Raw genomic sequence first — 288,358 nt, 5'->3', positions numbered from 1 at the left:
TCAGCCAGTACAGCCAACAGGACAACACGAAAGGGCAGGCCAACCACTACAGAGGAACCAAAGCCGGAATAAACCCCGCAGGAGATAATGAAACAGGGATAAAACCCAGCACTACCTGACCATGGTCGACCAAAAAAATCCATACCCTGAACGCACACCCCAGTAGGGAAAAAGTCCACGACCCCATCAACAGTAGTAGATGGCATAGCCGCAGGCACCAGCAGTGCAGACAGGACAGCAGAAGCAACCAATCCTGCAAAACAGCCCAAGAAAAACTGCAAAAGAACACCCTCCTGCAGCTCCAGGACATCATGCTGCGTGGACAAAGAACGCAGGCACCGGAGAGGAAGCCCCCTCACACATGGCGAGCAAAAAGGAGTAAACCTCACAGGAAACTCCCAACACACCAAAAAGGAAGTGCCCAGCAACCTCCGTCAAATACTGCCCCCAAACACCAAATGAGACCGGAAAAACTAACAAAAAGGGCAGCCCTGCAGTCTCCACCCACAGTCAAATAATGAAGAACATGGCTGCGGGTGCCGGACGCTGCACTAAAGCACCAGCGCCGGAACGACCCGGGGCCAGGACACAAGGAGGGCTCCCCGCCCCAGCCCAGCACATGAGCGGGGAGCGTCCTGACCCCAGAACAGGAGCGTGGCCGACCAGAGGACTGGAGCGGCCGCGCTGGGAGAAATTGACAATTCAAAAATCAGAAGCATTTTAAAAATGCAAAAGAAACACTCACGGCACCGCCAAACCATCCAGAAGAAAACCAGAATAGAGACAGGAACCTGGAGCACCAGCCTTCCGACCGCCTTCGGAGCAGAAAAAAACACAGGCATGGCAGTGGGTTAGAGGGGCTCATGTAACCTTTCAACTTTGGATTTCTGGCGTTTTGATTGGCTGGGTGGAGGCAGGGCTGCCTCACGTAGTAAGGACTGGGAGGGGGAGGACCCATGAGGGGGTAATGACCTGAGCCACGAAGCCACGCCCCTTCCAGAGCTCATCCTCTCCAGGAGGCTGGCAACGCAGCTGTTCATCAAGTCCTCCCACTCGGCACTTGAAAAAAATCTCCCTGCAGCCGGCGCGCCTTATTTCATGTCTCTGCACCACAGCCAAGCAGAACATTTCCCGGGAGGTTCACTCGCGAGGCGACACGCGCTGCGAGAGACGAGTCTTCCCGGGATCTCAATACCGAGCCTTGCGCGCAAGCGAGCTGTGCCCCAGTGCCTCTGACGAGGCTGTAGAGTCGCGGCCCAGGGTCTAGGCCTAATGTAATAACGGTGCTGGGAGACGTATTTTACTTAGTGGCCAGCTCTGAACTGAACCACACCCAGAACCCTGGGCTTTTTATTATCTTGTACACGTGGTCTCGGCATACGCCAAGCCAAACCTATTCTTGCACCATCACAGGGGGGTGGTGATCTAACCGGACCACCCCCTAACACTACGGGAGACATGGACTGTTCCACTGTCTCCCACAACATTACATTCCTCCTGTACCAGGAGAGACAAATTTAAATGAACATAAACCTAAAGCAAAAACACAAACTCTACCAAGAGAAACTTTCAGTCCCGTACACCACCTCTTGGGCGAAATAAAAAAATGGAACAGTCTTACTTGGATACTCTTTTCAGCTGCTTACTCTGGCTGTGACCCGACCCACAGTCGCCGACTAGCCGCTGGTTACATAGTCTTTGTACTTCTGGGATGGCTACGGACAGGGCCGGAGGTGATATCTGTTCTGACTGTTTCGCAGCTGCGGGGCTGGCGACTGTTCAACAGGGTTGCTGCCGGGGCCTGGGCTCCGGTCACCATCAGAACCCTGGCCTTGGATCGACACGGGTATCAGATTGGTGGTGGTGTCCATGGTGGCTGGTTGACCAGGTCCGGCCGCATCGCTGTCAGGAGTTGAGGATCCATCACGGGGTGCCCCGTTGCACCAATCGGACCATGGGAAGCCACTCTCATCACTAGGTGGGACTCTTTTAAAAAAAGACACATTGCAGATAACTGTCTCTGGCCCTCTCTGGGCAGTCACCATGGTGCCTTTTACAGCGGTGACAGTCCAAGGTTGAAGCTCGAAAGGAAGACGGAATTTTCCTCCAGGGTGCCGGTCTTGCACGAGCACCTGGCCACCCACTGCAATGGGGCTTTCTCTAGCATGTCTCTTCCGGGACGCTGCTTCGTTGTTCTTCTCTCGCCTGTAGTCTGACTGATTCGGAGGGTTGGCCATTTTGGCCCACAATGGATGGTGGGGGATGGTGTCAGTGACAGTCCGGCCGAAATGCAGTCGACTTGGGGAGATGCCAGTGGTGCAGTGGGGGGTGAGCCGGTACTCCCTGAGAAACTGATACACTGCTCGTTTAAGGTTGAGTCCATCGGCCAGGGCGATTCGGATCGTTTTGTTCAGTGTCCGCATTAGCCGTTCTACATCGCCATTGGCTTAGGGCCACCTCGGTGTGATTTTGCGGTGTTTTACTTTGTGGGACGCCAAATAGTCGGCCATCTCCATGCAGGTGAATGGCGGTCCATTGTCGGTGCGGAGTTCACTGAAGAGCCCATGGGTGGCTATTAACTTCTCCAGTTTAGGGATGACTTCCGCGGCGGATGTAGAGGCAACAAATTCAACTTCTGGATACCTCGAGAAGTCATCAACCACCACTAGCATGTGCTTTCCTCCTGGTAGACTGCCGAAGTCAGCACTCACTCTCTCCCACGGGGCGCTCAGAGCTGCTTCAGTGATAACTGGCACAGGTTTGCTTGGTAGGCTCGTGGCGAGGCACACTGGGCAGTGTTGTACCAATGACTCTATTTGCTGGTCCAGGCCTGGGAACCAGACTTTACTGCGAAGCCTGTTCTTCGATTTGACAATTCCCTGGTGTGCGCCATGGGTGAGAAGGGCCGCTTGTCTGGTGAGGCTCTCTGGTAGGACAAGGCGTGGGCCGCGCAGAAGGCAGCCATCAGCCGATACAGACAGTTCATGACGGACTTGGTGCAGTGACTTCATTGTTGCCTGGGCCGCTGCGGTTTGTAGCGGTGAAGGACTGTGTTGGAGTCGCCAGTCACCTGAGGAAACTGCCTGTATGGCTATTTGTAGGCAGTCATCGTCCCCTGTGACAGCTATGACATCTTGCAGGGATATCGGGAGAGGCCGGGACCGTTCTACTACCATCTGCACGTAGTCTTCCGTGGCTGCGTCCTCAGCAGCTTCTGGAGGGGTGGCTGGCCGGGCGTGCTGTGGCAAAAAGTCAGCTGGATTCTGGGTGCCAGGTCTGTATTCCACCGTGAGCTGGAACTCTTGCAGCTGCAGGATCCATTTCTCAATTTTTGGGGGAGGGCGAGACGAGGAGCCCTGTAATAGCCGATTCAATGGTTTGTGGTCTGTGATGACTGTGAAAGGATGGCCGTACAAGTATATGTGAAAATGGCAGCATCCCCATAGGATCGCAATGGCCTCTTTCTCAATTTGCGAATACCGCTGCTCAGTAGGTGTGAGGGCCCGGCTCGCATAAAGAACTGGTGCCCACTCGCCACAGTCTTGACGTTGCGCTAGGAGAGCACTGAGGCCTGTGGGGCTGGCGTCGACCACTAGCTGGGAGTTATGGCGTGGATCAAAATAGACGAGCGTGGTGTCCGCAGACAGGGCAGCCTCCGTTTGCTGGAACGCTTGTTCTTGCTCCGGACCCCGGTCCAGTGGGTGGTGGTCCTGGTGAGATCTCGCAGAGGGCCAGTCAGATCCGATAGGTTCCTGATGAAACGGCCACAGTATGTGACCGTACCTAAGAAGCTGCGGACTCCTGACACAGACGTGGGGGCTGGTGCCTCCTGGACATCCTTCACTTTGTCTGGGTCTGGTCCAATGCCCTTGTCCGAGAATCAATATCCAAAGAAACTGATGTCTCAGCGCAGGAACTCGCACTTCTCCTTGTGTAGGGTCAACCCACTGTCTCGAAGGCGGGTGAACACGGCATTTAGGCAGATGAGATGTTCTCCCAGGGAGGGGGCGTGCACCAAGATATCATCGCTCACGTTGAGCACCCCCTCCAGTCCTTGCAGGACGGTCTTGATGATATTTTGGAATACTTAGGCCGCGCTGGAGATTCCGAAGTTGAGGCGTTTGTAGCGCCAGAGACAGAAATGGGTGGAGAAGGTGGTAATTGGGCGAGAGCCTGGGTGGAGAGGGACCTGATGGTACCCTGAGTGGAGGTCCATTTTCGAGAACCACTTGGACCCCACGAGTTCGCCTATAATGTCGTCAACTGTGGGCGTCAGGTGGTGCTCTCGTTTGATGGTGAGGTTCGGGATCCGCATGTCAATACACATGCGGACCGCGTCAGGCTGTTTCAGCTTCTTCGCGACCACGATGGGGCCCAATTCCGGCCGCTTCCAAAAGACAGAGTACTGTCTCGACCTTTGGGCGAAGATGGAAGGCAATCCTCCTGTGCCTGAGGACGATCGGGGCCATGGCCTTGTCTTTGTGCAGTCAGACTGCTGGGCCTTTGAGGCATCCAATCCCTTCGAAGAGAGGTGCAAACTCGGTCAGCAGGCGTTACAGATCATGAGCCAGCACAGTGAAGACAAAGTGGATGAGGTGGAGGTCTTGTGCGGTACGGCAGCTGAGTAAGAATCCAGACACTTCTTGGGAGACGTAGATCTTGGACCGTCGCTGGACATGGTCGTGAGAGAGATTGGCTTGGAACACGCCGCATATTCTGAGCAGGGTGTGGGTCCCGAAAGCGTACACCTCGACATTGGTGTTGCGGAGGGCCGGCAGGTTGGGTAACAGCTTGTAGACACTGGCAGCCATGAGGTTGATTGTTGCTCCTGTGTCAATGAGCGCTGCCACCGGATGATCCTGCACATTGATAGTGCACATGGGCGCTGCCTGCGGGGAGGTGGAGAGAGAGTGTAGCATCTGTACCACATGCACTGTTGTGGCCTCATCTTCATCCATGTCGCCGCTCGAGGAGTCATCTGGGAGAGAGTTGAGTGCACGTACCTGTTGAGGTGGGCCTTGTGGTTGCCGCTGAGGCTTCAAGCGGCAGACCTTGGAAAAATGGTTGATCTTTCCACACGCACTGCATGTTTTTCCTTGGGCTGGACAGGTGCCGTTGTGTGGCAGTGGGCCTCCACACCATCCACAGAGGCGAACGTTGGAGCTCTGTCTGGAGCTTTGGGTCGAGGGTCTTCTGGGTCTTTGTCGAGGCTCATGGGTCTCAGTATGGACGGCGCAGGCTGGCTCCTCTTTGACGCCCGCTGTAGCTTTGAGCTCCATATGGGCCGCTCTGGCTTTGTAACAACAATGAAAGATGTGCAGTTCCTACAGAGTGAAGGGTCTTGGGAAAGGGGGTTATCCGAAGCCAGACTTTCACCAAGGGAATGTGAGTGCACAAAGGATGGGGGTCCCTTCAGGGTGGAACTGAAACCCTCACACACCCAGCAAGCTAGTTGTCATGCTTCATCATCTGGGTTTTGCTCCTCGTCGGGTCGGCGGTGCAATACCCGACGGGCACCCATACAGGGGCTCTTTACCAGAGATCTTTTGTTCCCTGCCGTATGATGCGTGCATGTGAAAGCCCATGTGTGTAGACGTGTATAAGTAAAAAAAGTTGGTTAGTCTGAAATATGACTTTATTAACTCAGTAAACCACCTTGTTAAAAAGGTAGAGTGGCGTTAAAGCTCTATTTGCTCACAAAGGGAGGAGTGGCTAGCTGCGCTCTACTCTTCTGGTCAACATGTTTCGCGCCCAATAGGTCAGGAGGATCCCGTGGCGCTTCGTCAGGACCGGTGATACTATAGTGGTGTGTGCTAAAAACTATCTACAGTGTGGTGTGATAGGGTGGATGTAGCTTGATTAGCCACCCTCTATTGGTTCCCCTACCTTTCTGTATTTTTTATATCTCAAAGTGGTAACCAAATCCTACTATAAAAACCTCATCATCAGGTACATGGCGCGTCGTCAGGGGGAGAAACACATTCGTTTCAATTAGTAGTTCCCCTGGAGGTCTGTTAACCTGCCCACGTCGCCGAAACCGGAGGACAGTCGCCGTCGTGTGGGCCTCCACACCATCCACAGAGGCGAACGTTGGAGCTCTGTCTGGAGCTTTGGGTCGAGGGTCTTCTGGGTCTTTGTCGAGGCTCACGGATGTCAGTACGGACGGCGCAGACTGGCTCCTCTTTGACGGCCGCTGTAGCTTTGAGCTCCGTATAGGACGTTCTGGCTTTGGACAGTTCCTTGGAGCGTCCCAGGGTCAGGATGTCCCTCATCGGCATGTTGTGTTCCTCTAGGACACGCTCACGTAGCTTAGAGGAGGCGCAGCCTTGAATGAATTGCTCCTGTATCTCATCATCCTCATCAGGCAGGGTGCACATGCTGGCTAACCCCTTGAGGCGGGCGTAGAATACGTCAACAGATTCATCAGGGAGCTGTTTTGCCTGGCAGAGGAGGAAGCGCTCGTAATCAGGATTGGTGTATGGCTCAAAGTGCACCGTGATGGGATCGCGCATCATGGCATAGTTCCGTGGGGGTCCAGCTTTGCGGACAGTCTTCGCAATTTTGTGGCTGACCGCACCGCCAAGGTGGGGGAGCATGGGTCTTCGCCGTGGGGCGGGTATGTCCGCAGCATCAAAGAACGTCTCCAAACGCTCCACCCACGCCTTCCACCGCGCAGCCTGGGATGGCGGTGGCCCGGTGATGGTAAAGGGTTCAAACGGTGGGATGGAGGTCATGCTGGCCAGGCGGAGGACGGTGGCAGGGAGGCAAAGGATGCGTGTTTAGCCAATGCAGCAGGGCGCAGAGACTTCCACCTGCAGGGCGCCGCACTGTGCTGAGCTGCGTAGTAGGGTGGTGGGGCGCAGGCCAGCACTAGCGGAATAGGATAGGCGACTGGGGCCCAATCAGGAGTGAGAGATAGGAGCGCGTGCAGCTGGTGGCCAGGACTCCCCCGCTGCAGGTAGAGTGGCTGGCTCAAACTATAGCCCCAGGGGCAGGAGGAGGCGAGTGGAGGTACCAGCAGGGGCAGTTGACCTCTTGGGTATGCAGAGTCAGTAGCTGAAGCATACGCCAAGCCAAACCTATTCTTGCACTATCACAGGGGGGTGGTGGTCTAACAGGACCACCCCCTAACACTATGGGAGACGTGGACTGTTCCACTGTCTCCCACAACATTACAAAGGCCTTCACAAAGTGAAGTCGGTAGCTGGTCACATGGGAGCACGGAACAACCCCCTCGCGCTTTACCATAAAAACGTCAAAGCTAAAATTAAAGAGCCTTTGGATTTTTTTCTCTTCCAACTTGACGTAGTTAGCAGCCCCTTCCAGGTCCGTGCAAAGCTTTATAACAACGGACTCCTTCCCCTCCAGGATGAATAGTTAATGCAGAGAGCTCTTTATTACTTCCAACTTGAGCCAATAGATCTTATCTTTCACATTTGTCTTCTTTGGGACGCCTCATCAGTTTCAGAACAGTGATTACTAGAACTCACTGTAATCCGGGTTCCATTGTTTCAAGCCGGGTGCTCCATAAATCCTCAGTTTATGTACTCTCGAGCTTGCCACAGAAGGCATTCTAAACAACCCACGCCATTCACTTTCTCATTAGAACTATGACATAACTGGATGTATATCTGCGGCTCTTTTACCTTACACATTTCACCTACCACACACAACCGACAGTCTGCCACCTGCACAGCAAAAATAAAATAAAAATACAAGGGGAGAAAAAACAATTAAAACATCTTAAACAAAGGATCCCTCTCGGCAGAGTCAGTCGTCCTCCCACTTCTAGGAACTATGTCCTCCCAGCAGGCCCAACTTACTGAACCTGTCAGCTTACTGCATCTGGATGCACAAAGCACACCTGATGCCTTCCCCCCTTCCCCGCCCCCCCCACCCCCTGCAAGGCAGTCACGCTTGCCGCCTTTCCACCTCAGGAAGTTCCTTTCCTCATACCCCCGACTAACTGGGGTGCTCCATCTGCCTCTCACACATCCCAGAAGTGACTATCATGGCTGCAGTTGCCAACCACATGTGGGAGTGGGACACGCACCCAGGGCACAAACTAGGGTTGGGAAAGCAGCTTTGCCCTGCTGCATAAGGTAAGTATTTAAAACGAGCATTGATGGATTGTGTACAGAGGTGAGAGTGCATGTACATAAGGGGTGTTCTGCCTACCCTGATAAGATGCTGCCTCACGTGTGATGATGGTAATTCTTGGTAACTTCATGGTCCCATATCCCACCTTAGTACATTATTGATATTGTTTTGTAAAGCGCACACATGCTGAAAAGCGTCTTGACGCAAGCATCTGCAATGCTAAAACAAGCCAATATATTAATTAACAAGTAGAGCCAGCCGGAGAAGAGACAGGCGTATACGAGCCAGTGGGCGAGACGTGAAAATGATCGGCATGTTAATCAGACAGTAAACATGATGTAAATGTGCGATAATGTCTCTTCAGAATTCAAAAATTGCATTTCTTTAGCGCGTCACCTCAGTACACAAGATTATAGCACTGAATTGAGAGGAAGTTATTAAAAGTGCTTGTTTTAAGCATGATTGAAAACACTGCCGCTCCTCCTGTCCGACAACAATGCCTTTTATGAACTAAGAGGCGTCAGTTGCCATGCATACCCCAAATGTTGCCTAGAGTCTTATTATGTTTAGAGTAACATTAAAATCTAGTTCATTAAACAAGAGAAGTTTTTGTACAGCACGCATCTTCAACGCGCATATTTCAAGGTGGCAATACTAAAGATGAAAACGCAAGTGCCGGCAGGCAAGAAAACACGAACGAGAGTGGGGGAAGGGGGGGGGGCAGGGGAGGTTGAAAAGTCACAGACTGAGGGAGGGGCGATGGGGTGGGGAGACAGGGAAGAAAATAGTGTTAGGAGTAAAGGGGCCAATAGCCATGGAAGGATACAAATGAAGAATGAGGAGGGACTAACAAGCCTCTAACCAATCGGAAGGCAGCATTTAAGACAAAGCCAATGGGCAGAGAGTGAGAGGAGCTTCCACGAAGCTTCCACACCACAGTATATACTGCATGCTTTTCAAAGCGATGGCAGCGCATGCGCGCTGTAACGTTAGACGAGGCCTAAAAGAAAATAGTACTGGGAGTAAAGGGGCCAATAGCCGTGGAAGGATACAAATGATGAATGAGGAGGCACTAACAAGCCTCAAACCAAACGGAAGGCAGCATTTAAGACAAAAGCCAATGGGCAGAGAGTGGGTGGAGCGTCCATGAAGCTTCCACACTACAGTATATACTGCATGCCTCGCAAAGCGATTGCAGCGCATTCGCGCTGCAACGCTAGGCGAGACCTAAAAAAAGTTATTACAATTACCAGTACATTTTACATCACCACTTAGGGCTTTTCACCTTTCACACACTTACATTGCTAATTCTTTTATGTGGATGTTCGCATCCTTAGAAGTTCCCACAATTCAGCTAGAGCCAAACATTTCTTTTGAGCACCAGGAAACACTTCCTATTTCTTTTTTAATTAAGGCTAAAATTAAATGAGCATGTCCTGTACAATTAATAAAATGCAAGCTCCCATTTAAAAAAAAACGCTAACTAATTAACTATTAAAAGAGTAAGTGTACGTATGTGCATAGTATTTTCTGTATCGTGCGTTAGGCGCTAGGATGCTTAGTCAAGACCCTCGCATCCATGCCTGTGTGAGAATGGTGTCACCTGTCTTAGTGTGACTGGGTAGGACAGCTGGTGAATATCTCTGCTGAACAGAGTATAGATCCCCATCCTGATGGGGCTTTACAATACCTTCTACTCAAATAACTACTACATAAAGTGTCACCCCAGGCTTTACCAAATAAACAGCCTACAGAGAATCTGTCCGATACAGCATGTTTCAACAGTGTGCAACACGTTTGGGGACACAACACTCAGAAAGGACAGTAGTTCTCGATTAAGACATAGAAAACTTTAAAAACTTTACACTTGTGTGGTCATATAGAGCTTCCAAACACATTTTTAGACATTTTATAGTGATGTACAAAACATGTCTCAACTCAGCGGTAATCGATGTATCCACTTGGAAGGATAACAAGCATTGGCATAGCCAATAGGCCTCGCCTTTGGGACCTTATAAGTGTTTAGGCATGTAACAGTTGATGTTGTTGCAACAAGGATATTGTGCTGGATAACTAAACACTTATTAGGTCCCAAACGCGAGACCTATTGGCTATGCCAATGCTTGTTCCCTGACGAATCAGCTCCCAGTCTCTTTGAGCAGGGTCACTCTTTCCGAGCCACTTTACCCAGTTCCTATGGGATCTGGCTCTTGCAAGACTGGATGAGCCTTTCGAGCTAGTCCAATGAAACATTTTACACTCCGGCCTGGTTACCTTACCAGATTTCTGTGTTTTTTATGGGTTACTGCAGCAGTTCTTGTTTTCTTGGCACAAGGAGTCTAATTTTTTATTTTATGTACATTACTGTTGCCAGCAGCCATTTTCACCTGTTATGTTTTTGGAAGCATACTCCAGACTATGACCAGACGTAATTCAGAACCAGCTCCAGAGAGTTAAAGCTGTTCACACATCCTTGAGGAAGACCTGCCATTGGTTGAAACACATTGGTTATAACATTTTTGCTAACATCCACACTATTCCTTATAATATAATATATATATTTTTTTAATTAAGACATACTTTCATAACTCTACGTCATCCCCCTCGTTTACCTGGCTTTTCATTGGTCCCTTTGCTTGCTACTTACTTTTCATCCATTTCTATTGGCTGTAGCATATTTTCCTGCATTTACCAATGCATGTTCCCCTGCTTCTCTTATCAGTTTCTCATAGCTGAAATACTGTTAACATGTACTTTGGTTAGACAATTTTTTCATAACATTGTACCTCTTTCGGCTTTTTACGTTTCGTCTGCACAAAGCTTGTGCTGTGCTTGTGAAATCTCTTGTATTTATGATAGCTTAATAGAGGGCTCTTATCAGTTCCCAAAACCGAATTACTGTGTTCATTCACTCTTGTGTGGAACTTTTTGGTTCCTCTGGCTGTACGCATTACACTACGTCTATTAAAGCTGTTCACAGTATTTAAGCCCCATTCACTGTCAAGATAAGATCTCTTCCCATGGAGAAGGCAGACAGCTTCTAACAGTATGCTGGAAGGCTTGCTTTTTATTACTTAGTTGTGTAAATCAGTTGCTTTAGCCTTAAAACGTTTGTGGAATTTCCTATCAATGCCTCAGTACCTTTCTTTGCACTTTGTAAGCATTATCGGATTGATTTTTTTCAACTTAATCTATTTGGTCATTATGATCTAATTTTAAATGTTGTAATAAACATTGCACATTAAATTAAAAAGTTAATATACAAGAGCTCTCGGAAAGGCTAGCGAGACTTGAGAATAATTCCAGAAGGAATAATGTCAAGATTCTTGATCTAGCAGAAGGAATGGAGGGGGATAACATCAAGAACTTTGTTATATAGATCCTGACCAAAGCATTCCCTCAGGTTGCCACTGCATCTGTCTGGAAATATGAGATTCAGCGAGTTCACAGGGATCTGTTTAAACTAAATCCTGGACGGAAGAAGCCCAGGAAAATCCTGGTGTATATTCAATCATATATTCTCAAGGAACAACTACTTGGGGCAGCTCTGAAGCTTAAAACCATCCAGGTGCAAAGTGCATAGTTCAGAATAAGATCAGAAATCTCTTGTATTGCAGTAGATAGAAGGTGGGAACTAGGAGATAGAGTCCCTAAAAGAGCTACGTGCGTAAGTGCAGTTAAGGTTTCCGGCATTCCTAAAGGTCATGCTAGATAATAAAATGTATAACTTTAGATCACCTGAACAAGTGGACAGTTTTCTGGCAGATAACAAATCAGCAGGTAGCTGAAATTGACGTATACTGTTAGTGGAGGGAGTTCAGTTGCTATATTTTTTACCTTTTGTTCTTTTTTTTGTCAGAAGTTAGTGGGCACCGGCCCATAAAGGCAAATTATTATTTGCCAATGAAAGGTCAGGGAGGGTTCCCAAGGGTGGGGTGGGAAGGTAGGGTGTTGTTGCACGTGTGGGTGGGGAGCATTGGGAGAAAAAAAAAATGAAAATCCTAATAGGGACCTCACGTGACTTAATATTCACCTATAGATGCAGCTTGGGGAAGAATCAGGAATATGACAGGGGGTAGACTTGGGTCGGGGGGTGAGAGCCTCGACATTCTATGTTGGAATGTGAATGGTCTGAGAGTTAAGAGAAGGCAACGTTTGGTTTTGTAACAGTTTAATGATAATCTGGCCAGGATTCTCATGCTCTAGGAGAAACATTTACTGCAATCAGAATGTAAGGCTTTGTTTGGGAAACAAAGATAGGTTGAGAGGATTGTAGCCTCAGACCAACAATGTTGCTCAAAGGTGGTGATTATAATCTTTAATACAAACTCAGGAGTAGAACTTTTTAAGGCACAGGTAGATGACAGAGGACGGTGGGCAATAGCAGAGGTGAGGACTCAAGATACCAGATATACTCTAGCTAGTTACTATTGTCCTAATGATGATGACACTGCCCCCCCTAAATAATTTATGTTTAGCCTTGGCAGACTTTGAGGCCCCCCTGATTCTAGCTGGTGACTTCAACGTCTTGCTCAATAATAAGTTAGATAGATCTTCCCCTAGAACACAGATCGCGGTACCACGTGTTAAAGCTTATTTAACCCCTATGCTAAAAAACCTCAATCTCTGTGATGTGTGGTGGAAAGAAATGGGTGAGGTGAGGGAACATTTCTTTTATAGTAAATAAAAATTGCCATTATTCCAGAATTGACTATATATTTATTGATCTCTCAGAGTTAGGGACAGTAAGGTTAATAGAATATCTACCTATCCACATCTCGGATCATGGTGCTATTGCCTTAGAGTTAGTACGTCCCTCTGAGCCGACTTTGAGGAGATGGACACTGAATAGGAGATTCCTCCTGCAACCTTCGATCCCGGACACATTAAAGAGAGAAACAGCCATCTTTTTTCACGATAACCTAGATTCAGCCCCTCTGCATATAGTGGGGGATGCCTTCAAGGCCTGGCTGAGGGAGATGTTAAAGGGTGCGGTTGCGGGCTGGGTAAGGTCTGAAGAAAGCGAGATGGCAGATTTAGAGAAACAACTAGTACTTGCAGTGAAAGCTCTAAAAAGTCGGCAGGTGGCCAATGTGGAGAATGAAACTTTACTAGCAAGGGTCGAGGATCTACAGTTGAAATTTAGGCTCAAAACCGAAGAAATCATACTCCAAAAGTGGGAGGCAAGTAAAATGAGAGATTTTGACCAGGGCGAGAATTGTGGTAAACTACTCGCTATGAAGACCAGAGTTGATAGATCTCGTAATTATGTCGGCAAGATTAAGGCTGATAATAAAATCGTGGGAGGAAAGAGGGATATTGAGCAAGTTTTTGTTGAATTTTTTCAAGGCCTATATAGGGAGGAATTAACGGTTGAGGATGATGTTATAGATCAGTGGCTCTGTGAGAAACAATTGCTAAAGTTGAACTCGGTTAGCCCAAAAATTCTTTCTCAAGATATAGATGGGAGTGAAATACTTGCAGTTTTAAACAAAGCTAAGAAAGGGAAGGCCGCGGGACCCGATGCAATCCCAATAGAGGTCTACACATTGTTATCTGATGAAATTATCCCGATCTGGCTGAGACTGTTTAATGAAATCCTTAGAGGAAGTTCCTCTTTGCCGGATTCGTGGAGTGAGGCTGTTATCGCCCTTATTTTGAACCCCGGGAAGGGCCCAACTCAGTGTCAATCCTACCAACCCATATCATTACGAAACTGCGACTATAAAATCTTTGCAGGAATACTGAATGCTCGTTTTAGTAAGATAGTGGGGTCAATATTCCACCAAGACCAAAAAGGTTTTCTCCCGGTGTTGGACCTGTCAGCCCTAGGGTGGTCTCCCCTTCTATTTTTGTATCGTGCCTCATTTTTTTCACCCTCATTTTTATGTTGGACTAGGTCTCCGGGCGCCTTTTCATTGCCAATCAGTGTTAAGGTGCAGGTGCTCCCTTCTCCCAAGATGGCTGCCACAGGCCCCTGCTACTGCAGAGTGGTCTTTCATAGTAGCACCCTAGCTGCCAGGAGCTGGCTGGAACCCCACAACAATGTTGCGACTCCAGCCTGCCTTTTTGTCCCATAGGTAGAGTGGGGAAGCTCCTGGAATGTGCTGGAACCTTCTAGAAGGGAGGTGTGGTTTTTCTTTAGCCGCCTTGGCCAGAGGTCACCTGACCTAGGGCTACTTAAGTGAGGGAGGGAACTTTTTGTGTTGAGTTGGCCAGTGGGGTGAAGCAGAGCTGGAAGAATCCACCAGGAGTGTAGGCGGTAGGGCCTAGCCAGAGACTTATGCCTCTGAGAGTGACAGGATTTATGTGCTGCCTCTTAAGTGAGTGAGGGACCCTGTGAAACCCACTGATCTTGCCCAGCAGTAGGAGGACCCAGAGACCATCTGCCCAGCCTGACTAGGAAGGACCTAGTCGCCTTCTCCATCCCTACCCCCCTGCAACAGAACCCCTTTAAGGGCGCTAGATACATCTGCGCCAACAAGACTTCATCTCACATCTGAGAACAGAGACTTATATGCCAAGCACTGAGACTGCATGTCCAGATTGAACTCTCAAACTTATATGCCAAGCACTGAGACTGCGTGTCCAGATTGAACTCTAAAACTTATATGCCAAGCACTGAGACTGCGTGTCCAGACTGACCCCTGAAGCCGTATGCAAAGCAGATTGAAGAGCCACCGGGGATCGACCAGGTATTAGCGCTGTGACCCCTGCGCTCCCTGACCTGGCCTGGGACCCCCGGCAGCGTGCTCCGCTGAGCGCGGAACCCCCATCCTTAACTTGAGCCCCCCCCTGTGACGTGAAAGCCAGCGCGCTCACCGCCGCGGCCCGGAGGCCGGAAGAAGTGCCCTGCAGAGTCGCGAGGCCCGTGAGAAGCCCGGGGCCCCACCGCTGCCGTCGCAGCTGTGTGAGAAGGTGCGCGAGGCCTGGGACCGAATTTCCCCATCGTCGCTGGAGCGTACGCCGTCTGACGCCGAGAACGAGGTAAGCCCGGAGGCTGGGATTGCCCCTGGTGCGCCCCCTACTGGTCGGGAACCGCACCCTCAGCCCGGGTCCCCTCTCCGTGGGCGTTCCCCCCTGCCATCGCGACGGAGAGACCCCGCCGAGGAATCCTCTCCTTGTGCCCCCTTGACTGCTCTGAAGCGCGGTGCCCTACGAACTGCACCGGAGCCGAGAGACTCGCTCCTCCTGTCCCGGGCGCTCCCCGCTAAAAGCTTTGTGAGGCGCACTGGCTGTCCTACCCAGTATTGAAGTACTCAGCGCCAATAATTACGAGTAGCGCTCTGTTATTCCTGTGCCGGATTGAAGTGCTCAATGTCAATAATTACGAGTAGCGCTCTGTTATTCCTGTGCCGGATTGAAGTGCTCAATGTCCATAATTACGAGTAGCGCTCTGTTATTCCTGTGCCGGATTGAAGTGCTCAATGTCAGTAATTACGAGTAGCGCTCTGTTATTCATGCGCCATATTGAAGTGCTAAATGCTAGTGATTACGAGTAGCGCTCTGTTATTCATGTGCCATATTGAAGTGCTACGTGTTAGTGATTACGAGTAGCGCTCTGTTATTCAGGTGCCATATTGAAGTGCTACGTGTTAGTGATTACGAGTAGCGCTCTGTTATTCATGTTCCATATTGAAGTACTACGTGCTATTGATTACGAGTAGCGCACTGTTATTCATGTTCCATAATGAAATGCTAAATGACATCTATTACGAGTAGCTCTCCGTGCTAGATGCCCCGTTCTGAGGTCGTCACCATTTAGCGCGCCTAGCGCCATAATCACCCCCCTAAGGCGCTACAGGAAAGTGAAGCGCGCGTGTACCTCTAGGTGAAGGGTAGTTGTACCTCAGGCAGTACTGATATGTTATGAATGTCATTTGTGGTATTACCAGCTTATGAAATGTACTGCTACCTCATGAACTGCATCTAACGTGATCTGCTTGGATAAACTTGAGTATTTACTTAACTCCTACCGTGTGGCGTCACTTATTGTGTGTGTTCCTTGTCCCATGTGAGGTGCGTGTTGTATGGTTGCTTTACACACAGACCTTTGGTGGCCCGACCGCTCGTGTCACGTTACCGCCCCATAGGGCCTGGAGACCCCAGGTCCAACATTGTTGGCGAGCGGTGGGATCCTTAGGACCTGTGACCATACAGCACCCTTCTGTGAGGCGAATGGCGCCACAATTAAACGCCTATTTGTTCCAGAGCTCTGAAACCATTGATTGCTGCATTGTTATTTCCACTGTCCAGGTTGAGAGTACAGGAAGCCTGGTTAGCTGAGAACTGTTGCCTATCCCCTAGGAATTTTTCTCCGTTGTGTCTAGGTCCCCACCTGCCAGAATGGAATTCCGGTTAGCTGACCTCGAGGGGTACAGTGTGAAGCAACTAAGGGAGTTCGGGCAGGGGATGGGGGTGCCTGGTGTACGGAGGGCCAAAGGACCGGAACTCCGCACCGCCATTAGGGCATGGGTAGAGGCCCACCCAGAAGGGAAAGAGGATGAGGGACAGGAGGCGCCAGATGCACCTCAGTAGGAGAGCGCCCAGGAGGTACTAAATATAGACGAGTCTGAAAATGTGCCCCCAGGGAGACGTTCTGGGGCCAGTAGTAGGACAGGGTCTAGAAGGAGCGCGTCCCCAGAGGAGTACGAGGACAGGAGGGAAGAGAGGCAACTAAAATGGGAGCTAGCGAAATTAGAACATGAAAGAGAAAGGGAAAGAGAGAACAAGAAATGGGCAATGGAGGAGAAGAAGCTGGCGCACGAGCTTCAGCTAAAAGAGCTGGAGTTACGCGCCCTTCAATTCAACGCGTCCAATAAGGACAATGGTGGCAGTATACCTAAGGAACCTCAAGAGTCAAAGTTCTACCTACCTAAAGAGGTAATTGCCAATTACACAGTGGGGGACGACATCATGAAATGGTTGGAGGCATACGAGGTAGCCTTGACGGCCCATGGGGTACCCGAGAGTAATTGGGGAGGTGGTTTATACCGGTATATACCTCCCAATGTTAGGGACACCCTGCTATACTTGGCCAAGGCGGATCAGGTAAGGTATGCCCCCCTGAAGGAGGCCTTGTTAAAAAAGTTTGGTCTCAACCCCGAGAGGTACAGGCAAAAGTTTCGTGGCAGCCATAAGCTGTCCACCCAGACATGGGTAGATTTTTTTGATTATGCGAGGAAGGCACTAGATGGTTGGGTGCGTGGCAGCGAGGTGCAGGACTACCAAGGGTTGTACGATCTTTTTTTAAGGGAGCACCTCTTGGATAAGAGCTTTCCGGAGCTGCGCCAACATCTGGTGGACCGCAAGTTGATGGATCCCCGTGAGCTTGCGGAGGAGGCAGATATTTGGGTGAGCACCCGGGTGTCTCACAAGGGCCCCGGGGGAGATGGCTCGAAAGGCGGACAGGGTTTCCCCCAGAAGAAAGAGGGGAGAGATAAAAAGGTGGAGTTCTCGAAAGGTCCCCAAAATAAGTTTGGGAAGGGAGTAGGAACCCCACCCCTATCCAATTCCACAAGACCCACTTACCCTGACAGGAGTCAGCAGCCTAGGATTGTGCGGTGCTACGAGTGTGGGGAGATTGGACACTACAGGGGAGATCCCAAGTGTCGCAAGCGACCACCAGCCCCAACGGGCGGGAAAAGTCCCGGGGTGAGTAGTATAGCGCTTGGGGTGGAGCTGCCCTTAGATAGGGAAGGGGAGTGGACAGGCCTGACGCTGGTTTCACTCGGGGATAGAGAGGTGGTCCCCGTAGTGTCCCTGCCCCCGAACACTGCTAAATATCAGCAGAGGGTGAGAATTAATGGGGAGGAGGTGGAAGCCCTGAGGGACACAGGGGCCAGCATGACCACTGTCGTGCGGCGGCTGGTGTCCTCATACCAAGTAGTCCCCGAGGAGTTCCAGCCCGCCGTATTGGCTGACGGCAGTATGAGTCACTATCCAGTGGCTCGTGTTCCAATTGAGTGGGGAGGAGTCAGAGGCCTGCTGAGAGTTGCTGTGAGCCCTGCCTTGCCTGTGGGGTGTTTGCTAGGGAACGACCTGGAGCACACCAAGTGGAAAGACGTCGAATTTCACGCTCACACCGAGATGCTGGGATTACCAAGGTGGACTTGCGTCTGCACGCGGTCCATGGCTGCCCGGCATGGAACTCACCCTGGGTTGGAGCCTGGAATCATGGCCCAACCCAAAGCCCAACGTGGAAAGAAGAAGGTGGTAGAGGACATGCCCCGTGAGATGGATGGGGAGGCCGCAGAGGTGCCCCCGGAGTCCGCGGAGGTAGATGTCGTTCCTGTGGAGGACTTGGCGACCCTTGCTGACTGGCATGTGGAAGGAGGGCCTACCCAGGAGGAATTTTGTCAGGCACAAAGGGCGTGCCCCACGCTTGAAGGCATGCGGCGGCAGGCCGAAGCCCAAGTGGCCAGTCAGGAACTGGGAGGTTATCACGTGTATTGGGAGGATGGTCTCCTAAACAGTGAGCCCAGGGTGCCGGTACATGGATCTTCAAGGGCCATAGTGGTCCCCCAATGTTACCGGGCCTTTCTGCTGGAGTTAGCGCACGAGATACCCTTAGCCGGACACCTGGGTCAGGACAAAACCTTTGCACGGTTGGTCCCCCATTTTTATTGGCCCAGGATGAGGATTGCATCAGACACCTTTGCAAGACCTGCAAGTCTTGTCAGGCTAGTGGCAAGACTGGGACTAAGTTGAAGGTCCCGTTGGAACCGCTCCCCGTGGTCGGGACCCCTTTTGAGAGGGTCGGTATCGCTATTGTTGGGCCATTGGACCTTCCGACCGCAGCGGGACACCGGTTCATTTTGGTTTTGGTGGACCACGCCACAAGGTACCCAGAGGCTATTCCTCTGAGGACCATCACTGCACCGGTGGTGGCGCGGACACTGTTGGGGATTTTTACCCGAGTGGGATTCCCCAAGGTCGTGGTGTCGGACAGGGGCACCAATTTTATGTCGGCCTACATGCAGGCCATGTGGAAGGAGTGTGTGGTGACCTACCGGTTCTCCACTCCTTACCATCCCCAGACTAACGGACTTGTAGAGCGCTTTAATAAGACATTGAAGGGGATGATCCGAAGCCTTCCAGAGGGCTTGAGGCGTAAATGGGACGTCCTCCTCCCCTGCTTGTTATTCTCCTACCGGGAGGTACCGCAGAAGGGAGTCGGGTTCAGCACGTTTGAATTGCTCTATGGCCATCCCGTTAGGGGTCCCCTCAGTTTAGTGAAAGAGGGGTGGGAGAAGACTTCACAGAAGCTTCCTCGTGACATTGTCAGCTACATGCTGGCGTTCCGCAGCCAGATGGCCAAGCTGTGGAAGGCAGCCACAGAGAACCTGGCGGCTAGCCAGACCGTGATGAAGGAGTGGTATGACCGCAACGCTCGAACGGTTGAGTTAGACGTTGGACAGAAGGTGTGGGTTATGGAACCTGGGGAGCTTTGTGCCCTCCAGGACCGGTGGACTGGCCCGTTTGACATTGTGGAGCGGCGAGGCCAGACCACGTACGTTGTAGATGTGAAAACCCCCCGTCAGCCCCTCAGGGTGCTCCACGTCAACCGCCTAAAGCCGCACCATGAGCGATCAGAGCTTGCTCTCCTTATGGTGACGGATGGGAGCGAAGAGGAAGAGAGTGAGGCTCTTCCTGACCTTCTAGCGGTACAAGAGAAGGATGGTTCGGTGGAAGGTGTAGTCCTCTCCCCATCCTTGACCCCAGAGCAACAGAGGGACTGTCGACATGTCCTGTGACAGTTCGCCTCGTTGTTCTCCCTCACGCCTGGAATCACTCATTTGTGTACCCATGATGTGGACACAGGGGACAGCCCCCCGGTGAAGAACAAGTCTTACCGGCTCTCTGACCGAGTGAAGGATAGCATCCAGCGTGAGGTGGCAAAGATGCTGGAGCTGGGGGTGATAGAACCTTCCAGCAGCCCGTGGGCTAGTCCAGTGGTGTTGGTGCCGAAAGCGGCCCCACCGGGTACGACACCGGAGCTTCGGTTCTGTGTGGACTACCGGGGGTTGAACTCTGTCACGAAGACAGATGCTCACCCCATCCCACGTGCAGACGAGCTGGTGGACCGGCTGGGAGCAGCCCGGTACCTAAGCACCATTGATCTGACATCCGGATATTGGCAGATTGCCATGGCCGATGGAGCACGGGAGAAGACAGCGTTCTCCACCCCCGAGGGCCACTACCAGTTTCGAGTGATGCCCTTTGGGCTTAAAAATGCTCCGGCCACATTCCAGCGGTTAGTGAATCAGGTACTATCTGGCCTGGAGTCCTTCTCAGCAGCCTACCTGGATGACATAGCTGTCTTCAGTAGCTCCTGGGAGGACCATCTGCAACACCTCCAGGAGGTATTGCAGGCGCTGCAACGCGCTGGCTTAACAATTAAAGCCAGCAAGTGCCAGATTGGACAGGGATCTGTCGTGTACCTGGGACACCTGGTGGGCGGAGGTAAGGTGCAACCCCTCCAGGCCAAAATAGAGACCATCTTGGCTTGGGAGCCCCCCAAGACCCAAACAGAGGGCCGAGCTTTCCTCTGCCTCACTGGGTATTACCGCCGGTTTGTCAAGGGATATGGTACCATCGTAGCACCCTTGACGGAATTGACCTCAAAGAAGCAACCTCGCAAGGTCATATGGACAGCTGCATGCCAAGAGGCCTTTGACACGCTGAAACATGCGATGTGTACCGCTCCAGTACTAGCAACACCAGATTTCAGCAAGGAATTTATTGTACAGACAGATGCCTCAGAGCACGGCATAGGTGCGGTGCTCTCACAACTCAATGCCGAGGGCCAAGATCAACCTGTGGCCTTCATATCCAGAAGACTCCTCCCTCGGGAACGACGATGGAGCACCATTGAGAGAGAAGCCTTCGCGGTGGTCTGGGCACTGAAGAAGTTGAGGCCATACCTCTTTGGCACTCACTTCCTTATTCAGACCGACCACCGGCCACTTCGCTGGCTCATGCAGATGAGAGGCGAAAACCCCAAGTTGCGAGGTGGTCCATTTCCCTACAGGGGTTGGACTTTCGGGTGGAACACCGGCCCGGAGTTGACCACGCCAATGCTGACGGTCTCTCCAGGTTTTTCCACCTTAGTGATGAGAACTCCCTAGAGGTTGGGTAGCTCTCCCCTTTTTCGGCTGGGGGGGACGCATGTTGGACCTGTCAGCCCTAGGGTGGTCTCCCCTTCTATTTTTGTATCGTGCCTCATTTTTTTCACCCTCATTTTTATGTTGGACTAGGTCTCCGGGCGCCTTTTCATTGCCAATCAGTATTAAGGTGCAGGTGCTCCCTTCTCCCAAGATGGCTGCCACAGGCCCCTGCTACTGCAGAGTGGTCTTTCATAGTAGCACCCTAGCTGCCAGGAGCTGGCTGGAACCCCACAACAATGTTGCGACTCCAGCCCGCCTTTTTGTCCCATAGGTAGAGTGGGGAAGCTCCTGGAATGTGCTGGAACCTTCTAGAAGGGAGGTGTGGTTTTTATTTGGCCGCCTTGGCCAGAGGTCACCTGACCTAGGGCTACTTAAGTGAGGGAGGGAACTTTTTGTGTTGAGTTGGCCAGTGGGGTGAAGCAGAGCTGGAAGAATCCACCAGGAGTGTAGGCGGTAGGGCCTAGCCAGGGACTTATGCCTCTGAGAGTGACAGGATTTAGGTGCTGCCTCTTAAGTGAGTGAGGGACCCTGTGAAACCCACTGATCTTGCCCAGCAGTAGGAGGACCCAGAGACTCTCTGCCCAGCCTGACTAGGAAGGACCTAGTCGCCTTCTCCATCCCTACCCCCCTGTAACAGAACCCCTTTAAGGGCGCCAGATACATCTGCGCCAACAAGACTTCATCTCACATCTGAGAACAGAGACTTATATGCCAAGCACTGAGACTGCGTGTCCAGATTGAACTTTCAAACTTATATGCCAAGCACTGAGACTGCGTGTCCAGATTGAACTCTAAAACTTATATGCCAAGCACTGAGACTGCGTGTCCAGACTGACCCCTGAAGCCGTATGCAAAGCAGATTGAAGAGCCACCGGGGATCGACCAGGTATTAGCGCTGTGACCCCTGCGCTCCCTGACCTGGCCTGGGACCCCCGGCAGCATGCTCCGCTGAGCGCGGAACCCCCATCCTTAACTTGAACCCCCCCCTGTGACGTGAAAGCCAGCGCGCTCCCCGCCGCGGCCCGGAGGCCGGAAGAGGTGCCCTGCAGAGTCGCGAGGCCCGTGAAAAGCCCGGGGCCCCGCCGCTGCCGTCGCAGCTGTGTGAGAAGGTGCGCAAGGCCTGGGACCGAGTTTCCCCATCGTCGCTGGAGCGTACGCCGTCTGACGCCGAGAACGAGGTAAGCCCGGAGGCTGGGATTGCCCCTGGTGCGCCCCCTACTGGTCGGGAACCGCACCGCACCCTCAGCCCGGGTCCCCGCTCCGTGGGAGTTCCCCCCTGCCATCGTGACGGAGAGACCCCGCCGAGGGATCCTCTCCTTGTGCCTCCCGTGACTGCTCTGAAGCGCGGTGCCCTACGAACTGCACCGGAGCTGAGAGACTCGCTCCTCCCGTCCCGGGCGCTCCCCGCTAAAAGCTTCGCTAGGCGCACTGACTGTCCTACCCAGTATTGAAGTACTCAGCGCCAATAATTACGAGTAGCGCTCTGTTATTTCTTTGCCGGATTGAAGTGCTCAATGTCAATAATTACGAGTAGTGCTCTGTTATTCCTGTGCCGGATTGAAGTGCTCAATGTCCATAATTACGAGTAGCGCTCTATTATTCCTGTGCCGGATTGAAGTGCTCAATGTCAGTAATTACGAGTAGCGCTCTGTTATTCATGCGCCATATTGAAGTGCTACATGCTAGTGATTACGAGTAGCGCTCTGTTATTCATGTGCCATATTGAAGTGCTACGTGTTAGTGATTACGAGTAGCGCTCTGTTATTCAGGTGCCATATTGAAGTGCTACGTGTTAGTGATTACGAGTAGCGCTCTGTTATTCATGTTCCATATTGAAGTACTACGTGCTATTGATTACGAGTAGTGCACTGTTATTCATGTTCCATAATGAAATGCTAAATGACATCTATTACGAGTAGCTCTCCGTGCTAGATGCCCCGTTCTGAGGTCGTCACCATTTAGCGCGCCTAGCGCCATAATCACCCCCCTAAGGCACTACAGGAAAGTGAAGCGTACGTGTACCTCTAGGTGAAGGGTAGTTGTACCTCAGGCAGTACTGATATGTTATGAATGTCATTTGTGGTATTACCAGCTTATGAAATGTACTGCTACCTCATGAACTGCATCTAACGTGATCTGCTTGGATAAACTTGAGTATTTACTTAACTCCTACCGTGTGGCGTCACTTATTGTGTGTGTTCCTTGTCCCATGTGAGGTGCGTGTTGTATGGTTGCTTTACACACAGACCTTTGGTGGCCCGACTGCTCGTGTCACGTTACCGCCCCATAGGGCCTGGAGACCCCAGGTCCTACACCCGGTCAGGCAGATGTTGGACTTGGTTTACACACTAATTGGCTCGGTTGATCTGGCAACGATGCAGGGGGTTACTCTTTCAATTATCACGGTTGATGCGGCAAAAGCCTTTGATCAAGTTAATTGGCACCACTTAGATAACACCTTGAAGGCTTTTGGTTTTGGAGACATTTTTAGGGAAGTTCTAAAAAAAATATATAAAGTCCCTGGGCCCACATTTTGGTTAATGATAATCTTACTGCGGCAGTAACAATTCAGCGTGGTACAAGGCAGGGATGCCCATTATCCCCCATTCTCTTCGATCTGTATATCGAGCTATTGGCTTAAAGTCTAAGGCAGAATGATAAAATCTCTCCCTTTCAAGCTAATGGGTTTCTGAGGACGGTAGCATTGTATGTGGATGACCTCATTTTATTGTCATCGAATGTCATTCCCACGTTATCTGAGTTATTGGCTGAAGTTCAGGCTTTTGGGAACATTTCAGTATACCAAGTTAATAGCGACAAAACAGAAATTATGGCTTGGAACACTCCAGCTCAGGGGGTGGGACTCTCTAGGAATTAAGAAATTTGGGAGTAATAATAACTCAGGATATAGGAAAGATCCCTAAAACAAATCTATAGAAAGTTTCTAGAGAGGTAGAGATCTTATTAAATCGATGGCAGAGTATTCCTTTATCTCACTTTGGGCGAGTCAACCTGATTAAAATGTGTGTTCTCCCCAAGTACACCTACCTTTTTAATAACATACCCTTGGAATTTGATAAAGTGGATCTTCTTAAAATACAGGGTAAGATCTACTCATTTATCTGAGCAGCTAAAGGGATTAGATTGTCCTGGAAGAAACTAAGGCGGAAACTGTCACAAGGAGGAATGGGCCTGCCGGATCTTCAGTTGTTCTGCTGGGCATACCTAGTCTGTTTTTGTCTCTTTACTACCTGAAGTAACCCAGTCTCTTTCAGGATTCCACACGCTATGCAATGTGTTGCCTGGAATGTGCGTGTGCTTGGGAACCCACGTAAACATATGCATATTTTGTCATACCTTGACCGTCATGGGATACAACTTGCAATATTACAGGAGATCCACCTGGTCTCAAATGGGTCTAACCCATTTGCAATGAAAAGGGCATCTTACTGGACCTTCTATTCCTACTCCTACATCAGAGGTGTGGTGCTGATGATGAAATGGGGGCTCCCATATACCCCACATGGTTCCTTTACAGATGACCTGGGTAGATTTGTAGTCACCTGGGGTAAGCTAATGTCATCATATTATATCCATGGTCAATTGTTATGGCTATAATATAGACAATCTGGATTTTTTGTATTGTTTATGGAGTTGCAATGCCCCTCTTTGTTCCTATGGGGCGTCGATTCGAACTGCGTGATTAATGAAGTTGAAGAAAGTTTGCACGTCACACCCAGCAATCGCAGTGTTGCATTTCGACACCTTGGGGACACGATGGGCGATCATGATCTTCTAGACATTTGGTGAATACGTCATGAGGGCACCTTTGATTTGGGAATCCATGGTAGTTAGTCCAGGCTGGATTCTTGGGTGCTCTCTTTCGTGGGCTAGCACATTAGGTGCGGGAGGTTGGCCACCTAGCTTGCACCCTCTCTGATCACTCCCACACGTTCCTTGCCATATCTGTTCCTGTGACTGCATCACTGAGGTTATAATTGGAGCCTCTCACTGCTTATACTGCTTGATTACCAATTTGCAGAAGAAATGTGGCAGGAGATTGCTGATTTTTTTGCTTGCAATGCGGACACTGTACCATAGGTTAGTACGATCTGAGAAGCTTTTGAAAGTGACTGCCAGGAGGCTCTGTTTGGCTTAGAGTGGTGTCATCCGCCGCTCCCTTTGAGATCATCTATCATGTTTACAGCGTGAACTGTCCCAGCTAGAGGCGCTCCAGACCGATGCTGCTGACTCCCTCATAACCCAACAGATTAGTACTACTTTGACAGAATACCAGGACGTAGCTGATATGGAGTGCTGTTTTAGCTGCAAATATGCCACTGCTGGAGCTTACAGGGAGGGTGAGTGATGAAGGAGGACACTGGTTACCATGATCCATCTCTCTTGGGCTGCTAATAATGTGGTCAATATCCGGGATATGATTGGTCAGTTGCACACAAATACAGTACATATTCAGCAGACATTCACTGATTTCTATAGCTCCCTCTATACCTCCCAACGTAGCAATCCCTTAGACGAAAGGCCCTACTTAAAAGACATAGCTCTTGGGTGGCTCAGCTATGCGCAACATACATTTCCAGAGCAAGATATTATGCTAGACAAAATCCAGGAGGTGATCCAGCAGTTGCAGTCGGATAAGGCCACGGGGCCTGATGGGCTCCCGACACAGTTTTACAAAACCGACCTTGATGTCTTGACTCCCCAATTGCTTGCTGTTTTTCAAGAAGTGAGGCAGAAAGGAGGTCTTCCTGCATCAATGAGGGAGGCTGTCATATTACATTGCTTCAACCAGGTAAAGCGCCGGAGGACTGCGAATCCTATAAGCTACTCTCTTAATTGCAATGCTAAAATTCTAGCAAAACCCCTTGCCAAATGGCTGAGGACCTGATTTAGATCTTGGCAGATGGGTTACACCATCACAACGGTGAAGAATAGCCTTTCCGCCAAAATATAAATCCCATAGGATATAAACTATAGGTTATATTTGGGCGGACAGGATATTTGTCACCATTGTGATGGAGTAACTCGTCCGCCAAGATCTAAATCAGGCCCTGAATCTCCTCATGACCCATTTAGTACATCCCGACCAGTCCGGATTTATTGGAAGATCTACGTCCCATAACCTGCGTGAACTGTTCGCATTCAGACATGATCTTAATCCTGAACTGGCGGCAGTGGTAGCCTTCTTAGATGACACAAAAGCTTTTGATTCCCTTGAGTGGAACTACTTAATTGCCATACTTAATAGGTTGGGGTTTTCCCACACATTTGTGTCTTGGATACAACTGCTTTATACTGCCTGCCTGCCTGGCCAGAGTTCGTGGCAATGGTGCTGTTTACTCCACCTTATCCATTACTAGAGGCACTCAGCAGGGGTGCCCACTCTCACTCCTCCTGTTTACCCTGGTGATTGAACCCTAGTTGCCAAACTGCGATGACTGCATAAAGGCTATGCTTTGTGCTACCTTAGTTGGCATCTATTGGTCTTGTTATATGCAGATGATATTACCTGTTATCTCAGTGATCCTCATATCAGCCATAATTCTGTCTTCCGGGAGTTCATCTCCTTTGATGGGCTATCGAGTATGCATATTATTTGTGAGAAATCTTTTCTTTTTCCACTCTCACCCAATACTTGGCCCTCCACCCCTGACTTTCACTTCAGTTGTGTTCTAAGGAAATAAAAAATATGGGGATTTGGATCTGTCACAATAGGGAGATAGTGCTCTGTTCCAGTTATGGCTTGGCCTTATATACTATTCCGGATCAGATCACACGTTTGATCCCCCTTCCTTTATCAGTGGCCGGGCGTATATCTTTATTGAAAATGGTAATCCTTCCTAAATCTATATAATTGTTCTCGAACATCCCTGTCCATCTGCCCCACTCTTTTTCTACATGCTTGAACTCAGCTGATAAGGCTTGCTTGGGCGGAGGGCCAGCCTAGTGTTCAATGGGATACTCTTACTCTACCCTTTCACGAGTGCAGTTTTGAGGCTCCTGATACGGAGCTCTTCTATTTATGTCCTCAGGCTCATCATGCTATTCATTGGTTCAGGCCAACCCCCTAGCTTCCTCATTACGCGGTTGAGCAGGGTTATGTGACCCCCCTGACGCAACCCTCATGTATTAGTACTCCGGCAGCTGAATCCAAATCATCCTGTAATACTGTCACCTGCACCGCCGCGGCCTGGCAAAGGCTGTATCATAAGGCAGGAAAAAAGCCTCCTCTTTTCTCCCCTCTTTGGACCACCACCATTTGCTGCCAGTGACTCATGATCTATAGGGTGTAACCAACTCAAACATAGCGGCCTCACACACTAGGAGGATCTGTACATCAATGGCACATTCCTCACACAGGACGAGTACTTGAGGGAAACTTTGACCAAGCACTTAGATGTTTTTATCTATCTTAGGCTGAAAAGCAGCTTCAGAGCGGCTACTCCCCTTTTGCCTGAGGAGCCTCCCAACTTTGGTACACTGCATAGCATGCTTCAGGTCTCCAGCCTTAAACACTTGGTCTCCCTTCTCTATGACACTATGCAGGCCGAACCCTTGCACTCTCAGAGCAGAGCCCGGTATTGCCGGGAGCCGTATTTGGAAGTGACGCCCTCTGATGAACAATGGCATTACTGCTGCTTCCAGACCAGATTGATATCTGCCACTAGCAGCCTCAGAATTATTCATTACAAATTCCTATAGAAGGTGTAGCATACTCCTGTCCTGCTGCATCGGTTTGGTCTTAGGTCATGCAACTTGTGTGCGAGATGTGGTTTGGATTAAGCTGATTTTCTGCACTTGGCATGGGCCATGCAGCGCTCTCTTGCATGATGGAAGGCAAGCTTGTGCTTACAGCTTTGATTGTCCTGTTGGGGTATGTGAAAGATCTCCTTTGCCTACTCAGAAATATGTTGTCTTGGCCCTACTGCTTGTCAAGAGACATAGTGCTTGCTACTTGGGTAAAGGGTGGGCAACATTTAAGGACTGGCTCTACGATCTCCTCTATTGTAATGCACAATCGACATTGTATGCTGAGCTCGTGACACTCTCTTCACACCCTAAAGATATTTGGCAACCTTTACTTATCTACTAGCCCTTCAAGTGGACCATAGCCTATGACATATGTCTCTTTTGCTGCATATCAACCTGCTTTTAAGCTCTCTTGTGTCTTCTGACATGCGCACAACAGTATTGGTGAAGTCATCTATATTGGTTCTGTCCTTAGTATCGGTCATTCTCCCATGCGCTAGCAATTGTGTGATTGCTATGCTGTTGAGGCTAGAGTTCTTGGTAAAATGTCCTAAGGTAATTTGAGTCGTGTCACCATATAAATGCTATGTCTCTGCTATGTCATGGTCACCAATGTTATGGGTTTGTACTGGTCGCTGCAATCAAATAATAAATTAACAAAAAAAGAGATATATTCCTACTTTGGATTCTTGAGTGCGTCTATTCATGATGACAAGATGTTTTGAACCCATTAACAATAAATCATCTTGTGACTCTTACAGATCTGATCGTTACCCAGAATGCACCACCCTTATGTAATGCGCAGGTGGTTCGTGGGATACAGTCCACCAGGCTTCCTGTCTCTAGTTGGTAAATTATCATTGAGACTGCACTTCACCACAGGTTCAGAAAACCAAATCTGGGGCCTTATTTTCTCAGACTAGCAAAAAAACATATCAACACCCTAGTACATCCCTTAAACTTCAAAAGGTACACACAACATTTTTGAAGAAAAGGAGTTCTAGAAGGTATCTCTTACCAAATCTGCACTGATTTAGGCTAAAGTGGTAAAAGTGTTTATTGTTAGACAAAACAGTCAACAAATCTGCCATTTACGGGTGGTATACATAGAGCTCCACCAAATGCTCCAGAAATATGTACACACAATATTTTACTATATGACTATTGATAGCCCTGTTTGTCAACAAATCATGTGTGCCGGAATGATTATCAATATAAAATTGCTCAGCAGAAATTATCCAAATTTGGGAAAAGATGAACTGTGTCCCCAACGTATGTTCTAAGACATCTTAGACTACTAGTTTTAGCAGTGGCATCTATAACTTTAAAAATATGGTGGGGTGCGATTACGCCAAACTCACCATATTTACTGCTTCCCCAATGCAGGACTTATCTCTCCATATTGGCGTCCTCGAGCAGGAAAAGGAAGGTCTTCCTTCCTGCTCGGGGTAACACCAACAACTAATCCTACAGCGACTCTCACCAGGAAAGCAGCTCCAGGATTGGGGGATCAGACTAACCCAGCGCTCATTTTGAGGCTGGGGGCCTGTGCCAGCAATCTCTTCAAAGCCATGGGATTGCTGGGTGCATACTGCGCATGTTGGGCTGGCGGTTGCAAACCAGCCGGCCAACCCAACGTGCGCACTGGAGGGGCAGCTGTAATCCTGCAATCGCACGATTCAGTCCCGCCCCCTGCACTAACACCATGCTTGTAAGTAAAATGGCATTGATGTGCCATTTGACTTATTTGGGTGCGCCTGCTACACTCGCAGCAGGGGGGAGAGGTGCTCCTCTGCACCTGAGGAGGAGATGCCCCTGACTTTTAGCTAAATTGATCGTAACCAGGTTTCCAAAGGCATGGGGAATTAAATTTAAATTACACATTAGCATGCTAATAAACAAAACCCATACACTGTCTCTCTGCGTACGTTATGCTGCCTTCGAGCTTGCAGTCAGAACTTCATGGTTCAGCAACCACTCTGTGAGTGTAACCCTCCCCTGTAACAATTAAGCCTGGGCGGTGAACTACGCTCCGCTCGCGGAGCTTGCGAAGTTTAGGTAACTTCACGATTCGCGTAGAGCGCGAAGTTGCAGATTGCTATGCATTCTACCGCGTAGCGTAGCTGTTTTGCTTCCTCGCGCGCTCAATATTCATTCTCGCGTGCGCGGTAACGTCTTACTGTGATTCTGCGTTCGCCAACTCGCTTTTATGTCCGTTCACGTGCGCCACAAGATTTGTAATATGGCCGCCTGATCCCGCGAGAGTGTGCGAACGCGAACACGTCATTCGGATGCGCGAGCTGACTTCCGGCGGCTGTCTTGGTAAGATCGCGATCCCGAACATGCAAAAACTACAATCTGGCGAAGAATATCTCTCGGGCATCATAAAACCTTCTAGAAAATTATCATTTTGCTCAGAAAAACTCCTCAGATTGTGATTTGGCTGTAGTCTTTTGTGCAAGGAGTCCTTTTTTTTTTTACTCTTTGTTTCAAGAGGAAGGAAGTGCACCTGAGTCTCCAACTTCCTGTTCCTGTCCAGCAGGTTCCTCCCAGTGCTTTGTCCATGTGCTGTTCACTTTCATTTGGATTTGGAGCTGGAAGGATCAATTTTTGTGTCTTTCTGCTGCATCATATCATTGGATTGGATTTATTTTAGGACTTTTTGATTTGAGATTTAATTTTACAAGTAAGCTGGAGAATTGGTGTACATGTTTGTTTCATTGGGACTTGTTTGTACCTACATTTTTCATTGTTTTAAAAAATTATTGTTGTGGGTGGCCTGTACTTTCAATAGGGGCCTAGTTGTTTTTCTTTGCAATTTCAGACAGTAGGGTACCCATGGGTCCATGTTTCTGTGGTGTCTGTTGAATTTAAACATCATGTAGGGCATGGATGGCATAGGATTGAAATGCTAAATGTGGCTGTGGTGTATTTCACTGTTTGTGTGTGTGTGTGTGTTAAATACCTTTGTTGGATGTGTGTGTGTGCTTGATGTGTAACTTCTTTCCAATCCTTTCGTAGCCCTGTTGATTTTCATTTTTGTATTAAAGCTGTGTTGTTTAGCAGGCCTCCTTTGTCTGGTCATATATAGGCCTGCTTCAGTTCATTGTTTTCCATCGCCCGTTGTGACTGTGAGTGCCCATGTGGCTTGTGGCAATTTTGTGGTGGTAGTTTAGTAGTGTGCGCTTCTTTTTCCTTAAAGGCCTGCATGTCTTTTCTTTGTTCCCCTTGGCTTATGCTTGTTGTTGTTGTGTCCTGGCCTTGTGTGTGGCAGCCATTTTGTGAAGACAGGCAGTGTGCTTTCGGCATAGGCTTACATTATCTGTCTTCCATTTCTTGTTGTTGTGGGTGGGTAGCGGCCATTTTGTGGAGCCATCCAAAGCAGTGTGCTTCCTTTTGCCATTCTGTTCCAAGCTTGTGGCCTAGTCTGCCAGTAGGCCGAGAGGTAGTCATCATCAAATCATGGGTGCATAAAAACAGTTTGTGTTGTCTGTTGAATTTTAACACCATGGATGGCTTTGGATTGAATTGCAAAAGGTGGTTTTTGTGGTGGAATTGCAGTTTTTGGGTGTGTGTTAAATAAATAGGGCTTTTCAGCCAGTAGGTAACCCTAGGAATTCAGCTCCCGTACTTTTGGCAACTCCGCACAGCGCGACAACGCAGACTTACAGTTTTTGTCATTTTCGCGCTCTCAATATACGTGTTCGCGCGCGCGATAACGACTTTATGTACAGTTCGCGATGCCGAACACGCAGAATTTGCAATCTGGCAAACAATAGTTCGCGAGCAATATAAAACCTTCTCGAAAACGCTGATTTTGTGCATTTTGCTAAAAAAACTCCTCAGGTTGTCATTTTGCTGTAGTTTTGGATCACGGAGTCACTTTTATTTTTTCAAAAATTTTTTAGAAGAGGACGTAAGTTCCACAGAGACTCCAACTTCCTGTTCCTGTCCTTTGTATTCACTTTTTTGTTATTATTGTGGTGGGTGGCCTGAGCATGTGGGTGGCAGCCATTTTGTGAAGGCAGGCATTGTGCTTTTGCCATAGGCCTGCATTGTCTGTCTTGTATTCCTGACCTTTTCTTGTTTTTGTGAGTGGCCTGGCCATGTGGTGGCGGCCATTTTGTGGGACCAGCCACTGTGCTTTTTACATAGGCCTCCAAGCTTGTGGCCTAGTCTGCCAGTAGGCCCAGGGGTACTACTCATCAATCATCACGGGTGCATGGAAGTTAAACAACTGTTTTTGTGTTGTGCGTTGAATCATGTATGGCTTTGGATTGAATTGAAAAATGTGGGCTTTACTTTTTTTCTGGGGTATATTTCACTTTTTGGGTGCTGTAAATAAATGCCTTTTTATGTGTATATGTTCGTTGTTGTTGCTCCCTGATGCTGCATCCATCCCATATGAATGCACAAATTTTTATTTAGGGCAAACAGGCTACACTACATTTATGTTTTTGTTCTTTGCTATTCTTATTCTTCCTGAGTGTACACAGTACAGTGGTACACCAGGAGCCCTGGCCTTGTTGTCAGTCTCAAAAATGGCTACACTGTTGTTGTTCACTGACTTAATAAAATTTAATAATTGTGACCACCCACCACACACTAAGAAGTTATATATTATTTTAGTTTGATTGTACTATCTTTTGACTGATGTCCTTCTGGCTTCCTTGCTTTTAGGTACACAAAAGACGGAGGAGGCGTGTCATCAACGCCCGTTGTGGTGCCAGACCGACGTCCTGCTGCTGTACACGATGTGACGTTTGAGTGACCTGACCAGCCATCTCTGCAACTTGTGCAACTGAGTGCTGTTGACATCTGAAGAAGATGCCCCCAAAGAAAGCAGGTAGCAGGTCCTCCGGTACCAAGAAAGTTGCCACGGAGAAGAAGGAACAGAAGAAGAAGGAAGTGTCACTTAAGTCTGGTGTGCTGCCCAAAACCTTTTTTGGGACAGCAAAAATGACGCCTGCAGCATCAGTGTCCGGGGGCCAAGCTGGGGGCAGCACCTCCGCATCAGTGGACCCAACCCACCAACGCAGGCCAAAGCAGATGAGTGTGGAAAAGGTAGCCAGCCTAATGGTGGAAAGCATTGATGCTGAGCCTGAACTAAACTTATCGCTATCTCAAAGTAGTACACAATCAACGCAGGAAGGAACACAGCAGATAAGTGGTCAACAACAACAGCCGCAACCACCACCCGCAATAGTAGCTGTTGTTCCTCCCGAAGTAGGGGCAGTTCAGGAAATTTCAGCCACTCCTTCAGAAGTTCCATTGTCTTCCAAATCCCCAGCAAGGAAAAGGAGGGTTAGTACATCAAGTTCTTCACCAAGCCCCCCTTCTGATGATCTAGATGCCACTTGGAAGCCACAAACTGAGTCTGAGAGGGAGACACGTCACAAGAGCAGGCATGGGAAAAGGAAGGTTCCAGAAAGCCTTACACTTATGGAGGTTGATGTAGAAGAGCAGGATGATGATGATGATGACGATGAGCCAGTCATCACGAACATCACTCCCGGCCCAGAGGAGATGGAGACCAACATTTTTACCCTATCCAAAATGGCTGCGAGGGATGTAGCACGCATACCTCCAATACAGGTAACACCAACACGACCTCCAGCTTCCATATTTACATTAGCAAAGGGCCGGCAGCGTCCTACATCCAGCACAAGCACCACCTGAGGAGAAGTTGGTAGTGGTACTGCACAGAGTCAAATTCAACGCACACCCTCCAGTTCATCCGGCATTGGAATTGGCACCTCCAGCAGGAGACAAAAGTTAAGCTCCCCAGTGTGAGACTTCTTTAAGGTTAGCGAAAAGGAGGAGAACATTGCTATATGCTCCATTTGTCATACCTCTGTTAGTCGTGGTAAGCTTGGTACAAACTATGATACCGGAGGCCAAATGACCCATCTGAAAAAACACCACGCAATCCAGTGGGAGGAGTACCTTCGTCGCATAAAAACTGGACCCATTGCTGTTGGTGGGGATAAACGAGTAGAAGGTCCACTCACGGTGGAACAGGAAGAAGAAGAAGTGGGAGACATTCTCTGTGGCAGTGGTACACAAAGTAGCCCTGTCTCCAGCACTGCAGTGGTAACGCCCACATCCTCAGCAACATCTCAGTGGCACAAGAGTAAGAGTCAGCCTGATACACCAAGGAGTACTGCTTTTTAAAAAAGTGCGACATTGAGCACAGGAAGGAATACCACGCAGCCTACCATTCTTAGCATGTTTACTAGGCGGGAGGGGCAGTACGAACGCAACCACCCAATAGCATGTTTGTACAATGCGAAGCTGGCTAAAATGTTAGCACTGGACCTTCTCCCTTTTTCTTTTGTTGAAGAGGTGGGTTTTCTGGAATTTGTGACAACCATCTGCCCAAAATGGAAGGTTCCCAGCCGCTACTATGTTCCAGCACTACATCACGACTTGCTGGAATTGCTTGGAAAAGCCTTAAAACAGAGTGCTGTTCAGAGTATCCACCTGACAACAGACATGTGGACCAGTTGCCAAGCCACTGATTACATGTGCATCACTGCACACTGGGTCTCTCTTTCGGGTGTTAAAGATAAGATATCTGGAGGTGTTGTTGACACTGCTGAGATTTTTAAAGACACTCGCAAACATGCAACTGTAGCCATGTTTGCTATGGAGAAATCTCATACTGCTGCAAACATTTTGGATAAGTTTAACAGCAAGGTGTTTGAGTGGCTGCGACCAAGAGGGCTTAACATTGGTTTTGTTGCCACGGACAATGGCAGTAATGTAGTTAGGGTCATGAAAGATGGTGGCTATTTCAGGGTCCCGTGTTTGGCACACTGCATTAACATTGTTGTTCAAGACTTTCTGAAAAATGAAAGCAAAGTCAGCAACTTACTGACCACCTGCAGAAGAATATGCACACATTTCAACCATTCTTTTAAAGCCCGGAAGCAGCTGAGGGTCATTCAACATGAGCATAAAATGCCAGCCAAAGCACTCATCCAGGAGGTGACAACACGTTGGAACTCAACTTATTACATGCTTGAGCGTCTGTTTGAGCAGTACATACCACTCAATGCTTATGTCATGAAAAGGTCAGGAGATCCTACTGTGAAAGGCATGACCGTTGAGATGGCCCAATGGGACATCGTTAAATGCCTAACAGAGATGCTACTTCCTTTTGAGGTCTTCACACGTGAAGTCAGCAGGGAGGACTGTACTATGAGCCAAGCTACCCCATTGTTGTACATGCTAGGGCAAGAGCTGAAGGAGGTGTGAGAAATGTATGCAGGTGTGGATGACAAAGTAGACGCATATTATTTGGCGGACACCTTAGCCGTTCGCTTATCTGACAATACAAGGGTTCAAAATAACATTGTGTCATATCAACATTACATTACTGCCTCAATTTTGGAACCACGTTACAAATTATTGCTGAGCAGTAATGAAGTAATTCCTTTTTCAGAAGTGGATGTTGCCAAGTACAAAACTTGGATAGCTGAGGAAGACACTGACTTTGAAAACGAACGGATCTTAATTAGAAGCCCGCCACCCCAGGCCAGAAAAAGTACTACAGGGCACCCAGAGTCAAGTTCTATTTCTGAGCCCGAGAGCAGTGCGTTTGCCTCCCAGCAGTCACCAACACTACCATCAATAACATCAACAACAGGGCCAACAGGATCATCAGCCACATTTAAAAAAATGGCAGGTGATTGGTTTCTGCGTAAAGGGTTTTGTACGTCCATTACTGATGCAAAGGCAAAAGAGGCCAAGCAAATCGGAGCACCCCTGAACATTGAGCAGATGGTTCAGGCCTATCTGGATGACACAACAGAGGTCTTCATGGAGAAAACCCCATTGGTGTATTGGTATGGGAAAAGAAGACAATGGCCAGTGCTCAGCAGGCTGGCGATAAAGTATGTGGCTTGCCCTGTTGCAAGTGTCTCTTCAGAGCATGTTTTCAGTGCTGCTGGTGCCATTGTTACTGTGAAAAGGACCAGTCTCTCGCCCAAAAGCATAGAGAGGTTAACCATGATCAAAATGAATCAGCACTTTATACCACCGGAGTACAAAATACGTGAATCACAGCAGGAAGAGGAGAGCGACTTCGATGACAGAAGTAGTGGGTTACATGACGTACTTCTGTCCGAACCACCAGAGTTTGAGGACGAGCTCCTCTTTTCTGACAACTAGGCTTTCAAATTGTTCTTCCTTCCTTTATTTGTGTGTTTATCTGTTTTTCTGGTTCAAATCTAATCACAACAAATCCATCAACACCATCTCTTTTTATTTCCCTATTGGAGTTGTATATCTGTGCATAACTGTCCACTCCACTCCTCAGAGTCCTGCTCCATCTTCGTTACTCTCCCTAAATACATTTCAAGCAAGCCAGACATTGGATGGAGATGGAGAATAGTACAATACATGTTGCCTCTAACAGTGCCTCCATAAGAAGTGAAACGTGACTACAGCTATCTGTTTTGTTTCTAAGCCAAAACTCATCGCTGTCAGAAGGCTAGGCATCTGATCTGACAGCCAAAGAGAAGAGCAAGACAGGTAATGATTATTATGAATGATGGCATGCATTGCATTGGATGCTTGCTGACTACGAGTGAGTGTGCATGACGTCTAACTATACTAGTTTATCTACAAAGTAAAAGTGACTCAGGTGACAGTCAATGTTTCCTTGTTGTTTAATAACCACATTGTACTCCTACTACTGCAAGTGCAGGCCAATATCCATTGCAATTTTGTAATATGGAATATATTATAAACTTAGTCACTACAGACTGAGTTGGTGTTGGAGAACACGTACCACACGGTCATGATGCTGACCATACTATTTTTGCACACAGTCAATCAGTTGGATCGGAGATAATTGATGTAATAACTGCATTTCATGGACTGCCTTAAAAGGTAAACAGTTTCAACAAGAACTACAGCAGACCTAGGCTACATGTCCATGTAGTGGTGTGGACTGGAGTAGAGTGTAGTGGTATGAGGGACAGTGGCGCATTGATTTAGTCACTTCATTTGTTAAATGCTAGGTTGCTGCTGTGCATATGCCTTTTGTCTGTCTATGTCAAAATTTAAGGTAAACGGGAGTAGGGTGCCTGGCCTGTGCTGTGGTTGGCCTGTTCTGTGCTGGCTCCTGTCCCGTTGTTGTTGTAGCTTAATGCTGTAAAGTAGACACTATGAATCCAAGCCGCCTCAGTCTGAAAGTGTTCTCTCAAGAGTCTTGTCTTCTCTTCTTGCACTCCACTGTAATTGAGTTTATTTTTTTTAATTCAGTTATTTTTCAATACCCCTTTTGTTTTTCCGTCTACACTTACAGGCCGGCCTTTACCCTGTGCTATAGTGGGAGAAACAACTCACACTTACCTTACCAATCCGCATCAGGCAGGCAATGGTACCCAAGATTGATGTGGGGAGTGTCCATGGAAGGGAGGACCAAGATGAATGACGTGAATGATGCAACTCCACATTTGGACCAGGATAATACAGTAACTTTAGTATCATTCATCATTCGTCTTTAAATGTATTTTATTCCTTTTTTCTCTTCAATCATTACGACTGTGTGTTGTGGTTTGTTTGGTAATTGATCCCTACAACTATTTTTTCATTTCCTTTGCTAGCTTGAAAAATAAAAGTAAGCCCCTGTACAGCATGTAATTTGGTTCGCTCTGAGGGCAGACAGGCAAGGCAAATTTCATATTAATAATGTGTTCCTTGTACAGTCTAATTGTGTAGTATTAGTTAGTAAGTACAACTCATTAACCATCGAGTTCTCTTCATCATCATGCATGCATTTCCTTTTTCTCACTTTATAGATTTCTTTGATAATGGATCATGGTCGTCTTCCAAGATTGTGTTTTACTTTTGTTGTGTCCATGCATACTGTCTGGTTTTTTTTGTCAAACCTTTCCCCAAACCCCCCTTCCCATCCATTCATCAATCCCTAACCCTCTTCCCCCAGGCTGTGTGATTTATATTGAGGTGTGATGTGACTACATTATATGTACACCAACAATTGATCACACGCTTGCTGGGGCAGATGTGATGAAAGCAACACTAATTGAATTTCAACTAAGGCAGGGTAAGGATCTTCTTCTGCTTGCCCACCCATGCTGTACTTTACTTTGTTCTACTACTCCTCCCACAGTCTCTCTCAGTCAAGTGACTTTCTCTTTCTTTTTTCAAATGCTATTGCCAGTGTCTACTACTACCACCACAATAATGGCATCTTCTCCATTCATTTGGGAAACCAACCATGCAGCAATCACTGTGCCGAACTTCATCATCATCAATCACAGGTAAGATACGTTTGGTGGAAGGTGTAATGGACTAGGAGGAGAGACTGACAGTACTAGTATGACAAATAAAATAACTCAGTGAGGGGTACCGCATCTATCTGTTTGTGTGTTACAAAATCGGCAGATATTTTAAATCAAACACTGTCTGCGGGCATGCAGCAGCAAGGAAACAAAGTAACAAACCATGTGACGTAAATTGAATTCGTAAAACAGTAACCCACCACAAAACATTAACATCGTATGTTTAAGTAAATAATATATAATTTAATATACCCTAACAAAAATAAACTATCCCACTCTGACCTGACCCACCCCCCTCCCTAACCCCAACCAATGTCCAAAAGTCAAAGTCCAAAATGTCCGTAAAAAAGTTAAACCCCAACGCCCAAAACCCACCCACCAACAAAAGGAATTAAAAAAGGGGCAAATTGACAAGGTCCTAAAGTCGGCGGGCTTTCAGGTGTTTGTCCACAAGGATTTTGACACGCTCCTCTAGGTGCTCCTCCAAGCGGGCCATCCGGTGGAGCATCTGGCGGCAAAATGCCCTGCAGTTACATACAGGGTGGGGGGCAGCAATGCTAGATATAGAGGTACGGCGGCGGGCAGCTGCCGGACCACGGTACCGTCAAACTGGAGGCAGGGCCTGACTGGGACCCGGGGCATTGGAGGAGGCTGCAGCTGCAGCCGCCTCCTCCTCCTCCTCCGCCTGAGCCACCAGCCGCCGATATTCCTCGCAAATGGCCTCCAGTTGACGGCACCGTGCCCTGGCTGCCAACTCCTTCCTCGTAGGTTTGGTTGGGAAGGAGTATCTATATCAAGAAAGAAAAAGAACATGTTGTAACCAATACTCCATGCCATGACTGCGAAATGCTTGCATTATTGCAGTATTCTATCTAACGCGCAGCATATTTCTCATATAATAGGCGGAAGATTCCCTTCTACAAACCAGAGATTTGCAGAGCTTATGATGCATGATGTAACCAGTATTTCTACGTTCTACGGTGAGGGGTCTTCCAGAATTCACACAGATCTTTTGTCTTGTTCTTGTTGTCCTGCACTTGTAAATGTTTACTGTTTTAATCTGATGCTTTTTGCTGTTGATGATGGCTGCAGTAAAATTTCATATAACGACGTACAGAGCTTGTTACTTATTTCAAATAAACCTTTTGAACTTACACATAGACTCTGTGGTATTTGGTGTGGTGGGGTGGACTTACACAAGTGAGTGGGCAAAAGGGTGTTATTATGTTCTGGGTTGTCTGTCTCAGTCATCATCATTGTGTATCTTCTTCATGTGGGGGGTTGGGAGTGGGACCTAATGTGAGACACTATAGCTAGTTGGTCAGGGGATCGTGGGTTCTTCTGACTGAGGTGCGATGAGTAAGGTCCAACCTCCCATCACCAACATCCTATTTAGTTGTGCATAGTTCTGTATGTGGCTCTGCAGAATCACTACAACAGTAGTAGTATGTACTATCCGATCCAAAATACTAGTCAAATATCTGGTTGGGCATTTTGTTTGTGGGAATCGTCAAAGCCTCAGCATTAAGAAGACTAGAAGAGGACAACCCAAAGGACAGGACACAGTGGCTAGAGCTATTGGTCAATCTGAGTTTTATTATTCCAAAGAAAACCTTCAATAAAGAGTGGCCAACTGTGCAAGCTTAGCTACAGACAGAATAATAGTAGTAGTAGTAGTACAGAGAGTCATAGCAGAGGCAGTTAGAAGGAACTTAGTTAGAGGCAGGGATAACCAGAATTTTCAAACAGATAGTCAAGGTCAAAGAAGCTTTTGTAAAAAATAGAATTAAAAAGTGGAACCATAATTTATAGTTCGAAAAAAAAAGATGCAGTAAAAGTTAGGGAAATATAATTGTTAATATTAACCACTGGAGGACTTACTGGGGCCAGCAGCAGGAGCCTCGGTAGAGGAGCGGTCCTCTCCTGGTTGATGTTGTCCCACCGACTCGGACCCTGTCTTCTTGCCCCTGGGTGGTGCTGATGTTCATGTAAGATATAATAAAGAAAGAGACAAACATTAAGGAGTGCTGTGAAACAAATAAATCATTTGGAAAAATAAGTCAAAAAACATTTTAGGAAACAACAATTGCAATAAAATTCAGATGGATCGACTACTGGGTTGCTTGCTGGATTCACGGATCATCTACTTATTTATGAACACTCCAGTGTTCCATAATCATTCTGATTACAAATACTAACGAAGCCTAGTAAGTACCACCTGACCTAGACCACCTATTCCAGACGGGCCAATTGTTCACTAAGTCAGCATTTCCATTTTTTTTAGCCATCAAATGCATAGATGAGATGGAGGACACATGCATAAATGTGTGCATACACCAAATTGTGGGTTGGTTGCATCTGATCTTGTTCTGCTACTGACTGACGCTGCTAAGCCTACCACTCACTAAGCAAACTACAAAATGTTTTACCGAGGACTGGGGTAAGCAGCACTCAGTGACAGAGGAGGCGTCACGCAGACCGTAAAACAATTATTAACTAATACTAACTAAACCTAGTATCCAATATCCATCCACCACTATTTCACAGGAGGACAATGGAAGGACTAGAGTCTCTCTAGCAAAAGCATTACCTAACTTCAGTTCTCTAAAATAAACTCTTACGTTAATCAGCCCAAGCTACCGCAAAGTTGCAAACAAGTAAGAGTAGCACTGAGCACCTGGGTCCTACAATCACAGAAGATTTTGAAACGTAATTTACCAGCAACGCATTAGCAGCAGTAATCTTGTCATTCGTCAAAAATGTAATTTATACACAATAAGTTACTCACCAAGCCCAACGACCTCGACACCTAGCAGGTCCAACAGGTCCTGCTCCCGGTCCAGGTTGCCAGACCACCGGTGGGCCAGCTGATTATGGGTGCGCCGGACCCCTGAGCACCGGAACACTGCTCGGCGCACCTTCGCCCACCGACGGTGAAGCTCCTGGGTAGCGTACCCGGGCCTGCCGCCTGCTGCCAAGGTCAAGGGGAGGTGGTGCTGGATGAAAAAAACAAGGGCGGCCACCTCCGCCTCACCAAAAAGTTGCCGGGCCTGCACCCCTGCAGGACGCATTCTGCCGCAAGGCAGGCGGCTCTTGGGCACAGGCCCCTTGCGCTTTGATGTGCTAGAGCTAGACGTGCCCTTGGCCATGGTTCTGGGGTGGGTGGGAGGCGGAAAAGAAAAGTTAGAAGGGAAAAAAAAGTTAGGGGGAAGAAGTAAGAAAGAAGTAATAAAAGTAAAAAAAACACAGTAAAAGTAGAAATAAAATGCAAAATATAAACTTAGGGAAAGAGAGAGATAGATGATAACAAAAAAAAGTCAGAAAAAATGTTTTAAATACTAAGGATTACAAAGATTAAGGGAGGATAGAAAAGTAGTCCCAGAACCATAGCATAGAGTGAAAAACAAGATGGTCGTGCCCATTCGCGACCGCGTGGGTAAGTTCATGCGACATTTCTCGCGAACATGCAATAATCGTCGCAAACAAGTAAAATGCTCTCCCGAACACGACAGGCGCATCGCGAACACGCTATACGCGACCCGGAACAGGAAATAAGGCATCGCGAGCGGGCGGGACAATTGAAAAACAAGATGGCCTTGCCCATTGGCGATCGCATGGGTAAGATGGCGAGATATTATCCCCAGAGCATGCAAACAGCTCCCCGAACACGCACAACGCGCTCCCGAACAAGAAAAAGGCATTGCGAATGGGCGCCCCAAGCAACTACGCACGCTCGCGAAGCTATGCGTAGCTCGAGTACTGCAAGAACATCTTCGTGTAGCTTCGTGTAGCGCAACTACGCGAACTACGCCCAGGGTTAGTAACAATCCCTTATATACCTTTTCTAGGCATGGTGTTCATTGGAGCATGCTCGGCTCTTGTATCATTATACATGATAATTAAACAGTACTTGAAGAATACATTTTGTTCATAAATTGCATGTGAATGCTTATTACTACTTTCCTACCTTCTTCCTTTTAGACATCACACACAGGGTCTTCTTCCTCACAGCAACCTCTTCAATTGCCTTAAAAGCATTGCATGCACCAGAATAGGATTTTTTCTTTCACAGTTAGTTAACATCAGATCAAGATACATGATAATATCAAGCCCACTTTCTTTTCAGCAAAAAAATAAAATAACAAGATGGCTTGTATTCTGTTTCTAGGCCTTTCCCTTGCATCTCACATGCACAGCATTTGAACGCAAAAAGGCAATTTTAAGTCAACATACCTTACATGCAAAAATGTCTGTATTGTATTTAATCGCCCGGCCACATGCATCACACCCGTCTTGTGCAACAAAATCATCATGTTTGACAATCAATGTCCTACATCTTGTATGCATATTAGTAAATTAACAATGAATGTTATTGTCTTTATCACCTAAAAGTTTATAATGCTAAGTCTCCATATACTGAGTGTAAGCATATGGCTCCTGGAGCATATCAAATATTTGTGAGGGTGGCCTTTCAGCTCTGTTGCTCAGTGCATCGTACCATTATTTCTTCTTGGTGTTTTTCTCCTCCGAATTGTTTGAATGCCAAATTGTGCTCTTGTATCTTTGTATGAACAATAGTTCTTAGACCAAAAACACTCAGATTCTTGACATTATCTATGTAGTACCAGTACTACTGTAGGTTTTGTTCTAACCCAGCATCTTCATCTTCCAATTCACATGAAAGTAGAGGTATTGTTCACTGTAGGCTCATGCATTTGCTGAAAATAACCTTTTCCTTTATTACCACTTACAGCCAGAAGAACTTTAGTCCAGGCGTTGGTCATCAGCCGTTTGGATTGTGGTAATGTTCTCTTGGCCTCAGCAAACGAGAGACTGCTATTTAACCTTTAGGTGGTACACAACACAGCTGCCCGTCTCATCTACAATCTACCATCTGGAGCTGCATCCTCCCCTCTTTTACATGCTTTACACTGGCTACCAGTGAGAAACAGAAGTATCTTTAAGATCTGCTGTTTAACTCACAAAGCTCTATTTGGTAAAGGGCCTACTTATCTATCTTCAAAGCTTACTCGCTACTCCCCCTCAAGACTTTTAAGATCTTGCGACAAAACTCTGCTCACTGTTCCTAGGGTGAGAAAGTCCCGGGTTCGGGGCAGGCCGTTTTCTTTCCTAGCCCCTTTTTATTGGAAAAAGCTGCCTCTTCAAATGCAAATTTGCAAGGATCATCTCCAATTGAGGTACTTGCTTCAGACCAATCTATTTTAACTGTGTTACATTCTGCCTGTTATCCTAGTATTCGCGCCGAGGATACCCCTTCTGGAGTGATTCTTCCATGTAATAAATTAAAATAACATAACACTTTGAACACCTCTGCGGTTCACTGAGCTAACATCACGATTAGTATTGCACCATCGACAAGTAGTACTGGAGACAATCCAGATAAAAAAATAGATATGAAGTACTCTAATGTGTCTAAGGCTGATCCTACCAATTATTTAAATATAAGTTGGAGAAAAATGGAGGCAGCACCAGGGATGAAGTCACACTTTTAGTCAATATAGTCTTTTTAAATTTCTTTATTCTTCTTTGAGTAAAAGCAACAGGACAACAGCCAACGCGTTTCGTTCCTTTTATAGGAACTTCATCAGTGCAAGAAAATATCTGTGCGAACAACGTTCCACTCTGTGTATCAAGAGGAAAGTCAGCCCCTCGATAGGCACCACTGGCATAACTAAACTTGAGGGGGCCCCCCTGCAAGGCACGTGTAGGTGCCTCCTCTGGACACAATCAGGAAATCTCCGGCCTCTTCAAATGCAAATTTGCAAGGATCATCTCCAATTGAGGTACTTGCTTCAGACCAATCTATTTTAACTGTGTTACATTCTGCCTGTTATCCTAGTATTCGCGCCGAGGATACCCCTTCTGGAGTGATTCTTCCATGTAATAAATTAAAATAACATAACACTTTGAACACCTCTGCGGTTCACTGAGCTAACATCACGATTAGTATTGCACCATCGACAAGTAGTACTGGAGACAATCCAGATAAAAAAATAGATATGAAGTACTCTAATGTGTCTAAGGCTGATCCTACCAATTATTTAAATATAAGTTGGAGAAAAATGGAGGCAGCACCAGGGATGAAGTCACACTTTTAGTCAATATAGTCTTTTTAAATTTCTTTATTCTTCTTTGAGTAAAAGCAACAGGACAACAGCCAACGCGTTTCGTTCCTTTTATAGGAACTTCATCAGTGCAAGAAAATATCTGTGCGAACAACGTTCCACTCTGTGTATCAAGAGGAAAGTCAGCCCCTCGATAGGCACCACTGGCATAACTAAACTTGAGGGGGCCCCCCTGCAAGGCACGTGTAGGTGCCTCCTCTGGACACAATCAGGAAATCTCCGGCCACAATACTGTGCTGAGGGGGCCGCTCGGAGCTTGGGGGCCCTGCACCGCGGGGGCTGCGGGGGCCTGTGTTACACAACTGGCTGGCGGTGAGATTTCCAGGAGTTCCTGGAGTTGAGGTGGGGCCTCAGGTGACAGACCTGGTAAAGCGGCAGGTGACCTCACAAAATGTTTGCGAAGCCAGTGAAATTAGAGCCGACTTTGGACCACAAGTAGGAGTCCTAGAGTGCATATTTGAGCTTTTACAACAGTGACCTTAAAGCTTTCTCTGAACTTGCTGCAGCAACCGATATTGAAGTAGGACTAACGGACATGCATGCTCGTGCCCCTTCCCATTGTTTAACAGTGATGGTGATAAAATGGCTGTTTAGGTCTGCAAAGGGAAGGTGAGTAGGCGCTTGAAAGTCTATCTTTCATATCTTAATTTTAATAAATTTAAACAAATCGGTTAATTTCACTACAAGTGAGGGGTGAATTAATTTCAATTAAGAATTATAAAGAAATTTCCGCAATCACTGTTGCCCTTGCTACTGCTGTATACCACGGATTATTTATTTTTGCTGCAGAGCAACAGGAGCAATAGGATTTATAGGTTCTTACAAGCCTATATAGGATCCAAAACAGTCACAGGAGCATTGTGGCAAGAGTGCACGGGGCAAAATGTGCCAAAAACGAGCCAAAACCCGGCTTCAGAAAACACTATCACAAGCTTTAGGCAAGAGGTCAAAATGCAATGGAAAATGGAAATGTAACCACTACCCTTGCCTTGGAGCGAAAGGCATTCAGCAATATTTTTTAAGGGAGACTCATGATGTTTCATAATGGAACAGGATGATCAATCATATGCAAGCTCAGATGTATTTGTTTTTCTGTACCCTGAGATATGCCCAACAATAAGCCTACTCTAGACCAAAGGTCAGCAACGGACAAATCTCCACCCAATGAAATGAACAGTCTAAAACTAGTAGAGGTCCTTATCCATGAGCAACACTTGGGTCAAAGATTGCCTTAGTAATGAGATGATGGAAAGGGTGCTGACAAATAATGACCAGCCTAAGTCAGATTTATGGAGCTCACAAGGCCACACATCTGATGTTACTGGTTTAAATGATATCCTAATCTACAGTCATGGTAAGGATTGAGCATCATGTCAATTAAAACCACAGAAATGACTAATGGAGATGGCTTCCAGGGTCTCTGATAGCATCAAAGCAAAAACAACTGCAGGTTAGGAAAAATATCTGGAGGGTGCCAAAAAGCCAGCCCATTAACAAAAACTTAATCCCATTGTCCTGGAACATAAAAGGGATAAATAAATTAAGTACATCTCAAGAATTGCAAAATCTCCTATACTGTTATACATTTTTCTGCTTTCAAAAGACTTTAGCAAGGGACTCTTATAATATCCCAAACTGCGCAACCTGGAACAAGCTCCACAATGTTTTAAGAGAGGGGTTGTCTATCAGTGGGGATAATGACCTTAATATATACAACATTGGAAATCTCAAAGTCTGAGATTCCAATAAAGAGCGGTCACATATTAGTTTTGAAACTGATGGGGGCAGGTCTCAACAATCAAGGAGTAATCTTTCTATATAACATATATGTCCCTCCAGATTGGACACATAGTGTCCAAAATTCACTTATCAACCACATCACAAAATTACAGAAGTAATGGTAGGATGCAGCATTGGTTCTACAGGGTGATCTCAATTAGATTTTGGACCCTCCAAGCATAATCTCAGATCCACTGAATGAACTTGATAACTTTTGGAATATTCCTAAAATGGTAATAACAAAAAAAACAACTGGGAAAACCAATGTTGACTTTTGGAGGAGGCTGTTTACTCTCCCAGTAGTTAATCTCAGTGGCAGAATTCCTCCTGAAATTTCCTCATCCACTACTTACTTTGCCTGAGTAAGGAAAAGTTGTTAGATTACACTCGGGTCTCACTGTTTTTTTTAAATATTATATCCTGCAATTCAAAATCACCATGCACTAAGAACTCAGTTTCTACTGATTGGATCTAAGTCATTCTTGTATCATTTTATTAATTGAAATGTACTCTACTGTTCTAGATTGGTGTGGGATTCTTCTTGTATTGTGTTTCAACTTTATTACTGTTTGTGTGCTTCATAATTACCTTACACATGGCTTCTACGTTAAGCCTTACTGCTTTTGGCTAACGTACTAGAGAGCTAAGCACAGGTTAATTTAGTGATGTTTGTAGTTCACCCTGAAAAGAATTGTGGTTGTTGCCTAAGTGAGGCTTCTACTCCCATTTCTTACATTCACTGTATGGTGTAATTTGCTTATCTATTAGGAAGGGTCTAATGAGCTAATAAAATCTTTTGTACATGGAAATACAGTCTTGTTGTCAGGACCTACAGGACACACATTAATAAAGCACATCCCATTGCTGGTACAACTCAATCTAATTGGTACTTATTTGTACAAAATAGGAACCTCAAGATGGCAGCTGCTAAGCACATAAAGCGCACATGCAGGTTGTTTAGCCATATCCCTCTGGAAGGTACAGGATACCTGGTGATTAGAACCTTGAGTGCGCACTGAGCTCAGAACGGCGCACTTCACTTGAGTGACTCACGGTTCAAACATCTTTCATGGCCGTCGTCAGTACATTTTAGTTTTCAGGCAGGAGACTGCCGCTTCCGATGGAAGTTAGAGCGTTCACTCTCGTCAAGAATAAGTAGGCAGTGTCTCTGAGCAGTGCAGGCTCAGATTCATAGTGGGTGTTTAGGGAAATGCCATAAGGAAGACGCGTCTCAGTGAATTAAGACTTCCTGAAACACTAGGCAGAATAGTGTTCCTCTCACGCTCCTGCCTGTGTATAGAGTTGGAAAGGCGTCTCAGCTATGCCTATGCTCTTGACCCAGAATTAGTGTTTCTACTGCTTCTCCAGTCTCAAAATGGTTTGGAGATTAATCTCGCAGTCAGAGAAGACTTAGGAAAGAAACAAATAGGAAACAAGAGGAAAAGTCAACAAACAAATACACCTGTGAATTAACAAGAATACTTACTAGTCTACCTGCAGTCTGTAGTGCCACAGGCACTTCCATGTATTGGGACCACATGATGACCTTTGACTACCATTATTTTAATTGACTTTAGGTGCTTTCTTGAATGTACGACATCATTTTTCCTGCATGTGCACTTTTCCTTGAATATTTCTTTTGTGTCTCCTTGTAGTTTTTAAAGTGGGAGTGCTTTCACAGACTAGAACAGCCTTGCCAGGAACAGAACGTGTGGATGTGCATTTGAAGGTATGAGAAAGAGAGAGGTGTGGAATATACTTCTTGGTCTCAGAGTGTAGTGAAAAATGCAGTGGTGCTCAAATATGCATTATGTTGTACATTAGGAGATGAAGTGTGTAGTGCTGTAAGCATTGGTGCACAAATGTGCATTGTGTTGTACATTGGGAAGTATTATGAAGTTCTTACCATTGGCTTTGACATGCCCTCATGCCATCTTGAACTCTGACTCTGTCTAGCTTGAGCTTTGCGCACAGGCAGGACCCCAGATTACTCAAGTTGTTTAGGCGATTCACGTTCAGGGTTGTTTTCTGTACTTATGGAGATTGTTTTCTGTACTGTTGGAGACTTTCATAAGCTTTGTTAAGATAAGGGGCTGGAACATGTGAGAGCGCAGAAGGATATGTGAGAACTTTTTTGCCTTTGGAATGCTTGCATAGAGAGTGGCCAACTCCGGTAAGTTTCCTTGGTGCAGAGGACGTCCTCTCAGAAACTTATAATGCTTTGAGATTTTAAAACTGGGGTTTGATGACAATGGAAAACAGGATTTTTTACTTGAATGACGGACACGTCTACTTCAGTGTAAGAACCCGGTTTGCTGAGGCTCTTGACCCTGGCTGTGAATCCCCCATTCTGGAGTGGGCTAAGATTCAGTGTTTGCAGCAGTTGATGTGTTTTCTTTGATTATTGGCTTTGTGATGTGTGGGCGTGTCTGTGTGCACATTCAAGTCTCCAGTGGTTATAATCATCTGATATATTTACTATATATGTATATATCTTTTTGATCTCTTCCAGTTGATGTCCATATTATTATCTGCTTGTATTTTATTTCATGTATTTTATTCAATGCATTTAACAGTTGCATTTGCCTACTTATAAGTGTATTATTATTACTTGCACAAATATATAAAGAAAAAAAATATATATATATATATATATATATATATATATATATATATATATATATATATATATATATATATATGTATATATTACCTACTGGCGGTCGCCAGTAGGTAGTTATAGTTAGGACCACGTTTCCATAGGAAATCCGCAACATTCTATTTTGAATAACTTTGGCGCCGGTTGACGAATCCTCGCGAATTTTTCAAAATAGGTGGGGCGCTACGCTCCGCTCCTTCCCTGAAAGTCTCGGGGGGATTCGTCAAGCGGGGGCTGAGATAAAAGGGGGGGTCCCAAAACGCGTTTTTCCCATGCATTTTTCCATACGACCTTTAGACAGGGCTACAGCCCGAACGGCTGAACAGAATTACTAGAAATTTGGCAGAGAGGTAGTCCTCAGGTCAAGGAAGTGCCTTTTGTAGGTTTGGTGTAAATCTGTTCAGTAGATTCTGAGAAAATAGCCTTTAAATCAATATATATATCTGAGCCAGCTTACGGTGCGCTTACGGTGCGCTTACCGTACGCGTACGGTGGCGTGCGCGAGCGCGATTCTGATTGGCTCTTAGATCTTAGTAAACATTCGAATCGGTCGAAACCAGGAAGCGGCGGCCGCCATTTCGTGTGTTTCACTCAGAAAAAAAAGAGTGATAACAAGAAAAGGGGGCAAGGAGGAGAGTTACAGACCCCCTAACATTTGTAAGGGGGTCAAAGAAGGACAGAAAAGTACAAAGAAAACATTTATTGATTTTAAAAAAAATCACGGGGTACGCGTACGGTAAGCGTACGGTAAAAAAAAAAATAAAAAAAGAAATGAAAATCAGATTTAAGTGTTTAGATATTAGGGGGCTCTAAAAAGAGCCGTTGTGTTTATGAAGTGATTTTTTAGTGGTACCTACAAGTAAGTACCGATGCAGAGTCTAAAGTTCAAGAGGAAGACTCTGTTCCCTTCATCATTGAAGTGTACACCATCTCCTCTATAAATGTCTTGCATGTCATAACGCAAGTTGTTGTGGTAAATGGAACCCATACCATAGTCACGGAGGAAAGCAGAAACAGATTTGTTGACGTGCTTTCTTGCTTTGTCAATCTGCGGACAGAAATGATTGGACCAGTTCCATTTTTGCCTTTGGCATATGTTAGAAAACACAAAGGCAGTTTTAGGGAAAAGTGAAAACAGTTGTGCAAAGGTGTCCTTCATAAGCATTTCCAGACCTACCCCAGTCAAAGTGCCTAGGTCATTGCCACCACAGCGCACTATTATGAGGTCAGGGTGTTGGATGTGCATGAAGGATTTCACCAATGGCATCAATTGGTGCCACTTTAACCCTCTCTGACCAATCCATTTAATGTCTACATTTGGCAAAGCAAGGTCTCTCACCATACCTGTTTTCTCTGCAAACTTTTCACTCCAGAAGACATAGCTGTGCCCTACAATCCACACTGTGAACATCTTCAAAGGAGAACTGGATGCACTCAGGAGGTGTAATTCAGTAGAATGGCAATATGAAAAGAAAGACAGTTTGGAAATGGAGGCATACATATTTTTTTCATAAAAAAAAGAACTGATTGGCTGTTTAATACCATTCTAGAATAAAAACTAGGCTGTATGTGTAAATTAATAGAAGCATGTTTTGTATTGGTACAGAAAAATGTGTTACCAAAGAACAGTACTATGGATTTGCTGTTAGGTTTGAAAAGTCAAGCACTCTTGCTCTGTGGAATTGAAACATTGTTTGGCGAACTTCTGACCTGACTCCACACAGCAGTGTTCCATGAGCTGTTGCTATGGTAGCAGGCAGAAGTCAAGTTGGGGGAAGGGTACTAGGCAGAAGTCAAGTTGGGGGAAGGGTACTTTTGGAAAAGGGTTGGTTTTCAACCAATAGAAATGTGTGATTACATTTGAAAAAAAGGGGCAAGCACTGAGATTTGAAACTAACATGTATATGTGTGGAAAAAGAGAGGGAAAGTTTGCCATTATCTGGTTCTGCTGAGAGGAGAGAGGTGTAAAGAACAGAGATCCTGGCTCTGATAATCTGCTGTTTGAGTGCCACATTTCTTTCACAACTAACTAATTTTAAAGGTGAGTTTAGAGTTTGAGAGGGGATGTATATGGGGTTTCTTTGCTCGTGTAGCTCACCAGTACTTTGCCTCCTCGACTGCCTTACCTGCTGACACTCCGCCCTGCTAGCTCCGGTCTCCCGCCGCCGTGCCCTCATCGCTCGCGGCCGCGGAGTGGGGACCGGGAACTACACTACCCAGCACCTCTTGCGGCAGGAGAGCCGCCGATGAAGATTTTGGCGCCAGGAGGCGCATAAAACCGAGCAGCAGCCCCGGCAGAGCGGGTTTCTTTGCTCGTGTAGCTCACCAGTACTTTGCCTCCTCGACTGCCTTACCTGCTGACACTCCGCCCTGCTAGCTCCGGTCTCCCGCCGCCGTGCCCTCATCGCACGCGGCCGCGGAGTGGGGACCGGGAACTACACTACCCAGCACCTCTTGCGGCAGGAGAGCCGCCGATGAAGATTTTGGCGCCAGGAGGCGCATAAAACTGAGCAGCAGCCCCGGCAGAGCGGGTTTCTTTGCTCGTGTAGCTCACCAGTACTTTGCCTCCTCGACTGCCTTACCTGCTGACACTCCGCCCTGCTAGCTCCGGTCTCCCGCCGCCGTGCCCTCATTGCTCGCGGCCGCGGAGTGGGGACCGGGAACTACACTACCCAGCACCTCTTGCGGCAGGAGAGCCGCCGATGAAGATTTTGGCGCCAGGAGGCGCATAAAACTGAGTAGCAGCCCCCGCGTCGCGGGACCGCGCGCGGGACAGCGCGCGGGCTAAGCCCGGGCAAAGGGCGGGCCGTCTGAGGCCGTCCGAGGTCGGACAAGGTTGGGTTGGGCCAGGGACTCTGCCTGAAATTACCTCTGTACCATCTACGTACACACGGTGCTGTGTTGCCTACATAGGGTAATTATTACGCTTATCTGTATATTGTGCCTTATCGCGTATTGATTATTGTAGACATTTTATTGGTCTCACTCATGCCTGGGAAAAAACAAACCCCAGCAAATAATACCTTAGACAATTATTTGATCCAAGTTGTGGCTAAAATCAACAATGACAGGAGATCTTCACTGGGATTGGATTCACCTAACCAATCCCATATGGTCGAGAACGAGTATGGGGATTCTATGGTTTTACACAATAGTAGCGAATCTTGTGTGGGTCAAGCCCCTCTATTTGATACTGACCCCATCCTGCCTAGTGGTATAGTCGCTCACACAGAAGCCAATAGCGATAGCGATAGGGAAGGGGTGTCAGTGATATCTACTAACATCGAGTCCCCTCGTTCTACTATCCCTGTACCAGCTCCTAGGGTCACTAGGGGTAAAAGCAAGGTTACTCAGAAAAGAGGGGGTTTAAGATCAGGCAAAAATAAAACCGCAACCCCTTCGAGGAGAATATCAATATCAGTGGATGAGGAAGAGGAGGTTGACCTGTCTAGCGAAGCTCATGTTACCCTTTCTAACGCTCAATTTACTAAACTATGGAGTATGATGGATACAAAAATCAAAGGTATAGTCAAACCCCTGGTTAGTAAAATCGACAAATTAACCGCTGAGGTCAATAGGCTAGGTGGTTTATTAGAGAAAACTTTGGCGAAGGAAAGGAATACTACTGAAGTTGTTGAAAAGCCAGCAATATGCAATACAATTTTTGCTGAGAATAGTGGATCTGTCTCTAACCTTGCACCACTGTCTAATGTATCTAGTGGTGCCTTTGCTGATCCACCCCCGGTCGCTTCCACTAACGATTCTAACATGGGGAAAGGGTCTTCCGAGCTTGTAGTTGAAGCCTCTCCATTAGTTCTTGTTCTTGCAAACGTACCCCCTTTGGTTTCTGGGGAGGTCGAATCTGCTCCTTCTCTATTAAACAAATCCTTATCATGGCTTACTAACAACATGATAATAACACCTTGGGGGAAGCAACAATTAGCTGATGAACTTGCTAATGCAAGAAGAGTTGAATGGATTGGTAACAGCATTAAAAGGTTCAAAGGGGACTGTGTTATTTTAACCTTCACTGGTCCTGAGGTTTTGTCAAACATTTTACCTAACATCTTGCCTCCACAGCGAAGGTCAACTTCAATTGTACCATTGACCCTGGACTTTTTTTATTCTCGGAAAGGAAGAGGCATGAATCCTAATATTCTAAGAACTAAATGGAATGTTGTGACCAACAGGAGTAGTAAAGATGTTAGATTCCGTGAGTGGGGTTTATGTGTGGAAAACAGGTTTTCTGCTCTGTCAAACTTGAATGTTTGTGATTGACAATCATCCCTCTGTTTATCTGATTCATTCTACACTATTGAGTTGGGACAACGAGAAGGTTGCCGTCCTGAGCCTGATACTTTGGAGGCCATAGCTGGTTTAATACCTGATAATGTAATACATAACGGTACAAATAATAATGTGATGAGTGCACTTACTCCTAGCCCCAACCCTGTAAAGGCACATGATTCTGGAAACCTATTATCTTGGAATGTGGCTGGGCTAGGCTCAAAGCTGGGTTGCGGTGACTGGTTTAATTTTATTAGTAATTTTGATGTTTGCATCTTTCAGGAAACATGGGCTTGTGACCCTGTGTTCGCTCTGGGGTACTTACATTTTTATGTTCCAGCTTCTAAGGGCCCTAAAGGGCGTCCGATGGGGGGCCTCACAATATGGATCAAACAATCTTTAAAGGCCGTTGTAAAAAACATAGAAATTGGGCAGAAAGATATCCAGCTCATCAGACTTATGAGTGATTTATCCTTATCCATCGATATATATAATATTTATGTCAGAGGTGGAAATGTAGGAAAATCTGTGGTTCTTCTTGCCCTGTATAATCTCCTCGAGACACATTCAGGTGGTAAACACATATTAATTGCTGGGGATCTAAACCGCACGTTTGAACCTCTTGACACAGGCGAAGCTTTCTTAGGTGCAGAGGAAGACAAACAATGGGATATCCCCCCATTAGATACCATCCCAGTAACCCGCTGGACAGAGGATATTTTGGGTTTGAACGCAATGTGCCTTGAACAAGGACTAAGAGCCTTAAATGGGAGGACAAAATCAGACAGGGTACCAGCTATGACTTTTGACAACGGAAGAAGCAAAAGTCGCATTGACTATATTATTTGTAGTTTTTCTCTCTGGCCTACTGTTAGAGATATGGTTGTGACAGAAATGCTAGAGAGTGACCACAATCCGTTATGTGTCACCCATAAATGGTGGCTGTCTGAATCTAACGCCTCTATTACTCTTGATCTTTGCCTTCCCCCGTCCATTGTGCCAACAAATGATATGCGTAGGCTAAGATGGACTAGTGTTAGGACAGACCAGCAAGCTATTGAGAATATAGGAGCTGCGACTGATAAGGCCATTAAGGCCCTAGAGGGCGAAGCAGGGATTACTACAAGCCAAGTTAACATCATTGAAGTTCATGAGCCCCTTTTCCAAGAAATCAAACATTATTTCCTTAAACCAGTAAACCCCAAGGCGACTCGTGTTTACAGAGTGGCTAAATGGTATAATCATGCTTGTAAGGCAGCACGAAACTCCTTGGGTGCTGCAATTAAGAGCAAAAACTTGGGGGCCATCCGTTCTGCAAGAAAGTCATACAAAACTTGCATTGCTAATGCAAAAAAAGATTGGGATGAAGCCCATTGGGAAAAGCTGAAATGTGCTAGTGGTCGAAAAGATTCTAGATTATTTTGGCATATTGTAAAATGGGGGCATGAAAGGCCTGAAGAGGCTTGCAATAATCATGTACCGCAGGAAGCCTGGGTAAACTTTTTTAGTGATCAATATGCTAACCGGGCTCAGATTGATAACAACATTAGCCCTATCTATTCAACTCCTGAGGACAATCTTTTTAGGTTGGACGAAATCCTGTCGGCCCTCAAAACTGTACACAGAGGACGTGCTCCTGGCATTGACGGAGTCCCAGCGGACGTTTTCTTAAACGACACTGATAGGTGGTGTAAATATATACACTTACTAACAAACCACATCGCGAGGGGAGCAGCTATCCCGGCTTCATGGCGGGGTGCTGTTATCATCCCTGTGTACAAAAAGGGTGACCGTTCACAGCCTTGTAATTACCGCCCGATCAGCCTGATCGACACTGTGCAAAAAATTGTTGGGCGAGTGATTGTTAATCGATTGCTCGATTGCTCGATTGGGTGGAAGAATTCAATATTCTATCGCCATTCCAGGCTGGGTTTCGTAAGGCCACTAGTACTGTGGACCAAGTTTTTCGGTTCCAGCTGATTCAGTGGAGGACCGTGGTGCTAGGAGGGGGCAGTCTTTACGCGGCTTTTGTCGACTTGAGGGCTGCCTTCGACCTGGTTCCCAGGACGAAACTGTGGGAAGTACTTGCGGCCTTGGGGGTCCCAGGAGTCCTGCTGACAATGATTATGAGACTACATGAAGGTACCTATGCTAAAATTCAATGGGGTGGATACGGAAAAGATACTGCCGAATTTCCTGTTGAGCGTGGGGTTCGGCAGGGGTGCTCTATGGCACCTACCTTGTTCACACTTTTTATTAATGGCATAGTCTCCTGTATTCAATCACAGGTAGTTGACGCTCCTTCTCTTGCAGGTGTTAAAGTTCCGATTTTAATGTTCGCAGATGACACGTTAATTTTCTCTAAAACTCCAAGTGGATTGCAAAAAGCATTGGATATTTTTGACAAGTTTTGTGGGGATCACGGTCTCGAGGTGAATGCGTCTAAAACGAAACTCATGGTTTTTAATCCGTATCGTAATTTTAAATCTAATATTACCATGAGCGGACGAACCCTCGAGGTCGTATCATCTTTCACATACCTGGGAATCCTTATTTCTAACGACAATAGGTGGAACCAGCACTTACACATAGCAACTTTGAGGCACAAGCAATTGGCTGGAACCATCTTAAAGGAGCACAGGAAATCATTAACTAAACCGATCAAACCCCCCCTGACCATATACGAGGCGAAAGCAATTGGGTCGGCACTATATGGGGCTGAGTTATGGGGGCATGAAAACCTACAGGAGTTGCAAGCCTCAGAGAACAAATTCTTTAGGAATCTAACGGGTACACCTCAGAGTAGTCCGTTATTGCCTCTGAGATATGAGCTTGGAAGGAAGAAAATCTCGGAAATGGCCAAACTACGACCAATTCTATACTGGCGTAGGTTATGGACCACTCCTGAGCTCATACATTATGCATCCGGGTTCACTGACGTTGTCAGGGCAGATTGCTTTAACAAAATCAGATGGTTCAAATTATTAAAATCAATACTCCTTGAACTAAGTCTGAATGCACTCTGGTCTGATCCAGCAGGGGCATTATTCCCGAGTAAGGCAACCCTAAAAAATATCTTTTGGGATAATGTCGCTAACAAAAGTCTCCTCAGTGTCAATTGTGGGGCCATGACTGCTAGTTTTCTCGAGGTCAAATTGTATCCCATGTACGAACTGTACTGGGACTACATATCCAAACCTTTGGATAGGAAATTGCTTTTTCAACTGAGGGCGGGCTCACTTCCTCTTCGTTACCTAACATCTAAATGGAGGGAAGGTGGCCCTGCTACATGCCCAGCTTGTGGGGAAGGTATTGAAACACTTGGTCACTTTTTGTTTTCCTGTAAACTATACTCTAGCTCAAGGCGCGCATGGTTGGCACCTATGTGCAGGAATCTGGGCACCAAGAGTAGTATGGTGGCTTTGCGCATAGTAAGATCGACTACCTCAACTTGGATTATAATCGCCACCGCCAAGTATTTGGGGTGGGCTTGGACAATTAGGCAGAGATTGCTAGTCCGGTGATTACTCTCTGCCCAGTTGAACAGAGACTGCTAGAGTATAATCTATTCTCTGTTTAGTGTATTTTATCATGTCATCTGGAAAAATTATTTTTAAATGATTCTTTTTAGAATAATGTTTTTATAAAATTATACTCAATTGTATTAACTACATTTATGAACTTTACACCTGTGAAATGTATGTCTAACCGGCTCTTTCCCTAGCACAAAGAATATATAAAATGTACATAATTGCAGTACCCATTATCATGAATTTTATCTTTGCGATTAATTTCAACTTTTTCTCGTAAATAATTTGTATCTTTTTATGAATTGTGCATTCATCAATATGACATCTTAGATTTAATTGTTTATTATTATATGTTTGTATGTCTGCTTTTATGAGTAATCTCGAATAAAGCACATTTTGAATTGAATTGAATTGGTAAATTAAGAAATGAATAATAGAAATGCAATTCTTTTTGTTGAAGTTGTGTTTATTATTTTCTGTTTTGGGAGAAATTTAAATGTGAGGAACAAGTAAAATAATATGGACTATGTTTTCACAATAAATTAAGGTGTACTGGTATAATAAAAGAATAGTTTAAGGGTTTGAGGTTTCAGTCAGTAATGCAAATACATTCAGCATCACTAAGGCTGGTTGCCCTTGCTGGAGTGTAGGCAGACACCCAGGTTACAAATGATGCTGGTCTGAAAAAGCAGTTTGGACATGTGCTTTTTAAAAAATCTGAAAAGTGGATTCATAATGTGTCAGTCTGTAAAAGTGTTTATTACTTGCCAAAAAAAGAGCAGTAAGTGTGCTTTCAAATTGGCAAAGAAATTTCGTTTTGTGACTAATGTGAAAACATGACTCTGTGTGCAAATAGGAATTACAGGCAGAGATTTATTGCGTATTGCTCTGGTGATTTCACAGTTGCATTAGATGGAAAGGGGGAGCCATTTTTTGGTGCAGAAGCAGACTCTTAGCACACAGGTAGCTGCTTACCATGTAGAATCATGCACAGTATTCACAAGCGAGTGGGGTTTGAGGTTTCAGTCAGTAATGCAAATACATTCAGCATCACTAAGGCTGGTTGCCCTTGCTGGAGTGTAGGCAGACACCCAGGTTACAAATGATGCTGGTCTGAAAAAGCAGTTTGGACATGTGCTTTTTTAAAAATCTGAAAAGTGGATTCATAATGTGTCAGTCTGTAAAAGTGTTTATTACTTGCCAAAAAAAAGAGCAGTAAGTGTGCTTTCAAATTGGCAAAGAAATTTCGTTTTGTGACTAATGTGAAAACATGACTCTGTGTGCAAATAGGAATTACAGGCAGAGATTTATTGCGTATTGCTCTGGTGATTTCACAGTTGCATTAGAAGGAAAGGGGGAGCCTTTTTTTGGTGCAGAAGCTGACTCTTAGCACACAGCCAGCTACTTACCATGTGGAATCATGCACAGTATTCACAAGCGAGTGGGGTTTGAGGTTTCAGTCAGTAATGCAAATACATTCAGCATCACTAAGGCTGGTTGCCCTTGCTGGAGTGTAGGCAGACACCCAGGTTACAAATGATGCTCGTCTGAAAAAGCAGTTTGGACATGTGCTTTTTAAAAAATCTGAAAAGTGGATTCATAATGTGTCAGTCTGTAAAAGTGTTTATCACTTGCCAAAAAAAAGAGCAGTAAGTGTGCTTTCAAATTGGCAAAGAAATTTTGTTTTGTGACTAATGTGAAAACATGACTCTGTGTGCAAATAGGAATTACAGGCAGAGATTTATTGCGTATTGCTCTGGTGATTTCACAGTTGCATTAGATGGAAAGGGGGAGCCATTTTTTGGTGCAGAAGCAGACTCTTAGCACACAGCCAGCTACTTACCATGTGGAATCATGCACAGTATTCACAAGCGAGTGGGGTTTGAGGTTTCAGTCAGTAATGCAAATACATTCAGCATCACTAAGGCTGGTTGCCCTTGCTGGAGTGTAGGCAGACACCCAGGTTACAAATGGTGCTGGTCTGTAAAAGCAGTTTGGACGTGTGCTTTTTAAAAAATCTGAAAAGTGGATTCATAATGTGTCAGTCTGTAAAAGTGTTTATCACTTGTCAAAAAAAAGAGCAGTAAGTGTGCTTTCAAATTGGCAAAGAAATTTCGTTTTGTGACTAATGTGAAAACATGACTCTGTGTGCAAATAGGAATTACAGGCAGAGATTTATTGCGTATTGCTCTGGTGATTTCACAGTTGCATTAGATGGAAAGGGGGAGCCATTTTTTGGTGCAGAAGCTGACTCTTAGCACACACTCAGCTGCTTACCCTGTGGAATCATGCACAGTATTCACAAGCGAGTGGGGTTTGAGGTTTCAGTCAGTAATGCAAACACATTCAGCATCACTAAGGCTGGTTGCCCTTGCTGGAGTGTAGGCAGACACCCAGGTTACAAATGGTGCTGGTCTGAAAAAGCAGTTTGGACATGTGCTTTTTAAAAAATCTGAAAAGTGGATTCATAATGTGTCAGTCTGTAAAAGTGTTTATCACTTGCCAAAAAAAAGAGCAGTAAGTGTGCTTTCAAATTGGCAAAGAAATTTCGTTTTGTGACTAATGTGAAAACATGACTCTGTGTGCAAATAGGAATTACAGGCAGAGATTTATTGCGTATTGCTCTGGTGATTTCACAGTTGCATTAGATGGAAAGGGGGAGCCATTTTTTGGTGCAGAAGCAGACTCTTAGCACACAGCCAGCTACTTACCATGTGGAATCATGCACAGTATTCACAAGCGAGTGGGGTTTGAGGTTTCAGTCAGTAATGCAAATACATTCAGCATCACTAAGGCTGGTTGCCCTTGCTGGAGTGTAGTCAGTCACCCAGGTTACACATGTTGCTGGTCTCAAAAAGCTGTTTGGACATGTGCTGTTTTCAGAATCTGAAAAGTGGATTCATAATGTGTCAGTCTGTAAAAGTATTTATCACTTGCCAAAAAAAAGAGTAGTAAGTGTGCTTTCAAATTGGCAAAGAAATTTCGTTTTGTGACTAATGTGAAAACATGACTCTGTGTGTAAATAGGAATTACAGGCATAGATTTATTGCGTATTGCTCTGGTGATTTCACAGTTGCATTAGATGGAAAGGGGGAGCCATTTTTTGGTGCAGAAGCAGACTCTTAGCACACAGCCAGCTACTTACCATGTGGAATCATGCACAGTATTCACAAGCGAGTGGGGTTTGAGGTTTCAGTCAGTAATGCAAATACATTCAGCATCACTAAGGCTGGTTGCCCTTGCTGGAGTGTAGTCAGTCACCCAGGTTACACATGTTGCTGGTCTCAAAAAGCTGTTTGGACATGTGCTGTTTTCAGAATCTGAAAAGTGGATTCATAATGTGTCAGTCTGTAAAAGTATTTATCACTTGCCAAAAAAAAGAGTAGTAAGTGTGCTTTCAAATTGGCAAAGAAATTTCGTTTTGTGACTAATGTGAAAACAAATGTAGTAATATATTTAAATAAAATAAAGGAATTTTTTTTTTGTTTTTTTCAGGTATTGCTGAAGAGCAGTGAACAAAATTTAAGATGCCTACAAAATCCAGAGTAAAAAAAGAGCACAAAAAAAACCTATATTTGAAGACAACTGGAGGACCTAAGTTAGTTGAAGATGCTCATGTTGGGAAGAAGAAAAAATGTTCTGGTAAGCAAACAAAAGATTTTCTAAGGAACATATTCAAAAAAAGGAAAAATGTACAAAATGTCTGTACTGGAAAGAATGATTTCAATCGAAAAGGACAGGAAAAAATTGAGAATTTAGTTAATGCAAATATACCTTCTGCAACTAAAAAGATAAACTTAAACAGAAAAACAGCGTTTAAAGAGATACGTAGAAAAATGTTTCAGAGGAGAGTTATGTCCAATTTGATAAAGGATGTGAAGAAATATAAGCAAAAGGCAAAGTTTTATAAGAGAAAAAAAGAAATTGAAGCCATTGCAGCAAAGGCATTAGAATTAAAAAGGAAACTATTCATTTTAATTTTGAATAGGATGCGTACATTAGACAAAATGGTTAATGTACTGAAATCACATAGCAAAAGGAAAAGAGTAGTGAACAGAACAAACTTTTGTAAAGTGTTTTTAGGAAAATGGATGCATAGTTCAAGTAGTGAACCTTTTTTTAATGAAGAGAGTTATTTTCAAAGTAATAGTTTGCTGCATGCAGTTGACACCAGAGGTCGTGCTTATGAAGTGAAAAATGGTTGCATAATGGAGAAGGAGATAATGGTTCCAAGAGATGAGGTACAAGTGATGGCGGATGAGGCTATGGGGAGACGTCCTAAAGCCCCAGTGTACACTTGGAATTGTAGTAGTATTTGCACTGTGCGTCAGGAATCTATTGATAAATTTCGTGAGTTTCTAAGAGAATATAGCAAAAAAAGTGTGAAACAGAAGATTAAGGTGCTTCAAAGTCTAGATCCATGCAGAGTGAGAGAGAATACTGGTTTGCAGGGTCATTCTCTGGCTTGTCTATCTAGAAAAGTGTGTAATAGTGTTTTCCATCATTTTAGGATGCTGGCTGTTCATCATACTGAAATGAGAAAGTTTGTGAGACGGTTGTATTTTGCTAAAAGTCCAGCAATAAAGTTAGATGAATTGAATAGGGCTCTGTTCCGTGGGTCAGTATCAGATGTAGAGAAGGTTGTTGATGAAATTCAGTTTTGTTACTTTGGTCCTGAACAAAACAGTGCAGAGAAGGACACAGTAAATGAGGAAGAAGTGGAAGAAAATGTAGAACCCTCTGTAAGTAAGACATTTAATGATCACATAACAAAATTTGCAATAATCTCTAATGAAAGACCAAATATTACTTGTATTTGTTGCCGCAGAACTCATTATAGAAAACAAACCAGGTATGTTGATCTCTACAGAAAGAGTGAAAATGAAGATAATTATAAGTGGAAGGATTTTGCCACCTATATATTTCTTGAAAATTGTTTTGAATTGGGTGAAGTTCTGCGTATTTGTAAATACTGTTACAACAAGTTAGAGGAAAATAGAATGCCGACCAGAGCTGTACATAATAATTTAGAATTGGATGCTATTCCTGCTGAACTTTCTGAATTAAATACATATGAGTCTATACTCATTCAATGTGTTCATCCGTTCCAGACCATAGTACGTATGGAGCCCAAAACTGGTAAATTACCTCCTTCAGATTTACTGAGAGGTTTAAAAGGTAGAGTGGTGTATTTGCCCTTGGATTTGAAAAAAAATATGGAAACTATTGATGCGGATACTTTGGAAACTGAACCATTAATTATTCTGGTTAATGGTGTACCTACAAAGAATAAGAAGATTTGGCAGGAGCTGGTAGATGTACGGAAAGTACAAAGAGCAAATTTGTATTTGAAAAGGAATAACAAATGGTATGAATCAATTTATATAGAAGAAGAAGAAGAAGAAGATTTACAAGAAGACACAGAAACACCAACTGGACAAATTGAAAAAGTGGACAAGTCAAAGGAAGAAGAAATTTATGAACATTTTAGCATACATCCTCTTCATTCAAAAGAAGTTATGGGAGACAATATTGATCTATTTCAGATGAAGAAAGCAAAAGGAACTCCCGTGAGTGTATGGGAGGAGAGCTTGGAAGCTCGATGTTTTCCCCAGCTGTTTCCTAAAGGAAAAGGAGGACGATACGATGAACGTCCGGAACAGATTCCATCTTCTGAGTATCTGTCTACAAGACTATATGCTGAAGATCCCAGATTTCGACAAAGTATTCCTTATTTGTTCCATCTTTTATTTGAAAGCGACTTGTCTGCACTGTCTTATGCAGTAAATCACATTTTAAAAAGTGGAGTACATTTACAAAATGTGTCTGCTAAGGATTTTATGGAGAAAGTGCAGCACCGAGATGATCATTTGGAAACACAACTGATCAATCTGATGGCTTGTCAGCGTGGGACAAATGAATATTGGTACCGACGCCATGGTGAATTAAAATGCATGTTACGGAATTTAGGAACTCCAACATGGTTCCTTACCCTAAGCTGTGCCGAGTACGCTTGGGATGATTTACTGGATTTTCTACGAGAGGCAAATTCAAACATTAAAAACATCAAATACAAGACAGCAGGAGAACTGTGCTCATTGGATCCGGTTAATGTTTGCAGATATTTCAATCATCGATTTGAGGCTATGATGTCCTTCATCTGCAATAAAAAAAATCCACCTCTAGGAGAAGTAGTGGATTTCTTTTGGAGAAAAGAGTACCAGGCAAGAGGTGCTCCTCATATTCATATGCTGTTGTGGATCAAGGATGCCCCAAAGTTTGGAACAGATACTGATGAAGCAGTGTTATCTTACATTGAAGAATATGCAACATGTGCTATACCAAAAAGCACAGAAGAGAAAAAGTTAAAGGAGCAAGTTTTACATTTCCAAAGTCATCGGTGTGGAAAATACTGTCGACGGAAATACAAGAGCAAAGATAAATACTACACTAAATGTCGATTTGGATTTCCTAGACCTGTTCTTTCAAATGGAAGAGTTAACAGTTTTATGTCATCTGTGAGACATACTATCACAAGAAAATCACCTAAGAATACCTACAACCTTAAAAGAAAAGAAGAATCAAAAAATATAAATGACTACAACCCAGTGATTTTATCCATGTGGAACGCTAACATGGATATACAGTATGTAGCTGACAATTCCATTGCTGTTGCTCGATATGTAACGTCTTACATTACGAAATCAGAAAAAACAGAATTGAAGGAAATGTGGGAAGAGATTTCTCACGAGAAAACTGTCAGTAAGAAGCTGTACAGTTTCAGTTTGAAGATGTTATCGCATCGAGAAATTGGATCCTACGAATGTTCAGATAGGTTATCTTCTGCAAGTCTCTACTCGAAATCAAGAAGAATAATTTGGGCAAGTTTAGGCCTTGCAGCAATGAGAAATCGGGTACTGAAATCTGTTGGAGAAATTGAATATTTGGCCGAGAATGACCCAGAAAGTACAGATATTTTGAAATCAAACATGTTGGACACATATTACCCAAAGAGAAGTCATCATCTGGAGAACATGTGTCTCTATGAAGTGCTGCAGAACTACATTTATTCACGGAAAGCCGCAGAAGACATCAACAATGGAAAATATAAAGTCATTGGTGAGGAAGGATGTTTGGTGAAGCAAACAAAAGGAAGTTTGATAAATCACCGGAAGCTGAGTTGCGACACTACTGACAAAAAGGAATTTTACTACTTGGCTCTTTTACAGCTGTTTAAACCATGGCGTACAGAGGATGAACTACTGGGAGAATTTCAAAGCTATGAAGATTCTTTTAATGCTTGCAAAGACAGCATACAATGCAATACATTCACAACTTATCTGCAAATGTTAAATGAAGAAATTGAACAGGAAACTACAATTGCAGCAGAAATAGCTAGAGACAGTTCTCAGGACAGCCAAAGTTCAGGAACACTCAGTCAAGATCCCCTAGGACAACCAATCGTTGAAAATGAAGCATCAATAGCCATGAATGAAGTGGAAACGGCTATGAATCAAGCTCAAGGAGAATTTATAGACTTACAAAATTTGGAAAGACAACTGAACGAAGAGCAGCAACAAATTTATGAAGAGATCAGAAACAAAATTGATCACAGATTTCTACATGAAAAAAAAGAGTGCTCATGCACATCATTTCATCCAATCAGGATGTATGTAAGCGGACAAGCTGGAACTGGAAAAAGTTTCCTAATAAAAGTCATCAGAAGCTACCTACAGCAAAAAACGGATTCTACTTTGTCTTGTGTGGTTACTGCTCCAACTGGGTTAGCAGCATATAACATAAAAGGAATCACTTTACATCGTTTGCTAATGTTACCAGTGGAGCATGAGAACAAAATACAATACAACAAGCTAACTGGAGAAGCATGCTTGGAAGTTTCAAGAGTATTGAAGAAGATGCAAGTTCTCATTATTGATGAGGTGAGCATGGTATCGAACTTAATGCTTGCCTTTGTGCATTTAAGAATGCAGCAAATTCTGAAGTCAGACTATGACGTGTTATTTGGAGGAAAACACGTCATAGTTTTTGGAGATCTTTTGCAACTTACTCCAGTTAAAGGACAACCAGTGTTTAATACTGTGACACATGAAGACACGAAGAAGTCATTGGGAAGCATCGGTAATACAAATATTTGGTCCTTCTTTGAGTACAAGGAACTTACAACTAATATGAGGCAAGCAAACGATGAAGAATATGGAGGTATTCTGAAAGATATCAGGATTGGACTACTCACAGAAGCTGGCAAAAAAGCATTACAGACTCGGCTGCTACATAATTTATTTCCAAAGGAAGAAATAGTTGCAGAGAAGATATACAAGAACATTGCAGAAAACAAAAGTGTCATCTGCTTAATGCCAACTCTACGTGAATGCTCAATATTCAATGAGGAGCTTTTGAAATTGGAAAAGAAAGATATCAGGAAATTGGAAGCAGTGGACAAAATTGAGGATGGAAGAATTACTGTCACATTAACAGGCACACTGAAAAATAAATTGGATTCACTAGAGAAGAAGATTTCCAAAACAGCTGGATTAGAAAAAAATCTATATGTTTGCATGAACTGTAGAGTATTTTTAAGGAGAAATTTGGATGTTGAAAAAGGTTTAGTTAATGGAGCTATGGGAAGAGTTGTGGGTTTTATTAATTATCAGAAAAAAGATGGAATTGAATGTTTAAAAATAAAATTTGATCAGATAGAAGAAGTTGTACAGTTCGTTTCATGCTTGTGAAAGACTTATATGTACGTAGGAAGCAGTTTCCGTTTTCGCTAGCATATGCTGTAACTATTCACAAGTCTCAAGGATTGACTGTAGATTGTGCATTTGTGAACATTGGTTCAACTGTGTTCAAAGAAGGTATGGCATATGTTGCTTTGTCACGAGTGAAAACATTATCAGGTTTATTCATGATAGACTTTGATGATTCAAAAGTTAGTGCTGATACAAATTGTGTAAAGGAGTATAATAGATTAAGAAGAAGCTATGCTCCTCATTTAGGTCAGTATCCTGTGTTGGAGAAACGTGTAGTTTCTCGTAAAAGGAGAAATGAGAATATCTGTAATGAAGATGTAGAGAGGAGGAAAAAAAAGAGGAGTGATGTAATTGCAAGCAAAAAGAATAAGGAAAATGAAGAACAGGTTGTAGGATGTTATTTTGAAAATAGCTCTGGTGTCAACTGCTACGCTAATGTAGTGCTGAATGTTGCATTTTATCTGGAAAGTTTGCAAGAGCAGATAATAGTAAATCAGGGAAAAAGATTCTGTTCTGTGCTGAGTCTCCTTTTTGAAAAGCTGAGTAATGATAAAACTCAAATAGAAAGTGCTACTGAAATTAGAAAAGTTTTAGATGTATGTTCAGGACGAACACAGTTTTCTCAAAATGTACAGCAAGACGCACAGGAATTCTTGATGTATTTTCTTCAGGTACTGGAAGAAGAAGGGGTTAACATTGAAACTTTATTTGGTCTCTCCTATAAATGGGAACATAGTTGTGAAAACTGTTATAATATATGTGGCTCTAATGTTGATTCTGAAAGGTTTATTTATTTAACATTGCCAGAGAGTAAAACAGTCACTTTTGCTAAATTAGTTAAAGATGCTAATCATAGCATGCAATGCGGTGAGTGTAAATCTGACATGTTTTCAACATTAATTTTAAAGGAATACAGACAGTATGTAATTTTAATGATGCAACGATGTAGAGCTGATGGTTCAAAATTGGATACTTTAATAAAGAAGTTTACAGGACAGCAATTATCAATTTCAGGAAAAACTTTTGTAACAGTTGCAATAATTTTCCATGATGGACCTACTGTAACTTCTGGTCATTACACAGTTTATCTTAAATGTGAAAAAGGCTGGACACTGTGTAATGATTCCCAATTGATTTTTAAGCAACGTTTGCCTTTTGATTTAGCAAATTCCTATCTAATCTTCCTCAAACCTAAATTTTAGAGAGATTTGACAACATCTGGAGAAAACAATTTTACCATTTTATTGGATTACCATTTGGAATTTACAAATAAAAAGATTTAACAAATTATCATTTGGCCTAATGGAAAGGTAACCAATTGTAATGTGGAATTTTTCCATTTTTTAAGGAAACTTTGGAAAACCAAAAATTTAGAAAAAATCGGTAACATCTGCACAATTTAAATTTTGGAATGTTATTGGATTGCCATTGGAAATGTTTTCAAAAAAGATTTTTAAAATTACTATTTGGCCATGCGGAAAAGTAAACAATTCTATTGTGGACTTATTTAATTATTAATTAATCTTTCGGAAACCAAAATGTTACAGAGAATCGGTGACATCTGTACAATTTAAACTTTTGGTTTTTATTGGATTACCATTGGAAATTAAACAAAAAAAGAATTTTAAAATTACTATTTTGCCTAAAGGAAATGGAACCAGATGTATTGTGGAGTTATTTGACATATATTATTGTGATTATACTTCTGAAACAAAAATATCAGACGGTATTTTAAAGAAATAAGTATTGATATTAGATGATATTTTTTAAGAATATTATGCATTTCTATAAAGTTATGTTTATGCAAAAAGAGATTGTGGGCTTTTTTAAAAACAATCTTTGAGATTGTTAATTTTTTTTTGCCTGCTGTTAAATGATGAATGCAATTGCTTTCACAATTTATAGTGAAATGCAATATTTTCTGAAAACAGCAAAAAAAAGGCAAAAATATTTTTTGAAAAATATGTAAATATGTGTACTGTATTATTAAATGTTTTATTAAATATTAATACTTTTTTCTTTTTTTTCAGATTGAGATAGAAAATTTTCGAAGACTAGAACCATTTTAAAAGCAATTAAAAATAAATTAAATGAATAAATCTTTTTTTGAGTGGGTATGGTAAGTCAATAATGTCATGGTCCCTTTTTTCCACTTCTCTACAATCACATTTGCAGTTTTTAATTGTAGTCTCTCAAGGACCTTGTAATGTGATAATTGATTTTTAGTGTTTTAAAAAAAAAAAAAAAAAAATTACGCGTACGGTAAAAAAAAAAAAAAACGTTTTAAAAAACATATATAAAAAATAGATGAAAGGTAAGGTTGGCTCTTAAAAGAGCCGTTGTGTTCATGCAGGGACAGAGGAAAGAAAGAATGGGAATATTAGACGGTACGACAAGTGTGCTGATCTATTTTATTGTTCACTAGGGACATACTGGTCTGCCTATAAGTAATTAGATCGTGACAATTGGCGCACCGTACTTCAACCCTCGCAAACCGAGGGTTAATTTCCAGAGGACCAGAAAAAGGAGATGCTCCCCCCACAGATGAAGGGCTCACCTGACCTGCAGAAGAAGGACTCGGCTCTGCAGATGATGGTCCAGGCTGAGCTGCTGTGGATGTGCTTGGTTGACTTACTGAAGGGTTACCTTCAGTAAGTCGAGCATGTGTCCTTCTGTGTACATCCTTAAGGTGTCTCATCATGGTGTGATTCCCAAAGGAATACTTCCTGTCAGGATTACCTCTTGAAAGTACACGCTTACACAGCTTGCAAGTCACTAAGGTGCATTTACCTTTTGCTGGCCTTCTGGAAAAGTAAAATACTCCCATACGTAAGAGGTCTTTTGTTTCCTCGCTCTCTGCCTCAAGGTAGTGCTGCTAGCCTCACTCTCAGAAGAGCTCTGCTGTTCTGCCATCGTATCACAAAGACAACCCAGCTCCTTCTCCTAAGGGATCACAAGCAGAAATGAGAGGAATGGGTGTGGTGTAGGAGAGTTCTAGAACTGAAAGTAGTTTCAACCAATCAAAAGTTGTGTTTCATGATCACATGACCTACCGTACGCTTACGGTACGCTTACGGCAAAAGTACGCATGCGCGTAAAAAAGACACGCGCTTGCGCGCATGCGCATAACAGTCACTCCCCGACACTTCCGCGTAACGTGCGCGTGTAGCGTACACGCGTACGCGCCCCACGCGGAGTACGCGCGGCTACGCAAATTGCGTAACTATACGCAAACAGCGTAGATAAATTACGGACATTGCGTAAACCGTACGCTTACCGTAAGCTTACGGTACGCGTACTAAAAAAAAATAAAAAAAAAAGGAAAAAATGTATTGCTAATAAATTTTACCTGTTTATTTTATAAAATATGTTAAAAAAAACATATTGTAGAATTTTAAAAATTTAACCATAGTCTTTAAAAAAGGATAGAAAATTAAAATAAAAATATGTAAAAAAAAAAAGAAGAAAAAAAAAAAATTAGCATTTAAAAAACCTTGCAAATTCACTGAAAAAACCATGGGTTTCACACACGTTATAGTTAGGAATTAGCATTTAAAAAACCTTTGAAATTCACTGAAAAAACCATGGGTTTCACACACGTTATAGTTAGGAATTAGCATTTAAAAAACCTTAGAAATTCAATGAAAAAACCAAAAGTTTCACACATGATATAGTTAGCTGGACATTTCACTCGTAAAAAACCAATGAAATTCCCCCGTTATAGTTAGTTCAGCTAACTATAACTCGCGCGCCCGCAATGCACTACTGATGACGTCACATATTACATCACTCATGACATGGTCAGTGACATCACTCATGACATCACTGATGACATCTCAAATGACATCACTGATGACATTATCCTTGTGACAGAGTGGTAGACCTCCTCTCACCCTAATATAACCTTTGATACAAACATTCAAAAATAGAGACTAAAATTTTCAAAACAATGGACATACCAATAACAGTTACAACAACCTATTCAGTAATTCTAAGATCCACATACACATCCACTCATCCACCAACAATCCTATACAGTCACTCATACATGTACTCACACATCATATGTACTCATACACCTAAACATCCTGTAACACAATCCCACTCATCCATAGAGTTACTCACACACATAGTCACTCATGCTAATAAAGAATCAAACATCCATTTACTTGCATATACAGTTATACACACACCAGCACACTTACTTTTACAGAAACTTACACATACTTAGTCTTTTTAACAATCACTTATAGAAACACATACTTATTCATACAGGAACTCTTCCAATCTCTCACTCTCACATATACTCACTTATAAACACCAATAGTCACATATACTAGATTAAAACATATGTAGTTACTTATGAAGACACTATTGAGACAGTCATTCACTCACTAACACACCCATGCACACACTCATCCACCCATACAGTCCTGCACACATGCTGTCTTCAACACATACAAACAGTGAGTCACTCATTCATGCATCTATGCACTACGTAATACCCCCCGCCGCACCATGAAGACACTCAGACACTCATACTGATACTCAAAAAACCAACTATTAACCTATATAGACACTCATGTAGCTACTCACCAACCCATGCAGCCACTTATATACAAAGTGAGAGACTGATACAGGTATTTACACATTTAAACATTACTCACTAAGCCATGTATTCAAAAAGATACACTTAATCAGTCAGTTATACAATCAATTTTTCAGAAATAAATCATCAATTTAGACACTTATATACTCATTTATTCTTCCATCGACCTTGAGATATACATATATAAAACATATTTAATTTTCAGAAAAACACACATTCACTGGATGATGTCATCAGTGATGTCATTTGAGATGTCATCAGTGATGTCATGAGTGATGTCACTGACCATGTCATGAGTGATGTAATATGTGACGTCATCAGTAGTGCATTGCGGGCGCGCGAGTTATAGTTAGCTGAACTAACTATAACGGGGGAATTTCATTGGTTTTTTACGAGTGAAATGTCCAGCTAACTATAACATGTGTGAAACCTTTGGTTTTTTCATTGAATTTCTAAGGTTTTTTAAATGCTAATTCCTAACTATAACGTGTGTGAAACCCATGGTTTTTTCAGTGAATTTATATATATATATATATATATATCTATGTATGTATGTATGCATGTATATATATATATATATATATATATATATATATATATATATATATATATATTAAGTTCCACAATGCACCAACGCACTCGATGCACTCCTTCCCAAAGAAAGTCCAAACACAATCCTGAGGCTTGAGAGTGGTTTATTCGGCAACAATTCAAGCCATTCTAACCAACGCGTTTCGGCGTGGCCACCTTGATCACGGCGGTCACGCCGAAACGCGTTGGTGCATTGTGGAACTTAATTTAGACAGGGATTCTCAGACCCTGAGATGGCACCGCGTTTTAAGTGTCCCGGTAATGTCTGAGAATGTGGCTTGATATATATATATATATATATATATATATATATATATATATATATATATATATATATATATATATATATATATATATATATATATATATATATATATATATATATATATATATATTTGAATGTTGTTCATTTTCCATCTGGGAAACCCTTTTTGTTAGAGAGTGTTGCACAAATAAAATCCCATGCCTTATTTTGAGAACAGTATTTTGATGTGTCTCATTTTATAAGAGTGAAATCCCTTTTCTGGTCTTTTTATTGCTTTGCCGTGTTTGTGCCTTCGTGTGTAGGAGGGCGGTATTTTCTATTATTTGGGAGGGCGAAGCAACACACAGTCAAGGAAGAAGGAGGTTCAGTTTCAGTGTATTCCAGGTTTGTTGAAGACAGACAAGTATTCCTGAAAGAAAAGAGAAAAATAACTGTTTAATAAATATACTTTGAAAAAATAAGCATTCAATAATCAGCAATTGTATTTATAAGATATATATATAAATATATTTAGAAATAGGAATTGAGAAACATTAAATAACTGCAGATAATGCTGTAGAATATAAATATGGTTAACAATTAGAATCTTTGCCAAAATTTAGTTGGAAGAAAAACTTATCATTACAAGACATAGAAGACGAGCTAAAGCTTTAGTCCTATATGGTATGGTAATGTTTAACTAGAATATTATGTTCATGCTTATTCACATCCAGCGGCGGCTCCTCTGCTAAGGCAGAGGAGCGTCGCCCCACTGCTTTGCGGGAATTTTAAAAAGAAAAAAGAAAATGATAATAACTAATGTTATTATCATTTTGGTTTTCCTTCTTGCTTAAGTGCGGGCGGGGTTAGCCAGTGCAGGGACAAGGGAGGAGGAGTGTTAAGCACACTCTAAAGTCCACTTTGCATGTTACCCACCAGGCTGTAGTGCACAGCCTGGTGAGGAACATGCACAGCCTCCCAGTTCCTCTCTGAGCACGAACCTCAGGGCTCAGAACCAATCACAAAGCTACTGTAAGCCAGCATAATGATTCGCCAGGCGATTCTGGGATGCTGTGTGCTTCCTGTTGCAAAGACGATGGAGGAGAGGCAGTGGCGGAAACAACCTTTACAGCGCAGTCATTACATTGCACTACCTTTACAACGCAATCTTTCCAACGCAACATCCTTTACATTGCATGAGATTACAACGCAGCCATTACATCGCAAGTCACTACAAAGCATACCATTATAAGGCATGCCACTACAACGCATACCATTACAATGCATATTTTTTACCCTTACACTATCCAACACTTACCCTACTGTTGCACTCACTGGAGTGGGAATAGTAATTTTTACTCCTACACTATCCAACACTTACCCTACTGTCACACTCACTGGAGTGGGAATAGTAATTTGTACCCCTACACTATCCAACACTTACCCTACTGTTGCACTCACTGGAGTGGGAATAGTAATTTTTACCCCTACACTATCCAACACTTACCTTAAATGCAATGTAATGGTATGCGTTGTAATAGTATAATGCGATGTATTGGAATGCGTTGTAAATGTAGTTTCAAAAAATGCGTTGTGATGGCATGCGATGTAAAATCATGCGTTGTAATGGATGTTGTGATGTAAAAACTGCATTGTAAAGGCATGCGTTGTAAATGTTTGCATTGTAACGTGCAGGAACACACATTCCTGTCCTTTTCTCCTGTGCCGACGCACAATGGGCTGCCGTGCCCCAATGCAGGCACCTTTGCACCATGGTGCAAGGGTGTCTGGGTTGCGGGGAAGATTTTCTTTGTGCAGTAAAGGAAATCTTCCTGCACAAAAACAATAACAAAAAAAGAATGCAGCACACATAGAAAAAGGAAAAACGTGGAGAAATAATGCTATTTCTCCTCATTGTGCCTCCATTAGGCCTCCCCTGGGGAGGCATAAGTCTTTGGTGCTACCTCAGACTTACGATTTCTCGTAAATCGGGAGCAATGTCATAAAGCCATGGATGTTGGTGAGAATGCCCCCAGTAGCACCCATTGCATGCCTCTTTAACGCAGAAAACGTAATGAAAGGGAACAATATCTATGAGGCAGCATTACGCGAACGCAATGAGGAGCCACAATTGATTATAAATATGCATATGTCGGTGGTCATGAAAATTGAGGAAGGACTATGATATGCCCGTGACCAAGGTTGTAATTACCGAAACGCGTTTGGACCACAAAGTCCTTTTTATCTGTGGCATAAAATGCGAAACTTGATTGGAACTGAGTTTATATATATATATATATATATATATATATATATATATATATATATATATATATATATATATATATATATATATATTCACTGAAAAAACCATAGGTTTCAGGGGCGTTATAGTTAGCTGGACTTTTCACTCGTACAAAACCATCGAAATTCCCCCGTTATAGTTAGTTCAGCCAGCTATAACTCGCGCGCCCGCAATGCACTGCTGATGACGTCACATATGACATCACTCATGACATGGTCAGTGACATCACTCATGACATCACTGATGACATCTCAAATGACATCCCTGATGACATCACTGATGACATCATCCAGTGAATGTGTGTTTTTCTGAAAATTACATATGTTTTATATATGTATATCTCAAGGTCAATGGAAGAATAAATGGGTATATAAGTGTCTAAATGGATGATTTGTTTTTGAAAAATTGATTGTATAACTTACTGATTAAGTGTATCTTAGTGAATACATGGCTTAGTGAGTAATGTTTAAATATGTAAATATCTGTATCAGTCTCTCACTTTGTGTATAAGTGGCTGCATGGGTTGGTGAGTAGCTACATGAGTGTCTATATAGGTTATTAGTTGTTTTTTTGAGTATCAGTATGAGTGTCTGAGTGTCTGTATGGTTCGGTGGGGGGTATTACGTAGTGCATAGGTGCATGAATGAGTGACTCACTGTTTGTATGTGTTGAAGACAGCATGTGTGCAGGACTGTATGGGTGGATGAGTGTGTGCATGGGTGTGTTAGTGAGTGAATGACTGTCTCAATAGTGTCTCTATGAGTAACTACATATTTTTTAAACTAGTATATGTGACTATTGGTGTATATAAGTGAGTATATGTGAGAGTGAGAGATTGAAAGAGTTCCTGTATGAATAAGTATGTGTTTCTATAAGTGATTGTTAAAAAGACTAAGTATGTGTAAGTTTCTGTAGAAGGAAGTGTGGTGGTGTGTGTATAACTGTATATGCAGGTAAACGGATGTTTGATTCTTTATTAGCAGGAGTGACTATGTGTGTGAGTAACTTTATGGATGAGTGGCGTTGTGTAACAGGATGTATAGGTGTATGAGTACATATGATGAGTGAGTACATGTATGAGTGACTGTATAGGACTGTTGGTGAATGGGTGGATGTGGATCTTACAATTACTGAATAGGTTGTTGTAACTGGTATTGGTATGTCCATTGTTTTGAAAATTTTAATTTCTATTTTTGAATGTGTGTATCAAAGGTTATATTAGGGGGAGAGGAGGTCTGCCACTCTATCACAAGGATGATGTCATCAGTGATGTCATGAGTGATGTCATGAGTGATGTCACTGACCATGTCATGAGTGATGTAATATGTGACGTCATCAGCAGTGCATTGCGGGCGCGCGAGTTAGAGTTAGCTGAACTAACTATAACGGGGGAATTTCTATGGTTTTGTACGAGTGAAAAGTCCAGCTAACTATAACGCCCCTGAAACCTATGGTTTTTTCAGTGAATTTCTAAGGTTTTTTAAATGCTAATTCCTAGCTATAACGTGCCTGAAACCTATGTTTTTTTCAGTGAATTTCAAAGGTTTTTTAAATGCTAATTTCTAGCTATGCCTACAGAGATAGGACATGTGAAGAAAGAAGGAAAAACGCACAGAAAGAAAAAAAAGAAATGCAGAAAGTCCTCAAGGACGAAGAAAAGTGCAGGAAGAAGTATAACATGCAGAAAGAACAAACAGAAGAGCAGAAACAAGCCTTGTTGCAAAATCAACCTGTACCCTCAACTTTTTCAGACGGATACTGGTGGTAACTGAGTCTGACTAACCAGTCCTAGAGCCAGTGCTATGTTAAAAGACACTCAGAATACAGTGAAAACACCTACATACACTAGGGCACACTATGTGTTGGGGTCCCCTGTGATTAGCATGACCTCCTCTGTAAGCCCCTAGTATATAATAGGGCAGGGGATTAAAACTACCTCTTAAAACGCACCACAGGGTGTGTTTGAACACGTCACCTCATGCCCCGTCCCCTCCCTTCCCCACTGTGTAAACACGCCCTGTAGCCGTTTTAAGTTGGGAGATTAAGTCCCCTTGAATCCTGAGGGTCCCTAGGGTCCAACTAGACCACTAGGTACCTTCAGTAAGCGCCACAGAGCTGCGTTGCAGAGAGGTGTAAAAAGTGGCACGGCCTGCACCACCTCTCTGCAACGCAGAGCAGTGGTGCTTACTGGAAGCACCTGGTGGGCTAGTTGGACCCCAGGGTCCCTCGGGATTGAAAGGGAATTATTTCCCCAACTTAAAAACGCGCCACAGGGCCTGTGGGCATTCTGAGTTGAGAAATTAAGTCCCCTTGAATCCTAAGGGTCCCTAGGGTCAAACTAGCCCACTAGGTACCTCCAGTAAGCGCTACAGAGCTGTGCTGCATGGAGGTGTAAAAAGGGGCGTGGCCTCAGAACACCTGTCTGCAACGCAGCTCCCTGGCGCATACTGGAGATACCTGTCGGGCTAGTTGGCCCTCAGGGACCCTCAGTATTGAAGGGGAATTAATTCCTCAACTTACAACTGGCCAGGGGGCGCGTTTGCAGAGTGCTGCAAGGAGGGGGCGTGGCCTCCGGCGCGATGCCGGTCTTTTATTTATTTATTTTTAAGAAGGAGGGCTGTGTGGCCCCCTTTCTTTTTCTAATTTATTAGCCCTGGGGACCCCATCCCCCAGGGCCTGCACCCTAATTTTTTTTGTTGAAAAACATTTATTTGGCCCTCTCAAGGCCTTAATCGGCCCCGGGGACCCCAACCCCCAGGTCATGGCCTTTTTTTTATTTTGTTATTCTTTAGGAGGGGGGCTGTGTTGCCCCCCTCCTCAGGCCACTTATGGCCCCGGGGACCCCATCCCCCGGGGCCGCCTTTGTTTTTAAAAAAAATATATTTATAGAAACACCTAGGACATGCTGGACAAACCGTATGTACCTATCACCATGACGATTTGCGTGATATTCATTAAACGGCGACTATGCATACAATGAATCCACGTAGAATGTATTCACACCGCTAGCGAAGCTCTGACATGTCTGACACCCTACCGTGCCTTATCCCGGCGCCCCCGCTGGTGGGTACTCTCCAAGTAGACACCCTTGTCGTTTATTTATACAAACATGGGTAGCTATTGACGGGCACATTTAATACACATGCACACCAAGCCATTCAAAGGGGATTCGACAAAAATTCGACCAAACTATGCAAGAAACCCCCTCACGGTTAATAAAACACACATCCACTGCCGGATGTGTAATACTTTTTATTTTACTCACTGGAAAGGAGACAAACCTCACTTGAGAGTCACAGCGTGCTCCTGGCTGAGTCCAATGCTGTGTTACACCGACCAGTGCCCGCCGAGTGCCACACACCTCTGTGTTGTATTCCACCAGCTAGTGCGTATGCTATGACACTCTCTAGCCCATGTGCACTGTAACACCACCCCGTGAATATGTCATGCCACACTTGCCTTCGCACGGGTTATATTGCCCCATCTAACATGCCTTCCTCGATGTCTATGTTATAAAGCACAGCGCTATGCCATACATATTACAATCTGGGATCCATATCTTTGTCAGAGTGCATATGCAATGTTACACTACCCAGCACATATTTTATAATACAACTTTAGAGACTACTTAGGTTACACAACACTGCCCTGTGCATATTACACTCCAAGGCGCATATCACATAGCAAGCGCTAGTGCCTGTGCTATCTCGCGCTCTCCAATGAATCTGTCATTGCGCACAATGTATTGCATATTATATTTCACGCCCCGGTTCATCTTATATCACACTTTTTGGTGCATAGTTTATACCATATACTATATCTAGTTTTCATTTTCAATCAAGCTCTCAGGACTATGTTCTATATAACACTGCGTCCACCTACCCTTTTCACGGGCATTACATTTTGCGATGGGGGCTGGAGGGTCAGGGGATGTTTCTGCCAAGTGAGCCCGGAGTCACAGTCCCAAACGTCCTCTTCTTCCTGAATAAAAGTGAGATTATGCTGCATACTTGTTCATATTTTAAGTAGTTCGCACAGACACACATTTTAAAAACAATAAAGTTCCTAATACCCACCTTCTATGAACAGTTAGCTTGCTGCCCCATCCACCTCCTCCCTATCCTCTGTTGTCTGAATCCATGGACTAGCATCCTCCCTCCTGCCATGCATGGTCTGATGTGCTGCCACTGCCCTGCATTTAGCATGATGTACCAGTCCACTCATCCTGCCCTCCATTGCCCAATTCTATGGCCCATCATTGACCTCCTGCTTAGCCTCTGTGCTTTGCTTGCTGCCCCTATTCTCCTTCCCCCTGCCCTCTGATGTCTTTGTGCATGCCCCTGCTCCATCCTTTTTGACCACCATGTTCCATGGACCTGCCACTCCTATCTACTCTGAGTGTTCTGTTGAGCTGCCACTCCCCTACCACCTGTCTAGCATTGTCAGATGACTGTAACCTGTCCCTGCCACCTCCACCCTGCCTGTCCACATGCCATGCCCCTATCCCCTTCCTCCTGATCTCCATGGTACATTTTACTGCCACACCCTTCTGCCCTCCCTGATCTGTTGTGCTGCAACTGCTCCTCCTGCCTGCCCAGCGCGGTCTGTTGTGAGGCCCCTTCCCCTGAACTCTCTTGTCTGTGCCCAGGTCCTGACCCTCCCTTCTATCCTCCATGGTCCTTTGTGCATGCCCCTGCACCCTCCTTCTTGCCCATCATAGCCATTGTGCTGCCACTAACCCTCCCGCTTGCCATGCATGGTCTTCTGTGCTGCCATGGCCCCTCCCACCTTCCCTGTGTGGTCAGCTAGCTGCACCTTCCCTCTATGGTCTGTGTGTATGCCATCATAGTCTCACTGTTGCTCTCCATGGTGTGTCTTGTTTCTAGTGCCCATCCTGCCTGACCTCCATGGTCATCTTGCTGCTCCTTCCCTGCCCCCTTTCCCCCAGCCCTCTGTTTCCATGTGCAGACCCCTTTTCCCTCCCTCCTGGCTTGTCGGTCCCATTGTAATGCCCCTGATCCGTCCCTCCTGCCCTTTATGGTCTGTTATGCTGCAGCTTTCTCTCCTGTCTGTCCATTATGGTCAGCTAGCTACCATTGCCTCTTTCCCCTCTGTTGTCTGTTGTCCATGTGCAGGGTCCTGTCCCCTCCCTATTGCTTTCTATGGATTGTTGTGCTGCACTCCCGTCCCGCATGCCCTGTGTGGAGTATTGTGCTGCTGCAAACCCTGATGCCTGCCCTGTAGGGTCAGTTTGGTGCACCTCTCAATGTCCCTCCTGTCCTCTGTTATCCGAGTCCATGTCCCTACCCCAATTCCTCCTGCCTACCATGATCCAATGTACCATACTTGCGAACATTTTGAACTTGGTAAGAGGGAGATTTTGAAATAAAACTGGGGTATTGATTTTCCCCTTTGAGTTACATTGAAAAAGAGAAGATTGTAGACAGGAAACAGATCAAGTAAAGCCCATTAAAGCTTAAAAACATTGGACATTTCCAGGCTGAAACGGGTCTGTTGGCATGTATGGTTGTATGGCCACTGCCTCTTCCTTCTGCCCACAATGGTCTATTATATTGCCACAGCCTCTCTTGCCAGTCCTGTATTGTTGGTTTGTTGCCCCTGCCCCCCTTTCCACTGCCCTCTATAGTCTGTTGTGCTGCCACTGCCCTTCCTGCCTGCCTAGTGTGGTCAAATTGTTGCCTCTGCACTCTCCTACCTGCCTTCAATTTTCAGAGTCCGTGCCCCTGGCCTCCGCCTCTCAACAGAATCCCAATGAACAACTAGATTGCTAACATTCTATATTTATTACAAAAGTGTGGCATGCCTGACGTCATCTTGATGTAATCAAAACTGTAATGCCTAGAGCATTTCCTTTAGAAATTACATATATGAGAGGGTCTTATTTGCATCAAAATTATGGTTAGTGCTCTAAAAAACTAAAATGAGGACATATTTTCTGAGTTTTCAAATAGCGACAAAGAACTTTTAAATTATTTGTAATCTTAGTTTTTTTTATCCAGTTGACCACTTGATTAAATGTTGCATCCAAGGGGAGAGGGTGTGGTGCTACTTCCAGAGCTGCAGACTTTGCAACTGGGGAACCAGGTTGGAGTTTCTGCTTCAGCTCAACATTCTGTGATTCTGGTCAAATCACTTAATCTCCCCATGTCTACAACCAAAATGAATTTGATCTTGTGTGATGTAACCAATGTTCATGTAAAGCACTCCAATACCTGACAAGTCTGCACTATATAAAACTGCAAATACACAAAAAATAAGTGTTTTGCACACTTCTGTCATTGGGCTACATTTGGGCTACATCTGGGTGATATTTGGGCTACATTTGGGCTCTTTTGTCTCTGGTGGCCATCTTGGGAGATTTATTTGTTATGAAGTTTCCTAATTTCCTCATTTACTGCAGTCTCCTCAGTAGGAAATACTTTCAGTTTTTTACTTTGATTCCATCAAGAAGGCATTCAGATGAGTCACACATTTTCCATAAATTCTGAATGTTAGCACTCTAGTTGCTCATTAGATCACTGTAGTAAAGCTACTGCTCACCAGGCAAGTCTGCTGCTGGTATTCAAAGTGCATGTTTCAGTCTGCATGTCAGAATGTTTTTATGAAATAAAAGAGGATTTCAGAAGTCAAAATGTGCCCTAGTTTTTCTTTCTGGAGCACTAATCATAATTTATATGGCAAAATGAACCCCCTCATTTTGTTCCTTTGTAAATTAAATGTTTTAAGCGTTACCACTTTATTCCAATCAAGATGGCTTCAGGTGTGCCATACTTTTGTCATAAGTAAGACTGTTAGCGCTCTAGTTGTTCTTTAGAGCACTCTGAGAAGCTGCAGTAGAACACAAAGGAATCAACTGACAGTCTCTGCCCTTGTTGGATGTACATGTTTTACTGAGAATGTCAGACTTCATTCTTACATGACTGAGAAAGATAATGTGAATTTACAGAAAATATGCTCTCAGTTTAGCTTATAGATCACCTTCCAAACCTCTGCAGGGGTGTGGAATTTTCCAAATAATCTAGTTGTCCAAGGGACAAAATGCCACTGAGATCTTCATGTCCTGTAAAATCCACTTGTCCCACCTACCCCCGTTCCACATCAAACCTAAGGGCTCCGGCTGACAGAGAAACATTAATATATTGATGCTTTATTAAAATCAGTAAACCATTGAATGCTGTCCAATAATAATGCTAAAGGAAAACTTGTCAAGCGATATTGACCCACTTGTGGGACACCCCCGCGCCGCACGGCCACCAGCTGCTGTGTGTGCCCCCTCGCCTTGCCCTCTGCCTCGCTGCCTGCCTCGCTGCCGGCTGACGCCGCTGGCGTCTGTTTTTGCTTGTTTTGTCTAGCATTTGTGCTTGTTTGAACTGCATTTTCCTCCCGTGTTAGCAGCTTTTGTCTGACTTTTGTGCCTGTATTTTTTCTAGTCAGTTTCTGCATTTTCCTCCCGTGTTAGCAGCTTTTGTCTGACTTTTGTGCTTGTTTTGTCTAGCATTTGTGCTTGTTTGAACTGCATTTTCCTCCCGTGTTAGCAGCTTTTGTCTGACTTTTGTGCCTGTATTTTTTTCTAGTCAGTTTCAGCCCTTTGCGTTCTCCTGCCTGTCTGCCCGCCTACCTCGCCGCCCTCCGCCTTCCCTCCCCGCTCCCCGCTTCCCGCCACCAACGCTGACCACGCCCCTTTTTCCTTTCTGTTCCCTCCCCGCTCCCGCCTCCCAGCTGCCCCGCCCACCCGCGCACTTGGCCTTATATGGCGACCGTGCGACGCAGGTGAGTGTGACCCACTTGTGGGACACCCCCGCGCCGCACGGCCACCAGCTGCTGTGTGTGCCCCCTCGCCTTGCCCTCTGCCTCGCTGCCTGCCTCGCTGCCGGCTGACGCCGCTGGCGTCTGTTTTTGCTTGTTTTGTCTAGCATTTGTGCTTGTTTGAACTGCATTTTCCTCCCGTGTTAGCAGCTTTTGTCTGACTTTTGTGCCTGTATTTTTTCTAGTCAGTTTCTGCATTTTCCTCCCGTGTTAGCAGCTTTTGTCTGACTTTTGTGCTTGTTTTGTCTAGCATTTGTGCTTGTTTGAACTGCATTTTCCTCCCGTGTCAGCAGCTTTTGTCTGACTTTTGTGCCTGTATTTTTTTCTAGTCAGTTTCAGCCCTTTGCGTTCTCCTGCCTGTCTGCCCGCCTACCTCGCCGCCCTCCGCCTTCCCTCCCCGCTCCCCGCTTCCCGCCACCAACGCTGACCACGCCCCTTTTTCCTTTCTGTTCCCTCCCCGCTCCCGCCTCCCAGCTGCCCCGCCCACCCGCGCACTTGGCCTTATATGGCGACCGTGCGACGCAGGTGAGTGTGACCCACTTGTGGGACACCCCCGCGCCGCACGGCCACCAGCTGCTGTGTGTGCCCCCTCGCCTTGCCCTCTGCCTCGCTGCCTGCCTCGCTGCCGGCTGACGCCGCTGGCGTCTGTTTTTGCTTGTTTTGTCTAGCATTTGTGCTTGTTTGAACTGCATTTTCCTCCCGTGTTAGCAGCTTTTGTCTGACTTTTGTGGCTGTATTTTTTCTAGTCAGTTTCTGCATTTTCCTCCCGTGTTAGCAGCTTTTGTCTGACTTTTGTGCTTGTTTTGTCTAGCATTTGTGCTTGTTTGAACTGCATTTTCCTCCCGTGTTAGCAGCTTTTGTCTGACTTTTGTGCCTGTATTTTTTTCTAGTCAGTTTCAGCCCTTTGCGTTCTCCTGCCTGTCTGCCCGCCTACCTCGCCGCCCTCCGCCTTCCCTCCCCGCTCCCCGCTTCCCGCCACCAACGCTGACCACGCCCCTTTTTCCTTTCTGTTCCCTCCCCGCTCCCGCCTCCCAGCTGCCCCGCCCACCCGCGCACTTCGCCTTATATGGCGAACGTGCGAACGCGCAGCGGTCACGCGCAGCGGGCGCGCCAAAGGTAAGCCCGTCTGCGCCCGTCCGCGACCGGACCGCGCCCAGCGCCAGGACCCCTGGCCAACGAAGATCCCGACCGACCCGCCTGACGTACTCCGCCGCCACCCTCACCGCTCTCAACACCAGCCGACTCCCAGAATGCCATCAAGCCACTCCACGACGTACCCACGGACCTTTCAGCTGCCACGCCTGCAAGTTCACCTGCATCCGGACCAGCCTCGCACCAGCACCCACCAAGTCGAACACCAGCAGCACCCACCTCAAGTGCATCCTGCTCAACACCCGCTCCGTCCACAGACACGCCATCGAACTCTGGAACCTTCTAGACGCCACAGCCCCTGACGTCGCCTTCCTCACGGAGACCTGGATGAACGCCTCTTCAGCTCCCGACATCGCCATCGCTATCCCAGAGGGCTACAAGGTCGTCCGGAGGGACCGAAACGCCAACCAGATGGGAGGAGGCATCGCCATCATCCACAGGAACACCATCCGTCTCACGACCAGCACCGACAACACCCTGACCAGCGCCGAACACCTGCATTTCCAGATCCACACCAACCCGAACACCACCCTCAGAGGCACCCTGATCTACCGACCCCCTGGACCACGCACACAATTCAGCGAGGACATCGCCGACTTCGTCAGCCCGCATGCCCTCCCCTCCGCCGACTACATCCTCCTGGGAGACCTCAACTTCCATCTGGAGAACAACAACGACCGCAACACCAGCACCCTGCTCGACAACCTCGCCAACCTGGGACTCAAGCAACTGGTGTCCACCCCCACCCACCTCGCCGGACACACACTCGACGCAGTCTTCTCATCCAGCACAGACATAGACTTCAGCCACGCCACAGAGCTTCAATGGACGGACCACAGCTGCGTCCACTTCACCTTCAAGAGAACGACGACCCACCAACACCAGCAACAGGCAGCCCGCAGAAGCTGGAACAAGATCACAGCAGACCAGCTCGCCACCTCCCTGAACCAGCACCCTCCTGCCAGCTCAGCGAACCCCAGCCAAGCCGCCGACAACCTCACGAAGTGGATCAGCAACTGCGCGGACGAACTCGCCCCACTGAGGACCCCGCCTAGCAGACCCGGCAGCAAGAAGGCCCCATGGTTCACCGACGAACTCAAGAGCTCCAAGAAGAACTGCCGAGCCCTCGAGAAAGTCTGGAGAAGGGAACCGACACCAGACAACAGGACCTCCTTCAAACTTGCCACCCGGAAACACCACCAGCTGATCCGCGCCGCCAAGAAAACAGCATTCAAAGACCGGTTGGACAACAACGCACACAACTGCAAGGAACTCTTCAACATCGTGAAAGAGCTTTCCAACCCCAGCGCAGGAAACAACGACATCACCCCATCGCAAGACCTCTGCAACTCCCTCGCTTCATACTTCCACAACAAGATCGCGGACATACATAACAGCTTCAACAACCAACCAACGCACACCATGACCGAACAACCACCCCCCACCACCACCCTCCACGCCTGGACCCCGATCAGCACCGAAGACACCATCCGCATGATGAACTCCATCCACTCCGGATCACCGACCGACCCCTGCCCTCACCACGTCTTCAACAAGGCCGACGCTGTCATCGCACCCCACCTGCGAGACATCATCAACACTTCCTTCGACACCACCATCTTCCCTGAGAGCTGGAAGCACGCCGAACTCAGCGCCCTACTAAAGAAACCTACAGCGGACCCCACCGACCTCAAGAATTACCGCCCCATCTCGCTCCTCCCGTTTCCAGCCAAAGTCATCGAGAAGACCGTCAACAAGCAGATGGCCGCCTTCCTCGAGACAAACGGATCCCTCGACCCCTCACAGTCCGGCTTCCGAGCCAATCACAGCACCGAGACCGCCCTCATCGCCGCCACCGATGACATCCGAGCCCTGATGGACAATGGAGAAACAGCGGCCCTCATCCTCCTAGACCTCTCTGCGGCATTCGACACGGTCTGCCACCGCACCCTAGTACGGCGCCTCAGCAACATCGGAATCCAGGACAAGGCGCTGGACTGGATCATCTCCTTCCTCGACGGAAGAACACAGAGAGTCCGCCTACCACCGTACAAGTCAGAGGCCTCCGAAGTCACCTGCGGCGTCCCTCAAGGATCATCTCTGAGCCCCACCCTCTTCAACGTCTACATGAGCCCCCTCGCGGCCATCGTACGCAAACACAACCTCAGCATAATCTCCTACGCCGACGACACCCAACTGATCCTCTCCCTGACCAACGACCCCGCCGCCGCCAGATCCAACCTGCACGAAGGGATGAAAGAGGTAGCCGAGTGGATGACGACCAGCCGCCTGAAACTGAACTCGGACAAGACGGAGGTCCTCATCCTGGGCTCCTCACCCTCCGCCTGGGACGACTCCTGGTGGCCTCCCGCCCTGGGCACCGCACCCAAACCGACAGACCATGCACGCAACCTGGGCTTCCTCCTGGACTCCTCCCTCTCCATGACCAGGCAAGTCAACAACGTCTCCTCGGCGTGCTTCAACATCCTACACATGCTACGGAAGATCTTCTGGTGGATCCCCACCGAGACCAGGAAGACCGTCACCCAGGCCCTCGTCACCAGCCGACTGGACTACGGCAACGCCCTCTACGCCGGTACCACCGCCAAGCTCCAGAAGAGACTCCAGCGGATCCAGAACGCCTCAGCCAGACTCATCCTCGACATCCCACGAACCAGCCACATCTCCGGACATCTGAGAGACCTTCAACAAAAGAATCACCTTCCGCCTCCTCACCCACGCACACAAAGCCCTACACGACCAAGGCCCGAGCTACCTCAACAGCCGAGTCAACTTCCACGCTCCCAAACGCCACCTCCGATCAGCCAACCACGCCCTCGCCGCCGTCCCCCGCATCCGAAGAGCGACTACAGGAGGAAGGTCCTTCTCCTACCTGGCCGCCAAGACCTGGAACTCCCTCCCGACCGACCTGCGCCTGACCCAAGACCACCTCTCCTTCAGGAAGAAGCTGAAGACCTGGCTGTTCGAGCAGTAGCGGCACCCCCCCCTCCCCCCCCCAGCGCCTTGAGACCCTACGGGTATGTAGCGCGCTTTACAAGTGTCACTGATTGATTGATTATCGCGTCCCTGCCCCCCTGCACCCCCTCCCCTTAACCCTGACGGCAATTCTTTTATTTCTATTCCCCTTTTTTTCCATTTTTTTTGGCTGTGTATTTATTCCCACAAAATGCGTACATTTCAAACCATACGTAATGTACTAATTTACCGTCACCCTTGTAAAAACGTATGGGTGGGATATAAAAGGTGTTAGCCAGAGTGCCTCCTGCCATTTCCCCCTCACTTTTGCAGCTGGCCAGACGTGAGCCCTACGTTCCTTGCGAATCGGTAAGTTGTATCGAAAAAGAAACAGCAAAGTTGGGAGCTTCCTTTAATAATAAGAATCGTTTTTTCGCCAAATGTACCCTCTTTGCAACATTAATCCATTGTGTAATGTATATTTGTTGGTGTGTTTACGCAGTTATGGGCTGAAAGTTAATAGCTCACTATTCTATATTAGGACTTTAAGTTATAAATTGCAAGTCACCAACTGATGTCTCTTTTGAAAGCATTAATCTGCAGATCTGTTCCCATCCTATGCACTCTGTAATCGACTTCGTACATGTTCTTTGCAGCAGGCATATTAACCCTCTGCACTAACTTCACCGAGGTCACAACCTCAACTATACAAAACACGGATCTTTTCGCCAAATGTACCCTCTTTGCAACATTAATCAATTTTGTAATGTATATTTGTCGGTGTGTTTATGCAGTTCTGGGCTGAAAGTTAATAGCTCACTATTCTATATTAGGACTTTAAGTTATAAATTGCAAGTCACCAGCGGATGTCTCTTTTGAAAGCATTAATCTGCAGATCTGTTTCCATCCTATGCACTCTGTAATCGACTTCGTACATGTTCTTTGCAGCAGGCATATTAACCCTCTGCACTAACTTCACCGAGGTCACAACCTCAACTATACAAAACACGGATCTCTTTCCAGGATGGTAATTCATCACACAAGTTTCCTACACATTTCTGTGAGGCCTGGTAATTGCCGGCGGAAAGAAATGCTGCAGCAGGTGCTTCGAAAGCTTTTAGTGCTGGCTGCGCCGTGTGCGACAATGTTTTTTTGCCCATAAGCCAAAGGAGTGAAAGTGTAGGAGTCACATGTCACCCATACTGGTAGGCAGTAGTTTAAGAGTGCTTGGTGTGGAGAAGCACAAACGCAGAGTCGAAAAAGAAACAGCAAAGTTGGGAGCTTCCTTTAATAATATGAATCGTTTTTTTGCCAAATGTACCCTCTTTGCAACATTAATCAATTTTGTAATGTATATTTGTCGGTGTGTTTACGCAGTTCTGGGCTGAAAGTTAATAGCTCACTATTCTATATTAGGACTTTAAGTTATAAATTGCAAGTCACCAACGGATGTCTCTTTTGAAAGCATTAATCTGCAGATCTGTTTCCATCCTATGCACTGTGTAATCAACTTCGTACATGTTCTTTGGAGCAGGCATATTAACCCTCTGCACTAACTTCACAGAGGTCACAACCTCAACTATACAAAACACGGATCTCTTTCCAGGATGGTAATTCATCACACGAGTTTTCTACACATTTCTGTGAGGCCTGGTAATTGCCGGCGGAAAGAAACGCTGCAGAAGGTGCTTCGAAAGCTTTTAGTGCTGGCTGTGCCGTGTGCAACAATGTTTTTTTGCCCATAAGCCAAAGGAGTGAAAGTGTAGGAGTCACATGTCACCCATACTGGTAGGCAGTAGTTTAAGAGTGCTTGGTGTGGAGAAGCACAAACGCAGAGTCGAAAAAGAAACAGCAAAGTTGGGAGCTTCCTTTAATAATATGAATCGTTTTTTTGCCAAATGTACCCTCTTTGCAACATTAATCAATTTTGTAATGTATATTTGTCGGTGTGTTTACGCAGTTCTGGGCTGAAAGTTAATAGCTCACTATTCTATATTAGGACTTTAAGTTATAAATTGCAAGTCACCAACGGATGTCTCTTTTGAAAGCATTAATCTGCAGATCTGTTTCCATCTGCGGTATGAAGGCTCCGGACCCGTGATGTTAAACCCACGTTGCGATGGCAGCGCGTGAATCTGAATTCATTGTAATGGGTGTTTCCCCCATGAAGCGGTGGTAGCGCAGCGCGCCTGCTTGCGACACGCTTTTTTGACGTCCTCATCTGAGGCGCCGAGGCGGGCCAGGGCTAGGCTTTTGTACTAATTATTCTACCCATGCACGGTTGCTAAAAATAAAAATAAAAGAAAATCGCAGCACCTCCGTCACAACATCACACAATTCAAGCGGGCAAAACTGCTTATTTTACCTGAATGCTTATTACAAGCCTCGTGGCGGCCACGGACTACTGCTTGCAGAGGCTGAGTGACGTTTCACTCCCCCAGCCAATCACTGGCTAGAGCCCAGTCATGGGCTGCTAGCCAATCAGATGCCGCCAAAGGCTCTCTGCAAGCTTCGGATTGGCTGTGAGCCCCAGAGTGCCCACAGCCTGTTGTTTTAACGTGATTAAAACGTGATTAATGTCTACATGTCCTTCGGACATAAATAGACAATAAATCTTCTTGCCCGTCAATATAAACAACATGGTTCGGGCGTGGGGCGATATGATTCCCCCACCCCTGCCTCTGTGGGAAAAGTATGAGAAAATAGTTTTCTCTCAAACATGGTTCGTGATATCACAGCAGAAGGCTTTTTCACATGGTAAAATCACCTTAGAACACACCACAATTCCTAAAATGAGTATGGTACCATCAACAAATGATTTATAATGTAACTAAAGTCTTAAAACCTTCTATTAACTGCAATGCTTTTTAATGAGGTGCTATCATGTATATTGGTCCCAAGATGGCTGCCAACACTTCTTGGATGAAGTACTGACAGCCAATCAGATCTCACGATGAGATGTGTGGTTAGGCTCCGCCCAGATATGTATGTGATTTTACTTTTGATTTTCTCAGGAACTACTGAACAGATTGACACCATTTTTGCAAAAGGCACATGCCTGACCTGAGGACTACCTCTTTGCCAAATTTCAAGTAATTCTGTTCAGCCGTTCGGGCTGTACCTTGGACTAAAGGTCCTTATGGAAAATTGTATGGGGAAAACGTGTTTTGGGACCCCCCTTTTTTCTCAGCCCCCGCTTGACGAATCCCCCCGAGACTTTCAGGGTAGGAGCGGAGCGGAGCGCCCCACCTATTTTGAAAATTTCGCGAGGATTCGTCAACCGGCGCCAAAGTTATTCCAAATAGAATGTTGCGGATTTCCTATGGAAACACGATCCTAACTATAACTATCTACTGGCGACCGCTAGTAGGTAATATATATATATATATATATATATATATATTTTACCTACTGGCGCTCGCCAGTAGGTAATTATAGTTAGGACCAATTATTCATAGGAAATCCGCAACATTCAATTTGGAATAACTCTGGCGCCGGTTGAAGAATCTTCGCGAAATGTTCAAAACTGGTGGGAACCGGTCCGCTCCTATCCTGAAAGTCTCGGGGTGATTCGTCAAGCGGGGGCCGAGAAAAAAGGGGGGTCCCAAAACGTGTTTTCCCCATGCAATTTCCCATAGGAACCTTTAATCGCAGCTACAGCCCGAACTGCTGAACGGAATTACACCAAATTTGGCAAAGAGGTAGCCCTTGGTTCCCACTCATGCCTTTTTGTTAAATGGTGTAAATCCGTTCAGTAGTTCCTGAGAAGATCAAAATCACATATATATCTATGGCAGCAGTGGATCCGCACACCCTGCCAAGCAGGAGCTGTATGCTAATTGGCTGTCAACATTCCAAACCAGGAAGTGTTGGCAGCCATCTCGTGCCTCGGTAGAGCCGAGGTACAAGAAAGCTGAAAAAAAACTCGCAAAACGGGAAAAGGGGGCTGGGTAGAAACACCCTGACCCCCTAGGCCTGCTCAGGGGGTCACACAAGGACCCCCAGTGCCAAAAAAAGGAGTTTAAAAAAAATAAATCGGCGAGATTCGCGCACCCAGCGCAAATTTCGGCCACCTGGCGCGTTTGCAGAGGGGGAACAAATTCCCCTTCAACACTGGGGGTCCCTAGGGGCCAACTAGCCCACCAGGAACCTCCAGTATGCGCCAGAGGGCTGCCTTGCAGAGAGTTGTTCTGAGGCCACGCCCCTTTTTACACCTCTCTGCAACGCAGCTCTGTGGCGCTTACTGGAGGTAGCTGGTGGGCTAGTTGCACCCCAGGGACCCTCAGTATTCAAGGGTAGTTAATCCCCCAACTTAAAACGCACCACGGGGCGCGTTTGCACAGTGGTGAAGGGAGGGGGCGGGGCCTGAGTTCACATGTGTGCAAACACATCCTTTGGCGCGGTTTAAGTTGGGGAACTAATTCCTCGTCAATCCTGAGGGTCCCTGGGGGCCAACTAGCCCACCAGGTACCTCCAGTAAGCGCTGCGGAGCTGCGTTGAAGAGTGTTGTAAAAAGGGGCGTGGCCTCTGAACACCTCTCTGCAACGCAGCCCCCTGGCGCATACTGGAGGTACCTGGTGGGCTAGTTGGCCCCCAGGGACCCACAGCATTGAGGAGGAATTAATTCTCTAACTTAAAACACGCCACAGGGGGTGTTTGCAGACATGTCACCTCAGGCCACGCCCCCTTCCTTCACCACTGTGCAAACGCACCCCGTGGCGTGTTTTAAGTTGGGGAAATCATTACCCTTCAATCCTGAGGGCCCCTGGGGGCTAACTAGCCCACCAGGTGCTCCAGTAAGCGCCACTGTGCTGAGTTGCAGAGAGGTAGTCCAGGCCGTGCCACTTTTTACACCTCTCTGCAACGCAGCTCTGTGGCGCTTACTGGAGGTACCTAGTGGGCTAGTTGGACCCTAGGGACCCTCAGGATTCAAATGAACTTAATCTCCCAAATTAAAATGGCCACAGGGCGTGTTAACACAGTGGTGAAGGGAGGGGACGGGGCTGAGGTGACTTGTGCAAACAAGCCCTGTGGCACGTTTTAAGTTGGGGAAAAATTCACCTTCAATCATGAGGGCTCCGGGGGGCCAACTAGCCCACCAGGTGCTTCCAGTAAGCACAACTGCGCTGCATTGCAGAGAGGAGGTCTAGGCCGTGCCCCATTTTACACATCTCTGCAACGCAGCTATGTGGTGCTTACTGGAGGTACCAGGGTGGCTAGTTGGACCCTAGGGACCCTCAGGATTCAAGGGGACTTAATCAAACAACTTAAAATGGCCAGAGGGAGCGTTTACACAGTGGTGAAGGGAGGGGACGGGGCCTGAGGTGATGTGTGCAAACACTCCCTGTGGCGCGTTTTAAGTTGGGGAAATAATTTCCCTTCAATCCTGAGGGACCCTGGGGGCCAACTAGGCCACCAGGTGCTTCCAGTAAGCGCCACTGCACTGCGTTGCAGAGCGGGTGTCTAGGCCGTGCCCCTTTTTACATCTCTCTGCTACGCAGCTCAGTGGAGCTTACTGAAGGTACCTAGTGGGCTAGTTGGACCCTAGGGACCCTCAGGATTGAAGGGGAATTATTTTCCCAACTTAAAATGCGCCACAGGGTGTGTTTGCACAGTGGTGAAGGGAGGGGATGGTGTAGGAAACTGGCTCTATATATACTGGACCAAAGTAAAATCTGACGAACTACGAATTCCGATTTACTCGCCTGTTATCAGGAGAGACCTCAGTGCTGTATCTTTGAGCCCAGTACTGATCCTGAAAAGTAATTCTAACCGTACTTACCAGTAACTTGAATTTCCTTCCATAGGCTAACATTGACTGGTTTCACTTGGAAATTCTTCTAAGTGTGGAGTTTTGGAACTTTAAAATTTTCCTCTGAAATCAGCCGAACTACGAATTCCGATTTACTCACCTATTATCAGGAGAGACCTCAGTGCTGCATCTTTGAGCCCAGTACTGATCCTGAACAGTAATTCTAACCGTACTTACCAGTAACTTGAGTTTCCTTCCATAGTTTATCATTGCCTGCTTATTGCTGAAAACGTTTCCAAGTGTCTATTTTTGAAACTTACAAATATTCCTCTAAAATCAGCCAAACTACGAATTCTGATTTACTCACCTGTTATAAGGAGAGACAGTGCTGCATCTTTGAGCCCAGTACTGATCCTGAAAAGTAATTCTAACCGTACTTACCAGTAACTTTAATTTCCTTCCATAGGCTAACATTGACTGGTTTCACTTGGAATTTCTTCTTAGTGTGGAGTTTTGGAACTTTAAAATATTCCTCTAAAATCAGCTGAGCTACAAATTCCGATTTACTCACCTGTTATCAGGAGAGACCTCAGTGCTGCATCTTTGAGTCCAGTACTGATCCTGAAAAGTAATTCTAACCGTACTTACCAGTAACTTGAATTTCCTTCCATAGGATATCATTGCCTGCTTTTTGCTGAAAAAGTTTCGAAGTGTCGATTTTTTAAACTTACAAATATTCCTCTAAAATCAGCCGAACTACAAATTCCGATTTACTCACCTGTTATCAGGAGAGACCCCAGTGCTGCATCTTTGAGCCCAGTACTGATCCTGAAAAGTAATTCTAACCGTACTTACCAGTAACTTGAATTTTCTTCCATAGGCTAACATTGACTGGTTTCACTTGGAAATTCTTGATTGTGGAGTTTTGGAAATTTAAAATATTCGTCAAAAATCAGCCGAACTACAAATTCCGATTTACTCACCTATTGTCAGGAGAGACCTCAGTGCTGCATCTTTGAACCCAAAACTGATCCTGAAAAGTAATTCTAACCGTACTTACCAGTAACTTGAGTTTCCTTCCATAGGATATCATTGTCTGCTTTTTGCTGAAAAAGTTTCCAAGTGTCGATTTTTGAAACTTAAAAATATTCCTCTAAAATCAGCCGAACTACGAATTCCGATTTACTCACCTGTTATCAGGAGAGAACTCAGTGCTGCATCTTTGAGCCCAGTACTGATCCTGAAAAGTAATTCTAACCGTACTCACCAGTAACTTGAATTTCCTTCCATAGGCTAACATTGACTGGTTTCACTTGGAAATTCTTCTTAGTGTGGAGTTTTGGAACTTTAAAGTATTCCTCTAAAATCAGCCGAACTACGAATTCCGATGTACTCACCTATTATCAGGAGAGACCTCAGTGCTGCATCTTTGTGCCCAGTACTGATCCTGAAAAGTAATTCTAACCGTACTTATGAGTAACTTGAATTTCCTTCCATAGGATATAATTGCCTGCTTTTTGCTGAAAAAGTTTCTGTGTCGAGATTTGAAACTTACAAATATTCCTCTAAAATCAGCCGAACTACGAATTCTGATTTACTCACCTGTTATCAGGAGAAACTTCAGTGCTGCATCTTTGAGCCCAGTACTGATCCTGAAAAGTAATTCTAACCGTACTTACCAGAAACTTGAATTTCCTTCCTAGGATATCATTGTCTGCTTTTTGCTGAAAAAGTTTCTATGTGTCAATTTTTGAAACTTACAAATATTTCTCTAAAATCAGCCGAACTACGAATTCCGATTTACTCACCTGTTATCAGGAGAGACCTCAGTGCTGCATCTTTGAACCCAGTACTGATCCTGAAAAGTAATTCTAACCATACTTACCAGTAACTTGAATTTCCTTCCATAGGCTAACATTGAATGGTTTCACTTGGAAATTCTTCTAAGTGTGGAGTTTTGGAACTTTAAAATATTCCTCTAAACTCAGCCGAACAACGAATTCCGATTTGCTCACCTGTTATCAGGAGAGACCTCAGTGCTGCATCTTTGAGCCCAGTACTGATCCTGAAAAGTAATTCTAACCGTACTTACCAGTTACTTGAATTTCCGTTCCATAGGCTAACATTGACTGGTTTCACTTGTAAATTCTTCTTAGTATGGAGTTTTGGAACTTTAAAATATTCCTCTAAAATTAGCCGAACTACGAATTCCGATTTACTAACCTGTTATCAGGAGAGACCTCAGTGCTGCATCTTTGAGCCCAGTACTGATCCTGAAAAGTAATTCTAACTGTACTTACCAGTAACTTGAGTTTCCTTCCATAGGATATAATTGCCTGCTTTTTTCTGAAAATGTTTCTGTGTCGATTTTTGAAACTTACAAATATTCCTCTAAAATCAGCTGAGCTACGAATTCCGATTTACTCACCTGTTATCAGGAGAGACCTCAGTGCTGCATCTTTGAGCCCAGTACTGATCCTGAAAAGTAATTCTAACCGTACTTACCAGAAACTTGAATTTCCTTCCATAGGGTATCATTGTCTGCTTTCTGCTGAAAAAGTTTCTGTGTCGATTTTTGAAACTTACAAATATTCCTCTAAAATCAGCCAAACAACGAATTCCGATTTACTCACCTGTTATCAGGATAGACCTCATTTCTGCATCTTTAAGCCCAGTGCTGATCCTGAAAAGTAATTCTAACTGTACTTACCAGTAACTTGAGTTTCCTTCCATAGGATATCATTGCCTGCTTTTTGCTGAAAAAGTTTCTAAGTGTCGATTTTTTAAACTTACAAATATTCCTCTAAAATCAGCCGAACTCCGAATTCCTATTTACTCACCTGTTATCAGGAGAGACCTCTGTGCTGCATCTTTGAGCCCAGTACTGATCCTGAAAAGTAATTCTAACCGTACTTACCAGTAACTTGAATTTCCTTCCATAGGATATCATTGCCTGCTTTTTGCTGAAAAAGTTTCGAAGTGTCGATTTTTGAAACTTACAAATCTTCTCTAAAAATCGTGTCAACGATAAAAACGTAATTACTTGCCTGATTTAGATAGAGGTCCCAGTGCTGAACCTAGGAGTCCAGCACTGTATTAAAAAAGTAACGTGAACATACAAATTGCCTGCAAATTGAATTTCCTTTCATACGTTAACGTTGGTAATTCCAACTGAAAAAGTTTCTAAGTGTGAACTTTTAAAATACAATAATATTTCTTAAAAATCCCTACTGTAACCAAAACGCTTTTACTTAACTGTTTACAGCTCATGTCCCGGGACTGAATCTAGGATCCAGTCCTGTGGTTAGAAAAGTAATCTACAAAGTAACTAATTGCATTTAACCAGAAATTCCCATTGAGCTCAATGTTGCATTGTGTTTGAAATTGTGTTGCCTATTGCAACAAACTGTAACTATTGCATTCAAAAAGTCTATTGCCTATTTGAAAAGTATTTAACTAAAGTAACTCATCCTGAGAAAGTATATTTTGATACCTTGTTGGTTCTAAAATAAAACAGCTATATCTTTTGATACAAAACAATTGGCCTAGAGTTCAGTTCTTAAGTGTGTGAGACCATTTGCTGACTGAGTGTGTACAACAAATGCTTTACACTGTCCTCTGATACTGCCTTACTGCTCGACCAAGCTGCCACTTTAGAGAGTAAGGTTATATCTAACTTTAACCTCTGACAAACCTCTGGGGACTGGGGACTCTATACACACTGTACCTTACTTTGGTCCAGTATATATAGAGCCACTTTCCTACACCATCCCCTCCATTCACCACTGTGTAAACGCGCCCTGTGTCTGTTTTAATTTGGGAGATTAAGTCCCCTTGAATCCTGAGTGTATCTAGGGTCCAAGTAGCCCACTAGGTACCTCCAGTAAGCGTCACAGAGCTGCGTTGCAGAGAGGTGTAAAAAGGGGCATGGCCTGGGCCACCTGTCTGAAACACAGCAAAGTGGCGCTGATTGGAAGCACCTGGTGGGCTAGTTAGCCCCCTGGGGCTCTCAGGATTGAAGGGGAATTATTTCCCCAACTTAAAACGTGCCACAGGACGTGTTTTTACACGTCATCTCAGTCCCCATCCCCTCCCTTCACCACTGTATAAGTATTCATGCAGTGAGCCAGGTCTTAGCACATGGACTGCTTCAAATGCCTATCCACTATGCATGCAGTCCTCTAACCAACTACACACTTGTCTTTCACACCTTCAATTCCCCAGTCAGTATTCATACACTTCCAGCAAACACCCTGTCACTCCCCTTGCACTCCTCTAGTGACCCATTCAGCATCATGTACCAATCCCTTCACTGCACCAAAACCCAAACATTTATAAATTCATCCAGGCACTCTCCGTGCAGTACTCTAGTCATTCAGTCAGTACCCAAGTATTCATGCAGTGAGACAGGCCTTAGCACATGGACTGCTTCAAACCCCTCTCCACTATGCATGCAGTCCTCTAACCACCTACACACTTGTCTTTCACACCATCAATTCCCCAGTCAGTATCCATACACTTCCAGGAAACACCAAGTCACTTCCCTTGCACTCCTCTAGTGACCCATTCAGCACCATGTAGTAATCCATTCACTGCACCAAAACCCCACCACTTATAAATTCACCCAGGCACTCTCCTTGCAGTACTCTAATCATTCAGTCAGTACCCAAGTACTCATGCACTGAGCCAGGCCTTAGCACATGGACTGCTTCAAACACTTATGCACTATGCATGCAGTCCCCTAACTAACCAACACACTTATAGTTCTGCACTTATATATTCAACAACAAAAAACTATATTTCAGTTTCAATATTTTGAAAAATATTTTTATATCCACTTATATTAAAAATAGATAATGTAATTTGAAAAATAAAATATGTAAACATAAACAGTTAAAAAACTGTAGAAAATCAGTATCATAAAAATACATATAACTATTATTACATTTAAAATTTATTATTTAAAAAACCTTTGAAATTCACAGAAAATAACATAGGTTTCAGACATGTTATAGTTAGGAATTATCATTTAAAAAACGTTAGAAAATCACTGAAAAAACCATAGGTTTCAGGGCTGTTATAGTTAGCTGGATATTTCACTCGTACAAAACCATTGAAATTCCTCCGTTATAGTTAGTTCTGCTAACTATAACTTGCACGCCCGCAATACACTGCTGATGATGTCACATATTACATCATTCATGACATGGTCAGTGACATCACTGATGACATCACTGAAGTCATCTCAAATGACATCACTGATGACATCCTGATGACATCATTCACGTGACAATCAGATACACCTCATCATACACTAGTATAACCTTTCATCACTCACTGTAAAATACAGAGTACCATATTTGAATCCATTGACACACCAATACAAGTTTCTAAAAACCCACTCAGTGATTCCTAGATCTACACACACATCTAATCACTTACCTATAGATTCACTCACACATGTTGTCAATGTCAAATATACTTATACACCTATATCGACATTACACACCAGCACACATCCTATTCACTTATGCAGTCATCCTACTCACTTATGCAAACAATGGATCATACTTACATTTATTCAGCTACACACTTATACAAACACCACTTCATTTATTCATATAGATAGTAACTCATACTTAGTGTGTCATAAAATCACTATTACAAGAATACAGTTATCCATACAGTCACTCATACAATCACTGAGTATTATGTATACTTATTTATAGACAACAATTGTCACATACACTGCCTTTTATTTTTCTAGTTTGTTGGACATGTACCATTGAGAGATATATTTGCTCATCACCACACCCATAAAGATATTCACTCACCCAAACAACTATCATAGCATGTAGTCTTAACCTCATGTACCTACTGAATCAACTATTCACACATCTTTGGGCAGTCACACCCCCCCACCGAACCACACACACATTCACTCTCCCATACAAATACTCAGTTAACTAATCAATAACTAATTAAGACTTTCACATAGCTAGTAACCAACGGGCGCAGCAGTTTATACAACAACTGACAAAGTGATACAGACATTCACACAGTTTAGTCACTATCCAATATATTTAGTGAGACACTAAACATTAGTCAAGTAAACAGTCAATCACACTGCTACTAAATTCTCCATCCAGATGTTTATATTTATATATCCAATCATTCTTCAATGCAGATTGCTATATACATAATACATATTTAAATAACGAACCAAACCACATTCAGTGGATGAGGTCATCAGTGATGTCATTTGAGATGTCATCAGTAATGTCATCAGTGATGTCACTGACCATGTCATGAATGATGTAATATGTGACATCATCAGCAGTGGATTGCGGGCGCGCGAGTTATAGTTAGCATAACTATAACGGAGGAATTTCAATGGTTTTGTACGAGTGAAATGTCCAGCTAACTATAACAACCCTGAAACCTATATTTTTTTCAGTGAATATATATATTGCATATATATATTTGCAGCGGCAAACAGGATTGAGGACGAGTCCACTTGCAGGGTCCATACAGGACAAGATTTGTGTGCTATCCGGACCATATTTCCCACAATGCACAGTCCCATTCGAGCTTCCCATTGGTGGGAGTGCAATATGAAAATGGCGAAGTAGGTTCAGCGCTTGCACACACCGTCTCCGTTAAAGCCTCTGAAGAGAAGCATTTGGAGCTTCGAAACGCGTCAGGCAATTCCACTACGGAGCGGCTTCTACAAGCGGATCCTCGTCCATGCCTATCATAAACAAAGCTGCTGATCGAGTGTTGCTCACCTGGTGGACAACCTTTGGAGCAGAATGTAACACACGGCCGTCCTGCCGCAGAGCTTGCACCACCCCGCAATGTTACGGGGGCCACCTGACATGGTAACCATCATGTCAGTAATGTGGGCCAGCAGCGGCAAAAAGGATTGAGGACGAGTCCACTTGCAGGGTCCATACAGGACAAGATTTGTGTGCTATCCGGACCATATTTCCCACAATGCACAGTCTCATTCGAGCTTCCCATTGGTGGGAGTGCAATATGAAAATGGCGGAGTAGGTTCAGCGCTTGCACACACCGTCTCCGTTAAAGCCTCTGAAGAGAAGCATTTGGAGCTTTGAAACGCGTCAGGCAATTCCACTACGGAGCGGCTTCTACAAGCGGATCCTCGTCCATGCCTATCATAAACAAAGCTGCTGATCGAGTGTTGCTCACCTGGTGGACAACTTTTGGAGCAGAATGTAACATGCGGCCGTCCTGCCGCGGAGCTTGCACCACCCCGCAATGTTACGGGGGCCACCTGACATGGTAACTATCATGTCAGTAATGTGGACAACCTTTGGAGCAGAATATATATATATATATACATATATAAATATATATATTCCAACCAAATCCGACTTCTTCTCAAAATCAGACACCGACACTGGAGATGCTTTCAGCCATCCGGCTTAGGTATTTATTCTTCGCGTAACGCGTTTCGGGACAACTCCCTTGATCACACAATCACATGCGAACAAATCAGTTTCTTTTAAAACCAAGACAGAAAGTCACATGATTGGCTCCTCACTAGACATGGTAAACAGACTAATACATGTTTTTTCATTTATTCTTTTTTTCTTTTTTCTCAACCGTTTTGCGCCTCAATGATATGTTATCTTGACATAGTGCCACATAATCACTTAACGTCATTTATTCTGATTCACTCTAGTCAAAAAATGGATTAGATTTAAAAAGATACATATTATCTCATATATTTACAATTTAATCGAATCATCCATTTAGACAACATTAAATTATCAAGAATATTTTGACATTATTTGATACAAAATTAGAATACTTGAAATCATTGTTTTGGTAACATGTAGTCCTTATCATTCCATGCAACAAGTTATTATAAAGATCATTGTCAAATAATTATTATCCATCTTTCATTGTTTTTGTTTCAAACAATCCAGGACGATTATTTCATTTCAATCCGCTGTTAATAGAAAGAGGTAAAAGAATGAAAGAACATATAATGATGTCTTTATAGAATATAGTTTTGCAGAGATGATGCTTGGATCTAATATTACGATGATAAAGTGCTAGTGCTTAATGCAGTACATGACTGTATGCAAAAAATGCTAAAATAAAGTGCAAGTGCCTCATTATGTGCAAAACCGCAATCTTATCACAATAAAGTGCTAGTGCGATACAGTACTTGAAAAAGATCCTCAAAAACTTTTTATCAAGGTTCTATCAATATCAACGAACACTATTTATGACAATATCTTTACAAATAAAAACACATAGGAAGAACAATCATTTGTGACTTGATATAAGTTAAAATAACAGAGACAATTAAAACCAAAACTAATTGATAAAGATACCTCTATTTCAAATGTACATGTAGATCTTCTTCAACATTCATACCGTGAGGACTTTTCGTATTAAACATGAGTATATATTTTGACTCCAATTTCCTTAATTTACTTTCCCTGTCTCCCCCTCTTTGATCCTTGGGGACTTGGTCAATAGCAAAGTACACCAGCTCACTCGTGTTTCCTTTGTGAACTTCATTTATGTGACGAGCAACTACATAATTTTTGTCATTGTTACTTATTGCCCTAAGATGTTGCAGGATACGCACATGAACCATGTGGATAGTACTACCTACATACATCTTAGGGCAAGAGCATTTCAAAACGTAAACAACAAAATCACTTTTACAATTAAGAGGTTTTCGTAATTTCCAGGGGCTGTTTAGGAGAGGGGATGTTATTTGTTGCATGTTTTTGCCATGTCTACAAGCTTTACACTTAAAACATTTGTGGAAACCTGGGCTTACTTTAAGCTAACCACCTCCTTTTTTGATTTCCAAATTCGTTTTAAACAAATCATCTCTCATAGATTTAGCACGTTTGAAAGTCACCAAAGGATATCTTGAGATTTTCCCTTGTAGGATAGGGTCCTGTCTGACAAGGTGCCAATGTCTACTCAGGCTGTCTCTCACCCTAGCCTGGTATGCACTAAAACCTGTAATTATGCGGATTTGACTCTCAGTATGCTTCCTCTTTTTCTCCACTTTCTTAGCATCTGGTTTTAATAAAGCACTTCTTTCCATATTCTGTACTTTCAATTTTGACTGATTTAAAGTATCCATCCTGTATCCTCTCTGAAGGATTCTATGGGTTAAAGCTTCCTGGGCCTGACCCAAGGCAGCCGGTTCACTGCAGTTTCTTTTCATACTTAGATTCTCTGCATAAGGGATACTCATTTTGAGTTTAGTGGGATGGAAACTAGCTGCATGCAAGATTGAATTTCCAGCAGTTGGTTTCCTGTAGGTACAAGTTTGAATTGAATTCTGTGCAATGTACACCTCTAAGTCTAAATAAGTTACTCTCTCCGTACTTATTTCCTCAGTGAATTTTAAATTTAGCTTGTTCACATTAATGCTTTCGATGAACTTTTGAGCTGATTCTCTAGATCCGTTCCATATGATGAATAAATCATCGATGAAACGGATCCATTTGATGACATGATCTCTCCATTCACTAATATACTCAACTCTGAGCACCTGCTCCTCCCACCAGCCCATGTGTAGATTGGCATAGCTGGGGGCGAAGCAGGTGCCCATCGCCGTGCCTTTGAGTTGCCTGTAGGTGTCACCTCCAAATAAGAAATGATTGTTAGTGAGACACAACCTGCACATCTCCAACAACATATTAGTGTGTTGGTACAGGTTGATCGGTCTCAAGTTTAAGAAGTGCCTCAAAGCCCTTAACCCATCCTCATGGGCAATGCTTGTATAAAGGCTCACGACATCTAGTGTTATGAGGAGATAAGAATCTTCCCATCTCACATTTTCTATTTTGTTCAGAAAGTCCCTCGAATCTTGTATATATGCTGGTAGTGCTCTCACATATTGTTGTAAGAATGAATCCAGATATTTGGAGGTTGGTTCAAAAAGACTCCCTATGGCGGAAATTATGGGACGTCCAGGTGGTTTATCCTTGTGTTTGTGGATTTTTGGTATTAAGTACAATATAGGTACCATTGGTTTATCCACTTTCAAAAACAAATATTCTGTTTGATTAATTAAACCTATTCCTCGCCATCTTGCAAGGTCTTTATCATATTTTAGTTTAACTTCAACCAGACTACTGTAAGGGACTAGTGAATAGCAGTTTTTATCTCTCAATTGTGAGGCTGCCTCACCATTATATGCTTCAAGGGACCACAAAACCAGATTACCTCCTTTATCTGCCTGTCTCACTACTATGTCTTGTCTACTTTGTATTTTAACCATCACAGATTGGTATTTCTTATCAAAACCTGTTTCATTCTTCAAAAATTCTTTGCTAGAACTTAAGGATATCTCCTGCAAATCTAAAGATATATATATATATATATATATATATATATATATATATATATATATATATATATATATATATATATATATATATATATATATATAAAGGTTAATGTGACGTTATAGTTAAGCTTTGCAATTATATAAAACAAAGGTTACAGTAAAATTATAGTTAAATGAAAACTTCAGTCACAACTAAAAAAACATTGAAAGTAATTTAGTCCAAGTAATTGTAACTCAAGTAATTGTAACTCATGCCCTAAGGAAACTATAAGTTGTACCCTTACCATGCACAGTTTGGTCATCAATGATGTAATTTCAGATGTTGCAGTCATGTTATCAATGATGTCACAGAACATGTCACAAGTGATGTAATATTGGAGGTAATTAGCAGTTCATGGCGAGGGTGCGATTTATAGTTCCATCCAAGCCAGTCTAGAATGAATAAAAGCAATCAGTAGAGAGGTATAGCTATGTCCAGACACAAGGGATCACCCAGTATAAGCCAAGATAATACACTTTTTAAAAAAAATAACTACAGTACAGAATTAGTTCTTTGAGAAGACACCAATAGTTTTTCAGAACAAGCATTTACAAACGCAATTGGTTTTGCCTTGACAATTACTCTCTCAAAAACCTAGACATTGGCAAAGATGTATCAGTCCTAAGTTTTGGAGAGGTGGCTGACTAAGCATGTGTACATGTTACATATATTAATTTCGCTGAGTCTCCTTTAACCTCAATGTACCCTAAATTATTTACATTTGTTCCCTGGCATCATCATGCCAAGGCTTCCCACAAACATCCAGAAACTACCAGTGTTATAGCAGGACCAAAATGATATCTACAATATGTCATTAATTACTACTACAATGCATGGATCAGCATTATAGCAGGTACTGGTGTCACAGATGATCCACAATATGCCAAGAATTAGCAACAGGGGCAAAATGCCCAGAACTACCACAATACTCCTAGAACCATCACTGGGCGATGGATGCCCACATTATTCCATTGTGCCAGAGTAATTAGTATGCATAAATGGAACACATTTCTGCAATGGATGCCCACAATATGGAAGTGCAGCCATCATGACAGGAGAGGGCACAGCTGTGCCATGGTTTCGCAAACCATTTATGCCAAGAATGTCCCTAGTACCAGCATTATGCCATGGAAATGCACTAGCATACCATGGATGTCATTAATATTCCAGCAATTAATATCATTACAGTAGAGCTAGCATTTTATCCGGGATGGGCAACATACCACAGATGACCACAAGTTGCCAAGAATGACCACTATTGTGCAAGGGCCAGAATTTTACCAGTGGTGGGCATCATATCATTGAATGCCCACAAGTTGCCTAGAAATACAACTGTCATGCAAGGGCCAACACATTTACCAAGGGGTGGGTAAGCACTAATTATCAAAAATGACCACCATTTTATTTTCCAGGACCAGCCTTTTACCATGGTGGTAGGTCATGGATGCCCACAAGTTCCCAGGAATTACCACTTTTTGCAAAAGCCATAATTTTGCTATAGGTGGGAGATGGCATCTTTCAAATGATACTCAGAACGTGCCAAGAATTATCGCAAACCGGGTCAGCGGCAGCATTTTACTAAGGTGGGAATAAGCATTATACCATGATGTCTACAAGCTGCCAAGATTTGGCACTATTGTGCCAGGATGGGCAACGCACATTAACCAATAAATACCAATAGGTTGCCAGGAATTGCTGAAAGATTTTAGGGCTTTGAGGAAGAAGACAGACAGTGATACCCTAGCCAGCCTGGTATAGGGGTTGATGGAAATGCCAGAGTTGGCAAGCAAGAATGTCCGGTAAAAGGGGAAATTGAGTCAGTGAGAGTGTCTAAGGGGCGAAGGGAGAAGCAGGAGTCTGCCAGATTGGGGCATGGGAGCAAGTTGAAGTGCTTATGGAGAGAGTGAGGACCCAACAAACTAGAAAAGGCAGCCATAGTTGGTTTTCCCTTTTTTGTTAATTGATATTGTTTGTGTCTTCTGTAGATTTATCGTCAGTTTATTGTCATCTGAGTACAACCGAGTTGCATGTACAAGGTTTTGTAACCCTATTTTTGTTTGACTGATTAGCACTATGTCATCCGCATATAGTAATGATGGTAATATTTGGGCTCCTAGTTTCGGTGCATGGGAATTACAGTTATTTAAAATCAGAGTTAGATCACCTAAGAACAGATTAAAAAGGGTTGGGGCCAAGACACATCCCTGTTTTAAGCCCTTGTTAGTTGGGATGCATCTGGACAGATGAGATCCATCACCCAACTTCACCTGTATCCAGGTGTCCCTATGCAGGTTAATAAGTAGATCTAACAATGGCCTCGGAATCCCCCATTTGTTCAGTTTGGACCACAGGAGATTCCGATTGATGTAATCAAAGGCTGCCTTATAATCAATAAAGCACAGATGGAGTGGCATTTTGGTAGTTTTGGCTTTATCGATTAACAGGCCCATTGTCAAGATGTTCGTTGTTGTCCCAACAGTTTTAGCAAAACCTGTTTGATTTACAGGGATTAAGGAGTTTTCTATAGCCCAGGATTGTAATTCTTCCAAGAGGATCCCGGCAAAGTATTTGGCCTCGTTATCCATGAGGGCAATCAGTCTGTAGTTGCTTGGTTGTGATTTATCCCTTGATTTGAGTATAGGAGAGATAATTGAGCCCTTCCAGGAAGAAGGTAATATATTAAACTGTATTATTTCATTAAATAGTGGCTCTAGTACTCCAGCCCATTCCCTATCGCTCTGTTTGTAAAGGATGGGAGGTATACCGTTCGGGCCTGGTGCCCCTTCCCTTCTTCCCTTTTTAATTTGCTGCGTGATAATATTTTGTAGATTTATCTCTCTTGTATTCATGGTTGTATTGCCACATGCTTGTTTATGTGAGTTTTCACGCATTATTGTTAGTTTATTGCCCTTGTTTCCTAACTCAAAGTCAGAGGCCTTTTGTTGTGTAAAATGATCTTTAAGATACTTTGACCATGCAGCTTCACTAATATTAGAGGATACTCCATCATGCACAGGATTTAAAAAAGAATTGATTGATTTCCAGAATTTCGCCCCATCGTTCTGTTTTATGTCAGCCTGTAGTTTTGCCCATAAGCTGTCCTCCATTTCTTCATTTGCTTTCCACTGTTTTTTTTAAAGAAGCCTTCAATTTCCATAAGCGATCTTGTTTCACTATGTCACTTAGAGAGTACCTAAGTTGACGCATTATTTGATAGATACTTTTCTTTATACATGTTATCTTCGCTTGATGTTCCTTTGTAAGCGAGGTCATATTTTTGTCTGGCCGTCTTGATTCAAATTTCGGTGTTGTGGAGTAGCCTGCCATTATTTTTGTAAAACACTCCCATTTCTCAACTTCGCTTGCCCCGATTCTTCCCTCAAAATGCAGTATCGCCATATCATGCAAGCTTCCCTCATTTGCAGCTGAATATTTAATCCTTTTGTAATTGACGGTATAAACTGAGTCAATAGGGACCAAAGACTGCTCAAATTTGGGCTTGCAGATATTCAATGTGATTTCCTGGGGGCAATGATCACTATCAGTTTTTTGCCCTATTTAGAAGGAGGTCACATGGTGAAAGAGAGATAGTGACATGAACGTGTAATCCAAGATTTTGCTAACCCTTGATGAGTGAAACGGGCATGCTGGTGGAGTATCTTCAATGAGTCTTCCATTTAGAACTCTAATGTTGTAGGGCTCAAGGTTCTCTAATGCCTGCTTATCTAATTTAGTATATTTTGATGTTTCTGAAAGCGCTTGGTATGGTATATTCCAGGCTATATCTTGAAGATGCTTTTCATCGTCTGTTGTGTTCCCCATCAGGTTAAGATTAAAGTCATCAGTGAGCACGACATCCATATTCGATGTTTTGAGTGTAGTTTCCTCTAGGTAACTACATAGCTCTTTTATTACCTTTGCTTTCCGTAGGCATTGATTAGAATTAGATTTGCGCCCCTCTTGCCATGTTCCGAGGTGAGAAGATTTAATATCAACAGGTTGGGACTGGGCGGCCCAAGTTCCTTGATCTCATGGACACTTGCCGCTGAAACATAGGTCACAAGGCCCCCTTGGAGGTGGCCATATTTTACAGCTCTCACCGCGCTTGTGTAGAAACGTAAAAAGCCAAGCAGATGCGGAGGTTCTTCTTGCCAGGTCTCTTGAAAGGTCATGATGTCAAAAGATCTTATATAGATGACAAATTCTTGATTGCTCATTTTAGATGCGAGACCATTGACATTCCATGAGAAAATTCTGTAGTTATTGTATCCATTCGATGTAGGAAGATCCATGGTTGGTCATTTTGCTTGATTATTAATTGTTATGGCAATCCATCTCAGATCAGGTGGACCTGTTGACGTGCCATCTAAGGCATGTCCTGTGGATTCCAGGTCCTCCCTGGTTCTTCCTCCAGTGTTCCCTATTGCACCTCGGAGTACTGACGTTCCAGATCTATTACCGCAGTTCTGTACTCCATCTCTTCCTGCAGGCATTAATAAATCAGGGTATTTTGGTTTTATATAAGGGGCAATTGAGATTCCCCAATTTTGGAAGGTTTGGCTCTCGGCCAGTATGTTCTGTGCAACTGAAGAAGTAGTCCATGTTGCCGTTGTTTTTTCCGCCTTCGAGCCTACTACTACAGTAAATTCGATGGAGGCTAGATCCAAGGTAGTCACGCTAGCCAGAGATGGAATATGAGATAAGAGCCATAAGATGTTCCCTCTGTTCAGTATATCATGACTTCCTTTCGAAATGTAGTCCGGGGTGAACCATACAATATTTGCTGTTGTGTTTCTAATATCTTCTGACTTCCTTTTGTTTATGTTTTCGGCAGATCCTCCATGTCCTAATCCGGTTCCTTGCATTTCTTTAGGTAGAGCTTGATATAAGGAAGATTCCACTCCAATACTCCCTTCGTCATGTTTTTTCTGTTGTCCACCTATGGTTGTTATTTGGTTCCAGTCCCTTTGTCTGAGGACTGGTGGTTCAGATCCCCCACCACTTGTACGTTCATTCATGTCTATTCTTGGAATCGCTCTTGTTTGTGTAGATATCGATGCTTGTCTACTTTGTGCCGAAATGTTCACATCTAACTCTTCCATAACTCTCCCCTTTATTTTGATTGGAGGGTGCTGGGCACTTTCGCTCCCAGGCATTACTCCACTGTTTTCATTAGGATTCCTTATAGAATTGGCGATCAGACCGCCTTGCTTTCTTTGAACTGGATTTTGTTGTTTTTTTCTTTGTTCCAGACTTGGTGGAGAGGGTCTATTTGTTTCTTCTTGGTGAGGAACTTCTCTTCCTTCCCTCTTGTCAGGCTCCTTGATAGTCTCTGCGTCTTCGTCATCGGTTTGGATATTATTTAGTCCATTGTCAGGGGGTCCCTACCTGCCACGAGCCGGGGGAGGACTTTAATCCGTATTCGTTTCCGCCCCGACTGCAGGATGGACATGGTCCCTTTAAGACGGAGTGGACATTCCCGGAGGAGGGAACCCCGCCTCTGACATCACCGGCCGTCCTCCAATCAGAAGCCTCAGTGCCATTCAAAGTACGGCATCCGGAAGAACACGGCGCGACACAGACAGGAGAGGAGAAGTCGTCCGGAACAGTTACGGAGGTCCTTAGGAGCCAGGAGTCGGAGGAATTCGAAGCAGTGCCGCCGCAGGAGGAGACGAGACGATCCAGAGGCTTCGGTGTCCCAGGAGCAGAGAAAGCCGGGAGGCCAACGAGACCACGCTCCGCCCCGCCACACTTCTGGAGAAGTGTGGCACCACAAGGTACGGGCCAGATTAAGGGGGCTCGTGTTCTCACGGGCAGAGAACAGGTAGGGGTGGGTGACGGTGGTTACAGGACGGTTGGGTGTTTTTTTTTTCAAGAGAAAGCGCACCTCCCCTACACGAGTACTTTTTTGCACGGTAAAGGTTACCTGGTGATCCCGTCACTCCCCCTCCCCCTCCTTTCATATACGGAACTCCCGATATTGGAAGTAACCCCCAGTTCCTGTTTCCTTTATACCCGAGAGACTCCTCTGGACCCCTGTCGCATTCAAGCCGGAAGCGTCCCTGGCTGACAAGGAGAACGACCAGACCGGACTACTCAGAGCTCCCCGAGAACTCCGACTTCTTCAGAGACTGTTCCTTGGGTGGTCTGCTTATTTCTTTGAGCTGGAACTATGTAAATAAAAGCTCACATCCTTTGAATCTACTGCTGTATCCTGGTCCTTATGTTACAGGGGATTGAGACCCCCCTCATCCCTTCTAACATCCATCTTGGGTGAGCGATGACCCAAAGAGGTGGCTGAGTCCCGCTCTATCCAGTTTTATTTTTTGATTCCTGCCTTTACGTTTGTTTGCCCACCTTTGCTTTGCATTTAGATGATTGTCAGCCCTCTCAATTTGTAGATCTTCAGGCAGTTCATTATCCGCTGTTCTTGTCTCTTTGGCCTCTCCTTTCTGATTCTTGTGGATCTGTTTCTCCGATACCACAGTATGGACATTTTCAGTAATTACGAAAGGTGCTGTGATTTTTAGTTTGTCTCTTTTGTTGGTGGTGAGGCATTCTTGGGGACGTTTATCTATTTCCCCGACTATTTGTCCGTTGTGCCAGTGGCTCTCTTTTCCTTGCGATAATGGTTTTATTAATGTACATAAATCGCTCAACATCGATGGAAGTGTGGCCAGTTTGTCAATTATCGGGCCACATCCACAACCCTGGGACTTGCTTTGAGCTTGGTCCTGTTTATTTTGTAATAATGTATTTAATGTGCCCAGTTTCCCATCAATCGCGACCACAAAGACCGCCAGTGTGTCTAAGAGGGTCAGTTGGGTGTCCATCTTATCTGACTGGTAGTGGAGTGCTTCTACCAATAGTTGGACTGTTTTTAGCAGACTCTGCCATGCTGTGTCCTGAGTAACATTTTTTTGTTTTTCCTCCTTACTGTCTGTATTTATAGTTTCATCAAGAATTTCAATTGACTTTCCTCCCTCGTATGGGTCCTGTTTGTATTCACACATTTTGTCATTTGTTTTAGAGTTGGACCCGCTCCTGCTTTTCTCTTCCGTGTAAGCAGCCAAGAGACCGTCCCAGTCCTCCGTACCAAGGTCTGAAACGGTTTCTATTTCTTCTACTTTCCCAGCTGGGTTAAGTCCCTCCGTTCCACGCTCTGAAGCCAATTCTATTCCTTCTAATTTCTTAGCTGTATTTGGATCCAGGGTTGAACCCAGGGTTCGATCTTTGGTTCCTCCTTCTCCAATAGGTGGCTCTAGCTGGGAGTTTGATATCACGTCAGTTAGAATTGGAGTTATTGTTTTTTCCTGTGTTTCCCCCTTCCATTCTTGATTGGGATTGATGCACCTCAGCAAGGGATTTTCACGCGGGCTTTTTTGGCTGTGAATTTTCGATGTCATAGCTATTGCACAGTTGCCAAGTCGGTTCTTATTTTTTCCTGGTCCGTTAACACTAGTCCAGTCCAAGCTAGTTTCGAATTTATCCTGGTTTCTTTTTTGAGCGTCGTCAGCCCTTTTGTTTGCTTCACAATGTCTATGAATTTGGACGACCTCGATTTCTCCTTTTTGTATATTATTTGTGGTTTCAAAGGTCATCCATGTTTTGTTGGATTGCGGGGTTGAAGTTTTTTGTAGAGGGCTATTAACTATTCTACTATTGTCTCTTTTGTCTCTTTTTTGGTCGGGACTTTCACCTTTATGAGTTGAGGTCCGCTCTTTTGTGGTTAATGATGATTGATTTATTTGAAGAGGTTGAAGAGGTGATTGGAGTCCTGGTACCTCTTTCGTATTTGATAGTAGGGCGTCCCCCACATTTTTTATGAAGCTAAATTTTGTAAAAATTTTCGGTTGATGTGAGAATTGCCTTATTTTGGTTTTGTTGCTAGTTTCCAGTTTTAGTGAGTGCCCACTCTTGTCTAATGCAGAGGAGTTTCTGTCTGCTGGTTTTTCTATTTCAATGAGAGTACTATTTTTCGAGTTTGCTTGGTCAATTTCTTGTGATGTTTCATCCCTTGCATCCTCCAACATATTCGTTTTTCTTTTACATTTTTTTGACTCTTGTTTGGCTGTTATATTGCCACGAGTGCGACCTGACCTCATAGCGCCCCCTTCTTTTTATTTATTTATTTATTTTCCTGTCTTTCCGTTCTACTCCACACAGGCAATAAATTAAGGCTTGATGGTTTATGACATGATCTAAAAATGCTCCCAATCAATTTGAACAATAGCTGTGCTCATGAACACTTCAGACTGCCATGGCAGTCCATCTGGGTTGAAGAGCTTAGACACATCATTACCCAGTAGTAAGTGTCTATAATCTTACAACAACAACATAGTGTAATATAGCAATTTGCAAGCCGAGTAAGAGAGAGAAGAGATCATTTTTAAAATGATTGTACTAATATTGACTGATCATTACTCCTCCATGTCTAATGAACACTCCTCACTGTCATGACACTAAACAGGCCCTCAACCTGATAAAGAATAAATCTCGCCTGAGACAGTCTCTTGCAGTTTATGAAGCACCTATTCCAGCTCCACTTAAAGCAATTTCTGTACTAACCATTTTGACCTCCACTCACCTCTTCTGCACTCATATTGAGTTCCGAGACCTTGGTTGGTCATCACATATCAATCATACCAGCCACTCTCCACCCCCACAGTGCCCTTTTTATCCACACATTGCAAGCTGTCCCAATCTCCAACAATCCTACCAGGTCCATTCACTTTTGAACATATTCCAAGTGCAATCACTGACCCCTCCTAATTCCACATTGTAGCTACATACTGCTCCCTCTCAGTGCCTCTAAATTCTTGTTTAAATACTTTGATGTTTTTCTCTGAATATGCATTCTCAGTCAATAAATGTTTGGTCTTCAGCAATGTTATCCTCAACCTAAAAAATCATCAACTGTGCAATGAATGCCCAGGAAATTGCAGGAGGTACCTCCATACTGTCACAACTATCATTGTGTCATGGATGCCCACAAATATTCCATAAATTGTCGAATCACCATTGTGCCTGAGTGAACAGTGAACCATAAAGGAACACCATTCTTGTACACTATATGCCACGAATTACTAAAATATTGCCATACATATCAGCAACATAAATGTTAGGAATTACCCCACTTTGTCAGGACCATGATTATGCCAGATATAGGCACTACCATACCATGGGTTCCCATAATATGCCAAAATTTACCACTGTCATACCAGGACCAAAGTTTTATCAGGAGCTGAAAACATTCCATGGATGACTATAAGTCGCCAAAACTACCACCATTATACAGGGGCTAACACTCACCAACACGTAACTCCATCTTCAGGTAACGTGTTGGCAATCTCTTTCTCAAACTCTCTAACCCATGCCTAATTACTATTGACCCCCGATCATTCAAGTATCTACATGTCCATAAAATGTCCTTGTCCTCACCTTTCTTTACCAAATGCACAGATTCCCCATTCCTTTCATCAGCTACTCATCCTTGAAGGACTTTATGAAGAGATCACATCATGTCCTCAATTCCCTTTACCCAACTAACTTCTTCTTCCAGACCTTGTCATCAATATGGTTTAAACCCTAAGTTCTGAAGCAGAAAACCGAGCTATCACATACTCCTGCGACCTTCCACATATAATTTGCCACGATTATTATATTTGGTGAGGCTGAATATCTTCCTTTCAGCCACACCGGCAAGGCATGTCACAAAGTAGCAAGTCTCTTCTTGGCCCACTTTAAGGGCCAGATGTAGGTAATTCCGAAATACTGAGTCCTTAATAGCGAATTTTCCCGATTTGCTATTAAGAAGTCGGTATTTCCGATGTAGATAATAAATCGCTAAAAATTACCGAATCGGTAATAATCGATAATATTTAGCGATTACGTAAAAATCGCTCAAAATAAATACCGGTTCCCTATTACCAAATCGGTATCACCGATTCTGTTATACCCTACTTAATTGTATAACATGTACTGCAGCCCTGCTGCCTCTAGCTGCTCAGCCAGAGTGTGAGATGGTCATGAAAGGTTGGTGTGCCTGTGATGCATGGAATGCCTGGGTGTCTGAGTGGATGAGTGTTGGCAGTTATAGATGGGCTGAACAGCTAGGCAGGCTGGTCCTGGTGGGGCTGGTACCACACTAGACTGGCTGGAGTAGAGACAGTTGTAACCTAAACTGGAAGATGAATAAAGAAGACTGATAATACATACTGGCTCCAGGTGTCTTTCTACAGAGAATATAACAAATTCCTTAATACATATTCGGTATTTAGCGATTCGGTATTTTTAAAAAATCGGAAAATGTTGAATCAGCCAATCCTGTGCTTCCTCATTACCTCAACCAGGAAGTGGCCACATCCATGCACCTGCACTGATCCTGAAGCTGTGGGAGAGGCAGGGAGCACAGCAAACAACCCAGGAGCAACTCTTCCAAGTTTTTGCTGACATCGCAGCCAAGATATGGACAAACAGGAGAGGGAAAAGGGGGCAGCTGAACGCAAGTGGAAACACAAATTTAGTGAGAGGGAGCTGGAGGTCCTTATTGAGGGGGTTACTAAGGACCATGACAAACTGTTTGGCAAGAACTCCCTGCACGTGCCTGAATCTTAGAAGAGAAGAGGCAGATATGGCTGGTTATCCATCGGAGTAACCCAGCGCTCCATTGAAGAACTTAAAAAACGCTGGTATGACCTCAGGAAGCGTGCAAAGGAGAGGCTGGCAGAGAGGGAAGCAAGCCAACCTAGACAGGTGGAGGGAGAAACACAGCACCTGCGCCAACTGCACTGGATCTCCTGGTGGAGTCCACTCTCCAGCTGGAGAGTGTGAGTGGAATTGGGGATGCAGACAGCTCAGCCAGAGCTGGCAACAGGCAAGTTAAGATGCATGCACAGCATGCTGTGCCCCCCACTCCCTAACCCCAATCCCCAATCCCCAATGAGGCAGTATGAATCCCACTCCAGTACATGTTTTACTACAAACCTACAATGCATTATGGGAGATGTAGTCAGAAGTAACACATATCATAACAGTCAGTCCACTGAACCCAAAGGCATGTGACACACATCAGAAATTAGCAAGCAGAGGACAGTCAGTTTGATTGGCAGTCATGATATTTATTATTACGCAAATGCTGCCAGACAAGTGAGCAAATGTACATTCTGTCTCCACAGGCGAGCCATCGAGCAGGGCTGCAGCAGGGGACGCGGGAAAGGCACCCAAGAGAGAGAGAACACAGGAGGAGGAGGTCTTGTTGCCTGCAGAGCAAACCACACCACCACCACCACCACCATCACCAACACCACCATCACCAGCATCACCACCGCCACCATCACTGCCACCACCACGAGAGTCAGGAGGCATACTGTGGCAAGCCTCCAGCAGATGGAGGTGCCCGAGGATGACAGCATGGGAGGCCAACAGTCCACGGTGGCAGAGGATGCGAACAGTGCAGGCACACAGTCCCCCACCGAGCGCACCCACACAGGTGCAAGTTTCACAGGGCAATGAACAAAGTGTATTTGCCGGTCTTGAGGGGAACATGCTCAAGGTGCAGCGCCTGCAAGGCAAAGCAATAAGATCAGCCCAACGTCAGATGGTGCACATGAATAGACACATGCTGCACATTGAGAAGGGCATCAGCAGAATGAACAATACTGTGGCTGAGGGAATGAGGGACATGTCAGAGGCAGTGAGGCTGCTGTGCAGCAAAATGGATGAGGACCGTTTGGCGAGGCGCAGGGAGAGGCAGAAACTTGACAACTACACTAAGGCGATGAACCGCCTCTCCACTGCCACCTCTCTGCTCTGCAGGCGCTCAGTGGCCATGCAGGAGGAGATGGCCCACTGCAGCCGTGACGTGGCAAGGAGGCTGGTCACGATGACCAGTGCACTGGAAGTGCTACAGACAAACCAGATAGCCACTACAGGTGCAGGTGATGGGGGGGATAGTGAAGAGGCTACCGGCAGCAGTAGCATCACACCCCCTATAACTGAGTCCAGGAGGCGCAGCGAACAGCACAGCGCTGCCACAGAACAGACTGCCAGTGAGGACAGTGTGCCCAGGGAACGCAGCAGTGCTGCACGTGAGTGAAGGAAGTAATGCCAGCCATCACATGGTATAGCGAAATGGGTGATGTAACCCATTTCGCCTTTGTAATCTGCATTGCATATTGGCCTGGCATGTTAAGCCCTTCATGGTGTGGCGGTGTGCTATGCTAATAAAACACCGTCACACAATTACAGTAACTGGCTGTGTCTCCTTACTTACCTAGAAATAGTTGCGTGTGATCTCAGCCCGTCTGTGTCTCCCATCTGGTGCTGCTGCCACACCTGCTGTGCTGTGCTCTGGCTGTGGACAATCCTCATCCTCATCCTTGAAGTCAGTTAGTTCCACTGCTGTTCATTTCTATGTGGCAAGGTTATGCAGCATGGCACATAGTGCTATTATTTTACAGTAGATGATGGGGCGGTACTGACGTGCACCTCCACTTTTGTGGAGGCAGCGGAACCTGCTTTTTAAGAGTCCAAATGTGTGCTCCACAACATTGCGCGTAGTTCTATGTGCCACATTGTATCTTCTCTCACTTGGGGTGGATGGGTTGAGGTATGGAGTCAGGATAAATGCCCGCACGGCATATGCGCTATCACCTGAGTGAGAAAGGAAGTGCCACCCACACATTCATCCAGGGTATACATCAGGGTGTGTCACATTGATGTACCTAGCAAATTCGTCCCCAGCCAGACGTGTGTAGATCCCACTGTTCCTGAATATGTAGGAGTCATGGGTACTCCCTGCAAATTTGGCTACTATGTCAGTGATGATGTGGTCCGCATCGCATATTACCTGCACGTTGATGGAATGTGTAGATTTGCGGTTCCGATACATGTACTCTGTAGCTGCAGGTGGGCAGATTGGTATGTGTGTCCCATCAATGCACCCTATTACATGTGGGAACTGTGCCTTTTGGTAAAAATCCATCTTTGTTTTCTGCAGTTCCGCCTGTGTGCTGGGGAAGCGTATGTAGTGATGCATTCTTTGCATCATGGCATCCAGGAAAGTGTTGAAGAAACGGGACAGGCAACTCTGTGACACACCACCTGCCACAACTATCACCCCCTGGTAACTACCTGATGCAAGTAGGTGCAGGCTACAGAGCACCTGAACATGTGTTGGTATAGCGTGCGCCCTTGGTGTCTGATACTCCAGGAGTGGGTGCATGTCACGTATCAGGTCTAGGATGGTTTGGGGGTCAAGCCTGTACCTCTCATGGATTTCAGAATCAGTCAGTTGGAACAGTGTAACGCGCAGTCTGTACCCGCGCTCCTCCCGTCTCCAGATCCTCAGTCCTGCTGCTTGCATACGTAGCCACCTTGCAATGACGTAGAGGGCCACCATTGTGTTCACACTGTTGCATTTTTTTTAATCAATTCTGTTTATTAAACATGAAAAAAAAATGAAAAAAACAAAGGTCATGCGATACAAATATTCGGTTTGTACATTTACAGGGAACAGAATCTGCCCAGGCATTGGTGAGTTTCATTTCGCTATAAGAGTTACATCAACAGTACATGCAATTGGTTTCAGTTCATCAAGTGGTCGTCAAGGGAGGGTATAATAGGAGGTTCACATATACCTCCCCGGTATATATTCCATTTAGTCCAGATTGTCATCCATTTCCTGGGGCATCCCCGGGCAACGTACACTGTTTTTTCTCTCATCATACACCAATCCATGTCTTCCCTCCATCCCCTCACTGTTGGCGGTGCTGCAGCCCCCCATAACTGTGCTATGTCGCGTTTGGCGATCATCTGCCCTAGTGTAACCCAGAGCCGCCCCTTCACATTTAAGTCTGTTGGCTCCCAGATGTTCAAAAGGCATCTCTTAGCTTCAGGCCGTAAGGTCACCCCCCAGACCGTACTCATACACCCTAGAATTTTCCGCCAAAAATCCTGAATTAGCGGACACTCCCAGAGAATGTGTAAGAAGGTGCCTTCCATCCCGCAATTTCTCTTGCAGAGCCCATCCTCACTTCTACCCATGAGCATTAGTTGTCGCACCGAGAGGTATACCCTGTGTAAAATTTTAAGTTGTACCAATTTCAATTTGGCCGAAATGGTGACCTCTTTTGGCGAGGACAGCGCCTCCTGCCACTCCTCATCATCTATTTCCAAGCCATCCCTCCCCCATTTCTCCCTAAGTGTTGTGAGAGGATCCGGAGTATGGTGAATGAGTTTTTTGTATGTTAGGGATATACATTTCTCTGGTAAGTGCCCGTCAAGGAGTCTATCCTCGAGAGGGGATGACTCAGGCAGCGACGTCCCAGTCGGGACGTTGGCCTGTAGGGAATGTTTAACCTGTGCGTATCGAAAGTATTCTGAGTCAGCCATCTCATATGTCCGCTGTAGTGTATTGAACGTCTCCACTCCATTCCGCCCCCAAAGGTCCCTTATATGTGAGATACCTATGAGATCCCATTTATCAAACCCTTTCGTACGTCCTAGAGTTCCCAATCGTTCGGAGTCCCAGAGGGGAGTCGCCATTGTAAGTCTGTTAGCCCACCCCAGGGCACGATTAACCACATGCCATAAATGCACCACGTGTTTGGTTGGCCCAGTGAGTGCGAACCTTGCCGGCCTAGAGTATAGCGCTCTTGTAAAGTCTCCTCCCGGTAGCAGCCACCTGTCCATGCCATACGCCGGGTCATCCCCGCTTCCGTATTGGCACTGGTTTATTGCGGATAGTTGCGCTGCCCAATAGTACTTCATAATGTCTGGCAGCGCTATTCCTCCGTCATACCATCCAAGCGTTAGCTTGCGGAGTGCAATGCGTGGTTTACCATCCCACAGAAGATCCCTTTGCAAGGATTCAACTTCCTTAAAGAATGTGTGAGGTACTAGGTCTGGGTAATTCTGGAGGGCATATATGAACCGGGGTAGTGCCATCATTTTGAACAGCGCTGCTTTCCCGAGGAGAGATAGGGGCAACGTCTTCCAAGTAGCGACAACTCTTCTAAGCCTTTGCAGGGGTGGGGTGAGATTCCGCTCGTATCGAGTTCTAGCCTCTGTGGTGACAAATATGCCAAGGTATTTAAATCCCTCGACCGCTACCTGGATTGGGCAATCCCTGGGCAAGGGGGGGGGGTATCTCCATGGAGAACATAGATCAACGACTTGCTCCAATTACACTGTTGCATTTTGGGGCTGTTTAAATGCAGTGCACCTGATTACCACCTGCTTTGAGTCCGTGGTAATTAGCGACTCCTAAATACCGAAAAATTGAAAAATCGGTATTACCGATTTGTGGTACATCGATTTGCGAGTTTTTAAGGATTTCTTATTTAGCGAATCGGTATTTGGGGGTTTCGGTGTCTGCTAATCGCAAATTAAGGAATCGGTAACTGGTTTCCCTTATTTTTACCGATTCCTTATTTGCGATGGCGTTTGGTGTTACCTACATTGTACATGGCTAAATACCGGTCGGTAACGCAGAAATTCGCAGATTTTCTGCGTTACTGACCGGTATTTAGCCACCTACATCTGGCCCTAAATCGTTGCTACTGTATTTAATCTAGCTGCTACTCACGTTGTGCTTTACTTCACTTTCAGAATTGTCCTAATCAGAAATACTCTTGGAACGCTACTATCAGCCCCCAAACCTATTTCCTACACCATTTCTACATCTACCGTCTGTCACGCTACTTCTTTCATCTGTGTCCCACTCGCAGAATTGGCAGCAGTACTTTGCTCTGCCAACCCATTACCAGGCCTTCACTGACATCACATCATCAAACCTGTCATGTTACCTCTAGGCTCCTCTTCCTGCCCACATCAATTTTATCCACTTAGTTTGCTTTAGCTATTACTCCTCCTCTCTGGCAAAATGCTGCTCTGTGTCTCAACTCCCTGAGTTCTCAAAATGTTTTGAGAGACTCTTTTCAACACCATCACAAGCTTCAGATTCAACCACAATCTGATTCATTGACTACCATCTGGCTTTTCACAACTTATTTCACTGAAAAAACCCTAATTCACTTGTCTAACTTTCCCACCTCTTTCCAACACAGGAACATCTCTATACTCACGCTCCTAGATTTCTATATCTTTTAGAACTGTTGATCATCAAATTTTGGTCGTGACCTCCTACATCTCGAACTGCTCATTTTTTATTTCTCCTAGAGCTCCCCATCTCTTACGACCTCCCTCACTAAATGTTGGTGTTCATTAGAGTTCTTCTCTGGGATGCTATATTGCCTTTTTATACCATTCCTATTCAGATTAAGCAAATAATAATTTCGGTTCCTTCTTTGTCCTCACCAAACAAAATAACAAATGATACAACTATCCTCTTCCACACCATTGTCTTCATTCATGATAAACTGAAACACTCACCTCTGCGAGAAAACTAGAAAGAGGACACTAAAAAGAGGAAAAAACAGGGAGAAATAAGGATATTTCTCCTCGTTGTGCCTCCCTAATGCCACCCCAGGGGTGGTGTTAGAATCTGGCACAATCCAAGGTTTACAATTCCTCGTAAATCTTGGAATGCTTTTGATTACATGGATGCTGTGTGAGAACACCCACAGCAACACCCATGCAACGCCCCTTTCACGCAGTGTTCTGCATGAAAGGGACGCATATTTACAAGGCCATGAAAATTCACTTCATGGCCTTGTAAATATGCTGCAGCACATTGCGCCACCGGAGCATCAAAAAAGTGACGCTCCAGTGGTGCAAAATTGAGTTTAACACAATAAGATGAGGTATTTATCACATGTGATAAGCACCATTAGCCTACAGTGAGCTATTTACCATGTGCAGTAAATACCTCCTATTCCGTGTTTTTAAAAGGAAAATGTGTATAAAATGCATAATCATTTTTTAACATACCAAATTCTGCATGTTTTGCTATTTTCATGGGCCTTTCTCTCAATACATTTTGGCAGGCTTGGCCTGCTGGAATTTATCAGAGGAAAACTGCGAGTGTGTGATAATTATCACACAAGTCGTTATCCCTATCACTTTGCAAACTTGTGTTTCCCTATGGATCGAAATTAAGCTCTTAAGTCATAAAGAGAGCCTTAATGTCACTTTAGTGTTGTTCTCATCCTTCTTTCTCAATGTACAATATGTAACCATTTAATGGAATCATGCATATTTAATTCTTCATCAGGCTTTTTCCCTGATCCTCGCATTTGCAAAGTCACACAAACAATATTGGGTGTTCACCGCTCAGCAGGTTCATGGTTTCCCACACCTTTGCTTTCTGGGTAGAATAAATGAGCAGTGGAAGACTATCTTGAAGTACTTTGTGCAAAGTTGAGTCTAATTACAGTATAGCACTATTATGAGAGTTGCAATAAAGTTTTGAATGTTCAGCCAGATATAAGTATTGGGCCCGATTCACAGAACTAACTTAAGACAAAATCCTAAACTTACTACCATTTTGGTATTCACAGAAGGCACTTACTCATTTTGGTATTCAGAGAAGGCACTTACTCATCAATGAGTAAGTGCCTTCTGTGAATACCAAAATGAGTAAGTGCCTTCTGTGAATACCAAAATGAGTATATGGTAGTAAGTTTAGGATTTTGTCTTAAATTAGTTCTGTGAATCGGGCCCACTGTTGTGTATTACGTGTTGTGTTGTGTTGCGTTACTTTACATGAATTTGTACAGCGTACTATCACCCCTGTGAGTATCCCGGCACTTTGCAGGTGTGTGGTGCTATCCTCAAGGAGGCTTACTTGAACATCCAGATCTTCAGCTTCTTCTGGAATTCAAGAACAGATTAGGAGACTCTAATGTGGTGTGGGAGGACATTCCACGCTTTAGTGTTGATGTTAAAGAAGAAACAACCTCCTGATTGCTTTTGGGAATGAGTGGTATATCCGATAGTGAGAGTCCTTCTCATAGGAGGTGTCTGGATCATTTGTGAAACTTCCTGTAGCTATTCGGGTAGGCTGAACCCTTGTTCTAAACTGCTGAGGAGTATGGTGTCATGTGGACTGTTTTTGTTCTGGTGAGATCCATTTTAGGGCATGTCCTTGAATGTCACCCTTGTTAAGTCATTTCAACTAGATGGGGTGGGAGACTGTGGCAAAGGCTGCAGAGAGGTCAAGTAGGATGAGGGCTGCAGATTCTCCTCTGTCGAGGATAATCTGTATGTTGTCTGTTGCTAATCTGAACTCTGTCTCTGTACTGGGGTTAGGTTTGCTGCCTGATTGCATAGTGTCAAGGAATTGGTGGTTGGCGAGGTGGTCAGAGTGGCGTCTGTTTATTAGTTTTTGTAGGACTTTGGCAGGCTATGACTGGAGGGAGATTGGTTAGTGGTTTGCGAGTTTGGCTGGGTCTGCTGATGGCTATTTCAGGAGGACGTTGATGCCTGCATGTTTCCATTTTTCCGGTAAAGTAGCTCTGTCGATGGAGATATTGAGGGTTGGGGTCAGAGAGCTTTTCCGATGGGGTTTGAACCATTGTCAAAGGCATGGTTGGGCAAGGGTTTGACTGGGCCCCGAAGTGAACAACCTTCATGGTTGCTGAGGTTACCTCTGTGTTGATGAGGTGCCATGTTTTCAGGGTGTTGCCTTTGTTTGATACCGGGAGACCTTTTGCAAAGTTGATAGGGTCTGGTTGTAGGTCAAAGCTAGGTAAATTGTTGTTATTTTGTTGTGGATGTTTGAGAGGAAGTTGTATAGTTCTTGGGCTGGGATGATGTCACTGGTAGTTGCTGCTTGTGTGGTGAAGCCCTTGATGATGAAGAAATGTCTTTGCTGCTGTTGATGCTGTTGTTGATGCACTCGTCAAGGGTCTTCCTTTTGGTTTCCTTGATTTGCTGGTGGTAGTGTCTCTGGGTTGATTTGAATATTTCCTTGTCTGATTGTTACTGGCTTGCTCTCCATCTCTATTCTACTTGCTTGTAGCATCGTTTGTCATTCTGAGTTCTTTTCCGTGTAGCAGCTGTCCTGTCTTTGCGTTCTTGCTAATCGACTTATTTTCTGAGGTGCCAGGGTATTAGTTGAGGCTATGATCCAGTTGTTGAAGTTGTTCATGTTGTTAGGTAGGTAGCCAGTATGCTCTGATTGTTGTTTGTGGAGGGCAGAAGCCCAATCCCCCTCTGATATGTTGTTCCAGTGTTGGAGGTCAAGGCCTGTTGTGATAGTTCTGCTGTGGTCTGGAATTTAAATAGCAAAGTGCATGCAAAACACAATGCATACTTAAAAGGGTAGTGAAACACAATTCATTGATAAATCAGAGCCAATGAATCTAAACACTGTGAGCCATTCACATTCACCAACTGATCGCAAACACTAAACACTCACGAGGTCTACTAGCACAACACTTTAGAAATGCAGTTACAGTAGCGATTGAAATGTTCAAACAAAGGGGCAAATAATATGTGATTCATTAGAATAGAAATGGTATAAAAAGAGAAAAAAGCGGCCTAGAGCAGCACACCAACATTCAGTGAGGGAGGTGGTAAGAGAATGGAGCTCTAGAGGAAACAAATAGCACATACGTTTTGCAATTTGCAATTCAATAGCAAAACAACATATTGTAATGTACAGAGGGCCTAAATTGAGCAAACTGCAAACATTGCATGGTGAACCAGATAGTTTTAATAACAGCAACACAGAAATTAAAATTCTGATCACTTAGAGGCTGATTACGATTGGTCGGAGCCTTTACGACCGCATCGTAATATGCCAGTCGGATTCCTTTCCGACTGCCTCATTACGATGGTGGCGGTCGGAAAGCAATCCAACTGGTCATTCCGGCTGGCTTCCGACAGGCTCAGCAAGCCCCTCGGCCAGTCGAAATGTGGCCTGTAATCCCAAGGGCGGCTCTTTCCGCCACTGGGATTACGATGTCTGGTTTCGGCAGCCTTTCCGTGTCGGCCTTTCCGACACAGAAAGGCTGTCGGAACTCGCATTTGGGGACCCCCAACAAGGCCCCCTTGGGTGCATGGAAAGGGGACACCTTTGGCTCCCTCCTGTTAATCCCTGCACCTCGTGGCAGGCACCTCGAGGTGCCTGCCACGTAGTGCAGGAATGAACTGCACCTTCCATTTTACAATGGGAGCATGCATTCCGGCCGGTTTGCGGTCAGAATGCATGCTCCCATTGCACCTAATAGGCCGATCGGGACCGCCGATCGGGTTTCGGTTTGGTCACATGAACAAGACAATGTCGGACGGAGGCAACTCAGCCCAACATCGTAATCAGCCCCTAAATTGTGGATCACGAATGTGTTAAACATTCTCAAGTAATGAAGTCTAAAAACAAGAAATTGCTCTCTTAAAAAACCATGAAGTCATAGCAGGTGGTAATCATGTTTAACGATTAAGCATTGATGACAAATGCATTTAAATCATCATGGTACATTACCACTCTGACAAGGTGTGATACCTAATGATTTTTTTTTCTTAGAACTATATTTTCATTTTCAACAACCATATAGCATATAATGGCACTTTAATCACTGGTGAGTTGCATACTATACAAGTGCTATCAGCACATGCAACACTCCCGGCACAGTGCCCGCAATGCCTGTATCCCCCGGCCCCGAAAGCCAATCACCTGACCCCTGCACAGTCATCACTAGACTAGGGAACATCCAAGGACCACTGTCATTCCCCGAGGCCACACTAAGCAGCATAGAACTCACATATCCATCCATCCATTGTTTATCGCTAATAAGCAGTTCCAAATCCTCCTGCCAGTCGGGCCTTAATTCCTGGCCGCCAGCATCCTGTGAGAACGCTACAGTTTTTCAATAATGCGCTGAGGTGTAGGCGCCTGCAGAAAGTGAGTCAAAGCGGGCGACTCCAGAGGCTCTGTCAAGGCCTCCTTCATTAATTCCCACATCATGTGGCACAACCCTTGTCGTGAAACTGAGCCGGGGTGGTATGCGTGTCACCCTGCGCACTCACCTGCTCCCAACTGCGGAGTGCCACATCTGCAAAAATATAGCCCATACATCTCAACACCAGCCCCTGCAGTGTGCTCGCCACTGTCCTTTCCTGCCCTAGGGGAAACCACATGCACCACTCTAGCAGCACCTGTGGCGAGTTAAGCAGCGGTCCAGCCTGCAGCTCAGCTAGTCTCTTCCACACAGCAAGTCCAAGGTTTGCAATGATGGGTCAACCTATTTAACAGCGTTTTAGGAAGAGACAGAGGGAAAGCGGCATCACGCTCAAGCCACAGGTGAGGTGGGTCACCAGAGCCATGCGGCCAATAGTGACCTCTATAGTTAGTCTCCAGATCCAGGGCATTTAAATCCCCCCGTCCTGGACTCCTCCCTCTCCATGACCAGGCAAGTCAACGCCGTATCCTCGTCCTGCTTCAACATCCTGCGCATGCTACGAAAGATCTTCCGGTGGATCCCCACCGAGACCAGGAAGACGGTCACCCAGGCCCTCGTCACCAGCCGTCTGGACTACGGTAACTCCCTCTACGCCGGAACCACCACCAAACTCCAGAAGAGACTCCAGCGGATCCAGAACGCCTCAGCCCGACTCATCCTGGACATCCCCCGTCGCAGCCACATCTCCGGACACCTGAGAGACCTGCACTGGCTCCCGGTCAGCAAGAAAATCACCTTCCGTCTCCTGACCCACACACACAAAGCATTGCACAACCAAGGACCAGCATACCTCAACAGCCGCCTCAACTTCTACGCTCCCACACGCCACCTTCGTTCGACCAGCCACGCCCTCGCCGCCATCCCCCGGATCCGAAGAGCCACCACAGGAGGAAGGTCCTTCTCCTACTTGGCCGCCAAGACTTGGAACTCCCTCCCGTCCCACCTCCGCCTGACCCAGGACCACCTCGCCTTCAGGAAGCAGCTGAAGACCTGGCTGTTCGAGCAGTAGCGGACCCCCCCCCCCCGAGCGCCTTGAGACCCTCCGGGTGAGTAGTGCGCTATATAAATGCTGTGATTGATTGATTGATTGATTGATAGTAAGCGGGTCCCAGTTTACGCGCGGCTGCTTCACGGCCTACAAAAATAAATGAAGCTTGGACCCATCATTTGATGAACATGTGTTTATGCTAGAAGAATGTTTACCTAAAATTCTCCATGGAGTTACATGTGGGGACGGCTTTCCTTGTTCAAAAGATGCATTTCTCCATTATTCTTAAATGTGCCATTGTTTCTCTCTGTCTTTCCTACTGCCTCAAGGTGACAGACACAATGGAAGTGTTGATTAATCCCAAACTAAAGTTTTGCAAATCTCCTGCATTACGGATTAAATGAAGTGTGCGCGTCTGTCGCTTTAGAAGTGACTCGAGATCCTGAAACAGAGATTAATATCCCTTAGCAAGCACTTAGCTACAGTAATGACATCTGCACTTGCACAGGGATAAACTTCCACCCACTCTGCAAAAATACAAACATTTATAACCACATAAGAGTAAGTGTCACATTTGGGGCATCTGAATGAAGCTCATCTGAAGATGCACAAAGTAGCCCCAGAGAGGAGGGCGAGCAGTGGGGGTGGCCTTGATCCCTGTGCCAGCATTATAAGTCTAACAGGTGAAACAGAAATTACAGGAATTCTAGGTAACAAAGGAAAAGAGGACACATATCAATGGGTTGCGGCAGCACAAGCCATGCCATCTCTATTGACAGGGTAGCTCTCTTACACAATGGTACAAGACTGGGTTGCAGACATTTCAGTGTGACCACCTGCCCTGAGCTGTCGCTCCACACTTCTTCTGGGTCCCATATGCACTTCTGTTTAAATCAGTACTGTTTCTCACTTTCAGAGGCTTGCTCCTGCAACAGAGACAAATATTATAGGGAGGGCACAGAATACAAATTGGTTTGTACAGCATACATAACAGCATCATTGGTTTGTTACAAGGCAGCTTGTCTAGCAGCTAAATCAGTGAGGACATTTCCTCAAGACACATCATGCGAGTTTTGGTGGCCCACACACTTAACTACTGCTTGTTTTTGTGGCAACAATAAAGTGTTCAATACATTTTATACATACAAGCTGTTAGACCTGCCATCTGTGGCGTGGGTTTCCTCCTAACTTTTTGCCTTCAACCCTCCTGTTTTGCTGATTCTGTTTTTGCTGGCTTTAGGACATTTTACCATTGCCAAGCAATGCTAAAGTGCTGTGCTTTCTTCTTAAAGCATGGTAGAATGGGCATATACCCAATTGGCTTATTTAATTTAGTTTTAAGTCTCTAGTAAAGTGTCACAAAATGCGCCCAGGGTCTGTAAATTAAATGCTACTAGTGGGCCTACAGCACTGATGGTGTCACCCACTTGAGTAGCGCTTTAAAACATGCCTCAGGCCTGCCATTGCAGCCTGTGTATGCAGTTTTAAACTGCTATGTCGACCTGGCAAAATAAAACTTTTGCAGTCCCAAACCTTCCTTTTAATACATATAAATCACCCCTAGGGTAGGCCCAAAGTACAGGGTGCAGTGTATTTAAAAAGTAGGACATGCACTGGTAGTGAAAAACTCGTCAATTCATTTTTCACTATTGCAAGGCCTACTCCCCCATAGGATAACATTGGAGTTGCCTTATTACATTTTGTAAGCTGTAACTCCGAAATGGGAACAGATACCCAGTTCATGCTCAGTGTCTTTGGAATTGTTATGAAAAATCCTTTCTTATTGTACAATTTACAAAATACCACTTTTAGAAAGTTGTCATTTTCCTGCCTTAGCAATTAAGTTTCTGCAGCTTGTCTGTGGGTCACATGACAGGGTGCAGCTGACAGTTGGGCTTTGCGTATTCCTCAAGACAGCCACAAACAATAGATGTGCCCGAATGTGCCATCCCTGACAGTATGGGAAGGCGTAGCTGGGCACAGCCCTACTTACACTTGAATAGGCTGTGTTCTGCCTCCACACAAAGGGATGCATATCCCTTGTGGATAGTCTGGAGCAAGAGCAAGGGAGGCAGGAAACCTGAGCACTTCAAAAGGAAACCACTAGAAGCTTCTCCCACTTCATATGAGGCACCTGGTATAAATATTGGACTGCAGACACTGACTCTTCAGTACTCTACTGGACCTTTGGAGAGTTAGCTTGAAAGAAGGACTGCTCTGCTACTGAAAGGACTGCCACTCTGCTGGACTGCTGCCCCGCTGGACTACTGCCCTGCTGCCTTGCTGGATAAATGCCCTGCTGCCATGCTGCTCCCCTGCCTGAGTCAGAGTGAGGTGAACCTCACCAGCAGATTATCTAGACAGGGCACCTGGATTCCAAGGGCTAGTTTGCTGGCCTTCTGTGCAGTGCCACAGGGACTTAACAGACTAACAACCACCTGAACCAGAACCCAGGTCCTGATGGAGCAAGTTCCTGACCCTCAAGTGGTGCCCCTTAGGTACTGGACCTTTGGTGTGGCTGCAGAGACGCTGAATTGAAGTTTTTGGTCTCTTCACAACTGCGAACGGTCCTGTTGGTGCCAAAACCTTGTCACTCGCATAGCCCGCTAATGCCAAATTCCATCAACCCGACCCTTTGCACCACAGCATCAACCTCTCATGGAGAGCACCATTGTGAAGCTTCAGCCTGCCTACTCGCGATGGCAACAGTATCTTTGCGGTAGAACAATGACCGCCCGCAATGCCAGACCTACCCTTCACACTATATCGACGAGGCTTCTCTGCTCCTCACAGCTTCCTCCACTGCGAAGGGGATTCTTTGCGCTGAACTTAGAAGGCAATTTTTAGAGGAACTAGCCTTTTCCCTGTATCCATCCCTTGCTTCATTGAGGTATCATGAACTTGTGACTTTCTTCCGGTCTAACAAGAGCAGATAGCCGTGAGTGGCACTTTGGGCATTTTGGCACTATTTTCACTTAAACCTTTAAAATTGCACATCTCCAGTTCTACTATCTGGATTTTTGTCATTTTGGTCTTGATTTATTCGTGAACTTTTGCTTTATGTTGCTAGATTGGTGTGGGATTTTTCTTGTCTTGTGGTTTCACTTTATTACTGTTTGAAATGTTGCATAAAAATATACATATTGCCTCTAAATTAAGCCTGACTGTTCTGTGCCAAGCTACCAGAGGGTTGAGCTCAGGTTAATTTGGTGTTTGCTTGTTTGAGCCTCACCCTGACAAGGATTGTGTCTGCTGCTTGAATAGGGTTTCACCCCCCTCAACCAGTAACCCAGTTTCTCACACAAGCCATTCTTTACACAAATACAAGCAGAGGGCAAGAATCCCTCTGCATCCATAGAAGCCCCAATGTGTGCCTGACTTCAAACGCATACTTTTTCTCATCTAAGATGCAAACTTGAGTGCAACAAGTTCAGCAAGCTGGGCTGATTTTGCATCAGGTAGGTGGCAGCTTTCAACAAATGAATATAGAATCTATTCAGCATAACTTGTAATCAGCAAAACTTCGACATTTCGAAGCTATGAATCATCATCAAAATACATGAATTCACAGTTTAACATTGGTGTGCCCTTGGGATTAATATGGGGCTTTATTACATGTTGGGTTACCACAAGGCAATCATGAGGTTCTCCTTCCTCACTTAAGGAGCACAAGTGATGCCGATTTCAGGGTTTAGCAACAGACAAAGACAGCAACAGAATTTCATATTGAGATAACTTGGCAGTCAAAAGGTGTTGTGTGTTAGAGGAGTAGAGCAACAAGAGCATGGGAAGCAGTGACAATCTGGATGGAACGTAACACAGTATTTTCAGAACCTTCAACAAGATGAGCAGCAGTGACTACACATGAGAAACGTAGAGGAAGTCCTGCTGCGACTGGGTCTAGAGCAGAGGAATGGTCAGCCAAGGCAAAACTATGCATTCATGACAATACAGAGTGAAAGTCTTGGTGTAGCCAGGTAGCCCCAAAATGGGTGCAAAGGCAAGGGCTTGCTTCAGTTGTACAAAAGCATATTTGGCTTCCCTGGACCACTGCAAATGTTATGGGCTATCTTTTCTGACATAGTCTTGCAGAGACTTTGCCATTTTGGTGTACTCCAGGATCCAGACACACCCAGGAAAGTTCATAACTGGGAGACAGTCACTGGATGTGTCAATGTGCGAAAGGCTTGAATATGTTCTCGTGACAGGTAGTCATCTCAGACAGAGATTTTATGACCAAGATAACACACACTGGGGAGGCACATTTTCAGTTTTCCCTGTGAAGCCTTATGCCACATTTTAGCCAATTCAGTTAGTAGGTAGACAAAGTCAGCTTTGCCGTAATCTAAAGTAGCATAAGCCAACAATAAACCATCAATGTAATGTACCAAAATGGAGCCACCACCCGCTTGTGGGAGCTCCCCATCTGCTCCATTTACATTCTGCTGCATGTTCTGCAATTTCAAAGAGATTTGTTTAGATTCATTCTCTTTCTTTTGAAGCAACGCAATGATGCACAACAGTCACTAACTCAGCTAGTTTCCATCCAATATGAATTATCATGATTTGACTTCTCATATTAGGTAACAATCTCTGCACAAAGTCTGTACCTTCATCTTCCTAAGCCATCTCCATCAGATGCCTGATAATCTCTCAAAAAAATCTTTGAGCCTGTCTCGATGATCTGCCGGTGATTCTCCTTTATTTTGTTTTCATGTTGAAATTTTAGTTTATGAAATGAAATGAAATGAAAGAGGCATTTATAGAGCGCATGGCTACCCTAGGGCCTCCCAGCGCTGAGAACCAGACAGCGAGGGGCAGAATAAATTATACCTTAGGAAAAAAATGCGTCTTCAAAAGCCGTCGAAAGGGCAGGTATTCCTCCTCCATACGGATAGAGTCTGGGAGGGTGTTCCAAGTCTTAGGAGCGACATAGGAGAAACAGCGACCTCCACATCTGGTCCTGACAATTCTCGGTACCATGGCAAGGCGCTTATTTTCCGAGCGAAGGTGCCTTTTGGGATGGTATGGAGAAACTATCCTTTGAAGGATTGGAGGACCATTCGCGGCCATGATCTTGTGAGTGATACAAAGGGCCTTGAATTTAATCCTTTCTAAAACTGGGAGCCAGTGCAATTGTCTAATTGCTTTTTTTGCTGAGTCTAGCCGCGAAAATTGCAAGAGAATTCTTGCCGCACAGTTCTGGACCTTCTGTAGTATGCATATTGTGAACTGGGGGGCTCCTAAATATAGGGCATTAGCGTAGTCCAGACGCGACAGTATAAGCGCCTGGAGGAGTAGTCTTCTTGCATGAAATGGGAGAAGAGGCAAGATCTTTCGTGCTGACTTCAAAATCCCGAAGCAGCACCCAGCTACCTTGTTAGCCTGTGTCTTCATGTCTAGTCTTGCGTCCAGCCAGACTCCTAAGCTCTTAATGTGTTTTTTAGGAGTGGGCGGGTTTCCCATACAACTAGGCCGTGCTAACGGCATGTCTGGAGGCAGGGGTTTTCCCAGCAGCATAAGGTCTGTTTTTGATCCATTGAGCTGTAGGCAGGATTCTTTCATCCACATGGATATCTCCTCCAGGCATCTGGAAAGATTACTTCCTTGATGTCCTGGGTTTTTGAGGGAGACAATCAACTGAGTATCGTCGGCATACATAACAATTTGTATGCCGAATGCCTCCACAATTTTAGCCAAGGGGCACATATAAATATTAAAAAGAGTGGGGCTAAGTGATGAGCCCTGAGGCACTCCACTCTTCAAAGGCACATTCCTAGAAGTCACATTCTCCTCAAAGAGCTGGAATGTGCGGCCTTCCAGAAAGGAGGCTATCCATCTCAGTGCGGTACCGTTCATCCCCATCTCGTGACATCTTGTAATGAGAATTTGATGGTTGACGGTATCAAAAGCCGCACTGAGATCAAGGATGATTATTGCAGCTGATCCTCCTGAGTCCATAATTTTCCTTGCCTCCTCTACAACGGCAATCAGGGCGGTTTCCGTGCCCTGTCGAGATCTAAAGCCAGTCTATGTTGAGTGCAAACAGTCATGTTCCTCCAAATAAGTGGAAAGGGTAGTATTGACGTACTTCTCTGCTATATTAGCTATTCCCGGGAGCAGGGAGATAGGGCGATAGTTGGCCATTACCTCCGGATCTGAACCAGGTTTTTTTAGCAGGGCCTTTACCATCGCTTCCTTCCATAGTGAAGGAACCTTGCCTGTTGACAGTGAGGAGTTAATAAGAGTTGCGATAACAGGGGCTACTTCTGGGGCCACCTTGTGCAACATCGTGGGGGGCGCCTGGTCTTTAGGGGAGCCTGATTTAAGTTTATTAAGTAAGGACATCACTGTATCTGAATCCAGGGGCGGAAAAGATTCCAGACTCTGGTCTCGGCGATCTCTAATTTCTTGCAACGTGGCATTAAGGTCAGAAGTGGTGACTGTCGAAAAGGCTGAGTAAATCGCCTGTACCTTATCGTGGAAATATTCTGCTAAATTGTTACAGCGACCTTGTACATCAGTAGAGGTCATCGTGGTGCATGGAGGGGTAGTCAAAGATTTAAAAATTTAAAAAATTTCTTTAGGAGAGGTAGGTGCTGATAAAATCTTTGCTTCATAAAACTTAGATTGTGTTTTCATAATCTCGGTTTTATACAGTTTTAGTGCATCACGATAGATTTTCTTTTTTTCACATGAAAAGTCTTTCCTCCACTGCCTCTCAAGTTGCTTACAATTCCGTTTAAGATCTCTCAGCTCCGTAGTGAACCAAGCAACTTTTTTTGGCCCCTTTTTAATGTCCCTGAGTTTTATGGGGGCTAATACGTCCAGTGAATTTTTGATCCAGAGATTGAATTGTGAATTTGCCTTCTCAGGGTCAGGGTCTAGACAGGGACGGGTTTCTTTGAGGATGGCAGCCCATTCTTCCACAGAAATATTAGACCAATTCCGGTTCAGAATTTTGGAATGGTTTCCAGCTTTCCTACTCGTGGAGGCTGACCAGGAAAATGAAATAAGATAATGGTCAGTCCAGGGGAGCGGCTGTGGGTCATCTACCTGGATGAGAGTATTAGTAAAGATCGGGTCCAACAGGTGACCTTTGACATGAGTTGGACCCGTCACTTTCTGAGAAAGGAGTAGCACCTCTAAGGCGTTAGATACTTCTTCCACATACGTGGCCGTGCGGGATTCAAGGTGTAGGTTAAGGTCTCCCAGAACAGTGAAGTTCGGCAGGGAGCTAACCAGTAGAGAGGTATTGTCCACCAAGTCCCCAAGAAAAGATCCAATCGCACCTGGGGGTCGGTATATTAACATACCTGAGAAGGTGCATGTGGGTGTAAATTTAATTGAAAAGGAGCAACTTTCACAGTCTCGAATGAGCCCGTCAGAAATCCTGCAGCTAAAAGAATCCCTATGGATAATGGCAAGCCCTCCCCCTCTGGTAAGTGAGCGGTCTTGTCTTTGGATAGTGTAACCTGGGGGGAGTGCCTGAACAACCGCTGAATTAGACCAGTCCGTCAGCCAAGTCTCAGTAAGAAACATAATATCCGGGCTGGTATCTTCTAAGAGCAGTCTCATTTCAAGCGAATGTTTTAGTAGTGAACGGCAGTTTACCAGCTTCATTTTAAAGTCCGAGTTTACAGGACATTTCTTTCCTACCTGATCCTCTGGGTTCAGGAGGAAATTGCATTGAGTGCAGTGAGTCTGGTCAAAGGGGGGGCTCAAAGAGTAATGACATTGTTGTGTGCCACAAAATTTTCTTAACTGATCGGACGTATAGGGGCGCCGTGTTACAGCAGCGGGAGCAGGGATCATGGCCTCTGGTCTCGGTCGGGCGCGGACGGGCGCAGACGGGCTTGCCTTTGGCGCGCCTGCGGCGCGCCAGCGGCGCGCCCGCTGCGCGCGTCCGCTGCGCGCTCGCCACATCCGCCCCTTTTCAGCCAGGACGCCCAAGCTCTCTGCGGCAGCTGCACCGCTGACCTCCACCTCCCAAGATCTCCGCCGCCCCCGGAGTATAACACACAACTCCGTCCCCGATTGCACGCTACAGCTGACCCCACAAGTCAAGAACAGGTAAAGTGCAAATAGTCAAAATTTTAAAAGATATTTTAAAAAGTTAGACTTAGCAGCAATTCAATTTTAAAATTGTCTGAGTAAAAATAACGCACAGCTCGAGCACGCAGCTTCCTTCTGAGCCGCCTAGGTTCTAATGCGCGCTCGCCACATCCGCCCCTTTTCAGCCAGGACGCCCAAGCTCTCTGCGGCAGCTGCACCGCTGACCACCACCTCCCAAGATGTCCGCCGCCCCCGGAGTATAACACACAACTCCGTCCCCGATTGCACGCTACAGCTGACCCCACAAGTCAAGAACAGGTAAAGTGCAAATAGTCAAAATTGTAAAAGATATTTTAAAAAGTTAGACTTAGCAGCGATTCAATTTTAAAATTGTCTGAGTAAAAATAACGCACAGCTCGAGCATGCAGCTTCCTTCTGAGCCGCCTAGGTTTAACCTATTTTCACTGTGCACATCTCTGCAGCAAACTTCAACAATGCATCATTTGCCCTATTTAGGGCCACTTCATTACTGGGGTTCTGTCTCAGACATGCAGACTTTTCTACCAACCGGTCTTTTACTTCACTGGGCACCACCCGACACATCCCAGTTCGGTTTGCAAGCTTAAATACACTTTACAATTTTTCGCAAAACTGGTTGGTGTTTTATCTAATGTTGGGGGATTGCTTTTTAATGCTTATTGAGTTAGAAGGGGTCCAAGGGATGTGGCTCTAACTCCGGGGACAGGGACCACCCTCAAGGGAAGAAAGTTACAGGGAATGAGTGGGGTGGGGTCTTTATTGACTGCATCACTAGAGTGAATAGAAGGTTCTGCCCTTTGTCTGTGAATCCGACTTCAGCCAGTGGGCCTGCTGTCCTTCTTAGATTTTCTTGGGTAAGAGTGAGGTTTTGTTCACAGGGATCTCTATGCCCAGCTGGGACTGAACGCATTCTCAGTCTAGACCTCTTCACAGCTGTGTAGTACGCGTCTTATTTAGTTATTTGTACACTTCTATTGTGCCACTCTAGTGTCAGTCACTTACAGTGCAGTACTTGATTTCGTGTTACCTCTTTGTGCTTCTTCTGCCAGTGATCCTGCTGGCACTGCTCCATTCCCAGGCACATCTACTGGTGCACCCCCAGCCATATTGGCATTCACATCCTCCTCACTTGTGTCCTTGCTCTCATTCTCTTTTTCCTGTGGTTCAGTGAACTGAGAGAAAAAAAGCGGGAACAGGTTGAGAAGTAGGAACGCAAGCCATAACTCTAGCTGATGGTGGCTCATTTTGCATTATAGTTTCTCTTGGCGTTTGTACCATGGCACATATGTGGAATCCCTGTTTGTGTTTGTTGGCCTTCTCATCCCTCTGTAGAAAGACTGGCTATTGTTTGATCTCTATCTTGTTTTTAGGTTCTTTCAACTTCTTCTGTAAGTTCCCTAATGTCTCTAGATAGATGGTACCAACCTTGGGAAAGCATTTCTTCCCATCCTTGCTAGTGAGCCCCACCCACTGTTTCAGAAATGTTCACTTGACTTTACTGCAGTGGTGGTACATAGCATGGGCAGGAGTACCTTTCAGTGAGGGATTACTATGTTTAGATTATTCTGCCACCATCACTGTTCCCTCATTTATTCATGGTAAATAAGAAAGAGCCTGCTATTCTTGCACTTGCAGCTCAACCCGTGAATGGATGTGGGAAGGGAATGAGAACTGTATCAATTAATCACTCATGTGGTTCTTGTAGAGTGTGACTAATCACTCCAGGGGGTCTTCAGGCATTGGGTTTTCTACTTCTTGGTCGAAGAGCCATGCATTGAGCCTTTTTCTTGAATTCCGCTAGTGAAGGGCAGGTGCGCAGGTTGGGATCGTTCCAGTACTTTGGGCCTATGTAGGTGAAGGAATGACCTCAGCAGTGGCTTTAGCAGATGCAGGGGGTGTGGTCCAGGGTGAGGGAATGGAGCTCTCTGGTGGGACGATGGAAAGTCAGGTGGTGGTTGATCTATGCGGGTCAGATGTTGTGGAGGGCCTTGAAGGCATGGGTGAGGAGTTTGAAGAGGCATCATTTGTGTACGGGGAACCATTGGAGGGTCCTGAGGTGGGACCTCTGGGAAGGTTGAGAATGAGTCTTGCCACTGAGTTTTTGATGGTCTGGAGGTGATTGAGTAGATGTTTGGTGGTACTGGGGTAGAGTGTGATGCCGTAGTCGAGGAGGCTGGCAATGAGGGCATGGGCAATTGTTTTTCTGGTAAGGATGGGGATCCAATGGAAGATCCTGCCTAGCATGCAGAGGGTGTAGAAACAGGCGGAGGAGATGATATTGATTTGGTTCTTCATTGTTAGTTGCCTCTCAAGGATGGGTGCCTCAGTTATTTTCCTAACTCATCTTGTGGAGGGGCTAGTGAAGGAGCCAATCAGCTGGATCTGAGTGATTCTTTCCCACACTCATTCATCCTTCAAGGTTCTGTGCTTTGTGTCCTGGCCTTTCTGCCTCTCTTCCCCATTCCTGATCTGTTTCTAGATCCTGGTCACTCTAAGTCATGAATTTCACACACACAATGTTTGGCATAGAAGTCCTCATATTTCTACCTACTCATCCAGTCAATTATCCCACTGTCTCCTACCCAGGTGACACCTTCAGTGCACTTTAACACATTACAAACAATACTAAACAATGCATTCAATGCAAACAAGTATAATACGGTAAACATGGTTAGACTTCATCTAAATTTAGTTCCATGTTCTTACTCTGTCTGGCTAAATTATCAGGTCCGGTACTGGGCCGCACTCTACCCCATTCCCCCAGGAGAAATCCTTCCCTTAGCTCTGGCGCCTGGAGCATGGGCAAAGTGCTTGTCTATTGGCACAGTGTTTTGCCCTGGATTATTTTTGATACATGCTGGCTAATTTGGACTAAAGATATGTTAGATGTCTATGAGCTATCCTGAGTCTCGTTTTTCTTTTACTGTAGAAAAAGCAATGCAAAAGGATGTTAGGCAGTTATTTGAAGTCTGTGATTCATGACCTATTGGCTTAAATGTTACTGCACATTACTGCTGTATGACACTGAGGTAAACATGTAAGTCATGACATTAGTGAGTCATTCCTGGTGTAGACGCGAGAGGTTGGTGCCTGAATGGATGTGAACTGCTTTAAGTTGAACTCTGCAAAAGCAGAGGTTATCCTCTTTGGTAATAACACTTCCTTTTGGAATCCTTCCTGGTGACTGGAGAAATTGGGTTCTTTTCCGATCCCTGCGAAAAGGGTGAAAAATCTGGGTATCCTGGTAGACTTCAAACTTAGTTACAAAGAACAAGTTAATAAGGTCATTTCTACATCCTTGTTTATGCTGCACATGATTAGGAAAATAGCACAGTTTCTTCCATTTAATTTGATGAATACATTGGTCCTCTGCCTTGTAATGTCCAGGATTGACTACTGTAATGGTCTTTATGTCACCCTACCCAAGGTCCATCAGATAAAATTGCAGATTCTACAAAACACAGCAGCAAGATTGCTGATGAAAATCCAGAGGTTCCAGTTGGCCTCACAGGCTTTGGTAAGACTGCACTGGCTCCCTGTTCATCAAAGGATTCTCTTTAAAGTGCTTTGCATAACCTATAAAGTGCTTCAGGGACAAGGTCCAACCTTCTTAAGAGAACAACCTATAAGGTTTGTTCCTAACAGGACCGTTGGTTCCAGCTCAGCAATGAATTTGGTGGTGCCTCCCTACAAGCTCTCTTCTTGGGGAGGTAGGAGCTTTTTGGTCTGTACAACTCAAAACTGGAACAGGCTTCCTTGAGTAATTAAATCAGCTCTCTCTTTCTGGAGTTTCCGCAAGCTTTTAAAAACCTGGCTTTTCACTAAAATCTAACTCTATTCTCTATTTTTCTTTACCTTTTAGCACCAAGACACCTCCAGGTATGTTCACGCTGTACCAAAGTCAAATCAAATCAAATCAAATCATGAAGAACTATACAAAGCTTCGGACGCAATACAAAACAACCACACAGTATTAAAGAATTTTTATAATTGCGGTGCAATGACTTTTCCATATTCTTCCGTCTTAATTAGTATTGTGCCTTTCACTGCAGTGCACATTGCCATTTTGCACAACAAAGGTTTCTTACACAAGTCACTATTCAAAGGCTGAGAACGCAGGCTGGGTATGTACGATAATTTCAATGAAGCATCCTCTGTTTGGAATTATATAACAACTTTTCAATAAAAATTACACAAACGTACTGCTTATTAATATGATGTTAGAATATTTATTAAACAACAAATGTATATATTATGCTTCTGAAATATTAGTAGGTCTGCCACTGTGAGTAGGGAATACAAGGACACCCTGATTAATATTCTCAATAAAATGTCATAACTGTCACTTGAACATGGAGTGTTGTAAATTTAACAAAAGCCTCAACTATAAAACATATAAATGACTGAACTCATGTGAATGACTGCAGTATCTGTACCTATTATGAATAGGGAAATTACTTTGACTCATCAAAACAAAATGTACCTGTAGCATCATTCAGCACACCTTCCTGCAGAAGAACACAGCTTGTGCAAGTTGTTTGTTCAAACTACATCACAATCTCCAGTCAAACCTTAATCTTCCGGCATGAATACCTACACTATGTGTACCACCTGAGGGTCTGCCTATTGTCTTTGTGTATCAAGTACACGTTGGGTGAGTATTGTTGTTACATTTGCAGGTAGCCCCACAACTCGAATAAGTGAAGGGTCCACACACTTTTGGGTCTCCTCCTTGAACTCCAACCTCCCTTAGAGCACGTGACTGCATTGTCTCAGCTACAATGTCTGCAGTATGGTTAGCTCGTCTAAGGGCGTTCTTCAGAAATATTAAGCTAGCGCTCACTCTGTCTTCCATTGTACATGTTATCCTACTCAGCATGTTTGTGACATACAACTGTCTCAGATGCACATGCAACATGTGCAATGTATGTGTCAATGGCTCAGGAATTGGGGTGCAATGTATAACTCCTCAGCCTTCGGAGTAGCCTTCTGGGTAACATACGCAGGATTTGCAACCTCTGATCCCGTCAGAAAGAATGGAAGAGTGGCAGACTACCAATGTCAGCAGGGAAACCTTTAAGGAGAGCAATGGTTGATTTCTGATAGCCTGCACGCCACATCTTCGTACTTTGAGCATTGGGCTGAATAAGTAGCTGTGACAAGGCCCACAGCAAGCTTCTCTCAACGATTCCTTCACTATGGCCCACTGTAGCTTTACTCCTCTTGTTCCTTTAAGGTACATTATTTGCAATGGCATCACACTGCAAATCTGAGTACCAAGACTTAGATCTTCAGTCCCATATAGGCTTTTGCCTCAGCTTTTGCTAATGTGGACAATGATACTCACAGCCAGTTTCTACCCCATAATGTTAAAAAGACGGTAGTGTGGGCCTTACTGCACGGTCCATTACACAGCGAAGGATGAGCAATTCCTTCATAGTACAAAGCCTGAGGTGCTTGCTCTCCAACTCAAGGCATTACACTACAAGTCATCCATTTACAAATCTGGCCTGTTAGGATTTTTCAGCACAGTTTCCGCTGTATTAGTATTCTCACCCTCAGGGTTTGTGGCATATCCTCATTGCAGTAATTTCTTTTTGGAAATATTAATTGATGCTGACCTGCTGATTAAAATTCATCTCTCCTGCCACTGAAAAGCAGTTAACTAGAGCACTAGAGTACCCTGTTATGTACAAGATGTTGGGAACAAAGGCATGTCAAATACACACATTGGTGTCACCAATTTCATATTTACTTAGGGAAGAAGCTCAGTCACACAGGTATTGCGTTATTACAGTTCCACAAATGCATTACAAATGAGTAAAACAATTCTCATTCATTTTCTTTTTGTGCTGGTAAGGTGGCTCAGCATGTCAATCACTTGTATGATCTGCATATCACAAGTTATAAACTTAATAGGAAATCATCTAACATATAAAACACACAATGAACAAAGCTATGGACTAACATACCTCTTTAAAACAAGCATAGAATAGAAATGTAATTCCCACTGAAAAAAAGTTTAGATATTGTTGAAAATAGGCCACCCCGCTCTGGGTATTAGGGGAAGATGATGCTTGAGCAAATCTATGCATTCTCAAGTGGAGGGGCGGAGTTATCCAGGGTTTTATCACTAAAAGAGCTCTTTGTGAATTAATCTAAGCGTTTGCAGGAGCACAGCAGTGATCTGGGTGAGTTTTGGGTGCGACAAGTAGCAACTGTGAGCAAGTTTGCATGTTATTAAGAGCAGAGCTCCAAGTGATCAAAGTTGTCAGCAATTCTGGTATTTTTAGGTTCTCACCTCCTAGTGACAAAGGATTTTTGGAACATAGTTCTGAGTTGTGCTGTGTATGAAGGGCTGGGGTTACAGAATGACCTGCCGAATGAATAATAATTAGGCAGGTCGCTATTCGTGCCGCCCTACGATTGCCTACAACCACAGGCATGGTCGTCTGCAAGGAACAGCAGAACAGCATCCTCGCCTCTCCATTCCCAAACAGGACCCATGTCTGCTAAAGCAGCCTATGCTCCTTAAAGCAACCAGAGCTGCTGTAAAAAAGAAAAAGTTGGAAATAATCGGGGGAGCAGGCAGGGGTCTTTTCCCAACTAAACAGTTGATCCCATTCACAAAGATAAAGGTGCCCCAAAGTGACACCTTTCACTTTGCAAATCATTTACCACCTCCTTTGAAGTATTAATGGTTTGTGAACACAAAATCATTCAAAGTTATTGATACACATGAAACCAAATCACAGTTAGCAAGGAACACCCTTTACACGTTTCTTCCTAATTGTAATTCAGTATGGGTCGTTAAATCAATTCTGCAAATTTGAAGTGCTTTTTTGATTTTGCTAAATATGTTTCCTATGTATCAAAAAGACATTTTGTGTTTGCAAACCCTGTGATTTTGCAGATTAGACTTTGTAAATCAGGTGCCTAATTATTTTGTCCCGATCAAGTAAAGAGTGAGAAATATAACAGTAAAAAAGCTTGGAGTTTGTCATGAAAGGTCGATTATGATGAGATGCCCGGAACTTTACATTTTATTTCCCTCAACCGTGAGTTCCAAAGGGAATAGTTTGAAAACTATGTCTGCTGGTTGTGGCAACATAAAAACAAGTCACTCTTGTATATGTTATAATAAGCCAGGCACGTCTTCTTTGTTTATTAAACACAGGCATGCAGACTGCAAGAGATTAGTGTTCTAGTGCACGGTGTATTTTCCATGCAATGTTTCCTGTTCGATACTTTGGGACAACGAATACAATGGGAGACGTGCGTCTGGGATCATAAATGAAAACATGGCATGCACTTGTACATTGTCTACATGAACAACATTGCTCTTCCTGGAATAGATCATCACTCATACTCCAGGAAAGCAATGCTGTACTGCAAGGCACGTGCCCCACTGTGCTACCCTACCCCAGATTGTGAATGTCCAAAATAACATTGTCACCTAAATAATACAAGGTATCTGTCCATTTACCAGTGCATTCATGGATCCATTGCGACAGAAAATGTGTGTCACTGTGTACTGCTTAAGGTCCTACTGTATCTCTGATTTCAAGAGGGCTGCATTCGTGGTGTTTCAGGATTCTCCAGAGTGGGGTACACCTGGCCAGATTCTATCACCTGGCAAAAGCACCTTTGGGTCCAGAGCAGATGCAGGGAGTAAAGCCTCAGACCGGCCCCCACCAAGCCACTCCTGTTGCACATGCCCTGCATCACCAGAGGCCCCAATGTCCCTGCCACTCCTCTGACCATATTGATCCCCCGCTGCCCTTTCCCAGATGCTTGTAGCTTTAGAAACAGATTTTAAATTGTGAACTCTGACAAATGCAATAAGGAGGGATCATTACTTTATAAACTCGCATATCAATGCAATAGGAAGGGGATTTACATTGTGAACTCTGCGGCACACACCATAGGATGAGGCATTACATTATTGAACAGTTTACCACATACCATAGGGTTTTATATTGTCAAGTCTGGAGAATCCAAGAGTTTTAGTAGATATATATTTAGGTCCAGTAAATGCTTGGTGTCTCCAAAAGGGGACAGATTGTTCTTATCAATCTATATTTTGGATCTGCCTAAATTGTTTGATGGGTCTCTGTAGGCATAAATGAAATTATCATATTTATGTTCAAGCTAAGCCCAACAGGCCAGCTTTCCTGATTGATGAATATGGTGAAAAAGGCCGTAGACCTCTCATTTTACATGGTGAATGACTTGACAAAGCCTATAAATGTAAGCTTTTCGATTGTGAAAAGTCTCATGTTTTGCAAGAGGACCGTTGATGGTTTTTATGATTAGAGCCTGCTGGTGTGCAAAGTTCTACATTGTAACTCACAGATACTGCAAGCAGACTACATTTACAGGCTTAGGTGCCCCCTTTGACATTTCTTTAGGGTATGTGACTTGGACTCTGATTAATCTGAAATGTCCTTATAGGAGAGGTTTTAATTTGTATTTGCACGTGACCTGAAATCCAATTAATATGTGCCATTTTTATTATAATATTCAAAAGTGTGTATGTTAAAGTATTTTGCCTTTCTACAGTAAAAGCATTAAGTACATGTTGCTTTTTTGAGTATTAGTGTTGGTTTGTTCTAAGTTTCTAGCCCAAAGCATCTCCGAGTCAGCCCTGGACTGCCCTTCCTACGTCGGTAGCCGTTTGATATTGAGAACATATTATCCAACGCATTAGGGAGGGTCTTTACATTGTGAACACCCTGACAAATGCAATACGTCAGGGTTTCCACATTGACAACTATGAAAAATGCATTAAGAAGGAGTTTTACTCTGTGAACTCCGTGATAAATGCATTCGGAAAGGGTTTGATACTGTGAACTTGCTGGGAAATGTAGGAAGGGGCTTTACATTTTAAACTCCATGACAATGTAGGAAGAGGATTTTTTCATTATGAACTATTGAACAAAGTACATATATGCATAATGAGGTGCAAACACAGTAATTGAAGCTAACCATGGTGATAAATAGGCCTCTTATTTTACATTGTTAATGACTTGACAAAGCATGCAGACTTGCTCTATTTGATTAGGAAGACTACATATTTTCCAATAGGTCAATATAGGGCTATTGCTTTTTTTTTTTTAGGAAGAGAGCCTGCTGGTTTGCAAATTGTCACATGGTACCTCACAGATGATGAGAGCAGACTACACTTGGAGGGTGAGTTATCCCCTGCGATATTACTTTAGGGTATGTGATGTGCTCTCTGGTAAATCTACTAGGTGCCTAAATTAGATGGCTACCAATTTGTATTTCTGTTGAGATAGTATTAAGTTGTGTAAAGCCAGGTCGCTCCCCACGCCGCACAGCTCCTCCCGTGTGTGAGTGCCTTCCCCCCCTCGCTGCCGCTCAGTCCTTGAGTTCGATCCTGCTGTTTGTGTTCCACTGTATTTGTGCATTTTCTAGTTCTGTGCCCCATTGATTGTGCTCTACTGTTCCCACTGTCTTTTGTATTTTTTATCCTTGTTTTGCCCTTGCGCCCTCGTCTCCCCCCCTCCCCCCCTTTTTTTCTTCTTTTCCCCTTGTGCCCGTTCCTGTCGCTGCTCCCCTACGGCCCCACCCCCTCGCCATCCATTTGCCGCCCCGCTCCTGCTTCCCAGCTGCTCCTCCCTCCCTCCCCGCCTTAAATGCCGGCCGCTGCATGGCCGCGCTGCTGGCGCGCTGGAGGAGCGCCAGAGGCAAGCCCATCAGCGCCCGTCCGCGCCTGGACTGCGCCCAGCGCCAGAAACTCTGGCCCCCGCGAACACCACGACGCCAGACTCCGCTACGATACCAGCACCATCCACGCACTCAACGCCGGCCGAGACCACACTTGCTTCCGGGCCGCCCCAAAACGCACCCATGGACCTTTCTCCTGCCGCAACTGCAGCTTCACCTGCGACAGAGCCGCCAAACCACCAAGGATTGGACACAACCACCTCCGCTGCATACTCCTGAACACCCGCTCCGCACGCAAACACGCCGTCGAGCTCTGGGACCTGCTCGACACCTCCGCCCCAGACGTCGCCTTCCTGACCGAGACCTGATGGAACGACTCCTCGGCACCCGACATTGCCATAGCCGACCCGGATGGCTACAAGATCTCCCGCAGAGACCACACCAACGGAATTGGAGGAGGAATAGCCATCGTACACAAGTCCTCCCTCAAAGTCTCCACCCACTCAGACGACGACACCCTCAGCACCGCCAAACACCTGCACTTCCTGATCCACACCGACCCCAACACCACCCTCAGAGGCACCCTTGTCTACAGACCCCCCGGACCCCGACCACAGTTCAGCGACTCCATCGCTGACCTCGTCAGCATCCACGCTCTTGCCTCCACGGACTACATCCTCCTCGGGGACCTGAACTTCCACCTCGAGAACAACAACGACGCCAACTCCGCCACCCTGATCAACAACCTCACCAACCTCGGCCTCAGACAACTCGTCACCACATCCACCCACTCCACCGGCCACACGCTTGACCCCATCTTCTTCGCAAGCCCCCACGTCTCCTTCGACCACACCACCGAACTTCACTGGACCGACCACCGCTGCATCCACTTCACCTACGAGAAGCCCACCATGCACCACCGCACCCAACAGCTGCCCCGCCGCAACTGGAGCAAAATCACTGCAGACCAGCTGGTCACCTCCCTCGCTCAGAACCCACCCACCAACCCCACCGACCTGGACACCGCCGCCCACAACTTTAGACAATGGATCAACGACTGCACCAACGCCCTCGCCCCGCTCAAGAAACCATCCAACAACGCACCAGCAAGAAAGCCACCTGGTTCACCGAAGAGCTCCAAACCTCCAAGAGAGCATGTCGTAAACTGGAAAAGAACTGGCTACATGAATGAACACCGAACAGCCACACAGCCCACAAGGACGCCACCCGCAGACATCAACACCTCATCAGATTAGCCAAGAGATCATCCCTCAAAAACTGCCTGGACAACAATGCACACGACAGCAAAGAGCTGTTCAGCATCGTGAAGGAACTCTCCAACCCCAGCGCCAACACCAACGACATACCTCCCTCACAAGAACTGTGCGACTCGCTGGCCACCTTCTTCCACCGCAAGATCGCTGACATGCACGACAGCTTCAACACCACGACCGCTGCAACAATGCCAGACTCCTCCAACCCTGCGAACACCTCCCGCACCAACTGCCTGACCTCCTGGGCCAACGTCAACGATGACGAAACACGCAAGATCATGAACTCCATCCACTCAGGATCTCCATCAGACCCCTGCCCACACCACATACTCAACAAAGCAGATGCAGCCATCGCCCCCCAACTACGGAAAGTAATCAACATCTCCCTCGAGACAGCCACATTCCCGGAAAGCTGGAAGCATGCCGAGATCATCGCCCTTCTCAAGAAACCCAAAGCGGATCGTAAGGACCTCAAGAACTTCCGGCCCATCTCCCTGCTCCCGTTCCCGGCAAAGGTCATAGAGAAAGTCGTCAACACGCAACTGACCCGCTACCTCGAGGACAACAACATCCTTGATTCATCCCAGTCTGGATTCCGAAGAAACCACAGCACCGAGACAGCCCTCATTGCCGCCACGGACGACATCAGAATCCAACTAGACAATGGTGAAACATCAGCCCTCATCCTCCTGGACCTGTCAGCCGCCTTCGACCCGGTCTGCCACTGCACACTAAAGACACGCCTCCAAGAAGCCGGAATCCAAGAGAAGGCCCTGGACTGGACCACCTACTTCCTCTCCGGCAGAACCCAGAGCGTCCGCCTCCCCCCTTCCGCTCCAAAGCCACGGACATCATCTGCGGTGTTCCCCAGGGCTCATCCCTCAGCCCGACACTGTTCAACGTCTACATGGCCCCCCTCACCCACGTCTCCCGCCAGCACCATCTCAACATCATATCATACGCTGACGACACCCAGCTGATCCTCTCCCTCACCAAAGACCCGCACACCGCCAAAACCAACCTCCACGAGGGAATGAAGGCCGTCGCTGAATGGATGAAGAACAGCTGACTGAAGCTGAACTCAGACAAAATGGAGGTCCTCATCCTCGGATCCACCCCTCAGCCTGGGATGACTCCTGGTGGCCAACCACACTGGGAACAGCACCGACACCCACCGACCACGCACGCAACCTGGGAATCATCCTCGACTCCTCCCTCTCCATGTCGAAGCAGGTCAACGCCGTCTCCTCCTCCTGCTACAACACCCTCCGCATGCTACGCCAAATCTACAAGTGGTATGCCACCGAAACAAGAAAAATGGTAACCCAGGCCCTCGTCAGCAGCAGGCTGGACTACGGCAACGCACTCTACGTTGGTATCCCGGCCAAATCATGCAAACACGATTGCAACGCATTCAAAACGCATCCGTCCGACTGATCCTCAACGTCCCTCGCCACAGCCACAGCCACATCACCCCCCACCTGAAAAACCTACACTGGCTCCCCGTTGAAAAGAGGATCACCTTCAAGCTACTCACCCACGCACACAAAGCTCTCCACAACACTGGACCAGCCTACCTAAACGGCCGACTCAGCTTCTACACCCCCACCCGACAGTTCCACTCCGCCAGCCTCACCCTCGCCGCTGTCCCCCGCACCCAACGTACAACCTCCGGCAGCAGATCGATCTCCTTCCTCGCCGCCAAGACCTGGAACACCCTCCCCACCCACCTACGACTGACCCAGGACCTGCTCATCTTCAGAAGACTCCTCAAGACCTGGCTCTTCGAGCAGTAGCAGCACTCCCCCCCACAGCGCCTTGAGACCCTCACGGGTAAGTAGTGCGCTCTATAAGTACTATGATTGATTGATTGATTGTGTGCATTAAAGTACTTTAACCTTTTTAAAAAAAAACATTGGTTGAATATTATTGTGTGTTATTTTTGTGTACTGCTCAGTTTTGAGTTTCCAGCCCACAACATCTCTCTAATAATCCTAATAATAAAAATCCACATTTGTAAAGCACAAACAATTACCCGTAAGGGTCTCTAGGCGCCGGGGGCCGTCGGGGAAGATTAAGCAAACTATTACTCAGAGTCACATGGTGCTGGGCTAATCTGCCGCCGGCGCCGGGGATCGAGCCGTGATCCCCAGATTCTAGAGGCTGTCACCCTGGCCGCGGCGCCACACCTCTTCCCTGATACAGCCTTGGACTGCTCTGTCTCAGTACCCCGTCTAAGGGCCCGATTCCGATCTCGCTAGGAAAGCCCTCCATACAACTAAGATCCAGAGGGCTTTCCTAGCGAATCGTGCTGTGGGAGTCCGACCGAACGAGTACGATGCACCCGTATGGTGACGGAATCGGTTCGCTCGGACTCTCATTGAACAACATGGGAGCCTGTATACCAAACGCATACACAGGCTCCCATAGCAAAAAAGGGGTGGGTGGGGAAAAGCATACACCCTGTGTGTTGTATCTTAGCTATAGTGCTGTTCATGTCATCCACTGCTCCACCAGTGGAACCCTGTATGGATGATGTAATATGGAATGTTGGGGTCTGGAAATTACAGTTGTAAATGGGCTGAGCTGCCTGCTGGCTGCTCCTGGTGGGGCTACAATTTTATGGTGACGAGTTACCTCAAAGAACCTGCGTGTGTACCTTTCAAGATCTTCATCTTCAAGTGTGGAGCATCTGGTAATCTTCTCTCAAGCTGAAGCAACTCCTGTAACTACAGCTGTGCTTACTCATCTAACTGGCACACATTAGCCCCACCAGTGACCTCCAAACCATTCGCCCTCTACGCAACAGTGCCAGTTCCTGCCTCTACTGTAGCTCAAGTCTCTGTATGCTGTGCATGTGCCTGGTGTATGCAACGTGGCTGCGTTTGTGGCAGGGTAAGCCTACTAATGTCTGGGGAAGTGCTGTGCCTTCAGTGAAGGTAAACCTGACGCTGTTCAAGCCTCCCAACGTCTGTATCCTGTGATGTTCCTTCAAGTGAGGGTAGCCTTCTAATGTCTGGGGAAGTGCTGTGCCTTCAGTGAGGGTAAGCCTGACGCTCTTCAAGCCTGTGGTGTCTGTGTTGACAGCTGTTCCTCTGTACCTGGACTGCTTGATTTTGTGTCCCGGACACACATGCAGTGAAGTGTGCATTGTATAGTGCACTGTAAATTGCTATACTCCACTTGGATTGAATGCGTGTATAGTTCGGAACATGTTTTCCTGTGCCTCACAAGATCATCTACTCTTGGGACAGATTTCCAATTCATCCGCGTCAAGGGTCAATTGGTGTTTGGACCTGCACCAACATCCTCTCGTGACTTGTGTACTGTTTAACATGACAGATGGGCACAGACGCCTTACATCTATATCAAGCTCCTGCGGTGAAAGTCATGTTAGACATGTTCATGTCTATGGTAGTTAGGCTGCGCTGAGGCTTCTTGTCTACAGCGTTACCCAACTGACATCCTGGGGTTTCAAAAACAAACAAGGCCTCTGTTTACGTGCAGTCTCTTCTCCGTTGGTCCCGCTCCTCCAGTGACGGCGTGGATTTCTCATCTACGGAGAACCTTCATCACGTTTTGGGGCACGCAGGTGCTTTTAGCCACCCGGCGCGGCGCTGTGCTGCGTGCCTCCATCTTTGTCTTGTCTTTTTAGGCAACTGCTCCCCTTTATTCTGTTTCCTGTCGCCAACCACGTTCACCGTGGTGGTATAGATGTTACATTTGCGAGGTGACTGAACTTTTCCGGCTGACAGCGAGCGCCGCCACAGTTGCCCTCAAGATGACCCATGTACTTTCCTTTTCAAGTAGTGTCCACATCGGAGCACCTATGCAGTTGACTCAGTTCCCTGGACCCTTCTACTGCTGTTTTCTCTTTGCTCTGGAAATTGTCTTGGCAGTGTGTTACTGGGTACATTTTGTTTAGCTCCTGCTGCAACAGATTGTGTGTGCTGTAACACAATATATCTTTGACTCTATTTACAGGTGAACAGCTTTCCTTCTACCAGTCTTGGAATTGTTTTCAACACAATTGTCATTGTTATTATCTACTTCAGGTCGCATGTTACGGTACGTGTGTAGTTTTGTTTGTACACAGGACATGGATGTACAAGTCGGGTGAGAAGTCGCTCACCGGCGTTCTTTCATTGTGTGTATTCTGCATAGTGTTTTCAATGTATTCTCAACTATGAAACAAGTTAGGTTACGGTCTCAGTTCCTTTTGTTATAAACACTGCAAGGGACCTTTACCACACTTTTCTCATACTATTGCCCTACACAGGGTGTTGTGTGGTTTGGTTCACATCACTTGAGTACACAACGTTATTACCTTGATGTGAGGTGTCTTTACGCTAAGTCTTTAGTCACCCAATCAGTGCACAACGTTCCCACCTCCACGCGAGGTGTGTTCCATGGGGTGTCGTCCCTTTTGTACAGTGCATAATATTTTTAGTATTGTACGGTGCACAATATTTTTACCCTCACATAGTGCACAATTTCTAGGTTTCAGTCCTGGGTGTTTCCCCTTACTACAGTCCACAACAACAGACCTTCACACAAGGTCGTCGATTCTCATTCTGTTACCCTACACAGGGTGTGTATTACAGGCTTTACGCCCATTGGTACAGTGGACAATGTTTACCTCAAAGTACACGAGGTGTTTTGCATGGACTGTGGTCCCGCTCCTACAATGCACAACTCTTGACCTCTCCGTGAGGTGTGTTTTGTTGGGTTTTCTCCCATCGTTATGTGCATAACACATTACCTCCAGTTGAGGTGTGTCCTTACACGGATTTTTCCTAACACTTACTTATACCTTCACTACTGTGCATGTTTTTACCTTACGTAAAGTATCTATTGTGGGTTGTGTTTTTTTTTCTACTTTAACAGTGCACAACATTTAGTTCTCCATTTGATGTCACTCCTGCACACGTTCCTTTTACCCATACTGGGTGTATAGTTTGGGTTATTTGTCCCATTACTATAGTGCAAAGTTTCAGGTTTCAATACCCTGGGTGTTTGGTTTCTTATGCTTCTTGTTCCTTTGTCAACACTATGGCCCAGTGATGTTTTCTATTTTTTGATTCAGTCTACGATATGTGATGGAGAAGTATGAGTAATCCTTGATATTCCTCGTCTTCTCTGTCGTCTTGTTTCCTCCTGATGTGGGTTGCCCTCTCGCATACGTACCTGGCCAGTGAGTGTGCAGAGGGTAGCCATTGATGGTTTCTCTTTCTATTCTTTATGTTCTCTTCTCATTTATAGAAAGGAGGATGGGAAGCAGGTTATGTTTATCTGTTTCTTCAAGTTTCTTGTTTGTTTTCCTTCTCTCTATCTCTGTCCTGTTTCTCTCCGGTATTTTCCCCTCTAATTTGTTCTTCTAGTTTCCACATCTGTTTCTATATTTCTCTTTTCTGTTTTCCTTCTGGAAGAAAGGAGGATATGTTGTATCCTAGCTATAGTGCTGTTCATGTCATCCACTGCTCCACCAGTGGAACCCTCTATGGATGATGTAATATGGAATGTTGGGGTCTGGAAATTACAATTGTAAATGGGCTGAGCTGCCTGCTGGCTGCTCCTGGTGGGTCTCTACTATTGATCTACAATAAATACTCCTAAAACATCTCAATCAGCCTGGAGTGATTACTACACTGTGATGGGCATCCCATGGTGCCCACCACACTGTGCATTCTTGGATCGGGGGACCCATGGGCACCCGCCTTGACCTATTCAGAAGGCCCCGGGTGAAGGGCGGCCTGCTAAGGCCCCCCAAAGTCCTATTCCACAGCTGTTTCGTCTCGCTGTCCACTGTCCGAATCATGCATCGTACTCGCACGTTCAGAATCAGGCTCCATTGTGTGGCACGAATCGTCTGCGAACGAGTCAGACGGACAGGATCGGGTTTCGGAAACGATTCGGTCGACGCGGATGAGATCTTCGCATCATGCTTGGTCGTTCAGAACGGGGGACAATTCTGTCGGAAACATAGGCTCCGAACCGGATTCGCACATTTCAGAACCCATCTGGAGGCCTTCCTAACGACATCAGAATAGGGCCCTTGGAGTTAAACATCCTCCCTACGGTGTTCATCAAGGAGCCCTTAAAGTAAGGTTTTACATTGTGTACTCTCTGACAAGTGTACTAGAGACCTTTCTTTCACTGCCAACTCTCTGACAAATGCAAGAGAAAGAGGTTTTACAGTACACTCTGCGACAACTACAGTAGGAAGAAGGTCCAGTTGGAACTCCTTGACAAACACCACAAGGAGGATGTTTAACTCTAAGAGGCCTTTTGACACAAATCTGTTGTTAAGGCCTTATTTACATTGTGCATATTTGTACTTTTATGTTAAGTATTTAGCTGTTTGTGTGAGTTAAATATGTTTTCTTATTTAAAGTAAAAACACACAGCATTGATTTATTTAGAATTATTCTGCACTTTGCAGATTTTTTTAACGTTTATGTAACCCCTTTAATTTGCTATAATTCTTTCTTTTGCCTTACGTTTTAAAATGTGCTGCATACATTCAATTCTTGATACAACAAAATGGAAGTAACTTTGTCTTTCACCTTAAAGTTAGGGAAAGTCTTGCTTCAGTCACAAGTTTGATGTCCAGTAACCTTGAATGATACTTGTTGTAAATCAAGCCAGTCTCTTTGAAGAGTAAGCAAGGTTTCATCCTGACAGTTGACATAGGTACTGTATACCTGGAGCCACACCAGCTTCTTGCTCAGCACTGGCAGGAAAGAAAAGGTCACAAAACATGTACGGCACCATCCACTGTCATCTTCCATCTGCAAACCTGCCTATTGCGTACATGCTGGATACAAAGAGGACCACAGATACTTCTGGGGAACCAAGTCCCATTAATGCTGATGAACTAACTACCTGCTGGTGCAATCCACCTATGCAGAAGTGATCTTGTCTTCCAAAGCCATGACTGAAAACTTGAAAGTGCACCTTGTTGTACTCTTACATGAAGTAGACGCTGATAACCATGTAAGTTCTTTAGTACCTTTATTCCAGTAGTACAGCAAGTTGGTTTACTGGTACATCCAACAGGTAGTACAGGTAACAAGTTAAGGTATAGTAGGTTAGCCCAGTAGTCAGTCCTTGGTCCTATGCCACAGCAAACACCTTTGTAGTATCAAACCCCCTTGGTAGTATCTAACCCCACCAGGAGCAGCCTGCCTGCTGCTCAGCCCATCTGTAACTGTCATACCTCACCCAGTCAGACTCCCAACGTTCTAAGCATCACAGCATTCTCAACATTCTACTCCAAACACACACTGTGGCTGATCAGCAGGTGAACTGGTAAACTGCAAGATATGAAAATACTATGCAGGGCATAACATATCCCCCTTCTTTTAAAATGAAAAACAAAAGTGACATTTGTACTATGGGAATACAACAATGCTATATGAATAAACCACACACAAAAAGAAAATACACTTATAATAAAATGATTCAAAACTCAAAGATGCCTAAAAGTGTTTAACAACACGAAAGATTCAAAGGCAATAAAAAGAATACAACAGATTGAGACAATAAGTAGCGTATAGCAAAAGGGAAACAAACCCCACGACCCAACTCAATCTATAAAACATTCTGAAGCATAATGCACATATTGCCAAATCTCAAACATAGCAAAATTACCCATGAAAAGAATGAATCAAAACCAGGGATGTGCAATTAAGAACATCACGAGAGATAATGAACCATTCAAAGTAGAGAACGGATAATATACAACAATTGTAAAAATTGAGTACAACAACCCATCCTCTCCCAAAAACAAAATGAGAAAGTGTCATTGCGTTAGACAAAAGGTAACCACCTTGCCACTGTATTTGAGTCTAACTCCCATGCATGCACATCCTGAGTAGGAATGACCTTGAAAAGCATGGGACCCATCCGACACATACCAACCCTATAGTACAATCCCTAAAGAAAGGGAACAAATGAAAAGCACAGTTCCTAGCATAAGGAAACTTACCTACATTGTGAAGATGATTAAAACCAAACCTTCACTCCTCTTGTGAGGTACAGAAACTCGGGATTATGACCCTAAAGTCCACCCTAATGTAAGGGTCTGTGACTATAACAATGAATATGGGACCATATAACTAACATAAACACCCTGTGTAGGGGAACCGTACCCATAAATCTAAACCAACCCTGAGAGGGTAAAATGTTATGTTAACTGGTGGAAACCAAGAAAACATGACCCGCGTATGGGTTACCAAAAAGAACCAATCTGTAAACCATGAATGGGAACAATACCCATAAACCCACCTTAGTCAAGGCTGCGTATAACGCACTATGGAAAGGGGCTCGTACCCAGACCATGACCATCCCTAAAATATGGGAACTGTGAGTAGAAATCTCACTCACCAACTCGCCTCAATAAAAAGGCCGCGTGTACCGCTTAATGTGTAACATGACCACATACCCACCCCAGAACAGGGGTTCCAATAACTCTAAATGGGAAGGAACTAGAATCAAACCCATACCCATCCCTAAAATAAGGGAACGTGTAAACACAGCCCATCAAAGACACTAAGAGGGCATCCCTTGCGTAAGGGCACTAAACCTGTGGAGAATGAACCACTGAGGACAAAACACCTCAACTTTACACTCACTAACTAAACCAGGCATACGTGTAGCCTCTGCCCAATAACACTAATAGGGCATCCCTTGCCTAAGGGCACTATACTGTGTGATGAGCACAAACCAAACTTGATCCCCGTAACTAGGGAAAAACCTGTGATAACCACCCCGACAATAAATGTCCAACCCATATGTAGGGAAACAAAAACTGTGGCATATCACTACACTAATTAACATTACATAAAATTTTCCAATACTTTAAATGGAAAACATATCTAAAAACTGTAATAGCCACACCGGTGAGCGATCTCTCACCCGAACATTTCCATCGTTCTTGTAGTAAATTCACCGACGCTCCCATCAGTGACACCATAAAGTTCAGCACCAATGTCCTGAAACAGGAACCATCACTGAATTCAACTCTCCACATGTTCACGTGAAGCGGGAACAAACAAGGCTCTGCCTCCGGATACTTTTACTACTGCAGGAACCAAAAGTTCCACTAACCGCCAGTGTGCCAAACAATCACCTGGATCATCAGCAGCGCGCTCACACACCAATTGAGACGACCTTCTCGATGAACTTCCTGCTTCATGCAACTTTATTTAGAACATAGCGCAGAAAAAAAAACGATTGGCAAAACTACGTGGTTCTGATTTACGTGGTTGGCAGATAATAAATGTCAAAGTCACAAAATGGCGGCACGTTTTTTCACGCAGCGTCGAATGGCTCACGGCACGCTTTGTGTGCCAAGCGTCCAAAACAGGGAGTGCAAGACCAGGAAAACATCATAGAAGACAATACGAAGCAGGCAGCGTCTTCATGAAGGTAGGAATTCACGCGCCAAACAAAGCTCGTGCAACGTTTGTATTCAAAACTAAATAGGCGGTTGGAAATCACCGCAACCTGAGGTCTCAAAACGGACTAAAAATCAATGAAAAACAAGTCTCACCTGCCGCTCCATAGAGCAACTCGTACTCGACCACCACTAGCCAGTGACACTGCACATCGCACACTCTCTCACGTGAGGACTCTCCACGCCGAAAGACCCAAAACGTGCATTTTAAAAAAAAAACAAATCGTTGTGAGAGGACACATCCAAACGATCCATGAGAAACATGGTAGATCCATGAATGCAAACCACGTAAATCCATGAGGCAAAATCGTTTTTCTCAAACCTCTCAAAACCACCTCCAGATGTCAAACTTGACGTGCGCTGTATCCAGAGTGCACAGTATGTTGTAAATAATCGATCATGCACCTCCAAAGTAACGCCAACACCAGGCATCATCAAAATATGGCGCTAAACAACAGTCCATGTTAGTCTTGATCTTTGCTGCGCCTAAGAACTTGTAAACAAATATTTCCAAGACATTAACTTTCCTTTTAGGCGCAGAACTTGTGGGTGTACGCACAACCACACTGTACAGCACTCTGTTGCTGGGGCTGTCCGATGTGCAGGACACTGGTGGGGTTGCGAAGAGTGCTGTGCCACTTTCTTTTGTTGCTTGTGTCATCTTGAGTTACTTCTTTTGTTGCGCTGTTAGAAATTTCTTCTTCTTGTTCCTAGATCATCTCCAAGGGCATGTAGGGCAGTGAGTAAGTCTCCAACTCTCGCTCGTCGCCAAAAATATGTTGTACTCTTACATGAAGTAGACGCTGATAACCATGTAAGTTCTTTAGTACCTTTATTCCAGTAGTACAGCAAGTTGGTTTACTGGTACATCCAACAGGTAGTACAGGTAACAAGTTAAGGTATAGTAGGTTAGCCCAGTAGTCAGTCCTTGGTCCTATGCCACAGCAAACACCTTTGTAGTATCAAACCCCCTTGGTAGTATCTAACCCCACCAGGAGCAGCCTGCCTGCTGCTCAGCCCATCTGTAACTGTCATACCTCACCCAGTCAGACTCCCAACGTTCTAAGCATCACAGCATTCTCAACATTCTACTCCAAACACACACTGTGGCTGATCAGTAGGTGAACTGGTAAACTGCAAGATATGAAAATACTATGCAGGGCATAACACACCTGCCTCCAGGTGCCAAGGCAGGAGGACGGACACAGGTAGTGGAATGATGCTGGAGGGGAACCATGACATTCTGTAAGCGCTAGAGGTGACAGACCTGCTGTGCTGCTGCACACGGGCTTTCCAAGTAAAACTGCACAGTTCTTCTGTAGCTGATCTCAAATATGAAAGGCATTTCAACCTTGCGATAGCTGAAGGAGGCTAACCCTAAGTCACTCTGTTCATGACATAAGTTCTTTGTCTTTGCCAGACAAAAAAAGGTCACAATCATCCAAAACTTAATTCAATTAACTATGTCTGTGTGAGGGTCCTACTTTAGTATTTTCAGCTGCTCTTTGTCACCCTGACAGAGAAGAGGAAAACATTTTCCTGAAGCAACAGTTGAAGAATTGATTCTCCTTCACCTACCCCTGGATGTCGAGGTGAGATACCTGACATTTTGTTAAAGTTTTACACAAGCCCTCTTTTCAGAGAAGCTGTTCCTTGAATAAGCTTGTCTGTCGTTGCCATTTTCAGCACTATTCAACCCTCAAGCTTTTCAGGACTCCCTTTCAAGCCCACGCATAGTCTATGAGATCAACTACTGCTTCTAAAGCGATGACGCCTTCACATTAGGTTTAACAGTCATATTTGTTCAGGCATGAACTCTTTTAGGCAATCATACCATCCCAGTTGCACCCACAGACATCATTTAGGTGTCACCAGGGTTCACAGCTGTGACACCTGTCATGCCACTTGCAACCACTGGCCTTAGAGGTGGGATATTCAGTGGTGATAACACAGGGGTGGCTCCACATTCCCTCATTTCAGCCCATTTTTCTTTATACTAATAGTGAGAAAAGTGCAATTATTCACTATTACTGTAGTAAAAAATGGAGTACACTAAGCAAGAATGAGACCTTTCATAGCAGCTGTCATAAGTAAAAATGTTTTTATATATATATATATATGTTGTGTGTGTGCTTGCAGATCAGAGTGTGTTTATGTGAGAGAGTGTGTCTGTGTGAGCTTGTGTCTGTATGAGTAAGTGTGTGTGTGTGTGAGTGAGTGAGTCAGTGACAGGTTAGTGAGTGTGACTGCGTTTGTAGTTCAGATTTACTATACTTTATTGCAAGACAATGCTGCACCTTATCTTGTGTCAAAGGGACAGAGAAACAATGCACCAACATATGGTGCATTTTTTCTCTTCTTGTGCGCTGGTGCACTTTTCTCAGCCACCTGCCAATGCACTCACCCATGCGCCATAGTGCAAGGATGTGTGCGTTCTCTGAAGCACAGGTTTTGTACTGGAAGGGGCCTCTTCCAGTACAAAAACGAAGGCTTTTAAGGCTTTAAGGCTTTTCCCTCTTTGTAGTTTTCTGTACAATGCGACACACATGCAAATTTAGAAAAACAAGAATAAATGAAAAAAATTACCCTCATAATGCATGCCTTGAGGAGGTGTGAGATTTTGGCTCAAATTCCTCTCTACCAATGTTTGTAGAAGAGATTTGCATCAAAACGGATGAGTGGGAATGCCCTATCATCACTCGTGGAATGCCCACTTGACCCAAAATAAGAGAAAGAAGTGCATAGCGCAATTTTGCCCTAACACGTATTTTCCAGTTTTTAAATTTTATTAGTTTTGAAGCCATCTTTTTAGGTCTAACCTACAGACAGCTATCTCTGCTTGCAAGTCTCATATAATCAAAAAACGTCTAAATAAATAATACATACATGAATGGGCTTTGGGACAGCCTTTATCAATCCATTGATCTGTTCAGCTGTCATTCACATTTTGCTACCTCCCACCACAATATACAGCATGATGCAGTGGGTCAGACCACTCATCCATTGCCTCTCCTGCACTGTGAGTGATGGCATTTTTCCTGATCAGGTGTACTTCCAACTAAAATGAAGTGCACTTCCGCGCCTGTGCAGGTGGGAAAATAAAAATCATATTTTCCTGTTCCTTGCATTTGCATTAAACCGAGAAATAGGTTCTATGCCTGCTCTAAGTAAACCTGCCTGCTCCAATGCATGGGTAGCATTCTATGAAAATTAAATAAGTTTGTTAAAAATCTATGTGTCTCCACATTTATGGCGCATGTTTTTTTCCTTGCCAAGACCATACCTATTGGGTTTGCCAATGCTTGTTTAAGGGTTGAACTCAATCAAGCAATATGGTGGGAGAAGTATCAAGCAGGTAATGGATGGCGGGTAAATGTTCTGTCATGTTTTGGGGGGAATTTTGTAGAGTACACATTCACCCAAGCGGTCTCTTGGCATGGTCACAATGGTGATTAAAAGGTTTTGGAGAATAGCTATGTTTTTATCTGATGTCTGAAGTTGGTGGTGCAAGATATTGCACATAAGTATTGAAGCAAGGATCTTATTGGCGAAGCGAAGAGTGGCGTGCAGATGGGGTAGGGGACGCGCCCCCAAATTTAAGGAATGGCTTGAAGATATGATATACAGTCAGGACCAGAGCTCCATTTATGCAGAAACGTTGCCCCGCAGCTCAAGACCGAGGGACATATGGGGACCACTTAAACAATATCTCCTGCTACACACCCCTGAGGCTTCCACGTAGAATGCATTGTTGAACATGGCATGATAATGGCTGGGTTCTAGACTCAGAGCCCTTTAATCTCGTCCATAGCCTGGGAGTATGGTGCGGTGATGTGGCTATAGTCCTCCTAGATTGTTGTTATTCACTGTACTCTATGTGTGTGGGCATGGGGGAGGCCGGGGATGGGGGTAGCTTGATGTAACCTCTCATCTGAACTAGATTACTGGCTAATCTTGTGTGCCTCGCTGTACGATCCATGTCTGTAGCGTGGGCTGCCGGCCTCTGGACTTTTATGTGGACTGCGGTCGGTGTGGGGACGAGCAGGAATTACATGTACTTTGCTATGTACCTCGTGAATGAGTATTGACAGGTTGTGTATCACTTCTGAATATGCTGCATTGGCTTCATGCAGTTTTGTATTGATTACCCTGGCTGTTTATAAGCAAAACTTAATAAATAAAGTTTAAAAAAAAAAAAAGTATTGAAGCAAGGAGTTCCTCAGTTTAGCTGCACAAATGAGAAGCTTTAAAAGCCCATCCTGCTTCATTAAAACTTGGAATAATCACTTTAGTTGCAGAGAGTATTTTTTTGTACCATTTGTTGATGAAATTGGGTGTTTCCATACAGTGCCTAGATGAGAATATCCTCTCTAAAAGACTACAGTAGTGTGTGGGCATGGAAAAAACAAGAGCTTGTTATAGTTACCAGCCCACCTGGGCAAAGGGCATACTAAAAAACTCTCCATCATCAGATGACAGAATCACTAATGCGTACCGTCTTTACCACCAAGTCTCATTATCACTGCAACAGGTCTACGATTCCGTAGATTCCATATGGCACATGTGCCAAACTACTAGATCTTATGTAGAGTCTCTCCAAATATACACAGTTTTTTTCCTTTTCCTCTAATGATTGGACCCCGACTACAAATAGGAGACCACAAGCGTAAATATGGCAAATTTTTAAATAACTGAGATTATTTAACATACAAAGATAGTCCCCTCTTTAGCTTTACAGTGGGACCTCTAACCACTCCCAAGAGAGGAGGAGTGTTAGTGACGTATAACCAATCAGGCCGTTAGATTGCTCCCAACCATGTAGTCATGACGACGCATACTTAGTAGCCCAATGGCACTAGTGGCACGTACGGCTTAAAAACATGCCGACTCTGTGCCCAATCGGTGGCGCGGTTAGTGTGTGCTCGAAAGCGCTACCAATCAGCCGACTGCAGTATCTAATTGGGCTGACACAACCTCTCTGGCGAAATGCGGGGTCACTGGAGGATGAATGAGAGGTGATTCAGAGGGCGAGACGCCTTGTTGAAGTAAGTCAGGGGGGGACGGCTGGAGATTATGTCCTGGACAACTTTGGTTAACCCCTATTCTGGCTACAACAAACATTTAGAGTATGATGACATGGTCCACCCCCTCAGAGCAACCTGTTATGTTCCATATAGGTACCCAAATATCGGTTCAGCTAATGAATGCGCCTTTTACCTACATTCCCCTGATATTACACTGCATAACGGTTCTTAGTACTGACCTTTTACCTAGTTACGGTACTGCCTAAAGATGGCATGGGGTTTTCTCTGAAAAGCCTAAGCTTCATTCATTATGCATGAGGATTCTTGGATTCACAGCAGGGCAGCAGGGCAGCAGGCCTACCATATTCTGCATATTAAATATGTTTAAGGGTCATTCCTTCCATCATCCTAGTCTGACATGACACAGCAAGGTATATCCCCAGGGGATACCACTTTGGGTATATATGCACCATATCTTGCTGCGGTAGTGAGAGGAGAAAAGGACTTCCATGCCGACACACTGACCCGTGAGGCAGAGGTTCCTGCACACAGACACTCCAGCCGCAGTTTTCTGACATCCCTTGCGGGGTGTCCATCTCGAGACCAAGACGGGGTCCCACAGTCTCTCACTTCAGGTAATGGGGTTGACTTTACCCTAGAGGTATTCTTGGCTTTACACCCACATACATGCTAGGTACATTTAGGTACATCTAGTTAGGGTCGCCTCATAGGAGTACGCATTTAATTGTCATGTATTTGATATACTTGTCTGTATTTATTGTTTTAGCACGATGGTAGAAATCTACCATCCTTTTACTCTGTTAGTGCTTATAATCATTTATATCTGTTACTATCTAATGGTTGTGTCAAGAAACCTATTTTACACTAGAATGACGGTGGTTCAATTAATGCTTATTGAAACGTCCCCACCGTTTATTCTGTGTATCTCTCTGAGACGAAGTGAGCACGAGTGACTGACCGAAAAGTAGTCCACTGTTTCCACGATCTTGAGGGATCAGGGTTGTCATGTTCGATAGTTGCCAAGAACTATTCTCTCCTTGGTAAGAGGTTTTTCTAGTGGCACAGTGAGCTAGCTGGTATATAGGCTAACATACCCAGTAGGGGTGTCTAGAATCAGTCTGATACCAATCCAATAGTGTATGTTTTCTAAATGAGCAGATGCTATATACGTTTATAGGAACTACATGACAAACCCATGTTGTGGAGAAATCCTACACAACAAGTAGGTCTTTGCATTTTTAATAATCATGTATATGTATGACATAAGCCTAATACCTAGCTGCCATCACTATCACTTATAGGCATTCACCTGCAATATTCCACAGCATGAATTGGAATGCTGTAATTTACTGTTATTGTGTGCTGGAGGTTCCAGCATGAGTGGGACATAGTTCATGACTTTTTGCGCCCCGCATGGGCTATGTCAATGATCCATATGTTTTAAAATGCTACTGTTAGACCTGGCACCATTGACGTTGGTCTCCCTTCCATTTTTTGCTATATTTTTACTGGTCTAGATGCTTTGGGCACTTTGCCACTGCTATTAAGTGCCAAAGTGCAAGTTCTCCCTATTGTAAATTGTTGTAATGGATTAGTGACTCCATGGTTGGCTTATTTGATTTACTTGTAAGACTCTAGTACAGTGCACCATCTGTGCCCAGGGCCTGTAAATCAAATGCTGCTGGTGGGCTTGCAGCACTGGTTGTGCCACCCACCGAAGCACCTTGTAAAGTGTGGCTCAGGCCTGGCATTGCAGAGCCTGTATGCAGTCTGGGACTGCCATGTCGACTTGGCACGTGCACCCACTTACCAGTCCCTGAACCTTCCCTTTTCTACATGTTAGGCACACCTAAGGTAGGCCCAAGGGCAGGGTGCATTGTATGTGAAAGGTAGGACATGCCCTGATGCTTGTGGCATGTCCTGATAGTGAATTACAGCCAATTTTGTTTTTACTATTGCAAGGCTATCTGTTCCCATAGGCCAGAATGGGCAGTTTGATTATAACATCTTATAATCCTAACTGACCCAGGGAACAAGGTAGAAAAACGAGTTTATTAATGCCTGAACTCAGAATGTTAAAATACATCTTTTAGTGTGGGTGATTTTTACATTCTGTGTTTGAAAATACCACTTTTAGAAAGTAGGTATTTTCTTGCCTAACTTTCCAGTATGCCTCTGCTAGGGTTGTGTTTTCCATGTCTGGTTTGTGAGTGACAGGGGGCTGGAGAGGGCCTTGGCTCCAGCAGTCTGATGGGTCAGGGCTGGGTTGAATAGGACCTGCATCGAATAGAGAGTAGGGGGAGGAGATTTCCTTTCACTTGCCTGAGCTTTCCTAGAATAGAGAGTAGGGGGAGGAGACTTCCTGGGCCAGGTCTGCTTTCAACAATGCTGTCTCCACCTCCTGCCAGGCAGCTGCACCACTGAGGACAAAACTGGTTTTGGCTGGGCACAGACACCCTCTGCCTTCAGAGGACAAAGGATTTTGCAGTATAAATATTGGGGCCCAGACCCCAGAACGTTAGATCACTTCACGGAATCAAGACGGACCCTCTGCCAAGGAGATAACCCAAGGAAGCTGAAGGAGGAGACTGCCCCTGTGCTGTTTGCTGTTTGGGGTTGGCCTGCAGTGGTTACTTATTGCCAAGGAAAGGAGAAGAGGAACTTTGTGTGTACTTTATCATCTTGATGAAGATCTCCAAGGGCTTGAAGCTGAGTTTGCCTCCTGTTCTGAAGTCTCAGTGACACAAAGACTTCACCACCAGTTCCCCCTGAATTTCCTTGCTGGGAATTCTACCTGCAGTGAGGTGCCTGCTGTTGTTTTGGGCCCTCTGGAGACTGCGTGTCACTGGGAGCTGGAAGCACGATGCCACGAGGACGAAGAGTGTCGCCGCTGTTGCAGTTGACGTCGCATCGCCAAAGAAGCGTGTCGCCGCCGCAGCTGTTTGCCGTTGCATTGCCGAGGAAGCGTGTTGCATCACCGGAGAAGCGTGCCGCCGCCACAGAGGTTTCAGTTGCATCACTGGAGAAGCGTGTCGCAGGGCCTGTCGCAGCTCCAAAGTTCATCGATTTCGCCGCACGGCTTTCGGGCGTGCACGCATTGCCATCTTGTCGCATCATAACCGGAAAGCAGTAAGAAACCGATGCATCACCTCCCCCGAAGCAAGGAACTGATGCATCACCTTCCCTGTGGCCCTTTTGTTGTATTGCGTGACACATCCAAGGTACTTTGAGAGTAAAGTATTGCATTTACCATCTACATTGAACTAAGCTATTTCTACCATCTGAAAGTCATATTCTTGATATTGTATTGTGGAATTTTGTTGTTTGGTCTTGTGTTAAGTCTAGTAAAGCTTACTTCTTTTGTCTAAACTGGTGTGGTGTCCATTTGTAGTGCTTTCACTGTATTACTGTATGTGTTCACAAGTGCCTCTGTGATAAGCCTGTCTGCTCGTGCCAAGCTACCAAGGGGGTGAGCAGGGGTTATTTTAGGAGTGTAGCCTCCTTACCCTGACTAGAAGCAAGGGCCCCTACTTGGTCAAAGGTACCTACCTCTGCCAACTAGAGACCCCCATTTCTAACAGCTACCTACATAACTATATTGTCTCTGATTTAAATTGTATTACAGATTTGTTTGCAAAAGGTGATTCCTTCACTGTGAGTTTGAATGCAAACTTTCTATGCATGTCTTAGCATACATGCAGCATTTCCTTCGGTCAAGACGAAAACCATATTGACCCTGAGCTACATGGACACCGAGTAAGGATGGCTGAAACATGTTGACCATGATTGCATATACAGGAGATTATTAGTGTCTCAGCGGGATCCATCACTGTTTTTAGAATTTGCCCAAAGCCTCCACTATTGAAATACCTCTTGAAGTAGGTGTGCTTGAGTCAATTTTATACCACTCTCATATTCACTTTACAAAAATCACAACCTATGCAATTGGCGTCAAAGCACATGCTGGAAGCATTCGGCAGCCAGGGAGGGAACCTAATGATGAAGCATGTCGCCAACTAGGTTGGTGAGTGAGAGTTCTTTAAAATAAAAACTAGGGTTCCCCTTTTTCCCTCCTTTGTAGTAAGAAACCCCTCAATAACCAGGGTTAGCTAGGTAGTGAGCTCGTTCTGTTGTTTTTGTTGACAAAGTTTAGGGAAGATGGATGGGTTCCCTTATCACTGTCTCTCCTGTGTGTTATAAAACAACAGGAACCATCACAAAACTGCCAGATTCTGGGTAACATGTAGTCCAAACAGAGAAAATGTGCATGATCGAATCCTGAGCCAATGATCCATGTTTAGAAATGTGGCAATTTTAGATCGTAGTCACAAGAGGAGATGAGTGAGGTGAGATAACAGTTAATCATAATTAAATCTCCTGTTAAGTAAAACCTCTTTTTTCATATTCAATTTAAGCTGATTACTTTCTATCCATTCCCACTTTCATCTCATGGTGCCATGAAAATGGGGAACAGGAGAATGTCACACTATCTAATGGGACTAGAAGCTGGATGTCATCTGTATACATACACAGATTCACCTACCTAGAGGTAGCAAGAAGTAGTTTTGCTAAAGAACTTAAATATATAAAAAAGAGATAGATGAAAGAGTGGAGCCTTGGCCGACCCCACATTTTAATTGAATGTAAAGTGCAGCAAAGTGTAGTGTATTTAAACTTCTGCAGCAGATCTCCTCCTTCACTACTCTTAACGTTCTGTAAGGGCTGTACTGGTGTTGATCATCATAAGAAAACCAACCCCATTTTATTATACTTGCGCTGAGTGCTATCCAACCAAGCAAGAGATGTGGGCACATTCTCTCAGTAATATGGCCCATTCTAAATTAGCCACATTTTTTGGAGACCCCAAGTAGAATATTGCTGTTATGTTCTGTGCACATTCTATGTTCTCCATTTCTCTATGGGTTGCAGACTGTTTAGCTTTGTTGAATGTATATTGTAATTATCTCATGCTATATATAGAGTAATGGGAATATTGGATTTGCGGGGAAGGTTCATCAGTGGGTTGTATGATGGAACCACACATGCAATTACCATGCATGCCTTTACAATGTGTCCATTACCACACAAATGCCTTTACCATGCATGCTTTTACCATGCAAATCTTTACCACGCATATGCCTAAGTGTGGGCGATGAACTCCGCTCTGCTGGCGGAGCTTAGGAAATTTCCCTAATCCGCACTCCGCTTAGAGCGCAGAGTTCGGCAAAAAACTCCGCCTCTGCCACGTAGCAGTTTACCAGTGCCAGCCAACCCATAAACTTAGCAACTAATTGCCTTCCCACTGCAATTTAGATGTACAACAACTAGAAAAACATGTTAGCACTTTGGAGAAAGAAAGACTTCACCACCCCAGGCTACAGATCACTCATAACTTAAAGTTTCTGATGGACTGAACTGTGCATGTCATGATACACATTGGCGGTACCGCTCCCAAAGGCATCTTGAATGCCGGCATGAAGACGTGGCTACAATGGAGCAGTGGACATGTTAAGTGTGGTTAGAAGCCATGAGGGCTCAGAGTCTCCCGATCTACAGGTCTGAGGTCGCTTATTAACTGTGGCCATCTTAAAGTAAGTACAGTATTTACTACTTGTTTTCACAGTAGCACTTCAGCAAAACACTTTGCCTGATTCTTACAGAGCCTTTATTTCAAACGACCATCAAGCTTTGTCCTTGACGGGATGTCTGACTCTCAACCCCGAGGGTAGGCTTGCAGCCTGCTTTGAAAGCCTATTGACATTGACCTAGAAACAAAAGAAAGACCTCCAGAGGATACAATCTTCGGAGAACACATATGTACACAAAAGCTTGTTTCTAGTCATCATTTATCCTATAAGCTAGTACTGCATTGTTGCCAGGAATATAAATGTTTGCGTATTCACAGGAAATGATTTTATTTACCATTTGAAATTTGACTGCCACCTCAGATGACTGACCCCGGTCACTCATAGCTACAGCCAATGATGAGTACTTTGGAAATCTTTGCTGCACACTATGATTGGCTGAGATGCCGAAAACACGCCAATCCCAGGTTTCCTTACACATTACGAGTTCCACTCACTCCCTGGCAATTTCCAGAATAACTTTTGTCATGTGGTTGGCTGTAATGGGATCCGGCAGTCACCATGATTAGTGAATATTTTCTTTTGTCGAGAGATACCGCACACCATTACACACTGTGGCCACGCTACCTTCAGCGCCCCCTCGACCATCTAAAGTTGCCGATATTACCAAATGCAGAGCCATGTGTGAACTGGTAAGAACTCCAGTAAATTGGTAAATGTGAACTAAGGACGTCATAGCTGGGTGGGGTAAGGAAATCACAGCTGGGATTGTGGGGGGTGAGAGACTGCCGCTGCTAACCCTGTGTGATAGTGATAGCTATGCAGGATTAAAAAAAAAGCAGATAGAGAATTCTACAATTAACTCTGACCACCTCTGCACAGGTTATCAGACACTACACCACTCGCATACACACAAGCAAATGTCCACACCAGCAAAGAAGCAGCACTTACGATGTGAAAATACACCTCCCCGGGGAACTAATATGCAAATGCGCCCCGGGAACCACCACCTCCCCGGGGCTGTGCACTAGGTGGGAGGGGTCCACGCGGCCCCCTCCTGGAGCCCTCCATGGCCCTGGGGACCGCCACACCCCCAGGGCCGGCTCCTGCAGTGTCCCGGGGTGCCCACTGGGGGGACACTGCTGTTTGCTATGACATGCGGCTCCCGCCCTGTCATAGTGAACTCTGGTTTGGATTTTGTAAGCCAGAGCAGGTTTCCTGCTCTCACTTACAAAATCCAAACCAGATTGCTTATCCACACAGGGAGCTGCATGTCAGCAGCTCCCCATGTGGAAAAGCAATGCCGGCTCCTGCAGGAGGCAGGGAGCCGGCGGGACCATGGGGGATTTGGGGACACCCCCACGGTCCACAACAATGGGGCCATGAGTTGCATAGGAGGGGGGCCACGCGGCCCCCTCCTACAATAAAAAAAATGTATGGCAATGCCCCGGGGGATGGGTCCCCGGGCTGAAATTGGCTTCGGGAGTGGGGCCACGTGGCCCCCTTCCCGTTTAAATTTTTTTTTAAAAAAGTGGTCACACAGCCCCCCTTCTTAATTTTTTTTTGTAAAGTCGGCAACGCGGCTAGGCCCCGCCCCCTCCCTTGCAGCACTCAGCAAATGCAGCCCCTGGTGCATTGTAAGTTGGGGAATTAATTCCCCCTGAACACTGAGGGTCCCTGGGGGCCAACTAGGGCACCAGGTACCTCCGGTATGCGCCGGGTAGCTGCGTTGCAGAGAAGTGTTCATAGGCCACGCCCCTTTTTACACCTCTCTGCAACGCAGCTCTGTGGCACTTACTGGAGGTAACTGGTGGGCTAGTAGGCCCCCAGGGACCCTCAGGACTCAAGGGGACTTAAACCCCCAATTTACAATACACCAGGGGGTGCGTTTGCACAGTGGTGCAAGGAGGGGGTGTGGCCTGATGTGACAAGTGTGCAAACGCGCCCTGTGGCTCATTTTAAGTTGGGCAATTAAGTCCCCTTAAATCCTGAGGGTCCCTGGGGGCCAGCTAGCCCACCAGGTACGTCCAGTAAGCACCACAGAGTTGCGTTGCAGAGAGGTGTAAAAAGGGGCATGGCTTTGGACCACCTCTCTGCAACGCAGCTCTGTGGCACTTACTGGAGGTACCTGGTGGACTAGTTGGCCCCCAGGGACCCTCAGGATTCAAGGGGAATTAATCCCCCAAATTAAAACCCGCCAGTGGGTGCGTTTGCACAGTGGTGAAGGGAGGGGGCGGGGCCTGATGTGACATGTGTGTACTTATCCAATCACTCCGCCAAAAAACAATCAGTTATAAAATCACCATGCGCTGTCCTTCCAGCACTCTAATCATCCAGTCACTACCCATGTACTCATGCAATGACCCAGGCACTAACTCATGGCAAATACAGAGGAGGTCATGCTAATTACAGGGGTACCTCAATGCATAGTGTTCCCTAGTGTATGTAGGTGTTTTCACTGTATTCTAAGTGTCTTTTAGCATAGCACTGGCTCTGGTCCTGGTTAGTCAGAGTCAGTTACCACCAGTACCCGTCACTAAAGAGTTGGGGGCACAGGAGGACTTTCTGCTCCTCTGTTGGTTCTTTCTGCACATCTCTTGCTTCTTCCTGCACTTTTCTTCGTCTTTCTGGACTTCTGTTGCCTCTTTCTGCATTTGTCTTGCTTCTTTCTGCGATTTTCTTCCTCTTTCTTCACATGTCCTAACTTTGTAGGCATAGTTAGCAATTAGCATTTAAAAAACCATTGAAATTCACTGAAAAAACATAGGTTTCAGGCACGCTATAGTTAGAAATTAGCATTTAAAAAACCATTGAAATTCACTGAAAAAAACATAGGTTTCAGGCACGTTAAGTTAGAAATTAGCATTAAAAAAAACCTTAGAAATTCACTGAAAAAACCATAGGTTTCAGGGACGTTATAGTTACTTGGACATTTCACTCGTACAAAACCATAGACATTTTTGTATTGAATTTCTAGCTTTTGTTTAACTGCTAATTTGTGTAAATATAATATTTATTAAACAATATTATATATTTTTCTGAAAATTATTTAAAAAACTTAAAAGAAAATTAAATCTGAAATATAGTATAATTATTTTTTATTTTAATTAATTTATATTATTTTTTAGAAATTTTTGGGAGTCGGGCACCGACTGTGTACCCACGCGGTGGGTGAGCGTTTTAGCAGCCCTTTTAAAAAAGTCATGAAGGATCCGTGTACGGTGTGCGACAGGTGGGTGTTTTCCAGCTACGTCAAATACGTATAATATTACGTGGTGTGTGCGATTGGTATGCGACCGGTACGCGACTCCTGCTCCCGCGTATTCGCGACACATGCGCATTATGGTAAGCTTGAAAGTTTTTATATTCTAAAATGAGATGTATGTGTGTTTAATGTACATATTAGGGCAAGAGATTATCTAAGGTATTCATTAAAAATAATATATTTCTACTTGTAATTAACTTATATATCTTTTTAATATATTTTTGCGAAGTCGTGTCGGGTGCGCTCTTCCTGAGCGTAGGGTGCGCGAATCCCATGTGAACTCAAAATAAAAGATTTGATAGGTTTATACCATTTCCCACTGTAAGTATTGAAGGACCCCACCCATTTTATTAATTCTTGTTAGAGGATTTTCAGAGGAGCATCTCTTCTTCAACAAGAACAAGTTTAGCATTTTTTGGGGTGTTTCTTTTAGAACTCAAAAGAAAATGGCATCACTGCAGAACCAGCAGGTGGAAGAACCTTCGGATGAAGAACTGTTGGTGGAGGATCCACCAAAAAAAAGGCCAGAATCAGTGGTGTGGAAGTTTTTCACTTACCCAGCAGGTGAAAAAAAAGTCAATGCTACCAAGGTGACCTGCATTATTTGTGGCAGAGTACTATCAAGAGGCAGTCAGAAGAAGTACTCTTGCGGGACTGCCAGTATGTATAAGCACTTGCATACGCAGCATCCTCGCAATCTGGCTCGGGAGGAAATGAGGTACGCTGCTAAAAATCCACCAGCAGCAGGACAAAGTACATCAGGAGCGTCAACATCCCAAGCTCCTATGGATATTTGTCCCGAATTTGCCTTTTTGGAGCAGCACTGTTGCAAGTGCAAGAAAATTATCTGCTACGGAGAGCCGTCAGTAGACGCAGTTTGTGCTGCTCAACGGAATCACCATTGTTAATTTTTTTGTTGTTGTTGTTTTTGGAATGTTATCTAATTCCAAAAGTTTTCGGTTTACTTTGTTCCTTATTTTGTTAAGTTTCTGAAAAAACACCAAAAAAATACAAAATTGTTTAAAAAATACAAAACAAAAAAGAAGAAAAAAGAAGTTCTTCTCAGAACTACCTTATCTGGTTAAAAAAAGAACTATAATTGTATGGTAATGTCTGAAATTATGCTTGAATATATGTGTACAGTATGATTGACTGAAAGAATGCTTTAGTAGTGTATGATGAATTTATTGGGGCAGATGTCTGAAGAAGTGCTGTAGTGTGGCACCGCAAGCCCTTTTGCTGCACTACGCTGCAGCACTTCTGAAACACAGGCATGCGACATATTTACATGAATATGTCGCATCTCTGTGCTTCCCTCTGCACTGGCACACAAACTGTAGCCATGTGCTAGCACAGGCACCCTTGCACCATGGTGCAAGGATGCCTGCATTATGGGCATATTGTTTTTGTGCAGGAAGGAACACCTTCCTGTACAAAAACAATCACGGAAGGCATTTTCCTCCTTCAATGTGTGGCGTAGAATACAGTACGCATTGAAAGAGGAAAAAATGAGCAGAAATGAAAATATTTCTCCTTATTGCGCCTTGCTTCGCAACCTCTAGGGTGGTACAGCATTCACACACATGTCCAGATTTATGATTTCTTGTAAATCTAGACATGTGTCAGGTTCTATGGGTGTTGTGTGGAAACATACACAGCAACACCCATGAAATGCCCTTTCAACAGAAAGTGCTGCGTATAAAAAGACTGTATTTACAAGGAGAGGAAAACCCATGCAGGGTGGCTTTTCCTCTCTTTGTAAAAATGGAGGTGCCCCCAGCACCACCACTACGTCACAAAAAGTGAAGTAGTAGTGGCGCAGGTGGCTTGTAAATCTGCTCCATAAGTGCTTACGTATTGGCAGAGTAATACGATAAGTAGATATTGCTGGATGGGTGATTGAGGAACTGCATGGGAGTAACAGGAGGATTCTTTGGCTACAAGGTTAGTAAGTGGGAATTTGCATAAATGTATAAATAGTATATTCCTGTTTGGAAGTCTACATGCATACTGTATAGAATATTGGAGGTGTACATCTGTTAGTGGCTAGGCCACTCTATAAATACATTACTAGTAATTGGAATGATTACAGTGCTGCAAATAGAATACATGATCAATTTATGAGTGCTGAGGTATTGGCGGAGTGATAGGATAAGAAGATACTGCTGGTATTGGCAGAGTAACAGGATAAGTATAGTGGTGGATAAGTGATTGGAGAAGTGTATGGGATAGACATGAGGATACCTAGACTGTATAGTTAGAGTGCTGGTAGTTAACAGTAGAGTAAGTTTATAAGTGCTTGTGTGTTGGCACAGAGATTAGAGAAGGATATGATTCTGTCAGGATGATTGCAGGAGTGGACAGAGAGTGATAGTCTGATTGTAGCACTGCATGAATACTACCTGGCTTATTGCAAGGAGGAATCAGTACTGTGCTGGAGGTTACGGGCCTGTATACATTGTGCACATTAGACTGTAGCACTGCTTGTCTTAATGCCTGAGTCGCTGTACAAGTGCATGGATAGTGACTGGATACTTACACTGCTGGTACTTCACTGCATAGAGACTTTATAAGTGTTTGTGTGTTGGCACAGAGATTAGATAAGGACATCCTTCTGACAGTATGATTGCAGTAGTGAACAGAGAGTGACAGTCTGATTTGAGCACCAAATGAATACTACCTGGCTTATAGCAAGGGTGAATCAGTACTGTGCTGGGTGTTAGGGGGTCTGCATACATTGCGTACATTTGACTGGAGCACTTCGTGTCTTAATAACTGAGTCATTGTGCAAATTTAGAATTAGGATCTGTAAAAGAGAAGATAAAATACAGTTATAATATATAATCTTATATTTTTTTCAACACAACATAATTTTACCATTATATAAATTATTTCGTTTACCTGTTTTGCTGTTCTCAGACTATATTGAATTTCACTATTAATAGTGATTTCCATGTTACTCATCACATAACAGTGGGCAAAAAGAACAACAATCAATAAGATTGTGTAAAAAATATTTTAAACATAGTCAACTATCTCTGCACATTGCATATAAATAACATCCTAAATAACATAGTATATAATGCAACTCTCGTATATATAAAATGCTTCTTTCTAAGAGAATTTTGTCAATATAATATCAAAGAAGATAAACAATAATCCAACCAACAGTTCTTTATAATTTCCATATATTCTAAATGATGTCGTTTAAAATATTTGCTGACAGAATATCAATGAAAAGCCGCTTAATTTATATTAATATCTTTCCTGTAGGCCAAATGATATTCCTGAAATCCTTCATACTGAAATTGTCCGAAGTATTGGTATTAATACATATTAACATATTCCCAATAGGCCGAATTATGTTCTTGGAACTTTGGCTTTAAAAATATTAGGTATGAATTTGGTAATTCCTTAGGCAACCGATATTTAAAAAACAAATGAGCATCATTACAATATGTCCATCCTTTATTGCATTTTAAATAGACTGTGTAATGTCCAGATGTTGTCGAAGGTCCATTGTGGGAAATAATTGCTACTGCTACAAAAGTTCTTCCTGATATTGATAGTTGACTTGCTACAAAATTTTTAATTAAAGTTTCCAATTTTCTTCCATCAGCTGTACAACGTTGTATCATTAAAATTATATATTCTCCAAATCTTTCTATAAATAATGTTGATAAAATTTCTGATTTGCATTGGCTACACTCCATGTTTTGACTTGCTGCTTTAACTAATTTGTTGAAAGACACTGTTTTACAGTCTGGTATTGTCAAATATATAAATCTCTCAGTGTCTATGTTAGTGGTAGAAGTAAATCTACAATTTTCACATTCATGTTGCCATTTATAACGAAGTCCAAATAGATTTTCAATTTATATTCCTTCATCTTCCAATACTGCAAGCATTTACATTAGAAATTCCTGAGCATCTTGTTACACATTCTGTGTAAATTGTGTAGAACCACTAAATATATCCAGAAGATTCCGAATATCAGAAACACTTTGGATTTTACTTTTATCAGTTTTCAATTTTTCAAAAATAGAATGCAACAAAGAACAAAACCGTTTTTCTTGATGCTCCATAATTTGCTCTTGCAAATATTCTAAAGAAAATGCAACATTTACCACTACATTTGCTTAGCAGTTGATACCCGAACTATTTTCTAATTGATATCCAACTATCTCTTCAATAGTCTCCTTATGCTTTTTGCTTGGAATCTCAACATTATCTTGATTTTTTTTCTTCTCTTTAACTTCACTACAGATATTCTCATATCTCCATTTTCGACCAACTACATGCTTTTCATATACAGGATATTCACCTAAATTGGGAGCATATAGCCTTCTTAACCAATTATAATCTCTTACACAATTTGAATCTGCACTAATCTTTCTCTCATCAAAATCAATCAAATACAATCCAGCTAAAGTTCTGACTCGGGACAAAGCAACATATGCCATACCCTCTTTAAATACGGTACTCCCAATGTTTACCAAAGCACTGTCTACACTTAAACCTTGAGATTTATGAATAGTCACCGCATATGCCAAAGAAAGAGGAAACTGTTTCCTATGAACATACAAATCTTTAACTAGCAAAAAACGAGCAGAACAACGACCAATTTGCTTTACTTCTTCAATCTGATCAAATTTGATTTTCAAAGATTCAATCCCATCTCTTTTTTGATAATTTACAAATTCAACCACTTTTCCCATTGCTCCATTTACTAAACCTTTTTTCCACATTCAAATTATGCCGTAAAATGACCCGACAGTTTACACATACATATACATTTTTTTCTAAACCAGCAGTTTTAGATATAGATTTTTCCAAATTATCCAATTTTGTTTGTAATTTTTCTGTTAAAATAATAGTAACAGAATTTTTTTCGGCAATTTTCTTGTATATTTTTTCAGGAACAATATTTTCATTTGCAAACACTGTAGTAAGTAGCCGACTTTCCAAAGCTTGTTTGCCATGTTCTGTCTATACCCCAATTCTTATATCTTAAAGAATAGTTCCATAATCTATATCGTTTGCCTGTCGCATATTTTTAATAAGTTCTTTGTATTCAAAATATGACCAAATGTTAACGTTTCCAATGCTTCCCAAAGACTTTCTGGTGTCTTCATGCAGAAGTGTTTTGAATACTGGTTGTCTTTTTACAGGAGTCAGTTAAAGTAGATCACCAAAAACAATGACATGTTTTCCTCCAAATAACACATCGTATTCTGTTTTTAAAATCTGCTGCATACTTAAATGCACAAAGGCAAGCAATAAGTTTGAGACCATGCTCACCTCATCAATAATTAGAAGTTTCATTTTCTTTAGCACTCTTGAAACTTCATAACAAGCTTCTCCACATAGCTTTTGATATTCTAATTTATTTTCATGCTCTACAGGTAGCATTAGTAAACGATGTAATGTAATTCCTTTAATGTTGTGTGCTGCCAACCCAGTTGGAGCAGTTACAACACAAGACAAATCTGAGTCCGTTGTTTTCTGTAGATAACCGGTCAAAACTTTAATTAAGAAAATTGTTCCTGTACCAGCTTGACCATTTGGAAGGTTGAAATGATGTGCATGTGCATTCTTTCTTTTCATGAAGAAAACCATGGTCGATCTGTTGTTTCACTTGCTGGTATATTTCTTTCTGTTCAATATTTAGTTGTTCTTCCAAGATTCCCAAGTCCATCATATCTTCTTGAGCTTGATGCATTGCTGTTTCCACTTCACTCATGGCGATGGCTGCTTAATTTTCAAGAATTGGTTCTCCTAGAGGATCCTGACTCAGTGGAGCAGAACTTTGACTATCTTGAGAACTGTCTCTAGCAATCTCAGCTGCAATAGTAGCTTCTTGATCGATTTCTTCATTCAACATTTTGAGATAATTTAAAAAAAATGTGCATTCAATGCTATCTTTACATGCATTGAAAGAATCTTCATAGCACTCAAAATCTCCAAGTAATTCCAGTTCCGTATGCCAAGGTTTGAAAAGTTGTAAAAGTGCTAAATAGTAAAATTCTCTTTTATCAGGAGTATCACAGCTCAGTTTGCTATGATTAATGAGATTTCCTTTAGTATGTTTCACCAAACATCCTTCTGAACCAATCACTGCATATTTTCCTTCATTTATATTCTCTGTAGTATTTCTCTTAAAACTGTAATATTGCAGTACTTCATAGAGGCATATGTTCTCAAGATGAGGACTTCTATTTGGATAGTATGTATCCAACATGTTTGTTTTGACTATATCTGTGTTTTCCGGTTCATTTAATGCTAAATATTCAATTTCCTGTATAGATTTAAGTACTCGATTTTGCGTTGCAGCAAGATCTAGACTAACCCAAATAATTCCTCTTGACTTTGAATATAAACTTGCAGACGATAACCGATCCAAACATTCGTACGATCCAATTTCTCGATGTGACAGCATCTTCAAACTAAAGCTGTACCATTTCTTACTGAGACTCTTCTCATGGGAAATTTCTTCCCACATTTCTTTCAACTCCGTCTTTTCTGATTTTGATATGTATGATGTTACATACCAAGCCACAGCAATGGAATTATCCGCAACATACTGGATATCCATATTAGCATTCCACATTGACAGAATAACTGGATTATAATCATTTATATACTTCAATTCTTCACTTCTCAAATTGTACGTATTTTTTGGAGATTTTCTAGTGATGGTATGTCTCACCGCTGACATGAAACTGTTCACTCTTCCTTTGGATATTACTGGACTTGGAAATCCAAAACGACATTTGGTATAAAACTTTTCCTTCGACTTGTATTTCCGTCGACAGTATTTCCCACATCGATGACTTTGGAATCGTAACACTTGTTGCCTTAAGGTATTTTCTTCTGTTCTTTTAGGTATAGCACATGTAACATAATCTTCAATAAAAGATAAAACAGGGTCATCCGAATCAGTTCCAAATTAGGGTGCATCCTTGATCCATAGAAGAATATGTATATGAGGAGCACCTCTAGCTTGATACTCCTTTCTCCAAAAGAAATCAATAACTTCTCCAAGAGGAGGATCCTTTTTGCTGCAGATAAAAGACATCATAGCTTCAAACCTATGATTGAAATATCTGCATACATTTACAGGATCCAAAGAACACAATTCTCCAGGAGTCTTGAATTCAATGTTTTTACTGTTTGAATTTGCTTCTTGAAGAAATTGAAGTAAAACATTCCATGCGTATTCAGCTTAGTGTAGCATACCACGTTGGAGTTCCTAAATTCCTTAGCATGCATTTAAGTTCTCCATGACGATGATACCAATACTCATTAGTACCACGCTGACATGCCATCAAATTAATCAGTTGAGATTCCAAATGATCATCTCTCTGATGTACTTTTTCCATAAATTCCTTTGCAGAAACATTTCGAAGATGTACTCCTGTTTTTAATATATGGTTGACTGCATACGAAAGTCCAGACAAGTCACTCTCAAACAAAAGATGAAATATATATGGGATACATTGTCGAAATCTAGGATCTTCTGCATTCAATCTTATTGTCTGATATTCTGATGCAGGAATCTGTATTGATCGTTCGTCATATCGTCCACCTTTTCCAGTTGGAAACCGCTGCGGAAAACAACGAGCTTCCAAACTCTTTTCCCAAACACTCAAGGGATTCCCCTTCACTTTCTTCATTTGGATTAATTCAATAGTATTCCCCAACACTTCTTTAGAATGTAAAGGATGTACACTATAATGTTAATACATTTCTTCACTTTTGGATATGTCCACTTTCTCAATTTGACCACTTGACATTTCACTATAATCCCCTAAAAGTATTTCTTCTTCTTCCAAATACACATTTTTGTAGTATTCATTATTCTTTATAAGATCCAATGTTGCCTTTTGCACTTTCCTGACATCCACTAATTCCTGCCAGATTTTCTTACTCTTAGTAGGAACACCATTCACAAGAATAATTAAGGGTTCACTTTCTTCTTTATCTACACCAATAGTTTCAATATTTTTCTTTAAATCTAGAGGTAAATATACAACTCTTCCTTTTAATCCTCTCTCTAAATCTGTGGGAGGCAATTTACCTGTTTTAGGCTCCATAGGAACAATAGCCTGAAATGGGTGCACAGATTGAATTAGAATACACTCATACGTGTTTAAATCCATCAGTTCTTGAGGAATAGGTACCAACTCCAGATTATTATGGACAGCTCTTCCTGCATTTTATTATCCTCTAATTTGTTATAACAATATTTACAAATAGGTTGATGAGTACCCAAATCAAAACAATCCTCTACCAACAAACAAGTTGCAAATTCCTTCCACTAATCCTTATTTTCATTTTCACTTTTTAAATACAGATCAACAGTCCTAGTCTGATTCTTATAGTGAGTTCGTCGAGAACAAATACAAGTATAATTTGGCCTTTCACACAAAATTACCTTAAACTTTGTAATTTCTTCAGCAAATTTCTCTGTACTAATCTTTTCCACGTTTTCTTCAATGCCTACTTCTGTCTCACATTGTCTACTCTCTTCTTCAGGACCAAAGTAACAAAACTCTATTTCATCACAAACTTTTTTTTACATCTGATACTGACCCATGCACAAAAATATTGCTGGACTTTTTGCATAATACAATCTTCTGACTAACTTCCGAATTTGAGAATGATGTACTGCTAACATTCTAAAATGGTGAAAAACACTTTGACATACTTTTCTAGAAGGACAAGCCAGAGAATGACCTTGCACACCAGTATTTTTTCTCACTCTGCAATGATCTAGACCTTGCAACATCTTAATATTTTGTTTAAGACTTTTGTTTACTATACTCTTGTAAGAAATTCCAAAAAATATCAATAGATTCCTAACGTATACTGCATATACTACTACAATCCCAAGAATACACTGGGGCTTTAGTACGTCTCCCTAGAACTTCATCAGCTACCACTTCTTCAACATTTCTAGGAACCATTTTTTCTTTTTCAATTGGACAACCGTTTTTAACCTCATAAGCATGACCAGAGGTATCAACTGCATGCAATAAACTATTGGTTTGAAAATAGCTTTCTTCATTAAAGAAAAGCTCTGAACTTTAACTGTGTTTCCATTCACACAAAAAAAATCACAAAAGTTAGTTCTGTTAATTATTATCTTTTTTTTACTTTTAGCTTTCATAAAACGTATTGGCTTATTCAGTGTACGAATCCTGTTTAATACTAAAATGAATTATTTCCTTTTTAATTCGAAAGCCTTTTGAACAATAGTTTCAATCTTTTTCTTTTTTTTATAAAATGCTGGTCTTCTTTTATATTTCTTCACATCTTTCAACAAATTAAACATAACTGTATTGTAAAACATTCTCTTTCTAATTTCTTCATACTGATTCTTTCTTCTTTTACCATACATTGATTTATCTGAACATATTTTCCCATTAGTTTCTTCTTTTTTCTTTTTATTCTTGTTAGTTATTGAGGCATTCTTTCTACTTTTCACACTATGCACACTGTTTCCAGCCTTTGAAAGTTTTTTAATAAATTATTTGATTCTCTTACCGGAAGACTTATTCTTTTTTTCCACATGTTGTAGTTCCTCTAATTCTTTCTGTTGTGTTTCCTTCAAATAATATTCCTTTCTTTGTTTTTTCTTCTTTTGTGTTATTCTAGTCATTGTAAGTTTTTTTTATTGTAGATGAGCAATATCTGTTTAAAAAAATACATATATAATTTTATTAAATTAAATGTATAAAATATACTATTGTATTACTAAACAAAGGCATTGTATCTAAAAATCATTTAATTGTTTTCTTTTAAAATCACTATCCATTTACTGCAAGACAAAGGTACTAACTGGGTAATTGCAGAACTGAATAACTAGTATTTACGTGTTTAGAGGAGTGGATCAATACTGTATAGATGATTGTAATACTACATGTATTGGTTTCTGGATCATTATATGAGTAAATAGGTACTGACTGGATCATTTGAGTTCTGCAATGAAAAAGAATGGTGAATTTTCAAAATTTTGTGTTTCTGCACAGTAATTAGTTAAGGACATGATTCTGTGTGGATGATTGCAGGAGTGGACACAGAGTACCAGTCTGATTGGGGCACTAAATAAATACTACCTGGCTTATTGTAAGGGTAAATCAGTAGTCTACTGGGGGTTAGAGGCCTGCATACATTGTGCACATTTGACTGCACCACCACTTGTCTTAATGGCAGAGTCATTCTACAAATACATGGATAGTGACTGGATAGTTACACTGCTGGTAGTTGACAGCAGAGAGACGTTCTAAGTGCTTGTGTGTTGGCACAGAGATTAGATAAGGACATGTTTCTGTCAGCATTATTGCAGGAGTGGACAGAGAGTGACTGTCTGATTGGGGCACTGCATGAATACTACCTGGCTTATTGCAAGGGTGAATCAGTAGTCTGCAGAGGGTTAAGAGCCTGCATACATTGCACACATTTCACTGTAGCACTATGTGTCTTAATGCCTGAGGCATTCTACAGGTATATGGACAGTGACTAGATAGTGAGAGTGCTGGTAGTTGACAGGAGGGTGAGTTTTAAAGTGCTTGTGTGTTGGCACAACGATTAGATAAGGACATGCTTCTGTCAGGATAATTGCAGGAGTGCACAGAGACTTATAGGCTGATTAGGGCACTACATTAATACTACATGGCTTATTGCAAGGGTGAATCAGTGCTCTGCTGGGGGTTACAGGCCTGCATACATTGCACACATTTCACAGTAGCACTATGTGTCTTAATGCCTGAGGCATTCTATAGGTGTATGCACAGTGACTAGATAGTGAGAGTGCTGGTAGTTGACAGGAGAGTGAGTTTTTAAGTGCTTGTGTGTTGGCACAAAAATTAGATAAGGACATGCTTCTGTCAAGGTGATTGCAGGAGTGGGCAGAGAGTGACAGTCTGATTGGGGCACAGCATGAATACTACCTGGCTTATTCCAAGGGTGAAACAGTAGTCTGCTGGGGGTTAGAGGCCTGCATAGATTGTGGACATTTCACTGTACCACTGTTTGTCTTAATGTCTGAGTCATTCTACAAGTGCATGAATACGTAGAGGATAGTTAAAGTGGTGGTAGTTGACAGCAGGGACAGTTTATAAGTGCTTGTATGTTGGCACAGCGATTAGATAAGTACATGCTTCTGTGCAGGAGCGGACAGAGTCTGATAGGCTGATTGGAGCACTGCATGAATTCTAACTGGCTTATTGCAAGGGTGAATCAGTAGTCTGCTGTGGGTTACAGGCCTGCATACATTGTGCATATTTCACTGTACACTATGTGTCTTAATGCCTGAAGCATTCTATAGGTGTATGCACAGTGACTAGATAGTAAGAGTGGTGGTAGTTGACAGAAGGGTGAGTTTTTAAGTGCTTGTGTTTCAGCACAGAGAGTAGATACATACATGGTGCTGTCAGGATGATAGGAGGATTGGACAGGGAATGAGAGTGTGATTGCTTACCTGCATGGCTACTGTATGGATTTTTGCAGGAGTGAATAAGTAGTGTGCAGGGGGTTAAGGCACCGTTTAGATTGTGCACATTTACTTATATACTAACTACAAAATTACACATTATAGAACCACAAAATCACATTTTAACCACCTTTGCAGTCCTCTAATATATTAGATACCTATCATTAATTCATACAAATATAAATATAATGTAAACAAATACCTGACTCATGACATACTAACTACTACATACCAGAAAGAATAAAATGTACTGACTTTCTTTGCAGCTACACATTGTCCTTTAAAACAGACTTAATGAAGAACAGTAATAAAGAACACTTTTTTATAAGGATTTTTCAAACTGCACAAACTGTACCAACTAATAACAGATTCATAATTATTAACATCTTATATGATCATATTGCAAACAGCACAATTGCACCTCATTTTACCACACTATCTATAATAATGCAATATTTTTAAACTATACCTTTTTACACAGAAGAAATAATCATGCCTAATAAACTACACCTTATATGAATATTTTAGAAAATACACCTTCTTAGTACATATTTAACCAATTAATAGTAAATAAGAGCCTTCATTCAACTATATCTTCCAACACACTTAAATAAATATATTACTGTACATACTGTTTTTTAAGCATACTTTAAGTACAATAAAATAATCCCAATATACATCTGTGCATTTTATAATATATTTCAAACAACACAGTTTCATAAAAAAGTCAAATCCTTTTTAAATTAACCTAAAAAATATGTAACTCACCTTTAAATAAATCTGTTGAATGAAAAATCTCACACACTCACTCAGGATTTTCTTTTTCACGCAGAGAATGTAGATCAACACACTCTGCAAGGGTGAACCAGTATTGGCAAATGTTCCCTCTATTTTTCATACTTATAGACATAAATAACAAATGGCATTGCTTCCCAGTGTTTTTCAAAATGAAAAATGAATTTCCATTGGTCATAGAGAATAATGCTTTTCAACTGACATCTTCACCCCTTGTCCTTAATGTCAGTTTCCATAGCAACAGGTCATGTAACATTCAACTTAGTTGCCAGGTCACAAGTTCACCACCCAACGTTACAAATGACAACAGCAGGTGTGTTTGGCTTTGCAATGCTTGCCCTTATCCTTTCTGCTGTACTTTTCCAACATTTGTTAATAACCAATAAGAAACATGCTTTCGAAACAACGTAAAATGCACCCCATTTTTGAATCTAGAGTGTTGTTAAACAGCCAATCAAATCTCTACTTTCTTAAAAACAGCATCTTGTCCACCATTTTAGATAGATTTTATTCTTCCACCTGCATACCTCAGCTGCAGACATTTTCCGATTACCTACAGAAATCCCTTCAAGATGCTTTCTGTGTGGATTTTTGGACATAGCTATATTTTCTGGTGAAAAAGGTATGCTGAAAGCAGAGGTATTGAAAAAGACCTAGCTTTGCAAAATGTAGACATTAAATGGATTGGACAGAGAGGATTAAAGTGGCACCAATTGATGCCATTGGTTAAATCCTTTTTGCATCTCCAACCACCTGACCTCATGATTGTGCACTGTGGTGGCAATGACCTAGGCACAATGACTGGGTTAGCTCTGGAAATGCTAATGAAGGACACCTTTGCAGAATTGATGTTGCTTTTCCCCCAAATTGCCTTTGTGTACTCTAACATATGCCAAAGACAGGTCCAATCAATTTTGTCCACAGATTGAGAAACCTAGAATTTTTTTTAATAAAGCTGTTTCTGCTTATCTTAGAGATCATATTATGGGGTCCATATACAACAACAATCTGCCTTTTAATATGGATGGCATCTACAGGACTGATGGTGTACATTTCACAGATAAGGGAAAAAGAGTCCTTTTCAATAACTTAAGACTCGGCATTGGCACTTACATGTAACTACAAAAATCTCCCAATAAACACAAGGGCTCTTTTTAGAGCTACCCAATATCCTAACAAATAACCTAGGCTTTCATTTAAACAAAATTAAATATTTTTGCTTGGAGTCGCGCACCCAGCGCGAATTGGAGATGCGTACCCCTCACGTGCACACTAGGGGGCCGCGCTGAGCACCGCGCTAGGTACGTGACTCCATATTTTTCCATTAAAAAAACGGCTCCTACCATTCATTTCTATTCGCCCCGAGGACCCCATCCCCCAGGGCCTATCTGATACGTTGGGGACCGTGGTGGGTGCCACAATGCCCCCACAGTCCCGCCGGCTCCCTGCGACCTTCGGGAGCCGGCATAGCTTTTCGCGGTAGGATTCGCGTACCCCTTGCGTTCACACTAGGGGGCCGCGCTGAGAACCACGCTAGGTACGTGACTCCTAATTTTCCGTTAAAAAAAACGGCTCCTACAATTAACTTCTATTTGCCCTGGGGACCCATCCCCCGGGGCCTATCTGATACTTTGGGGACCGTGGGGGGAGCCCCAACGCCCCCACGGTCCATGCCTGCTCCTCGCGTCCTAGGGAGCCGGCATTGTTTTTCCACATGGGGAGCTGCTAACATGCAGTGTCCCGGGGTGGACACCCCGGAACACTGCAGGAGCCGTCCCTGGAGGGTGGAGGTCCCCAGGGCCATGAAAGGCTCCAGGAGGGGGGCCGCACGGCTCCCACCCAACAATTGCAATGCCCCTGGGAGGTGGTGGTCCCCGGGGCCGGGGGTCCATTACGGACCCCCACATTTAAATCTTAGTGCCCTGGGGAGGTGGCGGTCCCCGGGGCTTGTGGGGGTGGCTTGAGCCCCCCACACAGGTCAATTGTTTTTTTAAATAAAGCCCCAGGGGGTGGCGGTCCCCGGGGCTGCGGGTGTCCCCCGGGGGCTAATTAATAACGATGTATATATATATAAAATTAAGGATCCTAGAATCCTAGTATAGTAAGGAGCCGAGAGGGCTGAATGCAGATGTAGAATTGTATGTACATTTATAAGTTCTCTGAGGATAATGCATATTGTTTTAGAGTAATCAGTACAAGGTTGAATAGTGACTTAACTGTCAGTAGCTTCTGTCAGCCGTTTTGGTTGAAATTTTCTCCAAGTGGGACCCTTCAGTTAATGTTTTTTAATTTTTTTCCATTTACAGGGTAGAAAGAGTTGTAATATGTAAAGTGGACTGAGAAGAACATTAAGATCCACGTTAGACTACAGACCCACTGGGGTGTGATGTCTGCAGCAAGTTGTATGGGTACTCGACACCCAGAACTTATCCAGTGCTTCTATTTAGTATGCATTTTTGTACTAAATTTTAAGAGGGATATTATCCTCATTCTATTACTATATCTTAGTTAATTAGTTATTGGTGTAAGAGAAGACAATAATTTTGTTAATTATTGATTGGTGGTTATGTCTCTACTTATACATGAATTGAATGAAAAAGAGGGGCACTAGCTCACTTGGGCGGAAAACTTTGGGGATAGTAGTTATAACTACATTTTCAATTCTTCCCTTTCCATTGAGAAAATATGCCTTGGAATGTGTATGGGAGTATACATACCTTGTCCAAAATGGTGTTTTGAAATGTTGATGAAGGCATAAACCGAAACGAATCCTGTGGGACTGCTGTCGTGACCTGTTGTCACCCGAGAAATACATCTTGAAGAAGCATTGAGTGCCTGAACCTCCTTTATCCACAGGAAGCGATTATATATATATATATATATATATATATATATATATATATATACACGAACCTCCTTCTTGCGAATGAGTAGAGACCACACCGGGAAACATCAGGAAAGCAGCTTTATTCCTTTGTAGGGCGAATGCATTTCGGCTGCACATCAGCCTTCGTCAGCGCCATAATGTCCAGGAGGCTTTCACTTCACGTTCTAAGTCCTGCTGCCCTCTTATTGGCTGAGGGCCCGCTCCGCCCCCTGTAGTTGACTGCTCACCTGTTGTCAGTTCAAGTGGTGTTGAAGAACTGCAACACCCAGAAGGCAATGTAAGGAATCCAGGTAGGTAATGCATAAGGGGTGTAACGCCTGGTGGGTGAGCGGAATGGCAGAACCGTTCGTTTAAAACCAATTTCCTGCTTGCAAAGGAACATCACGTCTCCTTGGGTCCCCCGACCGCCACAGCCTCAGAAATCAGGGATTGTATCTGGCAGGGGCAACGATGACAATGCATGTCGCCCAACATGGGGTTGGGTAACCTCATGACTGCCTTCTATCCTCCCCAAAATCCATGGCGGGTCCCAATCTTCCAATAACTTGGATGCACAGACTGCCACTGCAACGGCGACGGAGCCAGTAATCACCGGGCCACTAGCAAGGCGGGGGTCTCTAAACCGTGTTTCTGGCACAAACGGAAACTAAATACACGAACCTCCTTCTTGCGAATGAGTAGAGACCACACCGGGAAACATCAGGAAAGCAGCTTTATTCCTTTGTAGGGTGAATGCATTTCGGCTGCACATCAGCCTTCGTCAGCGCCATAATGTCCAGGAGGCTTTCACTTCACGTTCTAAGTCCTGCTGCCCTCTTATTGGCTGAGGGCCCGCTCCGCCCCCTGTAGTTGACTGCTCACCTGTTGTCAGTTCAAGTGGTGTTGAAGAACTGCAACACCCAGAAGGCAATGTAAGGAATCCAGGTAGGTAATGCATAAGGGGTGTAACGCCTGGTGGGTGAGCGGAATGGCAGAACCGTTCGTTTAAAACCAATTTCCTGCTTGCAAAGGAACATCACGTCTCCTTGGGTCCCCCGACCGCCACAGCCTCAGAAATCAGGGATTGTATCTGGCAGGGGCAACAATGACAATGCATGTCGCCCAACATGGGGTTGGGTAACCTCATGACTGCCTTCTTTCCTCCCCAAAATCCAGGGCGGGTCCCGATCTTCCAATAACTTGGATGCACAGACTGCCACCGCAACGGCGACGGAGCCAGTAATCACCGGGCCACTATATATATATATGTATACATGTATATGTATATTCACTTAAAAAACCATAGGTTTCACACATGTTATAGTTAGGTGGACATTTCACTCGTAAAAAACCAATGAAATTCCACCGTTATAGTTAGTTCAGATAACCATAACTCGCGCGCCCGCAATCCAGTGCTCATGACGTCACATATTACATCACTCATGACATGGTAAGTGGCCTCACTCATGACATCACTGATGACATCATCCTTGTGATAGAGTGGCGGTCGCGCGAGTTATAGTTGTCTGAACTAACTATAACGGTGGACTTTCATTGGTTTTTTACGAGTGAAATGTCCACCTAACTATAACATGTGTGAAACCTATGGTTTTTTAAGTGAATTTGCAAGGTTTTTTAAATGTTAATTCCTAACTATAACGTGTGTGAAACCTATGGTTTATGATGTGAATTTGTACGGTTTTTTAAATGCTAAGTTATGTATGTATTCTTTTTTTTTTTTAAATGTTTTTCACCGTGCGCGCACCGTGCGGGCACCCCGCGATATTTGGAAAAAAATAAATAAATTTTCACCCTTCGGGGTCCTTTAGGGACCCCCTGACAACGGCTAGGGGGTCAGGAACTCTCTACCCTGCCCCCTTTTCACGTTCGCCACCTCTCTTTTTCACTCTCGCACCCAAAACAAACAAAATGGCGGCCGACACTTCCTGATTTCGACCGATTCGAACGTTGACTGACATGTAACCACCAATCAGAATTACGCTCGCGCACGTTAGGGTGCGCGCACGGTGCGCAGCTATAGATATTTATGTGCTTTAACCGCAATTTTCTCAGGAACTACTGAACAGATTGACACCATATATGGAAAAGGCACTTCCCTGACCTGAGGACTACCTCTCTGCCAAATTTCAAGTAATTCTGTTCAGCCGTTCGGGCTGTACCTTCGACTAAATGTCCTATGGGAAAATGCATGGGGAAAACGCGTTTTGGGACCCCCCTTTTTTCTCGGCCCCCGCTTGACGAATCACCCCGAGACTTTCAGGGTAGGAGCTGAGCGGAGTGCCCCATTAGTTTTGAAAATTTCGCCAGGATTTGTCAAACGGCGCCAAAGTTATTCAAAATAGAATTTTCAGATTTCCTATGGAAACACGGTCCTAACTATAACTATCTACTGGCGACCGCCAGTAGATAATATATATACATATATATATATTACAGGTTACAGTGCACGGGTTATCAGCAGTGCTATAATGAAATCTATGAAAGTTAGTAGACAGGAACTCCTTGATACTTACAAACCTTCAGACCAATTGGTAACAACAAAGACACACGAACAGTCACCCTTGCTAGCCAGTCCATTCAGAATCATTACAGGGTATAACAGGCAACACACAGAATTGTACAAAATTATCAACCGCAATTGGCCTACAATTCTGAGTGATCCTGTCATTGGCCCTACTCTCCCTCAAAGAGCCTCCATTACTTACAGCAGGGCACCATCTATGAAGGACCGTCTGGTCAACACTAGCCCAGAAATTATTGAGAGAACAACATGGCTACAGACCAACAGTGGATTCTTCAAATGTAAAACATGTAAATCCTGTATCCATGGTTTAAATATGAAAACATTTAAAGATGGTTTCAGTGATAAGGAACACCGAATAGACAAGGTTTTGACATGCAAAACTGAGTTTGCTATTTATGTACTGCAATGCCCATGCAAATTAAAATATGTTGGCAGTACTAAACATGCTGTCCATAAGCGTATTTTACAACACCTTAGGGCAATAGCAAACCAAGATAACACCTATCCTGTTGCCAGGCATTTTAAAGAATGCCACCACAGTGACAACAAGGATCTCAAATTCTATGTCATAGATGCTGTAATTGCGAGTAGACGTGGAGGTGACAGGGAACACAAACTTCGCAAACTTGAAACAACGTACATCTTACAGCTTGATTCAAAACACCCAGGGGGATTGAATATTACAGAGGATCTTTATACCTGCCTACCTTAACATCATTAAGATTATAGTTGGTATTTATCTGTATAAGGTATACGTTTTTTATCTTAGTAGGTAGAACCTATATGTGGTTAGTTACCTTTTAGATAATTATTTATTGTTTTAAAAGAAAAACATTTTTTACATCATTAAAGAGAGTGAATATGACATTTCTACTCTCTTCTTTTTTCCCCCCACAGTTAGTGAACACATGTCTGATGAGATGCCGGGTTCTAATTTTCTTTCTACATGTTCATCATAATCCAGTTTCTATCTATGTAAGATTACTTCATTCCAATGCAGATTTGAGCGATAACGCTATAGGTAGTGATGAGGTTCTTCACCAAGTTGCCCCCCCTCTTTTTCTCATGGGTTTAGGTCTCTTGGATTGCAATTTTACTTGGGGCCATTAGTACGATGAAACAAATGATATGTCCACAACCACAAGGTGGACATTAGATGCCATCTAATCAGTATCCTTTAGGCCGCTTAAATTAGTGTTATAGTTGCCTATGGCTAAATTAAACTGGTCTCAGTTTACTTTAGGATTAGAATATTTTCCCCATTAGTTGATTAGCAGATAATCATTCAAACATGAATAAGATTAGATTATTCACATTTGGTTTTATGGTTTTTTATTTATTTAAGGGTGTAGCACTTTTAATTTAACCTTTTGCATATTTGCAAAACCTAATCGAGTGACTGTGTGAAAGATTCAATTATTTTTAAAGGTAGACTTATTAATAGCGATTTACACAACAGGGGATTTATCCCACAACTCGCCTTGGCTGTACATAAAACATCTTTTGTTGTGCAGTACATATTGTATTCCAATGTTTACGCAGACATTTGGGCAACATACATTGTGACAAGATCAGTCTATATGCCAAGTTTACATTTAGTAAGGCGTATTTTTATTGAAAACGCCCGTATATTCGGTGGTATTTATATTGTTGTTGTTCATTGAGGATTATTTTAGTTGATTAACCAAATCATACAGCAACTTTACTCTGAAGAGGCTTTCTTTCCACATTGGATGTACCAATTAATGCTGGCTAAATATACAATGAGTTATGATTCATAGCGTCATTTTTTGCACATTTGCGAAATTTGCACATGTTCTATCATGTTTTGCCATATGTTGCACATACACCAGTTTTATTTAAACAATATATGATTATATGATATATTCTATATTGTAGGTTTTTAACTTATTTACAAATTAATTACCGTTACTGATGTTTTACAACCATTATTGCTTGTACAGACCAGCTTTTAAGTCTTTTATTCATTTCCTTTAAAGCAGTCACATGATCGTTTGTTTAAATGCACAGTCACTTTAAAAGCCATGATTTAATTGGTTCATGTTGTCATGTGATCAAGGCTCGGAGGAGCCGAAACGTTATGGCGGCAAAACTGCACAAAATAAAATAATTTAGCACTTATCTATGGTCCGTGTCCGTGTATGCTGTGACGGTGGAGTCACATTTTGATGCTGTGACGGTGGTGGAGTCACATTTTGCAGCTGTTCTATATATATATATATATATATATCCACCAAATCTCCCCTCTATGCGAAGGAAGCAGAGCACACTCAGGATTTTCAGTTCAAAACTGCTTTTATTCTCCAATTGGCTTTGCATGACGCGTTTCGCTATAGTAGCTTTCTCAAATGCTGCCAAACAATTCACGGTTCTCCCGCCCTTCCTTTTAAACTGCCTGCATCGTTTCGATTGATTGATTCAGTGCTGACGTCATGCCACCGGGAAAAACCGAACCCAGGAATCCAGGTCCAAGCAGAGCCGACACCAATGTAAGTATATGCCCCAGTGGGCGGTGTCAGCTACCATCTCCCCATGGCCACCTAGTTCATGAACGCTGCGGTGTAAATATGAGCGGGATAGCATTGTCCTGAGTCCTTCACCCCACCGCCATGACTCCCGATGTTAGCCTGTGCACACCGCTTAAGTAAGCAGAGCGTCCCCTGCGAAGTCGCCGTCCATCGTTGATAGCCAGGCACTATTCAGGTAAGCGGTGTTCCAGCGTCTACCACAACGTCTGTAGTTTCACCAAAGTTTGCCACATAACCGCTGGACACTTAGGGGTTGGTACTCTCAAGGTGCTCGTGGCTCGCACCATCAACATCCACCAAATCTCCCCTCTATGCGAAGGAAGCAGAGCACACTCAAGATTTTCAGTTCAAAACTGCTTTTATTCTCCAATTGGCTTTGCATGACGCGTTTCGCTATAGTAGCTTTCTCAAATGCTGCCAAACAATTCACGGTTCTCCCGCCCTTCCTTTTAAACTGCCTGCATCGTTTCGATTGGTTGATGCAGTGCTGACGTCATGCCACCGGGAAAAGCCGAACCCAGGAATCCAGGTCCAAGCGGAGCCGACACCAATGTAAGTATATGCCCCAGTGGGCGGTGTCAGCTACCATCTCCCCATGGCCGCCTAGTTCATGAAGGCTGCGGTGTAAATATGAGCGGGATAGCATTGTCCTGAGTCCTTCACCCCACCGCCATGACTCCCGATGTTAGCCTGTGCACACCGCTTAAGTAAGCAGAGCGTCCCCTGCGAAGTCGCCGTCCATCGTTGATAGCCAGGCACTAGTCAGGTAAGCGGTGTTCCAGCGTCTACCACTACGTCTGTAGTTTCACCAAAGTTTGCCACATAACCGCTGGACACTTAGGGGTTGGTACTCTCAAGGTGCTCGTGACTCGCACCATCAACATCCACCAAATCTCCCCTCTATGCGAAGGAAGCAGAGCACACTCAGGATTTTCAGTTCAAAACTGCTTTTATTCTCCAATTGGCTTTGCATGACGCGTTTCGCTATAGTAGCTTTCTCAAATGCTGCCAAACAATTCACGGTTCTCCCGCCCTTCCTTTTAAACTGCCTGCATCGTTTCGATTGGTTGATGCAGTGCTGACGTCATGCCACCGGGAAAAGCCGAACCCAGGAATCCAGGTCCAAGCGGAGCCGACACCAATGAAAGTATATGCCCAAGTGGGCGGTGTCAGCTACCATCTCCCCATGGCCGCCTAGTTCATGAAGGCTGCGGTGTAAATATGAGCGGGATAGCATTGTCCTGAGTCCTTCACCCCACCGCCATGACTCCCGATGTTAGTCTATGCACACCGCTTAAGTAAGCAGAGCGTCCCCTGCGAAGTCGCCGTCCATCGTTGATAGCCAGGCCCTATTCAGGTAAGCGGTGTTCCAGCGTCTACCACAACGTCTGTAGTTTCACCAAAGTTTGCCACATAACCGCTGGACACTTAGGGGTTGGTACTCTCAAGGTGCTCGTGGCTCGCACCATCAACATCCACCAAATCTCCCCTCTATGCGAAGGAAGCAGAGCAAACTCAGGATTTTCAGTTCAAAACTGCTTTTATTCTCCAATTGGCTTTGCATGACGCGTTTCGCTATAGTAGCTTTCTCAAATGCTGCCAAACAATTACCGGTTCTCCCGCCCTTCCTTTTAAACTGCCTGCATCGTTTCGATTGGGTGATGCAGTGCTGACGTCATGCCACCGGGAAAAGCCGAACCCAGGAATCCAGGTCCAAGCGGAGCCGACACCAATGTAAGTATATGCACCAGTGGGGGGTGTCAGCTACCATCTCCCCATGGCCGCCTAGATCATGAAGGCTGCGGTGTAAATATGAGCGGGATAGCATTGTCCTGAGGCCTTCACCCCACCGCCATGACTCCCGATTTTAGCCTGTGCTATTTATATTGTTGTTGTTCATTGAGGATTATTTTAGTTGATTAACCAAATCATACAGCAACTTTACTCTGAAGAGGCTTTCTTTCCACATTGGTTGTGCAAATTAATGCTGGCTAAATATACAATGAGTTATGATTCATAGCGTCATTTTTTGCACATTTGCGAAATTTGCACATGTTCTATCATGTTTTGCCATATGTTGCACATACATCCGTTTTATTTAAACAATATATGATTATATGATATATTCTATATTGTAGGTTTTTAACTTATTTACAAATTAATTACCGTTACTGATGTTTTACAACCATTATTGCTTGTACAGACCAGCTTTTAAGTCTTTTATTCATTTCCTTTAAAGCAGTCACATGATCGTTTGTTTAAATGCACAGTCACTTTAAAAGCCATGATTTCATTGGTTCATGTTGTCATGTGATCAAGGCTCGGAGGAGCCGAAACGTTATGGCGGCAAAACTGCACAAAATAAAATAATTTAGCACTTATCTATGGTCCGTGTCCATGTATGCTGTGACGGTGGTGGAGTCACATTTTGCAGCTGTTCTACGGAATACTTTAATACTTTACATATATATATATATATATATATATATATATATATATATATATATATATATATATATATATATATATTACCTACTGGCGGTCGCCAGTAGGTAGTTATAGTTAGGACCACGTTTCCATAGGAAATCCGCAACATTCTATTTTGAATAACTTTGGCGCCGGTCGACGAATCCTCGCGAATTTTTCAAAATAGGTGGGGCGCTACGCTCCGCTCCTACCCTGAAAGTCTCGGGGGGATTCGTCAAGCGGGGGCTGAGATAAAAGGGGGGTCCCAAAACGCGTTTTTCCCATGCATTTTTCCATAGGACCTTTAGACACAGCTACAGCCCGAACGGCTGAACAGAATTACTTGAAATTTGGCAGAGAGGTAGTCCTCAGGTCACGGAAGTGCCTTTTGTAGGTTTGGTGTAAATCTGTTCAGTAGATTCAGAGAAAATAGCCTTTAAATCAATATATATATCTGAGCCAGCTTACGGTGCGCTTACGGTGCGCTTACCGTACGCGTACGGTGGCGTGCGCGAGCGCGATTTTGATTGGCTGTTAGATCTTAGTAAACATTCGAATCGGTAGAAACCAGGAAGCGGCGGCCGCCATTTTCTCTCTCGCTCTCTGAGTTGGGCAGCAAAAACGATGCCAAAAAATGTCTAAAGAGGCAGTTTCTTGAGATCCTAACCACCCAGCATTGATATAGGGGTCCCCAAACAACCCCCAAGCCCAAAAAAAAAAAATTTTTTTTTTCGGAAAATCGCCGATTACGCTTACCGTACGCGTACGGTAAAAATTTTTTTTTTAAAAAAAATTATCCACACCCTCCCCACCCCGTGTGCAAATGGTGCCCGAAGGGCACCATTTTTGCATGGCTTATTACAGGTAAGAAATAAACAAAGAATAAATTTCACAAAGATGCGCATAATATGTCCCCCATGTGCGCACGGTGCGCGAAGCGCATCGTGCGTACATGGCCCATCCCGCATAACGTGGGCACGCGGTGCGTGCACGGCACTAACTGCGTAAAGTGGGCGCGCGGTGCGCGAAGCGCACCGCGTGCTCACTGTGCGCGCACGGAACGAACTGCGCTAACTGGGCGCGCACGCCACGAATGGCGTAAAGTAACTTAGCATTTAAAAAACCGTACAAATTCACTGAAAAAACCATAGGTTTCACACACGTTATAGTTAGGAATTAGCATTTAAAAAACCTTGCAAATTCACTGAAAAAACCATAGGTTTCACACATGTTATAGTTAGCTGGACATTTTATTGATAAAAAACCAATGAAATTCCCCCGTTATAGTTAGTGCAGGCAACTATAACTCACGCGACCGCAATCTTCTGCTGATGACATATGTGTCTTTATGAAAAAAAAATATTTGTAATATATGTATAGCTAAAATTTAATGGAAGAAGACATGGGCAAATAAGTGTCTAAATACAGTATTAGCATCAGCAGAGGATTGCGGTCGCGTGAGTTATAGTTGCCTGCACTAACTATAACGGGGGAATTTCATTGGTTTTTTATCAATAAAATGTCCAGCTAACTATAACATGTGTGAAACCTATGGTTTTTTCAGTGAATATATATATTTATATATATATATATATATATATATATATAACAGAACCAGTGCGAGGATGGCTAACAACGCTATATAGCATACTATGAAAATGCCATTTCTTGTACGATGTATACCAGTGCATTATGGAAATTGGAGTGCCTTTGAATGTCACATGCCTGTTATGTAGCACTTGCCAATTATTCAAATACAACCTACCTGTGAACAAGGCGTAAGGACGCCGAAACGCGTAAGGTGTGAGTGGCTGATGGAATTAAATTGCTTGAACTGCACCAGACCGGGCTTGGCAAATCTTCTGTGTTATATATGACGGGATTCTCCATTCCCGTTGACGCCAGAGCCGCCCTGCAGGGTTGGGGGCCCCCATCATGGAGCTGTTGTTTTTCGTGGTGCTGCTAACACCATTGGGGGCATGACCCGCTCGTCCTACACCAGACCAATAACAGGACTGCCGAGGTAATTCTGGTTGCTAGTGATGAGAAAGGAAGATGAGTGAGGACACACCTCACCCGGACAGTCTGTGAGCTTCCAGCAATTTCGGAATGATTTGTTGCCACGTTGGGAGCACTCTGACATTGTTTTACTATTGCTAAACAGAACCAGTGCGAGGATGGCTAACAACGCTATTTAGCATACTATGAAAATGCCATTTCTTGTACGATGTATACCAGTGCATTATGGAACTTGGAGTGCCTTTGAATGTCACATGACTGTTATGTAGCACTTGCCAATTATTCAAATACAACCTACCTGTGAACAAGGCGTAAGGACGCCGAAACGTGTAAGGTGTGAGTGGCTGATGGAATTAAATTGCTTGAACTGCACCAGACCGGGCTCGGCAAATCTTCTTTGTTATATATGACGGGATTCTCCATTCCCGTTGACGCCAGAGCCGCCCTGCAGGGTTGGGGGCCCCCATCATGGAGCTGTTGTTTTTCGTGGTGCTGCAAACACCATTGGGGGCATGACCCGCTCGTCCTACACCAGACCAATAACAGGACTGCCGAGGTAATTCTGGTTGCTAGTGATGAGAAAGGGAGATGAGTGAGGACACACCTCACCCGGACAGTCTGTGAGCTTCCAGCAATTTCGGAATGATTTGTTGCCACGTTGGGAGCTCTCTGACATTGTTTTACTATTGCTAAACAGAACCAGTGCGAGGATGGCTAACAACGCTATTTAGCATACTATGAAAATGTCATTTCTTGTACGATGTATACCAGTGCATTATGGAACTTGGAGTGCCTTTGAATGTCACATGACTGTTATGTAGCACTTGCCAATTATTCAAATACAACCTACCTGTGAACAAGGCGTAAGGACGCCGAAACGTGTAAGGTGTGAGTGGCTGATGGAATTAAATTGCTTGAACTGCACCAGACCGGGCTCGGCAAATCTTCTTTGTTATATATGACGGGATTCTCCATTCCCGTTGACGCCAGAGCCGCTCTCCAGGGTTGGGGGCCCCCATCATGGAGCTGTTGTTTTTCGTGGTGCTGCAAACACCATTGGGGGCATGACCCGCTCGTCCTACACCAGACCAATAACAGGACTGCCGAGGTAATTCTGGTTGCTAGTGATGAGAAAGGGAGATGAGTGAGGACACACCTCACCCGGACAGTCTGTGAGCTTCCAGCAATTTCGGAATGATTTGTTGCCACGTTGGGAGCTCTCTGACATTGTTTTACTGATGCTAAACAGAACCAGTGCGAGGATGGCTAACAACGCTATTTAGCATACTATGAAAATGTCATTTCTTGTACGATGTATACCAGTGCATTATGGAACTTGGAGTGCCTTTGAATGTCACATGACTGTTATGTAGCACTTGCCAATTATTCAAATACAACCTACCTGTGAACAAGGCATAAGGACGCCGAAACGCGTAAGGTGTGAGTGGCTGATGGAATTAAATTGCTTGAACTGCACCAGACCGGGCTCGGCAAATCTTCTTTGTTATATATGACGGGATTCTCCATTCCCGTTGACGCCAGAGCCGCCCTGCAGGGTTGGGGGCCCCCATCATGGAGCTGTTGTTTTTCGTGGTGCTGCTAACACCAATTGGGGGCATGACCCACTCGTCCTACACCAGACCAATAACAGGACTGCCGAGGTAATTCTGGTTGCTAGTGATGAGAAAGGGAGATGAGTGAGGACACACCTCACCCGGACAGTCTGTGAGCTTCCAGCAATTTCGGAATGATTTGTTGCCACGTTGGGAGCACTCTGACATTGTTTTACTGATGCTAAACAGAACCAGTGCGAGGATGGCTAACAACGCTATTTAGCATACTATGAAAATGCCATTTCTTGTACGATGTATACCAGTGCATTATGGAACTTGGAGTGCCTTTGAATGTCACATGACTGTTATGTAGCACTTGCCAATTATTCAAATACAACCTACCTGTGAACAAGGCGTAAGGACGCCGAAACGCGTAAGGTGTGAGTGGCTGAAGGAATTAAATTGCTTGAACTGCACCAGACCGGGCTCGGCAAATCTTCTTTGATATATATATATATATATATATATATATATATATATATATATATATATATATATATATATATATATATATTACCTACTGGCGGTCGCCAGTAGGTAGTTATAGTTAGGACCACGTTTCCATAGGAAATCCGCAACATTCTATTTTGAATAACTTTGGCGCCGGTCGACGAATCCTCGCGAATTTTTCAAAATAGGTGGGGCGCTACGCTCCGCTCCTACCCTGAAAGTCTCGGGGGGATTCGTCAAGCGGGGGCTGAGATAAAAGGGGGGTCCCAAAACGCGTTTTTCCCATGCATTTTTCCATAGGACCTTTAGACACAGCTACAGCCCGAACGGCTGAACAGAATTACTTGAAATTTGGCAGAGAGGTAGCCATAAGGTCAAGGAAGTGCCTTTTGCAGGTCTGGTGTAAATCTGTTCAGTATTTCCTGAGAAAATACCATTTAAAAGCATATATATATGTGGGCGGAGCCTAACCACACATGTCAACCTGAGATCTGATTGGCTGTCAGCACTTCATCCAAGAAGTGTTGGCAGCCATCTTGGGACCAATATACATGATAGCACCTCATTAAAAAGCATTGCAGTTAATAGAAGGTTTTAAGACTTTAGTTACATTATAAATCATTTGTTGATGGTACCATACTCATTTTAGGAATTGTGGTATGTTCTAAGGTGATTTCACCATGTGAAAAAGCCTTCTGCTGGGATATCATGATTGAGAGAAAAATATGTTCTCATGCTTTTACCACAGAGGTTTGGAAGGTGATCTATAAACTAAACTGAGAGCTTATTTTCTGTAAATTCACATTATCTTTCTCAGTCATGTGAGAATGAAGTCTGACATTCTCAGTAAAACATGTACATCCAACAAGGGCAGAGACTGTCAGTTGATTCCTTTGTGTTCTACTGCAGCTTCCCAGAGTGTTCCAAAGAACTACTAGAGCGCTAACAGTCCTACCTATGATAAACGTATGGCACACCTGAAGCCATCTTGCTTGGAATAAAGTGGTAACTCTTAAAACATTTAATTTCAAAAGGAACAAAATGAGGGGGTTCATTTTTCCATAAAAAGTATGATTAGTGCTGCAGAAAGAAAAATTAGGGCACATTTTGAGTGACTTCTCAAATCCTCTTCTATTTCATTAAAAAATTCTGACATGCAGACTGAAACATGCACTTTCAATACCAGCAGCAGTTTTCCCTGGTGAGCAGTAGCTTTACTACAGTGATCTAATGAGCAAAAAGAGTGCTAACATTCTGAATTTATGGCAAATGTGTGACACATCTGAATGCCTTCTTGATGGAATCAAAGTAAAAAACTGAAAGTATTTCCTACTGAGGAGACTGCAGTAAATGAGGAAATTAGGAAACTTCATAACAAATAAGTCTCCCAAGATGGCCACCAGAGACAAAAGAGCCCAAATGTAGCCCAAATATCACCCAGATGTAGCCCAAGTATAGCCCAATGACAGAATGTCCCAGAATGTTCTTAAAAACAACTAGAGCGCTTACTGTCTTCATTATGACAAAAGTATGGCACACCTGAAGCCATCTTGATTGGAATAAACTGGTAACACTTAAAACATTTAATTTAAAAAGGAACACAATGAGGGGGTTCATTTTGCCATAGAAATTATCATTAATGCTGAAGAAAGAAAATGAGGGCACATTTTGAGTGACTTCTCAAATCCTCTTCTATTTCATTAAAAAATTCTGACATGCAGACTGAAACATGCACTTTTAATACCAGGAGCAGACTTCCATGGTGAACAGTAGTTTTACTACAGTGATATAATGAGCAACTAGAGTGCTAACATTCAGAATTTATGGCAAATGTGTGACATATCTGAATACCTTCATGATGGAATCAACGTAAAAAACTGAAAGCATTTCCTACTGAGGAGACTGCAGTACATGAGGAAATTAGGAAACTTCATAACAAATAAATCTCCCAAGATGGCCACCGGAGACAAAAGAGCCCAAATGTAGCCCAAAATCACCCAGATGTAGCCCAAATATAGCCCAATGACAGAAGTGTGCAAAACACTTATTATTTAGTGTTTTTGCAGTGTTATATAGTGCAGACTTGTCAGGTATTGGAGTGCTTTACATGAGCATTGGTTACATCACACAAGCACAAATTCATTTTGGTTGTAGACATGGGGAGACTAAGTGATTTGTCCAGAATCACAGAATGTCGAGCTGAAGCAGAAACTTCAACCTGGTTCCCCAGTTGCAAAGTCTGCAGTTCTGGAAGTAACACCACATCCTCTCCCCTAAGTGCAACATTTAATCAAGTGGTCAACTGGATAAAAAAAACATAAAGATAACAAATAATTTAAAAGTGCTTTGTCGCTATTTGAAAACTCAGAAAATATGTCCTTATTTTAGTCTTTTAGAGCACTAACCATAATTTTGATGCCAATAAGACCCTCTCATATATGTAATTTCTAAAGGAAATGCTCTAGGTATTACAGTTTTGATTACATCAAGATGATGTCAGGCGTTCCACACTTTTGTAATAAATATAGAATGTTAGCAATCTAGTTGTTCATTGGGATACTGTTGAGAGGCAAAGGCCAGGGGCACGGACTCTGAAAATTGAAGGCAGGTAGGAGAGTGCAAAGGCAACAATTTAACCACACTGAGCAGGCAGGAAGGGCCGTGGAAGCACAACAGACTATGGAGGGCAGTGGAAAGGGGGGCAGGGGCAACAAACCAACAATACAGGACTTGCAAGAGAGGCTGTTGGAGGGAAGATCTATTACGGGTCAAGGAAGCTAGAGGTGGTCCCCAGAGCCCCGGGAGCCACCACAGAACTGAGCAGGAGAGTGAGTCAGGGACAAAAGGGGCACCTTAATTTGAGCCGGGGTGCCTAGGAACGCTTGCTCCAAAAATGCAAAGTCTGCAGTTCTGGAAGTAACACCACATCCTCTCCCCTAAGTGCAACATTTAATCAAGTGGTCAACTGGATAAAAAAAACATAAAGATAACAAATAATTTAAAAGTGCTTTGTCGCTATTTGAAAACTCAGACAAAATGTCCTTATTTTAGTCTTTTAGAGCACTAACCATAATTTTGATGCCAATAAGACCCTCTCATATATGTAATTTCTAAAGGAAATGCTCTAGGTATTACAGTTTTGATTACATCAAGATGATGTCAGGCGTTCCACACTTTTGTAATAAATATAGAATGTTAGCAATCTAGTTGTTCATTGGGATACTGTTGAGAGGCAAAGGCCAGGGGCACGGACTCTGAAAATTGAAGGCAGGTAGGAGAGTGCAAAGGCAACAATTTAACCACACTGAGCAGGCAGGAAGGGCCGTGGAAGCACAACAGACTATGGAGGGCAGTGGAAAGGGGGGCAGGGGCAACAAACCAACAATACAGGACTTGCAAGAGAGGCTGTTGGAGGGAAGATCTATTACGGGTCAAGGAAGCTAGAGGCGGTCCCCAGAGCCCCGGGAGCCACCACAGAACTGAGCAGGAGAGTGAGTCAGGGACAAAAGGGGCACCTTAATTTGAGCCGGGGTGCCTAGGAACGCTTGCTCCAAAAATGAAGAAAACAGACATATGAGACATGGAATTGGTGGCAGAATACAATGGCAGTTTAATGAGAAGATACAACTTCAAAGAAACCGCAGAATAGAGACATAAAGTACAAAATACAGAATCCAGATAATCATACAGCTGTCATGATATTCTCTGTATCTTAATTAATGTACTGACAGAGAGAGAGAGAAAACACATCTATAAATGCATCATGAGAAACAAGTTACACCAAGGAAAATGTTACCTAGGAACACTCACGTTTACTCTTAGAGCAAGCATTCCTGCAATTACAATACAAAATCTTTTAAATGCAAAAGTAAAGAGAACAATGGTTAAACATAACATGACATTTCATATAGGTAAAATAGAATAAGATACTTCAAGCAAAGCAGAGCAAGACATTTTAAGCAAAGGAAGACAAGAGCTCCCAGCTCTTGGGGAAAACCTGCACAGCCTGTTAACCTACATACAGACGGCGAGGTAGTCCGTCGATATCTGTGGGTGCTCCCTTTTTATATCATTTTGTGGGCTCCTTTGCACGCTACATCTACCTACGTATGCTACCCAAAAGCTTCGTCTGCAGATTTTACCAGACATTTCGTCATTTACCCACTTAATGCTGACAATGGACTGGGTGAAAAGGTCAGTCTCTCAGGCCAATCGCTTATCGTAAGTTCCATAGAGCAAGCAGAAAATAATGGGTATTGTACGGGAATTCAATATATTCATGTACAAAATCTCCTCAGTTCTCCTAACTTGACGCTCTGCGGTTGCCACTTCCTTAAAAGCGGGAAACCTGCCCAGGAAGCAAGTACCAGTCCAGGATGCAGCCTACTGTATGTCGACAGCTTCAGTGGGATGTTGAACTTTGATACCGAGCACGGAGCACTCGGGTAGGGTGGGGGCTACTAGTTTGGAGCAGAAGGCCTCGCAGACCTGCCTTCAGACTGCTATACACTAAAATTGCAGAGCTATGGTCAATTTAACAAAGAGGCCTACATATTGAACAGAAGGGCCTACACAGGGGTTTTATGCTGGCTGAGTGGTAAGGATGTCTCAGGATAATTATATAGCAACACAGGACCCGCTGGTCAATTTAATACGGCCTACAAATGCGGCTGGCAGGGCAAGGACAAGGGTCTCATACTTCAGGTGTGGACAGAACGGGCCAGGGGCCCCCTGTGATACAAAATCTACCCTCCTTCAAGGCTGTGGCAATGTAATAGACCATTGTGGGCAGAAGGAAGAGGCAATGGTAGTACAACCATACATGCCAACAGACCCGATTCAGCCAGGAAACGTCCAATGTTTTTAAGCTCAAATGGGCTTCATTTGATCTGTCTCCTGTCTACAATATCCTCTTTTTCAATGTAAGTCAAAGGGGAAAATCAATACCCCAGTTTTTTTTCAAAATCTCCCTCTTACCAAGTTCAAAATGTTCGCAAGTATGGTACATTGGATCATGGAAGGAAATGGGATAGGGACATGGACTTGGATAACAGAGGACAAGAGGGGCATGGAGAGGTGCACCAAACTGACCCTGCAGGGCAGGCATCAGGGTTTGCAGCAGCACAATACACCACACAGGGCATGCAGGACGGGAGTGCAGCACAACAATCCATAGAAAGCAAGAGGGAGGGGACAGGACCATACACATGGACAACAGAGAACAGAGGGGCAAGAGGCAATGGTAGCTAGCTGACCATAATGGACAGACAGGAGAGAAAGCTGCAGCATTACAGACCATAAAGGGCAGTAGGGACGGATCAGGGGCATTACAATGGAACAGACAAGCCAGGAGGGAGGGAGTAGGGGTCTTCACATGTAAACAGAGGGCTGGGGGCAAGGGGGCAGGGCAGGAGCAGCAAGATAGCCATGGAGGTCAGGCAGGATGGGCACTAGAAGCAAGACACACCATGAAGAGCAACAGTGAGACTGTGATGGCATACACACAGACCATGGAGGGAAGGTGGGAGGGGGTCAGGGGCAGCTAACTGACCACACAGGGAAGGTGGGAGGGGCCATGGCAGCACAGAAGACCAATGGCTATGATGGGCAAGAAGGAGGGTGCAGGGGCATGCACAAAGGACGATGGAGGATAGAAGGGAGGGTCAGGACCTGTGCACAGACAAGAAAGTTCAGGGGAAGGGACCTCACAACAGACCACACGGGGCACGCAGGAGGAGCAGTTGCAGCACAACAGACCAGGGAGGGCAGAAGGGTGTGGCAGTACAATGGACCATGTAGGACAGGAGGAAGAGGATAGGGGCATGGCATGTGGACAGGCAGGGTGGAGGTGGCAGGGACAGGTTACAGTCATCTGACAATGCTAGGCAGGTGGGAGGGGAGTGGCAGCTCAACAGAACACTCAGAGTAGATAGGAGTGGCAGGTCCATGGGACATGGTGGGCAAAAAGGATGGAGCAGGGGCATGCACAAAGACATCGGAGGGCAGGGGGAAGGAGAATAGGGGCAGCAAGCTAAGCACAGAGTTTAAGCAGGAGGTCAATGATGGGGCATAGAATTGGGCAATGGAGGGCAGGAGGAGTGGACTGGTACATCATACTAAATTGAGGGCAGTGGCAGCACATCAGACCATGCATGGCAGGAGGGAGGAGGCTATTCCATGGATTCACACAACAGAGGATAGGGAGGAGGGGGATGGGGCAGCAAGCTAACTGTTCAGAGAAGGCGGGTATTAGGAACTTTATTGTTTTTAAAACATTGAGTCTGTGCGAACTACTTAAAATATGAACAAGTATGCAGCATAATCTCACTTTTATTCAGGAAGAAGAGGACGTTTGTGACTGTGACTCCGGGCTCACTTGGCAGAAACACCCCCTGACCCTCCACCCCCTATCGCAAAATGTAATGCCCGTGAAAAGGGTAGGTGAACACAGTGTTATATAGAACATAGTCCTGAGAGCACGATTGAAAATGAAAACTAGATATAGTGTATGGTATAAACTATGCACCAAAAAGTGTGATATAAGATGAACCGGGCGTGAAATATAATATGCAATACATTGTGCGCAATGACAGATTCATTGGAGAGCGCGAGATAGCACAGGCACTAGCGCGTGCTATGCGATATGCGCCTTGGAGTGTAATATGCACAGGGCAGTGTTGTGTAACCTAACTAGTCTCTAAAGTTGTAATATAAAATATGTGCTGGGGAGTGTAACGTTGCATATGCACTGTGACACAGATATGGATCGCAGATTGTAATATGTATGGCATAGCACTGTGCGTTATAACATAGGCATCGAGGAAGGCACGTTAGATGGGGCAATATAACCCGTGCGAAGACAAGTGTGGCATGACATATTCACGGGGTGGTGTTACAGTGCACATGGGCTAGAGAGTGTCATAGCATATGCACTAGCTAGTGGAATACAACACAGAGGTGTGTGGCACTCGGCAGGCAATGGTGGGTGTAACACAGCATTGGGCTCTGTCAGGAGCGCGCTGTGACTCTCAAGTGATGTTCATCCCCTTTCCAGAGAGTAAAATAAAAAGTATTACACATCCGGCAGTGGATGTGTGTTTTATTAACCGTGAGGGGGGTTCCTTGCATAGTTTTGGTCGAATTTTTGTCGAATCCCCTTTGAATGGCTTGGTGTGCATGTGTAATAAATGTGCCCGTCAATAGCTACCCATGTTTGTATAAATAAACGACAAGGGTGTCTACCGGGATTAGGCACGGTAGGGCATCAGACATGTCAGAGCTTCACTAGTAGTGTAAATACATTCCACGTGGATTCATTGCATGCATAGTCGCCTTTTAATGAATATCCCGCAAATCGTCATGGTGATAGGTACGTACGGTTTGTCCAGCATGTCCTAGGTGTGTCTATAAATAAATATTTTTTTAAAATAATAAAAACAGTGGCCGGCCCTAGGGATTGGGGTCAAAAAAATATAATTAGGAGACAGGCCCTGGGGGATGGGGTCATCAGGGCCAATAAATTAGAATAAGAAGGGGAACCACACAGCCCCCCTTCTTAAAAAATTAAAATAAATAAAAGACTGGCATCGTGCCGGAGGCCATGCCCCCTCCGTGCAGCACTCTGCAAACGCGCCCCCAACAGGCATCTCCAGTATGCGCCAGGGAGCTGCTCTGCAGACAGGTGTTCTGAGGCCAAGCCCCTTTTTACACCTCTCTGCAACGCAGCTCTGTGGCGCTTACTGGAGGTACCTAGTGGTCTAGTTTGACCCTAGGGACCCTTAGGATTCAAGGGGACTTAATCTCTCAACTTAGAACAGCCACAGGGCGCGTTTACACAGTGGTGAAGGGAGGGGACGGGGCCTGAGGTGACGTGTGCAAACACGCACTATGGCACGTTTTAAATTGGGGATATAATTTCCCTTCAATACTGAGGGCCCCTGGGGGCTAACTAGCCCACCAAGTGCTTCCAGTAAGCGCCACTGAGCTGCATTGCAAGGAGGTGGTCCAGGCCGTGCCACTTTTTACACCTCTCTGCAACACAGCTCTGTGGCATTTACTGGAGGTACCTAGTGGGCTAGTTGGACCCTAGGGACCCTCAGGATTCAAATGAACTTAATCTCCCAACTAAAAATGGACACAGGGCGTGTTTACACAGTGGTGAAGGGAGGGGACGGGGCCTGAGTTAACGTGTGCAAAAACGCCCTGTGGCCTGTTTTAAGAGGTAGTTTTAATCCCCATGCCCTATTATGTACTAGGGGCTTACAGAGGAGGTCATGCTAATCACAGGGGGACCCCAACGCATAATGTTCCCTAGTGTATGTAGGTGTTTTCACTGTATTCTAAGTGTCTTTTAACATAGCACTGGCTAGTCAGACTCAGTTACCACCAGTATCCGTCTGAAAAAGTTGAGGGTACAGGATGATTTTGCAACAAGGCTTCTTTCTGCTCTTCTTTTTGTTCTTTCTGCACGTTATCCTTCTTCCTGCACTTATCTTCGTATTTGAGGACTTCTGTTGCTTCTTTCTGCACTTCTTTTGTTTCTTTCTGTGCATTTTTTCTTCTTTCTTCACATGTCCTATCTCTGTAGGCATAGTTAGAAATTAGCATTTAAAAAACCTTGCAAATTCACTGAAAAAAACATGGGTTTCACACACGTTATAGTTAGGAATTAGCATTTAAAAAACCTTAGAAATTCAATGAAAAAACCAAAGGTTTCACACATGTTATAGTTAGCTGGACATTTCACTCGTAAAAAACCATTGAAATTCCCCCGTTATAGTTAGTTCAGCTAACTATAACTCGCGCGCCCGCAATGCACTGCTGATGACGTCACATATTACATCACTCATGACATGGTCAGTGACATCACTCATGACATCACTGATGACATCTCAAATGACATCACTGATGACATCACTGATGACATCATCCTTGTGATAGAGTGGCAGACCTCCTCTCACCCTAATATAACCTTTGATACACACATTCAAAAATAGAGACTAACATTTTCAAAACAATGGACATACCAATACCAGTTACAACAACCTCTTCAGTAATTCTAAGATCCACATACACATCCACTCATTCACCAACAGTCCTATACAGTCACTCATACATGTACTCACTCATCATATGTACTCATGCACCTATACATCCTGTTACACAATGCCACTCATCCATAGAGTTACTCACACACATAGTCACTCATGCTAATAAAGAATCAAACATACATTTACTTGCATATACAGTTATACACACACCACCACACTTACTTCTACGGAAACTTACACATACTTAGTCTTTTAAACAATCACTTATAGAAACACATACTTATTCATACAGGAACTCTTTCAATCTCTCACTCTCACATATACTCACATATATACACCAATAGTCACATATACTAGTTTAAAACATATGTAGTTACTCATAAAGACACTATTGAGACAGTCATTCACTCACTAACACACCCATACACACACTCATCCACCCATACAGTCCTGCACATATGCTGTGTTCAACACATACAAACAGTGAGTCACTCATTCATGCACCTATGCACTACGTAATACCCCCCACCGAACCATGCAGACACTCAGACTGATACTCAAAAAACCAACTAATAACCTATATAGACACCCATGTAGCTACTCACCAACCCATGCAGCCACTTATACACAAAGTGAGAGACTGATACAGATATTTACATATTTAAACATTACTCACTAAGCCATGTATTCACTATGATACACTTAATCAGTCAGTTACACAATCAATTTTTCAAAAACAAATCATCCATTTAGACACTTATATACCCATTTATTCTTCCATCGACCTTGAGATATACATATATAAAACATATTTAATTTTCAGAAAAACACACATTCACTGGATGATGTCATCAGTGATGTCATCAGTGATGTCATTTGAGATGTCATCAGTGATGTCATGAGTGATGTCACTGACCATGTCATGAGTGATGTAATATGTGACGTCATCAGCAGTGCATTGCGGGCGCGCGAGTTATAGTTAGCTGAACTAACTATAACGGGGGAATTTCAATGGTTTTTTACGAGTGAAATGTCCAGCTAACTATAACATGTGTGAAACCTTTGGTTTTTTCATTGAATATATATATATATATACACATATATATGAACAAAACAAATGGCACTGAAGCTATTTTGAAAGGGCTCACCACGGCACTCCAACCATCCGGCTTTCTTGGCCCGCATGTAGCCCCACAGCCTCTCTCCACAATTAATAAGGTCCGACGCGTTTCGGGGCCAGAACGCCCCCTCCTCATGGACTCAACACAAAGGTATGCACGGCTCACCTTCATTTGATTCAAAAACATTTTATTGAATCGGTCCGCCCTAAGTGGGTGTGGCTTGCATGGTTTCAGCCACCAGGGATGCTGGTTGCTGTAGTCCGTGAAGGTGAGTATAATTGTTAACCTTAAGTAGGTTGCATGTCTCTGTGCACAATTGTCAATATTAAATCCTTTAGTAGGGAATGAGAACAGGTTCTGAGGCCACAGTTTAAAACGGAATGTCGCGCTGCATGGCAAGAGAGGGTAATCTCGCCACAGTCTCCTCACACGCAGTGTCTTTTAGCCGCATGTAGAAGCGGAGCTCCTTCCCACGGCCAGAGCCAGCCATGTAGGTACAGGAACAAACAAATGGCTCTGAAGCTATTTTGAAAGGGCTCACCACGGCACTCCAACCATCCGGCTTTCTTGGCCCGCATGTAGCCCCACAGCCTCTCTCCACAATTAATAAGGTCCGACGCGTTTCGGGGCCAGAACGCCCCCTCCTCATGGACTCAACACAAAGGCATGCACGGCTCACCATCATTTGATTCAAGAACTACTGAACAGATTTACACAAGACCTACAAAAGGCACTTCCTTGACCTGTAGACTACCTCTCTGCCAAATTTCAAGTAACTCTGTTCAGCCGTTCGGGCTGTAGCTGTGTCTAAAGGTCCTATGGAAAAATGCATGGGAAAAACGCGTTTTGGGACCCCCCTTTTTTCTCAGCCCCTGCTTGACGAATCCCCCCGAGACTTTCAGGGTAGGAGCGGAGCGTAGCGCCCCATTAGTTTTGAAAATTTCGCGAGGATTCGTCGACCGGCGCCAAAGTTATTCCAAATAGAATGTTGCGGTTTTCCTATGGAAACAGGGTCCTAACTATAACTACCTACTGGCGACCGCCAGTAGGTAATATATATATATATATATATACACATTACCTACTGGCAGTCGCTACAGTTAGGACCTAGTTTCCAGAGGAAAAGCATTTTTTGTTTTCCTAATAACTTTGGCGCCGGATGACGAATCTTCGCGAAATTTTCAGAACTCGTGTGGCGCCCTGGTCATCTCCTATCCTGAAAGTTTCGGGATGATTTGCCAAGCGGGGGCTGAGAAAAAAGTGTTTTCTCCATGTTATTTTCTATAGGAAACTTTAGACACGACTACATCCCGAACTGCTGAACGGAATTACACCAAATTTGGCAAAAAGGTAGCCCTTGGTTTAGAAAGAGAACTTTTTTTAAATGGTGGAAATCTGTTTAGTAGTTGCTGAGAAAATCAAAAAATAAAAGTTTCGATCTATAGAGGCGCGGGGGATCCGCGCACCCTGCCGATCACGAGCTGCATTCTAATTGGCTGTCAACACTTCAAACCAGGAAGTGTTGGCAGTCGTCTTGTCCCTCGGTAGAACTGGTATTGGTGTGTCCATTGTTTTGAAAATTGTAGTTTGTATTTTAGAGTGTGTGTATCAAAGTTTATATTAGGGTCTGCCACTCTATCACAAGGATGATGTCATCAGTAATGTCATCAGTGATGTCATTTGAGATGTCATCAGTGATGTCATCAGTGGTGTCACTGACCATGTCATGAGTGATGTAATATGTGACATCATCAGCAGTGCATTGCGGGGGCGCGAGTTATAGTTAGCTGAGCTAACTATAATGAGGGAATTTCTATGGTTTTGTACGAGTGAAATGTCCAAGTAACTATAACACCCATGAAACCTATGGTTTTTTCAGTGAATAGATAGAGAGATAGATAGATAGATAGATAGATAGATAGATAGATAGATAGATAGATAGATAGATAGATAGATAGATAGATAGATAGATAGATAGATAGATAGATAGATAGATAGATAGATAGATAGATAGATAGATAGATAGATAGATAGATAGATAGATAGATAGATAGATAGATAGATAGATAGATAGATCCTACTGGCGGTCACCAGTAGGTAGGACCAACGTTTCCATAGGAAAAGCATTTGTTGTTTTGTCAATAACTTTGGAGCCGCTTGAGGAATCTTCACAAACAATTTAAAAAAAACTTCCCCTTTTCGGTTCAGATGCAAGTTTCAGGGTGATCCATCAAGTGGGGGATGAGAAAAAAGGGGGGTCCCAAAACGCGTTTTCCCCATGTTATGTTAATGGTGATTTTTCACTTTTTGAAGGTGCCTACAGCCCAAACAGTTGAACGGACTTACACCAAATGCGGCATAAAGTTTAATGTTGGTCCAGAAACTGTGCTTTTTGTGATATGGTGTAAATCCATTCAGTAGTTTCTGAGATGTTTAAGTTTAAATATATAGATATCTGGCAGCCTACTGAAACCCTACTGAAATTTCAACCAGGAAGTGTTGGCAGCCATAAACAAGTCCCACATAAAATGTTTAAAAACAAAAGAAAAGGGTGTAGAGTAAAACCCCCTAACCCTCTAGGCCTCTTGGGGAGGGTCACACTGGGACCCCCCAGGGACAGAAAAAGCATAAAAACAATTGGCAAGATCCACAGATCCGGCTGAACGTTAAAAAAAATGCCGCCTCCCCAGGGCAAAAGAAATAATTAATGTGGGAGGTGTTCCCCCACAGCCCTGGGGACCCCCACCTCCCCGAGACAACACTTTAAAATTAAATAGGGGGCCTCGAGGCACCCACAGCCCCAGGGGGCTTGGAGGGGGCCAAGCGGCCAACAAGGACTCATGTTACCTCCAGTAAGCCCCACACATTGGGATTGCAGCGAGGTGGTCAGAGGCCATGCCCCCTTTCTCCACCATTCTGCAAATGCACCTCTCGATGCATTGCTGGTGGGGCAATGAGGTCTTCTTGCCTCCAAAGGGCCTCAGGACAAAAGTGTACTTCTTCCTCACTTCAGAAACACCTATAACATGCCAAATGAAGCTTGCAGGGACAATGCACAGACAGGGTCTGTACTAGTAGCAATCACCCATTGTGAAAGTAATATTTCTCTGCATGATTGAGACGATTGTGTCAGTACTTGCCTACATGTCTGAGAGAGTGTAGAAGTACACCTCTATCAGTGCCATGAGATGTTTAAGTAAATGTGGTGGTATGTAACTGCCTGCTGTGATACCTCTATGGCTGTCTAAATGTGTAAGTAAGTGGCTGCAGAAATACTTCAGTGTCTGTGTTAGGTAATACAGAGCTACATACTTGTGACTGCAACTACCTTTGAGTCTCGTGCATGTATTAATAGTTTTTGGTGAGTGACTGAATCTATACATGTTTCTGTAACTGTCTCAACAGCTTAAACAAAGGCTTTATGTTTTTTTGAACATGTATGTCAGTTGCTTTACGGATGGCATACTCTATGTAGTACGTGGCATAGGGCATGCAAGTGCACAAGTAACTTAGTGAACTGGAAAGAACATCTTTGATCTTTAAGGACAATGTGGCTTGTGCATTCTGAAACTTGGACTTAAGACAGCTTTTACATGACAAATTAAGATACAAGTGAAAGTGTATACACAGGACATGTACTACAAAGCATCATCCATGTTTGAAAGAGTATTTCTTTACATGAATGAGTAGGTTTGTCAGTAATTGCCAACATATCTGAGAAATTGTAAGAGTACACCTGTAGCAGTGCCATGAGACATTGAGTAAATGTGTCAGAATGTGGCTGTCTATTTTAGTATATCTCTGACTCTAACTCTCTATGTAAGTGGCTATTAACAAACACCTCAGTGCCTGTGTTACGGAAAAAAGAGAGCAATATAGATGTGACAACAACTATGTTTGCATCTGCTGCATGCACAAGTAGTTTCTCGGTAAGTGACTGAATGTGTGTGTTTTTCTGTAGCTGTCTGACAAAGCAATGCAACACGCAGGATTAAAAAAACACTATTTGAGAATGGCACATTTTATATCCACATGTAAATATTTCCACATCTTCTAATTCCTTGCTAACTAAAAGTGTAACTCTTTAGCCACAGTTTGTTTATTACCAATTACACCATGTAGTAAGCAGCAAATATACAACATACTAATTCAAGGCAATAGATTGAGAACCAATTTCTCATACACCTAGTCTGCAAATCAGACAAACTGTCACCTTCTCATACACTCATAAAGTTTCTTACTCACCTGTTATTAAACATACAAAGTCAGTCACAAAGCCACTCATACATTGCCTCATATAGTTTCAATATATTTGCAAAAATATTTTATACTCATAACTTTTTCACATATCCCTATTTAATCTTCTTTTTCTCTAACTTAAATGTAATTCACATACCTGAAAATTGAGTTTGTTGATCAAATATTATTTTTGGGTCTTATCAGATAGATGCAATACTGTCAGGAAATATAAAAACTAAGCATTAGCATAGCATCCCACTCTCACACAAAGCAACCATTAATGGCAGCATTTTCAACTTTGCACCCACTGATAGTGTGGAAGGCAGCAAATAAAACATATATTTCTTTTTTTTATTTTGTCACTCCATTCCTGAATGGTTAGTATGGGTTAATCCTTCTATGCACTTGTAGTAGGAAGCCCAATATGTGTGGGTGTTTTTCACATTTGTGACATTAGGCTATACGTGGACTATATTTGGGTCATATTTGCGCTACATTTGGGCTCTTTTCTCTCTGATGCCCATCTTGGGAAACTTATTTATAAAGCTCCCTAATCTCTTCATTTACTGCAGTATCCTCGGTAGAAAAGGTTTTCTGTTTTCCACTTTAATTCAATCAAGATGGTGGTCAGATGTGCCACACGTTTGACATATATTCAGAATGTAGCACTCTACTTGCTCATCAGAAAACTAGTAAACTGCTGATCACCAGGGGGTTAAATGCCAGTCTGCTGCTGGTGTTGAAAATGCATGTTTCAGTCTACATGTCAGAATGTTTAAATCAAATGAAGAGGAAGATATTTGAGCACTCGCTTAAAATGTGTCCTAATTTTTCTTTCTCAGTGATGTCATCAGTGATGTCATTTGAGATGTCATCAGTGATGTCATCAGTGATGTCACTGACCATGTCATGAATGATGTAATATGTGACGTCATCAGCAGTGCATTGTGAGGGCGCGAGTTATAGTTAGCTCTACTAACTATAACGGCCGAATTTCTCTGGTTTTGTACAAGTGAAATGTCCAACTAACTATAATGTCCCTGAAACCTATGGTTTTTTTCAGTGAATTTCTATGTTTTTTAAAATGCTAATTTCTAACTATAACGTCCCTGAAACCTATGTTTTTTTCAGTGAATTTCAATGTTTTTTTTTAATGCTCATTTCTAACTATAACGTGTCTGAAACCTATGTTTTTTTCAGTGAATTTCAAAGGTTTTTTAAATGCTATTTTCTAAGTATAATTTTTTTTTATTTCCAATTTTTTTAAATTATTATGAATTTTTTTAATTCTTTTGTAGTTTGTAAAAGATAAATATTATAATTTTTTTTTTAATATAAAAGATTGGAGCCGTACACCCGTCCCGATGGGTGCACGAATTCAAGCTGCCATTTTGGTAAAGTCGTGTAGGACGCGCGCTTCGTAAGCGACGTGTGTGTGAATTACGACCCCAGGTAACATTACACACGGAGTTGCGGTCCTCGCGCTGTGTGCACGAATCCGCCGTGACTTTTTAGCTTCTAAATGTATACATATATAACTTTTACATGTATATTAAACCAAAAGATTACTTTACTTTTTTTATAAAAATTATATCTTTGTAAGTAGAATAAAGATAAATTACTATTAGTAAATATATTTTTTAGAAATCGCGACGAGTGTACGCGGTGTGCGTTCATGGTGCGTGAATTCAGGTGAATTTTTCCAAGGAAGAATTTCATTGGTTCATAACTTTTTCATTCTCGAAGTTTCAAGACCCCACCCATATTTTATTCTTCTTTGCAGAACCTCAGCAGAAAGACTGCAGCTGTGATTTATGTGTACTTTTTCTCCATTGTTTGGGAGTTTTTGAAAAAGGACAAATGGCTTCTTCCAACATTCCACCACAGGTTCATCCAGAGGAAGAAGTTAATGAACCAGAACCAGTGAAGGAAAGGTTTGAAAATGTTGTCTGGGCTTACTTTTCCATACCAGAAGGACAAAAGAAAGTGAATGCACAGAAGGTTACGTGCACTCAGTGCCAAAGGGTCCTGTCACGTGGATAGGAAAAGAAGTATTCATGTGGCACCTCATCCATGCTGAAGCATCTTCAGACTATTCATCCAAGGGCGCTTGCACGAGATCAACATCATCGTGCAATGGTGAAGCAGTTTGCAGAACAAGCCTAATCTGGAGGTGCAAGCACATCATCTGGTTCTCCAACTGCCATGACAACCAGTATCAAGCCTGAATTTGCGGGACTTAAACAGAGTTGTGTAAAATGCAACAAAGTTCTCTGCATTGGAGAACAATCCATAGATGCAATTGTATTTGCAATCTCAAACCACTTTTGTTAATGTTTTTGTTTTGTTTTTGCACTGTTACTAATTGCAAAATGTTGTGACATTTTTCACAGTTTATTCTGCTTATTTTTGTGTCATTTTTGAAAAAATACAAAAAAAAATGTTAAAAAGTTTAAAAAAATCACACGAATAATATAAAATAACAAAAGAAGAAAAAAACCCAGTTCTTGTTAGAACTACCTATTCTGGTTAAAAAAGAGAAACTTCTATGTTGTGTATGAACTGTACTGATAATATCTGCATAATTACATGGGTGCATGAATACTGCCTGGATGAGTAAATAATTGCTTGGTTAATATAAGAGTGACTGGATGAGTGCTTAGGTACTGAGTAGATAGTTAGAAGATTGCGTAACTATTGCATGAGTGATTGCATGAGTACATGAGTAGTACCTGGGTGATTGCATGAGTGTATTAGTAGTAAGTAGGTGCTTGCATGAGAGTATGGGTAGTGTCTGTATAATTGGATGTGTATATGGGTAATGTCTGAGTAATTGCATGAGTGCATTGGTAGTGCATAAGTGATTGCATCAGTGCATGGGTAGTGCCTGAGTTATTGCATGAGTGTATGGGTAGTGCCTCTGTGATTAGAGAAGTGCAAGGAGAGTGCATGGTGAATTTATAAATGCCTGGGTATTGGCAGAGTGTTTGTATTAGTACATGGTAGTGGCTGGGTGACTGGAGGAGTGCCCGGGGAGTGACAGTGTGATTGCTGGCTGCATGGGTACTACTTGGGTAATTGGAGGAGTGAATCAGTACTGTGGAGGTGGTTAGGGAACTGCATGGATAGTGCACATTTGATTGAAACACTGCATGTGTTAATGCCTGAGTCATTGTACAAGTACATGTATAGTGACTGGAAACTAAGAGTGCTGCAAGTGGACAGCATGGTGAATTTATAAGTGCTTGGGTTTTTGCGCAGTGATTAGATAAGGACATGGTACTGGCTGGATGATAGGAGGAGTGGACAGAGAGAGACAGTGTGATTGCTGGACTGCATGGGTACTACCTGGGTAATTGGAGGAGTGAATCAGTAGTGTGGAGGTGGTTAGGGGACAACATAGATAGTGCGCATTTGATTGTAGCACTGCATGTCTTAATGCCTGAGTCATTATACTAGTACATGGATAGTGACTGGATACTTAAAGTGCTGCAAGTTGACAGCATGGCGAATTTATAAGTGCTTGGATTTTGGTGCAGTGATTAGATAAGGACGTGGTACTGGCTGCATGATTGGAGTAGTGCACGCAGAGTGACAGTGTGATTTCTGGACTGCATGGGCACTACCTGGGTAATTGGAGGAGTGAATCAGTAGTGTGGAGGTGGTTAGAGGACTGCATGGATAGTGAACATTTGATTGTAGCACTGCATGTGTTAATGCCTGAGTCATTGTACAAGTACATGGATAGTGACTGGATACTTAAAGTGCTGCAAGTTGACAGCATGGTGAATTTATAAGTGCTTGGATTTTGGTGCAGTGATTAGATAAGGACATGGTACTGGCTGCATGATTGGAGTAGTGCACGCAGAGTGACAGTGTGATTTCTGGACTGCATGGGCACTACCTGGGTAATTGGAGGAGTGAATCAGTAGTGTGGAGGTGGTTAGGGGACTGCATAGACAGTGCAGATTTGATTGTAGCACTGCATGTCTTAATGCCTGAGTCATTGTACAAGTACATGGATAGTGACTGGATACTTAGAGTGCTAGAAGTTGACAGCATGGTGAATTTATAAGTGCTTGGGTTTTGGCGCAGTGATTACATAAGGACATGGCAGAGTAATTTAAAAGAGTCCACGGGGAGTGAGAGGGGGATTGCTGGACTGTATGTGTGGTGATTTGGAGATTTTACCACTGCATAAGTTAGTGCATGAGTCATTGCATGAATGCATGAGTAGTGCTTGGATACGAACTGGGTGATTGCACAATATAGAATCAATAAATCATTTCTCATGTACTTATAAAATCACAAATTCACTACCTTTGCACTCCTGTAATCAGTCAAGCACCTCTCAATAATTCAGTAAATACATATACAACTATATAAATACCATCTGAACACATGCATGAGTCATTACATATTATCTAGTTAAGTGGACAACTACAACATACCAGAAAGAGTAAAATGTGGTGGTTTACTTTTGATCTACATATTGACAATTAAATCTAGAAATATGCAACATCATCAAACTATACCTCTCAACAGACTTAAGGAAGAAGACTAGTAAACAACACCTTTTATGAGCATTTCTAAAACCACACTTTTATTATACATCTTCATCATTAAATCTAAAATTATGTGGCATCATTTAAGTATACCTTAGCTCAAACTACAAAAAGAAGCATAATTAACAACACCCTATTTCACCATTCTATCTTAAAACATATGGCATCATTTAACTTTACCTTCTGTACAAACTAATAACAGAAACTTAATTATTAACACCTTATATGATCATCTTTCAAACAGCACATTTGTGCTACATTTGACCAAACTATCTATAATTATGCAGTATCATTAAACTATACCTTTGTAGAAAGAAGAAAAAATGATGCCTAATAAACTACACCTTCTATGAACATCTTTGAAAATACACATTTGTAGTGCATGTTCAACCAACTATCTAAAAATAAGAGGCATCCTTCAGGTGTACCTTTGAACAGGCTTAAATATATATATTACTGTACAGACTGTTTTTTAAACAAACTTCAAGTACAATAAAAATAATCCCAATATACATCTCTACATTTGATAATATATTCCAAACAACACAGTTTTACAATAATGTCAAATCTATTTTAAATAAACCTCAAAAATATATAACTCACCTTTCAAATAAATCTGTTGAATGAAAAATCTCACACACTCAGACAGGATTTTATTTTACACACAGTCAATATAGATCGCCAGTCTCTGCATGGTAAAACCAGTAATGGCAAGCTTTCCCTCTATTTTGCCATACAAATACAGATAAGCAACAAATCACATTGCTTCCCATAGATTTTCAGATTGAAAAACACATTTCCATTGGTAACACTTTTCAACTGACTTCTTCACCCCTTTTGCTTAATTTCAGTTTCTATAGCAACCGCTCTTGCAACATTCAACTTAACTGTCAATTCACAAGTTCACCACAGAATGTTGCAAATAAGAACAGCAAGTGTGATTGCTTTTTTTTAAAAACATGCCCTTATCCTTACAGCTGTATCTTTCAAACAGTTTTTTACTAACCAATAAGAAACATACTTTTTAAACAAAGTAAAATGCACCCTATTTTTGAATGTATAATCTTCTTAAAGAGCCAATCAAATCTCTACTTTCTAAAAAGTAGCATCTTCTCCACCATTTTAGATATCTCTCATTCTACCAACTGACTACCTCAGCTACAGACATCTTTTGATTACCTACAGAGATTCCTTCAAGATGCTTTCAGTGTGGATTGTTGGGCATATATATATATTCTGGTGCAAAAGGTATGCTGAACGCAGAGGTATTGACAAAGACTTAGCTTTGAAAAATGTAGACATAAAATGGATTGGACAGAGAGGATTAAAGTGGCACCAATTGATGCCTTTGGTTAAAACCTTTTTGATTCTCCAACCCCCTGACCTCATGACTGTGCACTGTGGTGGCAATGACCTAGCCACATTGACTGGGGTAAGTCTGGAAATGCTAATGAAGGACACCTTTGCAGAATTGATGTTGCTTTTAACCCTAACTGCCTTTGTATACTCTCACATATGCCTAAGACAGAAATGGAAGTGGTCCAATCAATTTTGTCCGCAGATTGAGAAAGCTAGAAAGAATGTCAATAAAGCTGTTTCTGCTTACCTCAGAGACCATAGAATTGGCTCCATATATAATAACAATCACGTTTCCATATGGAGGGCATCTACAGGAGTGACGAGTACACTTCACTGATGAAGGGAACAGAGTGTTTCTCAACAACGTAAAGCTCTGCATCCGCACTTACATGTAGCTGCAAGAAACTCATAATAAACAATGACCCAACATATAACCTAGGTTTATATAAAAAAAATGTTAATTATTTTTGCTAGGAGTCACGTACCCAGTGCGACTTAGAGCCGCCCACCCCTCGTGTTCACACCAGGGGGCCGCGCTGAGTGCCACGCACCCCTCGCGTTCACACCAGAGGCCGCGCCGGGAGCCGCGCTAGGGTCGCGACTCCAAATTTCTTTTTTTTTTAAACCGTCCACTTTCATTAATTTACATTCGCCCCGGGGACCCAATCCCCCCGGGAATGCTCAAATATATATATATATTGTTAATTTGATGTCTGCATGTTAACATATTTTAAATGTATGTAGTAATCTATTTTATCTACTCACAGTAGGTGTTGTTCATGGACATATGTTCACTGTTTCTTTTCTTGTTTCATTTTCACAGGAGGAAAGGAAGGGACCCACCATAATTGATGTGCACTTCACGGGTTCCCTACCCTTTTCTCCCCTGTTCCTGGTCTTTGCACATTGGACAAGATAAGAAAAACTTTATTTATTTTTCCAGTTCACTTTGAATTTACTGTCTAGAGTCTGGTGTTGGTCTATCACTATGAAAGTTTATGTTTTTGTACGGACTGTTTTTGTACGGACTGTTTTAATTTTGCCACTTGGCGAATGAAATAGTGGCCTTGGGATACCAGGGCTTGATAATCGGCAATGTCATATACAAAGTGTTACGTTGATGCCATTTGCAACACTCATTTGTACCTGTTTATTATGAAATGATCACATAACGCCAATTCATGGCTTCTAGGAGCCTTGCTTCAATTTTATATGGAATGGCCACTCGGCGAATGTAACAATGTACACATGACATATACATCTACAACTGTCTATTGTATTTATTGTGAACATTAGGGCTTGTACTATATTGGGTGTTTATTTATATAAATTGAAAGACACCATATAGGTCAATTGCTTATAGTGCAGTCTGCATTATGTACTCATTCATATACATTTATTTTAGCCCTAATTCCATTTGGAGTAATTTTGTACCACAACCAGAATTGATGTTAGGTCTAGAAACCAACAATATATAACATGGCTTACAGTTACAATTGTCCCACTGTACTTATCACGTACACTTGGGCTTGTACAGCACTGTCTGTTTATTTGGTATGTTAATATAGGCTGCTTAACATCATACAGGTCAAACTGCTAAGCGTGATGGTAATCTACTCAGAGTATGAATTTCGGTAAATGATATACACTTCAAAATGGCCGCCATAGTAACTCAGGGCCTCGACTCATTGTTAATATCAGTACTTTTTTGATGTTGTTATCTATGTATGCACGGTAATGTTGTTGTCTAAGCGTGTGATCAAGGCAGTTTACTGCCGAAACGTGTATCGTCTGAGTAATAAACTCTTTTTTGCACTCGCTGTGGACTGTTCAAGTGTGCGCTTTATTGAACTTTGGCTGTAATACATATATATATAAATTCACTTAAAAAACCATAGGTTTCACACATGTTATAGTTAGGTGGATATTTCACTCGTAAAAAACCAATGAAATTCCACCGTTATAGTTAGTTCAGATAACTATAACTCGCGCGACCGCCACTATCACAAGGATGATGTCATCAGTGATGTCAAGAGTGATGCCACTGACCATGTCATGAGTGATGTAATATGTGACGTCATGAGCAGAGGATTGCAGGCGCAATCCTAACTATAACACGCGCGCCTGCAATCCTCTGCTCATGACGTCACATATTACATCACTCATGACATGGTCAGTGGCATCACTCTTGACATCACTGATGACATCATCCTTGTGATAGTGGCGGTCGCGCGAGTTATAGTTATCTGAACTAACTATAACGGTGGAATTTCATTGGTTTTTTTTCATTGGTTTTTTACGAGTGAAATATCCACCTAACTATAACATGTGTGAAACCTATGGTTTTTTAAGTGAATTTGCAAGGTTTTTTAAATGCTAATTCCTAACTATAACGTGTGTGAAACCTATGGTTTTTTCAGTGAATTTGTACGTTTTTTTAAATGCTAAGTTATGTATGTATTATTATTTTTTTATATATTTTTTTATGGTTTTTCACCGTGCGCACACCCCCGCGATTTAAAAAAAAAAAATGTCAATGTTTTTTTCTGCCTTCGGGGTCCTTCAGGGACCCCCTGACAAAGGCTAGGGGGTCAGAAACTCTCTACCCTGCCCCCTTTTCACGTTCGCCACCTTCCTTTTCCACTCTTGCACTGAAAACAAACAAAATGGCGGCCGACACTTCCTGATTTCGACCGATTCGAACGTTGACTGACATGTAACAACCAATCAGAATTCCGCTCGCGCACGTTAGGGTGCGCGCACGGTGTGCGCACGGTGCGCGGCTATAGATATGTATGTGCTTTTAACTGCAATTTTGTCAGGAACTACTGAAGAGATTGACTCCATATATGCAAAAGGCACATCCCTGACCTGAGGACTACCTCTCTGCCAAATTTCAAGTAATTCTGTTCAGCCGTTCGGGCTGTACCTTCGACTAAAGGTCCTATGGGAAAATGCATGGGGAAAACGCGTTATGGGACCCCCCTTTTTTCTCGGCCCCCGCTTGACGAATCCCCCCGAGACTTTCAGGGTAGGAGCTGAGCAGAGCGCCCCATTAGTTTTGAAACTTTCGCGAAGATTCGTCAACCGGCGCCAAAGTTATTTAAAATAGAATTTTGAGATTTCCTATGGAAACACGGTCCTAACTATAACTAATATATATATATATATATATATATATATATATATATATATATATATTCACTGAAAAAAAACACAGGTTTCAGGGATGTTATAGTTAGTTGGACATTTTACTCGTACAAAACAGAGATATTCGGCCGTTATAGTTAGTTCAGCTAACTATAACTCACGCCCCCGCAATGCACTGCTGATGACGCCACATATTACATCATTCATGACATGGTCAGTGACTGAACACTGAATGCTGTCTTTAATAGCATTGAAAGACTCTTCGTAGCAGTCAAAATCTCCAAGTAATTCTGTTTCAGCACGCCGAGGCTTGAGCAGATGCAGAAGTGCTAAATAGAAAAACTCTCTCTCATCTGGAGTCTGGCAACCGAGTTTTCGATGGTTAATAAGATTTCATTCAGTATATTTGACCAAATATCCATCACATCCCATAACTGCATACTTTTTTTCATCTATATTTTCTGTAACATTACTTTTAAGTATGTAGTATTGTAGTATTCCATACAGGCATACACTTTCCAGATGTGGACTCCTTGGATAAAATGTATCCAACATATTTATTTTGACAATATCAGTACTTTCTGGCAGAAACTCAGCAAAGCATTGGATTTCTGGGGAAGGCTTAAATACTCTGTTCTGTGTTCTGGCTAGGTCTAGGCTTACCCAAATGATTCCTCTTGACTTTGAGAATAAACTGGCCGAGCTCAAACGATTCGAGCACTCATAGGATCCAATCTCTCTAAAGGGAAGCATCTTCAAGGTGAAGCTGTACAATTTCTTGCTAGGACTCTTCTGCATAAATCTCCTCCCACATTTCTTTCATCTCTGGCTTCTCTGTTTTTGTAATGTGTAATGTACCATAGTGAGCAGTAGCAATTGATTTGTCTGCAACAAACTGAATATCCATGTTTGACCCCTAGCTCCTCCTGAGCGAATTTTGGGGGACCCTGCCAAGTTCACTACTTTTATCAATCAATGCAAATTGCACTTCATGTGTAAGGCATCTTGTTTTCCCACTGAACAAGCTAAAGTAGCATTTGTTTTGTCATACTTAGGAGGAACAGCTGCCTCTTGGTCGAGCCCATTAGTAGACAGTGGCTGCTGCTCCGCTAAGGCAGGGGCGTTGTCCCACTGCTTCACAGCAGTGAAGTAAAGGAAACATAAAATGATAATAACTTATGTTTTTATCATTTTATGTTTCCTTCTGCTGCAGCTTTGCGTTCTGGGCGGGGCTGCTCCGACGCAGACGAGCAGGGGAGGAGTGGTTTGCCCACTCCTAAGTGCACATGACTTTTTGGCCTGCCCTCTCGGGCCGGCCAAACATTCATGCACACTTGGCATCTTCTCCCTGCAGGTTGCATTACAGCCTGCATGGCGAACATGCCCAGGCCCCCATTCCCGGGCTGAGCGTCGATCCACGGAGCTCAGACCAATCACAATGCTGCATTGCAGTGTTGTGATTGGCTATCAAGAGGTTGTGGGCCGGGCACTTCCATCTGTGGGACCAGGGTCAGGAAGAAGAGGATGAAGGAGAGGTGGAAGCAGGCCGGCCATTACAGGTAAGTGGTTTTTTTTCCCACTTTTTCCATCACCCCTGCCCCCGCCCCACTACCCGGGTCTAGTAACAGCCTCTACTGTTAGTAGAGCAAAATTACCCCTTACAACTATGCAGAGTTCAAATCCGAATTATACAAGTTGTTTAACTGGCAATCTGTAAACACCGAAGTTTTACATCTAAAACAAGGGTCCAAAGATTTAACAACACATATATCTAGTTTCAATCGAATGATGGCTGAGGCAGGGTGGCCAGAGGCCAAACGAGTGCTCTTTTTTCAAAGGGCTTAAACACAAACTTAAAGACATATTTGTGCAAGTAGTAGATCTCCCAGAGCCCTATAATGCTCTTATTGACCTCGTAGTTAAATTGGATCATCCGTTACATGAGTGGAGGCAAAAGAATGGGTGTGTTAAACCCAAATTTGTTATGTGTAAAGACAAGAGAGCAAAAGTTGAAAAAAGGTACGGAAGAACCTGAGCCTATGCAAATAGGTAGTGTTCGGGCCCTCTGATTGATGAAGAGAGACAGTGACGCAGGGATGAGAATTTGTACCTATACTGTGGAAACCAAGGACACTTCTTATGTAACTGTCCGGTAAAGTCAAAAAGTAGTGAGTCGGGAAAGTGAAGAGCCCGAAGTCTATGGAGACAAGCTCTTTGAGTAGATTGAGATTAATTGTCTACCAACTCCTGGCTCAAAATCATGTTTTATCCTTTCTCCATCATTTCCTGATAAGAACACAACAGTGACATTTTTGGGATATGTGCTATCTTCTGAGGGGGTAATAATGTATTCCTATAATAGCCATCTTGCTTTGGCCTTCCCCTACTTATATCAAGGGAGTACAGAGCTTCTTGGGCTTTGCTAACTTCTATCGACGTTTTATTGATACTTTTGCGACTCTGGCAACCCCAATCACTAAGCTGTTGAAAAAAGGGGGTTTCCTTTTGCTGGTCTTCTGCGGATGAAGAAGCCTTTACTAAACAAAAAAAAGTATTAATTACCTCCCCTATTTTAAAACATCCTGATTCATCGCAATCATTTATAATGGAAGCAGATGCATCTCAAGTTGCCATTGGGGATATTCTTTCACAAAGAGATAAAGAAACAGGTCATTTACATTCTGTGGCTTTCTATTCCCATAAATTGAACACAGCGGAACAAAACTATTCTGTGGGTGACAGAGAATTACTAGCCATAAAACGTGCCTTCGAGGAATGTCACCAGTATCTGTTGGGCGCTTTGCATATGGTGACCGTTTTTACTGTCCATAGGAACCTACAGTTCTTGAAGGCAGCTAGAGCTCTCTCTATGCGGCAACAGTGCTGGACACATTACTTTAGTGACTTTGATTTTGTTATACAGTTTCAGGCAGGAAAAAACATGGTAAAGCAGATATCTTATCGCGATATGGCTATGAAGAAGTGGTAAATCAAATGGATCACCCCCTTATTATAGCACAATATTAGAAATGGAGGTCTCTAGTTGGCCAGGGCTTGCACCTTTGTCCAAATAGGGACCCTTCTTCCTAGTTAGGATAAGGGAGTTACACTCCTAAAAGAACCCCTGCTCAGTCCCTTGGTAGCTTGGCACGAGCAGTCAGGCTTACCTTAGAGGCAGTGTGTAAAGCATTAGCACAAAACCAACAGTAATACAATGTAAGCACTACAAAAGGCCACCACACCAGTTTAGAAAAATAGCCAATATTTTTATATACTTAAAACAAGACCAAATATGACAAAGAATCCAAAATACAGTACTTCAAAAATAGTTTTTTTTAAATGTTTTTATTTTAGAGTTTTATATAGCGCAAACTTGACCCGAATCGGGTATCAGAGCGCTTTACATAGCACCAGTTGCTTTACATGAGGACACATTCATTATTTTTGTTGTTGTTGTTAGGCACGGGGAGATTAAGTGATTTGCCTGGAATCACAGGATGTTCAGCGTTGTTGCCGAGACTCAAACCCAGTTCCCCAGATTCGAGGACGACCGCCCTAGCCGTTAGGCCAACTCCTCTACCCAAGATCTCTCAAGATGTCTTTAAAATGCAAAAATACGTTGAAAACACAGTTCATACGAGTCAGTAGCTCGGTCCGAGCCTACCGCAAGGATGAAAACAACGGAGTCTCGCCATTCCCACTGACCGCGTCGGTACGGGCCTGCAACAGCGTGAACAGACTTGTTAACAGTACCTTTCTTAGTGCGGCTCACATGGGGTGTGAGTCGGTCTTGGCATCCGTCGCGGTTGCGATGCAAAGTGGAAGCGGGTCAAGGCACGATGTCCTCTCGATGAGGTGCAAGCAGCGGCTTGGTGACAATCGTCCAGACAGCATCGGTGAGACCAAGTCTTGTGCTGCAGGGCGAGACGGTGCTCGATACGGTGCTGACAGGTTGTGGGGCAGGTGACAGAGCCGGTCGTGGCGTCCGTCGCGATTACGGTGCAAAGTGGAAGCAGTGCAGGGCGCGGTGTCCTCTCGATGAGGTGCAGGCAGCGGCTCGGTGACGATCGTGCAGACGGCGTCGGTGAGACCAAGGATTGCGGTGCAGGGCGGGACGGTGTTCGATGCGGTGCTGGCAGGTTGCGATGCAAGCAACAGAGCCGGTTGGCGGGAATGGGCACTGGCGGAGCCAGACAGCTGTGCGTGACAAGGTGGTCGCGGGTGTCGAGCCAGCGGCGATTGCATCGGTGAGACCAGGCCAGCGAAGTGAAGCGAGGCGGTGCGGGCTACGGTGTCCTCTCGATGCAATGCAGGCAGCGGCTCGGTGACGATCGTGCAGATATCGTCGGTGGGACCAAGGCTTGCAGTGCAGGGCGAGACTGTGCGGCCTGCGGTGCCTTTGGGACACAAGGCCAGCAACTGAGTCAGTGACAGAGTCGTTGGCGGTTCCCTCTTCTCTGTGGCAACTGAAACAGCGGTCCTAGGAGTGGTACCCAGAGGTTGGTGAAGTCTTTGCAGTCCCTCAGACTTCTTAACAGGAGGCCAGCTCGGTTTCAGACCCTTGAAGATACTCAGCACAAGTAGAGAAAGTTCAGTTCAGTCCTTTCACTTCCCAAGACAGAAGCAGCATCTGCAGGTCAACCCAACAAAGCAACAACACAGCAAAGGGGCACTACTCCTCCTGGCAGCTCTTCCAGCTCTTCTCCTTGGCAGGTTCCTTGATTCCAGCTAGTTCTCTGAAGTCTTTTCCATCCCTGAGACTTCCAACAGGAGACAAGCTCTACTTCAAGCCCTTGGAGAAAACTCTAACAGCAGGATGATGAAAGCACAGTCCAGTCCTTTCCCTACCCAAGAAAGAAGCAACCACTGTAGGCCAACCCCACAACACGCAGCATAGGAGCAGTACTCCTCCTCCAGCTTTCCCGGCACTTCTTCCTGGCAGGTTCCTTAGTTCGGAAGTAATCTAAGGTTCTGGGGTCTGGTCCCCAATATTTATACCAGCAAATCCTTTGTACCTAGTTCAAACCAGTTCTGGGTTCATTCTGCCAGTGTGTACCTTCTTCCTTTGTCAGTGTAGGCCAGGGTCATCAGACACACCACAGGAGGTGGAGCCAGCATTGTGGAAGGCAGGCCCAGCTCTATTCAGATCCAGGTGTGACTCCTCCCATCCATCTATATGCAGATAGGTCTATTCAGCCCTGTGCTGACTAACCCGGTCTCCTGGAGTCTCCCCCAGCCCCTGTCACTCACAAACCAGACAGACAATACACAAGCTAGCAGAGGCAGGCTAGATGGTTGGGTCAGAAAATACCTACTTTCTAAAAGTGATATTTTCAAACACAGAATATTAAAACCATCTTCACTAAAATATGTGTTTTATCATTCTGAGTTCAGGCATACTAAACTCAAATTTCTACCATGTTCCCTGGGTCAGTTAGGATTATAGGATGTTATAATCAAACTGCCCATTCTGGCCTATGGGGAACAGGTAGCCTTGCAATAGTGAAAAACGAAGTAGGCTGTAATTCACTATCAGGACATGCCACCCACACCAGGGCATGTCCTACCTTTCACATACAATGCACTCTGCCCACAGAGGTACCTTGGGCCTACCTTAGGGGTGACTAACATGTAGAAAAGGGAAGGTTTAGGGACTGGCAAGTGGGTGCACTTGCCAAGTCGGCAGCCCCAGGCTGCACACAGGCTCTGCAATGGCAGGCCAGAGTTACACTTCACGGGCTGTTTGTGTGGGTGGCACAATCCAGTGCTGCAGCCCACCAACAGCATTTGATTTATAGGCCCTGGCACTCGCAGTGCACTTTACTAGGGACTGACACATAAATCAAATAGGCCAATCATGTAAACACCAATCCATAACACAGTTTACACAGAGAGCATATGCACTTTAGCATTGATTGGCAGTGGGAAAGTGCCCAGAGTCCTAAAACCAACACAAACAGGTCAGGTAAAAATAGGAGGAAAAAGCAAAACGTTTAGGGACAACCCTGCAAAAGGGTCCATTTCCAACAGAACCCTCTTCCAGCCTAAAGCCAGGTTAGACCAATCCATACCTCGATGGATTTTCCTGCTTGGGGCGATGGAACATGGAACCTGGCCCGCAACAGCAGGGTTTCCTTCCCGTTCTATGCCTTCCTGAACCTAGTTGGATCCCTCTATCCATACTCTCAGGGCCCACTAAGCTGACCCATGGGGAACCCTTCTCCTCACCTGTGAACCCCATCTGTGCAGCGCCTAAACTTACTTTGCTTACAGATTTGTCCCAACAGGCTGACAGTGCCCACATGGCCAACACAGTGGTGTGGCCCAGTCCAACCCCGGGGTGTGACTCCTGGCCCCCTCCCAGGGGCAACCCTGTCCACCAGGACAGCAAGCCAAAGTGGCTATGGACAGTTGTCAGTGGGGAGACCCAGGCCTTATGCCTCTCAGGGCTCTCTAACCTCCGTGGTGTCAGAGAGTGGGGGGCGGTAGCCCCAGGTGCCTGGCACACTTTGTCCACTCTCCCTCTTGTCAGATCAGGGATGACATCCTTGCACTGACCCACCAGTCCAGGGTCTGTACCCTGTGGCTGGACAGGAGACTGGGGTGGGCTCTCCCACACCCCGTCCTTCTCCCTGGGGCTCTGTACCCTCCCACCTGAAGCGGCACCCCCAGAAGACAAACTGGTAGGGGGACTGTTAGCAGTCACCCCTCCCTCCAGGTCAGGGGGGACATCCTGAACCTGGCCCTCCGACCCAGGGTCTGTACCCTTAGGCTGGACCTGTGCCTGGCAAACCCAGGACTTCTGGGGGAATACACCAACCCCCCCAAGGGAAACACACTCCTCATGAGTTGTGCGAGAGTCTGCCTGGCGCAGGTCTCCAGCCTCCTGTCCACCTGACAGAGCATGAAGACCCTCCAGGCCAGAAGTGGCCTCACCAGGGTCAGTTCTGGGGTGCTCTGACCTCAGAGCTGGCAACCCCTGACCCACTAGTCCTTCCACTGGGGACGGCGTCCCCTCTCACCCTTTTGTCTGGACTCATGCACCCTCCTAACTGGAGCAGTGCTGCCAGACACCAGAACCGGTGGGGTGCTGCTTACAGCCGTCCCCCCAGTCTCCCAGACACTAGGGGATCCCCCTCAATGGGTGGCCTTTCAGTACAGCCTAGGCTCCCCACCTGGTGTTCCCTCATTGAACCACCCAGCCTCAGGGATCAGGTTTCGGGCAGCTTGGGCCTCAACCCCTTCCCACTCCTTCTCCGCGGAGACAGGACGTGAGTCCCTACACCCTTCCCACGACACGGGGACCTATCTGAGCTACCACAAACCTTTCCCACCACCCTTGGTTGGGAAATACCTAAGCCACTTCCTTCCGGGTCACCCCAGATGCTTCTCCAGACCTTCTGGAATCCACCAAAAGGTCTGTCTCCAGTGCAACCTCCCTGGGGTCAGAGAACTCACACTCCACCGGGTGTTAGCATAGCTCTGGAAAACAGGGACCTAAAATATGCTCTCCAACAATTGAATCACACAGCCCCACACAGGTGTTAACCATACTACCCTTCACCCAACCATCCAGTGCCTCAGAAAAGTACCCCAAATCATTCTCACAAGACTGGTGAGACAGTGTCTGACTGTTGCTGTCTCTCAACCCATACTCTTCTTACTGGTCTCCATACTCACTTACCAGAACTTCTATCATGGGGAAACCCCTCTCCCTGCACCTCTCATCAAGAGTCAGTAGAGTGTCCCTCCCACTACCAGGAATATGATCCCCTGTGCCAGTTTCCAAATCCACCTCAGGGACACTGCGAACCAGTGGAGTAACCTCACAATCCTGAACCCCCTGGTGTATGTCAACCCCCTCCTGGAAGCAGGGCCCCAAATCTGTGTGTGCGTGAACCTCACTCTCAGTGCTGGCCACTACATTTTTGCTGCCACCATCTGGGCTGCACAAAGCCCTACCGGCTTCCCAATCCAGCTCTCTCATTTTTAGCTCATGATTCAAGATCATCTTCATTTCCTCCATGGCTATTCTTTTGTCTTCCATTTCCCTCTCCATCCGGAGCTTTTCCAACTAAAACATCCTTGCTTCCCGCCTGTCCTCCAGCTCCTCCGGGTTCAGGCCACTGCTGCCTGGCCTGGAGGGTTCCCCCCCTCCCAAAAGCACATCCACCCTAAAAATAGGCTCCTCTGCCTCTCCACCGAGATCACCAGATTGCCCACTGGCATGTCTGGCTGCTACCCAGCTCCTCAGCGCCTTTTGTAGCTCATCCTTCCTGGTGAGGCCTCTGACCTGGACTTTCAGGTTCTTGCAAATCGCTTTGAATTCCTTTACGTTGTAGGAGTCCGACCTATCCTCCTCAAAGGCAATTTCAATTGATGCAATTGATGATGCTCTAGATTCATGCATGTTGAAGTAGCAAGTTCAAACTGTCAAGATCAAAAATAGGCCAAACAGAAAAAGAAGCAGTATGTGGTACGTAATGGTCTGCGATATGGTAGTAGTGCACACCAATCACTGTAAGTCAAGTGCAAACACAAGTCCTATCCTCACCGCTGAAAACCAATGTTAGAAATGGGGGTCTCTAGTTGGCCATGGCTTGCACCTTTGTACAAATAGGGACCCTTCTTCCTAGTCAGGATAAGGGAGTTACACTCCTAAAATAACCCCTGCTCACCCCCTTGGTAGCTTGGCACGAGTAGTCAAGCTTATCTTAGAGGCAGTGTGTAAAGCATTTGCACAAAACCAACGGTAATACAATGTAAGCACTACAAAAGGACGCCACACCAGTTTAGAAAAATAACCAATATTTTTATATACTTAAAACAAGACCAAATACGATAAAGAATCCACAATGCAGTACTTCAAAAATAGTTACTTCTCAAGATGCCTTTAAATTGCAAAAACACGTTGAAAACACAGTTCGTAGGAGTCGGTAGCTCAGTACGAGTCTAGCCCGAGGCTGAAAAAAACAGAGTCTTGCCGTTCCCGCTGACCGCGTCGGTACGGGTCACCAACAGCGTGAACAGACTCATTCACAGTACCTTTCTTAGTGTGGCTCACACGGGCGTGCGAGTCGGTCTTGGCATCTGTCGCGGTTGCGATGCAAAGTGGAAGCGGTGCAAGGCGCAATGTCCTCTCGATGCGGTGCGAGCAGCGGCTCGGTGACGATCGTCCAGGTGGCGTCGGTGAGACCAAGGCTTGTGGTGCAGGGTGAGACGGTGCTCGATGTGGTGCTGGCAAGTTGCGGTGCAGGTGACAGAGCCGGTCGTGGCGTCCGTCGCGGGTATGGTGCAAAGTGGAAGCAGGTGAAGGGCGCCGTGTCCTCTCGATGCGGTCCAGGCAGCGGCTCAGTGACGATTGTGCAGACAGAGTTGGTGAGACCAAGGCTTGCGGTGCAGGGCGAGACAGTGCTCGATGCGGTGCTGGCAGGTTGCGATGCACGCAACAGAGCCGGTTGGCGGGAATGGGCGCTGGCGGATCCGGACAGCTGTGCATGACGAGGCGGCCACGGGTGTCGAGCTAGCGGCGATCATGTTGGTAAGACCAGGCCAGCGAAGTGAAGCGAGGCGGTGCGGGCTGCGGTGTCCTCTCGATGCGGTGCAGGCAGCAGCACAGTGACGAGCGTGCAGACGCCGTCGGTGAGACCAAGGCATGCGGTGCAGGGCGAGAGAGTGCGGCCTGGGGTGCCTTCGGGACACAATGCCAGTGACAAAGTCGGTGACAGAGTCAGTTGCCGTTCCCTCTTCTCTGTGCCTACTAAAACAGCGGTACCCAGAGGTTGGTAAAGTCTTTGCAGTCCCTGAGACTTCTTAACAGGAGGCCAGCTCATTTTCAGGCCATTGGAGATACTCAGCACAAGTAGAGAAAGTTCAGTCCAGTCCTTTCACTGCCCAAGACAGAAGCAGCAGCTGCAGGCCAACCCAACAAAGCAACAACACAGCAAAGGGGCACTACTCCTCCTGGGAGCTCTTCTCCTTGGCAGGTTCCTTGATTCCAGCAAGTTCACTGAAGTCTTTTCTATCCCTGAGACTTCCAACAGGAGGCAAGCTCTACTTCAAGCCCTTGGAGAAAACTCTTAACAGCAAGATGATGAAAGCACAATACAGTCCTTTCCCTACCCAAGACAGAAGCAACCACTGCAGGCCAACCCCACAACACGCAGCATAGGGGCAGTACTCCTCCTCCAGCTTTCCCGGTTCTTCTTTCTGGCAGGTTCCTTAGTTCAGAAGTAATCTAAAGTTCTGGGGTCTGGGCCCCAATATTTATACCAGCAAATCATTTATCCTCTGAAGGCAGAGGGTCCTGTACCTAGTTCAAACCAGTTCTGGGTGCATTCTGCCAGTGTGCACCTTCTTCCTTTGTCAGTATAGGCCAGGGTCATCAGACGCACCAAAGAAGGTGGAGCCAGCATTGTGGAAGGCAGGCACAGCCCTATTCAGACCCAGGTGCGACTCCTCCCACCCATCTATGTGCAGATAGGTCTGTTCAGCCCGGTGCTGACTCAACCTGTCTCCTGGAGTTTCCCCCAGCCCCGGTCACTCACAAACCAGACAGACAATACACAAGCTAACATAGGCAGGCTGGATGGTTAGGTCAGAAAATACCTACTTTCTAAAAGTGATATTTTCAAACACAGAATGTTAAAACCATCTTCACTAAAAGATTTATTTTATCATTCTGAGTTCAGGCATACTAAACTCGAATTTCTACCATGTTCCCTGGCTCAGTTAGGATTATAGGATGTTATATTCAAACTGCCCATTCTGGCCTATGGAGAACAGTTAGCCTTGCAATAGTAAAAACGAAGTAGGCTGTAATTCACTATCAGGACATGCCACACACAACAGGGCATGTCCTACCTTTCACATACAATGCACCCTGCCCTCAGGGGCACCTTGGGTCAACCTTAGGGGTGACTAACATGTAGAAAAGGCAAGGTTTAGGGACTGGCAAGTGGGTGCACTTGCCAAGTTGACATGGCAGCCCCAGGCTGCACACAGGCTCTGCAATGGCAGGCCAGAGTTACACTTTATGGGCTGTTTGCGTGGGTGGCACAACCCGGTGCTACAGCCCACCAACAGCATTTGATTCATAGGCCCTGGCACTCGCAGTGCACTTTACTAGGGACTGACACATAAATCAAATAGGCCAATCATGGAAACACCAATCCATAACACAGTTTACACAGAGAGCATATGCACTTTAGCACTGATTGGCAGTGGTAAAGTGCCCAGAGTCCTAAAACCAACACAAACAGGTCAGGAAAAATTAGGAGGAAAAAGCAAAAAGTTTAGGGATAACCCTGCAAAAAGGGCCATTTCCAACACACAAGAACACATTTTTTGAGGGCTGTATGTTCAGAGCAAGCTTATTTGAGAGAGATGTTACAGGCACAAGGTTGCCGAGAAGTTGAAGGCTTAGTACAGAAACACACTGGTGTAAGAATACAAGACCTCCTGTACATCCAAGGAGGTCTGGTACTTCCTACTAAACCTCTACAACAAAAAGTTTTTGAATGGCACCGCTCTCACAAATGAATGGGGCACCCAGGTTACAAGAAAACCATTGAACTTCTCAGAAGATCCTTTTGGTGACCCACTATGGTTCAGAATACCCAGCAGTAGATTCAACATTGTCAAGTTTGTGCTTAGAGCAAAAGTTCTCACCAGGTCCCAGCTGGATTGTTGAGGCCCATGCCTACACCCCCCACTCCATGGCATTCCACCTCCATGGATTTTATTTTAGAGTTACCAAAAACTATTCAAGGGTTTACTGTTGTTCTGGTGGTAGTGGAGATGTTAACCAAAATGGCACATTTTGTTCCTTTGAAAACACTGCCTAGATCTAAAGAGTTGGCTACCATATTCTTACAACACATAGTAAGGTTACATGGTCTAGATGGGATTAGGGTCCTTATTACACATTGATATGCGTCTTTCGGCTGCCCATCATCTTCAAAGAAAAACGGTCAGACGTAGAGAGTAAACCAATGTTTGGAAAAATATCTAAGGTGTCAACTGCTTATTTTCACAGCTGATTGGGATACATTTTTATGGGCGGCTGAGTTTTCTTACTATAATGGGAAACATGAATCTATTGGTTATTCTCCTTTCTTCTGGAATTATGGATTTAATCCTCGTTATCTACTTTTGCCTCCACCTGTTTTCACACCTATCCCTGCTGCTCTAGAATTTATAGATCACCTTCATGAAACACAAAAGCCAGCCCAAACGAATCTAAACAAAGCTAAAAGCATGTACAAGGAGAATGCAGATCTCCATCGCTGGCCACCCCCTAACTATGCTCTTGGAGACATGTGGTTGTCCACACACAGCATAGCAGTGAAGGAAGCGCAAAACTTCAAACCTCGTTTATTGGTCCCTATGCTATCATAAAGATTGTCAATGCAGTGCCCATGAAATTGGACCTCCCTTCCTCTTTCAAAATCCACCTGGTTTTTCATGTGTCTTTGTTGAAACCAGTAGTTCCAGGAACGTGTTTACCTGTTCAATCTCCCCCAGTTTTGGTTGATGAAGACCCTGAATATGAAGTGGAGGTAATAATGGATTCCCATAGAGTAAGACGTCATTTGCAGTACCTGGTTCATTGGAAAGGGTATGGTCCAGAGAACCTTACGTGGGACCCTGCTGGACATGTCCATGCCCCTCAACTGTTACATCTCTTCCACAGGCGCTATCCATGTAAGCACAAACCTGTGGGGGTGTTTTAAGGGGGGGGGGTGCTGTCGGGTTTGCTCTGCTCTCGATTGCGTGTGCGGCAGAGCAAGACAGGAACAAAAGGGGCTGAACAGGTTGGAAGAGCGCTTCACTTTCTAGTCGACGCATGCAGCTCTTCCGTCCTGCCCCGGGGGCCTTCACCTACTTCTTACTTCAACGGTTCATTGAAAGCCAAGGGGGGCCTTCACTCAGTTTCTTCACTTCAGGAGTTCACTGAAAGCTGCGGTGGCATTCACTCACCATTTCCCTGACTGAATATGTTCACCTGAGACCACGGGGGCCTTCACCTTGATTCCTGCAAAATATAAGGAATAAGGAATTGATTACCCACAAAGAATCTACGGTCTCCAAGTCAGTAAAATTTTATATTGATTTGCATTATTGTATACTAAATATTTATCTGATATCGTTTACACAGTGCATGAAGATTTTGTTCCCTTGCTTCCACTACTTGATGGCTATAAGAAAGATCAATATAATCTTAGTCTCTTGATATCCTAACGGGTTGATTTATTTTCTTGGCATTATAGCCCTGCATATTTTTTGTGTATATTTTTATTTTTCTATCCTTATTTATTCCGGGAGAATATGCTTTTTGGTTTTCTCCTGATCTTTATTTGATATTAATAATTTAGCATTAATTGGATTTGAAGCTGATCATCTCTGAGTGGGAGAGGGATCTTTACAGGAATCATAAGGACCATCCCATTAGACTATCCATACCTGATGGTGACGTTTAGTCTGTTGTGCTGGCTTTGGTGGATGTGGGAAGTTGGGACCTTGCTTCAGATCTTACATCTTGCATCTTGCTCCTGCGGAAACAACAGATGAGAATTACAAGCAGTCCCCAAAAAAGCGAGATATTATCAGTGATTTCCTGAGCAGAAAGGATGGGGAGAAAAACCTGCATCATTATCATGAACATTATCTGCCACACTGCACCTGGGTTGGGACGGCAAAGGCACGCTGAACAAACGAGGAAGCCCAGACATTTGGAGTCAACACAGGAAAGGATCCCTTTGAGGTTTTTGGTGGAAAGGTACCTGACAATGATACCAGCTGTGGGGGATGCTAAGTCCCTCAGTGAAGCTCTTCACAGAGAAGTCTTGACGGTGTCATATTGTATTGTCCCAGAATACAGTGCAGGAGGTTTGGGACAGGAGTGGAGGAATTATGTGGCATTTTAGGATTGACCAGGGCTGCCTCGCATCTAGAACTTTCCATCCTCAATTAAATACCCCTGCACAAGGGAGAGACAGTGAGCAAGGCTCTGGACCTGGATGATAATGCCACCAGAATCATGAAAAGCCTGGAGAAGTAACCACCTGATACTCCTGTTAGACTAAGGACTTTGCCTGTCCCCAGGACAAGCTGGCTCTTTCCGGGGCCAGTGGCGATGGCTAATTATGTCCTCCTGAGCATCAGTTTATGAAAGATTTGGACTCCACTGCCCTGAAAGATGGCCAAGAGGCTTGTGGAGAGCAAAGCGGATGACAAGGCTGGTGCAAAGTGTGCTCCTTAAAAGAGCCTGCTAAAATGTTCGTGAAGCTAGGGCAGTCTACAAGGAGCAAAAGGATCCCAAGATCAAGGAATGCAGGCCCAACCTGTGAAGATTTCCCATTTAAGCATGCCAACGGGTAAAGCAAAAGAGCACATGGCACTCCAATGTATTTCCAGGAATTACACCTGGGGAGGGCCTGTCTCGCTGGGGATGGCCAATCCCCCGGGGATCCACACAAACCTATTTATATATTATATAAGGGTAGGGGGCTTGGTGCATGGGGCCCCCTTCCCAGAGGCTCATTCAGCCCCAGTGACCACATTCACCAGGTCCCGATGCAAAAGAGGCAGAAGAGGACCTTGGACACCATGCCCAGACTCTGCTGTGAGAAGGAGAGGGGAGTGCCACCGCACTCTCTATGTGAGGCTGCTGCCCCCTGATCCCTATGCCAATGACTTGAAGGGAGCAGGGAAGCCAGCTTCGGCGTCAGCTGGCCTACAAGGAGTCGGTGGATAAATTAACATGTAGGGTCATGCGCCTGCATGAGACAAAGTCAGCCAAGCAAGGAGCTGGATGGGAGGGCAGGAGTGGACTCCCCTCGCAGCTCCAACATAGTGAGAAGGAAAGGACAATAACAAAATAAGACTTATGCAGCACGATACCGCACAGCGGCCGGATGCTTATCAAACATTCAATAGCCCCCGTGAAGAGCCCCCTGTAATGCCCTGCACAGATTTATCGGATATCCTGTGGCTTCTGTGGTATCCAAAAGCAGGCAGGGGCACCACCAATGTATTAAAAGAGTTGCAGCAGTTTCCCAAAAGTAATATAAGCATACCACCCTTTCGTTTCTAGGGACCCAGACAGGAATTCCCTGGGAGAAGGCTTCAGCCTTATTAAAGCATCCCAGGATTCCTGGGGCTTAGTGCTCTACAGCACTGGAGTAGTAGAACTCCTAATGACTGGTCCTAAGGCTGTATTGTGTGGCCTGAAGAAGTAGATGAAAGATAATGATACATGCTTGTCATACCCAGCTCTGTCTGTACTATATGTTCCTCGCTGTCATCACTATTTTCCAATTATGCAGGTGCCATTTATGCTGATATATACTTCATTCTTTACATGCTGTGCTGAGTGTTTAATTTAATAGGCATGTTAAACACTTTAGTGTGTGTGCACTGTAAACAAGTCTGTTTAATGAATTATAAATATCTGGGATTTTTCTTAAAACAATATGCACTTCTGAGCAATCAGCTAAAGGCCTCCCTTTTCTGTGGTACTTGTTACCTGCCAGAGAGTCAGGTATTTCCTTTTTGTTTTTATGTTGACTGCTGACAAATTAGGGACCTCTGTTTCCTGATGGAGACTGTCCTGTGATTGGCAGAAAGCATTCGCCACATGATTAATGGGCTATAAATGCCACATTCAAAGTGTGGCCACCTGCTTGGCCTTGTCAATCCATCCAAAGAGAGAGCTATGTCTCCTGCCAGTTCAGCCCGTGGGTTTCGAGCCCAGCTGCCTGCAACAAGAGCAACCCAGACATTGATAGCTGGAAGCTGGGAATTGCAAGCTGTCTTGGAATCTCGTCTTTTCAAGATGGCTTTCTAGAACATTGAACCCTTGAACCTGGTCAAACTGCTGGCCCCTGCACGCTATCCTCGCCTTGACTATGACCATCATTCTCTCACTGTAACTCAACATTCCAGCTAATTTGGCCTATTACAAGGACTTCAGGTTAATGCACTAGCTGGCAGGACACAATTATAGTACAAATTTAAATGAGAAAGCTTTATCAGAAGAAAAAGGACAAACAGTGCAAGTTGTGTGAAGTAACACAACATAAAAAGCAGATAAGAGGATATATATCATCCATAAAAAAACTTAAAACATGCATTTTGGATTTAGCACAGTGGTCACTGTTCAAAGGAAAACCAAGTGGACTTGGATGTCTTTCAGTAATTCTTTTTTTTAAATAAATCTGTTTATTGATTTTAAGGTTACATAATAAAAGGTATACAACAATCAAAAAACAACTGTGCTGAAATAAGCCCAAACCTCACAGTTCCCAGCTGGAGTAAATGAAGAAGTATATCATAGAGGAACTGCATCCCAGGAGACAGAGACTCCTAATACGCCAACCATTCACCCCATATTTTATGGCTTTTTCTGGGCGCCCCCTGGATTTGTAGACAAATTTTTCTGCAGCTGCTGCAAAATCATTTCCCCGAGCCTATTGGAGTAATGGCGGGACCATTCTAGAGCACCAGTGTTGTGCAATATCCCTCTTTGCAATGATGAGGCCCAGTCCAAGAAGCCACCCATTATGGCAATTCCCTCCCTATGCATCCAGAAGCCCCAGAAGGACAAATGTTGGGTTCAGTCGGACTGTCCTGGTCATCACTTGACCCATCACTAGGACAACAAAAGGGAAAGTGAAGGGCACAGCAACAGCGGTGGTACAGAGGTGCCTGTGATGGGGAGAATATCGCTGATACACCCCGGAGGGGGAGCGTGAAGCGAGTGAGCAAAATGGCGACCCGGTGGCTGCAAAAACTTAACTCAAAAGCACCGAATGAGGGGGGCAAACGGACACTAGAAGGTACGATATACCCCTGCAGGCGACTGCAGGAGGGAACAACGCAGGAGAGGTGACACGATTAAAAGTGCGGTTTCTCCACACGCGGTGGGAAGAGGAGAAGGAGTTGCACATATACCACCGAAAAAAGCCTCTGCTAAGACCCCCTGCGCATACAACAGAGGTGAGAGCGAGGAGTCTACCCCAGTTGAGCCTGGCGCCGAGTGTGCGATGGATGGCTAACGCTGAGGGCTATTTGGGCACCTCCAGACGAGTTCCCACACCATTGGGTTCCCGGCCATATTGGAAGTTTCTTTTGGGACACCGGGGCCTGCGGTGAGAGGTTTCTATTCCTACAATGGCCTTTGGATTTGACTGCTTGTTCCTGGTACTACGTTGCCCCAGTGAGGTGTAGACGAGGTGATCTTTTCCTGCGCCCCAGACACAGATGCATAATCATTGCCCGGAACCGGTCAATGGCGCGGACCAAGAGTTTCCCCCCATATTGAACAGCTGGGCCCAATGTGGATTCGCGCTGAAAGTCATGCTTCTTGAGTCTGATTTGTGTGGGCAACGACCACCCTTGTTTCAGCGCAGCTTCGTATTCTTTATTGGGCGGCATCATTAACTGTGATTTTGGCGCCATGGCTACCAATAAGGGATCCAGGCAATCTAACCTGGCTAAATTGTCAAAGTTTGCTCACTCTAATGCCGACGCAGAAGAAGATAAACCAGCAGAGTCTGAGGCGAAGCAACCGGCGCCTGTTGAGGGCCCTTCCCTCGTTGATGTAATGGAGTAAATATCACCCACCATGGCCGCCAGACGGTGAGGAGCTCCAAGAGGGAGCTCCGAGGCTGAGGATTGCTCAAGCGAGCTGTAATCCTTGTTTGGCCTCGTATCCCGTACATTGGACCCCCGAGCCGATACCGGAACATTCGACCCATGCTGGGGAACCTATCTGAATGAGGACTCACTGCCAGTAGCCGGGACGCTTCAAGAAGGGACATGAGAGGTGCCCAGGCAGGTAGTTGGTTTTTCGCCGCATCCCTGGATCGATGGTGGTGACTGCGCCTCAAGGTGAGACTGGGCCTTAGTTTTCGAGTGTGGCCCAGGTGGCACTGCCGTTGGGTGAGGGCTCGGCTGGCTGGAGTGCATGACGAGACTTGGTCCAGGTGTGGACCTGGAGTTCACTTGAGGTTCTCGCCCAGGCTTGAGAGGCCTGCACTCCACCCTCACCCCCCTGAAGGCACAGCAGATACTGTGAAAACATGGTTGGTGGGGCCCTGACCTCTTGTGATTTAGGAGATACACTGCTAGAAATGTTTTACACTGCAGTTAATATGGCACTTTAAAGTTTAGTGTATATACTGCATATAATTGTATGATAACTACCTCCCTGCCTTATGCTTGATTCCGGACTGTGCCTCGGCATTTCGGCATTTCTTCTTCGGCCTGAGTCCTGATTGTATCTCGGAAATTCTACCGTTCAACCATGCGCCCACCTTACCCCACCCGGAACTCGAATCTTGTGCGCTACGGACCAAACTCCTGGTCCATTAACTACCCAGACAAAATGACCAGTAATGCAAAAAAGAACATCAAGCATAGTATTCTAAAACAACACCCGGAAACACTCATTGTAGATAACTACCACACAGCGACCAGCGGCAACACGAAAACTAACTTCATTTTCTACACTAATCGCCCGGCTAAATGGAAAAACACCTTCTCTCTTCACCTTCATGTCGCCAAGTCAGTAATCATTCCCTATGGTGAAAAAATCTCCACTACCATCTCCCCAACCTTCAAAGGGGAACTCACCATCTCCATCTACAGAACTGGAACCATTCTCATACAGGCCACCTACCCGCACCTCACCACTTTTGACCGCCACTTCCCCACACTTCTTTCCTTGTTAACTCAACTGAGCCGTCAAACCATATCTCCCCAACCCACCATCACCTTTACTAATAACGTGGAACCGATCCCATCTCCCTGCCCTGAAGAACCTCTCTCCAACTCATGGACATCCACCATCACCCGCTATAATCACACTACCCCTATCATGACTCTCCGACGCCAAACACCCACAACTATTACAACTACTGAGCACGCTAGGAACAACAAACTCACAATTAACAAACACCACAAGACTGATCTAGATCTTGACAGCTCGGACTCTAACCTCTTCCCCCCTATAACCGAAATCCCCACATGCACTCTGCGCTCGACCCGTGATAATCTGAACCCTCCCTCACAAACTACCTCTTCCTCCAACACAGACCCTTTTCCCCCGACCCTTACGTCCCCTATGTCCAACGTCACCTCCAATCCAGTGGTCTCTCTCCCCCTCCTACTACCACTGCACACTCCCCCGCCGATGTCCCACTTCCACAGACACAACCGGTCTCCACCGATTACCTCACTGACAACCCCCGCGACATCCCCATGGCCAACGTCGTCATCAATTCTTTAAACTCGTTCCCCCCTATTATCACTACACGCTCCCCCTCCGCCGTCGCACACCCACATACACAACCTGCCTCCTCTGCTAATCTCATTGACATTCCCCGGAAATCTGACTTCTTACCTAGAATTTCTCTTCCTCCTCACTTGGACAGTAGACCCTCTACTCCTCCTTTGAACCCCTTGAATGGGAGCATTACTAATCCGGCTCCCCACGTCCAACCTCTTCCCTCTCCTAACCCCACTGATTATGTCCAATCCCCGACCCCTGTTCACTCTCCCTCCAAAGACCCAAGTCATTCTCGGCCCCTGCCTAAAACCTTAAACTTTTTCAGCTCAATAGCACAGCAACTGAACAGAATGGAGCTGAAAATTAACTCCCTTGCTGCTGATTTCCTATACTTACAACAAGATCTTCTCAACAGGACCAAGCCGCCGTGCTCCCTCTCCCCGGGTAGATTTCCTCCCACCCCACTCAATACCGCTCCCCCTCAGTGCACCCCTCGTCCCTCCAGTCCATCAGCGAGTCAGGCACTTCGACCCAACCGGGATTGCCAACCCTTTTCGATACCTAAACCTGATGAGATCTATGACTCTTACCTCAGTTTGAGCCAGAAGTCAGCCCCTTTCCCCATCCCTGTTATTATCAGCACTAATCCCAAAAAATGTCCACTCACCTAGACCTCCTGCTCAATACTCCTCTATCCACCTCACTCCCCCCATCATCGAGGCCCCCCGTCCTCTCTTGCATGCTCCTCAACTGCAGATCAGCAGTACAACACGCCACAGACATTGCTGAAGCTCTACTCGCTGAAGAAATTGACATCGCTTTCCTCACTAAATCCTGGCTCAATGTCCACTCCACACCCATTCTTGACATTCTCACCCCTCCAGGGTACACCATCATCAGACAAGACAGACCGATCAAAATGGGGGGGGGAATTGCCATCATCCACAAGGCAGGAATTCAGATTACCAAACTTAAACCTTCAGAATACCTATCGTTTGAATACCTGGGTGTCGAACTCAGTGCCAAGGGCACCTCACCCATCAAATTCCACACCATCTACCACCCTCCTGGAGAGCGTACCCTTTTCCCCGAAGAACTAACAGACCTAATATCACGGTTCTCCATAACAGACACTAAAGACGTGTTCCTGGATGACCTCAATATCCACTGGCACCACCCTGAAGACTCCACTGCCCAGAAGCTATCCAACCTACTTGAAATATATAACCTAAAACAACTCTGCAATAAACCAACTCACATCAAAGGTGCAACACTGGATGCGATCATTACCAACAATGATCTGGTCTCTTTGACAGCGATTTCTCCCATTGACTGGTCCGACCACCACCTCATTCTGTTCAAGATTGATGCACTTGTGTACCACCAACCTATTTGTGATGACAAACCTAAACAATGGACCAGAAATATCAAAGCAATCCCTTTATCCGAACTCGAATCCAAGATTCATGCCCTTCTTCAACTCCAACCTTCATCATCGACAGCCGATGACCTCACTACACACTTTAACTCAAAAATGACAGAGGTTTTAGACCAAGTAGCTCCTCTCAAACTCAAACACTTGAGGCGAACCAAATCTAAACCCTGGTTTAACGTGGTTCTGAATGAGGAAAGGCATCAACTCAGACAAATGGAAAGGTCTTGGAGACTAAACCCTTCGACCTTACACCTAGCACAACTTAGATCTGCTCGGCAAGCATACAAAAAACACATTTTCGGTGAAAAGGCGTCTTTCTTCCGCAGCCAACTAGATCTGGCAAAAAACGGACCGAGAGAACTCTTCAATATTGTCAAAAGCCAAACTAACTACACTCCCTCTCAAGAAATCAAAGCCACCAATGAACGTTGTGAAGAAATTGCCACCTTCTTCACTAATAAAGTCTCGAAAATTGATCAATCCTTCATCCAAACCTCTAACCCTCCTTCCCTCTCAACCTGCCCCACTCTAACCACCCCTGATCATTCAGTAAGAATTCTTACCAAGGACAAACAGGTCTGCCACCAGCTAAAAAACAATGCGCATTGGTCCAACTTTGAGCTATTGTCGGATAATGAGGTTTTCAATATAATTTCTAACCTAAAACCTTCCTCCCTCACTATGGACCCCATCCCATCCACAATCATAAAAGTAATTAACCACACCATTTCCCCTTTCTGGACTAAAATCATCAACGCCTCTCTCACCTCAGGCTGTGTCCCTGACTCCCTTCAACTTGGACAAATCACACCCATTCTCAAAAAACCAGGGGCCGACCCTAATGATCTCAACAACCTCAGACCTATCTCCAACCTCCCATTCCTTGCAAAAACATTGGAGAAATGCGTTCTTCACCAACTCAACAAACACATTGATGAGTTCAACCTCCTCGACACCTTTCAATCAGGATTCAGGAAAGGCTGTAGCATGGAAACAGCTATGCTCAACGTCTCTGATGATATTCACAAGGCTTTAGAGGAAGGTGTTGCCTGCCTACTCATCCTTATTGACCTATCTGCGGCTTTCGACACAGTAAATCATCCAGCGCTTCTGGAGACCATGTCGAAGCGCTCCGGCATCAATGGCACAGTACTAAAATGGTTCACCTCCTTCCTTCAACACCGCTCGCAACAAATTAAAATCAACTCCTGTCTCTCGAAGCCAACAAAAGTCACACTTGGGGTTCCGCAAGGCTCAATCCTCTCCCCGGCCCTCTTCAATCTTTTCATGGAGCCCCTCACAATCATCTTGAAAAAAGCTGGAGTGAATTACCACATTTACGCTGATGACACCCAAATCTATTTCAAAATCAAGTCTCCCAGCGACATCCAACACCTCAATGCCACTCTAACGGAGATCCAAACTTGGTTCAACGCTAACCACTTAAAACTCAGTCCAGTAAAACAGAACTAATCCTATTCTGTCCAAAAAGCAACAATCGTCCAATCCAAGAGTGGATCAAGAATCTGGTCGCCCTAAACTGCCACATCGTCCTATCCGACTCAGTTAAGTCTCTAGGCATCACCCTTGACAAGAACTTATCTTTGGAGGCTCACATCAAAAACTCTGCAAAAAGTGCTCTTTTCTCTCTAAAACACCTCAAGAAATTGAAACCTTTTCTTCCCCATGATGACCTCAAGACAGTAGTCCAATCCCTAGTTCTCTCTAAAATCGACTACGCGAACGCCATCCTAACAGGGACTCCAAAAGCTCACCTAGCCCCTCTAAAGGCAGTTTCGAACATGGCCGCTCGACTCGTATCTGGAGTAAAAAGATTTGGTCACATCACTCCAGCTCTCAACTCCCTCAACTGGCTTCCCATGGAAGGGAGGTGTATTTTCAAACTGGCCTGCATCACACACAAAACCCTCCACGCTCCGGCCCCTAACTACCTGAACAACAAACTGCTAAGAGCAGGTCAATCCAGATCGCTGAGAAGCTCCAACTCACTCCTTCTTATTCATCCGAAACTGAATAAGAAAACCACACAATACCGATCGTTCTCTGGCAACACTCCCAGGATGTGGAATGCTCTCCCTAGAGTCCTCAGATGCAAACCCTCCTTCTCCTGTTTCAAAAGAGACCTGAAAATCCATCTCCGTAACAAATACTTTCCTGACCAACGTCAACTAACCTAGACTTTAATATCCGAGTTTACTCCTCTCTCTTGACATTCAAAGATAGTTTGGCTACCGGACTGTGTTAACCACCTTTTCTTCCATGCTGTTTTTTTTTTTTATCCCTGGTTTTGCTTCCTTACTGCCTACTATGTAATGCAAATTCCGTCTGTTTTTCTTTACAGTATGTATGTAAAGCGCTCTGATACCTACGGGTCAAGCTAGCGCTATATAAAACTTTTTTAAAAATAAAATGATACGAGAAAAGGTAGTTAAATTCTTGGTCAGTTTGTTTGGATAACCGGGCTGTCCCAGACCATATGGAAGAAGGGACCCCCTGGGTGTTGGCACTGCCAGCACTGTGGTGGAAGGGCGTCATTTAGTTTAGCTGTGAGGGACTATAGTATACGCAGTGGACATATTTCAACTGGATGAGGTGGAGTTTCTTCAATTTTGCCACAGACTTAGTGTCCATTTTGGCCTCTACCCAATCATCATCCTCTAAGGGGTCCAAATCCTCTTCTCATCTCTTCCTTAAAGTAGTCATGGGGTTAGGAGTATTGTTTACTAGTGCGCATTAGAGCCAAGAGTTGCCCTTTCTAACTAAGTGTGATTCAAACAGGTGTGCCTCTAGACGTTTGCATTGGTGGAGGGATGCTCAGGAGTCAAGAGAGACTTCAAGGCTTTGTTGCAGCTGTAAAAAGGAAAATAAATGTGTCTACTGCATAGTGTACATGTCCACGAGGTGTTGAAAAGCACACATAGATGTGCCTGTCCATACGTCCCTCAATGTTGAGATGCCTATGAAATCCCATGCCTGAAAGCCTTCCAAGGTGGCAGTCTGGTGAAGGCAATGTAGGAAGTTAGGATCTGACTGCATGGTTACCCCCACTTTTTTCCTGGTGTTTTGCTGGTTTTTGTCTAGTCTGACTGAGATCCTGCTATCCAGGACCCCAGCCTATCTGCTTTCTCCCTTAAATTTCTATGTATGTACTTTAGGTACACTCCAGATTGGATACTAGAGTACCCTTATCAGTCCCTAGTATATGGTACGCCATGTACCAAGGAAATAGGTGCCCCAGAGGCCTCCCATTGACTGCAGCATGTACTATGCCACCCACGAGAGGCCATTCAAAATGACACAACAGGCCTGCTACAGCAGACTGTGTAAGATGGTGCTAGCACCACTTAGTAAGATATAGGTTCACTATATCTATCTAAATCACTACACTTAAAAACCTATCAGTCACCCCTATGGCAGGCCTTATCAATCCTGAAGGCAAGGTGCTGGGTTTTATGTGAGAGGGTGCCCATGCATGAGCAGAGCCCCTCTGCAACCTTCGGAGACCATTCAAGATTTGAATAAGTAAGTTCTACTGAACCTGGATTTGGGTAAGCCAAGGGTCTAGCACACCCATTCTCCAACTCAAGAGAGTTTAGTCCCCACTAGGTTAGGTAGGTGCCTACACCACATAAAACTAGTATTTCTTCTAGAGGAGAAGCCAGTGGCTCTCTGCCAACTAGATACAATGGTCCCTCATTTCAAGAATTGAAAGCCATGTGTGCATCTAGGAAGTTGAGGACAGGAAGGACAGCAAACACCCAACGTCTCATTGAGATTTTGCTCGTAGATGACCTTAGGAAGACCCCAGGGTCTGATGAGGTATATAGAGTGGTTGGGGCAGGGAATGAGGAAAGGCCAGGAAGTGAAACCTACTTTTACCTGGACTCAAACCCTGACCAGGAGAATCAAGATGATTCTAACCTGGGCAACATAGATCTTCCTTTAGGTAGGGGAAAAGGCCCCAGGGGCCCTCTTTTTACTCCACCAGGAAGAGTACAGAGTTTACCTAGGAGATCCAGGTCTCCCTCTGTAGAATCTCGACACTCAGGAACTTCTATAGGGACTTCCATATCAAATAAGAGGGAATCCTCTTATGATGGACAGTGTCAACCTCCATCAAAATCAAGCTCAGGCTCAAGAAAGAGCAGTTGGCCCTAGACAGAGAATACCCAGAGCTCCAGAGAACTACAAAGAGATTGGGACTAGAGTCCCATGGTGGCAGCAACAGTGTCCCTAGTGTTAAGGAGTATACTCATGATCATAGAAACCTGAACAAGATAGTCCCTCCCTATCAGAGTGGGGATGGCATCCACAAATGAATAACTGCACTAGTAAGGGCCTGTAAGGTACAGAGTGTCCCTCAAGAGCAGTGGGCAGCTATCTTGTGGCTCTCCTTTGCTGACAAAGGTAGAGATAAGCTCCTCACTGTTAGAGAAGAGGATGCTGACAATTACAAAGTCTTGAAGAGTGCACTGATTGATGGGTTTGGCTTAACCACTGAACAGTACAGGATTAAGTTCAGAGACACCCAGTAGACACAGACCCAGGACACGGTAAACTTTGTAGATTGTGCTACTAAGGCTCTGGAAGGCTGGATACATGGCAGCAAGGTGCATGACTATTTAGGATTGTACAATTTGATTATGAGGGAGCAGATCCTTAATAATTGTCAAAAACAGCTTTTACACCAGTACCTGGTGGACTCTGATTTGACTCCTCCCCAAGAATTGGGAAAGAAGGCCGATAAATGGGTCATGACCAGGGTGAAACCAAAGAATCAGGGTGGTGACCAGAAGAAAGATTCTGCCAAGAGAAACGTGGGAATAAATCAAAAGATGAATCCACTACAGGTCCCCAAAAGTCCTCTTCAGGGGGTGGGTCCCAAACTCCTTCCTCCCCTGAAAAGAAATCTTTCTGCTTTGTTTGTAAAAAGCAAGGCCACTGGGAAAATGATCCTAATTGTTCAAGGGTCAGCGAAAAGGAAAATATTGCTCCAAGCACTACTACCACTCCTCCTGGTACTACAAGTAGTAATCCCCCAGGTGGTAGTAGTACACCCAAAATGTTAGGTGGGTTCTCATGGGGAACTGAGGTAGACCCTGGCTTAGCAAGGTCCCCCTCACAGGCCTCCTCAGTCTGTGATGGTGGCATGGGATTTGCCACTTTTACTGTCAGTCCTAATTCTTTGGGCAAGTACAGACATGAGCCACTGATCAATGGTCAGAAAGCTGTGGCCTTTAGGGACACAGGGGCTAGTGTCACCATGGTGACAGGGAGGGAACCTAGTACCCCGTCAGCAGCTTTTATCTGAGTTTAAGTACCAGGTGACTAACATTGATGATATCAAGACAAATCATCCCATGGCAATAGTCAATCTCAGCTGGGGAGGGGTCACTGGCCCTAAAAGTGTGGCAGTGTCCCCAAACCTGCCTGTAGATTGCCTCTTGGGCAATGATTTAGAAACTTCCGCCTGGGCTGAAGTAGAGCACCAGGCCCATTTAAGAATGTTAGGCCTCCCTGAGGAAGTTGGTGGGTCTCAGTCCAACCCCAGAGAAATTTTGGAGGAGTGGAGCCTGAAAGAATGGCCCACTCTACTCCACCAGAGAGCAAAGGGATTGAAGAAAAGTCTTCCCCCCAGACTGTAGGTAAGGGTCAGCTTCTTTAGGTAACTGATCCTACCCCTTGTGGAGGAACTGCCCCAGAGGTGGTCAGGCCTGTCCTGGCAACACCCCTGATGGCAGGGGACCCTTCCAAGGTGGTACCCAGTCTGGAGCAGGCATCCTGCCCTTCTCTATCCTACCTCAGTCAGCCTAGGACTGCAGAGGTCAGAGAGGTTAGTGGACCCCTAATGGCCCACTGTCCAGAGGAACCCCCTCATCAACAGATTAGGGACACCCAGTCTAGTAGCACTAGCCAGGTGAAAATTCCTCAACACACTGAGGGATCCCTCTTACCCTTGGGTAGTGACCTCCCCCAGATGGACTCTGTTGGGCAAAGGCAAGCCTGGGACCAGGTAGTTCCAAACCTACCCTGTCCCTCCAGTGTTCCAACCAAAGGGACTCAACCCCCAGCTGTAGGCAGCCAGAGGTTGACCCCTAGGGCCAGATATAACTCAGTCATGGAAAGAAAGGCCTCCATGGAGACCAGTGCTCTGAGGAAGCTGAGACCAACTTATTTAGGGCCTCACTTCTCCACCCAGGCACCCCACCAGTCTTTTTATTTGCAAAAACACCCTACAGGTAGTACTCCCACATTTTGGAGAAAAACCAATATCCTTAGGGGTAAAGACTCCTTTGTGGACCACAAGACAGGCGGTATCCATGCTAGTGCAGGATCTTCCTTATATGGCCACCTTGGGACAGTAGAGTGCAGTTCTTTCGTGCTTGATGTTGAGGTTCTTCAGAAAGGTTTTCATTTCATCAGAGGTAAATTGCACCCCATTGTCAGTTACTCAGACCAATGGGATTCCTTCAAATGAGAAAACAGATTTTAGGAATGTGACAAGGTTGTTGGTCGTGGTAGAAGAGGTGAATCTGGCATTTACCCAGTGTGAGGTGTAGTCCACCAGAACAAACATAAACCTTTTTTGTGGACCTAAAGAATCCATTGGACCGATTATGTCCATGGCAAGTTTAGTCCATGGAGTTTCTGGTACCTCTACTGGGGATAACGGAACCTTGTGTAACATCTTTGTCTTGTCGCTTCTAGCGCAACTGGTGCATTCCTTCACTTTTAATTCCACCATAGAATCCATTTTAGGGAACCAAAAGCTGTTCCTTACTTGGCTTTTTGCAATACTTCTCCCTAAGTGTCCTCATGGGCAAGGTCTATGATTTTGTCTCTTGGGGCCTCGGGTGGAACAATTTTAGAGTTGCGGTAGACTTTGTTGTCGAAAATGGTCAGCTCATTTCTAACCTCCCAAAACTCCTTCAACTCATCCATGACATTGCAGCATTTCTCCGGCCATCCATTGATTATTAAATTTTCTAAGTAAGTCATTTTAGAGTCCTTCTTAATTTTTTCATCCCATTCCTCCTTAGTGAAGGAAGGAATATGGATAGATAGGATGGGAGTATCTAAGGGATCCTCATTGATGTTGACAGCAAGAGGTGACCTAGGTAAGAAATCCGCCATCACATTTTCCTGACCCGGCAGATACTCGACTCTAAAACTAAATTTCTCCAGCCCCAGAACCCATTTTGCTATTCTTGGGGACTCACAGTGTACTTTTTTTTAAGAGTAAATGTAGGTCAAAGGCTTATGGTCAGTACGGACCGTGAATTTACTCCCCCAAAGGAAAAACTTGAAATGAATAATGGCCCAGTAGCATGTAAGGGCTTCTCTCTCAATCACGGAATAGTTCCGTTCAGATTGACTGAGAGTGCGGGAGGCGAATGCAATAATAGTCTCATCACCCTCCCCTTTCTCTGATAGGATGGCCCCTAGACATGTGTTCGAGTCATCGGTGCTTAAAATAGTTTTTTTTTTGTGGTCGAAAGGGCCGAGAGCACGAGAACCTATGATTTCTTCCTTCAAACTGATTACAGACTCAGAGTGTTTCTCTTCCCACTTGAATTCTTGTTTAGACTTCAGACGTTCTCGTAAACTTTCGCATTTCTCAGCGAATCTTGGGATGAACTTCGCCATGTACTCAACCAGGCCTAAGAAGAACTTTAGTTCTTCTTTGTTCGTGGGAAAAGGTGCATCTTCCACAGCCTGAATTAGGCTATGTTTAGGTCTTATCCCTTCAAATGAAAGATTGTGCCCCAGGTAATCTACCTCCATTACTTTGACTCTACATTTGTCACATTTTACGGTCAATCCCGCTTCGGACAGCCTTGCACATACCTTTCTAAACACTGAGTCATGTTCCTCTGCGTTAGCCCCATAGACTAAACCATCGTCTTGGAAACACATACTGTTCGGGATGCCATCCAGTACCTTTTGCATCATTTTTTGGAAAACAGGCAGCTGAAGCAAGGCCGAAAGTCATCCTTCTGAACATGTATGTGCCAAATGGGAGGAGAAGGCGGTCAAAGGACTAGACTCCGGGTGGAGTTCAACTTGATAGTAGGCCATAAACAGGTTTATGACAGAGAAGAATTTGGCTTTTCCCATAGTGCTCAACATTTCGTTGATGTTGGGGAGGGGGAAACGCCCCACCCAAATGTTCTCATTGAGGCTACATAAGTCGATGCAAAGGCGGATGCTTTGCCCGATAGCTTTCGAAGTGATGACGATGGGGGCTAACCACTCCGAGGCATCGATTGGTTGTATGACGCCTATATGGCAGAGTTTGTCCAGTTCGTCTTTTAATGGTTGTCTTAAAAGTAAAGGGACTTGGCAGGTTTTATGCACAACCAGTTTGGCCCCTTGTCTTAACTTTATTTTATGTTGATATTGTTTCAACAGCCCAAGGTCTCTCCAAGGCCACATCTTTGACCAGAATGACCTGATCCTTACTATTAGGGTCGAGAATGATGCCAAGCTCCCTTTGATGCTTCCAACCTAGGAGGTTTGAACCTGTGCTCACAAGATATACCTTCCCTACCGTGGATCTACCTTTGAAGTTTATTTGCGCTTCCACCATGCCTACTAGCGAAATAGGATCTCTAGTGTAACCATGTGGTGTAATATCAGGTTTATTTATTATCATGCCCGGATCAACCTGAATTTTCCTGTAATCCTCCACATTTAATAAAGTAATAGGAGAGTAGGACTCTGCAAACATTTCAAAGGATTTGTTGTTGAGTAAGATGTTGCATTTAGGGTACTCCGCGACAAGACTGCCACAAGAACTTTTTACTTGAAAAACGAATTTAAGTTGATTGTGGCTACCATCATTGATGGCTTTGACTTGACTGCTATCTCCATCCCTGCACACTCTTGCTAAATGTCCTCTTCTGTTGCACTTCTTGCAGTGGGCGTTGCGTGCTGTGCACAAGGGACTGTTGGCTAAATGGTTATTACTCCCACATCTGTAGCATTTGAGGTCAGAATGTACCCTTATCGGTTTGTTGGGTAGTTCCCCTTTACTTCTGACTTTCAATACGCTATTGGTGGGAACGTCAACCTGTACTGCGGCCACCACTTCCTCGGATACTTTTATTTCCTTTATGCACTTTGCAGTGTGTTCAATCGAGTGAGCTATAGAGATAGCTTCTTCCAACGTGGGATTTTTGGACAGCAACTTTTCTTGAATCCTACTGTTGCTCGCACATCTTACTAACTGGTCTCATATTAGAGAGTCATTAAGATCCCCAAAGTCACACCTTTGGGTTAGGCCTCTTAAGGCTGCAATATAGTTTTTCACAGATTCACTCTTGCCTTGAGCACGGTTGAAGAATTTGTGATGTTCTAAGACAACATTTATTTTATCTCCAAAGTGGTTTCCTAACTTTAGCAGGGTGATTTCATTTGCATCCAGATCATCTTCCTCATCAAGTTCCGGTTCAGGCAGGGTCTCATACACTTTGCAACCATGAACAACCAGATTATGTAGGAGAATGTGCTGCTTACGCAAAGCAGAAAATCTTTCCCCTACCATGGCAATTAAATAAGACTCAAATAATTTAGTCCATTCCTTCCAATAGATATCATGTTCTCCACATTTGTTAAAAAATGAGGGGGGTTGACATATTCCTGGTGTGCCCATGCTAGTAAGGAATAGGAGGAGTAACGATACCAAAAAAAAAAAAAAGGGGGGGGAAATGAGAGGCTCAGGAGGATGCGAAGAGCACAAAATAGAAGGAAGGCTGAAATGAAGGGGTCCTTGATGCCCAGATCTACTCCCCCCTTTTTGTTTACACACAGTCAAAAAATGGGTAGAAGAACATTGTGGGGAGTAATGAGGTTTGGCAGGTTCCCACAAAGCCGATCAGCGCTGGCTGGGTTGGGAGGAGAAAAGTCTGAGGAAGTTTCAATTTCAGGTGATCACAAACAGGAATGCAGGCGAGTGAACTAGATCTGGCATCACACAAAGACGATGCAGGTAAAAGTGCAGGAGAAAGTCACAGTACTTCCAAGGAGGGAGCAGTGCAGTGAATAGCGCTAAGGCAACCAGCGCGGAAAAGAGAAGCAAAAATAATTTCACCTCACCGTACTTTATGGCCCAAACGATATTGCCCAAAACAACTCCGGATGAAGGCTTCTCTGTCGCAGGTACAGCAATCCCTGAAAGATACGGTCTGCGAGGAGGTTCCGCTCGCTGGTGGGCGTGAATCGATGCCCAGGAAACACGTAGTAGGAGGCAGGGATGCCGGTAGGGCTGCCGGTGGAGTGCGGAAGCTGCCGCTGGAAAGCTGGAGACGAGAAGCCTCTGAGGAAATGTTCCGCCGGAGCCCCAGGCTGGGGTGGGGAGCAGCAGCGAAGCTTGTGGGGAAGACCGAAGACACCTCCTAGGAACAGGGGGACGCTCACACTGGCCTCGGCAAGGCGGAGGTAATGAACTCTACTCCGAAGCAGTCCACAGAGGCCCGCTCCTGGCTTCCCAACAGGGAAGAGTCATACATACGGCTGCAGGAGCTGAAACGTCGGGGAAAGCTGCGGGGGTGTAAGAGACCTTCCCCTGACTTTTATCCGATGGCGTACTTGCAAGCAAAGCGGAACTGCAGAGTTTCCTTCAGTCCAAATTCCACCATAAAGGTTGTACTGCCGGTGCGAAGCTGTCCTCCCAATATACTTAAATGTGAGAGCAAACAAAAAGGAGGAGATGACCTGTACTGCCCCCCTCACAGGATCGTCGCCAGTGTTGTAATATATCAAAGTGACAAGGAAGCATCAAGAAGAATCTCTCCTTTATTCAAGTCATCTGCTCTCTGACAAACGAGGCACACCGTCAACATTCTAAGGTAAGCTCCCAAACATTCTAACCAAGGGTAGAGGAGAGGGGTGGACGGAAGGTACCAAGGGGGGGAAAGGCAAGGGGTAAATATAACAGCCACTTAGTCAATAAAGTCTCAACTGGACAAGGTTAGTCTTATCTCCTTTCGTTTGGGGGGTTATATAGGAAGGTAGGATCTGACTGCATGGTTACCCCCACTTTTTTCCTGGTGTTTTGCTGGTTTTTGACTGGGATCCTGCTATCCAGGAACCCAGTCTATCTGCTTTCTTCCTTAAATTGCTATGTATGTACTTTAGGTACTCTCCAGATTGGATACTGGGGTACCTTTATCAGTGTCTAGAGTATATGATACACCATGTACCCAGTGCATAGGTACCCCTGAGACCTCCCATGGCCTGCAGCATGCATTATGCTACCCATGAGAGGCCATTCAAAATGACACAACAGGCCTGCTACAGCAGACTGTGTAAGATGATGCTTGCACCACTTACTAAGATATAGGTTCACTTCATCTATCTAAATCAATACACTTAAAAACCTATCAGTCACCCCTATGGCAGGCCTTATCAATCCTGAAGGCAGGGTGCTGGGTTTTACGTGAGAGGGTACCCCTGCATGAGCAGAGCCCCTCTGCAGCCTTCAGATACCATTCTCCGGGGTTGTCTGTGATACAGCCAGGCATATATGTTTAAGTGCATTATAACCTCGCATTAAATGCTAACTTTAAAACAGCTGCTTAGAAACATGCTGTGTTTGGTGTCAAACACCTTGGAATCATACCTCCACACCTGTAACTGGTGTGGGAGGTATGATTCCACCCTTCCAAAGGGACATGTGTGGGTCACCGGTCTACCAGGTACCAGCTTTCTTGAGCCGGGCAGCACAAAATGGATACTGCCAGCCACAGACACGATTCTGCTCTCCTCCTGCTAAGCCAAGCTCGAGCAGAGGAGAGGCATGACACTAGGCATCCTGTCACAGGGAGGTGTGACCACCTCCCAGACGGGGTTTAGTGTATTGGGGCTGGGTGGGTGCACTCTGAGAGTGCCAGAAAGTCTGCACTGGGGGCACATTTGGTGTCCCTGTGCATAGTCCAGCTCAAACCAGTTCTGGGAGCCATTGGCTCCTGCTCTGGTGTAAAACTGGACAAAGGACATGGGTGTAGCCACCCCTCTGTCCTGCTCTTCCCCTAGGAGGGTCCACAGAATCTTTCCAAACCCTTCCCATGGTTATAAAGTGGGTTACCTGGCTACAGGGCTTTAGATTTTACCTGGACAAGATTCTGCTAATAAGAAACCAAGTACTTCAAAGGTCTGCATGACGCTGGACGACTGAAGAATCTCCCTTGGAGTAAAGGAGTGATCCTCTGCGAAAGCAGGCACCTAAATGCATCTGACTGGTTTTCTTCTCCCGAGCTCCTGAAGCCTCCGAAGATTTAAGCAACACAGGAGGTGGGTTCCCGAAGGTCCCTGAGGTAGATCTGACCTCTCAGTGATTCTGAGACCAGTATCCCTCGTGGGGGCCATGCAACCTGAAACCCTGTGCACTGTGTAGATTTGCAAGTGCATATGCTTGTTGACAACTCACGAGCTTGTGCATTGGACGCCGTGTAGCCCTGGCCCGAGCAGTAATTGCCCTGACGATATCCGGCCTCCATTCACGGAGTGTCCTGTGAGCTGGTACTTTGCAAAGTAGCTTGAGGTCTCCTCACGATTCCTGGTTGTTGGCCTGTGGGTCCTGGCGAGGGTCACCTTGTTTGTTCTTGGGCTTACCTAGTTTCTCCAGACGTGCCCTGACTCTCCATTACTTGGGGAGTACCCTGGACCTTGCTGGTCTACACCGTAACCTAGTTACTCTAACCGCATGGGTTGCATTTGCCAAGGCTTGTTGGTGCTCCATCTGGACATCGACCCCTCAGCACTCGACATCCTTCATGGGACAGCTCACCTCCGGATTTTGGTCATCCTCGACATCTCTTAGTCCCCGTGGCTGCAGAGTCAAGCAACCCTTCTTCGCACCTGAAGCATCCGACATCGGTGGGCATTCGACTACCGAGCCCGTGGTCACCTGAAGTGACCCAGACTCTGTCCCCTCTGCTTTCAGGTTCTTCTCACCTAGAATCCGAGCTTGGATTCCATTGGACACTCTTCGCCTTCCTGGCAGCAGTACTTCTTTGCAACTCTCCATTGACAACGACAAAGGTTTCCGACACCACTTGACCCCTATGCACCCGGCTCCTCGGGAAGAGGTAACACAAGTACCTCAGCACTCACTGGTGGGTTGGCCTTAGAACCTCCTATGTTCCAAAGGGTTTGCTTGAAATTCTCGTAGAAGTGTCCTTAAACTATACCTTTGTAACTGCGACTTTCCCATAGAGTTGTACGGAGCACGCGGTGGTGTTTCCTCACTGCACCCATCCTCCGTGGGCTCCCTGTGTCACTCCTCTGGATGGTTCCTTGGGGTCTTAGCGATTCTACGTGCTCTAGGTACTGTGTCTAGTCAAGTCGTGATTGTTATACCATCTGTTTAGTATATGGTTCGGTCTCCCCCTGGAGCCCACTGTGTAATTTGCTACTTACGAATGTTCTATTGATTCAGTATTGTGTGCTTTGTGCCCTAATCTCATGTAGAGACTAGTAGAGAGTGTTATATTAATAAATACATATTTTTATACAACTACTGTGTGGTTCTCCTTTCATTTAGTCATTCAGGAGGTGATATTCTGGTAAAACAAGCTGCTTTACATTCCTTCAAGATTAAGCCTGAAGGCTGCTCTCCACAGCTACCACTAGGATAGCGCTCTAAAGGTTATCTTTGACCTCATATATCATAAGGGTCGTGTGGACTGGTGCAGGGTACACGCTTTAATTAGTGGACAGCATATACCAGGCCACCTTCTCACAGCCAAGACCCAACCTAAAGTGGTGTCATTGACGTAGGTACCCCATGCCACCTGATCCATTGCAGCAATTGATGCTAAGCGAGCAGTGTCGAACGGGTAGCCGGATGCAGGTATATGAGAATTGTGTATCTGTAAAGAAGGTTGAGTTCCGCCACTATGGAGGGGTCTGAGAAAAACCAGTCAGTGATTGGGAGGAGGTGCTGGCCAAGTAATATAAGTATGGTTGAGAACCCCAATCCTCCATCGTATGGGTGTAGCAGGCATTTTCAGAAGGAGATTTGAGGCAGCGCTCCGGCCCACATAAAGCGTACCACATTAGATTATAGTGTGCGGAAGAAGGAGGGTGGGATGGGAGTATGGATAATTTTGCAAGATATAGAGAAACCTCTGCATGCAACATGATGCTGAAGATGCCTTATGGGGAGGACTGCAGCTCAAATTGCATTTCCCGGGCAATGCGCTTTAGGATGAGGTGCTTCAATCGGAGCTCTGTGACTCCATCGTTGAGTATTTTACCATTATTGCCTGGACAGTCACAACTCAGGCCACCCTTTAGGAGGCATTTAAGGGGTACATACGTGATGTGTGCATATTTAAGCATACCAGAGTTCTACGTGACATCCGTGCAGATGAGGTCTGTATAGAGGATGAACTGCATGATATATATCGGGTAGAATCTGCCCACCATAACGGGCAACGATTGCATCATCGTTCGGTCCTAATGGATGAGTTCTGCAAACTAGCTGAGAGGGAAACAACATACCTGGGTAGATATGCAAGGGCCAGGAGATATGGCGAAAGGCAGCGCCTGGGCCGAACACTGGTACAGCTATTATGCCCTAATAGACATGGCGAATACATCCCTGCACTACAGATGGGAGGAGGGGACTGAGTAGTGGGTAATGAGGCCATAATAACAAAAAATCTGCAATAATACGCTCAACTGTACTCCTCGCGATCTGAGGGAGGCATTCCGCAATTGTGGAATATCTGACTGAGGTAGAAATGGTCAGGATAAAGGATGGACAAACACAATTGTTGGATGAACCCATCTACTGTGAGGAGAAAATACAGGCAATAGACACACTAGGTGAGTCTAAAGCTCTGGGACTCGATGGTCTCACTGGGATGTTTTATAAGACGTATATGCAAATGCTAGCTCCACATTTTCTGGAGATGGATGCCAAAGCTCTGGAGCTGGGAGTCCTCCCACCCACGCTATGAGAAACGATAATCACATTGTTACTGAAGCTGGGTAACGGGTCCCACCTGTGCGTCTCATACTGGTTGCTTTCACTACTCAAGCTTAATAATAAAATTCTCACCAAGGTTATTGCTACGAGACTGCCTTTCCTAATGAACCAGATCATCTCACCAATACAAACGGGCTCTGTGCGAGGAAGGTCCACCTCTCTAAACCTGTGCACTATTTTTTCCGTGCTAAATGTAATTTCCCTTAGTGTACTGGCAGCGATAGCCCTATTGGATGCCGAAAAAGCAATTGATTCCCTAGAATGGCCCTTCCTCAGTGCAGCACTGACCAAACTTAGCAATACCCTGAGGTTACATCACTCGCATAATGCTGGTATACTTGAACCTTTTGGCGCGCTTGAAGGTCAATTTTACACACCGCAAAGATGTCTGCTTTCACCGCTGCTTTTCATCATTGCCATGAACCCCCTGGTCTGCCACCTCCAGGAGAAGCACCTTCTTCCTAGTCTGCAATGAGGTACCACCCCCTGTTGGTCTCAACGTATGCAGATGATATCCTGCTTTTTGTACGCCATCCTGTAACCAACCTCGCCCCCCCTAGTACCTGAAATCATTCGATTTGGTAGCCTCTCTTGACTAATAAACTGGGCCCAGTCCGAGCTTTTTCCTCTTACTAACAGCACAACATTGTGCCTTTACAATATCCCCTGACTTGGTACACAGACACCACCAAATTCCTAGGAATCATCCTGCATCAGGAGAAGGAACAGATTATCTATCTCAACTATGGACCTGCTGTTGATAAACTGGCAACACAGATTGAGCGATGGATGAAACTGCCATTATCCATGGCTGGTTGTATCGCTATTATAAAAATGGACATCCACCCCGGCTATTGTACCTGCTTCTCAATAGTCCAATTCCCCCAACTAACCATTTCTTTGCTACCATCAGGAGTCTCCTATTGTGATTAGTTTGGGCAGGATGCAGACGCCAGATCTACTGGGATACCCTTACACTTCCTTATGAGTGGGGAGGTTTAAGAGTCCCTGATTTGCAACTGTATTACCTTGCAGCACAGTTTCAATTTGAGCACTATTGGTACCATGTAGACACCCGCCTTCCTTATGCAAAACCTGAGAAGGACCAAGCAGAGCATATTCCGTTACATTCCCTCCTCCATAAGGGCATCCCAATGGACCTATCTGATATACAAACGCTATCCACCACGAGTTGGGCCTGGAGGAAACTCTACAGACAACTTGGGCAGTATTCTGTATTCCCCAGCCCCCCTGCTGGTGAGCAACCGCTGGCTTCCTCTTACACAGGAATCAATTGTACAGAGTACCTTAATACACCACAATTTACACACGATCGGAGATCTATTTCCAAATGGTCATGTCCTCTCACATCCCGATACTGTTCTTTTTGGAGACCCCACACATATGGACCATTTAATACTCCATCACCTACATAACACATTACGAGCTTGCATACCACCCTACCCACTCCCCCTGCAGAATTCCCAAAGTTGACGTTGATCATCTCTGACACTGATGGAAGGAGATTAATGTCTAGACTGTGTCGCCACAAAGCCTACTCAGGATAGGAGGATCAGAGCACCCTGGGAACAGGACCTTGTACAACGATTACCTGACAAGTTCTGGCACTACTGCTGCATTCAGATAACCCTCATTTTCCCTAACCCCCACCACAGGTTATTACATTTCAAATTAATACACCGGGCATACACTACTCCTCAGGGCTTGGCTAGACTTGACCCCTCGTGGTTGTCCCAAATGCCACGCAGATGAGGCCAACTTTGCGCATCTGACCTGGACATGCCCAAGTATCCAGACATATTGAACGACAATTTTCTCTCTGGGTTCTACCATGACACCACACTGTCGCTTGCTCTCCTGTTGACTCTTTTGGGATATGTCAAGGATATCCTCAGGGGGTCTGCAGGTTCATTGCTCTAGCATTGCTACCTGCGCAGCAGAGGGTGGCGTTGCATTGGGGCAGCTAATCCTGCCCCACTGATACAGCTTGGTTGAAGGACACATTTTATTGTGATACGACTAGCTAACTCTATGCTGCCTTTCAATCCCTTACTTCAAGGCCCAAGGACATATGGCAACCACTCGTGACTAACTGCTGTCCCTTGATAAAGACGTGCAGACCTGATGGATAGTTACCATATTTGCTGCTTGAATGTTTTATTTCACTTGCGGCCATGGCTGCTGTCCTGGCGCCATCAAACACAGGATGAACTGTGAGGCTTAGAGCCCGACTCCTTGATCAATAAACTGACCGCTAATATCCCTCAGAATACTCAATGTGAGAAAGTGGCAATGTATATACTGTTCCCAAATAGGTACAGGGTGTACAGAGTCCACAGTCCCCAGAGGCTTGGCAGAGGCTAAAGTTAGATATAACCTTACTCTCTAAAGTGGTAGCATGGTCGAGCAGTAAGGCAGTATCAGAGGACAGTGTAAAGCATTTGTTGCACACACTCAGCCAGCAAATGATCTCACACACTCAATAACTGAACTCTAGGCCAATGGTTTATATATAAAACATATATGCTTGTTTTATTTTAGAACCAACAATAGGTACTAAAATATACTTTCTCAGAATGAGATGCTTTATATAAATACTTTTGCAATATGCAATTGACTTTTGTAGAAAGTTACAAGTGGTTGCAATAGGCAACACAATTTTAAACACAATAATGCATTGAGTTCAATGGAAGTTTCAAGTTATTTGCCACAGATTACTTTTAGGATTACTTTTGGAATTCGAGGACTGCATCCTAGATTCAGTCCTGTGTTAGTACTTGGTATCAAGTGATAAAAGTCGACTTAATTACTGTGATGATTTTTAGACAATATTTTGCTATTTTAAAAGTTGACACAAAATATTTCATAGAAAACAGTCAATGATTCCCTATGGCAGAAAATTCAAGTTGCAGGTATAGTATGTTCTCGTTACTTTTGTAATCCAGTACTGGGTGCCTAGACTCAGTAATGGGACCTTTATCCAAAACAGGTAAGTAAATACGTTTTCAGATATTATACGATTTTTTAAGAATATTTAAAGATTGCAGAAATTGACAGAAGAAATTTCACAGAAAAACAGTCAATGATTTCCTATGGGAGAAAATTGGGTACTGGTAAGTACAGTTGTAAGTATTTTTCAGAGTCAGTGCTGGGCACCAAGATCCAGCACTGGGAGCTCACCTAAGAGCAGGTGAGTATTTTCGTTTTCGTTACTCGGCTGATTTTTGGTGAATATTTTAAGTTTTGAAAAGTCCACACTTCGAAGAATTTTCAGGAAAAGCCAGTCAATATTACCCTATGGAGAAAATTGAGTCGTCGGTTTAAAGGTAAGTACTCGACTGGCAGAGTTAAGGTTCTGGGCATAGACTCAGGGGTCTCCCAGGGTCAGGTAGGTACAGTTGGTTCACCCTCAGCGGCACAAGGGCGGCCGGGTGCAGAGAGAGTTAGGCCCAATGTTATCCTATGAGAGGTAGGGGGGCCTTGGTTGGTGGCTGCTGACTAGCAGGCCACGCGGCTGTGGGAGCTGGGCTCCTGGTCACTTACTCAGGGCAAGTGGGGAAGTAGATAGGTGTAGAGATTGCACTGCCAGGGTCACTCGGGCGGCTGGGTGCAGGGTGCTTTTGAGCCTTCTGGCGCTCAATTGATTTCAATGGGAAATCTCCGGTTTAGAAAAAGACTGCAAGCTCGGGGACGAAGATTCTTCAGGTGCCACTACCACTTCGAGAGGTAAGTTGGGTAGTTGGAGGATAGGTAGGTACCCCGGGATTGGGCACAGGGGGTCGCGGGGCGCCGGGTACAGGGGTGCCTTTTGGTGTCGAGAAATCTTACCCTCTGTTGATCGCGGTTGGGGGACACCTGGTTCTGAGGCTGCAGGCTTCTTCAGGAGTGTCGAGGGAGGTCCTTGGGTGCCAGACTCAGGGTCACAGTCGCCGTGAGGTCGTCCTCGTCGTCTTTGTTCACTTCGGCACAGGCCAGGCTTGGCTGGCGCAGAGTGTGCTGGGTTCGCGGTTCCGGGCTGCTGCCAGGGATTAGAAGTAGGTTTTGAGTAGAGCCTCTACTCATGGGAGTCCCAGGGGTTTAGAGTCAAAAGGTAGCCAGGTCCTCCGGGGTTTGTGAGGTTGCTGGCCACAAGAGATGCCGGGTTGGAGCAGGAGCAGGTTTGAGGGTCGACAGGCCGGTAGGGCTGGGGCCAAAGCAGTTGGTGTCTTCCTCTTCGTAGCAGCTGCAGGGCAGGTCTTCTTTCTTCTAGCTCTTCTTTGGATTTTGGAATCTGGAATCTGGGGAAGGAAGGTTCAGGGTGCCCCTAAATACTAGATTTAGGGGCTTTATAGGTAGGTGAAGGGCAGGGACCAATGGGTCCCTGTCCTGGGGTGGGTACACCCCCTATCCTGCCTCTCTCCTGTGGGAGGGGGGCAGTAGCCTAGTCCTGATTGGGCAGGGCTTCCCATCTTCAAGATGGCGAGAGCCCGGAGATGTGCTTCACCTCGCCTCCCCCACCTGAGGGGTGGGGTTGGCAGGCTGGCACATCCCCTGTCCTTATTTGAGGTTTCCTGCCAAGCTTCCCACCAGAGTTGGGGGTTGCAGTGGCCTGGGGAAGCTCACAGAGGCGGCATGCCTTTGAAGCTTCCCCCCTGCCCATCCTGGGGGAGGAGAGTTAGCACCTCGCCCAGGATGTGCATTGTTGCAGACCCAGGAGAGCAGGGGCTCTCCTACCCAGGGGTCCAGCAACATGTCTGCTGCGTGGCAGCCTAGGCAGCCTCAGAACAGACGTGGATTGTAGGTTAGGTTTCAGGGGACATCTCTAAGATGCCCTCTGGGGTGCTTGGTACATTTAATCCCACACTGGCATCAGTGTGGGTTTAATGTGCTGAGAAGTTTCATACCAAACTTCTCAGTCTTTAGTGTTGCCATTATGGTGCTGTGGAGTTCGTGTTTGACGAGCTCCCAGCACCATATACTCTTAAATGGCAGCACTGCACTTACAGTGCCCAGGAATGGACCTGGGCACTGTAGGGGCACAGGTTCCTGCTCCTGTGCCCACACCATTGGCATAGGGCACCCAGCTAGAGGGGTGGCTGATGTATGCCATGGCAGTGCAGGTGGTGGGCATGGCACACAGGAATGTGTGCCATGTCGACTCTTTGTTTTGTCTTGTACCCAGACACTCAGCCTGCAAGGGCAGTGTGTGTGTGTGTAAGGGTACGGGGCCTCTAAGGGTGGCACAATGAGTGCTGCAGCCCTTAGAGGCCTTCCATGGTCACAAGGCCCTGGGTACCTAGGTTACCATTTACCAGGGGCTGACATGTGGCCAGGGTTTGCCAATTTGTGTTTTGTGTTTTAGGGAAGGAACATAGGCCCTGGGCACCTGATTGGCAGGAGTCCAGGGCACACTCAGTCAAAGTACATTCAGCATTTCAGCAAAAAGTGGGGGCATTCCATGCAAGAAAGATGGCACTTTCTCACACTCACATTCTTTAATTGGAGTACTCCTGCGCTTTTTATTACCAGCATGCCAGCCAGACTGTCATTCTGTTATTAATGCTTCAATATTGTATGATCCTTTCGTTGCTATTGGGCTCTATTTGTTGTTATGAACTGGAAATGATAAATAAAGCTTTTTTAAAAAATATTACATTCTCTCTAGCACCGGGACACACTGCTGCTTGACTCTCTGTGAAACCAAAAATGTGGGTGGCCGTCTGTCCACAATATGGTGTGTTCATGTGCATAGTTCAGTGTCTTCGTGTCGACTACCACAGGCGTCCATCTTTTACCTTACTCTAGTTAGATTTAGAAATTTTAGAAATCACTATTTAAAATCAATTAAAAACAACATATATTATATTAATTGGCCTCAATATGCTCAGTATAATCTTTCACCCAGAAGTTGCATTCCAAATAACTTCCCCCTGCTATTACCCTCTTGCCACGGGCAAAGCGAATTTTCTAGAACCCTGACCTAAACAATTCAAAGAACTTTTCTCTACAATCTGCAAGTCAAATGTGCAGGACGGTGCGGGGGGGACTAGCCGGGCCCGCCAGGTCATATTGTGCTCTGCCCCTCTAACTGAAAGGCCTGGGACTTTGAGTTTTTTGTATTTAAATTAAAATATCTAGTTAACTTTGGCAGCTGAAAGAGAGCATGTGATCTGCTGCCTGGGACCTGCTTTATTACTAATTGTGAAACCGAAAGAACTTTCCATCGTCTCCTGAGAGAACGAGACAGGGAGAGAGCCAGAGGAAGGGGGCTGAGCTGGGCTGGGCTGGTGTTGCCCTGCACATGTGGGTGCAATGAATAATACTAGTATGAATCTCCAGTACATGGGGTCGGAATCGATAGCTGCAAGCTGGAGCCTCGCTAATATCAATAGGGGCACTGCAGCACGATGACATGAAGTGAGAACACACTGCTCTGGGCTTTCCTCAAGCTCATCTGCCCAGCACAGAAGTACTGACTGTAGAGGCGCGGATAGTAGGTGAATCAGAGACATTATAAATCATGGGCAAAATGGGCCCTTGCCCAGAGCGCACACCTCCCCAGGCCACCTGAGTCCCCCAGCACCAGTTTTCTATTTACCAGCTGTGTTAAAAAAAAAAGCAAAAAACTGTGCTTTTAAAACAAAGTAAATGAAACAAAATACTGTCGCAGCCTGAGCCTTGCTTTGTTGACAGAGCACAGATTGTGCTGGGCATGTGCACTGTGCTTCTATATCAGTATATGTTTGACAGCTCTACCATAAAATAGTGATGCATGGCACCGTGGGTGCAGCAGTAGCGTCCCAGTCAGGCTGGGAGGTAGGGGTATGTGTTGGGGAGGGAGTACTTTTTTGTGATCTTCCAATTCTGCAAGAGAATCTGTGAGCTAAAATTAAGGACACAGTGGTCTGAAAGCATATACATAATCAGTCCACAGTGTGTGCCCATTTCGGGGGGGGGGGGGGGGGTGGGAGTTAGAGAGAGAGAGAGAGAGAGAGAGAGAGAGAGAGAGAGAGAGTATTTATTGTTTCAGGCTTACAATGGTTGGTATTTATTGTTTCAGGCTTACACTTTTGGTAATTGGAACATATTGGCAATGGTCTGTGGAGCTGATTGAGGACTGAATTAATTGGTAAAAGTTGGATTTTTGGAGAATTATTGGTGGACACCTATTGAGTATAAGCATATCCACTAGGCTCCACAGTGATGGCACCAATATGTATCAGTTGAAACTATTTAAGTTTATTAAGTTCATTTGGTGTGGGTTGTGGATTGTTGATGTATTGTGATGTCTTCAACTCCTTCCTAAATTGAAGCAGTTTCCAGATCCTGGGTGCATAGATGGAAAAGACCGGCTGCTTTTCTTTTCTTTTTACACTTCTTAGTCTGCTGTCTGGTCATGTCTGGGCTGCCAGTGGGTGAGAACCACCAGAGATTGTGAGCTGGTCTGCAAAATTAGTGGGGGTGTTGGTTGTGATAACTTTGTAAATGATGCAGCTTGTTATGAAGACGATGCGGGTTCTCAAATGGAGCCAATGCAGTTGCATCATGTTGTAGGTGATGTGATCATTTCTTCAGGCTGTGGATGAGATGTGCTGCAGACTGTGGGATGCATGTAAGGAGTGCCAGTGTGGGATCTCGGAGGCAATGGAACAGGGCATTACTACTGTTTAGATGCACGAGTATGAGGTCGCTTTCTAGAAGAAACAGTTTCACTTCTTAAGAAGCGAGAGCTGGTACCAGTTTGTCTTGTTTTTTTTTTACAATGTGCTCTCCAAACCTGTCAGAGCTCTGTAAATTAGTAGCACTGTGTATGAGCCTGTAAAACACGTGACTCTATTGTGTCTGTTGTGTATGCATGAAATTGTGAGCTGCCTGACATTTGTAATTTCCCAGTATGTGGCATAACCCCTCAACTCTCCAAATACTATGCAATGCTCTGCACTTTAAAACATCACCAGACTCCTGTGTTCTGAGTTTAAACATTTGCTGTTTTCACTGCTCTCATAAAGACTGCCTTCCTCTGTTCTATCTCATGCCGTTCTGCATTGATGTCTGTTATTTATATCTAGAGCTCAAAGAGGATGTGTTTGGGAGGGAGTACTTTTTGGGATCTTTGGAATCTGCAAGAAGGGGTGTGTGTGTGTGCGTGCGTGCTTGCGTGCGTGTGTGTGTGTGTGTTAGTTAGTTAAACTCCTGGTTGTTTTTTATTGTTTAAGGCTTAAAATTTTGGTAATTGGAACAAATTGGCAATGATTTGTGGAGCTGATTGAGGATTGAAATAATTGGTAATGGTGGGATTTTCTGAGGATTATTGGTGAACACCTGAGTATAAGCATATCAACCAGGCTCCACAGTGATAGCACCAATATGTATCAGTTGAAACCATTTATGTTTATTAAGTTCAATTGTTCAATTGTGTTAACATTAAAATCCAGTCATAGTACACTGATGCTTTTGGTCAGAAAAGCTTTAAAATGTACTACTCCCACTCTGGAGCGAGATTATCTGGCATAACTCCTACCATTGCTTAGTGGGCCATCAGCAACCCTACCTACTAAGTTATCTTAATAGGATGCTTAAATCATATATAATTGAACCACATGCCATTTGCCATTATTTTGCTCAAACATTAATGGAAATGACCCCAGATCTACAGTAATACCATATATAAATGAGATCCCCTTTTGATTAATGTGATCACTCTAATATGTTTTATGAAACTTGTGAGCGACACTCAATTCTCCTGTAAAACTGGCTTTAAATCATATATGCTGTTGTTAGCTAATGTGCTTAAGTTGTAAGACTGGGCGCAAATATTTTCAGTAATCTTTCTGAATATCCACAGCCCACTGTTTGTAATTTGTCACTCACATCCTCCAAACGCCCTCGGAGATCATACTGTAGTGAAGTATACAGAATGAAAATAAACTGTCTGTTTTCAAATATCACCATAATTAAAGATATTTTAGAAACAGATTCTGCAGATAGAAACCATTACTTCCCGCCAGAACCACCTCTTGTTATCAGCCGCGGCCCGTGGAGGGTGTTCCGTGGGGCGGAAAGGCGGAGCGGGGGAGGGGCAGCGTGGGGGGTACTAAAAACCGGAATATGGATAATTGGAGGTAAGTAAACAATTAAATAAATAAAACGGATTTCGTGCTACGAAATCCGTTTTATTTATTTAATTGTTTACTTACCTCCAATTATCCATATTCTGGTTTTTAGTACCCCCCACGCTGCCCCTCCCCCGCCCCGCCTTTCCGCCCCACGGAACACCCTCCACGGGCCGCGGCTGCTTGTTATTATGTGGGCCTTGCCTCCTCAAAATTATACTTCTGGCTATGGGCCTGCAAATGTGTATAGCACTAGAATATCTAGCACTAAATATCGTACTACAAAATATAGTGATGGTGAAAATACTGACAAAGAAAGGAAATCAAGATAAGTATAGTTTAACCACACCTATGTACCTTGACGATATATATTGTCACGGTGCATTAGAGGGGTGTTAGGAATAGTACATCTATGCTTGCCTACAAATACTGATCTTGTTGATATGTTTGTCGTCGATATTTTTGCTCCGATATTTATGCAGCACAATACTTTTTAAGTCAATATTATGACATACAGTTGATAAATGATGTGAATGCGTGCTTGTGGCAGAAGCAGAAAAAAGGTGCAGCCTTGGTCATTTTTTAACAACTGTGAAAATAGCCGAATTAGGCTATCTTTTCATTATGTAATCATTAACAATGATTAATTACCGAGAAGGTACAGCTACAAATTATTTATTTATCAAACAACCCTCAGTAGTAATTTCTGATGAAATTACTTAACACTGTATTTTCTTCACCAATCCTTAATTTACTAGAAAACTCATCCATGCATTCAGGTTTCTGAGAATCACTAATTCTAGCCTATTATTTCACATTTTCTCTGTCGTGAAAACGGAGATTGTTATCAATCTCCACCTGATAGTTGGCAGTGCAAATAAAATCCACATTTATTAGCATTTTAGTCAGAAGGACCACAATAGATCACAAAAACGTACAATCTGACATTTTAAGGGCTAAAGCCATTGCCATAAAATTGCATATGTATAATATAGCCTAAAACTCATGCCTAGAATGCCCTCTGGAGGGTAGAAGGATGGTAGGCTGCTCTCACGGCTGGAGGGACAGAAGAGCTATTTAAACAAGCATTTACAAAGCTATAGGGCTGGCATTTGTCAGAGTTAGAGATATTGGCGCTGTAAATGACAATGTCTTTTACCTATGTGTTTTGGTTTGGAGATGGTGGATGTATGAACAGACACACAGCTGCAGCACTAGAGGATTAAAAATGAGGAATTGTCAATGAGACCAGAGAAGCAGGTAGCAGCACTATGTAGAGGACTTTTAAGCTAAATGGGCGGGTAGTGAGGGCGCGCTCAGGCTACAGTTAGCGCTGCGGGGGACCGATGAAAAGGCGCTGGACATGGCGCGTGCATGGGAGGCGCTAGTGGTTGAGCTCCAAGGATGGGTAACAGATGTGGTTGAGGACGATGAAACACTGGAGCAACTTGCAGAGGCGCAGTCATATAGAGGTACTTGGTAGAACACACGAGCTGGCGCGAGTGCTTCACTTCTCCTTTTTGTGCTGAGCCTGACCATGGGGAGGGGGAGTGGCCCGCAACCACTCACACGGCAACTTAAAAAGAGGAGAGTTATCCTTGTACCTTGTATTATGGCACACTGACATGGGGGAGGGGGGAGGGTGTATATGCATATGAGAGTGCTGATGGTCAACGAATATCTGGATGGTAGTGGATTGGATGATATTATGCATTGGTTCCTAGAAGCTGGATATGACCATTGGTACGACGACACTTCACGATGGTAATTGTAACTGTGTGATGCAATAAAAATTGTTTTTGCAAAAAAAAAAAAATGTAGAGGACGTTTAATGAGGAATTACCGACGGCACCAGAGAAGCAGCTGCAGCACTGTCTACACCTCAAAATACCGACTGAAAGCACCTGTACCCAACTATTTACTACAGAACACATTTACAGTAACACCCCAAATACCCCTCCAAAAGCTACGCCCCTGCAAACAGGACAGCCAGGGATGCTGGAATTTCAGGTTCAATGCACTCTGTGTCGTCTCTGGGGGCAGCCTAGTGTCCTCCAAAGGAAGAATGTAGAAGTAACGAGCTATGGTTTGGCGAGGAGGAGAAACCCCACTAAGGTGTAAAAGGGTTGGACCAAGTTCACCCAGCGCGTCACGAGGTTTCAGTGGCTAATGCTGTGTTCTAGTTTAAAGCCTGTGTGTTCCTATCACTGCAATTTCAAAGTTTGTGGTTTCTCCACAGCGAACACCCGCCCTATGCCATGTGCTCTCCTGCGGTGCAGCCCCTGCTGTTCAAGGATTAAAAAGCAAGGTTATGCGAGTTCTAAATTACTCGCCATTGGTGATTACTATTCTGCTTTCAGTAAGATTTTTTAATGGAATAGTAAAAGATACTGTTATCTGTAAAATATGACACTTTTATTATTGCTTATTTTGAAAAGTCTGTAGACCAACCACTGTAACGCTGGAAAGCTTGATGTGTATGTACATTTGCATATTCTTTACGTAGCGCCCAATGGTGGCGTATTTAAGTGCACCCAAATTGGTAGTTGATAAAAATGGGACACAGAGCTACCAGGTGGTTATTGCTCGATCCGCAAATTGGAGAAAAAAAGCTGGGATTAGAATTCAAAGTTCAGGGTCCGCAGGCCACACCACCTTCTCCCTCTTTACAATGCACTATGCACCTATGTCACGTTGGGCCTTTACAGCGCTATGTAACTTGTAATCCACTCCTCTGTGTTTATACCACAACAGGCTCCCCTGTTTGAAACTCTGTGAACACTCTCCCTCCTCCTCCAGGCCGAAGTGTCTGGTAGTACACGATCACTTGCCTGATATCAAACAGCGACGGGCTTGTCTCCCAAATGGCGCAATAGTTCAGGGAAATACAGGCTTAATCTGTTCGACTCCATGAAAATGGGATTAAGCTCCAAAGGCTCTGCCCTCCCTTGCACTTTCTCTTCAGGCTGCAGGCTCTCTCCAAGCCCTGCCTTTCCCTCTCAGTTTAGTGCCCCGTTCTCTCTCCCCTGCAGATGCAGCTGGTTCTCCAGAGTGCTTCTAGTGAACAGAAAAGGTAGAATCCTGCTCCAGGTCAAATCTTCCGACCGCAATAGGACGCTTCTAACAGGCGGCTCAGGCGTGCCCCTACCGGCAGCAAGTGCACTTCTACTGTTTAGGGTGGCATAATATCATTTCTAGGTTGGGAGAAATCCTTGCACCTCAGTGTGTTCTCCCAGTGCTCTTCCTGTAGACACTCAGGCCCTTTCGCCCTCCAGGCCCATGTCGTGCTTTGACACTCTCAGAAAGCCCTGACCTTTTAGACAACAGAGAGTTGCGTTCTATTTGGGGGCACATTTTGAAATGCTAAAAACGAAACGGCAAGTCCCAGAATGCAATGATCTGGTGGCTTAAAACACACGACCATCAGCGTCACATGACATAGGGCCACTTAGCAGCACTGCTAACGAGGCGGGTCCATTGTTTCCCAGCCCTAACGGGACTGCTCAAGAGTGTAGCCTCGTGACACATGAAGTACTTAAGTAACAGAAAGTGTATAACGAAATGTGGTGCCAAACTGCACCTCATCCATGGATCCAAAAGTGTTCTGTATGGCGATTTATGAGGTGATTTTTTTTCCATTTCGAGATCAGTGTCACTTTTGTGCATTTCGGGCTAGACTTTTGGGGTAACAGTTTATACCCGCCATATTATGTGCAATGTATGCACACCTGAAACAAAATGAGGCACAGCAAAATCTGTACTCAGGACATTGCACAGCAGTGCACAGTGCAACCAGCAAAACCAGGCCCGGCTGTAGAAAAGGCAGCAAGATGAACATTTTAATACTCACAGAGCTAGGCTATTCCGTCTGTTGATATGCTGCAAGACTGGTCAATGATACGAAGCGGCTGCAAGGCAACTTGTTAGTACTTTTTATAAATTAACGACGCTGGTAATGAAACAGATATTACCCTTCGGGAACCGACCAACAGAGAGAGCAATAATAGCTGGAGATGGGAATGAGGATCTGAGAAAGGAATACAAATATATGTCATCGTATAACTAGGATTCAGGGCACTACAGGAACAAATAGAGCATGTCAGCAATTGGGCGGTGTAGAGAAAACAGTAGACACACAGGTACAACACCGTGCAATAACCACACTCCACGCTGTTGTAATAGCGTAAAAGGCCATTTATGAGGACAAGGTTGCTCACATACCAATTAAGTTTATTAACATTAACAATAAATTACAACATATGAATCATTGACATAACCAAGACAGTTGCATTCTCCCCACACCATTCAGCACTCACCGGTTTCCACGTCCTCCGTAAGACCATGGGGCATATCTACAACGCGGCGATAGAAAATTATCGCCGCTTTTGCGGCCGTTTTCGGCCGAAAAGCGGCGAAAATGTTATCGCCTAATTAGCAAGCTCACGCTAACACGTGAAACCTTGCGTTAGCGCAGGAATTCCTAACGCCCAGCTTTGCATCTCTAATGAGTTGCAAAGTGGGCGTTCCTGACCTGACATGACAGGAGAAATGTCGCTAAGCGACATTTCTCCTATCATCAAGCCCCACGCCATGAAGCATAGCGGCAAGAAAAGTAGCGATAACCCCTGTTATCGCTACTTTCCTTACGCCTGCTTCAGGACTGGCTTAGCCATGATATCCTATGGAAGGTGGATATCATGGCTAAGTTTGTGAGGCCCTATCAACAAGCTAACGCCACATTTCGTGAGATTATCGCTGGGTTTCCAACACTAATCTCACGTTAGACAGTTAGCGCTAGGAGTTTTATCGCTTTTGAGATAAGCGTTGCTGCTAGCACGCTATCTCAGCGATAAAAGTCCACGCTAGCCGGCGATAATTATCCTAGCGTTAAGTGCGCTTAGCGATAATTAGCGCCGGTTGTTGCTGATATGCCCCCATATTATTTGTTCCCCTCTCCCCCTCTCTATCACTGACCTCATTCTATCTACCCAAACTTTCTTTCACTCGCCCTGCAAATATCCTCCCTTGAAGATCCTTCCCTTGCTCGATGCATCCTGCGCACCGCCATCAGTTCCCTGTGCACTCTTCCTCCCCCTGAGGGGTGAATATGCCCGTAAGTAACTCACCACTCCCCAAAATATGCCTACGACCTGCAACCTGCCCTAACTGGCAACACGCAACAGAACACTTACCACCTCTTCTCCCACAACATGTAGGGTGGTTGGGAGGCCTAAAAACTCAACTCCCCGCCCAGGGGTGTTTAGGTGTCAGGAAGAGGCTGGATACTCCTCTCCTGACACCTTTATACCCTACCTAAAACCTCCTCTTCCCCCTACCTTGGCCTATCCCCCATCCTGTCCTTTTGGCCCTGCACGAAGCACCCCGGGGGAAGACTGGTCTGCGACATTAACTTCCCCCAGAGGCCAACATTCTGTAAACTGACAATGTGATTGTGGCACAGGCAGTAAATAGACTATTTACAGGCCTTTTTAGAGAATCGCTGGGAGTAAATGTACACAACAGTGAAAGTGACTGGAACCTTCGGCAGTAATGATGCACCCAGGCGGGCAACTAGAGCAAAATTTCAGGGGCGGCTGAAAAAGATTTCGGGGGGGCTGAAAAAGATTTCGGGGGGGGGGGGGGGCTAGGTCTTCCAGCCATAGGCAGAGTGGCTGTAAGAAGGGGTGAAAACACAACAAAAGCCTCATTAACGAATAAATGGTCTTTTAAAGACCTGTGAAGTACTCGGGTGCGGCTGCAATTAAATGGACGCCAGCCCGCGAGGCTGTCTCAGCCGGGCTGACACACATGACGGGGGGGCAGAAGCCCGGTGAGCCCAATGGGTGTTGCGCGCCTGGATGCACCAGACTGCATGTAGGGAATGTGTGCTCGTTGCCGCTCGTACCTGCTGCAATGCTCATGGGATTGAACATCTCAGAAAAGGTGAGACATGCAACCATCATTAGCCATTTGCAGGCTACGATTTTTAGATGAGCACACACAAAAGCCAATCCAAAGCATGGGAGGAGTCAGATCCCGCAAAATACAGACAACTGCGCTGTCCAGGCTCTACCTAAAAACAACAAGCATTTGCAATGCAATAGGTCCCGCTTTTACGAGTTTGAGCTATTGGTATTGTAAATGATAATGTCTTTTACCTGTGTGTTTGTAGTGGAGTGGATGTTTGTGGTGGCGCGGTGAAATTATGTGGATTGCTTTGGAATTGTTAGTTATGAAATAGTGTGGGTGAGATTGTGTGGTGTGTAGTGTATTTGTGTAGTGGAATTATGTGACTGAACCGTCCAGAGGTTAATGGCTGTAGAACTATTGGCCTCCGTATTTCACATATAGCCCCTGGATCCAGTTACATGCATTTCATATGTTTCATGAAGTGACATGATTTTAGTGACATGGCTGCTGGAACAGCAATACCGACCTTTTTGTCTTGAGATTGGTTTTGTAAGTGGACTGCACGGTTCCTGCGCTCTCCGATGCTGTAGAACGATGGCCGTTCCTGCTTAAAAGTAGTCTTATTAATTCAAAACAGAATGTACAGCTGTAATGTTATCTTATAATATAGAATGCTGATACATGCTCGAGACAAAGGGCCTTCCTTGGTTTTATGGCTCTAAATAGACTGCGCAGAAAATGACTAGCTCTTCATGGCAAAGTGTGGTCAAGGGAAGTCTGTGCCGGAGAGCTGCTATGCGATGAAAATATTTGTTTACCGCTCTGGGGACCCAACTAGTAAGATACAGATAAATGGTGCAAATGAAAAGGGGGGGCCCTTGGCCCCCCCGCCCGCATGGCGGTGCGGCGACCCCTCCCATTGCCCTCTGTACCTCTCGGTGGTGGGGCGTGTCCACTGGGGCGCGCCCTGCCACCGATTGGTTGTCACTTCACCCTTGACCCGGATGGCGTTAATCGACATCCGGGTCGGGGGAGGGGGGGGGTGGGCCGCTGGGAGATAAAGAGGCCGGGAGCGCCCAGGTGACCCCCTTGTTGCCTGGACGCTCCCCCACACCGGACGTGCCCCGCGCTCGGGGCCTCGTGAATTCGCTTTTCCTTTCTTTCCCTTGCAGGTTTTTTCTACACGGACCCGGGAGCCTTCGTCGACGCAGCGGGTGGAGCCGAGGATCTGTAGTGGGGACGCGGACATCGGAAGTCGCCGGTAACGATCCGAACGTGGTCCAGGGCGTGGAGCTGGGACCGTAGCTGTGCGGGACGGAGGTATCGTCGTGGCAGCGCGAGGGGGCGGCAACAAGTGCCACTGACGGGGTGTAGCGCTACCGGCAGAGCGGATTGTCTGCTCGTTTTACTCGGGCCCCGCTAATTCAGGTAGTGAGCTGCCTGGGGGGCGATGGGGTTGGTTGATTGCACACGGAGAAGCCCGGGCAATCAGGGGAGTGTTGGGTACGCCGGGAGCAGGTGGGTTTTTAGAGATAAGCTGCCAAATTGGGAAGGGGGTTTCGAAGTCGTTATTGCAGCATATTACCATTGGAATCTCCTTTGTACAGCCTTGCTTTGATCGCACGCATACATAGGGATGGTGTGAAGCGCCCTGATACCATTGGATTGAGTGTGTGCTATACTCTAAGGTTTTAAGAGATTGCTGAGGTAGGGGCAACAGCCAAGGACAGTGGAGGGGGAGTTGGCAAGCTACATACCTTGTCTAACGTGGTGCAGTCCGCTTTCACCAGCTGCTTGTATTTAACACTAGCATGTATTAATGCATTCTCTATTTTAGGCACGTTAACACTGCATTCCTGTATTTCACGTAGCGAGCGGAGTGGTGGACATCAGTGTGGTCGCGGGCGAAATTCCGGCTGAGAGTGCGCCGGATCTTGAACGGTAAGAGGAGAGCGGGGGGCTCGCATTGCATTGCTTCTGGTAGCCGCCGGGTGGGTCTACGTTAGAGTTTACTCACCCCTGACAAACCGGATAAGCCGGGGCGTTGCGGTTACGGTTGCATGGTGCTTACAGCCCCCTGTATATCCTCCATCTGGTGAAGGTAATAAGCGTACTTACGCCTGTGTTGGGGTATTAGTGTAGGGCGGTGCATCCAAGTCATGCCGGGGTCGATGGGTGGTGAAGGGGGGTCCAGGATGGAGGCTATGATGCAGGCCATGATGCAGGAGATGAACAGCATTAATAGGAGATTGAGTAAAGTGGATGAATTGGAGGCCCGCATGAATGAAAGGTTTACTGGTCCCCTAGTCCCTTCAGGCAGGCCCGCGCGGCAGCGGAAGGCACCCTTGCCAAGAGGGGATTTTGCTAGCCCGCCAAAGACGTCTAAGGCCAAGAAGCGCAGGTGCAGTGCCCCAGCCCCAGTAGTTCCGGTTTCGATTCCACCCGCACCCGCGGTTCCAGTACCCCTTATACCTGTGCCGGTGTTTCCGGCGCCCACGGTACCGGCTCCTGCCATGCTACCGGCGCCACCTCCTGTGGGGCCTGCCTCCCCGCCCGTGGTACCGGTGCCGGGCCTGCTGCCGCTGGTCACTCCGATGCCTACCATCTCAGTGCCACCAGCCATGCCCTCGGGGGCCCCCGTAGTCCCAGCGGATAACCCGGACTCGGTCCCGCCTGAATTGGTATCCCAAATAGCGGCTTTATTGCCTTGGCTACAAAAGGGGGGCGTGTTACCAGCGTCATCAGATCATGCTGCGGAAGCAGCACAGTTGGTAGAAAAGATTAAATCAGCAGCGGCGGCTGATAGAGCTGCGGTTCCCTCCTCTTCTTCACTTACAGGTTCCAGCCCCGCCCAACCGAAGGCAGATGGTGGTCAACCGGCCCGGGCGCAAGAAAATGGTAAGGAGGTGGCCCTGCCTCTCTTGGGTGATGGGTCATTGCCCTCTAGGAGTGAGAATTTGGCACAACATGTGTCCCAGGCAACGAAAGAATTGATCTGGGCGGGAAAATATATTTACATTTTTTCATTGCTACTGGATCACAGGGAAATGGAACAGGCAAAGACACTAAAGGAGTGGATGTATCCAAGTGAATGGAGGGCACAGTGTGCTAGATTTAGGGTAGAGGAAACTTTGCTCAATTGGGTTAGGGCTTTCGCAGTATTCACGACCATCATGGCCGAACGGCCTCCTAATGTGCAGGCGCCATTGGCTTGCTACCAGAGTAGGATTGTGGGGTGGAGCGAGCAGTACCCGGGGGATGCCTGGAAGGAGTATGATGTCAATTTCAGGAAAGCTAAGGAATTTGACACATCATTGACATGGGACAAGGTTGACTCTGTGTCATGGCATAGGCAGTTCTCAGGGAGCCCTGCCCCACTGCAGTCCACCAGTGCGGTCAGGGGGTACTCCACCAGACCTCAACACCCCTTTCGGGCGGCCCAGGGGAGCGAGATCCCGGGTAGGAGTAGGGGGGGTCTGAGAGAAAAGGGGTGTGTTGGGATTTTAATAAGCGCACCTGCACGAGGGCACCTGGCACCTGTAAATTCAGACATGCATGTTCAGTCTGCGGTCACCCCTCCCACCCCGAGTCATCTTGCAGGTCTAAGCAGGGCAACCACAGTCAGAGGGGGAGCTGGAAGCCAGTGTAGTTCAGATATTCTGGATATCCCAACCCCTATAGATGTTCTGGCAATGATCCCTTGGTTGAATAGGTACCCGAATCACACAGCGGCCACTCTACTTCAAGAAGGTTTTTCTCAAGGTTTTAGGATTCCGGCAGGGGGGTACACAGGTAGCGCACATTGCAGGAATCAACTGTCGGTGCAACATAACCCCGCAGTGGTGGCTGCTAAGATTAGCAAAGAACTGTCCCTGGGTAGGATAGCTGGCCCTTTCCAGAAGGTGCCTGTCCCCGATTTTGTGTGTTCTCCACTAGGGGTAGTACCCAAAAAAGAGAAAGGGGAGTTCAGATTGATCCACAACCTGTCGGCACCTAGAGGTGCGTCACTGAATGATGCGATTGATGAGGGGATTTGCAGTGTAAAGTATGCCTCATTTGACCAGGCAGTTGACTTATTGCGGGCGCTGGGGCCAGGGGCATTGATGGCAAAATCAGACATAGAATCTGCCTTCCGCCTCCTCCCAGTCCATCCTCTGGACCACCATCTCTTAGGTTTCACTTTCGATGGCAAGTTTTATATGGATAAATGTATGCCCATGGGCTGTTCCATCCCATGTGCTTACTTTGAGGCGTTTAGCTCATTTTTGGAGTGGGTCATGAGAGAGGCGACGGGCCACCGGCAGGTTATGCATTATCTGGACGATTTCCTTTTCTTAGGTGCGGCGGGATCTCAGGAGTGTGCTTGGGCGTTGCAGGAATTTTGTGTGCTCATGCGGGCTTTTGGGGTCCCGCTAGCGCCAGGGAAGACGGTTGGCCCGTCCACCTGTTTGGAATTCCTTGGTATCGAAATTGATTCAGTGGAAGGATGCTTCAGGTTACCCATGGCCAAGGTATCTAGCTTTTGAGCAGCCCTACGTCAATGCCTACGCAAAGACAAGGTTACATTGCAACAGCTACAGGAGGTGGTGGGGCAATTGAATTTTGCGCTTCGGGTCATCCCAATGGCACGCCCTTTCTCACGCTCTATTGCCCAAGCTATGAAAGGGCTACGGGAGAAACATCACCGCACGAGGTTGTCATCTGAGGTTCGCCAGGATATGCTTATTTGGATGGCATTCCTGGAGGATTTTAATGGCAGAGTAGTGTGGTCAGGTCCTCCCTCCACATCAGCGGAATTGGGCTTATGGACGGACGCTGCTGGGAGTACGGGCTTTGGCGCCATCCTGGGTACCAGGTGGGTCGCCCAGCGGTGGCCAGCAGAATGGAGGACACGGGGACTGACCACCAATATTGGCTTTCTGGAACTCTTCCCGATATGGGTAGCATTGATGGACTGGCCGGAACACTTATGCAATCAATCCGTGGTGTTCTGGTCGGATAACATGACGGTTGTGGAATGTATAAACCAGCAGGGGGCACGCAGTCCATTCATACTGCGCTTACTAAAGGAGATTGTGTTGCAATGCTTAAAATGGAATGTGGTTTTCAGAGCCAAGCATGTCCCTGGCATCTTCAACAATGCAGCTGACTCCCTTTCTCGCTTTAAAATGCAGGTTTTCAGGGAACATCTTCCTGCAGCAGATCCCCAGCCGGCGCAATTCCCGGCAGGACTTTGGCAGATTGGTGCCCCAGATTACAGGACCTCGTGGTTGCTAGCTTAGCCCCCAGGACCAAGACAGCTTACGAAGGGGCGTTTTTGTCTTACCGGGCTTTTTTGGGGCAGGAATGGGAGGTTAGGTGGGCCCAGGAGGACAGCTTTGCAGCTTACCTAGAATCGATGCACAGGGAAGGGCGCTCAGTGGCGGCTGCGAGCAGACATAGGGCGGCGGTCTCCTTCTTCGCGCAGGGTAAGGGCATGCGAGATCCCACTAACACCTTTCAGGTGCGCAAGGCATTGAGGGGTTGGCGCCGTTTACAGGGTTACCAGGGCGATAAGAGAAGGCCCATTGGACTGGCACGGCTGACAGCCTTATTGGGGGCGCTGCACAGTGTCTGTAGCTCGCAGTGGGAGGTCATTTTGTTCAAGGCTGCATTTTCCCTGGCCTTCTATGGGGCTTTGAGGGTTGGGGAGTTAGTTGCTGGGTCAAAAGCTGATAGGGTGGGCGGAATACGGTGGGCCGGTGTGGAGATCAGGGAGGACGTTATGAGAATAACAATTCAGAGATCAAAAACTGATCAGGACTCTCGGGGTCACACCATAGTGCTCCACCGGGCGCGGGCCAACCCTTGCTGCCCGGTTTCTCACGTGGAGGCTTTCTGCTGGCAGCGGGAGGGCACGGCGGGGGACACACTGCTGTGTCACGCCGATGGTACACCATTGACCAGGTACCAGTTTAGGCGAGTCTTGGAGCTAACGGTCAGACTGGCAGGTTTCGATCCAAGGGAATTCGGGAACCCACTCATTTAGGATTGGGGCAGCAACTGAGGCAGTGGCGAGGGGTCTCTCAGTGGAGAATGTGAAGAAACTGGGGAGATGGTCGTCCGAACGTTACAAGAGTTATGTACGAATTGACATGTTGTGACAGGATGGTGCTCACGCCCGGTATGTTTCTGGTTTTTTGCAGTTTCTCAAACCTGTCACGCAGGGGAGGAACTCGCCACCGGGCGCCAACGACCGACATCGGCACAGCACGGAGGACACAAGAAATTGGTGGTTTGGATTGTGGGCCACTCTTATGTTAGGCGTGCTGAACATGTTTTTCTTTCAGGAGATCATAGGATGAAGGCGGCGCAAAAGGGGTTTGTTATCTCATTCTTCGGGAGAGGGGGTTTATGCCTCAGTCAGTTTAGGAATTTTTTCCAGGGACTCTTAGCTCAGCAGCCCGCCCCCCCGTCAGTGGTGGTACTTCACCTGGGGGAGAATGATTTGGCCAAATTGGGGAGGCGCATGCTTATTGAAGAGATCATTTCCACTGCGGGGTGGGTGGCCAGGACTTGTCCGGGTTCCACGGTAGTTTGGTCGCAACTTATTCCTCGGTGGCAGTGGCGAGGGGGGGACTCGGTCAGGGCGTTGAATCACTCGGTACGGAGGATCAACACACAGTTGGACAAGTTATTTCGAGCCCCCCGGTTGCAGACGATTCCACATGGGTGTATCTGGGGTGAGCAGTTCTACCTGAGGGACGGGGTGCACTTGACTGAGGCAGCGAACGTCTTGTGGTCTAATAATGTCTGGGCTTGGTTGGAGGGTTTTTTGCAAGGTAAGCGCGCTCCTGGCTTAGGTTTTGGGAAGGGGGAGGCCAGATCGTCGGTCAACAATGCTGGCCTGTGGCGGTAAGGTCATGACCGGTGAACAACTATTTTAAGGTCTGAGGGGGCGGGCATCATCCTATGGAGGTTCCCGCCCAGGGGGAGGGGCCATCGGCCCCTCCTAGAACTTCAGGGGCAAGGTAACTGGTGCTTCAAAGGGGCACGGGTTGGGGAGTCACGCTTTCCTTAGGCTGGTAGCCACCCCGCGCGCACATACTCATGACGTCACCGGATGGCGCAGAGTAAGGGCCCTCCTTTAGTGGGTAAATGAAGTTCACGGCGTGGACCGGGTAATTACCGGGCCCGGCTGCGCATGCGCACATCTGAGGCGCAGCTAGTAGGACCTGACACCGGTTAGCGACCTTGCCATTTGGCCCAGAAATGTTAGTATACAAAAATGCAGAGGATGTTAGACTCGGTTAGGAAACAATCTGTATTAGAGTCTTTGTTAAGGATAGTCATTCACACTTGTTGACAATAATGTATCTAATGTCCTGCTGAATTTTTGTATAACGGTTTATCATGCAATTATAAAAAGTTTATTGTTTTATAACTTAATAAATACGGCCGGGGGGTCTTGCGACCTCCCGCCTTCCAAAGATACCATGCTTATGTTCTTGTCTCCGGGGTGGTGAGGTCAGAAAGGGGGGGGGCGGTAGCCAGTCACTGACCATGTGAAAAGGGGGGGCCCTTGGCCCCCCCCGCATGGCGGTGCGGCGACCCCTCCCCTTGCCCTCTGTACCTCTCGGTGGTGGGGCGTGTCCACTGGGGCGCGCCCTGCCACCGATTGGTTGTCACTTCACCCTTGACCCGGATGGCGTTAATCGACATCCGGGTCGGGGGGGGGAGGGTGGGGGGTGGGCTGCTGGGAGATAAAGAGGCGGGGAGCGCCCAGGTGACCCCCTTGTTGCCTGGACGCTCCCCCACACCGGACGTGCCCCGCGCTCGGGGCCTCGTGAATTCCCCACCCACCATCCCTGTAGGACGCGGTTGATGCGTTACTAGTCCGATCAGGGTGTAAATTGCTAGGTTGTGGTTAATTTAATTTCTCAGGCACGGTAAACTGGGTATGAAATGTTGTTTTTTTCTGATGAGGTTTTCTTTTAGGACTTTCTCTCCCATTGTAGTGATCAATATTGTATTGCGAAGATATGTTGCTGGCTATGCTTTCTCGTAGGCCTTTTTTCTCCCAATGTAGTGAATGGTACTGTATTATGTGTCACTGGTACAATTGTGTCTAGGCCCTTTTTTCCCTTATAGCCTTACGGTGTTATACATGATGTCTGTTTTTTGTTTTAGTCAGTGTAGTTGTACAGTAAAATATTTGTTTACCGCTCTGGGGACCCAACTAGTAAGATACAGATAAATGGTGCAAATGGGTCTGACATGACGTTCTGTGCAAGGACACACATTGTGTCATAGAGGCTGAAGTTACGTCTTTGCTGAAACCTATGAACAGAAGCATAAAACTAGAAGAAAGGAATGTGCCTCAACACTTCTCAGTAATGCAAAGTTTGTATAACATTATCATGTCATATGTGAAGGGGGAGAGTACGAGAGACAGCTGTCCTAGATGGGGTGGAGGGTTATTACAATATGTGGCCCCCCTCTTGGGGGTGAACCAGTTGATGCTTGTTGCCTGCAAAATATCGGAGTTTCCCAGGATTCAGTGTGTTATTAATATCGAAGATCCACTCAGCTCTGTGCAACTTCTGTTGTTATTAAAACTGAATGTTTAGTTTGTAAACTCAAGCAGGTTCATCGGGGGTCATACCCTGGTGGTGTGTGAAATATTATATGTATCAATGGAACAATTTTAAAGGCAAGATAACAGAGTAAACTATAATATGTGCACACATGTATACGCAATACATGTATACGCGTAAGCAGCATTATATATCAGTACGCGCTCACACACAATGCAATTCTGCACAAATGTTCACCTGTCTGGAACAGAAATCCCGTCATTACATCATCTCGAAATTGAGGGCGTTCATTCCAATTTCTAGAATGGGCTTGCAAAGAAATAACACGGCAGCGGCTCTTTCTCCCTGTTCCACAGTGGCGCCAACAACAAAGTGGCATGCATGTAACTGACCTTTCAGCTTGCTGTATGTACACTTTGAGTGCCAACTCTGTAGGGTGGTATGAAGGGGGTGGGGTTCTGTGTGGCAAGAAGCATCACATTGTTGTTAATAGAAAAAGTATGCACGGAACCGGACTTTTAAACATATAATTGCCATCCGTCCTCACAACAAAAACGATCTCTATATATATTTAGAGCGCTGTGGGCAACCCAGGCACTATACGGTCCTCGTGGGCATAGACGGGGTGGGGGGGGCATGCAGGGCAGGGTCACCGGCTTAGGCACACCATGCACCCGTCCCACCGTACTCACCAGCGGCTGCCTTCACACTAATGGTAAAGTCACTGCTTTGCCTCTTCAGGTGACAGCCTGGAAACCCAAGTTGGTGCTATAAATCTGCTAGGCGAGCACACCCAGGGTTCAGGAGGGGCCGGGCACGACTAGAGCCACCGACGGCAGTTGGGGAAGCAAACCCACCCCGAGAACCAGCGAAAGAGAAAAGGTCCACACACAAACTCGCATGCAGCCCTTTCACAATGAAATTCCTCTCCAACAAAATTAAAACACGCAAAAAGACACACGGCTCCACTCAAACAAAAATCTCTTTACTTTATAACCAAGACAAGGAGGAGCTGCAAACAAACAAATCACGTACCTTTAAATGTGAGCCATTTCATCAGAGGCGTGAAAACAAACTTTCAAAGTATGGCAACCAGCCTGCTTGTGTGTGTGGTTCTTATTGAAAGGATACACGACGGAAGAGTTTTCTGGGCTCACCGCCAAAACGTAAGACACTCGGATTTCTATGTCCAGGAGTAATGTGCTCCTATATTAAATCGAAATGTGTCAGCTCTTCTGTAAGCTAGTACTAATCGGTCCTAGAATAGAACTGCCACCTTCACGGAGATGTATGGTGCACGAGAGTGAAACTAGGGCAACACACTGTAAAATGTGTACTGCAAGACCCAGAATTCATCTTGCTGGGGGCGGGGAGAATGCCAAAACTAAATGACGATGTCACAGGTAACTTGAGGCCACTTGACAGCTATAACGTGTTGCTTTATGCACCATTTAAATGTATACAGACAGAAACAGACCCTGGTCTACATTTGTAATGAAAACAAAACACAGCCAACAGCTACTCTGTGAGATTGAACTCATTAGCGTTTACTGTCACCCCACTGGAATTCGCCGGCACAATGAAAGCACTGTCAGGTAGGTAGCTCCCCCCCCCCCCCCGCTGCAGCTCCACCTGCGTTTTCTGAGTGCCTTGTGAGCCCTTTTGCTCCTTTTGCTCCTTCTGTGCCCCGCTGCCCATTTTGCCTTTTGTCCCCCGTTCTCGTGTGCCCTTGTTCCCTCTGTGCCCCGCTGCCCACTTTGCCTTTTGTCCCCCATTCTCTTGTGTGCCCTTGTTCCCTCTGTGCCCTGCTGCCCATTTTGCCTTTTGTCCCCCGTTCTCTTGTGTGCCCTTGTTCCCTCTGTGCCCAGCTGCTCATTTTGCCTTTTGTTCCCTGTTCTCTGTGTGCCCTTGTTCCCTCTGTGCCCCGCTGCCCATTTTGCCTTTTGTTTCCCCGTTCTCTTGTGTGCCCTTGTTCCTTCTGTGCCCCGCTGCCCGTTTTTGCCTTCTGTGCCCCCTGTTGTGCCTGCTCGCCCCCCTCGCCGCTCCCGTTCCCGCCGCAGCATCACCTGCGGCCATACCCCCCGCGCCCATTTGGTGCCCCCTGCCACCCGCTTCCTGCCTCCCAGCTGCTCCTCCTTCCCACCACCACCGCGCCTAAGGCAAGCCCGTCTGTACCTGTCCACACACGGACCGCGCCCAGCACCAGAACCCCTGGCCCCCGCACCAGCCAATACGACACCAGCACCCTCAGCGCTCTCAAACCAGGACGGACCCTCACCTGCTGCACGGCCACCCCGAAGCGCACCCATGGTCCCTTCGACTGCCAGAACTGCAGCTTCTCCTGCATCGAAGACGCAGAGACACCCGCCACGACAAAACACAACCAGCTCCGATGCATCCTGATCAACATTCGCTCCGCACGCAAATACTCCGCCGAGCTCTGGGACCTACTCGACACCGCATTACCAGACGTTGCCTTCCTGATCGAGACCTGGATGAACGAAGCCTCCTCTCCAGACATTGCCATAGCCATCCCCGACAGATACAAGATCACCCGCAGAGACCGCACCAACGGAGTCAGAGGAGGAATCGCCATCGTCCACAAGAAGACCATCAGGGTCTCAACAAACACCGACGACACTCTCAGCACCGCCAAACACATGCACTTCCAGATCCACACGGACCCCAAGACCACCCTAAGAGACACCCTCGTCTACAGACCACCCGGACCCCGACCACAGTTCTGCGACGCCATCGCAGACTTCATCAGCATGCACGCACTGACCTCCACCGACTACATCCTCCTCTGAGACCTGAACTTCCATCTGGAGAACAACAACGACAGCAACTCCTCCACCCTGATAGACAACCTCGCCAACCTCGGACTGGAACAGCTTGTCACGAGACCAACCCACATCGCCGGCACACGCTCGACGCCATCTTCTCCTCAAGCCCCCACGTCTCCTTCAGCCACGTCTTCGAACCAACCTGGATCAACCACCACTGCATCCACTTCACCTTCCGGAAACCCGTCGCACATCACCGCACCCTACAGATCCCCCGTCGCTGCTGGGGCAAAATCACCGAAGTACAACTACAGACAAACCTCGCACTCAACCCACCGACCAACCCCTCCAACCCCGACGATGGTGCGCGCACCCTCAGACGATGGATGGACGACTGCGCCAACACCTTAGCCCAGCTGAAAAAACAAACCCTCAAAGACACCAGCAAGAGAGCCAACTGGTGCACCCCGGAACTCCTAGCGTCAAAGCGCACCTGCCGGATGTTGGAGAACATATGGCACAGCGAGAAGTCGCCGGGCAACCGCGCAGCGCAACAATACGCCATCCACAACCACCACCACCTCATCAGGACTGCCAAGAGGACCTCCTTCAAAGACCGCCTCGACAGCAACGCACACAACAGCAAGGAGCTCTTCAACGTCATGAAGGAACTCTCCAAACCCAGCTCCAACCCCAACGACATCCCGCCGTCACAAGCCCTGTGCGACTCCCTCGCCACCTTCTTCCACCGCAAGATCGCCAACATCCACAACAGCTTCAACCCCCAGATGACCCTAACAGGCCCTAACACGCCGGCCCCACCACACCCCACCGACCACGACCCCCTGACAACCTGGGCCAACGTGAGCATCGAAGACACAATCAAGACCATGGGCAATCCTCTCCGGCTCGCCGTCTGACCCTTTTCCACACCACATCTTCAACAGAGCCGGCAGCTCCATCGCACCCCACCTGCGCAACATCATCAACCTCTCCTTCGAGACCGCGACCTTCCCTGAGAGCTGGAAACACGCCGAGATCAACGCCCTACTGAAGAACCCCAAGGCGGACCCGAGCGAACTCAAAAACTTCCTGCCCATCTCCCTGCTTCGGTTCCCAGCTAAGGTCATCGAGAAGATTGTCAACATCCAGCTCACCCGCTACCTCGAAGACAACAGCATCCTGGACCCCTCCCAGTCAGGATTCCGCAGCAACCACAGCACCAAGACCGCCCTCATCGCCGCCACAGACGACATCAGGATCCTACTGGACAACGGCGAGACGGCGACCCTCATCCTTCTGGACCTCTCCGCCGCCTTCAACACCGTCTGCCACCACACACTACGCACACGACTCCATGACGCAGGGTCCGAGACAAGGCCCTGGACTGGACCTTCTCCTTCCTCTCCGGCAGAACCCAGAGAGTCTGCCTCCCCCCGTTCCGATCCAAAGCCTCCGAGATCATCTGCGGCATCCCGCAGGGATCCTCCCTCAGCCCGACGCTGTTCAACATCTACATGGCGCCTCTCGCACGCATCACCCGACATCACGACCTCAACATAATCTCCTACGCCGACGACACGCAACTGATCCTCTCCCTCACCAAGGACCCCCTCACCGCCAAATCCAACCTCCACCAGGGAATGAAGGCCGTCGCTGACTGGATGGAGGATAGCCGCCTTAAGCTGAACATAGACAAGACGGAGATCCTCATCCTCGGGCCCAATCCCTCAGCATGCGACGACTCCTGGTGGCCTGCGTCGCTGGGGACACCCCCCGCATCCACCAACCATGCACGCAACCTGGGAGTCATCCTTGACTCGAAACTCACCATGACCAAACAAGTCAACGCTGTCTCCTCCACCTGCTTCAACACCCTCCGTATGCTCCGCAAGATCTACAGATGGATCCCGACAGACACAAGGAAAACAGTCACCCAGGCCCTAGTCAGTAGCAGACTCGACTACGGAAATGCCCTCTACGCCGGAGCCCCGACCAAGCTCATCAACAGACTGCAAAGAATCCAGAATGCCTCTGCACGCCTGATCCTCAACGTCCCGTGCCGCGACCACATCACCCACCACCTGAGGAACCTGCACTGGCTCCCTGTCGACAAAAGAATCTCCTTCAAGCTCCTGATCCATGCACGTAAGGCACTCCACAAGACCGGCCCAGCCTATCTCAACAGTCGACTCTCCTTCTACGTACCCAACAGGAAACTCCGCTCCGCAGACCTCTCCCTGGCTACCGTCCCACACATCCGTATAACCACAGCCGGAGGCAGATCCTTCTCCCACCGCGCCGCCAAGACCTGGAACACCCTCCTCCTCAACCTACGACAAACCGAAGACCTTCTAACCTTCAGAAGACAACTCAAGACCTGGATGCTCGACCAGTACCAACAGCACCCTCCCTCTCCCCACCCTCAGCATCTTGAAACCCTTGCGGGTATGTAGTGCGGTTTACAAATTATTTGATTGATTGATTGATTGACTGCTAAACTGCACCATATTCGTGTGACACCTTGACCCTGATGTTTTTTTAGCAAGCAGCACATTGTATTCTATAACTTGAAGGGTTGTTTGTTTTTCCTACAGGACAGAAGATTCCAGCATGCAAGCCGATGTATAATACAAGTAAGACTGGTTTATCATGACACTAGAGGACCTGCAGCCAATAAGTATAAGAACGCAACGAATACGTGTGGCTCTTAAATGACATTTGGTAACTGAACACAGAAGCCTGTCATGTGAAGCGCGCGGTGGGAGCGTGTGAGGCAGAGAGGAGACGCCATGCGTGTGGACATCACCTGTCCGGGTGCGCACATGGTTTGTCTCCCTGCGCGAACCAAACCGACAACAATAGAGTCTCGCCAAGGCGAAGCAGCGCATGCGCGGAGTTCGCTAGGCGAGACCTAAAAAAGCTTCATCGGAGAGAAGTCCCTCACCATTCCTCCCAAATGTATTTGGCAGCTATTAAAATATGTCCAGGGTTACCTTGAACTTGAATTCAAAGTCCACCCCTAGCACATTGTGTTCTGTTCTAGTCGTGAGGGACAATTTACTATTTCAAAAGATCAGCCTTGGGAAAAAACGACTGTAGAGAGCTAAAATAAAGCGCATTATGTGTTCTGTGTAAACAATCTGAAACTTCTTCCTGGTACGGAGTTGAGCTGGAGTTCCTGGATGAATTTAAATCATTTTATTTTGTGAACAAGCATTGGCGACTTGTCAACAAATCATATTCTTCAAAACTAACGAGACAGCTTGCAATTTTCGGTTTACATTTGTAGACCATGCTCGAAAGAAAGCGGGCATTGTACTTCTCCTCTACAAATGTATAGACAGACAATAAATTGCCTACATTTGAAGTAGAAAGACATGCCAGCATGTTACTCTCCAAGTGAAAACTAAGTACACTGAACTTACAGGTTGAGAATGGCATTCTGGCACTATTTAAAAACACGACCGTAATTTACGATCCAAATGAACACGCTAGCATATCCAGTTTACAATGCACCATGCCCTATCAAAAGCTACAAGTTGAATTGGTAGTCTAACATCCATTCTATATCTAAGAAAAATGTTGAACATGCTTTAAGGTTGTTCAATTGTAGGCAGTTTAAGTGCTTATAAAAATGAAGATTCAGTTTGTATTTCCCTCTGTATTTGATGTTTTGTGGGCCATCAACCTAACTTTAATGTTTGCACTGGCGACTAGAAACAATTTTCGCTCATGACATGAAAAATATGGGAGAATAGGTTTCTTCATCCCCTTTCCTCTTCTGAAACATTCCACCCTAATGCAGACTACAAGACGGTGAACAGATTCTTTCCTTTCAGGATGGAGGTGAGGGAGCTTTTGTACATTTGAACTTGTTCTGTACCTTAACTCACAGGTGCATACTGACATTAAACTACTGATGTTGAAACAAAGTCATTACGATGTGTTAAAGTGTGTTTTTCCTGGCTTAGGCTAACTAGGCCTCAGTTAGGCCTCGACGCCATCTTGTCCAAAATGGATGTTGCATGTGTTGTTCTTGTGTTTATATTTCTCACCTGAAACTACATGCAGCAGCATGCACATTGTTTATTTCTGTATGACACTGTTCTTGAAGTGCTCGCTAGAAGAAACCCTTCTGCTACATTCTACAAGGTTATTCCTGTTGGAAGTGGCTCTGCATATACAATTTAAAAGTATGGTATAGTGCACACACTGTCCAGGGGATCCCGAGAGGTTTAGCAGAGACAAATTAGATTATCACTAACAGCTCTATTTATGGTAGTGTGGCCGAGCAGTTAGACTTATCAGGAGGGTGTGTTAAGAATTTATTGTCTTCACTCAATCAAGGCTGAGGCCACATACTCAGAGACAGAATCCACACCAATTAGGTATGTTTAAATACTTATACTTATGTTTTATTTCTAAACGCAAGCAGGATTTGGTACAGGTAGGTAAAATATACTTTCAAATGCAGACCTTTATTAGGAAATGCAATGTTGAATGGAATTGGCTTCATTACAGGTTAGTAGTTGCTTTTAAAACAGTTTAGATTACATAGAAATTACTTTTGATTACTTTTAGATTACTTTTTTGTTACTTCGAGTACTCGGGTTGCAATGCCTAGATATCACCTTAAGGACCTTACCAAACATAGGTAAGTAAGACAATTTTGGTTTAAAGCACAGTTACTTTTCTTTCATACAAAACAGTTCAGCACCTGGAACATTTCTGAAACAAAAATAATAACATTGGTTACCATGGAAGAAAAGAAGGTTATCAGTTTGCAGGTAAGTAAACGACCTGCAAGAATAGTTTTGGGGGTTTAGAGCCAAGGTTCCCCAAGGTTCAGTTAGGCACTCAAATCGCACCACCAGTGGCACTAGGGCATCCAGGTGCAGAGTGAAGGGGCCCAATGTTAGCCACTGGGGCTACAGGGGCCGACAGTCAGGGGCTGTTTATGAGCAGGCCACTCGGTTGTGGGATCAAATCTCCTGTATTTAAGATCAGCACTGCAGGGGCCATCAATCAGCACAGGAGCTGCACCACTAGCGGCACAGAGGCGACCAGATGCCAATGGCGACGTCGGGGGTCCTGTGATGGCATTGGAGATCTCCGGTTCACAGAAAATGCTGCAGGCTCGGGCAGGGAGGTTTCCTGAAGGCAACCACCAGCAGGAGAGGTAAGTTGGATTCTTGGGGGATGCCTGGACACCATCGGTCGGGCCACCCAAAGCCGTGTGGCGTTGTGTGCAGGGATGGCTTTTAGCGTTGGATCAGCTTACCAGCTTCGATCGCTGTCGGGGGACTCTTTAGGTTGAGGCTGCAGGCGTCGGTCTGGAGTTTGAGGTAGGTTGGGAAACACCAGATCACATGTCAGGATCACTGGGGAAACCTCCTCGTTGTGTCGGGCCACTAGTACTTGGGTTCGGGTGTTGGATGCAGAGTGGTGCATAACCACGGGGCCACCTGGATCCGGGTTCTGTGTTGGAGTCTTGGCTTAAGCAAATCTGTGGCTCATGGGAGATAGAGTCTTTTGGATGAAGGCAGAGCAGGTCCTCCGGGTTCTGGATGGCTGCTGGACACGCCGGTAGGGCTGGGGCAAAAGCAATTGGTGTCCTCTTCTTCATGGGTCAGGACAGCTCTTTGGTCCTTCTTCTTTCTTCCTCAAATCTGCGGAGGCAAGGTTCAGGTTCGCTCCTAAATACTAAATTTAGGGGCCTTCCAGTGATGTAAAGGTCGGGACCAATAGGTCCCTTCCTTGGGGTGAGTACACCCCTATTATGCCACCCTCCAGTGGGAGGCGGGCATGGGCCTCTCTCTAATTGCCTGTGTCCCCTAATCTTCAAGATGGAGGTGATTGAGATGTGTGCTTCATCTCACCCCCCCCACCTGACGGTGGGGTTGTCAAACGTGGGCCCATCTCTCTTCCTCACTTGGTTTTCCCGCCGATTCTCCTGCCCAAAGTGGTGGTCAGAACCAGTGAGAGCCAGTTGCTGGGGGAAGCAAAAGGCAGGGGCAGCTCACAAGGCAGCAGACCTTTGAAGCTTCCCCTTCATCGACCCAGCCCATCCTGAGGGAGGAGACATGACACCTCTGCCCAGGATGGGCTTTGTTTCTGGACCCAGAGAGTGGAGACTCTCTACCCAGGAGTCCAGAAACCTGTCTGGTGGTGGCAAATGGCAGGCAGCCATTTGGGAACCACACCAGGGCTGGTCGTTTTTCAGGGGGCATCTCTAAGATGTCCTTCGAGTGCATTTCACATTAAATCCTACACTGGCATCAGTGTGGGTTTAATGTGCTGAGAGGTTTGCTACCAAACTTCCAAGGTTTCAGTAAAGCCATTATGGAGCTGTGGAGTTCATAGTGGCCAACTCCCAGACCATATACTTTTTATGGCTTTACAGCACTTAAAATGTCTAAGAACGGACTTAAGCACTGTAGGGGTACAATGGTCATACAACTGTACCCTCGCCTGTGGTTTAGTGCACCCTGCTAGAGGTGTGGCTTACCTAGGTCACAGGCAGTGGATTGCATGCATGGCACATAGGGATGTGTGCCATGCAACTTGCAATGGCAGTGTGTGGGTGTTAAGGTGCAGGACCTCTAGGGGTGGTAAATAGGTGCTGCAGCCCTTAGAGGCCTTCCTTGGTCACACTGTCCTTGGTACCCATAGTACCTTATACAAGGGGCTTACCTGTGGCCAGAGATTCGCCAATTGTAGGTACAAAGGTACAGCTTTGGGAAAGAACACAGGCCCTGGAAACCTGATAGGCAGGGACCCAGGGCACGTCAAGTCAAAGTGCATCAAGCATTAGGCAAAAAGTGGGGAGCAGCCATGCAAAAAGGGGCACTTTCCTACAATTCCTGCTTGCACACTGTAAAGCATTAATATACAATGGTTCTCTACTGTTTATGTAACTAGTTTGTTCTTACACCTCCGAATGAAATTAGATCAGAAGGGGCAAATTGATAGCAGGTTAGAGGGAAGGATAGTGTCATGTGGCATTTTAAAATGAGAAAATGTGATTTGTCGAAGCAATGATCATACCATGCTGACTTTGCAGTCTTAATAATTACTTTGCAAGAACACTGTATATAAACCCTTGAATTTGGGGGTGAGCCGGAGATGTTTCCTGAACCTCAACGGACGCTGTCCAATTTCTTTCTGATTTTGCCGCATATTTCAGATTTAGGGTCTTATTACGAGTACGGTGGTCCTCAAAACTGTGGCACCCATACTGTACCACTAAAGAAATCTCACAGTGACTTACTAATTGGCATGAGAAACTAGAGAAAGTCTGAATTTTGTGGGTGTTTGTTAGCATGAAAACCTGACTCTAGTGTCAAAGATTGGTGTAATAGATGATTTAGGCAACGAGTAGATATGCATTCTGGTCCTAACATATTAAGGTTGCCAAAGGGAGACGGAGGACTCAGAAGCATGTTATGGTTGCTACGTCTTGAGAAGAAAATGAAAGATAAAGGTATCCTGCAAAGTTCATAATGGGCTGTAGTGACCTCACAAGTTAATGGCATAAACAAGCATTAGTATGATAGATTGGAAAGCAGCACAGAGGACTTTTTTCAAGTTATGACTTGTTGAATCATCTCCATTTTTCAGCATTTCACATTTCTTAAATCTGTTGATGAAAATACTATTCTTTGTTGTCACCACATGTGTTTAGTGTTTGGGATAAATAAGCACATTGCTGCAGCTTATTCTAAAAGGTCTGATTCTTTGCCCCCTCCTTCATTTTTCCCTCAATGGCTGTTGGAACGATCTGAATCGTTAAATTGCTTAACTGTCTCTGTATTCTGAATTCTGCTCAATGAATAAGACTCACACTCTTGATCCAGCGTTTTCTGGGCCCACAATTGACCTTACTCTTGGTCCTACAATTAATCTTTTCTTTGTTGCACTGAGGGGAAATAGAGTTAGCAGTGAATGTCTACATTAGACGGTGCAACCCATTTGGCTACACAATGAGGACCAGGAATTGGTAGCCAAGTTAAAAAAGGTTCATTACAAATTATTAATCAGATTCAAATAGATCACTCTCAATACCATGCTACAACAAAGGTATAAGATAACAACAGGGAACCCAAGTCTCCTAAAGAGATTTAGGCAGACTAATAAAACATAGAAGTAACTCAGTCAGGGCAATGCATGCCAGCAGCAGCAATATGTGATGCTCAGAAAACAATCTTAAGTTCTCTTGTCTATACATTAGTAATCTGAATCTCCCAAGCACAGTCCATAGAGGAAGAATGGTAAAGTTAGAGTATAGAGTTTCAGATATCAAAGAGTTCCATCAAAGAAACAGGGACCTGGCGAAGTGGATTAAGTAGAACAAATATCAGGATCTCAGGAGCTCGGTCAAGAGTCTCCCATAGGTCGAGATTAAGTGTTAGTCAAAACCAAACTTCAGAAAGACTCAGGAAAGGGAATGTTGAGGTGAAACCTCTCAAGGTACATTTAAAAATAGTGGGGAATCATGGAAAGGGCCGGCAATTAAGAATCCTGCAATGGATCTCCAGAAAGCAATTCAGCAAAGAGTTCAGCAAGGAGGTCTGCCGGAAAGAAGGTTCCTTAGAGTTCTCAAAAGAAGCTCTGAAGTCTGTACTTAAAGTCAGTTCTGAAGTCAGCCAGGGTAAACGGTAATTTATAATCCATGAAATCCATAGGTGACGCCCACTTTAGTTGCAATATCATGAAAAGTCCATTGTCCATGAGGTTCACACGTTGCAGACTGAAACATTTGCAAGGTGTCCCACACTACACATGGGAACGACATCTCCTTCTCACACATGACAGGGAAGAATAGTCATTTTGTAAGCGTTCTGTTTCTCATGTGCTATAATCAAGGTTTTCCCCTCAGGCTATGTATCTAGCTCTAATACAAGAATGTAAGAATGTATCTATTCTAAACTAACAATGTATGTGAACACCTGCAAGAAGAAGCCACATTCACAAGAACTAAATTACAGTGATTTTGCAAAACGCAGCATGGTGGAATAAAGGCCTACAGAATCATGTCAATTCAAGGTATTAACTCACTAGCGCACATTTAATATGCGTGCACACAATTACACACATAAACAAATACAATTCTTTAGTACAAAGGTACAGCTTTGGGAAAGAACACAGGCCCTGGGAACCTGATAGGCAGGGACCCAGGGCACGTCAAGTCAAAGTGCATCAAGCATTAGGCAAAAAGTGGGGAGCAGCCATGCAAAAAGGGGCACTTTCCTACAATTCCTGCTTGCACACTGTAAAGCATTAATATACAATGGTTCTCTACTGTTTATGTAACTAGTTTGTTCTTACACCTACGAATGAAATTAGGTCAGAAGGGGCAAATTGATAGCAGGTTAGAGGGAAGGTGATAGTGTCATGTGGCATTTTAAAATGAGAAAATGTGATTTGTCGAAGCAATGATCATACCATGCTGACTTTGCAGTCTTAATAATTACTTTGCAAGAACACTGTATATAAACCCTTGAATTTGGGGGTGAGCCGGAGATGTTTCCTGAACCTCAACGGACGCTGTCCAATTTCTTTCTGATTTTTCCGCATATTTCAGATTTAGGGTCTCATTACGAGTACGGTGGTCCTCAAAACTGTGGCACCCATACTGTACCACAAAAGAAATCTCACAGTGACTTACTAATTGGCATGAGAAACTAGAGAAAGTCTGAATTTTGTGGGTGTTTGTTAGCATGAAAACCTGACTCTAGTGTCAAAGATTGGTGTAATAGATGATTTAGGCAACGAGTAGATATGCATTCTGGTCCTAACATATTAAGGTTGCCAAAGGGAGACGGAGGACTCAGAAGCATGTTATGGTTGCTACGTCTTGAGAAGAAAATGAAAGATAAAGGTATCCTGCAAAGTTCATAATGGGCTGTAGTGACCTCACAAGTTAATGGCATAAACAAGCATTAGTATGATAGATTGGAAAGCAGCAGAGAGGACTTTTTTCAAGTTATGACTTGTTGAATCATCTCCATTTTTCAGCATTTCACATTTCTTAAATCCGTTGATGAAAATACTATTCTTTGTTGTCACCACATGTGTTTAGTGTTTGGGATAAATGGGCACATTGCTGCAGCTTATTCTAAAAGGTCTGATTCTTTGCCCCCTCCTTCATTTTTCCCTCAATGGCTGTTGGACTTCCATCTGAATCGTTAAATTGCTTAACCGTCTCTGTATTCTGAATTCTGCTCAATGAATAAGACTCACACTCTTGATCCAGCGTTTTCTGGGCCCACAATTAACCTTACTCTTGG

At 45.0% G+C, this 288,358-nt stretch overlaps 1 long non-coding RNA gene across 1 annotated transcript; it reads right to left on the bottom strand.

Moving 5' to 3' along the window:
- Positions 1-124,043: 124,043 nt before the first annotated feature.
- On the bottom strand, positions 124,044-229,477 carry LOC146865776 (uncharacterized). Its single transcript, XR_014976698.1, has 3 exons — positions 229,398-229,477; positions 228,915-228,969; positions 124,044-124,162 (listed from the first exon to the last, which is right to left on the bottom strand). It is a non-coding gene; the product is annotated as an uncharacterized LOC146865776 (long non-coding RNA).
- Between the last annotated feature and the right edge of the window lie 58,881 nt (positions 229,478-288,358).

The sequence above is a fragment of the Triturus cristatus genome, chromosome 2_1 (genome assembly GCF_964204655.1).
Source record: "Triturus cristatus chromosome 2_1, aTriCri1.1, whole genome shotgun sequence".
Lineage (NCBI taxonomy): Eukaryota > Metazoa > Chordata > Amphibia > Caudata > Salamandridae > Triturus > Triturus cristatus.
Note: the sequence above shows the minus strand (reverse complement) of the source record. Positions and strands in the feature narration are given on the sequence as shown.